Source organism: Salmo salar, chromosome ssa17, assembly GCF_905237065.1.
Source record: "Salmo salar chromosome ssa17, Ssal_v3.1, whole genome shotgun sequence".
Taxonomy (NCBI): domain Eukaryota; kingdom Metazoa; phylum Chordata; class Actinopteri; order Salmoniformes; family Salmonidae; genus Salmo; species Salmo salar.
In genome coordinates, this window is record NC_059458.1 from 34,663,895 (window position 1) to 34,952,252 (window position 288,358).

General features: G+C 43.1%; 5 protein-coding genes across 8 annotated transcripts in view; 4 read left to right on the forward strand and 1 right to left on the reverse strand.

The window, feature by feature from the left end:
• Positions 1–19,261: 19,261 nt before the first annotated feature.
• On the forward strand, positions 19,262–185,219 carry LOC106575883 (transmembrane and coiled-coil domain-containing protein 3). The gene is made up of 9 exons (XM_045699576.1): positions 19,262–19,320; positions 20,530–20,622; positions 22,621–22,807; positions 23,035–23,152; positions 24,638–24,833; positions 74,789–74,939; positions 181,590–181,669; positions 181,814–181,963; positions 184,143–185,219. Exons 2-9 carry the CDS (start codon positions 20,533–20,535, stop codon positions 184,287–184,289), a joined length of 1,119 nt encoding a protein of 372 aa, XP_045555532.1. The 5' UTR covers positions 19,262–19,320; positions 20,530–20,532; the 3' UTR covers positions 184,290–185,219.
• A 120-nt stretch (positions 185,220–185,339) lies between these two features.
• Positions 185,340–198,142, forward strand: LOC106575884 (transcription factor Dp-1). Of its 4 annotated transcripts, none has more exons than XM_045699574.1 (12): positions 185,340–185,493; positions 186,861–186,943; positions 187,602–187,668; positions 188,302–188,405; positions 189,534–189,655; positions 192,019–192,190; positions 192,375–192,521; positions 195,217–195,285; positions 195,425–195,576; positions 195,871–196,037; positions 196,468–196,546; positions 196,754–198,142. In XM_045699574.1, the coding sequence occupies exons 2-12, from the start codon at positions 186,932–186,934 to the stop codon at positions 196,890–196,892; spliced, it is 1,230 nt and encodes a 409-aa protein (XP_045555530.1). In that variant the 5' UTR covers positions 185,340–185,493; positions 186,861–186,931; the 3' UTR covers positions 196,893–198,142. The 4 variants fall into 4 exon arrangements, with proteins under 4 accessions (XP_045555530.1, XP_045555531.1, XP_045555527.1 ...); XM_045699571.1 differs by having other exon boundaries at positions 185,346–185,522; XM_045699572.1 differs by lacking the exon at positions 185,340–185,493 and adding an exon at positions 186,103–186,199.
• Positions 198,128–206,465, reverse strand: LOC106594464 (ATPase H+/K+ transporting subunit beta). The gene is made up of 7 exons (XM_045699577.1): positions 206,017–206,465; positions 204,601–204,729; positions 201,674–201,787; positions 201,241–201,440; positions 201,034–201,096; positions 200,782–200,874; positions 198,128–198,927 (listed from the first exon to the last, which is right to left on the reverse strand). The coding sequence occupies exons 1-7, from the start codon at positions 206,126–206,128 to the stop codon at positions 198,769–198,771; spliced, it is 870 nt and encodes a 289-aa protein (XP_045555533.1). The 5' UTR covers positions 206,129–206,465; the 3' UTR covers positions 198,128–198,768.
• A 2,719-nt stretch (positions 206,466–209,184) lies between these two features.
• LOC106594304 (rhodopsin kinase GRK1-like) lies at positions 209,185–266,022 on the forward strand. The gene is made up of 7 exons (XM_045699584.1): positions 209,185–210,496; positions 213,623–213,750; positions 214,184–214,341; positions 214,484–214,567; positions 216,854–216,978; positions 217,689–217,890; positions 264,999–266,022. Exons 1-7 carry the CDS (start codon positions 209,795–209,797, stop codon positions 265,289–265,291), a joined length of 1,692 nt encoding a protein of 563 aa, XP_045555540.1. The 5' UTR covers positions 209,185–209,794; the 3' UTR covers positions 265,292–266,022.
• A 22,063-nt stretch (positions 266,023–288,085) lies between these two features.
• LOC106595074 (transmembrane protein 255B) overlaps positions 288,086–288,358 on the forward strand; it is a 6,607-nt gene continuing 6,334 nt past the window's right edge. The window contains exon 1 of the mRNA XM_045698619.1: positions 288,086–288,094. Coding sequence (XP_045554575.1) covers positions 288,086–288,094 — 9 coding nt within the window. The remainder of the gene's footprint in view (positions 288,095–288,358) is intronic.

Sequence of the window (288,358 nt, forward strand, 5' to 3'; positions counted from 1 at the left end):
ATAAACAGGTTCATCAACAACAAACACATAGACCATATAGAGGACAACAATAAACAGGTTCATCAACAACAACAAACACATAGGCCATATAGAGGACAACAATAAACAGGTTAATCAACAACAAACACATAGGTCATATAGAGGACAACAATAAACAGGTTCATCAACAACAACAAACACATAGACCATATAGAGGACAACAATAAACAGGTTCATCAACAACAACAAACACATAGGCCATATAGAGGACAACAATAAACAGGTTCATCAACAACAACAAACACATAGACCATATAGAGGACAACAATAAACAGGTTCATCACAACAACAAACACATAGGCCATATAGAGGACAACAATAAACAGGTTCATCAACAACAAACACATAGGCCATATAGAGGACAACAATAAACAGGTTCATCAACAACAAACACATAGACCATATAGAGGACAACAATAAACAGGTTCATCAACAACAACAAACACATAGGCCATATAGAGGACAACAATAAACAGGTTCATCAACAACAACAAACACATAGGCCATATAGAGGACAACAATAAACAGGTTCATCAACAACAAACACATAGGCCATATAGAGGACAACAATAAACAGGTTCATCAACAACAACAAACACATAGACCATATAGAGGACAACAATAAACAGGTTCATCAACAACAACAAACACATAGACCATATAGAGGACAACAATAAACAGGTTCATCAACAACAACAAACACATAGACCATATAGAGGACAACAATAAACAGGTTCATCAACAACAACAAACACATAGACCATATAGAGGACAACAATAAACAGGTTCATCAACAACAACAAACACATAGACCATATAGAGGACAACAATAAACAGGTTCATCAACAACAACAAACACATAGGTCATATAGAGGACAACAATAAACAGGTTCATCAACAACAACAAACACATAGGGCATATAGAGGACAACAATAAACAGGTTCATCAACAACAACAACAAACACAGACCATATAGAGGACAACAATAAACAGGTTCATCAACAACAACAAACACATAGGTCATATAGAGGACAACAATAAACAGGTTCATCAACAACAACAAACACATTGGTCATATAGAGGACAACAATAAACAGGTTCATCAACAACAACAAACACATAGACGATATAGAGGACAACAATAAACAGGTTCATCAACAACAAACACATAGGTCATATAGAGGACAACAATAAACAGGTTCATCAACAACAAACACATAGACCATATAGAGGACAACAATAAACAGGTTAATCAACAACAACAAACACATAGGTCATATAGAGGACAACAATAAACAGGTTCATCAACAACAACAAACACATAGACCATATAGAGGACAACAATAAACAGGTTCATCAACAACAACAAACACATAGACCATATAGAGGACAACAATAAACAGGTTCATCAACAACAAACACATAGACCATATAGAGGACAACAATAAACAGGTTAATCAACAACAAACACATAGGTCATATAGAGGACAACAATAAACAGCTTCATCAACAACAACAAACACATAGACCATATAGAGGACAACAATAAACAGGTTCATCAACAACAAACACATAGACCATATAGAGGACAACAATAAACAGGTTCATCAACAACAACAAACACATAGGTCATATAGAGGACAACAATAAACAGGTTCATCAACAACAAACACATAGACCATATAGAGGACAACAATAAACAGGTTCATCAACAACAAACACATAGACCATATAGAGGACAACAATAAACAGCTTCATCAACAACAACAAACACATAGGTCATATAGAGGACAACAATAAACAGGTTCATCAACAACAAACACATAGGCCATATAGAGGACAACAATAAACAGGTTCATAACAACAACAAACACATAGACCATATAGAGGACAACAATAAACAGGTTCATCAACAACAAACACATAGACCATATAGAGGACAACAATAAACAGGTTCATCAACAACAACAAACACATAGGTCATATAGAGGACAACAATAAACAGGTTCATCAACAACAAACACATAGACCATATAGAGGACAACAATAAACAGGTTCATCAACAACAACAAACACATAGGCCATATAGAGGACAACAATAAACAGGTTCATCAACAACAACAAACACATAGACCATATAGAGGACAACAATAAACAGGTTCATACAACAACAAACACATAGACCATATAGAGGACAACAATAAACAGGTTCATCAACAACAAACACATAGGCCATATAGAGGACAACAATAAACAGGTATCATCAACAACAAACACATAGGTCATATAGAGGACAACAATAAACAGGTTCATCAACAACAACAAACACATAGACCATATAGAGGACAACAATAAACAGGTTCATCAACAACAACAAACACATAGACCATATAGAGGACAACAATAAACAGGTTCATCAACAACAAACACATAGACCATATAGAGGACAACAATAAACAGGTTCATCAACAACAAACACATAGACCATATAGAGGACAACAATAAACAGGTTCATCAACAACAACAAACACATAGACCATATAGAGGACAACAATAAACAGCTTCATCAACAACAAACACATAGACAATATAGAGGACAACAATAAACAGGTTCATCAACAACAACAAACACATAGACCATATAGAGGACAACAATAAACAGGTTCATCAACAACAAACACATAGGTCATATAGAGGACAACAATAAACAGGTTCATCAACAACAACAAACACATAGACCATATAGAGGACAACAATAAACAGGTTCATCAACAACAACAAACACATAGACCATATAGAGGACAACAATAAACAGGTTCATCAACAACAAACACATAGACCATATAGAGGACAACAATAAACAGGTTCATCAACAACAACAAACACATAGGTCATATAGAGGACAACAATAAACAGGTTCATCAACAACAACAAACACATAGACCATATAGAGGACAACAATAAACAGGTTCATCAACAACAACAAACACATAGGTCATATAGAGGACAACAATAAACAGGTTCATCAACAACAACAAACACATAGACCATATAGAGGACAACAATAAACAGGTTCATCAACAACAAACACATAGGTCATATAGAGGACAACAATAAACAGGTTCATCAACAACAAACACATAGGTCATATAGAGGACAACAATAAACAGGTTCATCAACAACAACAAACACATAGGTCATATAGAGGACAACAATAAACAGGTTCATCAACAACAAACACATAGACCATATAGAGGACAACAATAAACAGGTTCATCAACAACAAACACATAGACCATATAGAGGACAACAATAAACAGGTTCATCAACAACAACAAACACATAGACCATATAGAGGACAACAATAAACAGGTTCATCAACAACAAACACATAGGTCATATAGAGGACAACAATAAACAGGTTCATCAACAACAACAAACACATAGGTCATATAGAGGACAACAATAAACAGGTTCATCAACAACAAACACATAGACCATATAGAGGACAACAATAAACAGGTTCATCAACAACAACAAACACATAGGCCATATAGAGGACAACAATAAACAGGTTCATCAACAACAACAAACACATAGGCCATATAGAGGACAACAATAAACAGGTTCATCAACAACAAACACATAGGCCATATAGAGGACAACAATAAACAGGTTCATCAACAACAAACACATAGACCATATAGAGGACAACAATAAACAGGTTAATCAACAACAAACACATAGGTCATATAGAGGACAACAATAAACAGGTTCATCAACAACAACAAACACATAGACCATATAGAGGACAACAATAAACAGGTTCATCAACAACAACAAACACATAGGTCATATAGAGGACAACAATAAACAGGTTCATCAACAACAACAAACACATAGGTCATATAGAGGACAACAATAAACAGCTTCATCAACAACAACAAACACATAGACCATATAGAGGACAACAATAAACAGGTTCATCAACAACAACAAACACATAGGCCATATAGAGGACAACAATAAACAGGTTCATCAACAACAAACACATAGGCCATATAGAGGACAACAATAAACAGGTTCATCAACAACAACAAACACATAGGTCATATAGAGGACAACAATAAACAGCTTCATCAACAACAACAAACACATAGACCATATAGAGGACAACAATAAACAGGTTCATCAACAACAACAAACACATAGGTCATATAGAGGACAACAATAAACAGGTTCATCAACAACAACAAACACATAGACCATATAGAGGACAACAATAAACAGGTTCATCAACAACAACAAACACATAGGCCATATAGAGGACAACAATAAACAGGTTCATCAACAACAACAAACACATAGGTCATATAGAGGACAACAATAAACAGGTTCATCAACAACAACAAACACATAGACCATATAGAGGACAACAATAAACAGGTTCATCAACAACAACAAACACATAGACCATATAGAGGACAACAATAAACAGGTTCATCAAAACAACAAACACATAGACCATATAGAGGACAACAATAAACAGGTTCATCAACAACAAACACATAGGCAATATAGAGGACAACAATAAACAGGTTCATACAACAACAAACAAATAGGCCATATAGAGGACAACAATAAACAGGTTCATCAACAACAACAAACACATAGGCCATATAGAGGACAACAATAAACAGGTTCATCAACAACAACAAACACATAGGCCATATAGAGGACAACAATAAACAGGTTCATCAACAACAAACACATAGACCATATAGAGGACAACAATAAACAGGTTCATCACAACAACAAACACATAGGCCATATAGAGGACAACAATAAACAGGTTCATCAACAACAACAAACACATAGGTCATATAGAGGACAACAATAAACAGGTTCATCAACAACAAACACATAGACCATATAGAGGACAACAATAAACAGGTTCATCAACAACAACAAACACATAGACCATATAGAGAACAGCAATAAACAGCTTCATCAACAACAAACACATAGACAATATAGAGGACAACAATAAACAGGTTCATCATCAACAACAAACACATAGGTCATATAGAGGACAACAATAAACAGGTTCATCAACAACAACAAACACATAGACCATATAGAGGACAACAATAAACAGGTTCATCAACAACAACAAACACATAGACCATATAGAGGACAACAATAAACAGGTTCATCAACAACAAACACATAGGTCATATAGAGGACAACAATAAACAGGTTCATCAACAACAAACACATAGACCATATAGAGGACAACAATAAACAGGTTCATCAACAACAACAAACACATAGGCCATATAGAGGACAACAATAAACAGGTTCATCAACAACAACAAACACATAGGTCATATAGAGGACAACAATAAACAGGTTCATCAACAACAACAAACACATAGGTCATATAGAGGACAACAATAAACAGGTTCATCAACAACAACAAACACATAGGTCATATAGAGGACAACAATAAACAGGTTCATCAACAACAAACACATAGGCCATATAGAGGACAACAATAAACAGGTTCATCAACAACAAACACATAGACCATATAGAGGACAACAATAAACAGGTTCATCAACAACAACAAACACATAGGCCATATAGAGGACAACAATAAACAGGTTCATCAACAACCAAACACATAGACCATATAGAGGACAACAATAAACAGGTTCATCAACAACAACAAACACATAGACCATATAGAGGACAACAATAAACAGGTTCATCAACAACAACAAACACATAGACCATATAGAGGACAACAATAAACAGGTTCATCAACAACAAACACATAGGCCATATAGAGGACAACAATAAACAGGTTCATCAACAACAAACACATAGGCCATATAGAGGACAACAATAAACAGGTTCATCAACAACAAACACATAGGTCATATAGAGGACAACAATAAACAGGTTCATCAACAACAACAAACACATAGACCATATAGAGGACAACAATAAACAGGTTCATCAACAACAAACACATAGACCATATAGAGGACAACAATAAACAGGTTCATCAACAACAACAAACACATAGACCATATAGAGGACAACAATAAACAGGTTCATCAACAACAAACACATAGACCATATAGAGGACAACAATAAACAGGTTCATCAACAACAAACACATAGGTCATATAGAGGACAACAATAAACAGGTTCATCAACAACAACAAACACATAGGCCATATAGAGGACAACAATAAACAGGTTCATCAACAACAACAAACACATAGGCCATATAGAGGACAACAATAAACAGGTTCATCAACAACAACAAACACATAGGCCATATAGAGGACAACAATAAACAGGTTCATAACAACAACAAACACATAGGCCATATAGAGGACAACAATAAACAGGTTCATCAACAACAAACACATAGACCATATAGAGGACAACAATAAACAGGTTCATCAACAACAACAAACACATAGGCCATATAGAGGACAACAATAAACAGGTTCATCAACAACAAACACATAGACCATATAGAGGACAACAATAAACAGGTTCATCAACAACAACAAACACATAGGCCATATAGAGGACAACAATAAACAGGTTCATCAACAACAACAAACACATAGACCATATAGAGGACAACAATAAACAGGTTCATCCAACAACAAACACATAGGCCATATAGAGGACAACAATAAACAGGTTCATCAACAACAACAAACACATAGACCATATAGAGGACAACAATAAACAGGTTCATCAACAACAACAAACACATAGACCATATAGAGGACAACAATAAACAGGTTCATCAACAACAAACACATAGGCCATATAGAGGACAACAATAAACAGGTTCATCAACAACAAACACATAGACCATATAGAGGACAACAATAAACAGGTTCATCAACAACAACAAACACATAGGCCATATAGAGGACAACAATAAACAGGTTCATCAACAACAACAAACACATAGGCCATATAGAGGACAACAATAAACAGGTTCATCAACAACAACAAACACATAGGCCATATAGAGGACAACAATAAACAGGTTCATCAACAACAACAAACACATAGGTCATATAGAGGACAACAATAAACAGGTTCATCAACAACAAACACATAGACCATATAGAGGACAACAATAAACAGGTTCATCAACAACAAACACATAGACCATATAGAGGACAACAATAAACAGGTTCATCAACAACAACAAACACATAGGCCATATAGAGGACAACAATAAACAGGTTCATCCAACAACAAACACATAGACCATATAGAGGACAACAATAAACAGGTTCATCAACAACAACAAACACATAGGTCATATAGAGGACAACAATAAACAGGTTCATCAACAACAACAAACACATAGACCATATAGAGGACAACAATAAACAGGTTCATCAACAACAAACACATAGACCATATAGAGGACAACAATAAACAGGTTCATCAACAACAAACACATAGGCCATATAGAGGACAACAATAAACAGGTTCATCAACAACAACAAACACATAGGCCATATAGAGGACAACAATAAACAGGTTCATCAACAACAACAAACACATAGGCCATATAGAGGACAACAATAAACAGGTTCATCAACAACAAACACATAGACCATATAGAGGACAACAATAAACAGGTTCATCAACAACAACAAACACATAGACCATATAGAGGACAACAATAAACAGGTTCATCAACAACAAACACATAGGTCATATAGAGGACAACAATAAACAGGTTCATCAACAACAAACACATAGGCCATATAGAGGACAACAATAAACAGGTTCATCAACAACAACAAACACATAGGCCATATAGAGGACAACAATAAACAGGTTCATCAACAACAACAAACACATAGACCATATAGAGGACAACAATAAACAGGTTCATCAACAACAACAAACACATAGGCCATATAGAGGACAACAATAAACAGGTTCATCAACAACAACAAACACATAGACCATATAGAGGACAACAATAAACAGGTTCATCAACAACAACAAACACATAGGCCATATAGAGGACAACAATAAACAGGTTCATCAACAACAAACACATAGACCATATAGAGGACAACAATAAACAGGTTCATCAACAACAACAAACACATAGACCATATAGAGGACAACAATAAACAGGTTCATCAACAACAACAAACACATAGGCCATATAGAGGACAACAATAAACAGGTTCATAACAACAACAAACACATAGGCCATATAGAGGACAACAATAAACAGGTTCATCAACAACAACAAACACATAGGCCATATAGAGGACAACAATAAACAGGTTCATACAACAACAAACACATAGGCCATATAGAGGACAACAATAAACAGGTTCATCAACAACAAACACATAGACCATATAGAGGACAACAATAAACAGGTTCATCAACAACAACAAACACATAGGCCATATAGAGGACAACAATAAACAGGTTCATCCAACAACAAACACATAGGTCATATAGAGGACAACAATAAACAGGTTCATCACAACAACAAACACATAGGCCATATAGAGGACAACAATAAACAGGTTCATCAACAACAACAAACACATAGGCCATATAGAGGACAACAATAAACAGGTTCATCAACAACAAACACATAGGTCATATAGAGGACAACAATAAACAGGTTCATCAACAACAAACACATAGACCATATAGAGGACAACAATAAACAGGTTCATCAACAACAAACACATAGGTCATATAGAGGACAACAATAAACAGGTTCATCAACAACAACAAACACATAGGTCATATAGAGGACAACAATAAACAGGTTCATCAACAACAACAAACACATAGGCCATATAGAGGACAACAATAAACAGGTTCATCAACAACAACAAACACATAGGCCATATAGAGGACAACAATAAACAGGTTCATCAACAACAACAAACACATAGGTCATATAGAGGACAACAATAAACAGGTTCATCAACAACAACAAACACATAGGTCATATAGAGGACAACAATAAACAGGTTCATCAACAACAAACACATAGACCATATAGAGGACAACAATAAACAGGTTCATCAACAACAACAACAAACACATAGGCCATATAGAGGACAACAATAAACAGGTTCATCAACAACAACAAACACATAGACCATATAGAGGACAACAATAAACAGGTTCATCAACAACAACAAACACATAGGCCATATAGAGGACAACAATAAACAGGTTCATCAACAACAACAAACACATAGACCATATAGAGGACAACAATAAACAGGTTCATCAACAACAACAAACACATAGGCCATATAGAGGACAACAATAAACAGGTTCATCAACAACAACAAACACATAGGCCATATAGAGGACAACAATAAACAGGTTCATCAACAACAACAAACACATAGACCATATAGAGGACAACAATAAACAGGTTCATCAACAACAACAAACACATAGGCCATATAGAGGACAACAATAAACAGGTTCATCAACAACAAACACATAGACCATATAGAGGACAACAATAAACAGGTTCATCCAACAACAAACACATAGGCCATATAGAGGACAACAATAAACAGGTTCATCAACAACAAACACATAGGCCATATAGAGGACAACAATAAACAGGTTCATCAACAACAACAAACACATAGGCCATATAGAGGACAACAATAAACAGGTTCATCAACAACAACAAACACATAGACCATATAGAGGACAACAATAAACAGGTTCATAACAACAACAAACACATAGACCATATAGAGGACAACAATAAACAGGTTCATCAACAACAAACACATAGACCATATAGAGGACAACAATAAACAGGTTCATCAACAACAACAAACACATAGGCCATATAGAGGACAACAATAAACAGGTTCATCAACAACAACAAACACATAGGCCATATAGAGGACAACAATAAACAGGTTCATCAACAACAACAAACACATAGGCCATATAGAGGACAACAATAAACAGGTTCATCCAACAACAAACACATAGACCATATAGAGGACAACAATAAACAGGTTCATCAACAACAACAAACACATAGGCCATATAGAGGACAACAATAAACAGGTTCATCAACAACAACAAACACATAGACCATATAGAGGACAACAATAAACAGGTTCATCAACAACAACAAACACATAGGCCATATAGAGGACAACAATAAACAGGTTCATCAACAACAAACACATAGGCCATATAGAGGACAACAATAAACAGGTTCATCAACAACAACAAACACATAGACCATATAGAGGACAACAATAAACAGGTTCATCAACAACAACAAACACATAGGCCATATAGAGGACAACAATAAACAGGTTCATCAACAACAACAAACACATAGACCATATAGAGGACAACAATAAACAGGTTCATCAACAACAACAAACACATAGGCCATATAGAGGACAACAATAAACAGGTTCATCAACAACAACAAACACATAGACCATATAGAGGACAACAATAAACAGGTTCATCAACAACAACAAACACATAGGCCATATAGAGGACAACAATAAACAGGTTCATCAACAACAAACACATAGACCATATAGAGGACAACAATAAACAGGTTCATCAACAACAACAAACACATAGGCCATATAGAGGACAACAATAAACAGGTTCATCCAACAACAAACACATAGACCATATAGAGGACAACAATAAACAGGTTCATCAACAACAACAAACACATAGGCCATATAGAGGACAACAATAAACAGGTTCATCAACAACAACAAACACATAGACCATATAGAGGACAACAATAAACAGGTTCATCAACAACAAACACATAGACCATATAGAGGACAACAATAAACAGGTTCATCAACAACAAACACATAGGCCATATAGAGGACAACAATAAACAGGTTCATCAACAACAAACACATAGGCCATATAGAGGACAACAATAAACAGGTTCATCAACAACAACAAACACATAGGCCATATAGAGGACAACAATAAACAGGTTCATCAACAACAACAAACACATAGGCCATATAGAGGACAACAATAAACAGGTTCATCAACAACAACAAACACATAGGCCATATAGAGGACAACAATAAACAGGTTCATCAACAACAAACACATAGGCCATATAGAGGACAACAATAAACAGGTTCATCAACAACAAACACATAGGCCATATAGAGGACAACAATAAACAGGTTCATCAACAACAAACACATAGGCCATATAGAGGACAACAATAAACAGGTTCATCAACAACAACAAACACATAGGCCATATAGAGGACAACAATAAACAGGTTCATCACAACAACAAACACATAGACCATATAGAGGACAACAATAAACAGGTTCATCAACAACAACAAACACATAGGCCATATAGAGGACAACAATAAACAGGTTCATCAACAACAACAAACACATAGGCCATATAGAGGACAACAATAAACAGGTTCATCAACAACAAACACATAGACCATATAGAGGACAACAATAAACAGGTTCATCAACAACAAACACATAGACCATATAGAGGACAACAATAAACAGGTTCATCAACAACAACAAACACATAGACCATATAGAGGACAACAATAAACAGGTTCATAACAACAACAAACACATAGACCATATAGAGGACAACAATAAACAGGTTCATCAACAACAACAAACACATAGACCATATAGAGGACAACAATAAACAGGTTCATCAACAACAAACACATAGGTCATATAGAGGACAACAATAAACAGGTTCATCAACAACAAACACATAGACCATATAGAGGACAACAATAAACAGGTTCATCAACAACAACAAACACATAGACCATATAGAGGACAACAATAAACAGGTTCATCAACAACAACAAACACATAGGCCATATAGAGGACAACAATAAACAGGTTCATCAACAACAAACACATAGACCATATAGAGGACAACAATAAACAGGTTCATCAACAACAAACACATAGACCATATAGAGGACAACAATAAACAGGTTCATCAACAACAAACACATAGGCCATATAGAGGACAACAATAAACAGGTTCATCAACAACAACAAACACATAGACCATATAGAGGACAACAATAAACAGGTTCATCAACAACAAACACATAGACCATATAGAGGACAACAATAAACAGGTTCATCAACAACAAACACATAGGTCATATAGAGGACAACAATAAACAGGTTCATCAACAACAAACACATAGGTCATATAGAGGACAACAATAAACAGGTTCATCCAACAACAAACACATAGACCATATAGAGGACAACAATAAACAGGTTCATCAACAACAACAAACACATAGACCATATAGAGGACAACAATAAACAGGTTCATCACAACAACAAACACATAGACCATATAGAGGACAACAATAAACAGGTTCATCAACAACAAACACATAGGCCATATAGAGGACAACAATAAACAGGTTCATCACAACAACAAACACATAGGCCATATAGAGGACAACAATAAACAGGTTCATCAACAACAACAAACACATAGACCATATAGAGGACAACAATAAACAGGTTCATCAACAACAACAAACACATAGACCATATAGAGGACAACAATAAACAGGTTCATCAACAACAACAAACACATAGGCCATATAGAGGACAACAATAAACAGGTTCATCAACAACAAACACATAGGCCATATAGAGGACAACAATAAACAGGTTCATCAACAACAACAAACACATAGACCATATAGAGGACAACAATAAACAGGTTCATACAACAACAAACACATAGACCATATAGAGGACAACAATAAACAGGTTCATCAACAACAAACACATAGGCCATATAGAGGACAACAATAAACAGGTTCATCAACAACAACAAACACATAGACCATATAGAGGACAACAATAAACAGGTTCATCAACAACAAACACATAGACCATATAGAGGACAACAATAAACAGGTTCATCAACAACAACAAACACATAGACCATATAGAGGACAACAATAAACAGGTTCATACAACAACAAACACATAGACCATATAGAGGACAACAATAAACAGGTTCATCAACAACAAACACATAGACCATATAGAGGACAACAATAAACAGGTTCATCAACAACAAACACATAGGTCATATAGAGGACAACAATAAACAGGTTCATCAACAACAACAAACACATAGACCATATAGAGGACAACAATAAACAGGTTCATCAACAACAAACACATAGATCATATAGAGGACAACAATAAACAGGTTCATCAACAACAAACACATAGACCATATAGAGGACAACAATAAACAGGTTCATACAACAACAAACACATAGGCCATATAGAGGACAACAATAAACAGGTTCATCAACAACAACAAACACATAGACCATATAGAGGACAACAATAAACAGGTTCATCAACAACAAACACATAGGTCATATAGAGGACAACAATAAACAGGTTCATCAACAACAACAAACACATAGACCATATAGAGGACAACAATAAACAGGTTCATCAACAACAAACACATAGACCATATAGAGGACAACAATAAACAGGTTCATCAACAACAACAAACACATAGACCATATAGAGGACAACAATAAACAGGTTCATAACAACAACAAACACATAGGCCATATAGAGGACAACAATAAATAGGTTCATCAACAACAACAAACACATAGACCATATAGAGGACAACAATAAACAGGTTCATCAACAACAAACACATAGACCATATAGAGGACAACAATAAACAGGTTCATCCAACAACAAACACATAGACCATATAGAGGACAACAATAAACAGGTTCATCAACAACAACAAACACATAGGTCATATAGAGGACAACAATAAACAGGTTCATCAACAACAAACACATAGACCATATAGAGGACAACAATAAACAGGTTCATCAACAACAAACACATAGACCATATAGAGGACAACAATAAACAGGTTCATCAACAACAACAAACACATAGACCATATAGAGGACAACAATAAACAGGTTCATCAACAACAACAAACACATAGACCATATAGAGGACAACAATAAACAGGTTCATCAACAACAACAAACACATAGACCATATAGAGGACAACAATAAACAGGTTCATCAACAACAACAAACACATAGACCATATAGAGGACAACAATAAACAGGTTCATCAACAACAACAAACACATAGACCATATAGAGGACAACAATAAACAGGTTCATCAACAACAACAAACACATAGACCATATAGAGGACAACAATAAACAGGTTCATCAACAACAACAAACACATAGACCATATAGAGGACAACAATAAACAGGTTCATCAACAACAAACACATAGACCATATAGAGGACAACAATAAACAGGTTCATCAACAACAACAAACACATAGACCATATAGAGGACAACAATAAACAGGTTCATCAACAACAACAAACACATAGACCATATAGAGGACAACAATAAACAGCTTCATCAACAACAACAAACACATATGAAGACTGTCCTATGAGTCCAGCTGTATTCTGACCATATGAAGACTGTCCTATGAGTCCAGCTGTATTCTGACCATATGAAGACTGTCCTATGAGTCCAGCTGTATTCTGACCATATGAAGACTGTCCTATGAGTCCAGCTGTAATCTGACCATATGAAGACTGTCCTATGAGTCCAGCTGTAATCTGACCATATGAAGACTGTCCTATGAGTCCAGCTGTATTCTGACCATATGAAGACTGTCCTAAGAGTCCAGCTGTATTCTGACCATATGAAGACTGTCCTATGAGTCCAGCTGTAATCTGACCATATGAAGACTGTCCTATGAGTCCAGCTGTAATCTGACCATATGAAGACTGTCCTATGAGTCCAGCTGTATTCTGACCATATGAAGACTGTCCTAAGAGTCCAGCTGTATTCTGACCATATGAAGACTGTCCTAAGACTCCAGCTGTATTCTGACCATATGAAGACTGTCCTAAGACTCCAGCTGTATTCTGACCATATGAAGACTGTCCTATGAGTCCAGCTGTATTCTGACCATATGAAGACTGTCCTAAGACTCCAGCTGTATTCTGACCATATGAAGACTGTCCTAAGACTCCAGCTGTATTCTGACCATATGAAGACTGTCCTTTGAATCCAGTTGTAATCTGACCATATGAAGACTGTCCTAAGACTCCAGCTGTATTCTGACCATATGAAGACTGTCCTAAGACTCCAGATGTATTCTGACCATATGAAGACTGTCCTAAGACTCCAGATGTATTCTGACCATATGAAGACTGTCCTAAGACTCCAGATGTATTCTGACCATATGAAGACTGTCCTAAGACTCCAGATGTATTCTGACCATATGAAGACTGTCCTATGAGTCCAGCTGTAATCTGACCATATGAAGACTGTCCTAAGACTCCAGCTGTATTCTGACCATATGAAGACTGTCCTAAAACTCCAGCTGTATTCTGACCATATGAAGACTGTCCTAAGACTCCAGCTGTATTCTGACCATATGAAGACTGTCCTATGAGTCCAGCTGTATTCTGACCATATGAAGACTGTCCATGAGTCCAGCTGTAATCTGATTATATGAAGACTGTCCTATGAGTCCAGCTGTATTCTGATTATATGAAGACTGTCCTATGAGTCCAGCTGTAATCTGACCATATGAAGACTGTCCTATGAGTCCAGCTGTAATCTGACCATATGAAGACTGTCCTATGAGTCCAGCTGTAATCTGACCATATGAAGACTGTCCTATGAGTCCAGCTGTAATCTGACCATATGAAGACTGTCCTATGAGTCCAGCTGTAATCTGACCATATGAAGACTGTCCTATGAATCCAGCTGTAATCTGACCATATGAAGACTGTCCTATGAGTCCAGCTGTAATCTGACCATATGAAGACTGTCCTAAAACTTCAGCTGTATTCTGACCATATGAAGACTGTCCTAAGACTCCAGCTGTAATCTGACTATATGAAGACTGTCCTAAGACTCCAGATGTATTCTGACCATATGAAGACTGTCCTAAGAGTCCAGCTGTAATCTGACCATATGAAGACTGTCCTAAGACTCCAGCTGTAATCTGACCATATGAAGACTGTCCTAAGAGTCCAGCTGTAATCTGACCATATGAAGACTGTCCTAAGAGTCCAGATGTATTCTGACCATATGAAGACTGTCCTAAGACTCCAGCTGTATTCTGACCATATGAAGACTGTCCTAAGACTCCAGATGTATTCTGACCATATGAAGACTGTCCTTTGAGTCCAGTTGTATTCTGACCATATGAAGACTGTCCTAAGACTCCAGCTGTATTCTGACCATATGAAGACTGTCCTAAGACTCCAGATGTATTCTGACCATATGAAGACTGTCCTAAGACTCCAGTTGTAATCTGACCATATGAAGACTGTCCTAAGACTCCAGATGTATTCTGACCATATGAAGACTGTCCTAAGACTCCAGATGTATTCTGACCATATGAAGACTGTCCTAAGAGTCCAGCTGTATTCTGACCATATGAAGACTGTCCTAAGACTCCAGCTGTATTCTGACCATATGAAGACTGTCCTAAGACTCCAGCTGTATTCTGACCATATGAAGACTGTCCTTGAATCCAGTTGTAATCTGACCATATGAAGACTGTCCTAAGACTCCAGCTGTAATCTGACCATATGAAGACTGTCCTAAGACTCCAGATGTATTCTGACCATATGAAGACTGTCCTAAGACTCCAGATGTATTCTGACCATATGAAGACTGTCCTAAGACTCCAGCTGTAATCTGACCATATGAAGACTGTCCTAAGACTCCAGCTGTATTCTGACCATATGAAGACTGTCCTGAGTCCAGCTGTAATCTGATTATATGAAGACTCTCCTATGAGTCCAGCTGTAATCTGATTATATGAAGACTGTCCTATGAGTCCAGCTGTAATCTGACCATATGAAGACTGTCCTATGAGTCCAGCTGTAATCTGACTATATGAAGACTGTCCTATGAGTCCAGCTGTAATCTGACCATATGAAAACTGTCCTATGAGTCCAGCTGTAATCTGACCATATGAAGACTGTCCTATGAGTCCAGCTGTAATCTGACCATATGAAGACTGTCCTATGAATCCAGCTGTAATCTGACCATATGAAGACTGTCCTATGAGTCCAGCTGTAATCTGACTATATGAAGACTGTCCTAAAACTTCAGCTGTATTCTGACCATATGAAGACTGTCCTATGAGTCCATCTGTAATCTGACTATATGAAGACTGTCCTATGAGTCCAGCTGTATTCTGACCATATGAAGACTGTCCTATGAGTCCAGCTGTAATCTGACCATATGAAGACTGTCCTATGAGTCCAGCTGTAATCTGACCATATGAAGACTGTCCTATGAGTCCAGCTGTAATCTGACCATATGAAGACTGTCCTATGAGTCCAGCTGTATTCTGACCATATGAAGACTGTCCTAAAACTCCAGCTGTATTCTGACCATATGAAGACTGTCCTAAGACTCCAGCTGTATTCTGACCATATGAAGACTGTCCTTTGAATCCAGTTGTAATCTGACCATATGAAGACTGTCCTAAGACTCCAGCTGTATTCTGACCATATGAAGACTGTCCTAAGACTCCAGATGTATTCTGACCATATGAAGACTGTCCTAAGACTCCAGATGTATTCTGACCATATGAAGACTGTCCTAAGACTCCAGATGTATTCTGACCATATGAAGACTGTCCTAAGACTCCAGATGTATTCTGACCATATGAAGACTGTCCTATGAGTCCAGCTGTATTCTGACCATATGAAGACTGTCCTAAAACTCCAGCTGTATTCTGACCATATGAAGACTGTCCTAAGACTCCAGCTGTATTCTGACCATATGAAGACTGTCCTTTGAATCCAGTTGTAATCTGACCATATGAAGACTGTCCTAAGACTCCAGCTGTATTCTGACCATATGAAGACTGTCCTAAGACTCCAGATGTATTCTGACCATATGAAGACTGTCCTAAGACTCCAGATGTATTCTGACCATATGAAGACTGTCCTATGAATCCAGCTGTAATCTGACCATATGAAGACTGTCCTAAGACTCCAGCTGTATTCTGACCATATGAAGACTGTCCTAAAACTCCAGCTGTATTCTGACCATATGAAGACTGTCCTAAGACTCCAGCTGTATTCTGACCATATGAAGACTGTCCTATGAGTCCAGCTGTATTCTGACCATATGAAGACTGTCCTGAGTCCAGCTGTAATCTGATTATATGAAGACTCTCCTATGAGTCCAGCTGTAATCTGATTATATGAAGACTGTCCTATGAGTCCAGCTGTAATCTGACCATATGAAGACTGTCCTATGAGTCCAGCTGTAATCTGACTATATGAAGACTGTCCTATGAGTCCAGCTGTAATCTGACCATATGAAAACTGTCCTATGAGTCCAGCTGTAATCTGACCATATGAAGACTGTCCTATGAGTCCAGCTGTAATCTGACCATATGAAGACTGTCCTATGAATCCAGCTGTAATCTGACCATATGAAGACTGTCCTATGAGTCCAGCTGTAATCTGACTATATGAAGACTGTCCTAAAACTTCAGCTGTATTCTGACCATATGAAGACTGTCCTATGAGTCCATCTGTAATCTGACTATATGAAGACTGTCCTAAAACTTCAGCTGTAATCTGACCATATGAAGACTGTCCTATGAGTCCAGCTGTAATCTGACCATATGAAGACTGTCCTATGAGTCCAGCTGTAATCTGACTATATGAAGACTGTCCTATGAGTCCAGCTGGAATCTGACCATATGAAGACTCTCCTATGAGTCCAGCTGTAATCTGACCATATGAAGACTGTCCTATGAGTCCAGCTGTAATCTGACCATATGAAGACTGTCCTATGAGTTCAGCTGTAATCTGACCATATGAAGACTGTCCTATGAGTCCAGCTGTAATCTGACCAAATGGGTCTTCAAATGAAACTACAATTTTGCACAGTTCTAATCTGTGTCCCTGTGGTGTCCTGTCCTGTTGTCTGTGATTGGCTGGTCAGGACCTGGTCTCCGTAGTGATGCTGTCTCTGCCATGTGGTTGGCTGTGCACTATGATGGGCCTGCCCCCATGTTTGGTTACATCATCTGTGGAGTCCTCCTGGGTCCCTCTGGACTCAACAGCATCAAGGTGAGACATGCAACTGTCTGTCTGTCTGTCTGTCTGTCTGTCTGTCTGTCTGTCTGTCTGTCTGTCTGTCTGTCTGTCTGTCTGTCTGTCTGTCTGTCTGTCTGTGTGTGTGAGAGAGAGTAATGTATCTCTGTGCAGTCTATGGTTCAGGTTGTGTGTGTGTGTGTGTGTGTGTGTGTGTGTGTGTGTGTGTGTGTGTGTGTGTGTGTGTGTGTGTGTGTGTGTGTGTGTGTGTGTGTGTGTGTGAGAGAGTAATGTATCTCTGTGCAGTCTATGGTTCAGGTTGTGTGTGTGTGTGAGAGAGAGTAATGTATCTCTGTGCAGTCTATGGTTCAGGTTGTGTGTGTGTGTGAGAGAGAGTAATGTATCTCTGTGCAGTCTATGGTTCAGGTTGTGTGTGTGTGTGTGTGTGTGTGTGTGTGTGTGAGAGAGAGTAATGTATCTCTGTGCAGTCTATGGTTCAGGTTGTGTGTGTGTGTGTGTGTGTGTGTGTGTGTGTGTGTGTGTGAGAGAGAGTAATGTGTGTGTGTGTGTGTGTGTGTGTGTGTGTGTGTGTGTGTGTGTGTGTGTGTGTGTGTGTGTGTGTGTGTGTGTGTGTGAGAGAGAGAGTAATGTATCTCTGTGCAGTCTATGGTTCAGGTTGTGTGTGTGTGTGTGTGTGTGTGTGTGTGTGTGTGTGTGTGTGTGTGTGTGTGTGTGTGTGTGTGTGTGTGTGTGTGTGTGTGTGTGTGTGTGTGTGTGTGAGAGAGAGAGTAATGTATCCCTGTGCAGTCTATGGTTCAGGTTGTGTGTGTGAGAGAGAGTAATGTATCTCTGTGCAGTCTATGGTTTAGGTTGTGTGTGTGTGTGTGTGTGTGTGTGTGTGTGTGTGTGTGAGAGAGAGAGTAATGTATCTCTGTGCAGTCTATGGTTCAGGTTTGTGTGTGTGTGTGTGTGTGTGTGTGTGTGTGTGTGTGTGTGTGTGTGTGTGTGTGTGTGTGTGTGTGTGTGTGTGAGAGAGAGTAATATATCTCTGTGCAGTCTATGGTTCAGGTTGGTGTGTGTGTGTGTGTGTGTGTGTGTGTGTGTGTGTGTGTGTGTGTGTGTGTGTGTGTGTGTGTGTGTGTGTGTGTGTGTGTGTGTGTGTGTGTGTGTGTGTGTGTGTGTGTGTGTGTGTGTGTGTGTGTGTGTGTGTGTGTGTGTGTGTGAGAGTAATATATCTCTGTACAGTCTATGGTTCAGGTTGAGACGTTGGGAGAATTGGGAGTGTTCTTCACTCTCTTTGTGGTCGGTCTGGAGTTCTCCCCAGAGCGACTTCGGAAGGTAGGCTGCCTAGTGTCACATTCAACCCCCCCCACACACACACACACAGCGGTATTTTCCATCAGATATTAGCCTACGTTCTTGAAATAGCAAAAACTATTCAAGGCCCAGTGCAGACAAAAATGTGAATTCCCTGTGTTTTCTATTTATTTCCACACTATGAGGGTGGAATAATACTGTGAAATTGATGATGATGCCCTTTTAGTGTAACAGCTGTTTAAAAACACTGCCTGTTTTGGTGGGATAGAGTTTTGGCCAGCCGGGTGACATCACCAGACTGGAAATGACTTAACACTGGTGTGAAGTGTGTAACTCTGACCTAAATTTTCACAGTGTGACTCAGAAACCCACATTCTTACATTCTTTCACCAGCTCAGTCTCAGCAGAGAACAACGTCTAACTCTCTCTCCCTTGTCTCTGCTCTTCATTTGGCTAGCTATCTGTTTATCACACATTTTCTCTCCTTATCAGTCTTCCTGCGTCTCTCTCTCTCTCCCTCCCTCTCTTCTCTCTCTCTCCCTCCCTCTCTTCTCTGGAACGTGTCCTAATAAGATAATTATATTGTCTTCGTTTCCAGAGTTGAAGACCATTTTATATGTGTGGACATGTTGAACTATTCTTGTCACAATAGTAAACAAATGAACACTTGACCAACAGGGATATTTTGTTGGTCCCCATGAGCTTAAATGCTATTTCTAGGGGGTTTAGGGTTAAGGTTAGAATTAGTGTTAGGGTTAAGAGCTAGGGTTAGTTTTAGGGTTAGGAGCTGGGGTTAGGTTTTTGGGTTAAGGTTAGAGTAAGGGTCAGGTTTTTGGGTTAAGGTTAGGGTAAGGGTTAGGTTTTTGGGTTAGGGTAAGGGTTAGGGTTAGGGAAAATAGGATTTTGAATGGGACTGAATTGTGTGTCCCCACAAGGTTAGCTGTACAAGACTGTGTGTATATTTAACATGTGTGTACTGTCCTATGTGTGTGTATATTTAACATGTGTGTACTGTCCTATGCGTGTGTATATTTAACATGTGTGTACTGTCCTATGCGTGTGTATATTTAACATGTGTGTACTGTCCTATGCGTGTGTGTATTTAACGTGTGTACTGTCCTATTCGTGTGTATATTTAACATGTGTACTGTCCTATGCGTGTGTATATTTAACATGTGTTTACTGTCCTATGCGTGTGTATATTTAACATGTGTTTACTGTCCTATGCGTGTGTATATTTAACATGTGTTTACTGTCCTATGCGTGTGTATATTTAACATGTGTTTACTGTCCTATGCGTGTGTATATTTAACATGTGTTTACTGTCCTATGCGTGTGTATATTTATTAACATGTGTTTACTGTCCTATGCGTGTGTATATTTAACATGTGTTTACTGTCCTATGCGTGTGTATATTTAACATGTGTTTACTGTCCTATGCGTGTGTATATTTATTAACATGTGTTTACTGTCCTATGCGTGTGTATATTTAACATGTGTACTGTCCTATGCGTGTGTGTATTTAACGTGTGTACTGTCCTATGCGTGTGTATATTTAACGTGTGTACTGTCCTATGCGTGTGTATATTTAACATGTGTACTGTCCTATGCGTGTGTGTATTTAACGTGTGTACTGTCCTATGCGTGTGTATATTTAACATGTGTACTGTCCTATGCGTGTGTATATTTAACGTGTGTACTGTCCTATGCGTGTGTATATTTAACGTGTGTACTGTCCTATGAGTGTGTATATTTAACGTGTATACTGTCCTATGCGTGTGTATATTTAACATGTGTACTGTCCTATGCGTGTGTGTATTTAACGTGTGTACTGTCCTATGCGTGTGTATATTTAACGTGTGTACTGTCCTATGAGTGTGTATATTTAACGTGTATACTGTCCTATGCGTGTGTATATTTAACATGTGTACTGTCCTATGCGTGTGTATATTTAACGTGTGTACTGTCCTATGCGTGTGTATATTTAACGTGTGTACTGTCCTATGCGTGTGTGTACAGGTGTGGAAGACCTCTGTGCAGGGTTCATGTTACCTCAGTCTGTTGATGGTAGCTACAGGGCTGCTGTGGGGTCAGGTGCTGCATGTCCGTCCCACCCAGACTGTCTTCATCTCCTCCTGTCTCTCTCTATCCTCCACACCACTGGTCTCACGCTTCCTGGCTGGGGGCGCCCGCCCAGACAAGGACGGTACGGAGACTACGGACTTGTGTGTGTGTGTGTGTGTGTGTGTGTGAGAGAGAGAGATGGCACGGAGACTACGGACTGTGTGTGTGAGAGAGAGAGACTTGACTTCCAATGCTCTTTATTTTAATGTTAAAGAACCACCTGTCTTTAAATGAGTAACTGACTACAAACATTAAAACTGTGTGTGTGTGTGTGTCTCTCTGTGTGTGTCTCTCTGTGTGTGTGTGTAGGGGAGCTGGACTACAGCAGTGTTCTCCTGGGGATGTTGGTGATGCAGGATGTTCAGCTGGGGCTGTTCATAGCCGTCATGCCCACCCTCATACAGGTGTCATCTGGCCACCTGGACAGGTGAGCTAACACACACACACACACAGCTGTATATGCCCTACGATCTAGACACACCCTGTGTACATATAGTTACTGCTGGGTATACACACCTGCACAGTCTAACTCAACCTGTCCCAAAACTTGTCTCAGGCTAGTGAGGTATGTAGTTCCAAAGATGTGTTAGAAGTTCTAATGTTTAATACTGTTGGGTTCTGTATTCTGAGGGTTCTGTCTTCTGAGGGGTCCGTCTTCTGAGGGGTCTGTCTTCTGAGGGGTCTGTCTTCTGAGGGGTCTGTCTTCTGAGGGGTCTGTCTTCTGAGGGGTCTGTCTTCTGAGGGTTCTGTCTTCTGAGGGTTCTGTCTTCTGAGGGGTCTGTCTTCTGAGGGGTCTGTCTTCTGAGGGTTCTGTCTTCTGAGGGTTCTGTCTTCTGAGGGGTCTGTCTTCTGAGGGTTCTGTCTTCTGAGGGTTCTGTCTTCTGAGGGTTCTGTCTTCTGAGGGTTCTGTCTTCTGAGGGTTCTGTCTTCTGAGGGGTCTGTCTTCTGAGGGTTCTGTCTTCTGAGGGGTCTGTCTTCTGAGGGTCCTGTCCTGTCTTTTTGAGGGTCCTGTCCTGTGTTTTGTCTTCTGAGGGTCCTGTCCTGTCTTCTGAGGGTCCTGTCTTCTGAGGGTCCTGTCCTATCATCTGAGGGTCCTGTCCTGTGTTTTGTCTTCTGAGGGTCCTGTTTTGTCTTCTGAGGGTCCTGTTTTGTCTTCTGAGGGTCCTGTTTTGTCTTCTGAGGGTCCTGTTTTGTCTTCTGAGGGTCCTGTTTTGTCATCTTCTGAGGATCCTGTGTTGTCTTCTGAGGGTCCTGTGTTTTGTCTTCCGAGGGTCCTGTCCTGTGTTTTGTCTTCCGAGGGTCCTGTCCTGTGTTTTGTCTTCCGAGGGTCCTGTCCTGTGTTTTGTCTTCCGAGGGTCCTGTCCTGTGTTTTGTCTTCCGAGGGTCCTGTCCTGTGTTTTGTCTTCCGATGGTCCTGTCCTGTGTTTTGTCTTCTGATGGTCTTGTTCTGTCTTCTGAGGGTCCTGTCCTGTGTTCTGTCTTCTGAGGGGTCTGTCTTCTGAAGGTCCTGTCCTGTGTTCTGTCTTCTGAGGGTTCTGTCTTCTGAGGGGTCTGTCTTCTGAGGGGTCTGTCTTCTGAAGGTCCTGTCCTGTGTTCTGTCTTCTGCGGGTCCTGTCCTGTGTTCTGTCTTCTGAGGGTCCTGTGTTCTGTCTTCTGAGGGTCCTGTGTTCTGTCTTCTGAGGGTCCTGTATTCTGTCTTCTGAGGGTCCTGTCCTGTATTCTGTCTTCTGAGGGTCCTGTCCTGTATTCTGTCTTCTGAGGGTCCTGTGTTCTGTCTTCTGAGGGTCCTGTGTTCTGTCTTCTGAGGGTCCTGTCCTGTGTTCTGTTTTCCTGTCCCAGGTCCTGTTTTCTCTGTTAACCAGTGTTCTGTGTTGTGAGGCTGGTGTTCTGTGTTCTATCCTGTGTTCTGTAGTGTTCTGTTTGGGGGTCTGCGCGTCCTCCTGCTCCTGTCCCAAGTCCTGTTCTCTCTGGCTGTGGTACTACTGCTGTGTGTTCTCCTCAAGTCCTTCCTGATTGGTCCATACTACAGGAAGCTCCATGCTGAGTCTAAAGGCAGCAAGGAGATCCTGGTTCTGGGGACCGCTGCCTTCGTATTCCTCATGCTCACCGTATGTAACCCCCTCCTCACTCTTCCCACTCTCCTCTGTGAGATATAGCTCCCCCTCCTCACTCTTCCCACTCTCCTCTGTGAGATATAGCTCCCCCCTACTCACTCTCCCCCTCTCCTCTGTGAGATATAGCTCCCCCCTCCTCACTCTCCCCCCTCTCCTCTGTGAGATATAGCTCCCCCTCCTCTATCCTCTCCTCTCCTCTGTGAGATATAGCTCCTCCTCCTCACTCTCCCCCTCTCCTCTGTGAGATATAGCTCCCCCTCCTCTATCCTCTCCTCTGTGAGATATAGCTCCCCCTCCTCTATCCTCTCCTCTGTGAGATATAGCTACCCCTCCTCTATCCTCTCCTCTGTGAGATATAGCTCCCCCCTCCTTCTATCCTCTCCTCTGTGAGATATAGCTACCCCTCCTCTATCCTCTCCTCTGTGAGATATAGCTCCCCCTCCTATATTCTCTCCTCTCCTCTGTGAGATATAGCTCCCCCCTCCTCTATCCTCTCCTCTGTGAGATATAGCTCCCCCTCCTCTATCCTCTCCTCTGTGAGATATAGCTCCCCCTCCTCTATCCTCTCCTCTGTGAGATATAGCTCCCCCTCCTCTATCCTCTCCTCTGTGAGATATAGCTCCCCCCTCCTCTATCCTCTCCTCTGTGAGATATAGCTCCCCCTCCTCTATCCTCTCCTCTGTGAGATATAGCTCCCCCTCCTCTATCCTCTCCTCTGTGAGATATAGCTCCCCCCTCCTCTATCCTCTCCTCTGTGAGATATAGCTCCCCCCTCCTCTATCCTCTCCTCTGTGAGATATAGCTCCCCCTCCTCTATCCTCTCCTCTGTGAGATATAGCTCCCCCTCCTCTATTCTCTCCTCTGTGAGATGTAGCTCCCCCTCCTCTATCCTCTCCTCTGTGAGATATAGCTCCCCCTCCTCTATCCTCTCCTCTCCTCTGTGAGATATAGCTCCCCCCTCCTCTATCCTCTCCTCTGTGAGATATAGCTCCCCCCTCCTCTTTCCTCTCCTCTGTGAGATATAGCTCCCCCCTCCTCTATCCTCTCCTCTGTGAGATATAGCTCCCCCCTCCTCCTCTATCCTCTCCTCTGTGAGATATAGCTCCCCCCTCCTCTATCCTCTCCTCTGTGAGATATAGCTCCCCCTCTTCTATCCTCTCCTCTGTGAGATATAGCTCCCCCTCCTCTATCCTCTCCTCTGTGAGATATAGCTCCCCCTCCTCTATCATCTCCTCTGTGAGATATAGCTCCCCCCTCCTCTATCCTCTCCTCTGTGAGATATAGCTCCCCCTCCTCTCCTCTGTGAGATATAGCTCCCCCTCCTCTATCCTCTCCTCTGTGAGATATAGCTCCCCCTCCTCTATCCTCTCCTCTGTGAGATATAGCTCCCCCTCCTCTCCTCTGTGAGATATAGCTCCCTCTCCTCTGTAAGATATAGCTCCCCCTCCTCTACTCTCTCCTCTGTGAGATATAGCTCCCCCTCCTCTATCATCTCCTCTGTGAGATATAGCTCCCCCTCCTCTATCCTCTCCTCTGTGAGATATAGCTCCCCCCTCCTCTCCTCTGTGAGATATAGCTCCCCCTCCTCTATCCTCTCCTCTGTGAGATATAGCTCCCCCTCCTCTATCTCTCCTCTGTGAGATATAGCTCCCCCTCCTCTATCCTCTCCTCTGTGAGATGTAGCTCCCCTCCTCTATCCTCTCCTCTGTGAGATATAGCTCCCCCTCCTCTATCCTCTCCTCTGTGAGATATAGCTCCCCCTCCTCTATCCTCTCCTCTGTGAGATGTAGCTCCCCCATCCTCTATCATCTCCTCTGTGAGATATAGCTCCCCCCTCCTCTATCATCTCCTCTGTGAGATATAGCTCCCCCTCCTCTATCCTCTCCTCTGTGAGATGTAGCTCCCCCTCTTCTATCCTCTCCTCTGTGAGATATAGCTCCCCCCTCCTCTATCCTCTCCTCTCCTCTGTGAGATATAGCTCCCCCTCCTCTATCCTCTCCTCTGTGAGATATAGCTCCCCCTCCTCTATCCTCTCCTCTGTGAGATATAGCTCCCCCCTCCTATAATCTCTCCTCTCCTCTGTGAGATATAGCTCCCCCTCCTCTATCCTCTCCTCTGTGAGATATAGCTCCCCCTCCTCTATCCTCTCCTCTGTGAGATATAGCTCCCCCCCTCCTCTATCCTCTCCTCTGTGAGATAAAGCTCCCCCTCCTCTATCCTCTCCTCTGTGAGATATAGCTCCCCCTCCTCTATCCTCTCCTCTGTGAGATATAGCTCCCCCCTCCTCTATCCTCTCCTCTGTGAGATATAGCTCCCCCCTCCTCTATCCTCTCCTCTGTGAGATATAGCTCCCCCTCCTCTATCCTCTCCTCTGTGAGATATAGCTCCCCCCTCCTCTATCCTCTCCTCTGTGAGATATAGCTCCCCCTCCTCTATCCTCTCCTCTGTGAGATATAGCTCCCCCCTCCTCTATTCTCTCCTCTGTGAGATGTAGCTCCCCCCTCCTCTATCCTCTCCTCTGTGAGATATAGCTCCCCCTCCTCTATCCTCTCCTCTCCTCTGTGAGATATAGCTCCCCCCCTCCTCTATCCTCTCCTCTGTGAGATATAGCTCCCCCTCCTCTTTCCTCTCCTCTGTGAGATATAGCTCCCCCTCCTCTATCCTCTCCTCTGTGAGATATAGCTCCCCCCTCCTCCTCTATCCTCTCCTCTGTGAGATATAGCTCCCCCCTCCTCTATCCTCTCCTCTGTGAGATATAGCTCCCCCTCTTCTATCCTCTCCTCTGTGAGATATAGCTCCCCCTCCTCTATCCTCTCCTCTGTGAGATATAGCTCCCCCTCCTCTATCATCTCCTCTGTGAGATATAGCTCCCCCTCCTCTATCCTCTCCTCTGTGAGATATAGCTCCCCCTCCTCTCCTCTGTGAGATATAGCTCCCCCTCCTCTATCCTCTCCTCTGTGAGATATAGCTCCCCCTCCTCTATCCTCTCCTCTGTGAGATATAGCTCCCCCTCCTCTGTGAGATATAGCTCCCTCTCCTCTGTAAGATATAGCTCCCCCTCCTCTACTCTCTCCTCTGTGAGATATAGCTCCCCCTCCTCTATCATCTCCTCTGTGAGATATAGCTCCCCCTCCTCTATCCTCTCCTCTGTGAGATATAGCTCCCCCCTCCTCTCCTCTGTGAGATATAGCTCCCCCTCCTCTATCCTCTCCTCTGTGAGATATAGCTCCCCCCTCCTCTATCATCTCCTCTGTGAGATATAGCTCCCCCTCCTCTATCCTCTCCTCTGTGAGATGTAGCTCCCCCCTCCTCTATCCTCTCCTCTGTGAGATATAGCTCCCCCTCCTATATTCTCTCCTCTCCTCTGTGAGATATAGCTCCCCCTCCTCTATCCTCTCCTCTGTGAGATGTAGCTCCCCATCCTCTATCATCTCCTCTGTGAGATATAGCTCCCCCTCCTCTATCATCTCCTCTGTGAGATATAGCTCCCCCTCCTCTATCCTCTCCTCTGTGAGATGTAGCTCCCCCTCTTCTATCCTCTCCTCTGTGAGATATAGCTCCCCCTCCTCTATCCTCTCCTCTCCTCTGTGAGATATAGCTCCCCCTCCTCTATCCTCTCCTCTGTGAGATATAGCTCCCCCCTCCTCTATCCTCTCCTCTGTGAGATATAGCTCCCCCTCCTCTGTCCTCTCCTCTGTGAGATATAGCTCCCCCTCCTCTATCATCTCCTCTGTGAGATATAGCTCCCCCTCCTCTATCCTCTCCTCTGTGAGATATAGCTCCCCCCTCCTCCTCTATCCTCTCCTCTGTTACATGTAGCTCCCCCTCCTCTATCCTCTCCTCTGTGAGATATAGCTCCCCCCTCCTCTATCCTCTCCTCTGTGAGATAGCTCCCCCTCCTCTCCTCTGTGAGATATAGCTCCCCCTCCTCTATCCTCTCCTCTGTGAGATATAGCTCCCCCCTCCTCTATCCTCTCCTCTGTGAGATATAGCTCCCCCTCCTCTATCCTCTCCTCTGTGAGATGTAGCTCCCCCCTCCTCTATCCTCTCCTCTGTGAGATATAGCTCCCCCTCCTCTATCCTCTCCTCTGTGAGATATAGCTCCCCCCTCCTCTATCCTCTCCTCTGTGAGATATAGCTCCCCCTCCTCTATCATCTCCTCTGTGAGATATAGCTCCCCCTCCTCTATCATCTCCTCTGTGAGATATAGCTCCCCCCTCCTCTATCCTCTCCTCTGTGAGATGTAGCTCCCCCCTCTTCTATCCTCTCCTCTGTGAGATATAGCTCCCCCCTCCTCTATCCTCTCCTCTGTGAGATATAGCTCCCCCTCCTCTATCCTCTCCTCTGTGAGATATAGCTCCCCCTCCTCTATCCTCTCCTCTGTGAGATATAGCTCCCCCCTCCTCTGTCCTCTCCTCTGTGAGATATAGCTCCCCCCTCCTCTATCATCTCCTCTGTGAGATATAGCTCCCCCTCCTCTATCCTCTCCTCTGTGAGATATAGCTCCCCCCCCTCCTCCTCTATCCTCTCCTCTGTTACATGTAGCTCCCCCTCCTCTATCCTCTCCTCTGTGAGATATAGCTCCCCCTCCTCTATCCTCTCCTCTGTGAGATATAGCTCCCCCTCCTCTATTCTCTCCTCTGTGAGATATAGCTCCCCCTCCTCTATCCTCTCCTCTGTGAGATATAGCTCCCCCTCCTCTATCCTCTCCTCTGTGAGATATAGCTCCCCCTCCTCTATCATCTCCTCTGTGAGATATAGCTCCCCCTCCTCTATCCTCTCCTCTGTGAGATATAGCTCCCCCTCCTCTATCCTCTCCTCTGTGAGATATAGTTCCCCCCTCCTCTATCCTCTCCTCTGTGAGATATAGCTCCCCCTCTCCTCTGTGAGATATAGCTCCCCCTCCTCTATCCTCTCCTCTGTGAGATATAGCTCCCCCTCCTCTATCCTCTCCTCTGTGAGATATAGCTCCCCCCTCCTCTATCCTCTCCTCTGTGAGATAGGCTCCCCCTCCTCTATCATCTCCTCTGTGAGATATAGCTCCCCCTCCTCTATCCTCTCCTCTGTGAGATATAGCTCCCCCTCCTCCTCTATCCTCTCCTCTGTGAGATATAGCTCCCCCTCCTCTATTCTCTCCTCTGTGAGATATAGCTCCCCCCTCCTCTATCCTCTCCTCTGTGAGATATAGCTCCCCCTCCTCTATTCTCTCCTCTGTGAGATATAGCTCCCCCTCCTCTATCCTCTCCTCTGTGAGATATAGCTCCCCCTCCTCTATCCTCTCCTCTGTGAGATATAGCTCCCCCCTCCTCTATCATCTCCTCTGTGAGATATAGCTCCCCCTCCTCTATCCTCTCCTCTGTGAGATATAGCTCCCCCTCCTCTATCCTCTCCTCTGTGAGATATAGTTCCCCCTCCTCTATCCTCTCCTCTGTGAGATATAGCTCCCCTCTCCTCTGTGAGATATAGCTCCCCCTCCTCTATCCTCTCCTCTCCTCTGTGAGATATAGCTCCCCCCCTCCTCTATCCTCTCCTCTGTGAGATATAGCTCCCCCTCCTCTATCATCTCCTCTGTGAGATATAGCTCCCCCTCCTCTATCCTCTCCTCTGTGAGATGTAGCTCCCCCTCTTCTATCCTCTCCTCTGTGAGATATAGCTCCCCCCTCCTCTATCCTCTCCTCTGTGAGATATAGCTCCCCCTCCTCTATCCTCTCCTCTGTGAGATATAGCTCCCCCCTCCTCTATCCTCTCCTCTGTGAGATATAGCTCCCCCTCCTCTGTCCTCTCCTCTGTGAGATATAGCTCCCCCTCCTCTATCCTCTCCTCTGTGAGATATAGCTCCCCCCTCCTCTATCCTCTCCTCTGTGAGATATAGCTCCCCCTCCTCTATCCTCTCCTCTGTGAGATATAGCTCCCCCCCTCCTCTATCCTCTCCTCTGTGAGATATAGCTCCCCCTCCTCTATCCTCTCCTCTGTGAGATATAGCTCCCCCTCCTCTATCCTCTCCTCTGTGAGATATAGCTCCCCCCTCCTCTATCCTCTCCTCTGTGAGATATAGCTCCCCCCTCCTCTATCCTCTCCTCTGTGAGATATAGCTCCCCTCCTCCTCTATCCTCTCCTCTGTGAGATATAGCTCCCCCTCCTCCTCTATCCTCTCCTCTGTGAGATATAGCTCCCCCTCCTCCTCTATCCTCTCCTCTGTGAGATATAGCTCCCCCCTCCTCTATCCTCTCCTCTGTGAGATATAGCTCCCCCCTCCTCTATCCTCTCCTCTGTGAGATATAGCTCCCCCTCCTCTATCCTCTCCTCTGTGAGATATAGCTCCCCCTCCTCTATCCTCTCCTCTGTGAGATATAGCTCCCCCCTCCTCTACTCTCCTCTGTGAGATATAGCTCCCCCTCCTCTATCCTCTCCTCTGTGAGATATAGCTCCCCCTCCTCTATCATCTCCTCTGTGAGATATAGCTCCCCCTCCTCTATCCTCTCCTCTGTGAGATATAGCTCCCCCCGCCGCTATCCTCTCCTCTGTGAGATATAGCTCCCCCCTCCTCTATCCTCTCCTCTGTGAGATATAGCTCCCCCCTCCTCTATCATCTCCTCTGTGAGATATAGCTCCCCCCTCCTCTATCCTCTCCTCTGTGAGATATAGCTCCCCCCTCCTCTATCCTCTCCTCTGTGAGATATAGTTTCCCCCCTCCTCTATCCTCTCCTCTGTGAGATATAGCTCCCCTCTCCTCTGTGAGATATAGCTCCCCCCTCCTCTATCCTCTCCTCTCCTCTGTGAGATATAGCTCCCCCTCCTCTATCCTCTCCTCTGTGAGATATAGCTCCCCCTCCTCTATCATCTCCTCTGTGAGATATAGCTCCCCCTCCTCTATCCTCTCCTCTGTGAGATGTAGCTCCCCCCTCCTCTATCCTCTCCTCTGTGAGATATAGTTCCCCCTCCTCTATCCTCTCCTCTGTGAGATATAGCTCCCCCCTCCTCTATCCTCTCCTCTGTGAGATATAGCTCCCCCCTCCTCTATCCTCTCCTCTGTGAGATATAGCTCCCCCTCCTCTACTTCCTCTCCTCTGTGAGATATAGCTCCCCCTCCTCTATCCTCTCCTCTGTGAGATATAGCTCCCCCTCCTCTATCCTCTCCTCTGTGAGATATAGCTCCCCCTCCTCTATCCTCTCCTCTGTGAGATATAGCTCCCCCTCCTCTATCATCTCCTCTGTGAGATATAGCTCCCCCTCCTCTATCCTCTCCTCTGTGAGATGTAGCTCCCCCTCCTCTATCCTCTCCTCTGTGAGATGTAGTTCCCCCTACTCTATCCTCTCCTCTGTGAGATATAGCTCCCCCCTCCTCTATCCTCTCCTCTGTGAGATATAGCTCCCCCTCCTCTATCCTCTCCTCTGTGAGATATAGCTCCCCCCTCCTCTATCCTCTCCTCTGTGAGATATAGCTCCCCCTCCTCTATCCTCTCCTCTGTGAGATATAGCTCCCCCTCCTCTATCCTCTCCTCTGTGAGATATAGCTCCCCCTCCTCTATCCTCTCCTCTGTGAGATATAGCTCCCCCCTCCTCTATCCTCTCCTCTGTGAGATATAGCTCCCCCCTCCTCTATCCTCTCCTCTGTGAGATATAGCTCCCCCTCCTCTATCCTCTCCTCTGTGAGATATAGCTCCCCCTCCCTCTATCCTCTCCTCTGTGAGATATAGCTCCCCCTCCTCTATCCTCTCCTCTGTGAGATATAGCTCCCCCCTCCTCTATCCTCTCCTCTGTGAGATATAGCTCCCCCTCCTCTATCCTCTCCTCTGTGAGATATAGCTCCCCCCTCCTCTATCTCTCTCCTCTGTGAGATGTAGCTCCCCCTCCTCTATCCTCTCCTCTGTGAGATATAGCTCCCCCTCCTCTATCCTCTCCTCTGTGAGATATAGCTCCCCCCTCCTCTATCATCTCCTCTGTGAGATATAGCTCCCCCCCTCCTCTATCCTCTCCTCTGTGAGATATAGCTCCCCCCTCCTCTATCCTCTCCTCTGTGAGATATAGCTCCCCCCTCCTCTATCCTCTCCTCTGTGAGATATAGCTCCCCCTCCTCTATCCTCTCCTCTGTGAGATATAGCTCCCCCTCCTCTATCCTCTCCTCTGTGAGATATAGCTCCCCCTCCTCTATCCTCTCCTCTGTGAGATATAGCTCCCCCTCCTCTATCCTCTCCTCTGTGAGATATAGCTCCCCCCCTCCTCTATCCTCTCCTCTGTGAGATATAGCTCCCCCCTCCTCTATCCTCTCCTCTGTGAGATATAGCTCCCCCTCCTCTATCCTCTCCTCTGTGAGATATAGCTCCCCCCTCCTCTATCCTCTCCTCTGTGAGATATAGCTCCCCCTCCTCTATCCTCTCCTCTGTGAGATATAGCTCCCCCCTCCTCTATCCTCTCCTCTGTGAGATATAGCTCCCCCTCCTCTATCCTCTCCTCTGTGAGATATAGCTCCCCCCCTCCTCTATCCTCTCCTCTGTGAGATATAGCTCCCCCTCCTCTATCCTCTCCTCTGTGAGATATAGCTCCCCCTCCTCTATCCTCTCCTCTGTGAGATATAGCTCCCCCCTCCTCTATCCTCTCCTCTGTGAGATATAGCTCCCCCCTCCTCTATCCTCTCCTCTGTGAGATATAGCTCCCCCTCCTCTATCCTCTCCTCTGTGAGATATAGCTCCCCCCTCCTCTATCCTCTCCTCTGTGAGATATAGCTCCCCCTCCTCTATCCTCTCCTCTGTGAGATATAGCTCCCCCCTCCTCTATCCTCTCCTCTGTGAGATATAGCTCCCCCTCCTCTATCCTCTCCTCTGTGAGATGTAGCTCCCCCTCCTCTATCCTCTCCTCTGTGAGATATAGCTCCCCCCCTCCTCTATCCTCTCCTCTGTGAGATATAGCTCCCCCTCCTCTATCCTCTCCTCTGTGAGATATAGCTCCCCCCTCCTCTATCCTCTCCTCTGTGAGATATAGCTCCCCCTCCTCTATCCTCTCCTCTGTGAGATATAGCTCCCCCTCCTCTATCCTCTCCTCTGTGAGATATAGCTCCCCCTCCTCTATCCTCTCCTCTGTGAGATATAGCTCCCCCTCCTCTATCCTCTCCTCTGTGAGATATAGCTCCCCCTCCTCTATCCTCTCCTCTGTGAGATATAGCTCCCCCTCCTCTATCCTCTCCTCTGTGAGATATAGCTCCCCCCTCCTCTATCCTCTCCTCTGTGAGATATAGCTCCCCCCCTCCTCTATCCTCTCCTCTGTGAGATATAGCTCCCCCTCCTCTATCCTCTCCTCTGTGAGATATAGCTCCCCCTCCTCTATCATCTCCTCTGTGGATATAGCTCCCCCCTCCTCTATCCTCTCCTCTGTGAGATATAGCTCCCCCCTCCTCTATCCTCTCCTCTGTGAGATGTAGCTCCCCCTCCTCTATCCTCTCCTCTGTGAGATATAGCTCCCCCTCCTCTATCCTCTCCTCTGTGAGATATAGCTCCCCCTCCTCTATCCTCTCCTCTGTGAGATATAGCCTCCCCCTCCTCTATCCTCTCCTCTGTGAGATATAGCTCCCCCCTCCTCTATCCTCTCCTCTGTGAGATATAGCTCCCCCTCCTCTATCCTCTCCTCTGTGAGATATAGCTCCCCCTCCTCTATCCTCTCCTCTGTGAGATATAGCTCCCCCTCCTCTATCCTCTCCTCTGTGAGATATAGCTCCCCCTCCTCTATCCTCTCCTCTGTGAGATATAGCTCCCCCCTCCTCTATCCTCTCCTCTGTGAGATATAGCTCCCCCTCCTCTATCCTCTCCTCTGTGAGATATAGCTCCCCCTCCTCTATCATCTCCTCTGTGAGATATAGCTCCCCCCTCCCTCTATCCTCTCCTCTGTGAGATATAGCTCCCCCTCCTCTATCCTCTCCTCTGTGAGATATAGCTCCCCCCTCCTCTATCCTCTCCTCTGTGAGATATAGCTCCCCCCTCCTCTATCCTCTCCTCTGTGAGATATAGCTCCCCCTCCTCTATCCTCTCCTCTGTGAGATATAGCTCCCCCTCCTCTATCCTCTCCTCTGTGAGATATAGCTCCCCCTCCTCTATCCTCTCCTCTGTGAGATATAGCTCCCCCTCCTCTATCCTCTCCTCTGTGAGATATAGCTCCCCCTCCTCTATCCTCTCCTCTGTGAGATATAGCTCCCCCTCCTCTATCCTCTCCTCTGTGAGATATAGCTCCCCCTCCTCTATCCTCTCCTCTGTGAGATGTAGCTCCCCCCTCTCTCCTCTGTGAGATATAGCTCCCCCCATCCTCTCCTCTGTGAGATATAGCTCCCCCTCCTCTATCCTCTCCTCTGTGAGATATAGCTCCCCCTCCTCTATCCTCTCCTCTGTGAGATATAGCTCCCCCCTCCTCTATCCTCTCCTCTGTGAGATAGCTCCCCCTCCTCTATCCTCTCCTCTGTGAGATATAGCTCCCCCTCCTCTATCCTCTCCTCTGTGAGATAGCTCCCCCTCCTCTATCCTCTCCTCTGTGAGATATAGCTCCCCCTCCTCTATCCTCTCCTCTGTGAGATATAGCTCCCCCTCCTCTATCCTCTCCTCTGTGAGATATAGCTCCCCCCTCCTCTATCCTCTCCTCTGTGAGATATAGCTCCCCCCTCCTCTATCCTCTCCTCTGTGAGATATAGCTCCCCCCTCCTCTATCCTCTCCTCTGTGAGATATAGCTCCCCCTCCTCTATCCTCTCCTCTGTGAGATATAGCTCCCCTCCTCTATCCTCTCCTCTGTGAGATATAGCTCCCCCTCCTCTATCCTCTCCTCTGTGAGATATAGCTCCCCCCTCCTCTATCCTCTCCTCTGTGAGATATAGCTCCCCCTCCTCTATCCTCTCCTCTGTGAGATATAGCTCCCCCTCCTCTATCCTCTCCTCTGTGAGATATAGCTCCCCCCTCCTCTATCCTCTCCTCTGTGAGATATAGCTCCCCCTCCTCTATCCTCTCCTCTGTGAGATATAGCTCCCCCTCCTCTATCCTCTCCTCTGTGAGATATAGCTCCCCCTCCTCTATCCTCTCCTCTGTGAGATATAGCTCCCCCTCCTCTATCCTCTCCTCTGTGAGATATAGCTCCCCCTCCTCTATCCTCTCCTCTGTGAGATATAGCTCCCCCTCCTCTATCCTCTCCTCTGTGAGATATAGCTCCCCCCTCCTCTATCCTCTCCTCTGTGAGATATAGCTCCCCCCCTCCTCTATCCTCTCCTCTGTGAGATATAGCTCCCCCTCCTCTATCTCTCCTCTGTGAGATATAGCTCCCCCTCCTCTATCCTCTCCTCTGTGAGATATAGCTCCCCCTCCTCTATCCTCTCCTCTGTGAGATATAGCTCCCCCTCCTCTATCCTCTCCTCTGTGAGATATAGCTCCCCTCCTCCTCTATCCTCTCCTCTGTGAGATATAGCTCCCCCTCCTCTATCCTCTCCTCTGTGAGATATAGCTCCCCCTCCTCTATCCTCTCCTCTGTGAGATATAGCTCCCCCTCCTCTATCCTCTCCTCTGTGAGATATAGCTCCCCCTCCTCTATCCTCTCCTCTGTGAGATATAGCTCCCCCTCCTCTATCCTCTCCTCTGTGAGATATAGCTCCCCCCTCCTCTATCCTCTCCTCTGTGAGATATAGCTCCCCCCTCCTCTATCCTCTCCTCTGTGAGATATAGCTCCCCTCCTCTATCCTCTCCTCTGTGAGATATAGCTCCCCCCTCCTCTATCCTCTCCTCTGTGAGATATAGCTCCCCCTCCTCTATCCTCTCCTCTGTGAGATATAGCTCCCCCTCCTCTATCCTCTCCTCTGTGAGATATAGCTCCCCCTCCTCTATCCTCTCCTCTGTGAGATATAGCTCCCCCCCTCCTCTATCCTCTCCTCTGTGAGATATAGCTCCCCCTCCTCTATCCTCTCCTCTGTGAGATATAGCTCCCCCTCCTCTATCTCTCCTCTGTGAGATATAGCTCCCCCTCCTCTATCCTCTCCTCTGTGAGATATAGCTCCCCTCCTCTATCCTCTCCTCTGTGAGATATAGCTCCCCCTCCTCTATCCTCTCCTCTGTGAGATATAGCTCCCCTCCTCTATCCTCTCCTCTGTGAGATTAGCTCCCCCTCCTCTATCCTCTCCTCTGTGAGATATAGCTCCCCCTCCTCTATCCTCTCCTCTGTGAGATATAGCTCCCCCTCCTCTATCTCTCCTCTGTGAGATATAGCTCCCCCTCCTCTATCCTCTCCTCTGTGAGATATAGCTCCCCTCCTCTATCCTCTCCTCTGTGAGATATAGCTCCCCCTCCTCTATCCTCTCCTCTGTGAGATATAGCTCCCCCTCCTCTATCCTCTCCTCTGTGAGATATAGCTCCCCCTCCTCTATCCTCTCCTCTGTGAGATATAGCTCCCCCTCCTCTATCCTCTCCTCTGTGAGATATAGCTCCCCCCTCCTCTATCCTCTCCTCTGTGAGATATAGCTCCCCCTCTATCCTCTCCTCTGTGAGATATAGCTTCCCCTCCTCTATCCTCTCCTCTGTGAGATATAGCTCCCCCTCCTCTATCCTCTCCTCTGTGAGATATAGCTCCCCCTCCTCTATCCTCTCCTCTGTGAGATATAGCTCCCCCCTCCTCTATCCTCTCCTCTGTGAGATATAGCTCCCCCTCCTCTATCCTCTCCTCTGTGAGATATAGCTTCCCCTCCTCTATCCTCTCCTCTGTGAGATATAGCTCCCCCTCCTCATCCTCTCCTCTGTGAGATATAGCTCCCCTCCTCTATCCTCTCCTCTGTGAGATATAGCTCCCCCCTCCTCTATCTCTCTCCTCTGTGAGATGTAGCTCCCCCTCCTCTATCCTCTCCTCTGTGAGATATAGCTCCCCCTCCTCTATCCTCTCCTCTGTGAGATATAGCTCCCCCCTCCTCTATCCTCTCCTCTGTGAGATGTAGCTCCCCCTCCTCTATCCTCTCCTCTGTGAGATATAGCTCCCCCCTCCTCTATCCTCTCCTCTGTGAGATATAGCTCCCCCTCCTCTATCCTCTCCTCTGTGAGATGTAGCTCCCCCTCCTCTATCCTCTCCTCTGTGAGATATAGCTCCCCCTCCTCTATCCTCTCCTCTGTGAGATATAGCTCCCCCTCCTCTATCCTCTCCTCTGTGAGATATAGCTCCCTCTCTATCCTCTCCTCTGTGAGATATAGCTCCCCCTCCTCTATCCTCTCCTCTGTGAGATATGGCTCCCCCTCCTCTATCCTCTCCTCTGTGAGATATAGCTCCCCCTCCTCTATCCTCTCCTCTGTGAGATATAGCTCCCCCTCCTCTATCCTCTCCTCTGTGAGATATAGCTCCCCCTCCTCTATCCTCTCCTCTGTGAGATATAGCTCCCCCTCCTCTATCCTCTCCTCTGTGAGATATAGCTCCCCCTCCTCTATCCTCTCCTCTGTGAGATATAGCTCCCCCTCCTCTATCCTCTCCTCTGTGAGATATAGCTCCCCCTCCTCTATCCTCTCCTCTGTGAGATATAGCTCCCCCTCCTCTATCCTCTCCTCTGTGAGATATAGCTCCCCCTCCTCTATCCTCTCCTCTGTGAGATATAGCTCCCCCTCCTCTATCCTCTCCTCTGTGAGATATAGCTCCCCCTCCTCTATCCTCTCCTCTGTGAGATATAGCTCCCCCTCCTCTATCCTCTCCTCTGTGAGATATAGCTCCCCCTCCTCTATCCTCTCCTCTGTGAGATATAGCTCCCCCTCCTCTATCCTCTCCTCTGTGAGATATAGCTCCCCCCTCCTCTATCCTCTCCTCTGTGAGATATAGCTCCCCCCTCCTCTATCCTCTCCTCTGTGAGATATGGCTCCCCCTCCTCTATCCTCTCCTCTGTGAGATATAGCTCCCCCTCCTCTATTCCCTCTCCTCTGTGAGATATAGCTCCCCCTCCTCTATCCTCTCCTCTGTGAGATATAGCTCCCCCCCCTCCTCTATCCTCTCCTCTGTGAGATATAGCTCCCCCCTCCTCTATCCTCTCCTCTGTGAGATATAGCTCCCCCTCCTCTATCCCCTCTCCTCTGTGAGATATAGCTCCCCCTCCTCTCTCCTCCTCTCCTCTGTGAGATATAGCTCCCCCTCCTCTATCCTCTCCTCTGTGAGATATAGCTCCCCCTCCTCTATCCTCTCCTCTGTGAGATATAGCTCCCCCTCCTCTATCATCTCCTCTGTGAGATATAGCTCCCCCCTCCTCTATCCCTCTCCTCTGTGAGATATAGCTCCCCCTCCTCTATCCTCTCTCTGTGAGATATAGCTCCCCTCCTCTATCCTCTCCTCTGTGAGATATAGCTCCCCCTCCTCTATCCTCTCCTCTGTGAGATATAGCTCCCCCTCCTCTATCCTCTCCTCTGTGAGATATAGCTCCCCCTCCTCTATCCTCTCCTCTGTGAGATATAGCTCCCCCTCCTCTATCCTCTCCTCTGTGAGATATAGCTCCCCCTCCTCTATCCTCTCCTCTGTGAGATATAGCTCCCCCCCCTCCTCTATCCTCTCCTCTGTGAGATATAGCTCCCCCTCCTCTATCTCTCCTCTGTGAGATATAGCTCCCCCCTCCTCTATCCTCTCCTCTGTGAGATATAGCTCCCCCTCCTCTATCCTCTCCTCTGTGAGATATAGCTCCCCCCTCCTCTATCATCTCCTCTGTGAGATATAGCTCCCCCCTCCTCTATCCTCTCCTCTGTGAGATATAGCTCCCCCTCCTCTATCATCTCCTCTGTGAGATATAGCTCCCCCTCCTCTATCCTCTCCTCTGTGAGATATAGCTCCCCCCTCCTCTATCCTCTCCTCTGTGAGATGTAGCTCCCCCCTCCTCTATCCTCTCCTCTGTGAGATGTAGCTCCCCCTCCTCTATCCTCTCCTCTGTGAGATATAGCTCCCCCCTCCTCTATCCTCTCCTCTGTGAGATATAGCTCCCCCTCCTCTATCCTCTCCTCTGTGAGATATAGCTCCCCCCTCCTCTCTCCTCTCCTCTGTGAGATATAGCTCCCCCTCCTCTATCCTCTCCTCTGTGAGATATAGCTCCCCCTCCTCTATCCTCTCCTCTGTGAGATATAGCTCCCCCTCCTCTATCCTCTCCTCTGTGAGATATAGCTCCCCCTCCTCTATCCTCTCCTCTGTGAGATATAGCTCCCCCTCCTCTATCCTCTCCTCTGTGAGATATAGCTCCCCCTCCTCTATCCTCTCCTCTGTGAGATATAGCTCCCCCTCCTCTATCCTCTCCTCTGTGAGATATAGCTCCCCCTCCTCTATCCTCTCCTCTGTGAGATATAGCTCCCCCTCCTCTATCCTCTCCTCTGTGAGATATAGCTCCCCCTCCTCTATCTCTCCTCTGTGAGATATAGCTCCCTCCTCTATCCCTCTCCTCTGTGAGATATAGCTCCCCCTCCTCTATCCTCTCCTCTGTGAGATATAGCTCCCCTCCTCTATCCTCTCCTCTGTGAGATATAGCTCCCCCTCCTCTATCCTCTCCTCTGTGAGATGTAGCTCCCCCTCCTCTATCCTCTCCTCTGTGAGATATAGCTCCCCCTCTCTATCCTCTCCTCTGTGAGATATAGCTCCCCTCCTCTATCCTCTCCTCTGTGAGATATAGCTCCCCTCCTCTATCCTCTCCTCTGTGAGATATAGCTCCCCCTCCTCTATCCTCTCCTCTGTGAGATATAGCTCCCCCTCCTCTATCCTCTCCTCTGTGAGATATAGCTCCCCCTCCTCTATCCTCTCCTCTGTGAGATATAGCTCCCCCTCCTCTATCCTCTCCTCTGTGAGATATAGCTCCCCCTCCTCTATCCTCTCCTCTGTGAGATATAGCTCCCCTCCTCTATCCTCTCCTCTGTGAGATATAGCTCCCCCTCCTCTATCCTCTCCTCTGTGAGATAGCTCCCTCCTCTATCTCCTCTCCTCTGTGAGATATAGCTCCCCCTCCTCTATCCTCTCCTCTGTGAGATATAGCTCCCCCTCCTCTATCCTCTCCTCTGTGAGATATAGCTCCCCCTCCTCTATCCTCTCCTCTGTGAGATATAGCTCCCCCCCTCTATCCTCTCCTCTGTGAGATATAGCTCCCCCTCCTCTATCCTCTCCTCTGTGAGATATAGCTCCCCCTCCTCTATCCTCTCCTCTGTGAGATATAGCTCCCCCTCCTCTATCCTCTCCTCTGTGAGATATAGCTCCCCCTCCTCTATCCTCTCCTCTGTGAGATATAGCTCCCCCCTCCTCTATCTCTCCTCTGTGAGATATAGCTCCCCCTCCTCTATCCTCTCCTCTGTGAGATATAGCTCCCCCTCCTCTATCCTCTCCTCTGTGAGATATAGCTCCCCCTCCTCTATCCTCTCCTCTGTGAGATATAGCTCCCCCCTCCTCTATCCTCTCCTCTGTGAGATATAGCTCCCCTCCTATCCTCTCCTCTGTGAGAATAGCTCCCCCTCCTCTATCCTCTCCTCTGTGAGATATAGCTCCCCCTCCTCTATCCTCTCCTCTGTGAGATATAGCTCCCCCTCCTCTATCCTCTCCTCTGTGAGATATAGCTCCCCCTCCTCTATCCTCTCCTCTGTGAGATATAGCTCCCCCTCCTCTATCCTCTCCTCTGTGAGATATAGCTCCCCCTCTTCTCCTCTGTGAGATATAGCTCCCCCTCCTCTATCCTCTCCTCTGTGAGATATAGCTCCCCCTCCTCTATCCTCTCCTCTGTGAGATAAGCTCCTCCTCTATCCTCTCCTCTGTGAGATATAGCTCCCCCCTCCTCTATCCTCTCCTCTGTGAGATATAGCTCCCCCTCCTCTATCCTCTCCTCTGTGAGGTAGCTCCCCCTCCTCTATCCTCTCCTCTGGAGATATAGCTCCCCCTCCTCTATCCTCTCCTCTGTGAGATATAGCTCCCCCCTCCTCTATCCTCTCCTCTGTGAGATATAGCTCCCCCCTCCTCTATCCTCTCCTCTGTGAGATATAGCTCCCCCTCCTCTATCCTCTCCTCTGTGAGATATAGCTCCCCCTCCTCTATCCTCTCCTCTGAGATATAGCTCCCCTCCTCTATCCTCTCCTCTGTGAGATATAGCTCCCCTCTATCCTCTCCTCTGTGAGATATAGCTCCCCCTCCTCTATCCTCTCCTCTGTGAGATATAGCTCCCCCCTCCTCTATCCTCTCCTCTGTGAGATATAGCTCCCCCTCCTCTATCCTCTCTCCTCTGTGAGATATAGCTCCCCCCTCCTCTATCCTCTCCTCTGTGAGATGTAGCTCCCCCTCCTCTATCCTCTCCTCTGTGAGATATAGCTCCCCCTCCTCTATCCTCTCCTCTGTGAGATATAGCTCCCCCTCCTCTATCCTCTCCTCTGTGAGATGTAGCTCCCCTCCTCTATCCTCTCCTCTGTGAGATATAGCTCCCCCTCCTCTATCCTCTCCTCTGTGAGATATAGCTCCCCCTCCTCTATCCTCTCCTCTGTGAGATATAGCTCCCCCTCCTCTATCCTCTCCTCTGTGAGATATAGCTCCCCCTCCTCTATCCTCTCCTCTGTGAGATATAGCTCCCCCTCCTCTATCCTCTCCTCTGTGAGATATAGCTCCCCCTCCTCTATCCTCTCCTCTGTGAGATATAGCTCCCCCTCCTCTATCCTCTCCTCTGTGAGATATAGCTCCCCCTCCTCTATCCTCTCCTCTGTGAGATATAGCTCCCCCCCTCCTCTATCCTCTCCTCTGTGAGATATAGCTCCCCCCTCCTCTATCCTCTCCTCTGTGAGATGTAGCTCCCCCTCCTCTATCCTCTCCTCTGTGAGATATAGCTCCCCCTCCTCTATCCTCTCCTCTGTGAGATATAGCTCCCCCTCCTCTATCCTCTCCTCGTGAGATATAGCTCCCCCCTCCTCTATCCTCTCCTCTGTGAGATATAGCTCCCCCCCCTCTATCCTCTCCTCTGTGAGATATAGCTCCCCCTCCTCTATCCTCTCCTCTGTGAGATATAGCTCCCCCTCCTCTATCCTCTCCTCTGTGAGATATAGCTCCCCCTCCTCTATCCTCTCCTCTGTGAGATGGCTCCCCTCCTCTATCCTCTCCTCTGTGAGATATAGCTCCCCCTCCTCTATCCTCTCCTCTGTGAGATATAGCTCCCCCTCCTCTATCCTCTCCTCTGTGAGATATAGCTCCCCCTCCTCTATCCTCTCCTCTGTGAGATATAGCTCCCCCTCCTCTATCCTCTCCTCTGTGAGATATAGCTCCCCCTCCTCTATCCTCTCCTCTGTGAGATATAGCTCCCCTCCTCTATCCTCTCCTCTGTGAGATATAGCTCCCCCTCCTCTATCCTCTCCTCTGTGAGATATAGCTCCCCCTCCTCTATCCTCTCCTCTGTGAGATATAGCTCCCCCTCCTCTATCTCTCCTCTGTGAGATATAGCTCCCCCCTCCTCTATCCTCTCCTCTGTGAGATATAGCTCCCCCTCCTCTATCACTCTCCTCTGTGAGATATAGCTCCCCTCCTCTATCCTCTCCTCTGTGAGATATAGCTCCCCCTCCTCTATCCTCTCCTCTGTGAGATATAGCTCCCCTCCTCTATCCTCTCCTCTGTGAGATATAGCTCCCCCTCCTCTATCCTCTCCTCTGTGAGATATAGCTCCCCCCTCCTCTATCCTCTCCTCTGTGAGATATAGCTCCCCCTCCTCTATCCTCTCCTCTGTGAGATATAGCTCCCCCTCCTCTATCCTCTCCTCTGTGAGATGTAGCTCCCCTCCTCTATCCTCTCCTCTGTGAGATATAGCTCCCCCTCCTCTATCCTCTCCTCTGTGAGATATAGCTCCCCCTCCTCTATCCCTCTCCTCTGTGAGATATAGCTCCCCCTCCTCTATCCTCTCCTCTGTGAGATATAGCTCCCTCCTCTATCCTCTCCTCTGTGAGATATAGCTCCCCCTCCTCTATCCTCTCCTCTGTGAGATATAGCTCCCCTCCTCTATCTCTCCTCTGTGAGATATGGCTCCCACCTCTCCTCTGTGAGATATAGCTCCCCCTCCTCTATCCTCTCCTCTGTGAGATATAGCTCCCCCTCCTCTATCCTCTCCTCTGTGAGATATAGCTCCCCCTCCTCTATCCATCTCCTCTGTGAGATATAGCTCCCCCTCCTCTATCCTCTCCTCTGTGAGATATAGCTCCCCCTCCTCCTCCTCTCCTCTGTGAGATATAGCTCCCTCCTCTATCCTCTCCTCTGTGAGATATAGCTCCCCCTCCTCTATCACTCTCCTCTGTGAGATATAGCTCCCCCTCCTCTATCCTCTCCTCTGTGAGATATAGCTCCCCTCTCTCCTCTCCTCTGTGAGATATAGCTCCCCCTCCTCTATCCTCTCCTCTGTGAGATATAGCTCCCCCTCCTCTATCCTCTCCTCTGTGAGATATAGCTCCCCTCCCTATCCTCTCCTCTGTGAGATATAGCTCCCCCTCCTCTATCCTCTCCTCTGTGAGATATAGCTCCCCCTCCTCTATCCTCTCCTCTGTGAGATGTAGCTCCCCCTCCTCTATCATCTCCTCTGTGAGATATAGCTCCCCCTCCTCTATCCTCTCCTCTGTGAGATATAGCTCCCCCTCCTCTATCCTCTCCTCTGTGAGATATAGCTCCCCCCTCCTCTATCCTCTCCTCTGTGAGATATAGCTCCCCCTCCTCTATCCTCTCCTCTGTGAGATGTGCCCCCCTCCTCTATCATCTCCTCTGTGAGATATAGCTCCCCCTCCTCTATCATCTCCTCTGTGAGATATAGCTCCCCCCTCCTCTATCCTCTCCTCTGTGAGATATAGCTCCCCCTCCTCTATCCTCTCCTCTGTGAGATATAGCTCCCCCTCCCATCCTCTCTCTCCTCTGTGAGATATAGCTCCCCCTCCTCTATCCTCTCCTCTGTGAGATATAGCTCCCCCTCCTCTATCCTCTCCTCTGTGAGATATAGCCCCCTCCTCTATCATCTCCTCTGTGAGATATAGCTCCCCCTCCTCTATCCTCTCCTCTGTGAGATTAGCTCCCCCTCCTCTATCCTCTCCTCTGTGAGATATAGCTCCCCCTCCTCTATCCTCTCCTCTGTGATATAGCTCCCCCTCCTCTATCCTCTCCTCTTGAGATATAGCTCCCCCTCCTCTATCCTCTCCTCTGTGAGATATAGCTCCCCCTCCTCTATCCTCTCCCCTCTGTGAGATATAGCTCCCCTCCTCTATCCTCTCCTCTGTGAGATATAGCCCCCCCTCTCTATCATCTCCTCTGTGAGATATAGCTCCCCCTCCTCTATCCTCTCCTCTGTGAGATATAGCTCCCCCTCCTCTATCCTCTCCTCTGTGAGATATAGCTCCCCCTCCTCTATCCTCTCCTCTGTGAGATATAGCTCCCCCTCCTCTATCCTCTCCTCTGTGAGATATAGCTCCCCCTCCTCTATCCTCTCCTCTGTGAGATATAGCTCCCCCTCCTCTATCCTCTCCTCTGTGAGATATAGCTCCCCCTCCTCTATCCTCTCCTCTGTGAGATATGCTCCCCCTCCTCTATCCTCTCCTCTGTGAGATATAGCTCCCCCTCCTCTATCCTCTCCTCTGTGAGATATAGCTCCCTCCTCTATCCTCTCCTCTGTGAGATATAGCTCCCCCTCCTCTATCCTCTCCTCTGTGAGATATAGCTCCCCCTCCCTTCCTCTCCTCTGTGAGATATAGCTCCCCCTCCTCTATCATCTCCTCTGTGAGATATAGCTCCCCCTCCTCTATCCTCTCCTCTGTGAGATATAGCTCCCCCTCTCTATCCTCTCCTCTGTGAGATATAGCTCCCCCTCTCTATCCTCTCCTCTGTGAGATATAGCTCCCCCTCCTCTATCCTCTCCTCTGTGAGATATAGCTCCCCCTCCTCTATTCTCTCCTCTGTGAGATAGCTCCCCCTCCTCTATCCTCTCTCTGTGAGATATAGCTCCCCCTCCTCTATCCTCTCCTCTGTGAGATATAGCTCCCCCTCCTCTATCCTCTCCTCTGTGAGATATAGCTCCCTCCTCTTCCTCTCCTCTGTGAGATATAGCTCCCCCTCCTCTATCCTCTCCTCTGTGAGATATAGCTCCCCCTCCTCTATCATCTCCTCTGTGAGATATAGCTCCCCTCTCTATCCTCTCCTCTGTGAGATATAGCTCCCCCTCCTCTATCCTCTCCTCTGTGAGATATAGCCCCCTCTATCTATCTCTCCTCTGTGAGATATAGCTCCCCCTCCTCTATCCTCTCCTCTGTGAGATATAGCTCCCCCTCCTCTATCCTCTCCTCTGTGAGATATGGCTCCCCCTCCTCTATCCTCTCCTCTGTGAGATATAGCTCCCCCCTCCTCTATCCTCTCCTCTGTGAGATGTAGCTCCCCCTCCTCTATCCTCTCCTCTGTGAGATATAGCTCCCCTCCTCTATCCCTCTCCTCTGTGAGATATAGCTCCCCCTCCTCTATCCTCTCCTCTCCTCTGTGAGATATAGCTCCCCCTCCTCTATCCTCTCCTCTGTGAGATATAGCTCCCCCTCCTCTATCCTCTCCTCTGTGAGATATAGCTCCCCTCCTCTATCCTCTCCTCTGTGAGATATAGCTCCCCCTCCTCTATCCTCTCCTCTGTGAGATATAGCTCCCCCTCTCACTCTCCTCTGTGAGATATAGCCCCCCTCCTCTATCCTCTCCTCTGTGAGATATGGCTCCCCCTCCTCTATCCTCTCCTCTGTGAGATATAGCTCCCCCTCCTCTATCCTCTCCTCTGTGAGATATAGCTCCCCCTCCTCTATCCTCTCCTCTGTGAGATATAGCTCCCCCTCCTCTATCCTCTCCTCTGTGAGATATAGCTCCCCCTCCTCTATCCTCTCCTCTGTGAGATATAGCTCCCCTCCTCTATCCCTCTCCTCTGTGAGATATAGCTCCCCCTCCTCTATCCTCTCCTCTGTGAGATATAGCTCCCCCTCCTCTATCCTCTCCTCTGTGAGATATAGCTCCCTCCTCTATCCTCTCCTCTGTGAGATATAGCTCCCCCTCCTCTATCCTCTCCTCTGTGAGATATAGCTCCCCCTCCTCTATCCTCTCCTCTGTGAGATATAGCTCCCCCTCCTCTATCCTCTCCTCTGTGAGATATAGCTCCCCCTCCTCTATCCTCTCCTCTGTGAGATATAGCTCCCCCCTCCTCTATCCTCTCCTCTGTGAGATATAGCTCCCCCTCCTCTATCCTCTCCTCTGTGAGATATAGCTCCCCCTCCTCTATCCTCTCCTCTGTGAGATATAGCTCCCCCTCCTCTATCCTCTCCTCTGTGAGATATAGCTCCCCTCCTCTATCCTCTCCTCTGTGAGATATAGCTCCCCCTCCTCTACTCCCTCCTCTGTGAGATAGCCCCCCTCCTCTATCCTCTCCTCTGTGAGATATAGCTCCCCCTCCTTATCCTCTCCTCTGTGAGATATAGCCCCCCTCCTCTATCCTCTCCTCTGTGAGATATAGTCCCCCCCCTCTATCCTCTCCTCTGTGAGATATGGCTCCCCCTCCTCTATCCTCTCCTCTGTGAGATAAGCTCCCCCTCCTCTACCTCTCCTCTGTGAGATATAGCTCCCCTCCTCTCCTCTCCTCTGTGAGATATAGCTCCCCCTCCTCTATCCTCTCCTCTGTGAGATATATCCCCCTCCTCTATCCTCTCCTCTGTGAGATATAGCTCCCCCTCTATCCTCTCCTCTGTGAGATATAGCTCCCCTCCTCTTCCTCTCTCTGAGATACTCCCCCTCCTCTATCCTCTCCTCTGTGAGATATAGCTCCCCCTCCTCTATCCTCTCCTCTGTGAGATATAGCTCCCCTCCTCTATCCTCTCCTCTGTGAGATATAGCTCCCCCTCCTCTATCCTCTCCTCTGTGAGATATAGCCTCCCCCTCCTCTATCCTCTCCTCTGTGAGATATAGTCTCCTCTATCCTCTCCTCTGTGAGATATAGCTCCCCCTCCTCTATCCTCTCCTCTGTGAGATATAGCTCCCCCTCCTCTATCATCTCCTCTGTGAGATATAGCTCCCCTCCTCCTCTATCCTCTCCTCTGTGAGATATAGCTCCCCTCCTCTATCCCTCTCCTCTGTGAGATATAGCTCCCCCTCCTCTATCCTCTCCTCTGTGAGATATAGCTCCCCCTCCTCTATCCTCTCCTCTGTGAGATATAGCTCCCCCTCCTCTATCCTCTCCTCTGTGAGATATAGCTCCCCTCCTCTATCCTCTCCTCTGTGAGATATAGCTCCCCCTCCTCTATCCTCTCCTCTGTGAGATATAGCTCCCCCTCCTCTATCCTCTCCTCTGTGAGATATAGCTCTCCTCTATCCTCTCCTCTGTGAGATATAGCTCCCCCCTCTATCCTCTCCTCTGTGAGATATAGTCCCCCTCCTCTATCCTCTCCTCTGTGAGATATAGTCCCCCTCCTCTATCCTCTCCCTCTGTGAGATATAGCTCCCCCTCCTCTATCCTCTCCTCTGTGAGATATAGCCCCCCTCCTCTTCTCCTCTGTGAGGATATAGCTCCCCCTCCTCTATCCTCTCCTCTGTGAGATATGGCTCCCCCTCCTCTATCCTCTCCTCTGTGAGATATAGCTCCCCTCCTCTCCTCTGTGAGATATAGCTCCCCCTCCTCTATCCTCTCCTCTGTGAGATATAGCTCCCCCTCCTCTATCCTCTCCTCTGTGAGATATAGCTCCCCCTCCTCTATCCTCTCCTCTGTGAGATATAGCTCCCCCCTCCTCTATCCTCTCCTCTGTGAGATATAGCTCCCCCTCCTCTATCCTCTCCTCTGTGAGATATAGCTCCCCCTCCTCTATCCTCTCCTCTGTGAGATAGGCTCCCCCTCCTCTATCCTCTCCTCTGTGAGATATAGCTCCCCCTCCTCTATCCTCTCCTCTGTGAGATATAGCTCCCTCCTCCTCTATCCTCTCCTCTGTGAGATATAGCTCCCCCTCTCTATCCTCTCCTCTGTGAGATATAGCTCCCCCTCCTCTATTCTCTCCTCTGTGAGATATAGCTCCCCCTCCTCTATCCTCTCCTCTGTGAGATAGCTCCCCCCTCTATCCTCTCCTCTGTGAGATATAGCTCCCCCCTCCTCTATCCTCTCCTCTGTGAGATATAGCTCCCCTCCTCTATCCTCTCCTCTGTGAGATATAGCTCCCCCTCCTCTATCCTCTCCTCTGTGAGATATAGCTCCCCCTCCTCTATCCTCTCCTCTGTGAGATATAGCTCCCCCTCCTCTATCCTCTCCTCTGTGAGATATAGCTCCCCCTCCTCTATCCTCTCCTCTGTGAGATATAGCTCCCCCTCCTCTATCCTCTCCTCTGTGAGATATAGCTCCCCCTCCTCTTCCCTCTGTGAGATATAGCTCCCCTCCTCTATCCTCTCCTCTGTGAGATATAGCTCCCCCTCTCTATCCTCTCCTCTGTGAGATATAGCTCCCCCCCCCTCTATCCTCTCCTCTGTGAGATATAGCTCCCCTCCTCTATCCTCTCCTCTGTGAGATATAGCTCCCCCTCCTCTATCTCTCCTCTGTGAGATATAGCTTCCCCTCCTCTATCCTCTCCTCTGTGAGATATAGCTCCCCTCCTCTATCCTCTCCTCTGTGAGATATAGCTCCCCCTCTATCCTCTCCTCTGTGAGATATAGCTCCCCCTCCTCTATCCTCTCCTCTGTGAGATATAGTTCCCCCCTCCTCTATCCTCTCCTCTGTGAGATATAGCTCCCCCTCCTCTATTCCTCTCCTCTGTGAGATATAGCTCCCCCTCCTCTATCCTCTCCTCTGTGAGATGTAGCTCCCCCCTCCTCTATCATCTCCTCTGTGAGATATAGCTCCCCCTCCTCTATCCTCTCCTCTGTGAGATATAGCTCCCCTCCTCTATCCTCTCCTCTGTGAGATGTAGCTCCCCCCTCCTCTATCCTCTCCTCTGTGAGATATAGCTCCCCCTCCTCTATCCTCTCCTCTGTGAGATATAGCTCCCCCTCCTCTATCCCTCTCCTCTGTGAGATATAGCTCCCCCCTCCTCTATCCTCTCCTCTGTGAGATATAGCTCCCCCTCCTCTATCCTCTCCTCTGTGAGATATAGCTCCCCCTCCTCTATCCTCTCCTCTGTGAGATATAGCTCCCCCCTCCTCTATCCTCTCCTCTGTGAGATATAGCTCCCCCTCCTCTATCCTCTCCTCTGTGAGATATAGCTCCCCCTCCTCTATCCTCTCCTCTGTGAGATATAGCTCCCCTCCTCTATCCTCTCCTCTGTGAGATATAGCTCCCCCTCCTCTATCCTCTCCTCTGTGAGATATAGCTCCCCCTCCTCTATCCTCTCCTCTGTGAGATATAGCTCCCCTCCTCTATCCTCTCCCTCTGTGAGATATAGCTCCCCCTCCTCTATCCTCTCCTCTGTGAGATATAGCTCCCCCCTCCTCTATCCTCTCCTCTGTGAGATATAGCTCCCTCCTCTATCCTCTCCTCTGTGAGATATAGCTCCCCCTCCTCTATCCTCTCCTCTGTGAGATATAGCTCCCCCCTCCTCTATCCTCTCCTCTGTGAGATATAGCTCCCCTCCTCTATCCTCTCCTCTGTGAGATATAGCTCCCCCTCCTCTATCCTCTCCTCTGTGAGATATAGCTCCCCCTCCTCTATCCTCTCCTCTGTGAGATATAGCTCCCCCTCCTCTATCCTCTCCTCTGTGAGATATAGCTCCCCCTCCTCTATCCTCTCTCCTCTGTGAGATATAGCTCCCCCCTCCTCTATCCTCTCCTCTGTGAGATATAGCTCCCCCTCCTCTATCCTCTCCTCGTGAGATATAGCTCCCCCTCCTCTATCCTCTCCTCTGTGAGATATAGCTCCCCCTCCTCTATCCTCTCCTCTGTGAGATATAGCTCCCCCTCCTCTATCCTCTCCTCTGTGAGATATAGCTCCCCCCTCCTCTATCCTCTCCTCTGTGAGATATAGCTCCCCCTCCTCTATCCTCTCCTCTGTGAGATATAGCTCCCCCTCCTCTATCCTCTCCTCTGTGAGATATAGCTCCCCCTCCTCTATCCTCTCCTCTGTGAGATATAGCTCCCCCTCCTCTATCCTCTCCTCTGTGAGATATAGCTCCCCCTCCTCTATCCTCTCCTCTGTGAGATGTAGCTCCCCCTCCTCTATCCTCTCCTCTGTGAGATATAGCTCCCCCTCTATCCTCTCCTCTGTGAGATATAGCTCCCCCTCCTCTATCCTCTCCTCTGTGAGATATAGCTCCCCCTCCTCTATCATCTCCTCTGTGAGATATAGCTCCCCCTCCTCTATCCTCTCCTCTGTGAGATATAGCTCCCTCTTTCTCCTCTGTGAGATATGGCTCCCCCCTCCTCTATCATCTCCTCTGTGAGATATAGCTCCCCCCTCCTCTATCCTCTCCTCTGTGAGATAAGCTCCCCCTCCTCTATCCTCTCCTCTGTGAGATATAGCTCCCCCCTCCTCTATCCTCTCCTCTGTGAGATATAGCTCCCCCTCCTCTATCCTCTCCTCTGTGAGATATAGCTCCCCCTCCTCTATCCTCTCCTCTGTGAGATATAGCTCCCCCCTCCTCTATCATCTCCTCTGTGAGATATAGCTCCCCCTCCTCTATCCTCTCCTCTGTGAGATATAGCTCCCCCTCCTCTATCCTCTCCTCTGTGAGATATAGCTCCCCCTCCTCTATCCTCTCCTCTGTGAGATATAGTGGAAACCCTCCTCTATCCTCTCCTCTGTGAGATATAGCTCCCCCTCCTCTATCCTCTCCTCTGTGAGATATAGCTCCCCCTCCTCTATCCTCTCCTCTGTGAGATATAGCTCCCCCCTCCTCTATCCTCTCCTCTGTGAGATATAGCTCCCCCTCCTCTATCCTCTCCTCTGTGAGATGTAGCTCCCCCTCCTCTATCCTCTCCTCTGTGAGATATAGCTCCCCCTCCTCTATCCTCTCCTCTGTGAGATATAGCTCCCCCTCCTCTATCCTCTCCTCTGTGAGATATAGCTCCCCCTCCTCTATCCTCTCCTCTGTGAGATATAGCTCCCCCTCCTCTATCCCTCTCCTCTGTGAGATATAGCTCCCCCTCCTCTATCCTCTCCTCTGTGAGATATAGCTCCCCCTCCTCTATCCTCTCCTCTGTGAGATATAGCTCCCCCTATCCTCTCCTCTGTGAGATATAGCTCCCTCCTCACTCTCCTCTGTGAGATATAGCTCCCCCTCCTCTATCCTCTCCTCTGTGAGATATAGCTCCCCCCTCCTCTATCCTCTCCTCTGTGAGATATAGCTCCCCCCTCTATCCTCTCCTCTGTGAGATATAGCTCCCCCTCCTCTATCATCTCCTCTGTGAGATATAGCTCCCCCTCCTCTATCCTCTCCTCTGTGAGATATAGCTCCCCCTCCTCTATCATCTCCTCTGTGAGATATAGCTCCCCCTCCTCTATCCTCTCCTCTGTGAGATATAGCTCCCCCTCCTCTTCCTCTCCTCTGTGAGATATAGCTCCCCCTCCTCTATCCTCTCCTCTGTGAGATATAGCTCCCCTCCTCTATCCTCTCCTCTGTGAGATATAGCTCCCCCTCCTCTATCCTCTCCTCTGTGAGATATAGCTCCCCCTCCTCTATCCTCTCCTCTGTGAGATATAGCTCCCCCTCCTCTATCCTCTCCTCTGCTGAGATATAGCTCCCCCTCCTCTTCCTCTCCTCTGTGAGATATAGCTCCCCTCCTCTATCCTCTCCTCTGTGAGATATAGCTCCCCTCCTCTATCCCTCTCCTCTGTGAGATATAGCTCCCCCTCCTCTATCCTCTCCTCTGTGAGATATAGCTCCCCCTCCTCTATCCTCTCCTCTGTGAGATATAGCTCCCCCTCCTCTATCCTCTCCTCTGTGAGATATAGCTCCCCCTCCTCTATCCTCTCCTCTGTGAGATATAGCTCCCCCTCCTCTATCCTCTCCTCTGTGAGATATAGCTCCCCCTCCTCTACCTCTCCTCTGTGAGATATAGCTCCCCCTCCTCTATCCTCTCCTCTGTGAGATATAGCTCCCTCCTCTCTCCTCTCCTCTGTGAGATATAGCTCCCCCTCCTCTATCCTCTCCTCTGTGAGATATAGCTCCCCCCCTCTATCCTCTCCTCTGTGAGATATAGCTCCCCCCCTCCTCTATCCTCTCCTCTGTGAGATATAGCTCCCCCTCCTCTATCCTCTCCTCTGTGAGATATAGCTCCCCCCCTCCTCTATCCTCTCCTCTGTGAGATATAGCTCCCCCTCCTCTATCCTCTCCTCTGTGAGATATAGCTCCCCCTCCTCTATCCTCTCCTCTGTGAGATATAGCTCCCCCTCCTCTATCCTCTCCTCTGTGAGATATAGCTCCCCCTCCTCTATCCTCTCCTCTGTGAGATATAGCTCCCCTCCTCTATCCTCTCCTCTGTGAGATATAGCTCCCCCTCCTCTCTCTCTCTCCTCTGTGAGATATAGCTCCCCCTCCTCTATCCTCTCCTCTGTGAGATATAGCTCCCCCCTCCTCTATCATCTCCTCTGTGAGATATAGCTCCCCCTCCTCTATCCTCTCCTCTGTGAGATATAGCTCCCCCCTCCTCTTCCTCTCCTCTGTGAGATATAGCTCCCCCTCCTCTATCCTCTCCTCTGTGAGATATAGCTCCCCCTCCTCTATCCTCTCCTCTGTGAGATATAGCTCCCCCTCCTCTATCCTCTCCTCTGTGAGATATAGCTCCCCTCCTCTATCCTCTCCTCTGTGAGATATAGCTCCCCCTCCTCTATTCTCTCCTCTGTGAGATATAGCTCCCCCTCCTCTATCCTCTCCTCTGTGAGATATGCTCCCCCTCCTCTATCCTCTCCTCTGTGAGATATAGCCCCCTCTCCTCCTCTGTGAGATATAGCTCCCCCTCCTCTATCCTCTCTCTGTGAGATATAGCTCCCCCTCCTCTATCCTCTCCTCTGTGAGATATAGCTCCCCCTCCTCTATCATCTCCTCTGTGAGATATAGCTCCCCCTCCTCTATCCTCTCCTCTGTGAGATATAGCTCCCCCTCCTCTATCCTCTCTCTGTGAGATATAGCTCCCCCCCTCTATCCTCTCCTCTGTGAGATATAGCTCCCCCTCCTCTATCCTCTCCTCTGTGAGATATAGCTCCCCCTCCTCTATCCTCTCCTCTGTGAGATATAGCTCCCCTCCTCTATCATCTCCTCTGTGAGATATAGCTCCCTCCTCTATCATCTCATCTGTGAGATATAGCTCCCCCTCCTCTATCCTCTCCCTCTGTGAGATATAGCTCCCCCTCCTCTATCCTCTCCTCTGTGAGATATAGCTCCCTCCTATATCTCTCCTCTCCTCTGTGAGATATAGCTCCCCCTCCTCTATCCTCTCCTCTGTGAGATATAGCTCCCCCTCCTCTATCCTCTCCTCTGTGAGATATAGCTCCCCCTCCTCTATCATCTCCTCTGTGAGATATAGCTCCCCCCTCCTCTATCCTCTCCTCTGTGAGATATAGCTCCCCCTCTTCTATCCTCTCCTCTGTGAGATATAGCTCCCCCTCCTCTATCACTCTCCTCTCCTCTGTGAGATATAGCTCCCCCTCCTCTATCCTCTCCTCTCTGAGATATAGCTCCCCCTCCTCTATCCTCTCCTCTGTGAGATATAGCTCCCCCTCCTCTCCTCTGTGAGATATAGCTCCCTCTCCTCTGTGAGATATAGCTCCCCCCTCTATCCTCTCCTCTGTGAGATATAGCCCCCTCCTCTATCCTCTCCTCTGTGAGATATAGCTCCCCCTCCTCTATCCTCTCCTCTGTGAGATATAGCTCCCCCTCCTCTATCCTCTCCTCTGTGAGATATAGCTCCCCCTCCTCTATCCTCTCCTCTGTGAGATATAGCTCCCCCTCCTCTATCCTCTCCTCTGTGAGATATAGCTCCCCCCTCCTCCTCTATCCTCTCCTCTGTGAGATATAGCTCCCCCCCTCCTCCTCTATCCTCTCCTCTGTTACATGTAGCTCCCCCTCCTCTATCCTCTCCTCTGTGAGATATAGCTCCCCCCTCCTCTATCCTCTCCTCTGTGAGATATAGCTCCCCCTCCTCTATCCTCTCCTCTGTGAGATATAGCTCCCCCCCTCCTCTATCCTCTCCTCTGTGAGATATAGCTCCCCCTCCTCTATCCTCTCCTCTCCTCTGTGAGATATAGCTCCTCCTCCTCACTCTCCCCCTCTCCTCTGTGAGATATAGCTCCCCCTCCTCTATCCTCTCCTCTGTGAGATGTAGCTCCCCCTCCTCTATCCTCTCCTCTGTGAGATATAGCCCCCTCCTCTATCCTCTCCTCTGTGAGATATAGCTCCCCCTCCTCTCTCCTCTCCTCTGTGAGATATAGCTCCCCCTCTCCTCTGTGAGATATAGCCCCCTCCTCTATCCTCTCCCCTCTGTGAGATAGCTCCCCCCTCCTCTATCCTCTCCTCTGTGAGATATAGCCCCCCTCCTCTATCCTCTCCTCTGTGAGATATAGCTCCCCCTCCTCTATCCTCTCCTCTGTGAGATATAGCTCCCCCTCCTCTATCCTCTCCTCTGTGAGATATAGCTCCCCCCCTCCTCTATCCTCTCCTCTGTGAGATATAGCTCCCCTCCTCATCTCCTCTGTGAGATATAGCTCCCCCTCCTCTATCCTCTCCTCTGTGAGATATAGCTCCCCCTCCTCTATCCTCTCCTCTGTGAGATATAGCTCCCCCTCTCCTCTATCCTCTCCTCTGTGAGATATAGCTCCCCTCTCATCCTCTCCTCTGTGAGATATAGCTCCCCTCCTCTATCCTCTCCTCTGTGAGATATAGCTCCCCCTCCTCTATCCTCTCCTCTGTGAGATATAGTCCCCCTCCTCTATCATCTCCTCTGTGAGATATAGCTCCCCCTCCTCTATCCTCTCTCCTCTGTGAGATATAGCTCCCCCTCCTCTCCTCTCCTCTGTGAGATATAGCTCCCCCTCCTCTATCCTCTCCTCTGTGAGATAGCTCCCCCTCCTCTATCCTCTCCTCTGTGAGATATAGCTACCCCTCCTCTATCCTCTCCTCTGCGAGAATAGCTCCCCCTCCTCTATCCTCTCCTCTGTGAGATATAGCTCCCCCCTCCTCTATCCTCTCCTCTGTGAGATATAGCTCCCCCTCCTCATCCTCTCCTCTGTGAGATATAGCTCCCCCTCCTCTATCCTCTCCTCTGTGAGATATAGCTCCCCCTCCTCTATCCTCTCCTCTGTGAGATATAGCTCCCCCTCCTCTATCCTCTCCTCTGTGAGATATAGCTCTCCTCTATCCTCTCCTCTGTGAGATATAGCTCCCCCTCCTCTATCCTCTCCTCTGTGAGATATAGCTCCCCTCCTCTATAGCCTATCCTCTCCTCTGTGAGATATAGCTCCCTCCTCTATCCTCTCCTCTGTGAGATATAGCTCCCCCCTCCTCATCTCCTCTGTGAGATATAGCTCCCCCTCTCTATCCTCTCCTCTGTGAGATATAGCTCCCCCTCTCTCCTCTGTGAGATATAGCTCCCCCTCCTCTATCCTCTCCTCTGTGAGATATAGCTCCCCCTCCTCTATCTCTCCTCTGTGAGATATAGCTCCCCCTCCTCTATCCTCTCCTCTGTGAGATATAGCTCCCCCTCCTTCTCTCCTCTGTGAGATATAGCTCCCCCTCCTCTATCCTCTCCTCTGTGAGATATAGCTCCCCCTCCTTCTCTCCTCTGTGAGATATGCTCCCCTCTCTATCCTCTCCTCTGTGAGATATAGCCCCCTCCTCTATCCTCTCCTCTGTGAGATATAGCTCCCCCTCCTCTATCCTCTCCTCTGTGAGATATAGCTCCCCCTCCTCTATCCTCTCCTCTGTGAGATATAGCTCCCCTCCTCTATATCCTCTCCTCTGTGAGATATAGCTCCCCTCCTCTATCCTCTCCTCTGTGAGATATAGCTCCCCCTCCTCTATCCTCTCCTCTGTGAGATATAGCTCCCCTCCCTCTATCCTCTCCTCTGTGAGATATAGCTCCCCCTCCTCTATCCTCTCCTCTGTGAGATATAGCTCCCCCCCTCTATCCTCTCCTCTGTGAGATATAGCTCCCTCCTCTATCCTCTCCTCTGTGAGATATAGCTCCCCCTCCTCTATCCTCTCCTCTGTGAGATATAGCTCCCCCTCCTCTATCCTCTCCTCTGTGAGATATAGCTCCCCCCTCCTCTATCTCTCCTCTGTGAGATATAGCTCCCCTCCTCTATCCTCTCCTCTGTGAGATATAGCTCCCCCTCCTCTATCCTCTCCTCTGTGAGATATAGCTCCCCTCCTCTATCCTCTCCTCTGTGAGATATAGCTCCCCCTCCTCTATCCTCTCCTCTGTGAGATATAGCTCCCCCTCCTCTATCCTCTCCTCTGTGAGATATAGCTCCCCCTCCTCTATCCTCTCCTCTGTGAGATATAGCTCCCCCTCCTCTCTTCTCTCCTCTGTGAGATATAGCTCCCCCTCCTCTATCCTCTCCTCTGTGAGATATAGCTCCCCTCCTCTATCCTCTCCTCTGTGAGATATAGCTACCCCTCCTCTATCCTCTCCTCTGTGAGATATAGCTCCCCCTCCTCTATCCTCTCCTCTGTGAGAATAGCTCCCCCTCCTTCTATCTCTCCTCCTGTGAGAAGCTCCCCTCCTCTATCATCTCCTCTGTGAGATATCCCCCTCCTCTACCTCTCCTCTGTGAGATATAGCTCCCCTCCTCTATCCTCTCCTCTGTGAGATATAGCTCCCCTCCTCTATCCTCTCCTCTGTGAGATATAGCTCCCCCTCTCTATCCTCTCCTCTGTGAGATATAGCTCCCCCTCCTCTATCCTCTCCTCTGTGAGATATAGCTCCCCCCCTCACTCTCCTCTGTGAGATATAGCTCCCCCTCCTCTATCCTCTCCTCTGTGAGATATGGCTCCCCTCCTCTATCCTCTCCTCTGTGAGATATAGCTCCCCCTCCTCTATCTCTCTCTCCTCTGTGAGATATAGCTCCCCCTCCTCTATCCTCTCCTCTGTGAGATATAGCTCTCCCCCTCCTCTATCCTCTCCTCTGAGAGATATAGCTCCCCCTCCTCTATCCTCTCCTCTGTGAGATATAGCTCCCCCTCCTCTATCCTCTCCTCTGTGAGATATAGCTCCTCCCTCCTCTATCCTCTCCTCTGTGAGATATAGCTCCCCCCTCCTCTATCCTCTCCTCTGTGGATATGTCCCTCTTTCCTCTCCTGTGAGATATAGCTCCTCATCCTCTCCTCTGTGAGATATAGCTTCCCCCTCCTCTCCTCTCCTCTGTGAGATATAGCTCCCCCTCCTCTATCCTCTCCTCTGTGAGATATAGCTCCCCCTCCTCTATCCTCTCCTCTGTGAGATATAGCTCCCCCTCCTCTATCCTCTCCTCTGTGAGATATAGCTCCCCCTCCTCTATCCTCTCCTCTGTGAGATATAGCTCCCCCTCCTCTATCCTCTCCTCTGTGAGATATAGCTCCCCTCTATCCTCTCCTCTGTGAGATATAGCTCCCCCTCCTTTCCTCTCCTCCTGTGAGATATAGCTCCCCCTCCTCTCTCTCCTCTGAGATATAGCTCCTCCTCTATCCTCTCCTCTGCAGAGATATAGCTCCCCTCCTCTATCCTCTCCTCTGTGAGATATAGCTCCCCCTCCTCTATCCTCTCCTCTGTGGATATAGCTCCCCCTCCATATCCTCTCCTCTGTGAGATATAGCTCCCCTCCTCTATCCTCTCCTCTGTGAGATATAGCTCCCCCTCCTCTATCCTCTCCTCTGTGAGATATAGCTCCCCCTCCTCTATCCTCTCCTCTGTGAGATATAGCTCCCCCCTCCTCTATCCTCTCCTCTGTGAGATATAGCTCCCCCTCCTCTATCCTCTCCTCTGTGAGATATAGCTCCCCCTCCTCTATCCTCTCCTCTGTGAGATATAGCTCCCCCTCCTCTATCCTCTCCTCTGTGAGATATAGCTCCCCTCCTCCTCTCCTCTGTGAGATATGGCTCCCTCCTCTATCCTCTCCTCTGTGAGATATAGCTCCCCCTCCTCTATCCTCTCCTCTGTGAGATATAGCTCCCCTCCTCTATCTCTCCTCTGTGAGATATAGCTCCCCCTCCTCTATCCTCTCCTCTGTGAGATATAGTCCCCCTCCTCTATCTCTCCTCTGTGAGATATGGCTCCCCTCTCATCCTCTCCTCTGTGAGATATAGCTCCCCCCCTCTATCCTCTCCTCTGTGAGATATAGCTCCCCTCCTCTATCATCTCCTCTGTGAGATATAGCTCCCTCCTCTATCATCTCCTCTGTGAGATATAGCTCCCCCTCCTCTATCCTCTCCTCTGTGAGATATAGTCTCCCCCTCCTCTATCCTCTCCTCTGTGAGATATAGCTCCCCTCCTCTATCCTCTCCTCTGTGAGATATAGCTCCCCTCCTCTATTCTCTCCTCTGTGAGATATAGCTCCCTCTCTATCCTCTCCTCTGTGAGATATAGCTCCCCCTCTCTATCCTCTCCTCTGTGAGACATAGCTCCCCTCCCCTATCCTCTCCTCTGTGAGATATAGCTCCCCTCCTCTCTCCTCTGGAGATATAGCCCCTATCTCTCCTCTGTGAGATATAGCTCCCCTCCTCTACTCTCCTCTGTGAGATATAGCTCCCCCTCCTATCCTCTCCTCTGTGAGATATAGACCCCTCCTCTATCCTCTCCTCTGTGAGATATAGCTCCCCCTCCTCTATCCTCTCTCTGTGAGATATAGCTCCCCCTCCTCTATCCTCTCCTCTGTGAGATATAGCTCCCCCTCCTCTATCATCTCCTCTGCGAGATATAGCTCCCCCTCCTCTATCCTCTCCTCTGTGAGATATAGCTCCCCCTCCTCTATCCTCTCCTCTGTGAGATATAGCTCCCCCTCCTCTATCCTCTCCTCGTGAGATATAGCTCCCCCTCCTCTATCCTCTCCTCTGTGAGATATAGCTCCCCCTCCTCTATCCTCTCCTCTGTGAGATATAGCTCCCCCTCCTCTATCCTCTCCTCTGTGAGATATAGCTCCCCCTCCTCTATCCTCTCCTCTGTGAGATATAGCTCCCCCCTCCTCTATCCTCTCCTCTGTGAGATACCCCCCTCCTCTATCCTCTCCTCTGTGAGATATAGCTCCCCCTCTCTATCCTCTCCTCTGTGAGATATAGCTCCCCCCTCCTCTATCCTCTCCTCTGTGAGATATAGCTCCCCCTCCTCTATCCTCTCCTCTGTGAGATATAGCTCCCCCTCCTCTATCCTCTCCCTCTGTGAGATATAGCTCCCCCTCCTCTATCCTCTCCTCTGTGAGATATAGCTCCCCCTCCTCTATCCTCTCCTCTGTGAGATATAGCTCCCCTCCTCTATCCTCTCACATCCTCTCCTCTGTGAGATATAGCTCCCCTCCTCTATCATCTCCCTCTGTGAGATATAGCTCCCCCTCCTCTATCCTCTCCTCTGTGAGATATAGCTCCCCCTCCTCTATCACTCTCCTCTGTGAGATATAGCTCCCCTCCTCTATCCTCTCCTCTGTGAGATATAGCTCCCCTCCTCTATCCTCTCCTCTGTGAGATATAGCTCCCTCCTCTATCCTCTCCTCTGTGAGATATAGCTCCCCCTCCTCTATCCTCTCCTCTGAGAATAGCTCCCCCTCCTCTATCCTCTCCTCTGTGAGATATAGCTCCCCCTCCTCTATCCTCTCCTCTGTGAGATATAGCTCCCCCTCCTCTATCCTCTCCTCTGTGAGATATAGCTCCCCTCCTCTATCCTCTCCTCTGTGAGATATAGCTCCCTCCTCTATCCTCTCCTCTGTGAGATATAGCTCCCCCTCCTCTATCCTCTCCTCTGTGAGATATAGCTCCCCTCCTCTATCCTCTCCTCTGTGAGATATAGCTCCCCCTCCTCTATCCTCTCCTCTGTGAGATATAGCTCCCCCTCCTCTATCCTCTCCTCTGTGAGATATAGCTCCCCCTCCTCTATCCTCTCCTCTGTGAGATATAGCTCCCCTCCTCTATCCTCTCCTCTGTGAGATATAGCTCCCCCTCCTCTATCCTCTCCTCTGTGAGATATAGCTCCCCCCTCTCCTCTGTGAGATATAGTCCCCCTCCTCTATCTCTCCTCTGTGAGATATAGCTCCCCCCCTCTATCCTCTCCTCTGTGAGATATAGCTCCCCCATCCTCTCCTCTGTGAGATATAGCTCCCCCCTCCTCTATCCTCTCCTCTGTGAGATAGCTCCCCCTCCTCTATCCTCTCCTCTGTGAGATATAGCTCCCCCTCCTCTATCCTCTCCCTCTGTGAGATATAGCTCCCCTCCTCTATCCTCTCCTCTGTGAGATATAGCTCCCCCTCCTCTATCCTCTCCTCTGTGAGATATAGCTCCCCCTCCTCTATCCTCTCCTCTGTGAGATATAGCTCCCCCTCCTCCTCTATCCTCTCCTCTGGAGATATAGCTCCCCTCCTCTATCCTCTCCTCTGTGAGATATAGCTCCCCCTCCTCTATCCTCTCCTCTGTGAGATATAGCTCCCCCTCCTCTATCTCCTCTCCTCTGTGAGATATAGCTCCCCCTCCTCTATCCTCTCCTCTGTGAGATATAGCTCCCCCTCCTCTATCCTCTCCTCTGTGAGATATAGCTCCCCTCCTCTATCCTCTCCTCTGTGAGATATAGCTCCCCCTCCTCTATCCTCTCCTCTGTGAGATATAGCTCCCCTCCTCTATCTCTCCTCTGTGAGATATAGCTCCCCCCTCTATCCTCTCCTCTGTGAGATATAGCTCCCCCTCCTCTATCCTCTCCTCTGTGAGATATAGCTCCCCCTCCTCTATCCTCTCCTCTGTGAGATATAGCTCCCCTCCTCTATCCTCTCCTCTGTGAGATATAGCTCCCCCTCCTCTATCCTCTCCTCTGTGGATATAGCTCCCCCTCCTCTATCCTCTCCTCTGTGAGATATAGCTCCCCCCTCCTCTATCCTCTCCTCTGTGAGATATAGCTCCCCCCTCCTCTATCCTCTCCTCTGTGAGATATAGCTCCCCTCTCTATCCTCTCCTCTGTGAGATATAGCTCCCCCTCCTCTATCCTCTCCTCTGTGAGATATAGCTCCCCCCTCCTCTATCCTCTCCTCTGTGAGATATAGCTCCCCCTCCTCTATCCTCTCCTCTGTGAGATATAGCTCCCCCTCCTCTATCCTCTCCTCTGTGAGATATAGCTCCCCCTCCTCTATCCTCTCCTCTGTGAGATATAGCTCCCTCCTCTACCTCTCCTCTGTGAGATATAGCTCCCCCTCCTCTATCCTCTCCTCTGTGAGATATAGCTCCCCCTCCTCTATCCTCTCCTCTGTGAGATATAGCTCCTCTCCTCTATCCTCTCCTCTGTGAGATATAGCTCCCCCTCCTCCATCCTCTCCTCTGTGAGATATAGCTCCCCCTCCTCTATCCTCTCCTCTGTGAGATATAGCTCCCCCTCCTCTATCCTCTCCTCTGTGAGATATAGCTCCCCCTCCTCTATCCTCTCCTCTGTGAGATATAGCTCCCCCTCCTCTATCCTCTCCTCTGTGAGATATAGCTCCCCCATCCTCTCCTCTGTGAGATATAGCTCCCCCTCCTCTATCCTCTCCTCTGTGAGATATAGCTCCCCCCCTCCTCTATCCTCTCCTCTGTGAGATATAGCTCCCCTCCTCTATCATCTCCTCTGTGAGATATAGCTCCCCCTCCTCTATCCTCTCCTCTGTGAGATATAGCTCCCCCTCCTCTATCCTCTCCTCTGTGAGATATAGCTCCCCCCTCCTCTATCCTCTCCTCTGTGAGATATAGCTCCCCTCCTCTATCCTCTCCTCTGTGAGATATAGCTCCCCCTCCTCTATCCTCTCCTCTGTGAGATATAGCTCCCCCTCCTCTATCCTCTCCTCTGTGAGATATAGCTCCCCTCCTCTCTATCCTCTCCTCTGTGAGATATAGCTCCCCCTCCTCTATCCTCTCCTCTGTGAGATATAGCTCCCTCCTCCTCTATCCTCTCCTCTGTGAGATATAGCTCCCCTCCTCTATCCTCTCCTCTGTGAGATATAGCTCCCCCTCCTCTATCCTCTCCTCTGTGGAGATATAGCTCCCCCCCTCTATCCTCTCCTCTGTGAGATATAGCTCCCCCTCCTCTTCCTCTCCTCTGTGAGATATAGCTCCCCCTCCTCTATCCTCTCCTCTGTGAGATATAGCTCCCCCTCCTCTATCTCTCCTCGTGAGATATAGCTCCCCCTCCTCTATCCTCTCCTCTGTGAGATATAGCTCCCCCCTCCTCTATCCTCTCCTCTGTGAGATATAGCTCCCCCTCCTCATCCTCTCCTCTGTGAGATATAGCTCCCCCTCCTCTATCCTCTCCTCTGTGAGATATAGCTCCCCCTCCTCTATCCTCTCCTCTGTGAGATATAGCTCCCCCTCCTCTATCCTCTCCTCTGTGAGATATAGCTCCCCCCTCCTCTATCCTCTCCTCTGTGAGATATAGCTCCCCCTCCTCTATCCTCTCCTCTGTGAGATATAGCTCCCCCCCTCCTCTATCCTCTCCTCTGTGAGATATAGCTCCCCCTCCTCTATCATCTCCTCTGTGAGATATAGCTCCCCCCCTCCTCTATCCTCTCCTCTGTGAGATATAGCTCCCTCCTCCTCTATCCTCTCCTCTGTGAGATATAGCTCCCCCTCCTCTATCCTCTCCTCTGTGAGATATAGCTCCCCCTCCTCTATCCTCTCCTCTGTGAGATATAGCTCCCCCTCCTCTATCCTCTCCTCTGTGAGATATAGCTCCCCCTCCTCTATCCTCTCCTCTGTGAGATATAGCTCCCCCTCCTCTATCCTCTCCTCTGTGAGATATAGCTCCCCTCCTCTATCCTCTCCTCTGTGAGATATAGCTCCCCCTCCTCTATCCTCTCCTCTGTGGAGATATAGCTCCCCCTCCTCTATCCTCTCCTCTGTGAGATATAGCTCCCCCCTCCTCTATCCTCTCCTCTGTGAGATATAGCTCCCCCTCCTCTATCCTCTCCTCTGTGAGATATAGCTCCCCCTCCTATATTCTCTCCTCTCCTCTGTGAGATATAGCTCCCCCTCCTCTATCCTCTCCTCTGTGAGATATAGCTCCCCCTCCTCTATCCTCTCCTCTGTGAGATATAGCTCCCCCTCCTCTATCCTCTCCTCTGTGAGATATAGCTCCCCCTCCTCTATCCTCTCCTCTGTGAGATATAGCTCCCCCTCCTCTATCCTCTCCTCTGTGAGATATAGCTCCCCCCTCTCCTCATCCTCTCCTCTGTGAGATATAGCTCCCCCTCCTCTATCCTCTCCCTCTGTGAGATATAGCTCCCCCTCCTCTATCCTCTCCTCTGTGAGATATAGCTCCCCCTCCTCTATCCTCTCCTCTGTGAGATATAGCTCCCCCCTCCTCTATCCTCTCCTCTGTGAGATATAGCTCCCCCCCCATCCTCTCCTCTGTGAGATATAGCTCCCTCCTCCTCTATCTCCTCTCCTCTGTGAGATGTAGCTCCCCCCTCCTCTATCCTCTCCTCTGTGAGATATAGCTCCCCCTCCTCTATCCTCTCCTCTGTGAGATATAGCTCCCCCTCCTCTATCCTCTCCTCTGTGAGATATAGCTCCCCCTCCTCTATCCTCTCCTCTGTGAGATACAGCTCCCCCCTCCTCTATCCTCTCCTCTGTGAGATATAGCTCCCCCTCCTCCTCTATCCTCTCCTCTGTGAGATATAGCTCCCCCTCCTCTATCCTCTCCTCTGTTAGATATAGCTCCCCCTCCTCTATCCTCTCCTCTGTGAGATATAGCTCCCCCTCCTCTATCCTCTCCTCTGTGGAGATATAGCTCCCCCTCCTCTATCCTCTCCTCTGTGAGATATAGCTCCCCCTCCTCTATCCTCTCCTCTGTGAGATATAGCTCCCCCTCCTCTATCCTCCTCTCCTCTGTGAGATATAGCTCCCCCTCCTCTATCCCCTCTCCTCTGTGAGATATAGCTCCCCCTCTATCCTCTCCTCTGTGAGATATAGCTCCCCCTCCTCTATCCTCTCCTCTGTGAGATATAGCTCCCCCTCCTCTATCCTCTCCTCTGTGAGATATAGCTCCCCCTCCTCTATCCTCTCCTCTGTGAGATATAGCTCCCCCTCCTCTATCCTCTCCTCTGTGAGATATAGCTCCCCTCCTCTATCCTCTCCTCTGTGAGATATAGCTCCCCTCCCTCCTCTGTGAGATAAGCCCCCCTCTCTATCCTCTCCCTGTGAGATATAGCTCCCCCTCCTCTATCCTCTCCTCTGTGAGATATAGCTCCCCCTCCTCTATCCTCTCCTCTGTGAGATATAGCTCCCCCTCCTCTATCCTCTCCTCTGTGAGATATAGCTCCCCCTCCTCTATCCTCTCCTCTGTGAGATATAGCTCCCCTCCTCACCTCTCCTCTGTGAGATATAGCTCCCCCTCCTCTATCCTCTCCTCTGTGAGATATAGCTCCCCCCTCCTCTATCCTCTCCTCTGTGAGATATAGCTCCCCCTCCTCTATCCTCTCCTCTGTGAGATATAGCTCCCCCCTCCTCTATCCTCTCCTCTGTGAGATATAGCTCCCCCTCCTCTATCCTCTCCTCTGTGAGATATAGCTCCCCCTCCTCTATCCTCTCCTCTGTGAGATATAGCTCCCCCCCCTCTATCCTCTCCTCTGTGAGATATAGCTCCCCCTCCTCTATCCTCTCCTCTGTGAGATATAGCTCCCCCCTCCTCTATCCTCTCCTCTGTGAGATATAGCTCCCCCTCCTCTATCCTCTCCTCTGTGAGATATAGCTCCCCCTCCTCTATCCTCTCCTCTGTGAGATATAGCTCCCCCTCCTCTATCCTCTCCTCTGTGAGATATAGCTCCCCCTCCTCTATCCTCTCCTCTGTGAGATATAGCTCCCCCTCCTCTATCCTCTCCTCTGTGAGATATAGCTCCCCCTCCTCTATCCTCTCCTCTGTGAGATATAGCTCCCCCTCCTCTATCCTCTCCTCTGTGAGATATAGCTCCCCCTCCTCTATTCCTCTCCTCTGTGAGATATAGCTCCCCCTCCTCTATTCCTCTCCTCTGTGAGATATAGCTCCCCCTCCTCTATCTCTCTCCTCTGTGAGATATAGCTCCCCCCTCCTCTATCCTCTCCTCTGTGAGATATAGCTCCCCCTCCTCTATCCTCTCCTCTGTGAGATATAGCTCCCCCTCCTCTATCCTCTCCTCTGTGAGATATAGCTCCCCCTCCTCTATCCTCTCCTCTGTGAGATATAGCTCCCCCCTCCTCTATCCTCTCCTCTGTGAGATATAGCTCCCCCTCCTCTATCCTCTCCTCTGTGAGATATAGCTCCCCCTCCTCTATCCTCTCCTCTGTGAGATATAGCTCCCCCTCCTCTATCCTCTCCTCTGTGAGATATAGCTCCCCCTCCTCTATCCTCTCCTCTGTGAGATATAGCTCCCCCTCCTCTATCCTCTCCTCTGTGAGATATAGCTCCCCCTCCTCTATCCTCTCCTCTGTGAGATATAGCTCCCCCTCCTCTATCCTCTCCTCTGTGAGATATAGCTCCCCCTCCTCTATCCTCTCCTCTGTGAGATATAGCTCCCCCCTCCTCTATCCTCTCCTCTGTGAGATATAGCTCCCCCTCCTCTACTCCTCTCCTCTGTGAGATATAGCTCCCCCTCCTCTATCCTCTCCTCTGTGAGATATAGCTCCCCCTCTCTCTATCCTCTCCTCTGTGAGATATAGCTCCCCCTCCTCCCTCTATCCTCTCCTCTGTGAGATATAGCTCCCCCCTCCTCTATCCTCTCCTCTGTGAGATATAGCTCCCCCTCCTCTATCCTCTCCTCTGTGAGATATAGCTCCCCCTCCTCTATCCTCTCCTCTGTGAGATATAGCTCCCCCTCCTCTATCCTCTCCTCTGTGAGATATAGCTCCCCCCTCCTCTACTCCTCTCCTCTGTGAGATATAGCTCCCCCTCCTCTATCCCCTCTCCTCTGTGAGATATAGCTCCCCCTCCTCTATCCTCTCCTCTGTGAGATATAGCTCCCCCTCCTCTATCCTCTCCTCTGTGAGATATAGCTCCCCCTCCTCTATCCTCTCCTCTGTGAGATATAGCTCCCCCCTCCTCTCTCTCCTCTCCTCTGTGAGATATAGCTCCCCCTCCTCTATCCTCTCCTCTGTGAGATATAGCTCCCCCCTCCTCTATCCTCTCCTCTGTGAGATATAGCTCCCCCTCCTCTATCCTCTCCTCTGTGAGATATAGCTCCCTCCTCCTCTATCCTCTCCTCTGTGAGATATAGCTCCCCCTCCTCTATCCTCTCCTCTGTGAGATATAGCTCCCCCTCCTCTATCCTCTCCTCTGTGAGATATAGCTCCCCCTCCTCTATCCTCTCCTCTGTGAGATATAGCTCCCCCCTCCTCTACCTCCTCTCCTCTGTGAGATATAGCTCCCCCTCCTCACTCCTCTCCTCTCCTCTGTGAGATATAGCTCCCCCTCCTCTATCCTCTCCTCTGTGAGATATAGCTCCCCCCTCCTCTATCCTCTCCTCTGTGAGATATAGCTCCCCCTCCTCTATCCTCTCCTCTGTGAGATATAGCTCCCCCTCCTCTATCCTCTCCTCTGTGAGATATAGCTCCCCCCTCCTCTATCCTCTCCTCTGTGAGATATAGCTCCCCCTCCTCTATCCTCTCCTCTGTGAGATATAGCTCCCCCTCCTCTATCCTCTCCTCTGTGAGATATAGCTCCCCCTCCTCTATCCTCTCCTCTGTGAGATATAGCTCCCCCTCCTCTATCCTCTCCTCTGTGAGATATAGCTCCCCCCTCCTCTATCCTCTCCTCTGTGAGATATAGCTCCCCCTCCTCTATCCTCTCCTCTGTGAGATATAGCTCCCCCTCCTCTATCCTCTCCTCTGTGAGATATAGCTCCCCCTCCTCTATCCTCTCCTCTGTGAGATATAGCTCCCCCCTCCTCTATCCTCTCCTCTGTGAGATATAGCTCCCCCTCCTCTATCCTCTCCTCTGTGAGATATAGCTCCCCCTCCTCTATCCTCTCCTCTGTGAGATATAGCTCCCCCTCCTCTATCCTCTCCTCTGTGAGATATAGCTCCCCCTCCTCTATCCTCTCCTCTGTGAGATATAGCTCCCCCTCCTCTATCCTCTCCTCTGTGAGATATAGCTCCCCCTCCTCTATCCTCTCCTCCTCTGTGAGATATAGCTCCCCCCTCCTCTATCCTCTCCTCTGTGAGATATAGCTCCCCCCTCCTCTATCCTCTCCTCTGTGAGATATAGCTCCCCCCTCCTCTATCCTCTCCTCTGTGAGATATAGCTCCCCCTCCTCTATCCTCTCCTCTGTGAGATATAGCTCCCCCCTCCTCTATCCTCTCCTCTGTGAGATATAGCTCCCCCTCCTCTATCCTCTCCTCTGTGAGATATAGCTCCCCCTCCTCTATCCTCTCCTCTGTGAGATATAGCTCCCCCTCCTCTATCCTCTCCTCTGTGAGATATAGCTCCCCCTCCTCTATCCTCTCCTCTGTGAGATATAGCTCCCCCTCCTCTATCCTCTCCTCTGTGAGATATAGCTCCCCCTCCTCTATCCTCTCCTCTGTGAGATATAGCTCCCCCTCCTCTATCCTCTCCTCTGTGAGATATAGCTCCCCCTCCTCTATCCTCTCCTCTGTGAGATATAGCTCCCCCCTCCTCTATCCTCTCCTCTGTGAGATATAGCTCCCCCTCCTCTATCCTCTCCTCTGTGAGATATAGCTCCCCCCTCCTCTATCCTCTCCTCTGTGAGATATAGCTCCCCCTCCTCTATCCTCTCCTCTGTGAGATATAGCTCCCCCCTCCTCTATCCTCTCCTCTGTGAGATATAGCTCCCCCTCCTCTATCCTCTCCTCTGTGAGATATAGCTCCCCCCTCCTCTATCCTCTCCTCTGTGAGATATAGCTCCCCCTCCTCTATCCTCTCCTCTGTGAGATATAGCTCCCTCCTCCTCTATCCCTCTCCTCTGTGAGATATAGCTCCCCCCTCCTCTATCCTCTCCTCTGTGAGATATAGCTCCCCCCTCCTCTATCCTCTCCTCTGTGAGATATAGCTCCCCCTCCTCTATCCTCTCCTCTGTGAGATATAGCTCCCCCCCTCCTCTATCCTCTCCTCTGTGAGATATAGCTCCCCCTCCTCTATCCTCTCCTCTGTGAGATATAGCTCCCCCTCCTCTATCCTCTCCTCTGTGAGATGTAGCTCCCCCTCCTCTATCCTCTCCTCTGTGAGATATAGCTCCCCCCTCCTCTATCCTCTCCTCTGTGAGATATAGCTCCCCCCCTCCTCTATCCTCTCCTCTGTGAGATATAGCTCCCCCTCCTCTATCCTCTCCTCTGTGAGATATAGCTCCCCCCTCCTCTATCCTCTCCTCTGTGAGATATAGCTCCCCCCTCCTCTATCCTCTCCTCTGTGAGATATAGCTCCCCTCCTCCTCTATCCTCTCCTCTGTGAGATATAGCTCCCCCCTCCTCTATCACTCTCCTCTGTGAGATATAGCTCCCCCTCCTCTATCCTCTCCTCTGTGAGATATAGCTCCCCTTCCTCTATCCTCTCCTCTGTGAGATATAGCTCCCCCCTCCTCTATCCTCTCCTCTGTGAGATATAGCTCCCCCTCCTCTATCCTCTCCTCTGTGAGATATAGCTCCCCCTCCTCTATCCTCTCCTCTGTGAGATATAGCTCCCCCTCCTCTATCCTCTCCTCTGTGAGATATAGCTCCCCCCTCCTCTATCCTCTCCTCTGTGAGATATAGCTCCCCCTCCTCTATCCTCTCCTCTGTGAGATATAGCTCCCCCTCCTCTATCCTCTCCTCTGTGAGATATAGCTCCCCCTCCTCTATCCTCTCCTCTGTGAGATATAGCTCCCCTCCTCTATCCTCTCCTCTGTGAGATATAGCTCCCCCCTCCTCTATCCTCTCCTCTGTGAGATATAGCTCCCCCCTCCTCTATCCTCTCCTCTGTGAGATATAGCTCCCCCCTCCTCTATCCTCTCCTCTGTGAGATATAGCTCCCCCCTCCTCTATCCTCTCCTCTGTGAGATATAGCTCCCCCTCCTCTATCCTCTCCTCTGTGAGATATAGCTCCCCCCTCCTCTATCCTCTCCTCTGTGAGATATAGCTCCCCCTCCTCTATCCTCTCCTCTGTGAGATATAGCTCCCCCCTCCTCTATCCTCTCCTCTGTGAGATATAGCTCCCCCCTCCTCTATCATCTCCTCTGTGAGATATAGCTCCCCCTCCTCTATCCTCTCCTCTGTGAGATATAGCTCCCCCCTCCTCTATCCTCTCCTCTGTGAGATATAGCTCCCCCTCCTCTATCCTCTCCTCTGTGAGATATAGCTCCCCCTCCTCTCCTCTGTGAGATATAGCTCCCCCTCCTCTATCCTCTCCTCTGTGAGATATAGCTCCCCCCTCCTCTATCCTCTCCTCTGTGAGATATAGCTCCCCCTCCTCTATCCTCTCCTCTGTGAGATATAGCTCCCCCTCCTCTATCCTCTCCTCTGTGAGATATAGCTCCCCCTCCTCTATCCTCTCCTCTGTGAGATATAGCTCCCCCTCCTCTATCCTCTCCTCTGTGAGATATAGCTCCCCCCTCCTCTATCATCTCCTCTGTGAGATATAGCTCCCCCTCCTCTATCCTCTTCCTCTCCTCTGTGAGATATAGTTCCCCCTCCTCTATCCTCTCCTCTGTGAGATATAGCTCCCCCCTCCTCTATCCTCTCCTCTGTGAGATATAGCTCCCCCCTCCTCTATCCTCTCCTCTGTGAGATATAGCTCCCCCTCCTCTATCCTCTCCTCTGTGAGATATAGCTCCCCCTCCTCTATCCTCTCCTCTGTGAGATATAGCTCCCCCCTCCTCTATCCTCTCCTCTGTGAGATATAGCTCCCCCCCTCCTCTATCCTCTCCTCTGTGAGATATAGCTCCCCCCTACTCTATCCTCTCCTCTGTGAGATATAGCTCCCCCTCCTCTATCCTCTCCTCTGTGAGATATAGCTCCCCCCTCCTCTATCCTCTCCTCTGTGAGATATAGCTCCCCCTCCTCTATCCCTCTCCTCTGTGAGATATAGCTCCCCCCTCCTCTATCCTCTCCTCTGTGAGATATAGCTCCCCCTCCTCTATCCTCTCCTCTGTGAGATATAGCTCCCCCCCTCCTCTATCCTCTCCTCTGTGAGATGTAGTTCCCCCCTCCTCTATCCTCTCCTCTGTGAGATATAGCTCCCCCTCCTCTATCCTCTCCTCTGTGAGATATAGCTCCCCCCTCCTCTATCCTCTCCTCTGTTAGATATAGCTCCCCCTCCTCTATCCTCTCCTCTGTGAGATATAGCTCCCCCCTCCTCTATCCTCTCCTCTGTGAGATATAGCTCCCCCCCTCCTCTATCCTCTCCTCTGTGAGATATAGCTCCCCCCTCCTCTATCCTCTCCTCTGTGAGATATAGCTCCCCCTCCTCTATCCTCTCCTCTGTGAGATATAGCTCCCCCCTCCTCTATCCTCTCCTCTGTGAGATATAGCTCCCCCCTCCTCTATCCTCTCCTCTGTGAGATATAGCTCCCCCTCCTCTATCCTCTCCTCTGTGAGATATAGCTCCCCCCTCCTCTATCCTCTCCTCTGTGAGATATAGCTCCCCCTCCTCTATCCTCTCCTCTGTGAGATATAGCTCCCCCTCCTCTATCCTCTCCTCTGTGAGATATAGCTCCCCCTCCTCTATCCTCTCCTCTGTGAGATATAGCTCCCCCCTCCTCTATCCTCTCCTCTGTGAGATATAGCTCCCCCTCCTCTATCCTCTCCTCTGTGAGATATAGCTCCCCCCTCCTCTATCCTCTCCTCTGTGAGATATAGCTCCCCCTCCTCTATCCTCTCCTCTGTGAGATATAGCTCCCCCCTCCTCTATCCTCTCCTCTGTGAGATATAGCTCCCCCCTCCTCTATCCTCTCCTCTGTGAGATATAGCTCCCCCCTCCTCTATCCTCTCCTCTGTGAGATATAGCTCCCCCTCCTCTATCCTCTCCTCTGTGAGATATAGCTCCCCCCTCCTCTACTCTCCTCTCCTCTGTGAGATATAGCTCCCCCCTCCTCTATTCCTCTCCTCTGTGAGATATAGCTCCCCCCTCCTCTCCTCTGTGAGAATAGCTCCCCTCCTCTATCCTCTCCTCTGTGAGATATAGCTCCCCCCTCCTCTATCCTCTCCTCTGTGAGATATAGCTCCCCCCTCCTCTATCCTCTCTCTCCTCTGTGAGATATAGCTCCCCCTCCTCTATCCTCTCCTCTGTGAGATATAGCTCCCCCTCCTCTATCCTCTCCTCTGTGAGATATAGCTCCCCCCTCCTCTATCCTCTCCTCTGTGAGATATAGCTCCCCCCTCCTCTATCCTCTCCTCTCCTCTGTGAGATGTAGTTCCCCCTCCTCTATCCTCTCCTCTGTGAGATGTAGTTCCCCCTCCTCTATCCTCTCCTCTGTGAGATATAGCTCCCCCTCCTCTATCCTCTCCTCTGTTACATGTAGCTCCCCCTCCTCTATCCTCTCCTCTGTGAGATATAGCTCCCCCCTCCTCTATCCTCTCCTCTGTAAGATATAGCTCCTCCTCCTCTATTCTCTCCTCTGTGAGATATAGCTCCCCCCTCCTCTATCCTCGCCTCTGTGAGATATAGCTCCCCCCTCCTCTATCCTCTCCTCTGTGAGATATAGCTCCCCCTCCTCTATCCTCTCCTCTGTGAGATATAGCTCCCCCTCCTCTATTCTCTCCTCTGTGAGATATAGCTCCCCCTCCTCTATCATCTCCTCTGTGAGATATAGCTCCCCCTCCTCTATCCTCTCCTCTGTGAGATGTAGCTCCCCCTCCTCTATCCTCTCCTCTGTGAGATGTAGTTCCCCCTACTCTATCCTCTCCTCTGTGAGATATAGCTCCCCCTCCTCTATCCTCTCCTCTGTGAGATATAGCTCCCCCTCCTCTATCCTCTCCTCTGTGAGATATAGCTCCCCCTCCTCTATCCTCTCCTCTCCTCTGTGAGATATAGCTCCCCCTCCTCTATCCTCTCCTCTGTGAGATATAGCTCCCCCCTCCTCTATCCTCTCCTCTGTGAGATATAGCTCCCCTCCTCTATCCTCTCCTCTCCTCTGTGAGATATAGCTCCCCCTCCTCTATTCTCTCCTCTGTGAGATATAGCTCCCCCTCCTCTATCCTCTCCTCTGTGAGATGTAGCTCCCCCTCCTCTATCCTCTCCTCTGTGAGATATAGCTCCCCCTCCTCTATCCTCTCCTCTGTGAGATATAGCTCCCCCTCCTCTATCCTCTCCTCTCCTCTGTGAGATGTAGTTCCCCCTCCTCTATCCTCTCCTCTGTGAGATGTAGTTCCCCCTCCTCTATCCTCTCCTCTGTGAGATATAGCTCCCCCTCCTCTATCCTCTCCTCTGTTACATGTAGCTCCCCCTCCTCTATCCTCTCCTCTGTGAGATATAGCTCCCCCTCCTCTATCCTCTCCTCTGTAAGATATAGCTCCTCCTCCTCTATCCTCTCCTCTGTGAGATATAGCTCCCCCCTCCTCTATCCTCGCCTCTGTAAGATATAGCTCCCCCCTCCTCTATCCTCTCCTCTGTGAGATATAGCTCCCCCTCCTCTATCCTCTCCTCTGTGAGATATAGCTCCCCCTCCTCTATTCTCTCCTCTGTGAGATATAGCTCCCCCTCCTCTATCATCTCCTCTGTGAGATATAGCTCCCCCTCCTCTATCCTCTCCTCTGTGAGATATAGCTCCCCCCTCCTCTATCCTCTCCTCTCCTCTGTGAGATATAGCTCCCCTCCTCTATCCTCTCCTCTGTGAGATATAGCTCCCCCCTCCTCTATCCTCTCCTCTGTGAGATATAGCTCCCCCCTCCTCTATCCTCTCCTCTTTGAGATATAGCTCCCCCCTCCTCTATCCTCTCCTCTGTGAGATGTAGCTCCCCCCTCCTCTATCCTCTCCTTTGTGAGATATAGCTCCCCCCTCCTCTATCCTCTCCTCTGTGAGATATAGCTCCCCCTCCTCTATCCTCTCCTCTGTGAGATATAGCTCCCCCTCCTCTATCCTCTCCTCTGTGAGATATAGCTCCCCCTCCTCTATCCTCTCCTCTGTGAGATATAGCTCCCCCCTCCTCTATCCTCTCCTCTGTGAGATATAGCTCCCCCTCCTCTATCCTCTCCTCTGTGAGATATAGCTCCCCCCTCCTCTATCCTCTCCTCTGTGAGATATAGCTCCCCCTCCTCTATCCTCTCCTCTGTGAGATATAGCTCCCCCCTCCTCTATCCTCTCCTCTGTGAGATATAGCTCCCCCTCCTCTATCATCTCCTCTGTGAGATATAGCTCCCCCCTCCTCTATCCTCTCCTCTGTGAGATATAGCTCCCCCTCCTCTATCCTCTCCTCTGTGAGATATAGCTTCCCCTCCTCTATTCTCTCCTCTGTGAGATATAGCTTCCCCTCCTCTATTCTCTCCTCTGTGAGATATAGCTTCCCCTCCTCTATCCTCTCCTCTGTGAGATATAGCTCCCCCTCCTCTATCCTCTCCTCTGTGAGATGTTGCTCCCCCTCCTCTATCCTTTCCTCTGTGAGATATAGCTTCCCCTCCTCTATCCTCTCCTCTGTGAGATATAGCTTCCCCTCCTCTATCCTCTCCTCTGTGAGATATAGCTTCCCCTCCTCTATCCTCTCCTCTGTGAGATATAGCTCCCCCTCCTCTATCCTTTCCTCTGTGAGATATAGCTTCCCCTCCTCTATCCTCTCCTCTGTGAGATATAGCTCTCTTCTCCAACAGAGAATATATTTCCTGTACAATCAAGTACTACAATGGACATTCCAATACAAAGCAATACTGTGTCATTAGGGAGTTTATGATATAAATTGTTACACTATATCCATTCTACCAAATGTATGTCAAATGATGTTTTTCCCCCGGCGTTTTCCAGGTGACGGAGTTCTTGGACATTTCCATGGAGCTGGGCTGCTTCCTGGCTGGAGCGCTTCTCTCCTCGCAGGGTCAGATTTGCACCACGGAGGTCATGGGCTGCATCGAGCCAATCAGAGACTTCCTCGCCATCATCTTCTTCGCCTCCATTGGTCAGAACTGAAGCTTACCCTCTGCAGTCTGCAGTGTCTCTGTTTAGGGTCATATCTCTGTCTCTCTATGGCTGTTTGGCATCATACGGTTGAAGTCGGAAGTTTACATACACCTTAGCCAAATACATTTAAACTCAGTTTTTCACAATTCCTGACATTGAATCCTAGTAAAAATTCCCTGTCTTAGGTCAGTTAGGATCACCACTTTATTTTAAGAATGTGAAATGTCAGAATAATAGTAGAGAGAGTGATTTATTTCAGCTTTTATTTCTTTCATCACATTGTCAGTGGGTCAGAAGTTTACATACACTCAATTAGTATTTGGTAGCATTGCCTTTAAATTGTTTAACTTGGGTCAAACGTTTCGGATAGCCTTCCACAAGCTTCCCACAATAAGTTGGGTAAATTTTGGCCCATTCCTCCTGACAGAGCTGGTGTAGCTGAGTCAGGTTTGTAGGCCTCCTTGCTCGCACACACTTTTTCAGTTCTGCCCACAAAATGTCTATAGGATTGAGGTCAGGGCTTTGTGATGGCCACTCCAATACCTTGACTTTGTTGTCCTTAATCCATTTTGCCACAACTTTAGAAGTATGCTTGGGGTCATTGTCCATTTGGAAGACCCATTTGCGACCAAGCTTTAACTTCCTTACTGATGTCTTGAGATGTTGCTTCAATATATCCACATCATTTTGCTCCCTCATGATGCCATCCATTTTGTGAAGTGCACCAGTCCCTCCTGCAGCAAAGCACCCCCACAACATGATGCTGCCACCCCCGTGCTTCATGGTTGGGATGGTGTTCTTCGGCTTGCAAGCATCCCTTTTTTCTACAAACATAACAATGGTCATTATGGTCAAATCAGACCAGAGGACATTTCTCCAAAAAGTACGATCTTTGTCCCAATGTGCAGTTGCAAACCGTAGTCTGGCTTTTTTATGGCGGTTTTGGAGCAGTGGCTGCTTCCTTGCTGAGCGGCCTTTCAGGTTATGTTGATATAGGACTCATTTTACTGTGGATACAGATACTTTTGTACCTGTTTCCTCCAGCATCTTCACAAGGTCCTTTTCTGTTGTTCTAGGATTGATTTGCACTTTTCGCACCAAAGTACGTTCATCTCTAGGAAACAGAACGCGTCTCCTTCCTGAGCTGTATGACTGCTGCATGGTCCCATGGTGTTTATACTTGTGTAATATTGTTTGTACAGATGAATGTGGTACCTTCAGGTGTTTGGAAATTGCTCCCAAGGCTGAATCAGACTTGTGGAGGTCTACAATTTTTTTTCTGAGGTCTGGGCTGATTTCTTTTGATTTTCCCATGATGTCAAGCAAAGAGGCACTGAGTTTGAAGGTAGGCCTTGAAATATATCCGCAGGTACACCTCCAACTGACTCATATGATGTCAATTAGCCTATCAGAAGCTTCTAAAGCCAAGACAGCATTTTCTGTAATTTTCCTAGCTGTTTAAAGGCACAGTCAACTTAGTGTATGTACATTTCTGACCCACTGGAATTGTTATACAGTTAATTATAAGTGAAATAATCTGTCTGTAAACAATTGTTGGAAAAATTACTTGTGTCATGCACAAAGTAGATGTCTTAACCGACTTGCCAAAACTATAGTTGGTTAATAAGAAATGTGTGGAGTAGTTGAAAAACTAGTTTTAATGACTCCAACCAAAGTGTATGTAAACTTCCGACTTCAACTGTATCTGTCTTTCTATGGCTGTTTAGCATCGTATCTCTGTCTCTCTATGGCTGTTTAGCATCATATTTCTGTCTCTATGGCTGTTTAGCATCGTATCTCTGTCTCTCTATGGCTGTTTAGCATCGTATTTCTGTCTCTATGGCTGTTTAGCATCGTATCTCTGTCTCTCTATGGCTGTTTAGCATCGTATCTCTGTCTCTATGGCTGTTTAGCATCGTATTTCTGTCTCTATGGCTGTTTAGCATCGTATCTCTGTCTCTCTATGGCTGTTTAGCATCGTATCTCTGTCTCTATGGCTGTTTAGCATCGTATTTCTGTCTCTATGGCTGTTTAGCATCGTATTTCTGTCTCTCTATGGCTGTTTAGCATCGTATCTCTGTCTCTCTATGGCTGTTTAGCATCGTATCTCTGTCTCTATGGCTGTTTAGCATCGTATCTCTGTCTCTATGGCTGTTTAGCATCGTATCTCTGTCTTTCTATGGCTGTTTAGCATCGTATCTCTGTCTTTCTATGGCTGTTTAGCATCGTATCTCTGTCTCTATGGCTGTTTAGCATCGTATCTCTGTCTCTCTATGGCTGTTTAGCATCGTATCTCTGTCTCTCTATGGCTGTTTAGCATCGTATCCCTGTCTCTCTATTGCTGTTTAGCATCGTATCTGTCTCCCTATGGCTGTTTAGCATCGTATTTCTGTCTCTATGGCTGTTTAGCATCGTATTTCTGTCTCTATGGCTGTTTAGCATCGTATTTCTGTCTTTCTATGGCTGTTTAGCATCGTATCTCTGTCTCTCTATGGCTGTTTAGCATCGTATTTCTGTCTCTCTATGGCTGTTTAGCATCGTATCTCTGTCTCTATGGCTGTTTAGCATCGTATTTCTGTCTCTATGGCTGTTTAGCATCGTATTTCTGTCTCTATGGCTGTTTAGCATCGTATTTCTGTCTCTATGGCTGTTTAGCATCGTATTTCTGTCTCTATGGCTGTTTGGCATCGTATCTCTGTCTCTCTATGGCTGTTTAGCATCGTATCTCTGTCTCTCTATGGCTGTTTAGCATCGTATCTCTGTCTCTATGGCTGTTTAGCATCGTATCTCTGTCTCTCTATGGCTGTTTAGCATCGTATCTCTGTCTCTCTATGGCTGTTTAGCATCGTATCTCTGTCTCTCTATGGCTGTTTAGCATCGTATCTCTGTCTCTCTATGGCTGTTTAGCATCGTATCTCTGTCTCTCTATGGCTGTTTAGCATCGTATCTCTGTCTCTCTATGGCTGTTTAGCATCGTATCTCTGTCTCTATGGCTGTTTAGCATCGTATTTCTGTCTTTCTATGGCTGTTTAGCATCGTATTTCTGTCTTTCTATGGCTGTTTAGCATCGTATCTCTGTCTCTATGGCTGTTTAGCATCGTATCTCTGTCTCTATGGCTGTTTAGCATCGTATCTCTGTCTCTCTATGGCTGTTTAGCATCGTATCTCTGTCTCTATGGCTGTTTAGAATCGTATCGCTGTCTCTCTATGGCTGTTTAGCGTCATATCTCTGTCTCTATGGCTGTTTAGCATCGTATTTCTGTCTCTATGGCTGTTTAGCATCGTATCTCTATGGCTGTTTAGCATCGTATTTCTGTCTCTATGGCTGTTTAGCATCATATCTCTGTCTCTATGGCTGTTTAGCATTGTGTCTCTATGGCTGTTTAGCATTGTATTTCTGTCTCTCTATGGCTGTTTAGCATCGTATCTCTGTCTCTCTATGGCTGTTTAGCATCGTATCTCTGTCTCTATGGCTGTTTAGCATCGTATTTCTGTCTCTATGGCTGTTTAGCATCGTATCTCTGTCTCTATGGCTGTTTAGCATCGTATCTCTGTCTCTCTATGGCTGTTTAGCATCGCATCTCTGTCTCTATGGCTGTTTAGCATCGTATTTCTGTCTTTCTATGGCTGTTTAGCATCGTATCTCTGTCTCTATGGCTGTTTAGCATCGTATCTCTGTCTCTATGGCTGTTTAGCATCGTATCTCTGTCTCTCTATGGCTGTTTAGCATCGTATCTCTGTCTCTATGGCTGTTTAGAATCGTATCGCTGTCTCTCTATGGCTGTTTAGCGTCATATCTCTGTCTCTATGGCTGTTTAGCATCGTATTTCTGTCTCTATGGCTGTTTAGCATCGTATCTCTATGGCTGTTTAGCATCGTATTTCTGTCTCTATGGCTGTTTAGCATCATATCTCTGTCTCTATGGCTGTTTAGCATTGTGTCTCTATGGCTGTTTAGCATTGTATTTCTGTCTCTCTATGGCTGTTTAGCATCGTATCTCTGTCTCTCTATGGCTGTTTAGCATCGTATCTCTGTCTCTATGGCTGTTTAGCATCGTATTTCTGTCTCTATGGCTGTTTAGCATCGTATTTCTGTCTCTATGGCTGTTTAGCATCGTATTTCTGTCTTTCTCTGGCTGTTTAGCATCGTATCTCTGTCTCTATGGCTGTTTAGCATCGTATCTCTGTCTCTATGGCTGTTTAGCATCGTATCTCTGTCTCTCTATGGCTGTTTAGCATCGTATTCTGTCTCTATGGCTGTTTAGCATCGTATCTCTGTCTCTCTATGGCTGTTTAGCATCGTATCTCTGTCTCTCTATGGCTGTTTAGCATCGTATCTCTGTCTCTATGGCTGTTTAGAATCGTATCGCTGTCTCTCTATGGCTGTTTAGCATCGTATCTCTGTCTCTCTATTTCTGTTTAGCATCGTATCTCTGTCTCTCTATGGCTGTTTAGCGTCGTATCTCTGTCTCTATGGCTGTTTAGCATCGTATTTCTGTCTCTATGGCTGTTTAGCATCGTATCTCTTTGGCTGTTTAGCATCGTATTTCTGTCTCTATGGCTGTTTAGCATCGTATCTCTGTCTCTATGGCTGTTTAGCATTGTGTCTCTATGGCTGTTTAGCATTGTATTTCTGTCTCTCTATGGCTGTTTAGCATCGTATCTCTGTCTCTCTATGGCTGTTTAGCATCGTATCTCTGTCTCTATGGCTGTTTAGCATCGTATTTCTGTCTCTATGGCTGTTTAGCATCGTATCTCTGTCTCTATGGCTGTTTAGCATCGTATCTCTGTCTCTCTATGGCTGTTTAGCATCGTATCTCTGTCTCTCTATGGCAGTTTAGCATCGTATCTCTGTCTCTATGGCTGTTTAGCATCGTATCTCTGTCTCTATGGCTGTTTAGCATCGTATTTCTGTCTCTATGGCTGTTTAGCATCGTATTTCTGTCTCTATGGCTGTTTAGCATCGTATTTCTGTCTCTATGGCTGTTTAGCATCGTATCTCTGTCTCTATGGCTGTTTAGCATCGTATCTCTGTCTCTCTATGGCTGTTTAGCATCGTATTTCTGTCTCTATGGCTGTTTAGCATCGTATCTTTGTCTCTCTATGGCTGTTTAGCATCGTATCTCTGTCTCTCTATGGCTGTTTAGCATCGTATCCCTGTCTCTCTATGGCTGTTTAGCATCGTATCCCTGTCTCTCTATGGCTGTTTAGCATCGTATCTCTGTCTCTCTATGGCTGTTTAGCATCGTATTTCTGTCTCTATGGCTGTTTAGCATCGTATCTCTGTCTCTCTATGGCTGTTTAGCATCGTATCTCTGTCTCTCTATGGCTGTTTAGCATCGTATCTCTGTCTCTATGGCTGTTTAACATCGTATTTCTGTCTCTATGGCTGTTTAGCATCGTATTTCTGTCTTTCTATGGCTGTTTAGCATCGTATCTCTGTCTCTATGGCTGTTTAGCATCGTATCTCTGTCTCTATGGCTGTTTAGCATCGTATCTCTGTCTCTATGGCTGTATAGCATCGTATCTCTGTCTCTCTATGGCTGTTTAGCATCGTATCTCTGTCTCTATGGCTGTTTAGCATCGTATCTCTGTCTCTCTATGGCTGTTTAGCATCGTATCTCTGTCTCTATGGCTGTTTAGCACCGTATCTCTGTCTCTATGGCTGTTTAGCATCGTATCTCTGTCTCTCTATGGCTGTTTAGCATCGTATTTCTGTCTCTCTATGGCTGTTTAGCATCGTATTTCTGTCTCTATGGCTGTTTAGCATCATATTTCTGTCTCTATGGCTGTTTAGCATCGTATCTCTGTCTCTCTATGGCTGTTTAGCATCGTATTTCTGTCTCTATGGCTGTTTAGCATCGTATTTCTGTCTCTATGGCTGTTTAGCATCGCATTTCTGTCTCTATGGCTGTTTAGCATCGTATCTCTGTCTCTCTATGGCTGTTTAGCATCGTATCTCTGTCTCTCTATGGCTGTTTAGCATCGTATCTCTGTCTCTCTATGGCTGTTTAGCATCGTATCTCTGTCTCTCTATGGCTGTTTAGCATCGTATCTCTGTCTCTCTATGGCTGTTTAGCATCGTATCTCTATGGCTGTTTAGCATCGTATCTCTGTCTCTCTATGGCTGTTTAGCATCGTATCTCTGTCTCTCTATGGCTGTTTAGCATCGTATCTCTATGGCTGTTTAGCATCGTATCTCTGTCTCTCTATGGCTGTTTAGCATCGTATTTCTGTCTCTATGGCTGTTTAGCATCGTATCTCTGTCTCTCTATGGCTGTTTAGCATCGTATTTCTGTCTCTATGGCTGTTTAGCATCGTATTTCTGTCTTTCTCTGGCTGTTTAGCATCGTATCTCTGTCTCTATGGCTGTTTAGCATCGTATCTCTGTCTCTATGGCTGTTTAGCATCGTATCTCTGTCTCTATGGCTGTTTAGCATCGTATTTCTGTCTCTATGGCTGTTTAGCATCGTATCTCTGTCTCTCTATGGCTGTTTAGCATCGTATCTCTGTCTCTCTATGGCTGTTTAGCATCGTATCTCTGTCTCTATGGCTGTTTAGAATCGTATCGCTGTCTCTCTATGGCTGTTTAGCATCGTATCTCTGTCTCTCTATTTCTGTTTAGCATCGTATCTCTGTCTCTCTATGGCTGTTTAGCGTCGTATCTCTGTCTCTATGGCTGTTTAGCATCGTATTTCTGTCTCTATGGCTGTTTAGCATCGTATCTCTATGGCTGTTTAGCATCGTATTTCTGTCTCTATGGCTGTTTAGCATCGTATCTCTGTCTCTATGGCTGTTTAGCATCGCTGTGTCTCTATGGCAGTTTAGCATTGTATCTCTGTCTCTCTATGGCTGTTTAGCATCGTATCTCTGTCTCTCTATGGCTGTTTAGCATCGTATCTCTGTCTCTATGGCTGTTTAGCATCGTATTTCTGTCTCTATGGCTGTTTAGCATCGTATCTCTGTCTCTATGGCTGTTTAGCATCGTATCTCTGTCTCTCTATGGCTGTTTAGCATCGTATCTCTGTCTCTATGGCTGTTTAGCATCGTATCTCTGTCTCTATGGCTGTTTAGCATCGTATCTCTGTCTATGGCTGTTTAGCATCGTATTTCTGTCTCTATGGCTGTTTAGCATCGTATCTCTGTCTCTCTATGGCTGTTTAGCATCGTATTTCTGTCTCTATGGCTGTTTAGCATCGTATCTCTGTCTCTCTATGGCTGTTTAGCATCGTATCTCTGTCTCTCTATGGCTGTTTAGCATCGTATCCTGTCTCTCTATGGCTGTTTAGCATCGTATCTCTGTCTCTCTATGGCTGTTTAGCATCGTATCTCTGTCTCTATGGCTGTTTAGCATCGTATTTCTGTCTCTATGGCTGTTTAGCATCGTATCTCTGTCTCTCTATGGCTGTTTAGCATCGTATTTCTGTCTCTATGGCTGTTTAGCATCGTATCTCTGTCTCTCTATGGCTGTTTAGCATCGTATTTCTGTCTCTATGGCTGTTTAGCATCGTATCTCTGTCTCTCTATGGCTGTTTAGCATCGTATCTCTGTCTCTCTATGGCTGTTTAGCATCGTATCTCTGTCTCTCTATGGCTGTTTAGCATCGTATCTCTGTCTCTCTATGGCTGTTTAGCATCGTATCTCTGTCTCTCTATGGCTGTTTAGCATCGTATTCTCTATGGCTGTTTAGCATCGTATCTCTGTCTCTCTATGGCTGTTTAGCATCGTATCTCTGTCTCTCTATGGCTGTTTAGCATCGTATCTCTATGGCTGTTTAGCATCGTATCTCTGTCTCTCTATGGCTGTTTAGCATCGTATTTCTGTCTCTATGGCTGTTTAGCATCGTATCTCTGTCTCTCTATGGCTGTTTAGCATCGTATTTCTGTCTCTATGGCTGTTTAGCATCGTATTTCTGTCTTTCTCTGGCTGTTTAGCATCGTATCTCTGTCTCTATGGCTGTTTAGCATCGTATCTCTGTCTCTATGGCTGTTTAGCATCGTATCTCTGTCTCTATGGCTGTTTAGCATCGTATTTCTGTCTCTATGGCTGTTTAGCATCGTATCTCTGTCTCTCTATGGCTGTTTAGCATCGTATCTCTGTCTCTCTATGGCTGTTTAGCATCGTATCTCTGTCTCTATGGCTGTTTAGAATCGTATCGCTGTCTCTCTATGGCTGTTTAGCATTGTATCTCTGTCTCTCTATGGCTGTTTAGCATCGTATCTCTGTCTCTCTATGGCTGTTTAGCATCGTATCTCTGTCTCTATGGCTGTTTAGCATCGTATTTCTGTCTCTATGGCTGTTTAGCATCGTATTTGTCTCTATGGCTGTTTAGCATCGTATCTCTGTCTCTATGGCTGTTTAGCATCGTATCTCTGTCTCTATGGCTGTTTAGCATCGTATCTCTGTCTCTCTATGGCTGTTTAGCATCGTATCTCTGTCTCTCTATGGCTGTTTAGCATCGTATCTCTGTCTCTCTATGGCTGTTTAGCATCGTATCTCTGTCTCTATGGCTGTTTAGCATCGTATCTCTGTCTCTCTATGGCTGTTTAGCATCGTATCTCTGTCTCTCTATGGCTGTTTAGCATCGATGTCTCTATGGCTGTTTAGCATCGTATCTCTGTCTCTCTATGGCTGTTTAGCATCGTATCTCTGTCTCTATGGCTGTTTAGCATCGTATCTCTGTCTCTTATGGCTGTTTAGCATCGTATCTCTGTCTCTATGGCTGTTTAGCATCGTATCTCTGTCTCTCTATGGCTGTTTAGCATCGTATCTCTGTCTCTATGGCTGTTTAGCATCGTATCTCTGTCTCTATGGCTGTTTAGCATCGTATCTCTGTCTCTATGGCTGTTTAGCATCGTATCTCTGTCTCTATGGCTGTTTAGCATCGTATCTCTGTCTCTCTATGGCTGTTTAGCATCGTATCTCTGTCTCTCTATGGCTGTTTAGCATCGTATCTCTGTCTCTGTGGCTGTTTAGCATCGTATCTCTGTCTCTATAGGCTGTTTAGCATCGTATCTCTGTCTCTCTATGTCTGTTTAGCATCGTATCTCTGTCTCTCTATGGCTGTTTAGCATCGTATCTCTGTCTCTATGGCTGTTTAGCATCGTATTTCTGTCTCTATGGCTGTTTAGCATCGTATCTCTATGGCTGTTTAGCATCGTATTTCTGTCTCTATGGCTGTTTAGCATCGTATCTCTGTCTCTATGGCTGTTTGGCATTGTGTCTCTATGGCTGTTTAGCATTGTATTTCTGTCTCTCTATGGCTGTTTAGCATCGTATCTCTGTCTCTCTATGGCTGTTTAGCATCGTATCTCTGTCTCTATGGCTGTTTAGCATCGTATCTCTGTCTCTATGGCTGTTTAGCATCGTATCTCTGTCTCTATGGCTGTTTAGCATCGTATCTCTGTCTCTCTATGGCTGTTTAGCATCGTATCTCTGTCTCTCTATGGCTGTTTAGCATCGTATCTCTGTCTCTATGGCTGTTTAGCATCGTATCTCTGTCTCTATGGCTGTTTAGCATCGTATCTCTGTCTCTATGGCTGTTTAGCATCGTATCTCTGTCTCTATGGCTGTTTAGCATCGTATTTCTGTCTCTATGGCTGTTTAGCATCGTATCTCTGTCTCTCTATGGCTGTTTAGCATCGTATCTCTGTCTCTCTATGGCTGTTTAGCATCGTACTCTGTCTCTATGGCTGTTTAGCATCGTATCTCTGTCTCTCTATGGCTGTTTAGCATCGTATCTCTGTTCTCTATGGCTGTTTAGCATCGTATTTCTGTCTCTATGGCTGTTTAGCATCGTATCTCTGTCTCTCTATGGCTGTTTAGCATCGTATCTCTGTCTCTATGGCTGTTTAGCATCGTATCTCTGTCTCTATGGCTGTTTAGCATCGTATCTCTGTCTCTATGGCTGTTTAGCATCGTATTTCTGTCTCTCTATGGCTGTTTAGCATCGTATCTCTGTCTCTATGGCTGTTTAGCATCGTATCTCTGTCTCTCTATGGCTGTTTAGCATCGTATCTCTGTCTCTATGGCTGTTTAGCATCGTATCTCTGTCTCTATGGCTGTTTAGCATCGTATCTCTGTCTCTCTATGGCTGTTTAGCATCGTATCTCTGTCTCTCTATGGCTGTTTAGCATCGTATCTCTGTCTCTATGGCTGTTTAGCACCGTATCTCTGTCTCTATGGCTGTTTAGCATCGTATCTCTGTCTCTCTATGGCTGTTTAGCATCGTATTTCTGTCTCTCATGGCTGTTTAGCATCGTATTTCTGTCTCTATGGCTGTTTAGCATCGTATTTCTGTCTCTATGGCTGTTTAGCATCGTATTTCTGTCTCTATGGCTGTTTAGCATCGTGTATCTGTCTCTCTATGGCTGTTTAGCATCGTATTTCTGTCTCTATGGCTGTTTAGGCATCGTATCTCTGTCTCTCTATGGCTGTTTAGCATCGTATCTCTGTCTCTATGGCTGTTTAGCATCGTATCTCTGTCTCTATGGCTGTTTAGCATCGTATTTCTGTCTCTATGGCTGTTTAGCATCGTATCTGTCTCTATGGCTGTTTAGCATCGTATTTCTGTCTCTATGGCTGTTTAGCATCGTATCTCTGTCTCTATGGCTGTTTAGCATTGTGTCTCTATGGCTGTTTAGCATTGTATTTCTGTCTCTCTATGGCTGTTTAGCATCGTATCTCTGTCTCTCTATGGCTGTTTAGCATCGTATCTCTGTCTCTATGGCTGTTTAGCATCGTATTTCTGTCTCTATGGCTGTTTAGCATCGTATCTCTGTCTCTATGGCTGTTTAGCATCGTATCTCTGTCTCTCTATGGCTGTTTAGCATCGTATCTCTGTCTCTCTATGGCTGTTTAGCATCGTATCTCTGTCTCTATGGCTGTTTAGCATCGTATCTCTGTCTCTCTATGGCTGTTTAGCATCGTATTTCTGTCTCTATGGCTGTTTAGCATCGTATTTCTGTCTCTATGGCTGTTTAGCATCGTATTTCTGTCTCTATGGCTGTTTAGCATCGTATCTCTGTCTCTATGGCTGTTTAGCATCGTATCTCTGTCTCTCTATGGCTGTTTAGCATCGTATTTCTGTCTCTATGGCTGTTTAGCATCAGTATCTCTGTCTCTCTATGGCTGTTTAGCATCGTATCTCTGTCTCTCTATGGCTGTTTAGCATCGTATCCCTGTCTCTCTATGGCTGTTTAGCATCGTATCTCTGTCTCTCTATGGCTGTTTAGCATCGTATCGCTGTCTCTTATGGCTGTTTAGCATCGTATCTCTGTCTCTATGGCTGTTTAGCATCGTATCTCTGTCTCTCTATGGCTGTTTAGCATCGTATCTCTGTCTCTATGGCTGTTTAGCATCGTATCTCTGTCTCTATGGCTGTTTAGCATCGTATCTCTGTCTCTATGGCTGTTTAGCATCGTATCTCTGTCTCTCTATGGCTGTTTAGCATCGTATCTCTGTCTCTATGGCTGTTTAGCATCGTATCTCTGTCTCTATGGCTGTTTAGCATCGTATCTCTGTCTCTATGGCTGTTTAGCATCGATCTCTGTCTCTCTATGGCTGTTTAGCATCGTATCTCTGTCTCTATGGCTGTTTAGCATCGTATCTCTGTCTCTCTATGGCTGTTTAGCATCGTATCTCTGTCTCTATGGCTGTTTAGCATCGTATTTCTGTCTCTATGGCTGTTTAGCATCGTATCTCTGTCTCTATGGCTGTTTAGCATCGTATTTCTGGTCTCTATGGCTGTTTAGCATCGTATTTCTGTCTCTATGGCTGTTTAGCATCGTATCTCTGTCTCTCTATGGCTGTTTAGCATCGTATCTCTGTCTCTATGGCTGTTTAGCATCGTATTTCTGTCTCTATGGCTGTTTAGCATCGTATCTCTGTCTCTATGGCTGTTTAGCATCGTATCCTCTGTCTCTATGGCTGTTTAGCATCGTATCTCTGTCTCTATGGCTGTTTAGCATCGTATTTCTGTCTCTATGGCTGTTTAGCATCGTATCTCTGTCTCTATGGCTGTTTAGCATCGTATCTCTGTCTCTATGGCTGTTTAGCATCGTATTTCTGTCTCTCTATGGCTGTTTAGCATCGTATCTCTGTCTCTATGGCTGTTTAGCATCGTATCTCTGTCTCTCTATGGCTGTTTAGCATCGTATCTCTGTCTCTATGGCTGTTTAGCATCGTATCTCTGTCTCTATGGCTGTTTAGCATCGTATCTCTGTCTCTATGGCTGTTTAGCATCGTATTTCTGTCTCTATGGCTGTTTAGCATCGTATCTCTGTCTCTCTATGGCTGTTTAGCATCGTATCTCTGTCTCTATGGCTGTTTAGCATCGTATCTCTGTCTCTATGGCTGTTTAGCATCGTATCTCTGCTCTCTATGGCTGTTTAGCATCGTATCTCTGTCTCTATGGCTGTTTAGCATCGTATCTCTGTCTCTCTATGGCTGTTTAGCATCGTATCTCTGTCTCTATGGCTGTTTAGCATCGTATCTCTGTCTCTATGGCTGTTTAGCATCGTATCTCTGTCTCTATGGCTGTTTAGCATCGTATCTCTGTCTCTATGGCTGTTTAGCATCGTATTTCTGTCTCTATGGCTGTTTAGCATCGTATCTCTGTCTCTATGGCTGTTTAGCATCGTATCTCTGTCTCTCTATGGCTGTTTAGCATCGTATCTCTGTCTCTATGGCTGTTTAGCATCGTATCTCTGTTCTCTATGGCTGTTTAGCATCGTATCTCTGTCTCTCTATGGCTGTTTAGCATCGTATCTCTGCTCTCTATGGCTGTTTAGCATCGTATCTCTGTCTCTATGGCTGTTTAGCATCGTATCTCTGTCTCTATGGCTGTTTAGCATCGTATCTCTGTCTCTATGGCTGTTTAGCATCGTATCTCTGTCTCTCTATGGCTGTTTAGCATCGTATCTCTGTCTCTCTATGGCTGTTTAGCATCGTTATCTCTGTCTCTATGGCTGTTTAGCATCGTATCTCTGTCTCTATGGCTGTTTAGCATCGTATTTCTGTCTCTATGGCTGTTTAGCATCGTATCTCTGTCTCTATGGCTGTTTAGCATCAGTATCTCTGTCTCTATGGCTGTTTGGCATCGTGTCTCTGTCTCTATGGCTGTTTAGCATCGTATCTCTGTCTCTCTATGGCTGTTTAGCATCGTATTTCTGTCTCTTGGTGTTTGCACAATCTCTGTCTCTATGGCTGTTTAGCATCGTATCTCTGTCTCTATGGCTGTTTAGCATGATTTCTGTCGGAGATCGTATTTCTGTCTCTATGGCTGTTTAGCATCGTATCTCTGTCTCTATGGCTGTTTAGCATCGTATCTCTGTCTCTATGGCTGTTTAGCATCGTATCTCTGTCTCTATGGCTGTTTAGCATCGTATCTCTGTCTCTATGGCTGTTTAGCATCGTATCTCTGTCTCTCTGGCTGTTTAGCATCGTATCTCTGTCTCTATGGCTGTTTAGCATCGTATTTCTGTCTCTATGGCTGTTTAGCATCGTATCTCTGTCTCTCTGGCTGTTTAGCATGATCTCTGTCTCTATGGCGTTTAGCATCGTATCTCTGTCTCTATGGCTGTTTAGCATCGTATCTCTGTCTCTCTATGGCTGTTTAGCATCGTATCTCTGTCTCTATGGCTGTTTAGCATCGTATCTCTGTCTCTCTATGGCTGTTTAGCATCGTATTTCTGTCTCTATGGCTGTTTAGCATCGTATCTCTGTCTCTATGGCTGTTTAGCATCGTATCTCTGTCTCTCTATGGCTGTTTAGCATCGTATCTCTGTCTCTATGGCTGTTTAGCATCGTATTTCTGTCTCTATGGCTGTTTAGCATCGTATCTCTGTCTCTATGGCTGTTTAGCATCGTATCTCTGTCTCTATGGCTGTTTAGCATCGTATCTCTGTCTCTATGGCTGTTTAGCATCGTATCTCTGTCTCTATGGCTGTTTAGCATCGTATCTCTGTCTCTATGGCTGTTTAGCATTGTATTTCTATCTCTATGGCTGTTTAGCATCGTATCTCTGTCTCTCTATGGCTGTTTAGCATCGTATCTCTGTGTCTCTATGGCTGTTTAGCATCGTATCTCTGTCTCTATGGCTGTTTAGCATCGTATCTCTGTCTCTATGGCTGTTTAGCATCGTATTTCTGTCTCTATGGCTGTTTAGCATCGTATTCTCTGTCTCTATGGCTGTTTAGCATCGTATTTCTGTCTCTATGGCTGTTTAGCATCGTATCTCTGTCTCTCTATGGCTGTTTAGCATCGTATCTCTGTCTCTATGGCTGTTTAGCATCGTATTTCTGTCTCTATGGCTGTTTAGCATCGTATTTCTGTCTCTATGGCTGTTTAGCATCGTATCTCTGTCTCTCTATGGCTGTTTAGCATCGTATCTCTGTCTCTCTATGGCTGTTTAGCATCGATTCTGTCTCTCTATGGCTGTTTAGCATCGATCTCTGTCTCTCTATGGCTGTTTAGCATCGTCTGTCTCTATGGCTGTTTAGCATCGTATCTCTGTCTCTCTATGGCTGTTTAGCATCGTATCTCTGCTCTCTATGGCTGTTTAGCATCGTATCTCTGTCTCTCTATGGCTGTTTAGCATCGTATCTCTGTTCTCTATGGCTGTTTAGCATCGTATCTCTGTCTCTATGGCTGTTTAGCATCGTATCTCTGCTCTCTATGGCTGTTTAGCATCGTATTTCTGTCTCTATGGCTGTTTAGCATCGTATCTCTGTCTCTCTATGGCTGTTTAGCATCGTATTTCTGTCTCTATGGCTGTTTAGCATCGTATTCTCTGTCTCTATGGCTGTTTAGCATCGTATCTCTGTCTCTATGGCTGTTTAGCATCGTATCTCTGTCTCTCTATGGCTGTTTAGCATCGTATCTCTGTCTCTCTATGGCTGTTTAGCATCGTATCTCTGTCTCTATGGCTGTTTAGCATCGTATCTCTCTGTCTCTATGGCTGTTTAGCATCGTATTTCTGTCTCTATGGCTGTTTAGCATCGTATCTCTGTCTCTATGGCTGTTTAGCATCGATTTCTGTCTCTATGGCTGTTTAGCATCGTATCTCTGTCTCTCTATGGCTGTTTAGCATCGTATCTCTGCTCTCTATGGCTGTTTAGCATCGTATCTCTGTCTCTATGGCTGTTTAGCATCGTATTTCTGTCTCTATGGCTGTTTAGCATCGTATCTCTGTCTCTCTATGGCTGTTTAGCATCGTATCTCTGTCTCTCTATGGCTGTTTAGCATCGTATCTCTGTCTCTCTATGGCTGTTTAGCATCGTATCTCTGTCTCTATGGCTGTTTAGCATCGTATCTCTGTCTCTATGGCTGTTTAGCATCGTATCTCTGTCTCTCTATGGCTGTTTAGCATCGTATCTCTGTCTCTATGGCTGTTTAGCATCGTATCTCTGTCTCTTGGCTGTTTAGCATCGTTCTGTCTCTATGGCTGTTTAGCATCGTATTTCTGTCTCTATGGCTGTTTAGCATCGTATTTCTGTCTCTATGGCTGTTTAGCATCGTATTTCTGTCTCTCTATGGCTGTTTAGCATCGTATCTCTGTCTCTATGGCTGTTTAGCATCGTATCTCTGTCTCTCTATGGCTGTTTAGCATCGTATTTCTGTCTCTATGGCTGTTTAGCATCGTATCTCTGTCTCTATGGCTGTTTAGCATCGTATCTCTGTCTCTATGGCTGTTTAGCATCGGATTCTGTCTCTATGGCTGTTTAGCATCGTATCTCTGTCTCTATGGCTGTTTAGCATCGTATCTCTGTCTCTCTATGGCTGTTTAGCATCGTATCTCTGTCTCTCTATGGCTGTTTAGCATCGTATTTCTGTCTCTATGGCTGTTTAGCATCGTATCTCTGTCTCTCTATGGCTGTTTAGCATCGTATCTCTGTCTCTATGGCTGTTTAGCATCGTATTCTGTCTCTATGGCTGTTTAGCATCGTATCTCTGTCTCTATGGCTGTTTAGCATCGTATCTCTGTCTCTATGGCTGTTTAGCATCGTATCTCTGTCTCTATGGCTGTTTAGCATCGTATTTCTGTCTCTCTATGGCTGTTTAGCATCGTATCTCTGTCTCTCTATGGCTGTTTAGCATCGTATTCTGTCTCTATGGCTGTTTAGCATCGTATCTCTGTCTCTATGGCTGTTTAGCATCAGTATCTCTGTCTCTCTATGGCTGTTTAGCATCGTATCTCTGTCTCTATGGCTGTTTAGCATCGTATCTCTGTCTCTCTATGGCTGTTTAGCATCGTATCTCTGTCTCTATGGCTGTTTAGCATCGTATTTCTGTCTCTATGGCTGTTTAGCATCGTAGATTTCTGTCTCTCTATGGCTGTTTAGCATCGTATTTCTGTCTCTATGGCTGTTTAGCATCGTATCTCTGTCTCTATGGCTGTTTAGCATCGTATCTCTGTCTCTCTATGGCTGTTTAGCATCGTATCTCTGTCTCTATGGCTGTTTAGCATCGTATCTCTGTCTCTCTATGGCTGTTTAGCATCGTATTTCTGTCTCTATGGCTGTTTAGCATCGTATCTCTGTCTCTCTATGGCTGTTTAGCATCGTATCTCTGTTCTCTATGGCTGTTTAGCATCGTATCTCTGTCTCTCTATGGCTGTTTAGCATCGTATTTCTGTCTCTATGGCTGTTTAGCATCGTATTTCTGTCTCTCTATGGCTGTTTAGCATCGTATCTCTGCTCTCTATGGCTGTTTAGCATCGTATCTCTGTCTCTATGGCTGTTTAGCATCGTATTTCTGTCTCTCTATGGCTGTTTAGCATCGTATCTCTGTCTCTCTATGGCTGTTTAGCATCGTATCTCTGTCTCTATGGCTGTTTAGCATCGTATCTCTGTCTCTATGGCTGTTTAGCATCGTATCTCTGTCTTTCTATGGCTGTTTAGCATCGTATCTCTGTCTCTCTATGGCTGTTTAGCATCGTATCTCTGTCTCTATGGCTGTTTAGCATCGTATCTCTGTCTCTCTATGGCTGTTTAGCATCGTATCTCTGTCTCTATGGCTGTTTAGCATCGTATCTCTGTCTCTCTATGGCTGTTTAGCATCGTATCTGTCTCTCTATGGCTGTTTAGCATCGTATTTCTGTCTCTATGGCTGTTTAGCATCGTATTTCTGTCTCTATGGCTGTTTAGCATCGTATTTCTGTCTTTCTATGGCTGTTTAGCATCGTATCTCTGTCTCTCTATGGCTGTTTAGCATCGTATTTCTGTCTCTCTATGGCTGTTTAGCATCGTATCTCTGTCTCTATGGCTGTTTAGCATCGTATTTCTGTCTCTATGGCTGTTTAGCATCGTATTTCTGTCTCTATGGCTGTTTAGCATCGTATTTCTGTCTCTATGGCTGTTTAGCATCGTATTTCTGTCTCTATGGCTGTTTGGCATCGTATCTCTGTCTCTCTATGGCTGTTTAGCATCGTATCTCTGTCTCTCTATGGCTGTTTAGCATCGTATCTCTGTCTCTATGGCTGTTTAGCATCGTATCTCTGTCTCTCTATGGCTGTTTAGCATCGTATCTCTGTCTCTCTATGGCTGTTTAGCATCGTATCTCTGTCTCTCTATGGCTGTTTAGCATCGTATCTCTGTCTCTCTATGGCTGTTTAGCATCGTATCTCTGTCTCTCTATGGCTGTTTAGCATCGTATCTCTGTCTCTCTATGGCTGTTTAGCATCGTATCTCTGTCTCTATGGCTGTTTAGCATCGTATTTCTGTCTTCTATGGCTGTTTAGCATCGTATTTCTGTCTTTCTATGGCTGTTTAGCATCGTATCTCTGTCTCTATGGCTGTTTAGCATCGTATCTCTGTCTCTATGGCTGTTTAGCATCGTATCTCTGTCTCTCTATGGCTGTTTAGCATCGTATCTCTGTCTCTATGGCTGTTTAGAATCGTATCGCTGTCTCTCTATGGCTGTTTAGCGTCATATCTCTGTCTCTATGGCTGTTTAGCATCGTATCTCTGTCTCTATGGCTGTTTAGCATCGTATTTCTCTATGGCTGTTTAGCATCGTATTTCTGTCTCTATGGCTGTTTAGCATCGTATCTCTGTCTCTATGGCTGTTTAGCATGTGTGTCTCTATGGCTGTTTAGCATTGTATTTCTGTCTCTCTATGGCTGTTTAGCATCGTATCTCTGTCTCTCTATGGCTGTTTAGCATCGTATCTCTGTCTCTATGGCTGTTTAGCATCGTATTTCTGTCTCTATGGCTGTTTAGCATCGAATCTCTGTCTCTATGGCTGTTTAGCATCGTATCTCTGTCTCTCTATGGCTGTTTAGCATCGTATCTCTGTCTCTATGGCTGTTTAGCATCGTATTTCTGTCTCTCTATGGCTGTTTAGCATCGTATCTCTGTCTCTATGGCTGTTTAGCATCGTATCTCTGTCTCTATGGCTGTTTAGCATCGTATCTCTGTCTCTCTATGGCTGTTTAGCATCGTATCTCTGTCTCTATGGCTGTTTAGAATCGTATCGCTGTCTCTCTATGGCTGTTTAGCGTCGTATCTCTGTCTCTATGGCTGTTTAGCATCGTATCTCTGTCTCTATGGCTGTTTAGCATCGTATCTCTATGGCTGTTTAGCATCGTATTTCTGTCTCTATGGCTGTTTAGCATCGTATCTCTGTCTCTATGGCTGTTTAGCATTGTGTCTCTATGGCTGTTTAGCATTGTATTTCTGTCTCTCTATGGCTGTTTAGCATCGTATCTCTGTCTCTCTATGGCTGTTTAGCATCGTATCTCTGTCTCTATGGCTGTTTAGCATCGTATTTCTGTCTCTATGGCTGTTTAGCATCGTATCTCTGTCTCTATGGCTGTTTAGCATCGTATTTCTGTCTTTCTCTGGCTGTTTAGCATCGTATCTCTGTCTCTATGGCTGTTTAGCATCGTATCTCTGTCTCTATGGCTGTTTAGCATCGTATCTCTGTCTCTCTATGGCTGTTTAGCATCGTATTTCTGTCTCTATGGCTGTTTAGCATCGTATCTCTGTCTCTCTATGGCTGTTTAGCATCGTATCTCTGTCTCTCTATGGCTGTTTAGCATCGTATCTCTGTCTCTATGGCTGTTTAGAATCGTATCGCTGTCTCTCTATGGCTGTTTAGCATCGTATCTCTGTCTCTCTATTTCTGTTTAGCATCGTATCTCTGTCTCTCTATGGCTGTTTAGCGTCGTATCTCTGTCTCTATGGCTGTTTAGCATCGTATTTCTGTCTCTATGGCTGTTTAGCATCGTATCTCTTTGGCTGTTTAGCATCGTATTTCTGTCTCTATGGCTGTTTAGCATCGTATCTCTGTCTCTATGGCTGTTTAGCATTGTGTCTCTATGGCTGTTTAGCATTGTATTTCTGTCTCTCTATGGCTGTTTAGCATCGTATCTCTGTCTCTCTATGGCTGTTTAGCATCGTATCTCTGTCTCTATGGCTGTTTAGCATCGTATTTCTGTCTCTATGGCTGTTTAGCATCGTATCTCTGTCTCTATGGCTGTTTAGCATCGTATCTCTGTCTCTCTATGGCTGTTTAGCATCGTATCTCTGTCTCTCTATGGCAGTTTAGCATCGTATCTCTGTCTCTATGGCTGTTTAGCATCGTATCTCTGTCTCTATGGCTGTTTAGCATCGTATTTCTGTCTCTATGGCTGTTTAGCATCGTATTTCTGTCTCTATGGCTGTTTAGCATCGTATTTCTGTCTCTATGGCTGTTTAGCATCGTATCTCTGTCTCTATGGCTGTTTAGCATCGTATCTCTGTCTCTCTATGGCTGTTTAGCATCGTATTTCTGTCTCTATGGCTGTTTAGCATCGTATCTTTGTCTCTCTATGGCTGTTTAGCATCGTATCTCTGTCTCTCTATGGCTGTTTAGCATCGTATCTCTGTCTCTCTATGGCTGTTTAGCATCGTATCCCTGTCTCTCTATGGCTGTTTAGCATCGTATCTCTGTCTCTCTATGGCTGTTTAGCATCGTATTTCTGTCTCTATGGCTGTTTAGCATCGTATCTCTGTCTCTCTATGGCTGTTTAGCATCGTATCTCTGCTCTCTATGGCTGTTTAGCATCGTATCTCTGTCTCTATGGCTGTTTAACATCGTATTTCTGTCTCTATGGCTGTTTAGCATCGTATTTCTGTCTTTCTATGGCTGTTTAGCATCGTATCTCTGTCTCTATGGCTGTTTAGCATCGTATCTCTGTCTCTATGGCTGTTTAGCATCGTATCTCTGTCTCTATGGCTGTATAGCATCGTATCTCTGTCTCTCTATGGCTGTTTAGCATCGTATCTCTGTCTCTATGGCTGTTTAGCATCGTATCTCTGTCTCTCTATGGCTGTTTAGCATCGTATCTCTGTCTCTATGGCTGTTTAGCATCGTATCTCTGTCTCTATGGCTGTTTAGCATCGTATCTCTGTCTCTCTATGGCTGTTTAGCATCGTATTTCTGTCTCTCTATGGCTGTTTAGCATCGTATTTCTGTCTCTATGGCTGTTTAGCATCGTATTTCTGTCTCTATGGCTGTTTAGCATCGTATCTCTGTCTCTCTATGGCTGTTTAGCATCGTATTTCTGTCTCTATGGCTGTTTAGCATCGTATTTCTGTCTCTATGGCTGTTTAGCATCGTATTTCTGTCTCTATGGCTGTTTAGCATCGTATCTCTGTCTCTCTATGGCTGTTTAGCATCGTATCTCTGTCTCTCTATGGCTGTTTAGCATCGTATCTCTGTCTCTCTATGGCTGTTTAGCATCGTATCTCTGTCTCTCTATGGCTGTTTAGCATCGTATCTCTGTCTCTCTATGGCTGTTTAGCATCGTATCTCTATGGCTGTTTAGCATCGTATCTCTGTCTCTCTATGGCTGTTTAGCATCGTATCTCTGTCTCTCTATGGCTGTTTAGCATCGTATCTCTATGGCTGTTTAGCATCGTATCTCTGTCTCTCTATGGCTGTTTAGCATCGTATTTCTGTCTCTATGGCTGTTTAGCATCGTATCTCTGTCTCTCTATGGCTGTTTAGCATCGTATTTCTGTCTCTATGGCTGTTTAGCATCGTATTTCTGTCTTTCTCTGGCTGTTTAGCATCGTATCTCTGTCTCTATGGCTGTTTAGCATCGTATCTCTGTCTCTATGGCTGTTTAGCATCGTATCTCTGTCTCTATGGCTGTTTAGCATCGTATTTCTGTCTCTATGGCTGTTTAGCATCGTATCTCTGTCTCTCTATGGCTGTTTAGCATCGTATCTCTGTCTCTCTATGGCTGTTTAGCATCGTATCTCTGTCTCTATGGCTGTTTAGCATCGTATCGCTGTCTCTCTATGGCTGTTTAGCATCGTATCTCTGTCTCTCTATTTCTGTTTAGCATCGTATCTCTGTCTCTCTATGGCTGTTTAGCGTCGTATCTCTGTCTCTATGGCTGTTTAGCATCGTATTTCTGTCTCTATGGCTGTTTAGCATCGTATCTCTATGGCTGTTTAGCATCGTATTTCTGTCTCTATGGCTGTTTAGCATCGTATCTCTGTCTCTATGGCTGTTTAGCATTGTGTCTCTATGGCTGTTTAGCATCGTATTTCTGTCTCTCTATGGCTGTTTAGCATCGTATCTCTGTCTCTCTATGGCTGTTTAGCATCGTATCTCTGTCTCTATGGCTGTTTAGCATCGTATTTCTGTCTCTATGGCTGTTTAGCATCGTATCTCTGTCTCTATGGCTGTTTAGCATCGTATCTCTGTCTCTCTATGGCTGTTTAGCATCGTATCTCTGTCTCTCTATGGCTGTTTAGCATCGTATCTCTGTCTCTATGGCTGTTTAGCATCGTATCTCTGCTCTATGGCTGTTTAGCATCGTATTTCTGTCTCTATGGCTGTTTAGCATCGTATCTCTGTCTCTCTATGGCTGTTTAGCATCGTATTTCTGTCTCTATGGCTGTTTAGCATCGTATCTCTGTCTCTCTATGGCTGTTTAGCATCGTATCTCTGTCTCTCTATGGCTGTTTAGCATCGTATCCCTGTCTCTCTATGGCTGTTTAGCATCGTATCCCTGTCTCTCTATGGCTGTTTAGCATCGTATCTCTGTCTCTCTATGGCTGTTTAGCATCGTATTTCTGTCTCTATGGCTGTTTAGCATCGTATCTCTGTCTCTCTATGGCTGTTTAGCATCGTATTTCTGTCTCTATGGCTGTTTAGCATCGTATTTCTGTCTCTATGGCTGTTTAGCATCGTATTTCTGTCTCTATGGCTGTTTAGCATCGTATCTCTGTCTCTCTATGGCTGTTTAGCATCGTATCTCTGTCTCTCTATGGCTGTTTAGCATCGTATCTCTGTCTCTCTATGGCTGTTTAGCATCGTATCTCTGTCTCTCTATGGCTGTTTAGCATCGTATCTCTGTCTCTCTATGGCTGTTTAGCATCGTATCTCTATGGCTGTTTAGCATCGTATCTCTGTCTCTCTATGGCTGTTTAGCATCGTATCTCTGTCTCTCTATGGCTGTTTAGCATCGTATCTCTATGGCTGTTTAGCATCGTATCTCTGTCTCTCTATGGCTGTTTAGCATCGTATTTCTGTCTCTATGGCTGTTTAGCATCGTATCTCTGTCTCTCTATGGCTGTTTAGCATCGTATTTCTGTCTCTATGGCTGTTTAGCATCGTATTTCTGTCTTTCTCTGGCTGTTTAGCATCGTATCTCTGTCTCTATGGCTGTTTAGCATCGTATCTCTGTCTCTATGGCTGTTTAGCATCGTATCTCTGTCTCTATGGCTGTTTAGCATCGTATTTCTGTCTCTATGGCTGTTTAGCATCGTATCTCTGTCTCTCTATGGCTGTTTAGCATCGTATCTCTGTCTCTCTATGGCTGTTTAGCATCGTATCTCTGTCTCTATGGCTGTTTAGAATCGTATCGCTGTCTCTCTATGGCTGTTTAGCATTGTATTTCTGTCTCTATGGCTGTTTAGCATCGTATCTCTGTCTCTCTATGGCTGTTTAGCATCGTATTTCTGTCTCTATGGCTGTTTAGCATCGTATTTCTGTCTCTATGGCTGTTTAGCATCGTATTTCTGTCTCTATGGCTGTTTAGCATCGTATCTCTGTCTCTCTATGGCTGTTTAGCATCGTATCTCTGTCTCTCTATGGCTGTTTAGCATCGTATCTCTGTCTCTCTATGGCTGTTTAGCATCGTATCTCTGTCTCTCTATGGCTGTTTAGCATCGTATCTCTGTCTCTCTATGGCTGTTTAGCATCGTATCTCTATGGCTGTTTAGCATCGTATCTCTGTCTCTCTATGGCTGTTTAGCATCGTATCTCTGTCTCTCTATGGCTGTTTAGCATCGTATCTCTATGGCTGTTTAGCATCGTATCTCTGTCTCTCTATGGCTGTTTAGCATCGTATTTCTGTCTCTATGGCTGTTTAGCATCGTATCTCTGTCTCTCTATGGCTGTTTAGCATCGTATTTCTGTCTCTATGGCTGTTTAGCATCGTATTTCTGTCTTTCTCTGGCTGTTTAGCATCGTATCTCTGTCTCTATGGCTGTTTAGCATCGTATCTCTGTCTCTATGGCTGTTTAGCATCGTATCTCTGTCTCTATGGCTGTTTAGCATCGTATTTCTGTCTCTATGGCTGTTTAGCATCGTATCTCTGTCTCTCTATGGCTGTTTAGCATCGTATCTCTGTCTCTCTATGGCTGTTTAGCATCGTATCTCTGTCTCTATGGCTGTTTAGAATCGTATCGCTGTCTCTCTATGGCTGTTTAGCATCGTATCTCTGTCTCTCTATTTCTGTTTAGCATCGTATCTCTGTCTCTCTATGGCTGTTTAGCGTCGTATCTCTGTCTCTATGGCTGTTTAGCATCGTATTTCTGTCTCTATGGCTGTTTAGCATCGTATCTCTATGGCTGTTTAGCATCGTATTTCTGTCTCTATGGCTGTTTAGCATCGTATCTCTGTCTCTATGGCTGTTTAGCATTGTGTCTCTATGGCTGTTTAGCATTGTATTTCTGTCTCTCTATGGCTGTTTAGCATCGTATCTCTGTCTCTCTATGGCTGTTTAGCATCGTATCTCTGTCTCTATGGCTGTTTAGCATCGTATTTCTGTCTCTATGGCTGTTTAGCATCGTATCTCTGTCTCTATGGCTGTTTAGCATCGTATCTCTGTCTCTCTATGGCTGTTTAGCATCGTATCTCTGTCTCTCTATGGCTGTTTAGCATCGTATCTCTGTCTCTATGGCTGTTTAGCATCGTATCTCTGTCTATGGCTGTTTAGCATCGTATTTCTGTCTCTATGGCTGTTTAGCATCGTATCTCTGTCTCTCTATGGCTGTTTAGCATCGTATTTCTGTCTCTATGTCTGTTTAGCATCGTATCTCTGTCTCTCTATGGCTGTTTAGCATCGTATCTCTGTCTCTCTATGGCTGTTTAGCATCGTATCCCTGTCTCTCTATGGCTGTTTAGCATCGTATCCCTGTCTCTCTATGGCTGTTTAGCATCGTATCTCTGTCTCTCTATGGCTGTTTAGCATCGTATTTCTGTCTCTATGGCTGTTTAGCATCGTATCTCTGTCTCTCTATGGCTGTTTAGCATCGTATCTCTGTCTCTCTATGGCTGTTTAGCATCGTATCTCTGTCTCTATGGCTGTTTAACATCGTATTTCTGTCTCTATGGCTGTTTAGCATCGTATTTCTGTCTTTCTATGGCTGTTTAGCATCGTATCTCTGTCTCTATGGCTGTTTAGCATCGTATCTCTGTCTCTATGGCTGTTTAGCATCGTATCTCTGTCTCTATGGCTGTTTAGCATCGTATCTCTGTCTCTCTATGGCTGTTTAGCATCGTATCTCTGTCTCTATGGCTGTTTAGCATCGTATCTCTGTCTCTCTATGGCTGTTTAGCATCGTATCTCTGTCTCTATGGCTGTTTAGCACCGTATCTCTGTCTCTATGGCTGTTTAGCATCGTATCTCTGTCTCTCTATGGCTGTTTAGCATCGTATTTCTGTCTCTCTATGGCTGTTTAGCATCGTATTTCTGTCTCTATGGCTGTTTAGCATCGTATTTCTGTCTCTATGGCTGTTTAGCATCGTATCTCTGTCTCTCTATGGCTGTTTAGCATCGTATTTCTGTCTCTATGGCTGTTTAGCATCGTATTTCTGTCTCTATGGCTGTTTAGCATCGTATTTCTGTCTCTATGGCTGTTTAGCATCGTATTTCTATCTCTATGGCTGTTTAGCATCGTATCTCTGTCTCTCTATGGCTGTTTAGCATCGTATTTCTGTCTCTATGGCTGTTTAGCATCGTATCTCTGTCTCTCTATGGCTGTTTAGCATCGTATTTCTGTCTCTATGGCTGTTTAGCATCGTATCTCTGTCTCTATGGCTGTTTAGCATCGTATTTCTGTCTCTATGGCTGTTTAGCATCGTATCTCTATGGCTGTTTAGCATCGTATTTCTGTCTCTATGGCTGTTTAGCATCGTATCTCTGTCTCTATGGCTGTTTAGCATTGTGTCTCTATGGCTGTTTAGCATTGTATTTCTGTCTCTCTATGGCTGTTTAGCATCATATCTCTGTCTCTCTATGGCTGTTTAGCATCGTATCTCTGTCTCTATGGCTGTTTAGCATCGTATTTCTGTCTCTATGGCTGTTTAGCATCGTATCTCTGTCTCTATGGCTGTTTAGCATCGTATCTCTGTCTCTCTATGGCTGTTTAGCATCGTATCTCTGTCTCTCTATGGCTGTTTAGCATCGTATCTCTGTCTCTATGGCTGTTTAGCATCGTATCTCTGTCTCTATGGCTGTTTAGCATCGTATTTCTGTCTCTATGGCTGTTTAGCATCGTATTTCTGTCTTTATGGCTGTTTAGCATCGTATTTCTGTCTCTATGGCTGTTTAGCATCGTATCTCTGTCTCTATGGCTGTTTAGCATCGTATCTCTGTCTCTCTATGGCTGTTTAGCATCGTATTTCTGTCTCTATGGCTGTTTAGCATCGTATCTCTGTCTCTCTATGGCTGTTTAGCATCGTATCTCTGTCTCTCTATGGCTGTTTAGCATCGTATCCCTGTCTCTCTATGGCTGTTTAGCATCGTATCCCTGTCTCTCTATGGCTGTTTAGCATCGTATCGCTGTCTCTCTATGGCTGTTTAGCATCGTATTTCTGTCTCTATGGCTGTTTAGCATCGTATCTCTGTCTCTCTATGGCTGTTTAGCATCGTATCTCTGTCTCTCTATGGCTGTTTAGCATCGTATCTCTGTCTCTATGGCTGTTTAGCATCGTATCTCTGTCTCTATGGCTGTTTAGCATCGTATCTCTGTCTCTCTATGGCTGTTTAGCATCGTATCTCTGTCTCTATGGCTGTTTAGCATCGTATCTCTGTCTCTCTATGGCTGTTTAGCATCGTATCTCTGTCTCTATGGCTGTTTAGCACCGTATCTCTGTCTCTATGGCTGTTTAGCATCGTATCTCTGTCTCTCTATGGCTGTTTAGCATCGTATTTCTGTCTCTCTATGGCTGTTTAGCATCGTATTTCTGTCTCTATGGCTGTTTAGCATCGTATTTCTGTCTCTATGGCTGTTTAGCATCGTATTTCTGTCTCTATGGCTGTTTAGCATCGTATCTCTATGGCTGTTTAGCATCGTATTTCTGTCTCTATGGCTGTTTAGCATCATATCTCTGTCTCTATGGCTGTTTAGCATTGTGTCTCTATGGCTGTTTAGCATTGTATTTCTGTCTCTCTATGGCTGTTTAGCATCGTATCTCTGTCTCTCTATGGCTGTTTAGCATCGTATCTCTGTCTCTATGGCTGTTTAGCATCGTATTTCTGTCTCTATGGCTGTTTAGCATCGTATCTCTGTCTCTATGGCTGTTTAGCATCGTATCTCTGTCTCTCTATGGCTGTTTAGCATCGTATCTCTGTCTCTATGGCTGTTTAGCATCGTATTTCTGTCTCTATGGCTGTTTAGCATCGTATTTCTGTCTTTCTCTGGCTGTTTAGCATCGTATCTCTGTCTCTATGGCTGTTTAGCATCGTCTCTCTGTCTCTATGGCTGTTTAGCATCGTATCTCTGTCTCTCTATGGCTGTTTAGCATTGTATTTCTGTCTCTCTATGGCTGTTTAGCATCGTATCTCTGTCTCTCTATGGCTGTTTAGCATCGTATCTCTGTCTCTATGGCTGTTTAGCATCGTATTTCTGTCTCTATGGCTGTTTAGCATCGTATCTCTGTCTCTATGGCTGTTTAGCATCGTATCTCTGTCTCTCTATGGCTGTTTAGCATCGTATCTCTGTCTCTCTATGGCTGTTTAGCATCGTATCTCTGTCTCTATGGCTGTTTAGCATCGTATCTCTGTCTCTATGGCTGTTTAGCATCGTATTTCTGTCTCTATGGCTGTTTAGCATCGTATTTCTGTCTCTATGGCTGTTTAGCATCGTATTTCTGTCTCTATGGCTGTTTAGCATCGTATCTCTGTCTCTATGGCTGTTTAGCATCGTATCTCTGTCTCTCTATGGCTGTTTAGCATCGTATTTCTGTCTCTATGGCTGTTTAGCATCGTATCTCTGTCTCTCTATGGCTGTTTAGCATCGTATCTCTGTCTCTCTATGGCTGTTTAGCATCGTATCCCTGTCTCTCTATGGCTGTTTAGCATCGTATCCCTGTCTCTCTATGGCTGTTTAGCATCGTATCTCTGTCTCTCTATGGCTGTTTAGCATCGTATTTCTGTCTCTATGGCTGTTTAGCATCGTATCTCTGTCTCTCTATGGCTGTTTAGCATCGTATCTCTGTCTCTCTATGGCTGTTTAGCATCGTATCTCTGTCTCTATGGCTGTTTAACATCGTATTTCTGTCTCTATGGCTGTTTAGCATCGTATTTCTGTCTTTCTATGGCTGTTTAGCATCGTATCTCTGTCTCTATGGCTGTTTAGCATCGTATCTCTGTCTCTATGGCTGTTTAGCATCGTATCTCTGTCTCTATGGCTGTTTAGCATCGTATCTCTGTCACTCTATGGCTGTTTAGCATCGTATCTCTGTCTCTATGGCTGTTTAGCATCGTATCTCTGTCTCTCTATGGCTGTTTAGCATCGTATCTCTGTCTCTATGGCTGTTTAGCACCGTATCTCTGTCTCTATGGCTGTTTAGCATCGTATCTCTGTCTCTCTATGGCTGTTTAGCATCGTATTTCTGTCTCTCTATGGCTGTTTAGCATCGTATTTCTGTCTCTATGGCTGTTTAGCATCGTATTTCTGTCTCTATGGCTGTTTAGCATCGTATCTCTGTCTCTCTATGGCTGTTTAGCATCGTATTTCTGTCTCTATGGCTGTTTAGCATCGTATTTCTGTCTCTATGGCTGTTTAGCATCGTATTTCTGTCTCTATGGCTGTTTAGCATCGTATCTCTGTCTCTCTATGGCTGTTTAGCATCGTATCTCTGTCTCTCTATGGCTGTTTAGCATCGTATCTCTGTCTCTCTATGGCTGTTTAGCATCGTATCTCTGTCTCTCTATGGCTGTTTAGCATCGTATCTCTATGGCTGTTTAGCATCGTATCTCTGTCTCTCTATGGCTGTTTAGCATCGTATTTCTGTCTCTATGGCTGTTTAGCATCGTATTTCTGTCTCTATGGCTGTTTAGCATCGTATCTCTGTCTCTATGGCTGTTTAGCATTGTGTCTCTATGGCTGTTTAGCATTGTATTTCTGTCTCTCTATGGCTGTTTAGCATCGTATCTCTGTCTCTCTATGGCTGTTTAGCATCGTATCTCTGTCTCTATGGCTGTTTAGCATCGTATTTCTGTCTCTATGGCTGTTTAGCATCGTATCTCTGTCTCTATGGCTGTTTAGCATCGTATCTCTGTCTCTCTATGGCTGTTTAGCATCGTATCTCTGTCTCTCTATGGCTGTTTAGCATCGTATCTCTGTCTCTATGGCTGTTTAGCATCGTATCTCTGTCTCTATGGCTGTTTAGCATCGTATTTCTGTCTCTATGGCTGTTTAGCATCGTATTTCTGTCTCTATGGCTGTTTAGCATCGTATTTCTGTCTCTATGGCTGTTTAGCATCGTATCTCTGTCTCTATGGCTGTTTAGCATCGTATCTCTGTCTCTCTATGGCTGTTTAGCATCGTATTTCTGTCTCTATGGCTGTTTAGCATCGTATCTCTGTCTCTCTATGGCTGTTTAGCATCGTATCTCTGTCTCTCTATGGCTGTTTAGCATCGTATCTCTGTCTCTCTATGGCTGTTTAGCATCGTATCCCTGTCTCTCTATGGCTGTTTAGCATCGTATCTCTGTCTCTCTATGGCTGTTTAGCATCGTATTTCTGTCTCTATGGCTGTTTAGCATCGTATCTCTGTCTCTCTATGGCTGTTTAGCATCGTATCTCTGTCTCTCTATGGCTGTTTAGCATCGTATCTCTGTCTCTATGGCTGTTTAGCATCGTATCTCTGTCTCTATGGCTGTTTAGCATCGTATCTCTGTCTCTCTATGGCTGTTTAGCATCGTATCTCTGTCTCTATGGCTGTTTAGCATCGTATCTCTGTCTCTCTATGGCTGTTTAGCATCGTATCTCTGTCTCTATGGCTGTTTAGCACCGTATCTCTGTCTCTATGGCTGTTTAGCATCGTATCTCTGTCTCTCTATGGCTGTTTAGCATCGTATCCCTGTCTCTCTATGGCTGTTTAGCATCGTATCCCTGTCTCTCTATGGCTGTTTAGCATCGTATCGCTGTCTCTATGGCTGTTTAGCATCGTATTTCTGTCTCTATGGCTGTTTAGCATCGTATCTCTGTCTCTATGGCTGTTTAGCATCGTATCTCTGTCTCTCTATGGCTGTTTAGCATCGTATCTCTGTCTCTCTATGGCTGTTTAGCATCGTATCTCTGTCTCTATGGCTGTTTAGCATCGTATCTCTGTCTCTATGGCTGTTTAGCATCGTATTTCTGTCTCTATGGCTGTTTAGCATCGTATTTCTGTCTCTATGGCTGTTTAGCATCGTATTTCTGTCTCTATGGCTGTTTAGCATCGTATCTCTGTCTCTATGGCTGTTTAGCATCGTATCTCTGTCTCTCTATGGCTGTTTAGCATCGTATTTCTGTCTCTATGGCTGTTTAGCATCGTATCTCTGTCTCTCTATGGCTGTTTAGCATCGTATCTCTGTCTCTCTATGGCTGTTTAGCATCGTATCCCTGTCTCTCTATGGCTGTTTAGCATCGTATCCCTGTCTCTCTATGGCTGTTTAGCATCGTATCGCTGTCTCTCTATGGCTGTTTAGCATCGTATTTCTGTCTCTATGGCTGTTTAGCATCGTATCTCTGTCTCTCTATGGCTGTTTAGCATCGTATCTCTGTCTCTCTATGGCTGTTTAGCATCGTATCTCTGTCTCTATGGCTGTTTAGCATCGTATCTCTGTCTCTATGGCTGTTTAGCATCGTATCTCTGTCTCTCTATGGCTGTTTAGCATCGTATCTCTGTCTCTATGGCTGTTTAGCATCGTATCTCTGTCTCTCTATGGCTGTTTAGCATCGTATCTCTGTCTCTATGGCTGTTTAGCACCGTATCTCTGTCTCTATGGCTGTTTAGCATCGTATCTCTGTCTCTCTATGGCTGTTTAGCATCGTATTTCTGTCTCTCTATGGCTGTTTAGCATCGTATTTCTGTCTCTATGGCTGTTTAGCATCGTATTTCTGTCTCTATGGCTGTTTAGCATCGTATTTCTGTCTCTATGGCTGTTTAGCATCGTATTCTGTCTCTATGGCTGTTTAGCATCGTATTTCTGTCTCTATGGCTGTTTAGCATCATATCTCTGTCTCTATGGCTGTTTAGCATTGTGTCTCTATGGCTGTTTAGCATTGTATTTCTGTCTCTCTATGGCTGTTTAGCATCGTATCTCTGTCTCTCTATGGCTGTTTAGCATCGTATCTCTGTCTCTATGGCTGTTTAGCATCGTATTTCTGTCTCTATGGCTGTTTAGCATCGTATCTCTGTCTCTATGGCTGTTTAGCATCGTATCTCTGTCTCTCTATGGCTGTTTAGCATCGTATCTCTGTCTCTATGGCTGTTTAGCATCGTATTTCTGTCTCTATGGCTGTTTAGCATCGTATTTCTGTCTTTCTCTGGCTGTTTAGCATCGTATCTCTGTCTCTATGGCTGTTTAGCATCGTCTCTCTGTCTCTATGGCTGTTTAGCATCGTATCTCTGTCTCTCTATGGCTGTTTAGCATTGTATTTCTGTCTCTCTATGGCTGTTTAGCATCGTATCTCTGTCTCTCTATGGCTGTTTAGCATCGTATCTCTGTCTCTATGGCTGTTTAGCATCGTATTTCTGTCTCTATGGCTGTTTAGCATCGTATCTCTGTCTCTATGGCTGTTTAGCATCGTATCTCTGTCTCTCTATGGCTGTTTAGCATCGTATCTCTGTCTCTCTATGGCTGTTTAGCATCGTATCTCTGTCTCTATGGCTGTTTAGCATCGTATCTCTGTCTCTATGGCTGTTTAGCATCGTATTTCTGTCTCTATGGCTGTTTAGCATCGTATTTCTGTCTCTATGGCTGTTTAGCATCGTATTTCTGTCTCTATGGCTGTTTAGCATCGTATCTCTGTCTCTATGGCTGTTTAGCATCGTATCTCTGTCTCTCTATGGCTGTTTAGCATCGTATTTCTGTCTCTATGGCTGTTTAGCATCGTATCTCTGTCTCTCTATGGCTGTTTAGCATTGTATCTCTGTCTCTCTATGGCTGTTTAGCATCGTATCCCTGTCTCTCTATGGCTGTTTAGCATCGTATCCCTGTCTCTCTATGGCTGTTTAGCATCGTATCTCTGTCTCTCTATGGCTGTTTAGCATCGTATTTCTGTCTCTATGGCTGTTTAGCATCGTATCTCTGTCTCTCTATGGCTGTTTAGCATCGTATCTCTGTCTCTCTATGGCTGTTTAGCATCGTATCTCTGTCTCTATGGCTGTTTAACATCGTATTTCTGTCTCTATGGCTGTTTAGCATCGTATTTCTGTCTTTCTATGGCTGTTTAGCATCGTATCTCTGTCTCTATGGCTGTTTAGCATCGTATCTCTGTCTCTATGGCTGTTTAGCATCGTATCTCTGTCTCTATGGCTGTTTAGCATCGTATCTCTGTCACTCTATGGCTGTTTAGCATCGTATCTCTGTCTCTATGGCTGTTTAGCATCGTATCTCTGTCTCTCTATGGCTGTTTAGCATCGTATCTCTGTCTCTATGGCTGTTTAGCACCGTATCTCTGTCTCTATGGCTGTTTAGCATCGTATCTCTGTCTCTCTATGGCTGTTTAGCATCGTATTTCTGTCTCTCTATGGCTGTTTAGCATCGTATTTCTGTCTCTATGGCTGTTTAGCATCGTATTTCTGTCTCTATGGCTGTTTAGCATCGTATCTCTGTCTCTCTATGGCTGTTTAGCATCGTATTTCTGTCTCTATGGCTGTTTAGCATCGTATTTCTGTCTCTATGGCTGTTTAGCATCGTATTTCTGTCTCTATGGCTGTTTAGCATCGTATCTCTGTCTCTCTATGGCTGTTTAGCATCGTATCTCTGTCTCTCTATGGCTGTTTAGCATCGTATCTCTGTCTCTCTATGGCTGTTTAGCATCGTATCTCTGTCTCTCTATGGCTGTTTAGCATCGTATCTCTATGGCTGTTTAGCATCGTATCTCTGTCTCTCTATGGCTGTTTAGCATCGTATTTCTGTCTCTATGGTTGTTTAGCATCGTATTTCTGTCTCTATGGCTGTTTAGCATCGTATCTCTGTCTCTATGGCTGTTTAGCATTGTGTCTCTATGGCTGTTTAGCATTGTATTTCTGTCTCTCTATGGCTGTTTAGCATCATATCTCTGTCTCTCTATGGCTGTTTAGCATCGTATCTCTGTCTCTATGGCTGTTTAGCATCGTATTTCTGTCTCTATGGCTGTTTAGCATCGTATCTCTGTCTCTATGGCTGTTTAGCATCGTATCTCTGTCTCTCTATGGCTGTTTAGCATCGTATCTCTGTCTCTCTATGGCTGTTTAGCATCGTATCTCTGTCTCTATGGCTGTTTAGCATCGTATCTCTGTCTCTATGGCTGTTTAGCATCGTATTTCTGTCTCTATGGCTGTTTAGCATCGTATTTCTGTCTCTATGGCTGTTTAGCATCGTATTTCTGTCTCTATGGCTGTTTAGCATCGTATCTCTGTCTCTATGGCTGTTTAGCATCGTATCTCTGTCTCTCTATGGCTGTTTAGCATCGTATTTCTGTCTCTATGGCTGTTTAGCATCGTATCTCTGTCTCTCTATGGCTGTTTAGCATCGTATCTCTGTCTCTCTATGGCTGTTTAGCATCGTATCCCTGTCTCTCTATGGCTGTTTAGCATCGTATCTCTGTCTCTCTATGGCTGTTTAGCATCGTATCTCTGTCTCTCTATGGCTGTTTAGCATCGTATTTCTGTCTCTATGGCTGTTTAGCATCGTATCTCTGTCTCTCTATGGCTGTTTAGCATCGTATCTCTGTCTCTCTATGGCTGTTTAGCATCGTATCTCTGTCTCTATGGCTGTTTAGCATCGTATCTCTGTCTCTATGGCTGTTTAGCATCGTATCTCTGTCTCTCTATGGCTGTTTAGCATCGTATCTCTGTCTCTATGGCTGTTTAGCATCGTATCTCTGTCTCTCTATGGCTGTTTAGCATCGTATCTCTGTCTCTATGGCTGTTTAGCACCGTATCTCTGTCTCTATGGCTGTTTAGCATCGTATCTCTGTCTCTCTATGGCTGTTTAGCATCGTATTTCTGTCTCTCTATGGCTGTTTAGCATCGTATTTCTGTCTCTATGGCTGTTTAGCATCGTATTTCTGTCTCTATGGCTGTTTAGCATATTATCTCTGTCTCTCTATGGCTGTTTAGCATCGTATCTCTGTCTCTCTATGGCTGTTTAGCATCGTATCTCTGTCTCTCTATGGCTGTTTAGCATCGTATCTCTGTCTCTCTATGGCTGTTTAGCATCGTATCTCTATGGCTGTTTAGCATCGTATCTCTGTCTCTCTATGGCTGTTTAGCATCGTATCTCTATGTCTGTTTAGCATCGTATCTCTGTCTCTCTATGGCTGTTTAGCATCGTATTTCTGTCTCTATGGCTGTTTAGCATCGTATCTCTGTCTCTCTATGGCTGTTTAGCATCGTATTTCTGTCTCTATGGCTGTTTAGCATCGTATCTCTGTCTCTCTATGGCTGTTTAGCATCGTATCTCTGTCTCTCTATGGCTGTTTAGCATCGTATCTCTATGGCTGTTTAGCATCGTATCTCTGTCTCTCTTTGGCTGTTTAGCATCGTATTTCTGTCTCTATGGCTGTTTAGCATCGTATCTCTGTCTCTCTATGGCTGTTTAGCATCGTATTTCTGTCTCTATGGCTGTTTAGCATCGTATCTCTGTCTCTCTATGGCTGTTTAGCATCGTATCTCTGTCTCTATGGCTGTTTAGCATCGTATCTCTGTCTCTCTATGGCTGTTTAGCATTGTATCTCTGTGTCTATGGCTGTTTAGCATCGTATTTCTGTCTCTATGGCTGTTTAGCATCGTATTTCTGTCTCTCTATGGCTGTTTAGCATCGTATCTCTGTCTCTATGGCTGTTTAGCATCGTATCTCTGTCTCTCTATGCCTGTTTAGCATCGTATTTCTGTCTCTATGGCTGTTTAGCATCGTATTTCTGTCTCTATGGCTGTTTAGCATCGTATTTCTGTCTCTATGGCTGTTTAGCATCGTATTTCTGTCTCTATGGCTGTTTAGCATCGTATCTCTGTCTCTCTATGGCTGTTTAGCATCGTATCTCTGTCTCTCTATGGCTGTTTAGCATCGTATCTCTATGGCTGTTTAGCATCGTATCTCTGTCTCTCTATGGCTGTTTAGCATCGTATCTCTGTCTCTCTATGGCTGTTTAGCATCGTATCTCTATGGCTGTTTAGCATCGTATTTCTGTCTCTATGGCTGTTTAGCATCGTATCTCTGTCTCTCTATGGCTGTTTAGCATCATATCTCTGTCTCTATGGCTGTTTAGCATCGTATTTCTGTCTCTCTATGGCTGTTTAGCATCGTATTTCTGTCTCTCTATGGCTGTTTAGCATCGTATCTCTGTCTCTCTATGGCTGTTTAGCATCGTATCTCTGTCTCTCTATGGCTGTTTAGCATCGTATTTCTGTCTCTATGGCTGTTTAGCATCGTATTTCTGTCTCTCTATGGCTGTTTAGCATCGTATTTCTGTCTCTCTGTGGCTGTTTAGCATCATATTTCTGTCTCTCTATGGCTGTTTAGCATCGTATTTCTGTCTCTCTATGGCTGTTTAGCATCGTATCTCTGTCTCTCTATGGCTGTTTAGCATCGTATCTCTGTCTCTCTATGGCTGTTTAGCATCGCATCTCTGTCTCTCTATGGCTGTTTAGCATCGTATTTCTGTCTCTATGGCTGTTTAGCATCGTATTTCTGTCTCTCTATGGCTGTTTAGCATCGTATCTCTGTCTCTATGGCTGTTTAGCATCATATTTCTGTCTCTCTATGGCTGTTTAGCATCGTATCTCTGTCTCTATGGCTGTTTAGCATCGTATCTCTGTCTCTCTATGGCTGTTTAGCATCGTATCTCTGTCTCTCTATGGCTGTTTAGCATCGTATCTCTGTCTCTCTATGGCTGTTTAGCATCGTATCTGTCTCTCTATGGCTGTTTAGCATCGTATTTCTGTCTCTATGGCTGTTTAGCATCGTATTTCTGTCTCTATGGCTGTTTAGCATTGTATTTCTGTCTTTCTATGGCTGTTTAGCATCGTATCTCTGTCTCTCTATGGCTGTTTAGCATCGTATTTCTGTCTCTCTATGGCTGTTTAGCATCGTATCTCTGTCTCTATGGCTGTTTAGCATCGTATTTCTGTCTCTATGGCTGTTTAGCATCGTATTTCTGTCTCTATGGCTGTTTAGCATCGTATTTCTGTCTCTATGGCTGTTTAGCATCGTATCTCTGTCTCTCTATGGCTGTTTAGCATCGTATCTCTGTCTCTCTATGGCTGTTTAGCATCGTATCTCTGTCTCTCTATGGCTGTTTAGCATCGTATCTCTGTCTCTCTATGGCTGTTTAGCATCGTATCTCTGTCTCTCTATGGCTGTTTAGCATCGTATTTCTGTCTCTATGGCTGTTTAGCATCGTATTTCTGTCTCTATGGCTGTTTAGCATCGTATCTCTGTCTCTATGGCTGTTTAGCATCGTATCTCTGTCTCTCTATGGCTGTTTAGCATCGTATCTCTGTCTCTCTATGGCTGTTTAGCATCGTATCTCTGTCTCTATGGCTGTTTAGCATCGTATTTCTGTCTCTATGGCTGTTTAGCATCGTATTTCTGTCTTTCTATGGCTGTTTAGCATCGTATCTCTGTCTCTATGGCTGTTTAGCATCGTATCTCTGTCTCTATGGCTGTTTAGCATCGTATCTCTGTCTCTCTATGGCTGTTTAGCATCGTATTTCTGTCTCTATGGCTGTTTAGCATCGTATCTCTGTCTCTCTATGGCTGTTTAGCATCGTATCTCTGTCTCTCTATGGCTGTTTAGCATCGTATCTCTGTCTCTATGGCTGTTTAGAATCGTATCGCTGTCTCTCTATGGCTGTTTAGCATCGTATCTCTGTCTCTCTATTTCTGTTTAGCATCGTATCTCTGTCTCTCTATGGCTGTTTAGCGTCGTATCTCTGTCTCTATGGCTGTTTAGCATCGTATCTCTATGGCTGTTTAGCATCGTATTTCTGTCTCTATGGCTGTTTAGCATCGTATCTCTGTCTCTATGGCTGTTTAGCATCGTATTTCTGTCTCTATGGCTGTTTAGCATCGTATTTCTGTCTCTATGGCTGTTTAGCATCGTATTTCTGTCTCTATGGCTGTTTAGCATCGTATCTCTGTCTCTATGGCTGTTTAGCATCGTATCTCTGTCTCTCTATGGCTGTTTAGCATCGTATCTCTGTCTCTCTATGGCTGTTTAGCATCGTATCTCTGTCTCTATGGCTGTTTAGCATCGTATCTCTGTCTCTCTATGGCTGTTTAGCATCGTATCTCTGCCTCTATGGCTGTTTAGCATCATATTTCTGTCTCTCTATGGTTGTTTAGCATCGTATCTCTGTCTCTATGGCTGTTTAGCATCGTATCTCTGTCTCTCTATGGCTGTTTAGCATCGTATCTCTGTCGCTCTATGGCTGTTTAGCATCGTATCTGTCTCTCTATGGCTGTTTAGCATCGTATTTCTGTCTCTATGGCTGTTTAGCATCGTATTTCTGTCTCTATGGCTGATTAGCATCGTATTTCTGTCTTTCTATGGCTGTTTAGCATCGTATCTCTGTCTCTCTATGGCTGTTTAGCATCGTATTTCTGTCTCTCTATGGCTGTTTAGCATCGTATCTCTGTCTCTATGGCTGTTTAGCATCGTATTTCTGTCTCTATGGCTGTTTAGCATCGTATTTCTGTCTCTATGGCTGTTTAGCATCGTATTTCTGTCTCTATGGCTGTTTAGCATCGTATTTCTGTCTCTATGGCTGTTTAGCATCGTATTTCTGTCTCTATGGCTGTTTAGCATCGTATCTCTGTCTCTCTATGGCTGTTTAGCATCGTATCTCTGTCTCTCTATGGCTGTTTAGCATCGTATCTCTGTCTCTATGGCTGTTTAGCATCGTATCTCTGTCTCTCTATGGCTGTTTAGCATCGTATCTCTGTCTCTCTATGGCTGTTTAGCATCGTATCTCTGTCTCTCTATGGCTGTTTAGCATCGTATCTCTGTCTCTCTATGGCTGTTTAGCATCGTATCTCTGTCTCTCTATGGCTGTTTAACATCGTATTTCTGTCTCTATGGCTGTTTAGCATCGTATTTCTGTCTTTCTATGGCTGTTTAGCATCGTATCTCTGTCTCTATGGCTGTTTAGCATCGTATCTCTGTCTCTATGGCTGTTTAGCATCGTATCTCTGTCTATGGCTGTTTAGCATCGTATCTCTGTCTCTCTATGGCTGTTTAGCATCGTATCTCTGTCTCTATGGCTGTTTAGCATCGTATCTCTGTCTCTCTATGGCTGTTTAGCATCGTATCTCTGTCTCTATGGCTGTTTAGCATCGTATCTCTGTCTCTATGGCTGTTTAGCATCGTATCTCTGTCTCTCTATGGCTGTTTAGCATCGTATTTCTGTCTCTCTATGGCTGTTTAGCATCGTATTTCTGTCTCTCTATGGCTGTTTAGCATCGTATTTCTGTCTCTATGGCTGTTTAGCATCGTATCTCTGTCTCTCTATGGCTGTTTAGCATCGTATTTCTGTCTCTATGGCTGTTTAGCATCGTATTTCTGTCTCTATGGCTGTTTAGCATCGTATTTCTGTGTCTATGGCTGTTTAGCATCGTATTTCTGTCTCTATGGCTGTTTAGCATCGTATCTCTGTCTCTCTATGGCTGTTTAGCATCGTATCTCTGTCTCTCTATGGCTGTTTAGCATCGTATCTCTGTCTCTCTATGGCTGTTTAGCATCGTATCTCTGTCTCTCTATGGCTGTTTAGCATCGTATCTCTGTCTCTCTATGGCTGTTTAGCATCGTATCTCTATGGCTGTTTAGCATCGTATCTCTGTCTCTCTATGGCTGTTTAGCATCGTATTTCTGTCTCTATGGCTGTTTAGCATCGTATCTCTATCTCTCTATGGCTGTTTAGCATCGTATTTCTGTCTCTATGGCTGTTTAGCATCGTATCTCTGTCTCTCTATGGCTGTTTAGCATCGTATCTCTGTCTCTATGGCTGTTTAGCATCGTATTTCTGTCTCTATGGCTGTTTAGCATCGTATCTCTGTCTCTCTATGGCTGTTTAGCATCGTATCTCTGTCTCTATGGCTGTTTAGCATCGTATTTCTGTCTCTATGGCTGTTTAGCATCGTATTTCTGTCTCTCTATGGCTGTTTAGCATCGTATCTCTGTCTCTATGGCTGTTTAGCATCGTATCTCTGTCTCTCTATGGCTGTTTAGCATCGTATTTCTGTCTCTATGGCTGTTTAGCATCGTATTTCTGTCTCTATGGCTGTTTAGCATCGTATTTCTGTCTCTATGGCTGTTTAGCATCGTATTTCTGTCTCTATGGCTGTTTAGCATCGTATTTCTGTCTCTATGGCTGTTTAGCATCGTATCTCTGTCTCTCTATGGCTGTTTAGCATCGTATCTCTGTCTCTCTATGGCTGTTTAGCATCGTATCTCTGTCTCTCTATGGCTGTTTAGCATCGTATTCTCTATGGCTGTTTAGCATCGTATCTCTGTTTCTCTATGGCTGTTTAGCATCGTATCTCTGTCTCTCTATGGCTGTTTAGCATCGTATCTCTATGGCTGTTTAGCATCGTATCTCTGTCTCTCTATGGCTGTTTAGCATCGTATTTCTGTCTCTATGGCTGTTTAGCATCGTATCTCTGTCTCTCTATGGCTGTTTAGCATCGTATTTCTGTCTCTATGGCTGTTTAGCATCGTATCTCTGTCTCTCTATGGCTGTTTAGCATCGTATCTCTGTCTCTATGGCTGTTTAGCATCGTATCTCTGTCTCTATGGCTGTTTAGCATCGTATCTCTGTCTCTCTATGGCTGTTTAGCATCGTATCTCTGTCTCTATGGCTGTTTAGCATCGTATTTCTGTCTCTATGGCTGTTTAGCATCGTATTTCTGTCTCTCTATGGCTGTTTAGCATCGTATCTCTGTCTCTCTATGGCTGTTTAGCATCGTATCTCTGTCTCTATGGCTGTTTAGCATCGTATCTCTGTCTCTATGGCTGTTTAGCATCGTATCTCTGTCTTTCTATGGCTGTTTAGCATCGTATCTCTGTCTCTATGGCTGTTTAGCATCGTATCTCTGTCTTTCTATGGCTGTTTAGCATCGTATCTCTGTCTCTATGGCTGTTTAGCATCGTATCTCTGTCTCTCTATGGCTGTTTAGCATCATATCTCTGTCTCTATGGCTGTTTAGCATCGTATCTCTGTCTCTATGGCTGTTTAGCATCGTATCTCTGTCTCTATGGCTGTTTAGCATCGTATCTCTGTCTCTCTATGGCTGTTTAGCATCGTATTTCTGTCTCTCTATGGCTGTTTAGCATCGTATTTCTGTCTCTCTATGGCTGTTTAGCATCGTATTTCTGTCTCTATGGCTGTTTAGCATCGTATCTCTGTCTCTCTATGGCTGTTTAGCATCGTATTTCTGTCTCTATGGCTGTTTAGCATCGTATTTCTGTCTCTATGGCTGTTTAGCATCGTATTTCTGTGTCTATGGCTGTTTAGCATCGTATTTCTGTCTCTATAGCTGTTTAGCATCGTATCTCTGTCTCTCTATGGCTGTTTAGCATCGTATCTCTGTCTCTCTATGGCTGTTTAGCATCGTATCTCTGTCTCTCTATGGCTGTTTAGCATCGTATCTCTATGGCTGTTTAGCATCGTATCTCTGTCTCTATGGCTGTTTAGCATCGTATCTCTGTCTCTCTATGGCTGTTTAGCATCGTATCTCTGTCTCTCTATGGCTGTTTAGCATCGTATCTCTGTCTCTCTATGGCTGTTTAGCATCGTATCTCTGTCTCTCTATGGCTGTTTAGCATCGTATCTCTATGGCTGTTTAGCATCGTATCTCTGTCTCTCTATGGCTGTTTAGCATCGTATCTCTATGGCTGTTTAGCATCGTATCTCTGTCTCTCTATGGCTGTTTAGCATCGTATTTCTGTCTCTATGGCTGTTTAGCATCGTATCTCTGTCTCTCTATGGCTGTTTAGCATCGTATTTCTGTCTCTATGGCTGTTTAGCATCGTATCTCTGTCTCTCTATGGCTGTTTAGCATCGTATCTCTGTCTCTATGGCTGTTTAGCATCGTATTTCTGTCTCTATGGCTGTTTAGCATTGTATTTCTGTCTCTCTATGGCTGTTTAGCATCGTATCTCTGTCTCTCTATGGCTGTTTAGCATCGTATCTCTGTCTCTATGGCTGTTTAGCATCGTATCTCTGTCTCTATGGCTGTTTAGCATCGTATCTCTGTCTTTCTATGGCTGTTTAGCATCGTATCTCTGTCTCTATGGCTGTTTAGCATCGTATCTCTGTCTTTCTATGGCTGTTTAGCATCGTATCTCTGTCTCTATGGCTGTTTAGCATCGTATCTCTGTCTCTCTATGGCTGTTTAGCATCGTATCTCTGTCTCTATGGCTGTTTAGCATCGTATCTCTGTCTCTCTATGGCTGTTTAGCATCGTATTTCTGTCTCTATGGCTGTTTAGCATCGTATCTCTGTCTCTCTATGGCTGTTTAGCATCGTATTTCTGTCTCTATGGCTTTTAGCATCGTATTTCTGTCTCTCTATGGCTGTTTAGCATCGTATTTCTGTCTCTCTATGGCTGTTTAGCATCGTATCTCTGTCTCTCTATGGCTGTTTAGCATCGTATCTCTGTCTCTCTATGGCTGTTTAGCATCGTATTTCTGTCTCTATGGCTGTTTAGCATCGTATTTCTGTCTCTCTATGGCTGTTTAGCATCGTATTTCTGTCTCTCTGTGGCTGTTTAGCATCGTATTTCTGTCTCTCTATGGCTGTTTAGCATCGAATTTCTGTCTCTCTATGGCTGTTTAGCATCGTATCTCTGTCTCTCTATGGCTGTTTAGCTTCGTATCTCTGTCTCTCTATGGCTGTTTAGCGTCGTATTTCTGTCTCTCTATGGCTGTTTAGCATCGTATCTCTATGGCTGTTTAGCATCGTATTTCTGTCTCTATGTCTGTTTAGCATCGTATCTCTGTCTCTATGGCTGTTTAGCATTGTGTCTCTATGGCTGTTTAGCATCGTATTTCTGTCTCTCTATGGCTGTTTAGCATCGTATCTCTGTCTCTCTATGGCTGTTTAGCATCGTATCTCTGTCTCTATGGCTGTTTAGCATCGTATTTCTGTCTCTATGGCTGTTTAGCATCGTATCTCTGTCTCTATGGCTGTTTAGCATCGTATCTCTGTCTCTCTATGGCTGTTTAGCATCGTATCTCTGTCTCTCTATGGCTGTTTAGCATCGTATCTCTGTCTCTATGGCTGTTTAGCATCGTATCTCTGTCTCTATGGCTGTTTAGCATCGTATTTCTGTCTCTATGGCTGTTTAGCATCGTATTTCTGTCTCTATGGCTGTTTAGCATCGTATTCTGTCTCTCTATGGCTGTTTAGCATCGTATTTCTGTCTCTATGGCTGTTTAGCATCATATCTCTGTCTCTCTATGGCTGTTTAGCATCGTATCTCTGTCTCTATGGCTGTTTAGCATCGTATCTCTGTCTCTATGGCTGTTTAGCATCGTATCTCTGTCTTTCTATGGCTGTTTAGCATCGTATCTCTGTCTCTATGGCTGTTTAGCATCGTATCTCTGTCTTTCTATGGCTGTTTAGCATCGTATCTCTGTCTCTATGGCTGTTTAGCATCGTATCTCTGTCTCTCTATGGCTGTTTAGCATCATATCTCTGTCTCTATGGCTGTTTAGCATCGTATCTCTGTCTCTCTATGGCTGTTTAGCATCGTATTTCTGTCTCTATGGCTGTTTAGCATCGTATCTCTGTCTCTCTATGGCTGTTTAGCATCGTATTTCTGTCTCTATGGCTTTTAGCATCGTATTTCTGTCTCTCTATGGCTGTTTAGCATCGTATTTCTGTCTCTCTATGGCTGTTTAGCATCGTATCTCTGTCTCTCTATGGCTGTTTAGCATCGTATCTCTGTCTCTCTATGGCTGTTTAGCATCGTATTTCTGTCTCTATGGCTGTTTAGCATCGTATTTCTGTCTCTCTATGGCTGTTTAGCATCGTATTTCTGTCTCTCTGTGGCTGTTTAGCATCATATTTCTGTCTCTCTATGGCTGTTTAGCATCGAATTTCTGTCTCTCTATGGCTGTTTAGCATCGTATCTCTGTCTCTCTATGGCTGTTTAGCTTCGTATCTCTGTCTCTCTATGGCTGTTTAGCGTCGTATTTCTGTCTCTCTATGGCTGTTTAGCATCGTATCTCTATGGCTGTTTAGCATCGTATTTCTGTCTCTATGTCTGTTTAGCATCGTATCTCTGTCTCTATGGCTGTTTAGCATTGTGTCTCTATGGCTGTTTAGCATTGTATTTCTGTCTCTCTATGGCTGTTTAGCATCGTATCTCTGTCTCTCTATGGCTGTTTAGCATCGTATCTCTGTCTCTATGGCTGTTTAGCATCGTATTTCTGTCTCTATGGCTGTTTAGCATCGTATCTCTGTCTCTATGGCTGTTTAGCATCGTATCTCTGTCTCTCTATGGCTGTTTAGCATCGTATCTCTGTCTCTCTATGGCTGTTTAGCATCGTATCTCTGTCTCTATGGCTGTTTAGCATCGTATCTCTGTCTCTATGGCTGTTTAGCATCGTATTTCTGTCTCTATGGCTGTTTAGCATCGTATTTCTGTCTCTATGGCTGTTTAGCATCGTATCTGTCTCTCTATGGCTGTTTAGCATCGTATTTCTGTCTCTATGGCTGTTTAGCATCGTATCTCTGTCTTTCTATGGCTGTTTAGCATCGTATCTCTGTCTCTCTATGGCTGTTTAGCATCGTATCCCTGTCTCTCTATGGCTGTTTAGCATCGTATCTCTGTCTCTCTATGGCTGTTTAGCATCGTATCTCTGTCTCTATGGCTGTTTAGCATCGTATCTCTGTCTCTATGGCTGTTTAGCATTGTATCTCTGTCTCTCTATGGCTGTTTAGCATCGTATTTCTGTCTCTCTATGGCTGTTTAGCATCGTATTTCTGTCTCTATGGCTGTTTAGCATCGTATTTCTGTCTCTATGGCTGTTTAGCATCGTATCTCTGTCTCTCTATGGCTGTTTAGCATCGTATTTCTGTCTCTATGGCTGTTTAGCATCGTATTTCTGTCTCTATGGCTGTTTAGCATCGTATTTCTGTCTCTATGGCTGTTTAGCATCGTATTTCTGTCTCTATGGCTGTTTAGCATCGTATCTCTGTCTCTCTATGGCTGTTTAGCATCGTATCTCTGTCTCTCTATGGCTGTTTAGCATCGTATCTCTGTCTCTCTATGGCTGTTTAGCATCGTATCTCTATGGCTGTTTAGCATCGTATCTCTGTTTCTCTATGGCTGTTTAGCATCGTATCTCTGTCTCTCTATGGCTGTTTAGCATCGTATCTCTATGGCTGTTTAGCATCGTATCTCTGTCTCTATGGCTGTTTAGCATCGTATCTCTGTCTCTCTATGGCTGTTTAGCATCGTATCTCTGTCTCTATGGCTGTTTAGCATCGTATCTCTGTCTCTATGGCTGTTTAGCATCGTATTTCTGTCTCTATGGCTGTTTAGCATCGTATTTCTGTCTCTATGGCTGTTTAGCATCGTATCTGTCTCTCTATGGCTGTTTAGCATCGTATTTCTGTCTCTATGGCTGTTTAGCATCGTATCTCTGTCTCTCTATGGCTGTTTAGCATCGTATCTCTGTCTCTCTATGGCTGTTTAGCATCGTATCCCTGTCTCTCTATGGCTGTTTAGCATCTTATCTCTGTCTCTCTATGGCTGTTTAGCATCGTATCTCTGTCTCTATGGCTGTTTAGCATCGTATCTCTGTCTCTCTATGGCTGTTTAGCATCGTATCTCTGTCTCTCTATGGCTGTTTAGCATCGTATCTCTGTCTCTATGGCTGTTTAACATCGTATTTCTGTCTCTATGGCTGTTTAGCATCGTATTTCTGTCTTTCTATGGCTGTTTAGCATCGTATCTCTGTCTCTATGGCTGTTTAGCATCGTATCTCTGTCTCTATGGCTGTTTAGCATCGTATCTCTGTCTCTATGGCTGTTTAGCATCGTATCTCTGTCTCTATGGCTGTTTAGCATCGTATCTCTGTCTCTCTATGGCTGTTTAGCATCGTATCTCTGTCTCTATGGCTGTTTAGCATCGTATCTCTGTCTCTATGGCTGTTTAGCATCGTATCTCTGTCTCTCTATGGCTGTTTAGCATCGTATTTCTGTCTCTCTATGGCTGTTTAGCATCGTATTTCTGTCTCTATGGCTGTTTAGCATCGTATTTCTGTCTCTATGGCTGTTTAGCATCGTATCTCTGTCTCTCTATGGCTGTTTAGCATCGTATTTCTGTCTCTATGGCTGTTTAGCATCGTATTTCTGTCTCTATGGCTGTTTAGCATCGTATTTCTGTCTCTATGGCTGTTTAGCATCGTATTTCTGTCTCTATGGCTGTTTAGCATCGTATCTCTGTCTCTCTATGGCTGTTTAGCATCGTATCTCTGTCTTTCTATGGCTGTTTAGCATCGTATCTCTGTCTCTATGGCTGTTTAGCATCGTATCTCTGTCTTTCTATGGCTGTTTAGCATCGTATCTCTGTCTCTATGGCTGTTTAGCATCGTATCTCTGTCTCTCTATGGCTGTTTAGCATCATATCTCTGTCTCTATGGCTGTTTAGCATCGTATCTCTGTCTCTATGGCTGTTTAGCATCGTATCTCTGTCTCTATGGCTGTTTAGCATCGTATCTCTGTCTCTCTATGGCTGTTTAGCATCGTATTTCTGTCTCTCTATGGCTGTTTAGCATCGTATTTCTGTCTCTCTATGGCTGTTTAGCATCGTATTTCTGTCTCTATGGCTGTTTAGCATCGTATCTCTGTCTCTCTATGGCTGTTTAGCATCGTATTTCTGTCTCTATGGCTGTTTAGCATCGTATTTCTGTCTCTATGGCTGTTTAGCATCGTATTTCTGTGTCTATGGCTGTTTAGCATCGTATTTCTGTCTCTATGGCTGTTTAGCATCGTATCTCTGTCTCTCTATGGCTGTTTAGCATCGTATCTCTGTCTCTCTATGGCTGTTTAGCATCGTATCTCTGTCTCTCTATGGCTGTTTAGCATCGTATCTCTGTCTCTCTATGGCTGTTTAGCATCGTATCTCTATGGCTGTTTAGCATCGTATCTCTGTCTCTCTATGGCTGTTTAGCATCGTATCTCTGTCTCTCTATGGCTGTTTAGCATCGTATCTCTATGGCTGTTTAGCATCGTATCTCTGTCTCTCTATGGCTGTTTAGCATCGTATTTCTGTCTCTATGGCTGTTTAGCATCGTATCTCTGTCTCTCTATGGCTGTTTAGCATCGTATTTCTGTCTCTATGGCTGTTTAGCATCGTATCTCTGTCTCTCTATGGCTGTTTAGCATCGTATCTCTGTCTCTATGGCTGTTTAGCATCGTATTTCTGTCTCTATGGCTGTTTAGCATCGTATCTCTGTCTCTCTATGGCTGTTTAGCATCGTATCTCTGTCTCTATGGCTGTTTAGCATCGTATTTCTGTCTCTATGGCTGTTTAGCATCGTATTTCTGTCTCTCTATGGCTGTTTAGCATCGTATCTCTGTCTCTATGGCTGTTTAGCATCGTATCTCTGTCTCTCTATGGCTGTTTAGCATCGTATTTCTGTCTCTATGGCTGTTTAGCATCGTATTTCTGTCTCTATGGCTGTTTAGCATCGTATTTCTGTCTCTATGGCTGTTTAGCATCGTATTTCTGTCTCTATGGCTGTTTAGCATCGTATCTCTGTCTCTCTATGGCTGTTTAGCATCGTATCTCTGTCTCTCTATGGCTGTTTAGCATCGTATCTCTGTCTCTCTATGGCTGTTTAGCATCGTATCTCTGTCTCTCTATGGCTGTTTAGCATCGTATCTCTATGGCTGTTTAGCATCGTATCTCTGTCTCTCTATGGCTGTTTAGCATCGTATCTCTATGGCTGTTTAGCATCGTATCTCTGTCTCTCTATGGCTGTTTAGCATCGTATCTCTGTCTCTATGGCTGTTTAGCATCGTATCTCTGTCTTTCTATGGCTGTTTAGCATCGTATCTCTGTCTCTATGGCTGTTTAGCATCGTATCTCTGTCTCTCTATGGCTGTTTAGCATCATATCTCTGTCTCTATGGCTGTTTAGCATCGTATCTCTGTCTCTCTATGGCTGTTTAGCATCGTATTTCTGTCTCTATGGCTGTTTAGCATCGTATCTCTGTCTCTCTATGGCTGTTTAGCATCGTATTTCTGTCTCTATGGCTGTTAGCATCGTATTTCTGTCTCTCTATGGCTGTTTAGCATCGTATTTCTGTCTCTCTATGGCTGTTTAGCATCGTATCTCTGTCTCTCTATGGCTGTTTAGCATGGTATCTCTGTCTCTCTATGGCTGTTTAGCATCGTATTTCTGTCTCTATGGCTGTTTAGCATCGTATTTCTGTCTCTCTATGGCTGTTTAGCATCGTATTTCTGTCTCTCTGTGGCTGTTTAGCATCATATTTCTGTCTCTCTATGGCTGTTTAGCATCGTATTTCTGTCTCTCTATGGCTGTTTAGCATCGTATCTCTGTCTCTCTATGGCTGTTTAGCTTCGTATCTCTGTCTCTCTATGGCTGTTTAGCGTCGTATTTCTGTCTCTCTATGGCTGTTTAGCATCGTATCTCTATGGCTGTTTAGCATCGTATTTCTGTCTCTATGTCTGTTTAGCATCGTATCTCTGTCTCTATGGCTGTTTAGCATTGTGTCTCTATGGCTGTTTAGCATTGTATTTCTGTCTCTCTATGGCTGTTTAGCATCGTATCTCTGTCTCTCTATGGCTGTTTAGCATCGTATCTCTGTCTCTATGGCTGTTTAGCATCGTATTTCTGTCTCTATGGCTGTTTAGCATCGTATCTCTGTCTCTATGGCTGTTTAGCATCGTATCTCTGTCTCTCTATGGCTGTTTAGCATCGTATCTCTGTCTCTCTATGGCTGTTTAGCATCGTATCTCTGTCTCTATGGCTGTTTAGCATCGTATCTCTGTCTCTATGGCTGTTTAGCATCGTATTTCTGTCTCTATGGCTGTTTAGCATCGTATTTCTGTCTCTATGGCTGTTTAGCATCGTATCTGTCTCTCTATGGCTGTTTAGCATCGTATTTCTGTCTCTATGGCTGTTTAGCATCGTATCTCTGTCTCTCTATGGCTGTTTAGCATCGTATCTCTGTCTCTCTATGGCTGTTTAGCATCGTATCTCTGTCTCTATGGCTGTTTAGCATCGTATCTCTGTCTCTCTATGGCTGTTTAGCATCGTATCTCTGTCTCTCTATGGCTGTTTAGCATCGTATCTCTGTCTCTATGGCTGTTTAGCATCGTATTTCTGTCTCTATGGCTGTTTAGCATCGTATTTCTGTCTTTCTATGGCTGTTTAGCATCGTATCTCTGTCTCTATGGCTGTTTAGCATCGTATCTCTGTCTCTATGGCTGTTTAGCATCGTATCTCTGTCTCTATGGCTGTTTAGCATCGTATCTCTGTCTCTATGGCTGTTTAGCATCGTATCTCTGTCTCTCTATGGCTGTTTAGCATCGTATCTCTGTCTCTATGGCTGTTTAGCATCGTATCTCTGTCTCTATGGCTGTTTAGCATCGTATCTCTGTCTCTCTATGGCTGTTTAGCATCGTATTTCTGTCTCTCTATGGCTGTTTAGCATCGTATTTCTGTCTCTATGGCTGTTTAGCATCGTATTTCTGTCTCTATGGCTGTTTAGCATCGTATCTCTGTCTCTCTATGGCTGTTTAGCATCGTATTTCTGTCTCTATGGCTGTTTAGCATCGTATTTCTGTCTCTATGGCTGTTTAGCATCGTATTTCTGTCTCTATGGCTGTTTAGCATCGTATTTCTGTCTCTATGGCTGTTTAGCATCGTATCTCTGTCTCTCTATGGCTGTTTAGCATCGTATCTCTGTCTCTCTATGGCTGTTTAGCATCGTATCTCTGTCTCTCTATGGCTGTTTAGCATCGTATCTCTGTCTCTCTATGGCTGTTTAGCATCGTATCTCTGTCTCTCTATGGCTGTTTAGCATCGTATCTCTATGGCTGTTTAGCATCGTATCTCTGTTTCTCTATGGCTGTTTAGCATCGTATCTCTGTCTCTCTATGGCTGTTTAGCATCGTATCTCTATGGCTGTTTAGCATCGTATCTCTGTCTCTATGGCTGTTTAGCATCGTATTTCTGTCTCTATGGCTATTTAGCATCGTATTTCTGTCTCTATGGCTGTTTAGCATCGTATCTCTGTCTCTCTATGGCTGTTTAGCATCGTATCTCTGTCTCTCTATGGCTGTTTAGCATCGTATTTCTGTCTCTATGGCTGTTTAGCATCGTATTTCTGTCTCTCTATGGCTGTTTAGCATCGTATTTCTGTCTCTCTGCGGCTGTTTAGCATCATATTTCTGTCTCTCTATGGCTGTTTAGCATCGTATTTCTGTCTCTCTATGGCTGTTTAGCATCGTATCTCTGTCTCTCTATGGCTGTTTAGCATCGTATCGCTGTCTCTCTATGGCTGTTTAGCATCGTATCTCTGTCTCTCTATGGCTGTTTAGCATCGTATCTCTGTCTCTCTATGGCTGTTTAGCATCGTATCTCTGTCTCTCTATGGCTGTTTAGCATCGTATTTCTGTCTCTATGGCTGTTTAGCATCGTATCTCTGTCTCTCTGTGGCTGTTTAGCATCGTATCTCTGTCTCTATGGCTGTTTAGCATCATATTTCTGTCTCTCTATGGCTGTTTAGCATCGTATCTCTGTCTCTATGGCTGTTTAGCATCGTATCTCTGTCTCTCTATGGCTGTTTAGCATCGTATCTCTGTCTCTCTATGGCTGTTTAGCATCGTATCTCTGTCTCTCTATGGCTGTTTAGCATCGTATCTGTCTCTCTATGGCTTTTTAGCATCGTATTTCTGTCTCTCTGTGGCTGTTTAGCATCATATTTCTGTCTCTCTATGGCTGTTTAGCATCGTATTTCTGTCTCTCTATGGCTGTTTAGCATCGTATCTCTGTCTCTCTATGGCTGTTTAGCTTCGTATCTCTGTCTCTCTATGGCTGTTTAGCGTCGTATTTCTGTCTCTCTATGGCTGTTTAGCATCGTATCTCTATGGCTGTTTAGCATCGTATTTCTGTCTCTATGTCTGTTTAGCATCGTATCTCTGTCTCTATGGCTGTTTAGCATTGTGTCTCTATGGCTGTTTAGCATTGTATTTCTGTCTCTCTATGGCTGTTTAGCATCGTATCTCTGTCTCTCTATGGCTGTTTAGCATCGTATTTCTGTCTCTATGGCTGTTTAGCATCGTATCTCTGTCTCTATGGCTGTTTAGCATCGTATCTCTGTCTCTCTATGGCTGTTTAGCATCGTATCTCTGTCTCTCTATGGCTGTTTAGCATCGTATCTCTGTCTCTATGGCTGTTTAGCATCGTATCTCTGTCTCTATGGCTGTTTAGCATCGTATTTCTGTCTCTATGGCTGTTTAGCATCGTATTTCTGTCTCTATGGCTGTTTAGCATCGTATCTGTCTCTCTATGGCTGTTTAGCATCGTATTTCTGTCTCTATGGCTGTTTAGCATCGTATCTCTGTCTTTCTATGGCTGTTTAGCATCGTATCTCTGTCTCTCTATGGCTGTTTAGCATCGTATCCCTGTCTCTCTATGGCTGTTTAGCATCGTATCTCTGTCTCTATGGCTGTTTAGCATCGTATCTCTGTCTCTATGGCTGTTTAGCATTGTATCTCTGTCTCTCTATGGCTGTTTAGCATCGTATTTCTGTCTCTCTATGGCTGTTTAGCATCGTATTTCTGTCTCTATGGCTGTTTAGCATCGTATTTCTGTCTCTATGGCTGTTTAGCATCGTATCTCTGTCTCTCTATGGCTGTTTAGCATCGTATTTCTGTCTCTATGGCTGTTTAGCATCGTATTTCTGTCTCTATGGCTGTTTAGCATCGTATTTCTGTCTCTATGGCTGTTTAGCATCGTATTTCTGTCTCTATGGCTGTTTAGCATCGTATCTCTGTCTCTCTATGGCTGTTTAGCATCGTATCTCTGTCTCTCTATGGCTGTTTAGCATCGTATCTCTGTCTCTCTATGGCTGTTTAGCATCGTATCTCTATGGCTGTTTAGCATCGTATCTCTGTTTCTCTATGGCTGTTTAGCATCGTATCTCTGTCTCTCTATGGCTGTTTAGCATCGTATCTCTATGGCTGTTTAGCATCGTATCTCTGTCTCTATGGCTGTTTAGCATCGTATCTCTGTCTCTCTATGGCTGTTTAGCATCGTATCTCTGTCTCTATGGCTGTTTAGCATCGTATCTCTGTCTCTATGGCTGTTTAGCATCGTATTTCTGTCTCTATGGCTGTTTAGCATCGTATTTCTGTCTCTATGGCTGTTTAGCATCGTATCTGTCTCTCTATGGCTGTTTAGCATCGTATTTCTGTCTCTATGGCTGTTTAGCATCGTATCTCTGTCTCTCTATGGCTGTTTAGCATCGTATCTCTGTCTCTCTATGGCTGTTTAGCATCGTATCCCTGTCTCTCTATGGCTGTTTAGCATCTTATCTCTGTCTCTCTATGGCTGTTTAGCATCGTATCTCTGTCTCTATGGCTGTTTAGCATCGTATCTCTGTCTCTCTATGGCTGTTTAGCATCGTATCTCTGTCTCTCTATGGCTGTTTAGCATCGTATCTCTGTCTCTATGGCTGTTTAACATCGTATTTCTGTCTCTATGGCTGTTTAGCATCGTATTTCTGTCTTTCTATGGCTGTTTAGCATCGTATCTCTGTCTCTATGGCTGTTTAGCATCGTATCTCTGTCTCTATGGCTGTTTAGCATCGTATCTCTGTCTCTATGGCTGTTTAGCATCGTATCTCTGTCTCTATGGCTGTTTAGCATCGTATCTCTGTCTCTCTATGGCTGTTTAGCATCGTATCTCTGTCTCTATGGCTGTTTAGCATCGTATCTCTGTCTCTATGGCTGTTTAGCATCGTATCTCTGTCTCTCTATGGCTGTTTAGCATCGTATTTCTGTCTCTCTATGGCTGTTTAGCATCGTATTTCTGTCTCTATGGCTGTTTAGCATCGTATTTCTGTCTCTATGGCTGTTTAGCATCGTATCTCTGTCTCTCTATGGCTGTTTAGCATCGTATCTCTGTCTCTATGGCTGTTTAGCATCGTATTTCTGTCTCTATGGCTGTTTAGCATCGTATTTCTGTCTCTATGGCTGTTTAGCATCGTATTTCTGTCTCTATGGCTGTTTAGCATCGTATCTCTGTCTCTCTATGGCTGTTTAGCATCGTATCTCTGTCTTTCTATGGCTGTTTAGCATCGTATCTCTGTCTCTATGGCTGTTTAGCATCGTATCTCTGTCTTTCTATGGCTGTTTAGCATCGTATCTCTGTCTCTATGGCTGTTTAGCATCGTATCTCTGTCTCTCTATGGCTGTTTAGCATCATATCTCTGTCTCTATGGCTGTTTAGCATCGTATCTCTGTCTCTATGGCTGTTTAGCATCGTATCTCTGTCTCTATGGCTGTTTAGCATCGTATCTCTGTCTCTCTATGGCTGTTTAGCATCGTATTTCTGTCTCTCTATGGCTGTTTAGCATCGTATTTCTGTCTCTCTATGGCTGTTTAGCATCGTATTTCTGTCTCTATGGCTGTTTAGCATCGTATCTCTGTCTCTCTATGGCTGTTTAGCATCGTATTTCTGTCTCTATGGCTGTTTAGCATCGTATTTCTGTCTCTATGGCTGTTTAGCATCGTATTTCTGTGTCTATAGCTGTTTAGCATCGTATTTCTGTCTCTATGGCTGTTTAGCATCGTATCTCTGTCTCTCTATGGCTGTTTAGCATCGTATCTCTGTCTCTCTATGGCTGTTTAGCATCGTATCTCTGTCTCTCTATGGCTGTTTAGCATCGTATCTCTGTCTCTCTATGGCTGTTTAGCATCGTATCTCTATGGCTGTTTAGCATCGTATCTCTGTCTCTCTATGGCTGTTTAGCATCGTATCTCTGTCTCTCTATGGCTGTTTAGCATCGTATCTCTATGGCTGTTTAGCATCGTATCTCTGTCTCTCTATGGCTGTTTAGCATCGTATTTCTGTCTCTATGGCTGTTTAGCATCGTATCTCTGTCTCTCTATGGCTGTTTAGCATCGTATTTCTGTCTCTATGGCTGTTTAGCATCGTATCTCTGTCTCTCTATGGCTGTTTAGCATCGTATCTCTGTCTCTATGGCTGTTTAGCATCGTATTTCTGTCTCTATGGCTGTTTAGCATCGTATCTCTGTCTCTCTATGGCTGTTTAGCATCGTATCTCTGTCTCTATGGCTGTTTAGCATCGTATTTCTGTCTCTATGGCTGTTTAGCATCGTATTTCTGTCTCTCTATGGCTGTTTAGCATCGTATCTCTGTCTCTATGGCTGTTTAGCATCGTATCTCTGTCTCTCTATGGCTGTTTAGCATCGTATTTCTGTCTCTATGGCTGTTTAGTATCGTATTTCTGTCTCTATGGCTGTTTAGCATCGTATTTCTGTCTCTATGGCTGTTTAGCATCGTATTTCTGTCTCTATGGCTGTTTAGCATCGTATCTCTGTCTCTCTATGGCTGTTTAGCATCGTATCTCTGTCTCTCTATGGCTGTTTAGCATCGTATCTCTGTCTCTCTATGGCTGTTTAGCATCGTATCTCTGTCTCTCTATGGCTGTTTAGCATCGTATCTCTATGGCTGTTTAGCATCGTATCTCTGTCTCTCTATGGCTGTTTAGCATCGTATCTCTATGGCTGTTTAGCATCGTATCTCTGTCTCTCTATGGCTGTTTAGCATCGTATCTCTGTCTCTATGGCTGTTTAGCATCGTATCTCTGTCTCTATGGCTGTTTAGCATCGTATCTCTGTCTTTCTATGGCTGTTTAGCATCGTATCTCTGTCTCTATGGCTGTTTAGCATCGTATCTCTGTCTTTCTATGGCTGTTTAGCATCGTATCTCTGTCTCTATGGCTGTTTAGCATCGTATCTCTGTCTCTCTATGGCTGTTTAGCATCATATCTCTGTCTCTATGGCTGTTTAGCATCGTATCTCTGTCTCTCTATGGCTGTTTAGCATCGTATTTCTGTCTCTATGGCTGTTTAGCATCGTATCTCTGTCTCTCTATGGCTGTTTAGCATCGTATTTCTGTCTCTATGGCTGTTAGCATCGTATTTCTGTCTCTCTATGGCTGTTTAGCATCGTATTTCTGTCTCTCTATGGCTGTTTAGCATCGTATCTCTGTCTCTCTATGGCTGTTTAGCATCGTATCTCTGTCTCTCTATGGCTGTTTAGCATCGTATTTCTGTCTCTATGGCTGTTTAGCATCGTATTTCTGTCTCTCTATGGCTGTTTAGCATCGTATTTCTGTCTCTCTGTGGCTGTTTAGCATCATATTTCTGTCTCTCTATGGCTGTTTAGCATCTTATTTCTGTCTCTCTATGGCTGTTTAGCATCGTATCTCTGTCTCTCTATGGCTGTTTAGCTTCGTATCTCTGTCTCTCTATGGCTGTTTAGCGTCGTATTTCTGTCTCTCTATGGCTGTTTAGCATCGTATCTCTATGGCTGTTTAGCATCGTATTTCTGTCTCTATGTCTGTTTAGCATCGTATCTCTGTCTCTATGGCTGTTTAGCATTGTGTCTCTATGGCTGTTTAGCATTGTATTTCTGTCTCTCTATGGCTGTTTAGCATCGTATCTCTGTCTCTCTATGGCTGTTTAGCATCGTATCTCTGTCTCTATGGCTGTTTAGCATCGTATTTCTGTCTCTATGGCTGTTTAGCATCGTATCTCTGTCTCTATGGCTGTTTAGCATCGTATCTCTGTCTCTCTATGGCTGTTTAGCATCGTATCTCTGTCTCTCTATGGCTGTTTAGCATCGTATCTCTGTCTCTATGGCTGTTTAGCATCGTATCTCTGTCTCTATGGCTGTTTAGCATCGTATTTCTGTCTCTATGGCTGTTTAGCATCGTATTTCTGTCTCTATGGCTGTTTAGCATCGTATCTCTGTCTCTCTATGGCTGTTTAGCATCGTATTTCTGTCTCTATGGCTGTTTAGCATCGTATCTCTGTCTCTCTATGGCTGTTTAGCATCGTATCTCTGTCTCTCTATGGCTGTTTAGCATCGTATCCCTGTCTCTCTATGGCTGTTTTAGCATCGTATCTCTGTCTCTCTATGGCTGTTTAGCATCGTATCTCTGTCTCTATGGCTGTTTAGCATCGTATCTCTGTCTCTATGGCTGTTTAGCATCGTATCTCTGTCTCTCTATGGCTGTTTAGCATCGTATTTCTGTCTCTCTATGGCTGTTTAGCATCGTATTTCTGTCTCTATGGCTGTTTAGCATCGTATCTCTGTCTCTATGGCTGTTTAGCATCGTATCTCTGTCTCTCTATGGCTGTTTAGCATCGTATCTCTGTCTCTATGGCTGTTTAGCATCGTATTTCTGTCTCTATGGCTGTTTAGCATCGTATCTCTGTCTCTATGGCTGTTTAGCATCGTATCTCTGTCTCTATGGCTGTTTAGCATCGTATCTCTGTCTCTCTATGGCTGTTTAGCATCGTATCTCTGTCTCTCTATGGCTGTTTAGCATCGTATCTCTGTCTCTCTATGGCTGTTTAGCATCGTATTCTGTCTCTATGGCTGTTTAGCATCGTATCTCTGTTTCTCTATGGCTGTTTAGCATCGTATCTCTGTCTCTCTATGGCTGTTTAGCATCGTATTTGTCTCTATGGCTGTTTAGCATCGTATCTCTGTCTCTATGGCTGTTTAGCATCGTATTTCTGTCTCTATGGCTGTTTAGCATCGTATTTCTGTCTCTATGGCTGTTTAGCATCGTATCTCTGTCTCTCTATGGCTGTTTAGCATCGTATCTCTGTCTCTCTATGGCTGTTTAGCATCGTATCTCTGTCTCTCTATGGCTGTTTAGCATCGTATTTGTCTCTATGGCTGTTTAGCATCGTATCTCTGTTTCTCTATGGCTGTTTAGCATCGTATCTCTGTCTCTCTATGGCTGTTTAGCATCGTATCTCTATGGCTGTTTAGCATCGTATCTCTGTCTCTATGGCTGTTTAGCATCGTATTTCTGTCTCTATGGCTGTTTAGCATCGTATTTCTGTCTCTATGGCTGTTTAGCATCGTATCTCTGTCTCTCTATGGCTGTTTAGCATCGTATCTCTGTCTCTCTATGGCTGTTTAGCATCGTATCTCTGTCTCTATGGCTGTTTAGCATCGTATCTCTGTCTCTCTATGGCTGTTTAGCATCGTATTTCTGTCTCTCTGTGGCTGTTTAGCATCGTATTTCTGTCTCTCTATGGCTGTTTAGCATCGTATTTCTGTCTCTCTATGGCTGTTTAGCATCGTATCTCTGTCTCTCTATGGCTGTTTAGCATCGTATCTCTGTCTCTCTATGGCTGTTTAGCATCGTATCTCTGTCTCTCTATGGCTGTTTAGCATCGTATCTCTGTCTCTCTATGGCTGTTTAGCATCGTATCTCTGTCTCTCTATGGCTGTTTAGCATCGTATTTCTGTCTCTATGGCTGTTTAGCATCGTATCTCTGTCTCTCTATGGCTGTTTAGCATCGTATCTCTGTCTCTATGGCTGTTTAGCATCGTATTTCTGTCTCTCTATGGCTGTTTAGCATCGTATCTCTGTCTCTATGGCTGTTTAGCATCGTATCTCTGTCTCTCTATGGCTGTTTAGCATCGTATCTCTGTCTCTCTATGGCTGTTTAGCATCGTATCTCTGTCTCTCTATGGCTGTTTAGCATCGTATCTGTCTCTCTATGGCTTTTTAGCATCGTATTTCTGTCTCTATGGCTGTTTAGCATCGTATCTCTGTCTCTCTATGGCTGTTTAGCATCGTATTCTGTCTCTCTATGGCTTTTAGCATCGTATTTCTGTCTCTATGGCTGTTTAGCATCGTATTTCTGTCTCTATGGCTGTTTAGCATCGTATTTCTGTCTTTCTATGGCTGTTTAGCATCGTATCTCTGTCTCTCTATGGCTGTTTAGCATCGTATCTCTGTCTCTCTATGGCTGTTTAGCATCGTATCTCTGTCTCTATGGCTGTTTAGCATCGTATCTCTGTCTCTATGGCTGTTTAGCATCGTATCTCTGTCTCTCTATGGCTGTTTAGCATCGTATTTCTGTCTCTCTATGGCTGTTTAGCATCGTATTTCTGCTCTCTATGGCTGTTTAGCATCGTATTTCTGTCTTCTATGGCTGTTTAGCATCGTATCTCTGTCTCTCTATGGCTGTTTAGCATCGTATTTCTGTCTCTCTATGGCTGTTTAGCATCGTATCTCTGTCTCTCTATGGCTGTTTAGCATCGTATTTCTGTCTCTATGGCTGTTTAGCATCGTATTTCTGTCTCTATGGCTGTTTAGCATCGTATTTCTGTCTCTATGGCTGTTTAGCATCGTATTTCTGTCTCTATGGCTGTTTAGCATCGTATCTCTGTCTCTCTATGGCTGTTTAGCATCGTATCTCTGTCTCTCTATGGCTGTTTAGCATCGTATCTCTGTCTCTATGGCTGTTTAGCATCGTATCTCTGTCTCTCTATGGCTGTTTAGCATCGTATCTCTGTCTCTCTATGGCTGTTTAGCATCGTATCTCTGTCTCTCTATGGCTGTTTAGCATCGTATCTCTGTCTCTCTATGGCTGTTTAGCATCGTATCTCTGTCTCTCTATGGCTGTTTAACATCGTATTTCTGTCTCTATGGCTGTTTAGCATCGTATTTCTGTCTTTCTATGGCTGTTTAGCATCGTATCTCTGTCTCTATGGCTGTTTAGCATCGTATCTCTGTCTCTATGGCTGTTTAGCATCGTATCTCTGTCTCTATGGCTGTTTAGCATCGTATCTCTGTCTCTCTATGGCTGTTTAGCATCGTATCTCTGTCTCTATGGCTGTTTAGCATCGTATCTCTGTCTCTCTATGGCTGTTTAGCATCGTATCTCTGTCTCTATGGCTGTTTAGCATCGTATCTCTGTCTCTATGGCTGTTTAGCATCGTATCTCTGTCTCTCTATGGCTGTTTAGCATCGTATTTCTGTCTCTCTATGGCTGTTTAGCATCGTATTTCTGTCTCTCTATGGCTGTTTAGCATCGTATTTCTGTCTCTATGGCTGTTTAGCATCGTATCTCTGTCTCTCTATGGCTGTTTAGCATCGTATTTCTGTCTCTATGGCTGTTTAGCATCGTATTTCTGTCTCTATGGCTGTTTAGCATCGTATTTCTGTGTCTATGGCTGTTTAGCATCGTATTTCTGTCTCTATGGCTGTTTAGCATCGTATCTCTGTCTCTCTATGGCTGTTTAGCATCGTATCTCTGTCTCTCTATGGCTGTTTAGCATCGTATCTCTGTCTCTCTATGGCTGTTTAGCATCGTATCTCTGTCTCTCTATGGCTGTTTAGCATCGTATCTCTGTCTCTCTATGGCTGTTTAGCATCGTATCTCTATGGCTGTTTAGCATCGTATCTCTGTCTCTCTATGGCTGTTTAGCATCGTATTTCTGTCTCTATGGCTGTTTAGCATCGTATCTCTGTCTCTCTATGGCTGTTTAGCATCGTATTTCTGTCTCTATGGCTGTTTAGCATCGTATCTCTGTCTCTCTATGGCTGTTTAGCATCGTATCTCTGTCTCTATGGCTGTTTAGCATCGTATTTCTGTCTCTATGGCTGTTTAGCATCGTATCTCTGTCTCTCTATGGCTGTTTAGCATCGTATCTCTGTCTCTATGGCTGTTTAGCATCGTATTTCTGTCTCTATGGCTGTTTAGCATCGTATTTCTGTCTCTCTATGGCTGTTTAGCATCGTATCTCTGTCTCTATGGCTGTTTAGCATCGTATCTCTGTCTCTCTATGGCTGTTTAGCATCGTATTTCTGTCTCTATGGCTGTTTAGCATCGTATTTCTGTCTCTATGGCTGTTTAGCATCGTATTTCTGTCTCTATGGCTGTTTAGCATCGTATTTCTGTCTCTATGGCTGTTTAGCATCGTATCTCTGTCTCTCTATGGCTGTTTAGCATCGTATCTCTGTCTCTCTATGGCTGTTTAGCATCGTATCTCTGTCTCTCTATGGCTGTTTAGCATCGTATCTCTGTCTCTCTATGGCTGTTTAGCATCGTATCTCTCTATGGCTGTTTAGCATCGTATCTCTGTCTCTCTATGGCTGTTTAGCATCGTATCTCTGTCTCTCTATGGCTGTTTAGCATCGTATTCTGTCTCTATGGCTGTTTAGCATCGTATCTCTGTCTCTCTATGGCTGTTTAGCATCGTATTTCTGTCTCTATGGCTGTTTAGCATCGTATCTCTGTCTCTCTATGGCTGTTTAGCATCGTATTTCTGTCTCTATGGCTGTTTAGCATCGTATCTCTGTCTCTCTATGGCTGTTTAGCATCGTATCTCTGTCTCTATGGCTGTTTAGCATCGTATCTCTGTCTCTATGGCTGTTTAGCATCGTATCTCTGTCTCTCTATGGCTGTTTAGCATCGTATCTCTGTCTCTATGGCTGTTTAGCATCGTATTTCTGTCTCTATGGCTGTTTAGCATCGTATTTCTGTCTCTCTATGGCTGTTTAGCATCGTATCTCTGTCTCTCTATGGCTGTTTAGCATCGTATCTCTGTCTCTATGGCTGTTTAGCATCGTATCTCTGTCTCTATGGCTGTTTAGCATCGTATCTCTGTCTTTCTATGGCTGTTTAGCATCGTATCTCTGTCTCTATGGCTGTTTAGCATCGTATCTCTGTCTTTCTATGGCTGTTTAGCATCGTATCTCTGTCTCTATGGCTGTTTAGCATCGTATCTCTGTCTCTCTATGGCTGTTTAGCATCGTATCTCTGTCTCTATGGCTGTTTAGCATCGCATCTCTGTCTCTCTATGGCTGTTTAGCATCGTATCTCTGTCTCTATGGCTGTTTAGCATCGTATCTCTGTCTCTCTATGGCTGTTTAGCATCGTATTTCTGTCTCTCTATGGCTGTTTAGCATCGTATTTCTGTCTCTCTATGGCTGTTTAGCATCGTATTTCTGTCTCTATGGCTGTTTAGCATCGTATCTCTGTCTCTCTATGGCTGTTTAGCATCGTATTTCTGTCTCTATGGCTGTTTAGCATCGTATTTCTGTCTCTATGGCTGTTTAGCATCGTATTTCTGTGTCTATGGCTGTTTAGCATCGTATCTCTGTCTCTCTATGGCTGTTTAGCATCGTATCTCTGTCTCTCTATGGCTGTTTAGCATCGTATCTCTGTCTCTCTATGGCTGTTTAGCATCGTATCTCTGTCTCTCTATGGCTGTTTAGCATCGTATCTCTCTATGGCTGTTTAGCATCGTATCTCTGTCTCTCTATGGCTGTTTAGCATCGTATCTCTGTCTCTCTATGGCTGTTTAGCATCGTATTCTCTATGGCTGTTTAGCATCGTATTTCTGTCTCTATGGCTGTTTAGCATCGTATCTCTGTCTCTCTATGGCTGTTTAGCATCGTATCTCTGTCTCTATGGCTGTTTAGCATCGTATCTCTGTCTCTCTATGGCTGTTTAGCATCGTATCTCTGTCTCTATGGCTGTTTAGCATCGTATTTCTGTCTCTATGGCTGTTTAGCATCGTATCTCTGTCTCTCTATGGCTGTTTAGCATCGTATCTCTGTCTCTATGGCTGTTTAGCATCGTATTTCTGTCTCTATGGCTGTTTAGCATCGTATTTCTGTCTCTCTATGGCTGTTTAGCATCGTATCTCTGTCTCTATGGCTGTTTAGCATCGTATCTCTGTCTCTCTATGGCTGTTTAGCATCGTATTTCTGTCTCTATGGCTGTTTAGCATCGTATTTCTGTCTCTATGGCTGTTTAGCATCGTATTTCTGTCTCTATGGCTGTTTAGCATCGTATTTCTGTCTCTATGGCTGTTTAGCATCGTATCTCTGTCTCTCTATGGCTGTTTAGCATCGTATCTCTGTCTCTCTATGGCTGTTTAGCATCGTATCTCTGTCTCTCTATGGCTGTTTAGCATCGTATCTCTGTCTCTCTATGGCTGTTTAGCATCGTATCTCTATGGCTGTTTAGCATCGTATCTCTGTCTCTCTATGGCTGTTTAGCATCGTATTCTTCTCTATGGCTGTTTAGCATCGTATCTCTGTCTCTCTATGGCTGTTTAGCATCGTATTTCTGTCTCTATGGCTGTTTAGCATCGTATCTCTGTCTCTCTATGGCTGTTTAGCATCGTATTTCTGTCTCTATGGCTGTTTAGCATCGTATCTCTGTCTCTCTATGGCTGTTTAGCATCGTATCTCTGTCTCTATGGCTGTTTAGCATCGTATTTCTGTCTGTATGGCTGTTTAGCATCGTATCTCTGTCTCTCTATGGCTGTTTAGCATCGTATCTCTGTCTCTATGGCTGTTTAGCATCGTATTTCTGTCTCTATGGCTGTTTAGAATTGTATTTCTGTCTCTCTATGGCTGTTTAGCATCGTATCTCTGTCTCTCTATGGCTGTTTAGCATCGTATCTCTGTCTCTATGGCTGTTTAGCATCGTATCTCTGTCTCTATGGCTGTTTAGCATCGTATCTCTGTCTTTCTATGGCTGTTTAGCATCGTATCTCTGTCTCTATGGCTGTTTAGCATCGTATCTCTGTCTCTCTATGGCTGTTTAGCATCGTATCTCTGTCTCTCTATGGCTGTTTAGCATCGTATCTCTATGGCTGTTTAGCATCGTATCTCTGTCTCTATGGCTGTTTAGCATCGTATCTCTGTCTCTCTATGGCTGTTTAGCATCGTATCTGTTCTGTCTCTATGGCTGTTTAGCATCGTATTTCTGTCTCTATGGCTGTTTAGCATCGTATCTCTGTCTCTCTATGGCTGTTTAGCATCGTATTTCTGTCTCTATGGCTGTTTAGCATCGTATCTCTGTCTCTCTATGGCTGTTTAGCATCGTATCTCTGTCTCTATGGCTGTTTAGCATCGTATCTCTGTCTCTATGGCTGTTTAGCATCGTATCTCTGTCTCTCTATGGCTGTTTAGCATCGTATCTCTGTCTCTATGGCTGTTTAGCATCGTATTTCTGTCTCTATGGCTGTTTAGCATCGTATTTCTGTCTCTCTATGGCTGTTTAGCATCGTATCTCTGTCTCTCTATGGCTGTTTAGCATCGTATCTCTGTCTCTATGGCTGTTTAGCATCGTATCTCTGTCTCTATGGCTGTTTAGCATCGTATCTCTGTCTTTCTATGGCTGTTTAGCATCGTATCTCTGTCTCTATGGCTGTTTAGCATCGTATCTCTGTCTTTCTATGGCTGTTTAGCATCGTATCTCTGTCTCTATGGCTGTTTAGCATCGTATCTCTGTCTCTCTATGGCTGTTTAGCATCGTATCTCTGTCTCTATGGCTGTTTAGCATCGTATCTCTGTCTCTATGGCTGTTTAGCATCGTATCTCTGTCTCTATGGCTGTTTAGCATCGTATCTCTGTCTCTCTATGGCTGTTTAGCATCGTATTTCTGTCTCTCTATGGCTGTTTAGCATCGTATTTCTGTCTCTCTATGGCTGTTTAGCATCGTATTTCTGTCTCTATGGCTGTTTAGCATCGTATCTCTGTCTCTCTATGGCTGTTTAGCATCGTATTTCTGTCTCTATGGCTGTTTAGCATCGTATTTCTGTCTCTATGGCTGTTTAGCATCGTATTTCTGTGTCTATGGCTGTTTAGCATCGTATCTCTGTCTCTCTATGGCTGTTTAGCATCGTATCTCTGTCTCTCTATGGCTGTTTAGCATCGTATCTCTGTCTCTCTATGGCTGTTTAGCATCGTATCTCTGTCTCTCTATGGCTGTTTAGCATCGTATCTCTATGGCTGTTTAGCATCGTATCTCTGTCTCTCTATGGCTGTTTAGCATCGTATCTCTGTCTCTCTATGGCTGTTTAGCATCGTATCTCTATGGCTGTTTAGCATCGTATCTCTGTCTCTCTATGGCTGTTTAGCATCGTATTTCTGTCTCTATGGCTGTTTAGCATCGTATCTCTGTCTCTCTATGGCTGTTTAGCATCGTATTTCTGTCTCTATGGCTGTTTAGCATCGTATCTCTGTCTCTCTATGGCTGTTTAGCATCGTATCTCTGTCTCTATGGCTGTTTAGCATCGTATTTCTGTCTCTATGGCTGTTTAGCATCGTATCTCTGTCTCTCTATGGCTGTTTAGCATCGTATCTCTGTCTCTATGGCTGTTTAGCATCGTATTTCTGTCTCTATGGCTGTTTAGCATCGTATTTCTGTCTCTCTATGGCTGTTTAGCATCGTATCTCTGTCTCTATGGCTGTTTAGCATCGTATCTCTGTCTCTCTATGGCTGTTTAGCATCGTATTTCTGTCTCTATGGCTGTTTAGTATCGTATTTCTGTCTCTATGGCTGTTTAGCATCGTATTTCTGTCTCTATGGCTGTTTAGCATCGTATTTCTGTCTCTATGGCTGTTTAGCATCGTATCTCTGTCTCTCTATGGCTGTTTAGCATCGTATCTCTGTCTCTCTATGGCTGTTTAGCATCGTATCTCTGTCTCTCTATGGCTGTTTAGCATCGTATCTCTGTCTCTCTATGGCTGTTTAGCATCGTATCTCTATGGCTGTTTAGCATCGTATCTCTGTCTCTCTATGGCTGTTTAGCATCGTATCTCTATGGCTGTTTAGCATCGTATCTCTGTCTCTCTATGGCTGTTTAGCATCGTATTTCTGTCTCTATGGCTGTTTAGCATCGTATCTCTGTCTCTCTATGGCTGTTTAGCATCGTATTTCTGTCTCTATGGCTGTTTAGCATCGTATCTCTGTCTCTCTATGGCTGTTTAGCATCGTATCTCTGTCTCTATGGCTGTTTAGCATCGTATTTCTGTCTCTATGGCTGTTTAGCATCGTATCTCTGTCTCTCTATGGCTGTTTAGCATCGTATCTCTGTCTCTATGGCTGTTTAGCATCGTATTTCTGTCTCTATGGCTGTTTAGAATTGTATTTCTGTCTCTCTATGGCTGTTTAGCATCGTATCTCTGTCTCTCTATGGCTGTTTAGCATCGTATCTCTGTCTCTATGGCTGTTTAGCATCGTATCTCTGTCTCTATGGCTGTTTAGCATCGTATCTCTGTCTTTCTATGGCTGTTTAGCATCGTATCTCTGTCTCTATGGCTGTTTAGCATCGTATCTCTGTCTTTCTATGGCTGTTTAGCATCGTATCTCTGTCTCTATGGCTGTTTAGCATCGTATCTCTGTCTCTCTATGGCTGTTTAGCATCATATCTCTGTCTCTATGGCTGTTTAGCATCGTATCTCTGTCTCTCTATGGCTGTTTAGCATCGTATTTCTGTCTCTATGGCTGTTTAGCATCGTATCTCTGTCTCTCTATGGCTGTTTAGCATCGTATTTCTGTCTCTCTATGGCTGTTTAGCATCGTATTTCTGTCTCTCTATGGCTGTTTAGCATCGTATCTCTGTCTCTCTATGGCTGTTTAGCATCGTATCTCTGTCTCTCTATGGCTGTTTAGCATCGTATTTCTGTCTCTATGGCTGTTTAGCATCGTATTTCTGTCTCTCTATGGCTGTTTAGCATCGTATTTCTGTCTCTCTGTGGCTGTTTAGCATCATATTTCTGTCTCTCTATGGCTGTTTAGCATCGTATTTCTGTCTCTCTATGGCTGTTTAGCATCGTATCTCTGTCTCTCTATGGCTGTTTAGCTTCGTATCTCTGTCTCTCTATGGCTGTTTAGCGTCGTATTTCTGTCTCTCTATGGCTGTTTAGCTTCGTATCTCTATGGCTGTTTAGCATCGTATTTCTGTCTCTATGTCTGTTTAGCATCGTATCTCTGTCTCTATGGCTGTTTAGCATTGTGTCTCTATGGCTGTTTAGCATTGTATTTCTGTCTCTCTATGGCTGTTTAGCATCGTATCTCTGTCTCTCTATGGCTGTTTAGCATCGTATCTCTGTCTCTATGGCTGTTTAGCATCGTATTTCTGTCTCTATGGCTGTTTAGCATCGTATCTCTGTCTCTATGGCTGTTTAGCATCGTATCTCTGTCTCTCTATGGCTGTTTAGCATCGTATCTCTGTCTCTCTATGGCTGTTTAGCATCGTATCTCTGTCTCTATGGCTGTTTAGCATCGTATCTCTGTCTCTATGGCTGTTTAGCATCGTATTTCTGTCTCTATGGCTGTTTAGCATCGTATTTCTGTCTCTATGGCTGTTTAGCATCGTATCTGTCTCTCTATGGCTGTTTAGCATCGTATTTCTGTCTCTATGGCTGTTTAGCATCGTATCTCTGTCTCTCTATGGCTGTTTAGCATCGTATCACTGTCTCTCTATGGCTGTTTAGCATCGTATCCCTGTCTCTCTATGGCTGTTTAGCATCGTATCTCTGTCTCTCTATGGCTGTTTAGCATCGTATCTCTGTCTCTATGGCTGTTTAGCATCGTATCTCTGTCTCTCTATGGCTGTTTAGCATCGTATCTCTGTCTCTCTATGGCTGTTTAGCATCGTATCTCTGTCTCTATGGCTGTTTAACATCGTATTTCTGTCTCTATGGCTGTTTAGCATCGTATTTCTGTCTTTCTATGGCTGTTTAGCATCGTATCTCTGTCTCTATGGCTGTTTAGCATCGTATCTCTGTCTCTATGGCTGTTTAGCATCGTATCTCTGTCTCTATGGCTGTTTAGCATCGTATCTCTGTCTCTATGGCTGTTTAGCATCGTATCTCTGTCTCTCTATGGCTGTTTAGCATCGTATCTCTGTCTCTATGGCTGTTTAGCATCGTATCTCTGTCTCTATGGCTGTTTAGCATTGTATCTCTGTCTCTCTATGGCTGTTTAGCATCGTATTTCAGTCTCTCTATGGCTGTTTAGCATCGTATTTCTGTCTGTATGGCTGTTTAGCATCGTATTTCTGTCTCTATGGCTGTTTAGCATCGTATCTCTGTCTCTCTATGGCTGTTTAGCATCGTATTTCTGTCTCTATGGCTGTTTAGCATCGTATTTCTGTCTCTATGGCTGTTTAGCATCGTATTTCTGTCTCTATGGCTGTTTAGCATCGTATTTCTGTCTCTATGGCTGTTTAGCATCGTATCTCTGTCTCTCTATGGCTGTTTAGCATCGTATCTCTGTCTCTCTATGGCTGTTTAGCATCGTATCTCTGTCTCTCTATGGCTGTTTAGCATCGTATCTCTGTCTCTCTATGGCTGTTTAGCATCGTATCTCTGTCTCTCTATGGCTGTTTAGCATCGTATCTCTATGGCTGTTTAGCATCGTATCTCTGTTTCTCTATGGCTGTTTAGCATCGTATCTCTGTCTCTCTATGGCTGTTTAGCATCGTATCTCTATGGCTGTTTAGCATCGTATCTCTGTCTCTATGGCTGTTTAGCATCGTATCTCTGTCTCTCTATGGCTGTTTAGCATCGTATCTCTGTCTCTATGGCTGTTTAGCATCGTATTTCTGTCTCTATGGCTGTTTAGCATCGTATTTCTGTCTCTATGGCTGTTTAGCATCGTATTTCTGTCTCTATGGCTGTTTAGCATCGTATCTGTCTCTCTATGGCTGTTTAGCATCGTATTTCTGTCTCTATGGCTGTTTAGCATCGTATCTCTGTCTCTCTATGGCTGTTTAGCATCGTATCTCTGTCTCTCTATGGCTGTTTAGCATCGTATCCCTGTCTCTCTATGGCTGTTTAGCATCGTATCTCTGTCTCTCTATGGCTGTTTAGCATCGTATCTCTGTCTCTATGGCTGTTTAGCATCGTATCTCTGTCTCTCTATGGCTGTTTAGCATCGTATCTCTGTCTCTCTATGGCTGTTTAGCATCGTATCTCTGTCTCTATGGCTGTTTAACATCGTATTTCTGTCTCTATGGCTGTTTAGCATCGTATTTCTGTCTTTCTATGGCTGTTTAGCATCGTATCTCTGTCTCTATGGCTGTTTAGCATCGTATCTCTGTCTCTATGGCTGTTTAGCATCGTATCTCTGTCTCTATGGCTGTTTAGCATCGTATCTCTGTCTCTATGGCTGTTTAGCATCGTATCTCTGTCTCTCTATGGCTGTTTAGCATCGTATCTCTGTCTCTATGGCTGTTTAGCATCGTATCTCTGTCTCTATGGCTGTTTAGCATTGTATCTCTGTCTCTCTATGGCTGTTTAGCATCGTATTTCTGTCTCTCTATGGCTGTTTAGCATCGTATTTCTGTCTCTCTATGGCTGTTTAGCATCGTATTTCTGTCTCTATGGCTGTTTAGCATCGTATTTCTGTCTCTATGGCTGTTTAGCATCGTATCTCTGTCTCTCTATGGCTGTTTAGCATCGTATTTCTGTCTCTATGGCTGTTTAGCATCGTATTTCTGTCTCTATGGCTGTTTAGCATCGTATTTCTGTCTCTATGGCTGTTTAGCATCGTATCTCTGTCTCTCTATGGCTGTTTAGCATCGTATCTCTGTCTTTCTATGGCTGTTTAGCATCGTATCTCTGTCTCTATGGCTGTTTAGCATCGTATCTCTGTCTTTCTATGGCTGTTTAGCATCGTATCTCTGTCTCTATGGCTGTTTAGCATCGTATCTCTGTCTCTCTATGGCTGTTTAGCATCGTATCTCTGTCTCTATGGCTGTTTAGCATCGTATCTCTGTCTCTATGGCTGTTTAGCATCGTATCTCTGTCTCTATGGCTGTTTAGCATCGTATCTCTGTCTCTCTATGGCTGTTTAGCATCGTATTTCTGTCTCTCTATGGCTGTTTAGCATCGTATTTCTGTCTCTCTATGGCTGTTTAGCATCGTATTTCTGTCTCTATGGCTGTTTAGCATCGTATCTCTGTCTCTCTATGGCTGTTTAGCATCGTATTTCTGTCTCTATGGCTGTTTAGCATCGTATTTCTGTCTCTATGGCTGTTTAGCATCGTATTTCTGTCTCTATGGCTGTTTAGCATCGTATCTCTGTCTCTATGGCTGTTTAGCATCGTATCTCTGTCTCTCTATGGCTGTTTAGCATCGTATCTCTGTCTCTCTATGGCTGTTTAGCATCGTATCTCTGTCTCTCTATGGCTGTTTAGCATCGTATCTCTGTCTCTCTATGGCTGTTTAGCATCGTATCTCTGTCTCTCTATGGCTGTTTAGCATCGTATCTCTATGGCTGTTTAGCATCGTATCTCTGTTTCTCTATGGCTGTTTAGCATCGTATCTCTGTCTCTCTATGGCTGTTTAGCATCGTATCTCTATGGCTGTTTAGCATCGTATCTCTGTCTCTATGGCTGTTTAGCATCGTATCTCTGTCTCTCTATGGCTGTTTAGCATCGTATCTCTGTCTCTATGGCTGTTTAGCATCGTATTTCTGTCTCTATGGCTGTTTAGCATCGTATTTCTGTCTCTATGGCTGTTTAGCATCGTATTTCTGTCTCTATGGCTGTTTAGCATCGTATCTCTGTCTCTATGGCTGTTTAGCATCGTATTTCTGTCTCTATGGCTGTTTAGCATCGTATCTCTGTCTCTCTATGGCTGTTTAGCATCGTATCTCTGTCTCTCTATGGCTGTTTAGCATCGTATCTCTGTCTCTCTATGGCTGTTTAGCATCGTATCTCTGTCTCTATGGCTGTTTAGCATCGTATCTCTGTCTCTATGGCTGTTTAGCATCGTATCTCTGTCTCTATGGCTGTTTAGCATCGTATCTCTGTCTCTATGGCTGTTTAGCATCGTATCTCTGTCTCTCTATGGCTGTTTAGCATCGTATCTCTGTCTCTATGGCTGTTTAGCATCGTATCTCTGTCTCTATGGCTGTTTAGCATCGTATCTCTGTCTCTCTATGGCTGTTTAGCATCGTATCTCTGTCTCTCTATGGCTGTTTAGCATCGTATTTCTGTCTCTATGGCTGTTTAGCATCGTATTTCTGTCTCTATGGCTGTTTAGCATCGTATCTCTGTCTCTCTATGGCTGTTTAGCATCGTATTTCTGTCTCTATGGCTGTTTAGCATCGTATTTCTGTCTCTATGGCTGTTTAGCATCGTATTTCTGTCTCTATGGCTGTTTAGCATCGTATTTCTGTCTCTATGGCTGTTTAGCATCGTATCTCTGTCTCTCTATGGCTGTTTAGCATCGTATCTCTGTCTTTCTATGGCTGTTTAGCATCGTATCTCTGTCTTTCTATGGCTGTTTAGCATCGTATCTCTGTCTCTATGGCTGTTTAGCATCGTATCTCTGTCTCTCTATGGCTGTTTAGCATCATATCTCTGTCTCTATGGCTGTTTAGCATCGTATCTCTGTCTCTATGGCTGTTTAGCATCGTATCTCTGTCTCTATGGCTGTTTAGCATCGTATCTCTGTCTCTCTATGGCTGTTTAGCATCGTATTTCTGTCTCTCTATGGCTGTTTAGCATCGTATTTCTGTCTCTCTATGGCTGTTTAGCATCGTATTTCTGTCTCTATGGCTGTTTAGCATCGTATCTCTGTCTCTCTATGGCTGTTTAGCATCGTATTTCTGTCTCTATGGCTGTTTAGCATCGTATTTCTGTCTCTATGGCTGTTTAGCATCGTATTTCTGTGTCTATGGCTGTTTAGCATCGTATTTCTGTCTCTATGGCTGTTTAGCATCGTATCTCTGTCTTTCTATGGCTGTTTAGCATCGTATCTCTGTCTCTCTATGGCTGTTTAGCATCGTATCTCTGTCTCTCTATGGCTGTTTAGCATCGTATCTCTGTCTCTCTATGGCTGTTTAGCATCGTATCTCTATGGCTGTTTAGCATCGTATCTCTGTCTCTCTATGGCTGTTTAGCATCGTATCTCTGTCTCTCTATGGCTGTTTAGCATCGTATCTCTATGGCTGTTTAGCATCGTATCTCTGTCTCTCTATGGCTGTTTAGCATCGTATTTCTGTCTCTATGTCTGTTTAGCATCGTATCTCTGTCTCTCTATGGCTGTTTAGCATCGTATTTCTGTCTCTATGGCTGTTTAGCATCGTATCTCTGTCTCTCTATGGCTGTTTAGCATCGTATCTCTGTCTCTATGGCTGTTTAGCATCGTATTTCTGTCTCTATGGCTGTTTAGCATCGTATCTCTGTCTCTCTATGGCTGTTTAGCATCGTATCTCTGTCTCTATGGCTGTTTAGCATCGTATTTCTGTCTCTATGGCTGTTTAGCATCGTATTTCTGTCTCTCTATGGCTGTTTAGCATCGTATCTCTGTCTCTATGGCTGTTTAGCATCGTATCTCTGTCTCTCTATGGCTGTTTAGCATCGTATTTCTGTCTCTATGGCTGTTTAGCATCGTATCTCTGTCTCTCTATGGCTGTTTAGCATCGTATTTCTGTCTCTATGGCTGTTTAGCATCGTATTTCTGTCTCTATGGCTGTTTAGCATCGTATTTCTGTGTCTATGGCTGTTTAGCATCGTATTTCTGTCTCTATGGCTGTTTAGCATCGTATCTCTGTCTCTCTATGGCTGTTTAGCATCGTATCTCTGTCTCTCTATGGCTGTTTAGCATCGTATCTCTGTCTCTCTATGGCTGTTTAGCATCGTATCTCTGTCTCTCTATGGCTGTTTAGCATCGTATCTCTATGGCTGTTTAGCATCGTATCTCTGTCTCTCTATGGCTGTTTAGCATCGTATCTCTGTCTCTCTATGGCTGTTTAGCATCGTATTCTCTCTATGGCTGTTTAGCATCGTATCTCTGTCTCTCTATGGCTGTTTAGCATCGTATTTCTGTCTCTATGGCTGTTTAGCATCGTATCTCTGTCTCTCTATGGCTGTTTAGCATCGTATTTCTGTCTCTATGGCTGTTTAGCATCGTATCTCTGTCTCTCTATGGCTGTTTAGCATCGTATCTCTGTCTCTATGGCTGTTTAGCATCGTATTTCTGTCTCTATGGCTGTTTAGCATCGTATCTCTGTCTCTCTATGGCTGTTTAGCATCGTATCTCTGTCTCTATGGCTGTTTAGCATCGTATTTCTGTCTCTATGGCTGTTTAGCATCGTATTTCTGTCTCTCTATGGCTGTTTAGCATCGTATCTCTGTCTCTATGGCTGTTTAGCATCGTATCTCTGTCTCTCTATGGCTGTTTAGCATCGTATTTCTGTCTCTATGGCTGTTTAGTATCGTATTTCTGTCTCTATGGCTGTTTAGCATCGTATTTCTGTCTCTATGGCTGTTTAGCATCGTATTTCTGTCTCTATGGCTGTTTAGCATCGTATCTCTGTCTCTCTATGGCTGTTTAGCATCGTATCTCTGTCTCTCTATGGCTGTTTAGCATCGTATCTCTGTGTCTCTATGGCTGTTTAGCATCGTATCTCTGTCTCTCTATGGCTGTTTAGCATCGTATCTCTTCTCTATGGCTGTTTAGCATCGTATCTCTGTCTCTCTATGGCTGTTTAGCATCGTATCTCTATGGCTGTTTAGCATCGTATCTCTGTCTCTCTATGGCTGTTTAGCATCGTATTTCTGTCTCTATGTCTGTTTAGCATCGTATCTCTGTCTCTCTATGGCTGTTTAGCATCGTATTTCTGTCTCTATGGCTGTTTAGCATCGTATCTCTGTCTCTCTATGGCTGTTTAGCATCGTATCTCTGTCTCTATGGCTGTTTAGCATCGTATCTCTGTCTCTCTATGGCTGTTTAGCATCGTATCTCTGTCTCTATGGCTGTTTAGCATCGTATTTCTGTCTCTATGGCTGTTTAGCATCGTATTTCTGTCTCTCTATGGCTGTTTAGCATCGTATCTCTGTCTCTATGGCTGTTTAGCATCGTATCTCTGTCTCTCTATGGCTGTTTAGCATCGTATTTCTGTCTCTATGGCTGTTTAGTATCGTATTTCTGTCTCTATGGCTGTTTAGCATCGTATTTCTGTCTCTATGGCTGTTTAGCATCGTATTTCTGTCTCTATGGCTGTTTAGCATCGTATCTCTGTCTCTCTATGGCTGTTTAGCATCGTATCTCTGTCTCTCTATGGCTGTTTAGCATCGTATCTCTGTGTCTCTATGGCTGTTTAGCATCGTATCTCTGTCTCTCTATGGCTGTTTAGCATTGTATCTCTATGGCTGTTTAGCATCGTATCTCTGTCTCTCTATGGCTGTTTAGCATCGTATCTCTATGGCTGTTTAGCATCGTATCTCTATGGCTGTTTAGCATCGTATCTCTGTCTCTCTATGGCTGTTTAGCATCGTATCTCTGTCTCTCTATGGCTGTTTAGCATCGTATCTCTGTGTCTCTATGGCTGTTTAGCATCGTATCTCTGTCTCTCTATGGCTGTTTAGCATTGTACTCTCTATGGCTGTTTAGCATCGTATCTCTGTCTCTCTATGGCTGTTTAGCATCGTATCTCTCTCTATGGCTGTTTAGCATCGTATCTCTGTCTCTCTATGGCTGTTTAGCATCGTATTTCTGTCTCTATGGCTGTTTAGCATCGTATCTCTGTCTCTATGGCTGTTTAGCATCGTATCTCTGTCTCTCTATGGCTGTTTAGCATCGTATCTCTGTCTCTCTATGGCTGTTTAGCATCGTATCTCTGTCTCTATGGCTGTTTAGCATCGTATCTCTGTCTCTCTATGGCTGTTTAGCATCGTATTTCTGTCTCTATGGCTGTTTAGCATCGTATTTCTGTCTCTATGGCTGTTTAGCATCGTATTTCTGTCTCTATGGCTGTTTAGCATCGTATTTCTGTCTCTATGGCTGTTTAGCATCGTATCTCTGTCTCTCTATGGCTGTTTAGCATCGTATCTCTGTCTCTCTATGGCTGTTTAGCATCGTATCTCTGTGTCTCTATGGCTGTTTAGCATCGTATCTCTGTCTCTCTATGGCTGTTTAGCATCGTACTCTCTATGGCTGTTTAGCATCGTATCTCTGTCTCTCTATGGCTGTTTAGCATCGTATCTCTATGGCTGTTTAGCATCGTATCTCTGTCTCTCTATGGCTGTTTAGCATCGTATTTCTGTCTCTATGTCTGTTTAGCATCGTATCTCTGTCTCTCTATGGCTGTTTAGCATCGTATTTCTGTCTCTATGGCTGTTTAGCATCGTATCTCTGTCTCTCTATGGCTGTTTAGCATCGTATCTCTGTCTCTTTGGCTGTTTAGCATCGTATTTCTGTCTCTATGGCTGTTTAGCATCGTATCTCTGTCTCTCTATGGCTGTTTAGCATCGTATCTCTGTCTCTATGGCTGTTTAGCATCGTATTTCTGTCTCTATGGCTGTTTAGCATCGTATTTCTGTCTCTCTATGGCTGTTTAGCATCGTATCTCTGTCTCTATGGCTGTTTAGCATCGTATCTCTGTCTCTCTATGGCTGTTTAGCATCGTATTTCTGTCTCTATGGCTGTTTAGCATCGTATTTCTGTCTCTATGGCTGTTTAGCATCGTATTTCTGTCTCTATGGCTGTTTAGCATCGTATTTCTGTCTCTATGGCTGTTTAGCATCGTATCTCTGTCTCTCTATGGCTGTTTAGCATCGTATCTCTGTCTCTCTATGGCTGTTTAGCATCGTATCTCTGTGTCTCTATGGCTGTTTAGCATCGTATCTCTGTCTCTCTATGGCTGTTTAGCATCGTAGTCTCTATGGCTGTTTAGCATCGTATCTCTGTCTCTCTATGGCTGTTTAGCATCGTATTCTCTATGGCTGTTTAGCATCGTATCTCTGTCTCTCTATGGCTGTTTAGCATCGTATTTCTGTCTCTATGGCTGTTTAGCATCGTATCTCTGTCTCTCTATGGCTGTTTAGCATCGTATTTCTGTCTCTATGGCTGTTTAGCATCGTATCTCTGTCTCTCTATGGCTGTTTAGCATCGTATCTCTGTCTCTATGGCTGTTTAGCATCGTATCTCTGTCTCTATGGCTGTTTAGCATCGTATCTCTGTCTTTCTATGGCTGTTTAGCATCGTATCTCTGTCTCTATGGCTGTTTAGCATCGTATCTCTGTCTTTCTATGGCTGTTTAGCATCGTATCTCTGTCTCTATGGCTGTTTAGCATCGTATCTCTGTCTCTCTATGGCTGTTTAGCATCGTATTTCTGTCTCTATGGCTGTTTAGCATCGTATCTCTGTCTCTCTATGGCTGTTTAGCATCGTATTTCTGTCTCTATGGCTGTTAGCATCGTATTTCTGTCTCTCTATGGCTGTTTAGCATCGTATTTCTGTCTCTCTATGGCTTATTAGCATCGTATCTCTGTCTCTCTATGGCTGTTTAGCATCGTATCTCTGTCTCTCTATGGCTGTTTAGCATCGTATTTCTGTCTCTATGGCTGTTTAGCATCGTATTTCTGTCTCTCTATGGCTGTTTAGCATCGTATTTCTGTCTCTCTGTGGCTGTTTAGCATCATATTTCTGTCTCTCTATGGCTGTTTAGCATCGTATTTCTGTCTCTCTATGGCTGTTTAGCATCGTATCTCTGTCTCTCTATGGCTGTTTAGCTTCGTATCTCTGTCTCTCTATGGCTGTTTAGCGTCGTATTTCTGTCTCTCTATGGCTGTTTAGCATCGTATCTCTATGGCTGTTTAGCATCGTATTTCTGTCTCTATGGCTGTTTAGCATTGTGTCTCTATGGCTGTTTAGCATTGTATTTCTGTCTCTCTATGGCTGTTTAGCATCGTATCTCTGTCTCTCTATGGCTGTTTAGCATCGTATCTCTGTCTCTTTGGCTGTTTAGCATCGTATTTCTGTCTCTATGGCTGTTTAGCATCGTATCTCTGTCTCTATGGCTGTTTAGCATCGTATCTCTGTCTCTCTATGGCTGTTTAGCATCGTATCTCTGTCTCTATGGCTGTTTAGCATCGTATCTCTGTCTCTCTATGGCTGTTTAGCATCGTATTTCTGTCTCTATGGCTGTTTAGTATCGTATTTCTGTCTCTATGGCTGTTTAGCATCGTATTTCTGTCTCTATGGCTGTTTAGCATCGTATTTCTGTCTCTATGGCTGTTTAGCATCGTATCTCTGTCTCTCTATGGCTGTTTAGCATCGTATCTCTGTCTCTCTATGGCTGTTTAGCATCGTATCTCTGTCTCTCTATGGCTGTTTAGCATCGTATCTCTGTCTCTCTATGGCTGTTTAGCATCGTATCTCTATGGCTGTTTAGCATCGTATCTCTGTCTCTCTATGGCTGTTTAGCATCGTATCTCTATGGCTGTTTAGCATCGTATCTCTGTCTCTCTATGGCTGTTTAGCATCGTATTTCTGTCTCTATGGCTGTTTAGCATCGTATCTCTGTCTCTCTATGGCTGTTTAGCATCGTATTTCTGTCTCTATGGCTGTTTAGCATCGTATCTCTGTCTCTCTATGGCTGTTTAGCATCGTATCTCTGTCTCTATGGCTGTTTAGCATCGTATTTCTGTCTCTATGGCTGTTTAGCATCGTATCTCTGTCTCTCTATGGCTGTTTAGCATCGTATCTCTGTCTCTATGGCTGTTTAGCATCGTATTTCTGTCTCTATGGCTGTTTAGCATTGTATTTCTGTCTCTCTATGGCTGTTTAGCATCGTATCTCTGTCTCTCTATGGCTGTTTAGCATCGTATCTCTGTCTCTATGGCTGTTTAGCATCGTATCTCTGTCTCTATGGCTGTTTAGCATCGTATCTCTGTCTTTCTATGGCTGTTTAGCATCGTATCTCTGTCTCTATGGCTGTTTAGCATCGTATCTCTGTCTTTCTATGGCTGTTTAGCATCGTATCTCTGTCTCTATGGCTGTTTAGCATCGTATCTCTGTCTCTCTATGGCTGTTTAGCATCGTATCTCTGTCTCTATGGCTGTTTAGCATCGTATCTCTGTCTCTCTATGGCTGTTTAGCATCGTATTTCTGTCTCTATGGCTGTTTAGCATCGTATCTCTGTCTCTCTATGGCTGTTTAGCATCGTATTTCTGTCTCTATGGCTGTTAGCATCGTATTTCTGTCTCTCTATGGCTGTTTAGCATCGTATTTCTGTCTCTCTATGGCTGTTTAGCATCGTATCTCTGTCTCTCTATGGCTGTTTAGCATCGTATCTCTGTCTCTCTATGGCTGTTTAGCATCGTATTTCTGTCTCTATGGCTGTTTAGCATCGTATTTCTGTCTCTCTATGGCTGTTTAGCATCGTATTTCTGTCTCTCTGTGGCTGTTTAGCATCATATTTCTGTCTCTCTATGGCTGTTTAGCATCGTATTTCTGTCTCTCTATGGCTGTTTAGCATCGTATCTCTGTCTCTCTATGGCTGTTTAGCTTCGTATCTCTGTCTCTCTATGGCTGTTTAGCGTCGTATTTCTGTCTCTCTATGGCTGTTTAGCTTCGTATCTCTATGGCTGTTTAGCATCGTATTTCTGTCTCTATGTCTGTTTAGCATCGTATCTCTGTCTCTCTATGGCTGTTTAGCATCGTATCTCTGTGTCTCTATGGCTGTTTAGCATCGTATCTCTATGGCTGTTTAGCATCGTATCTCTGTCTCTCTATGGCTGTTTAGCATCGTATCTCTATGGCTGTTTAGCATCGTATCTCTGTCTCTCTATGGCTGTTTAGCATCGTATTTCTGTCTCTATGTCTGTTTAGCATCGTATCTCTGTCTCTCTATGGCTGTTTAGCATCGTATTTCTGTCTCTATGGCTGTTTAGCATCGTATCTCTGTCTCTCTATGGCTGTTTAGCATCGTATCTCTGTCTCTATGGCTGTTTAGCATCGTATTTCTGTCTCTATGGCTGTTTAGCATCGTATCTCTGTCTCTCTATGGCTGTTTAGCATCGTATCTCTGTCTCTATGGCTGTTTAGCATCGTATTTCTGTCTCTATGGCTGTTTAGCATCGTATTTCTGTCTCTCTATGGCTGTTTAGCATCGTATCTCTGTCTCTATGGCTGTTTAGCATCGTATCTCTGTCTCTCTATGGCTGTTTAGCATCGTATTTCTGTCTCTATGGCTGTATTTCTGTCTCTATGGCTGTTTAGCATCGTATTTCTGTCTCTATGGCTGTTTAGCATCGTATTTCTGTCTCTATGGCTGTTTAGCATCGTATCTCTGTCTCTCTATGGCTGTTTAGCATCGTATCTCTGTCTCTCTATGGCTGTTTAGCATCGTATCTCTGTGTCTCTATGGCTGTTTAGCATCGTATCTCTGTCTCTCTATGGCTGTTTAGCATCGTATCTCTATGGCTGTTTAGCATCGTATCTCTGTCTCTCTATGGCTGTTTAGCATCGTATTTCTGTCTCTATGGCTGTTTAGCATCGTATCTCTGTCTCTCTATGGCTGTTTAGCATCGTATTTCTGTCTCTATGGCTGTTTAGCATCGTATCTCTGTCTCTCTATGGCTGTTTAGCATCGTATCTCTGTCTCTATGGCTGTTTAGCATCGTATCTCTGTCTCTATGGCTGTTTAGCATCGTATCTCTGTCTCTCTATGGCTGTTTAGCATCGTATCTCTGTCTCTATGGCTGTTTAGCATCGTATCTCTGTCTTTCTATGGCTGTTTAGCATCGTATCTCTGTCTCTATGGCTGTTTAGCATCGTATCTCTGTCTCTCTATGGCTGTTTAGCATCGTATTTCTGTCTCTATGGCTGTTTAGCATCGTATCTCTGTCTCTCTATGGCTGTTTAGCATCGTATTTCTGTCTCTATGGCTGTTAGCATCGTATTTCTGTCTCTCTATGGCTGTTTAGCATCGTATTTCTGTCTCTCTATGGCTTATTAGCATCGTATCTCTGTCTCTCTATGGCTGTTTAGCATCGTATCTCTGTCTCTCTATGGCTGTTTAGCATCGTATTTCTGTCTCTATGGCTGTTTAGCATCGTATTTCTGTCTCTCTATGGCTGTTTAGCATCGTATTTCTGTCTCTCTGTGGCTGTTTAGCATCATATTTCTGTCTCTCTATGGCTGTTTAGCATCGTATTTCTGTCTCTCTATGGCTGTTTAGCATCGTATCTCTGTCTCTCTATGGCTGTTTAGCTCAGTATCTCTGTCTCTCTATGGCTGTTTAGCGTCGTATTTCTGTCTCTCTATGGCTGTTTAGCATCGTATCTCTATGGCTGTTTAGCATCGTATTTCTGTCTCTATGGCTGTTTAGCATTGTGTCTCTATGGCTGTTTAGCATTGTATTTCTGTCTCTCTATGGCTGTTTAGCATCGTATCTCTGTCTCTCTATGGCTGTTTAGCATCGTATCTCTGTCTCTTTGGCTGTTTAGCATCGTATTTCTGTCTCTATGGCTGTTTAGCATCGTATCTCTGTCTCTCTATGGCTGTTTAGCATCGTATCTCTGTCTCTATGGCTGTTTAGCATCGTATCTCTGTCTCTATGGCTGTTTAGCATCGTATTTCTGTCTCTATGGCTGTTTAGCATCGTATTTCTGTCTCTATGGCTGTTTAGCATCGTATCTGTCTCTCTATGGCTGTTTAGCATCGTATTTCTGTCTCTATGGCTGTTTAGCATCGTATCTCTGTCTCTCTATGGCTGTTTAGCATCGTATCACTGTCTCTCTATGGCTGTTTAGCATCGTATCCCTGTCTCTCTATGGCTGTTTAGCATCGTATCTCTGTCTCTCTATGGCTGTTTAGCATCGTATCTCTGTCTCTATGGCTGTTTAGCATCGTATCTCTGTCTCTCTATGGCTGTTTAGCATCGTATCTCTGTCTCTCTATGGCTGTTTAGCATCGTATCTCTGTCTCTATGGCTGTTTAACATCGTATTTCTGTCTCTATGGCTGTTTAGCATCGTATTTCTGTCTTTCTATGGCTGTTTAGCATCGTATCTCTGTCTCTATGGCTGTTTAGCATCGTATCTCTGTCTCTATGGCTGTTTAGCATCGTATTTCTGTCTCTATGGCTGTTTAGCATCGTATTTCTGTCTCTATGGCTGTTTAGCATCGTATCTCTGTCTCTCTATGGCTGTTTAGCATCGTATCTCTGTCTCTCTATGGCTGTTTAGCATCGTATCTCTGTGTCTCTATGGCTGTTTAGCATCGTATCTCTGTCTCTCTATGGCTGTTTAGCATCGTATTCTTCTCTATGGCTGTTTAGCATCGTATCTCTGTCTCTCTATGGCTGTTTAGCATCGTATCTCTATGGCTGTTTAGCATCGTATCTCTGTCTCTCTATGGCTGTTTAGCATCGTATTTCTGTCTCTATGTCTGTTTAGCATCGTATCTCTGTCTCTCTATGGCTGTTTAGCATCGTATTTCTGTCTCTATGGCTGTTTAGCATCGTATCTCTGTCTCTCTATGGCTGTTTAGCATCGTATCTCTGTCTCTATGGCTGTTTAGCATCGTATTTCTGTCTCTATGGCTGTTTAGCATCGTATCTCTGTCTCTCTATGGCTGTTTAGCATCGTATCTCTGTCTCTATGGCTGTTTAGCATCGTATTTCTGTCTCTATGGCTGTTTAGCATCGTATTTCTGTCTCTCTATGGCTGTTTAGCATCGTATCTCTGTCTCTATGGCTGTTTAGCATCGTATCTCTGTCTCTCTATGGCTGTTTAGCATCGTATTTCTGTCTCTATGGCTGTATTTCTGTCTCTATGGCTGTTTAGCATCGTATTTCTGTCTCTATGGCTGTTTAGCATCGTATTTCTGTCTCTATGGCTGTTTAGCATCGTATCTCTGTCTCTCTATGGCTGTTTAGCATCGTATCTCTGTCTCTCTATGGCTGTTTAGCATCGTATCTCTGTGTCTCTATGGCTGTTTAGCATCGTATCTCTGTCTCTCTATGGCTGTTTAGCATCGTATCTCTATGGCTGTTTAGCATCGTATCTCTGTCTCTCTATGGCTGTTTAGCATCGTATTTCTGTCTCTATGGCTGTTTAGCATCGTATCTCTGTCTCTCTATGGCTGTTTAGCATCGTATTTCTGTCTCTATGGCTGTTTAGCATCGTATCTCTGTCTCTCTATGGCTGTTTAGCATCGTATCTCTGTCTCTATGGCTGTTTAGCATCGTATCTCTGTCTCTATGGCTGTTTAGCATCGTATCTCTGTCTTTCTATGGCTGTTTAGCATCGTATCTCTGTCTCTATGGCTGTTTAGCATCGTATCTCTGTCTTTCTATGGCTGTTTAGCATCGTATCTCTGTCTCTATGGCTGTTTAGCATCGTATCTCTGTCTCTCTATGGCTGTTTAGCATCGTATTTCTGTCTCTATGGCTGTTTAGCATCGTATCTCTGTCTCTCTATGGCTGTTTAGCATCGTATTTCTGTCTCTATGGCTGTTAGCATCGTATTTCTGTCTCTCTATGGCTGTTTAGCATCGTATTTCTGTCTCTCTATGGCTGATTAGCATCGTATCTCTGTCTCTCTATGGCTGTTTAGCATCGTATCTCTGTCTCTCTATGGCTGTTTAGCATCGTATTTCTGTCTCTATGGCTGTTTAGCATCGTATTTCTGTCTCTCTATGGCTGTTTAGCATCGTATTTCTGTCTCTCTGTGGCTGTTTAGCATCATATTTCTGTCTCTCTATGGCTGTTTAGCATCGTATTTCTGTCTCTCTATGGCTGTTTAGCATCGTATCTCTGTCTCTCTATGGCTGTTTAGCTTCGTATCTCTGTCTCTCTATGGCTGTTTAGCGTCGTATTTCTGTCTCTCTATGGCTGTTTAGCATCGTATCTCTATGGCTGTTTAGCATCGTATTTCTGTCTCTATGGCTGTTTAGCATTGTGTCTCTATGGCTGTTTAGCATTGTATTTCTGTCTCTCTATGGCTGTTTAGCATCGTATCTCTGTCTCTCTATGGCTGTTTAGCATCGTATCTCTGTCTCTTTGGCTGTTTAGCATCGTATTTCTGTCTCTATGGCTGTTTAGCATCGTATCTCTGTCTCTATGGCTGTTTAGCATCGTATCTCTGTCTCTCTATGGCTGTTTAGCATCGTATCTCTGTCTCTATGGCTGTTTAGCATCGTATCTCTGTCTCTCTATGGCTGTTTAGCATCGTATTTCTGTCTCTATGGCTGTTTAGTATCGTATTTCTGTCTCTATGGCTGTTTAGCATCGTATTTCTGTCTCTATGGCTGTTTAGCATCGTATTTCTGTCTCTATGGCTGTTTAGCATCGTATCTCTGTCTCTCTATGGCTGTTTAGCATCGTATCTCTGTCTCTCTATGGCTGTTTAGCATCGTATCTCTGTCTCTCTATGGCTGTTTAGCATCGTATCTCTGTCTCTCTATGGCTGTTTAGCATCGTATCTCTATGGCTGTTTAGCATCGTATCTCTGTCTCTCTATGGCTGTTTAGCATCGTATCTCTATGGCTGTTTAGCATCGTATCTCTGTCTCTCTATGGCTGTTTAGCATCGTATTTCTGTCTCTATGGCTGTTTAGCATCGTATCTCTGTCTCTCTATGGCTGTTTAGCATCGTATTTCTGTCTCTATGGCTGTTTAGCATCGTATCTCTGTCTCTCTATGGCTGTTTAGCATCGTATCTCTGTCTCTATGGCTGTTTAGCATCGTATTTCTGTCTCTATGGCTGTTTAGCATCGTATCTCTGTCTCTCTATGGCTGTTTAGCATCGTATCTCTGTCTCTATGGCTGTTTAGCATCGTATTTCTGTCTCTATGGCTGTTTAGAATTGTATTTCTGTCTCTCTATGGCTGTTTAGCATCGTATCTCTGTCTCTCTATGGCTGTTTAGCATCGTATCTCTGTCTCTATGGCTGTTTAGCATCGTATCTCTGTCTCTATGGCTGTTTAGCATCGTATCTCTGTCTTTCTATGGCTGTTTAGCATCGTATCTCTGTCTCTATGGCTGTTTAGCATCGTATCTCTGTCTTTCTATGGCTGTTTAGCATCGTATCTCTGTCTCTATGGCTGTTTAGCATCGTATCTCTGTCTCTCTATGGCTGTTTAGCATCATATCTCTGTCTCTATGGCTGTTTAGCATCGTATCTCTGTCTCTCTATGGCTGTTTAGCATCGTATTTCTGTCTCTATGGCTGTTTAGCATCGTATCTCTGTCTCTCTATGGCTGTTTAGCATCGTATTTCTGTCTCTATGGCTGTTAGCATCGTATTTCTGTCTCTCTATGGCTGTTTAGCATCGTATTTCTGTCTCTCTATGGCTGTTTAGCATCGTATCTCTGTCTCTCTATGGCTGTTTAGCATCGTATCTCTGTCTCTCTATGGCTGTTTAGCATCGTATTTCTGTCTCTATGGCTGTTTAGCATCGTATTTCTGTCTCTCTATGGCTGTTTAGCATCGTATTTCTGTCTCTCTGTGGCTGTTTAGCATCATATTTCTGTCTCTCTATGGCTGTTTAGCATCGTATTTCTGTCTCTCTATGGCTGTTTAGCATCGTATCTCTGTCTCTCTATGGCTGTTTAGCTTCGTATCTCTGTCTCTCTATGGCTGTTTAGCGTCGTATTTCTGTCTCTCTATGGCTGTTTAGCTTCGTATCTCTATGGCTGTTTAGCATCGTATTTCTGTCTCTATGTCTGTTTAGCATCATATCTCTGTCTCTATGGCTGTTTAGCATTGTGTCTCTATGGCTGTTTAGCATTGTATTTCTGTCTCTCTATGGCTGTTTAGCATCGTATCTCTGTCTCTCTATGGCTGTTTAGCATCGTATCTCTGTCTCTATGGCTGTTTAGCATCGTATTTCTGTCTCTATGGCTGTTTAGCATCGTATCTCTGTCTCTATGGCTGTTTAGCATCGTATCTCTGTCTCTCTATGGCTGTTTAGCATCGTATCTCTGTCTCTCTATGGCTGTTTAGCATCGTATCTCTGTCTCTATGGCTGTTTAGCATCGTATCTCTGTCTCTATGGCTGTTTAGCATCGTATTTCTGTCTCTATGGCTGTTTAGCATCGTATTTCTGTCTCTATGGCTGTTTAGCATCGTATCTGTCTCTCTATGGCTGTTTAGCATCGTATTTCTGTCTCTATGGCTGTTTAGCATCGTATCTCTGTCTCTCTATGGCTGTTTAGCATCGTATCACTGTCTCTCTATGGCTGTTTAGCATCGTATCCCTGTCTCTATGGCTGTTTAGCATCGTATCTCTGTCTCTCTATGGCTGTTTAGCATCGTATCTCTGTCTCTATGGCTGTTTAGCATCGTATCTCTGTCTCTCTATGGCTGTTTAGCATCGTATCTCTGTCTCTCTATGGCTGTTTAGCATCGTATCTCTGTCTCTATGGCTGTTTAACATCGTATTTCTGTCTCTATGGCTGTTTAGCATCGTATTTCTGTCTTTCTATGGCTGTTTAGCATCGTATCTCTGTCTCTATGGCTGTTTAGCATCGTATCTCTGTCTCTATGGCTGTTTAGCATCGTATCTCTGTCTCTATGGCTGTTTAGCATCGTATCTCTGTCTCTATGGCTGTTTAGCATCGTATCTCTGTCTCTATGGCTGTTTAGCATCGTATCTCTGTCTCTATGGCTGTTTAGCATCGTATCTCTGTCTCTATGGCTGTTTAGCATTGTATCTCTGTCTCTCTATGGCTGTTTAGCATCGTATTTCTGTCTCTCTATGGCTGTTTAGCATCGTATTTCTGTCTGTATGGCTGTTTAGCATCGTATTTCTGTCTCTATGGCTGTTTAGCATCGTATCTCTGTCTCTCTATGGCTGTTTAGCATCGTATTTCTGTCTCTATGGCTGTTTAGCATCGTATTTCTGTCTCTATGGCTGTTTAGCATCGTATTTCTGTCTCTATGGCTGTTTAGCATCGTATTTCTGTCTCTATGGCTGTTTAGCATCGTATCTCTGTCTCTCTATGGCTGTTTAGCATCGTATCTCTGTCTCTCTATGGCTGTTTAGCATCGTATCTCTGTCTCTCTATGGCTGTTTAGCATCGTATCTCTGTCTCTCTATGGCTGTTTAGCATCGTATCTCTGTCTCTCTATGGCTGTTTAGCATCGTATCTCTATGGCTGTTTAGCATCGTATCTCTGTTTCTCTATGGCTGTTTAGCATCGTATCTCTGTCTCTCTATGGCTGTTTAGCATCGTATCTCTATGGCTGTTTAGCATCGTATCTCTGTCTCTATGGCTGTTTAGCATCGTATCTCTGTCTCTCTATGGCTGTTTAGCATCGTATCTCTGTCTCTATGGCTGTTTAGCATCGTATTTCTGTCTCTATGGCTGTTTAGCATCGTATTTCTGTCTCTATGGCTGTTTAGCATCGTATTTCTGTCTCTATGGCTGTTTAGCATCGTATCTGTCTCTCTATGGCTGTTTAGCATCGTATTTCTGTCTCTATGGCTGTTTAGCATCGTATCTCTGTCTCTCTATGGCTGTTTAGCATCGTATCTCTGTCTTTCTATGGCTGTTTAGCATCGTATCCCTGTCTCTCTATGGCTGTTTAGCATCGTATCTCTGTCTCTCTATGGCTGTTTAGCATCGTATCTCTGTCTCTATGGCTGTTTAGCATCGTATCTCTGTCTCTCTATGGCTGTTTAGCATCGTATCTCTGTCTCTCTATGGCTGTTTAGCATCGTATCTCTGTCTCTATGGCTGTTTAACATCGTATTTCTGTCTCTATGGCTGTTTAGCATCGTATTTCTGTCTTTCTATGGCTGTTTAGCATCGTATCTCTGTCTCTATGGCTGTTTAGCATCGTATCTCTGTCTCTATGGCTGTTTAGCATCGTATCTCTGTCTCTATGGCTGTTTAGCATCGTATCTCTGTCTCTATGGCTGTTTAGCATCGTATCTCTGTCTCTCTATGGCTGTTTAGCATCGTATCTCTGTCTCTATGGCTGTTTAGCATCGTATCTCTGTCTCTATGGCTGTTTAGCATTGTATCTCTGTCTCTCTATGGCTGTTTAGCATCGTATTTCTGTCTCTCTATGGCTGTTTAGCATCGTATTTCTGTCTCTATGGCTGTTTAGCATCGTATTTCTGTCTCTATGGCTGTTTAGCATCGTATCTCTGTCTCTCTATGGCTGTTTAGCATCGTATTTCTGTCTCTATGGCTGTTTAGCATCGTATTTCTGTCTCTATGGCTGTTTAGCATCGTATTTCTGTCTCTATGGCTGTTTAGCATCGTATCTCTGTCTCTCTATGGCTGTTTAGCATCGTAGCTCTGTCTTTCTATGGCTGTTTAGCATCGTATCTCTGTCTCTATGGCTGTTTAGCATCGTATCTCTGTCTTTCTATGGCTGTTTAGCATCGTATCTCTGTCTCTATGGCTGTTTAGCATCGTATCTCTGTCTCTCTATGGCTGTTTAGCATCGTATCTCTGTCTCTATGGCTGTTTAGCATCGTATCTCTGTCTCTATGGCTGTTTAGCATCGTATCTCTGTCTCTCTATGGCTGTTTAGCATCGTATTTCTGTCTCTCTATGGCTGTTTAGCATCGTATTTCTGTCTCTCTATGGCTGTTTAGCATCGTATTTCTGTCTCTATGGCTGTTTAGCATCGTATCTCTGTCTCTCTATGGCTGTTTAGCATCGTATTTCTGTCTCTATGGCTGTTTAGCATCGTATTTCTGTCTCTATGGCTGTTTAGCATCGTATTTCTGTCTCTATGGCTGTTTAGCATCGTATCTCTGTCTCTATGGCTGTTTAGCATCGTATCTCTGTCTCTCTATGGCTGTTTAGCATCGTATCTCTGTCTCTCTATGGCTGTTTAGCATCGTATCTCTGTCTCTCTATGGCTGTTTAGCATCGTATCTCTGTCTCTCTATGGCTGTTTAGCATCGTATCTCTGTATCTCTATGGCTGTTTAGCATCGTATCTCTATGGCTGTTTAGCATCGTATCTCTGTTTCTCTATGGCTGTTTAGCATCGTATCTCTGTCTCTCTATGGCTGTTTAGCATCGTATCTCTATGGCTGTTTAGCATCGTATCTCTGTCTCTATGGCTGTTTAGCATCGTATCTCTGTCTCTCTATGGCTGTTTAGCATCGTATCTCTGTCTCTATGGCTGTTTAGCATCGTATTTCTGTCTCTATGGCTGTTTAGCATCGTATTTCTGTCTCTATGGCTGTTTAGCATCGTATTTCTGTCTCTATGGCTGTTTAGCATCGTATCTGTCTCTCTATGGCTGTTTAGCATCGTATTTCTGTCTCTATGGCTGTTTAGCATCGTATCTCTGTCTCTCTATGGCTGTTTAGCATCGTATCTCTGTCTCTCTATGGCTGTTTAGCATCGTATCCCTGTCTCTCTATGGCTGTTTAGCATCGTATCTCTGTCTCTCTATGGCTGTTTAGCATCGTATCTCTGTCTCTATGGCTGTTTAGCATCGTATCTCTGTCTCTCTATGGCTGTTTAGCATCGTATCTCTGTCTCTCTATGGCTGTTTAGCATCGTATCTCTGTCTCTATGGCTGTTTAACATCGTATTTCTGTCTCTATGGCTGTTTAGCATCGTATTTCTGTCTTTCTATGGCTGTTTAGCATCGTATCTCTGTCTCTATGGCTGTTTAGCATCGTATCTCTGTCTCTATGGCTGTTTAGCATCGTATCTCTGTCTCTATGGCTGTTTAGCATCGTATCTCTGTCTCTCTATGGCTGTTTAGCATCGTATCTCTGTCTCTATGGCTGTTTAGCATCGTATCTCTGTCTCTATGGCTGTTTAGCATTGTATCTCTGTCTCTCTATGGCTGTTTAGCATCGTATTTCTGTCTCTCTATGGCTGTTTAGCATCGTATTTCTGTCTCTATGGCTGTTTAGCATCGTATTTCTGTCTCTATGGCTGTTTAGCATCGTATTTCTGTCTCTATGGCTGTTTAGCATCGTATCTCTGTCTCTCTATGGCTGTTTAGCATCGTATTTCTGTCTCTATGGCTGTTTAGCATCGTATTTCTGTCTCTATGGCTGTTTAGCATCGTATTTCTGTCTCTATGGCTGTTTAGCATCGTATTTCTGTCTCTATGGCTGTTTAGCATCGTATCTCTGTCTCTCTATGGCTGTTTAGCATCGTATCTCTGTCTTTCTATGGCTGTTTAGCATCGTATCTCTGTCTCTATGGCTGTTTAGCATCGTATCTCTGTCTTTCTATGGCTGTTTAGCATCGTATCTCTGTCTCTATGGCTGTTTAGCATCGTATCTCTGTCTCTCTATGGCTGTTTAGCATCATATCTCTGTCTCTATGGCTGTTTAGCATCGTATCTCTGTCTCTATGGCTGTTTAGCATCGTATCTCTGTCTCTATGGCTGTTTAGCATCGTATCTCTGTCTCTCTATGGCTGTTTAGCATCGTATCTCTGTCTCTATGGCTGTTTAGCATCGTATTTCTGTCTCTATGGCTGTTTAGCATCGTATCTCTGTCTCTCTATGGCTGTTTAGCATCGTATCTCTGTCTCTATGGCTGTTTAGCATCGTATTTCTGTCTCTATGGCTGTTTAGCATCGTATTTCTCTCTCTCTATGGCTGTTTAGCATCGTATCTCTGTCTCTATGGCTGTTTAGCATCGTATCTCTGTCTCTCTATGGCTGTTTAGCATCATATTTCTGTCTCTATGGCTGTTTAGTATCGTATTTCTGTCTCTATGGCTGTTTAGCATCGTATTTCTGTCTCTATGGCTGTTTAGCATCGTATTTCTGTCTCTATGGCTGTTTAGCATCGTATCTCTGTCTCTCTATGGCTGTTTAGCATCGTATCTCTGTCTCTCTATGGCTGTTTAGCATCGTATCTCTGTGTCTCTATGGCTGTTTAGCATCGTATCTCTGTCTCTCTATGGCTGTTTAGCATCGTATCTCTATGGCTGTTTAGCATCGTATCTCTGTCTCTCTATGGCTGTTTAGCATCGTATCTCTATGGCTGTTTAGCATCGTATCTCTGTCTCTCTATGGCTGTTTAGCATCGTATTTCTGTCTCTATGGCTGTTTAGCATCGTATCTCTGTCTCTCTATGGCTGTTTAGCATCGTATTTCTGTCTCTATGGCTGTTTAGCATCGTATCTCTGTCTCTCTATGGCTGTTTAGCATCGTATCTCTGTCTCTATGGCTGTTTAGCATCGTATCTCTGTCTCTATGGCTGTTTAGCATCGTATCTCTGTCTTTCTATGGCTGTTTAGCATCGTATCTCTGTCTCTATGGCTGTTTAGCATCGTATCTCTGTCTTTCTATGGCTGTTTAGCATCGTATCTCTGTCTCTATGGCTGTTTAGCATCGTATCTCTGTCTCTCTATGGCTGTTTAGCATCGTATTTCTGTCTCTATGGCTGTTTAGCATCGTATCTCTGTCTCTCTATGGCTGTTTAGCATCGTATTTCTGTCTCTATGGCTGTTAGCATCGTATTTCTGTCTCTCTATGGCTGTTTAGCATCGTATTTCTGTCTCTCTATGGCTTATTAGCATCGTATCTCTGTCTCTCTATGGCTGTTTAGCATCGTATCTCTGTCTCTCTATGGCTGTTTAGCATCGTATTTCTGTCTCTATGGCTGTTTAGCATCGTATTTCTGTCTCTCTATGGCTGTTTAGCATCGTATTTCTGTCTCTCTGTGGCTGTTTAGCATCATATTTCTGTCTCTCTATGGCTGTTTAGCATCGTATTTCTGTCTCTCTATGGCTGTTTAGCATCGTATTTCTGTCTCTCTATGGCTGTTTAGCTTCGTATCTCTGTCTCTCTATGGCTGTTTAGCGTCGTATTTCTGTCTCTCTATGGCTGTTTAGCATCGTATCTCTATGGCTGTTTAGCATCGTATTTCTGTCTCTATGGCTGTTTAGCATTGTGTCTCTATGGCTGTTTAGCATTGTATTTCTGTCTCTCTATGGCTGTTTAGCATCGTATCTCTGTCTCTCTATGGCTGTTTAGCATCGTATCTCTGTCTCTTTGGCTGTTTAGCATCGTATTTCTGTCTCTATGGCTGTTTAGCATCGTATCTCTGTCTCTATGGCTGTTTAGCATCGTATCTCTGTCTCTCTATGGCTGTTTAGCATCGTATCTCTGTCTCTCTATGGCTGTTTAGCATCGTATCTCTGTCTCTATGGCTGTTTAGCATCGTATCTCTGTCTCTATGGCTGTTTAGCATCGTATTTCTGTCTCTATGGCTGTTTAGCATCGTATTTCTGTCTCTATGGCTGTTTAGCATCGTATCTCTGTCTCTATGGCTGTTTAGCATCGTATTTCTGTCTCTATGGCTGTTTAGCATCGTATCTCTGTCTCTCTATGGCTGTTTAGCATCGTATCTCTGTCTCTCTATGGCTGTTTAGCATCGTATCTCTGTCTCTATGGCTGTTTAGCATCGTATCTCTGTCTCTATGGCTGTTTAGCATCGTATCTCTGTCTCTATGGCTGTTTAGCATCGTATCTCTGTCTCTCTATGGCTGTTTAGCATCGTATCTCTGTCTCTATGGCTGTTTAGCATCGTATCTCTGTCTCTATGGCTGTTTAGCATCGTATCTCTGTCTCTCTATGGCTGTTTAGCATCGTATTTCTGTCTCTCTATGGCTGTTTAGCATCGTATTTCTGTCTCTATGGCTGTTTAGCATCGTATTTCTGTCTCTATGGCTGTTTAGCATCGTATCTCTGTCTCTCTATGGCTGTTTAGCATCGTATTTCTGTCTCTATGGCTGTTTAGCATCGTATTTCTGTCTCTATGGCTGTTTAGCATCGTATTTCTGTCTCTATGGCTGTTTAGCATCGTATCTCTGTGTCTCTATGGCTGTTTAGCATCGTATCTCTGTCTCTCTATGGCTGTTTAGCATCGTATCTCTGTCTCTCTATGGCTGTTTAGCATCGTATCTCTGTCTCTCTATGGCTGTTTAGCATCGTATCTCTGTCTCTCTATGGCTGTTTAGCATCGTATCTCTATGGCTGTTTAGCATCGTATCTCTGTTTCTCTATGGCTGTTTAGCATCGTATCTCTGTCTCTCTATGGCTGTTTAGCATCGTATCTCTATGGCTGTTTAGCATCGTATCTCTGTCTCTATGGCTGTTTAGCATCGTATCTCTGTCTCTCTATGGCTGTTTAGCATCGTATCTCTGTCTCTATGGCTGTTTAGCATCGTATTTCTGTCTCTATGGCTGTTTAGCATCGTATTTCTGTCTCTATGGCTGTTTAGCATCGTATTTCTGTCTCTATGGCTGTTTAGCATCGTATCTGTCTCTCTATGGCTGTTTAGCATCGTATTTCTGTCTCTATGGCTGTTTAGCATCGTATCTCTGTCTCTCTATGGCTGTTTAGCATCGTATCTCTGTCTCTCTATGGCTGTTTAGCATCGTATCCCTGTCTCTCTATGGCTGTTTAGCATCGTATCTCTGTCTCTCTATGGCTGTTTAGCATCGTATCTCTGTCTCTATGGCTGTTTAGCATCGTATCTCTGTCTCTCTATGGCTGTTTAGCATCGTATCTCTGTCTCTCTATGGCTGTTTAGCATCGTATCTCTGTCTCTATGGCTGTTTAACATTGTATTTCTGTCTCTATGGCTGTTTAGCATCGTATTTCTGTCTTTCTATGGCTGTTTAGCATCGTATCTCTGTCTCTATGGCTGTTTAGCATCGTATCTCTGTCTCTATGGCTGTTTAGCATCGTATCTCTGTCTCTATGGCTGTTTAGCATCGTATCTCTGTCTCTATGGCTGTTTAGCATCGTATCTCTGTCTCTCTATGGCTGTTTAGCATCGTATCTCTGTCTCTATGGCTGTTTAGCATCGTATCTCTGTCTCTATGGCTGTTTAGCATTGTATCTCTGTCTCTCTATGGCTGTTTAGCATCGTATTTCTGTCTCTCTATGGCTGTTTAGCATCGTATTTCTGTCTCTATGGCTGTTTAGCATCGTATTTCTGTCTCTATGGCTGTTTAGCATCGTATCTCTGTCTCTCTATGGCTGTTTAGCATCGTATTTCTGTCTCTATGGCTGTTTAGCATCGTATTTCTGTCTCTATGGCTGTTTAGCATCGTATTTCTGTCTCTATGGCTGTTTAGCATCGTATTTCTGTCTCTATGGCTGTTTAGCATCGTATCTCTGTCTCTCTATGGCTGTTTAGCATCGTATCTCTGTCTCTCTATGGCTGTTTAGCATCGTATCTCTGTCTCTCTATGGCTGTTTAGCATCGTATCTCTATGGCTGTTTAGCATCGTATCTCTGTTTCTCTATGGCTGTTTAGCATCGTATCTCTGTCTCTCTATGGCTGTTTAGCATCGTATCTCTATGGCTGTTTAGCATCGTATGTCTGTCTCTATGGCTGTTTAGCATCGTATCTCTGTCTCTCTATGGCTGTTTAGCATCGTATCTCTGTCTCTATGGCTGTTTAGCATCGTATCTCTGTCTCTATGGCTGTTTAGCATCGTATCTCTGTCTCTCTATGGCTGTTTAGCATCGTATTTCTGTCTCTATGGCTGTTTAGCATCGTATTTCTGTCTCTATGGCTGTTTAGCATCGTATTTCTGTCTCTATGGCTGTTTAGCATCGTATCTCTGTCTCTCTATGGCTGTTTAGCATCGTATTTCTGTCTCTATGGCTGTTTAGCATCGTATTTCTGTCTCTATGGCTGTTTAGCATCGTATTTCTGTCTCTATGGCTGTTTAGCATCGTATTTCTATCTCTATGGCTGTTTAGCATCGTATCTCTGTCTCTCTATGGCTGTTTAGCATCGTATCTCTGTCTCTCTATGGCTGTTTAGCATCGTATCTCTGTCTCTCTATAGCTGTTTAGCATCGTATCTCTGTCTCTCTATGGCTGTTTAGCATCGTATCTCTGTCTCTCTATGGCTGTTTAGCATCGTATCTCTATGGCTGTTTAGCATCGTATCTCTGTTTCTCTATGGCTGTTTAGCATCGTATCTCTGTCTCTCTATGGCTGTTTAGCATCGTATCTCTATGGCTGTTTAGCATCGTATCTCTGTCTCTATGGCTGTTTAGCATCGTATCTCTGTCTCTATGGCTGTTTAGCATCGTATTTCTGTCTCTATGGCTGTTTAGCATCGTATTTCTGTCTCTATGGCTGTTTAGCATCGTATTTTTGTCTCTATGGCTGTTTAGCATCGTATCTGTCTCTCTATGGCTGTTTAGCATCGTATTTCTGTCTCTATGGCTGTTTAGCATCGTATCTCTGTCTCTCTATGGCTGTTTAGCATCGTATCTCTGTCTCTCTATGGCTGTTTAGCATCGTATCTCTGTCTCTCTATGGCTGTTTAGCATCGTATCTCTGTCTCTCTATGGCTGTTTAGCATCGTATCTCTGTCTCTATGGCTGTTTAGCATCGTATCTCTGTCTCTCTATGGCTGTTTAGCATCGTATCTCTGTCTCTCTATGGCTGTTTAGCATCGTATCTCTGTCTCTATGGCTGTTTAACATCGTATTTCTGTCTCTATGGCTGTTTAGCATCGTATTTCTGTCAATCTATGACTGTTTAGCATCGTATCTCTGTCTCTATGGCTGTTTAGCATCGTATCTCTGTCTCTATGGCTGTTTAGCATCGTATCTCTGTCTCTATGGCTGTTTAGCATCGTATCTCTGTCTCTCTATGGCTGTTTAGCATCGTATCTCTGTCTCTATGGCTGTTTAGCATCGTATCTCTGTCTCTATGGCTGTTTAGCATTGTATCTCTGTCTCTCTATGGCTGTTTAGCATCGTATTTCTGTCTCTCTATGGCTGTTTAGCATCGTATTTCTGTCTCTATGGCTGTTTAGCATCGTATTTCTGTCTCTATGGCTGTTTAGCATCGTATCTCTGTCTCTCTATGGCTGTTTAGCATCGTATTTCTGTCTCTATGGCTGTTTAGCATCGTATTTCTGTCTCTATGGCTGTTTAGCATCGTATTTCTGTCTCTATGGCTGTTTAGCATCGTATTTCTGTCTCTATGGCTGTTTAGCATCGTATCTCTGTCTCTCTATGGCTGTTTAGCATCGTATCTCTGTCTCTCTATGGCTGTTTAGCATCGTATCTCTGTCTCTCTATGGCTGTTTAGCATCGTATCTCTGTCTCTCTATGGCTGTTTAGCATCGTATCTCTGTCTCTCTATGGCTGTTTAGCATCGTATCTCTATGGCTGTTTAGCATCGTATCTCTGTTTCTCTATGGCTGTTTAGCATCGTATCTCTGTCTCTCTATGGCTGTTTAGCATCGTATCTCTATGGCTGTTTAGCATCGTATCTCTGTCTCTATGGCTGTTTAGCATCGTATCTCTGTCTCTCTATGGCTGTTTAGCATCGTATCTCTGTCTCTATGGCTGTTTAGCATCGTATTTCTGTCTCTATGGCTGTTTAGCATCGTATTTCTGTCTCTATGGCTGTTTAGCATGGTATTTCTGTCTCTATGGCTGTTTAGCATCGTATCTGTCTCTCTATGGCTGTTTAGCATCGTATCTCTGTCTCTATGGCTGTTTAGCATCGTATCTCTGTCTCTCTATGGCTGTTTAGCATCGTATCTCTGTCTCTCTATGGCTGTTTAGCATCGTATCCCTGTCTCTCTATGGCTGTTTAGCATCGTATCTCTGTCTCTATGGCTGTTTAGCATCGTATCTCTGTCTCTCTATGGCTGTTTAGCATCGTATCTCTGTCTCTCTATGGCTGTTTAGCATCGTATCTCTGTCTCTATGGCTGTTTAACATCGTATTTCTGTCTCTATGGCTGTTTAGCATCGTATTTCTGTCTTTCTATGGCTGTTTAGCATCGTATCTCTGTCTCTATGGCTGTTTAGCATCGTATCTCTGTCTCTATGGCTGTTTAGCATCGTATCTCTGTCTCTATGGCTGTTTAGCATCGTATCTCTGTCTCTCTATGGCTGTTTAGCATCGTATCTCTGTCTCTATGGCTGTTTAGCATCGTATCTCTGTCTCTATGGCTGTTTAGCATTGTATCTCTGTCTCTCTATGGCTGTTTAGCATCGTATTTCTGTCTCTCTATGGCTGTTTAGCATCGTATTTCTGTCTCTATGGCTGTTTAGCATCGTATTTCTGTCTCTATGGCTGTTTAGCATCGTATCTCTGTCTCTCTATGGCTGTTTAGCATCGTATTTCTGTCTCTATGGCTGTTTAGCATCGTATTTCTGTCTCTATGGCTGTTTAGCATCGTATTTCTGTCTCTATGGCTGTTTAGCATCGTATCTCTGTCTCTCTATGGCTGTTTAGCATCGTATCTCTGTCTCTCTATGGCTGTTTAGCATCGTATCTCTGTCTCTCTATGGCTGTTTAGCATCGTATCTCTGTCTCTCTATGGCTGTTTAGCATCGTATCTCTGTCTCTCTATGGCTGTTTAGCATCGTATCTCTATGGCTGTTTAGCATCGTATCTCTGTTTCTCTATGGCTGTTTAGCATCGTATCTCTGTCTCTCTATGGCTGTTTAGCATCGTATCTCTATGGCTGTTTAGCATCGTATCTCTGTCTCTATGGCTGTTTAGCATCGTATCTCTGTCTCTCTATGGCTGTTTAGCATCGTATCTCTGTCTCTATGGCTGTTTAGCATCGTATTTCTGTCTCTATGGCTGTTTAGCATCGTATTTCTGTCTCTATGGCTGTTTAGCATCGTATTTTTGTCTCTATGGCTGTTTAGCATCGTATCTGTGTCTCTATGGCTGTTTAGCATCGTATTTCTGTCTCTATGGCTGTTTAGCATCGTATCTCTGTCTCTCTATGGCTGTTTAGCATCGTATCTCTGTCTCTCTATGGCTGTTTAGCATCGTATCCCTGTCTCTCTATGGCTGTTTAGCATCGTATCTCTGTCTCTCTATGGCTGTTTAGCATCGTATCTCTGTCTCTATGGCTGTTTAGCATCGTATCTCTGTCTCTCTATGGCTGTTTAGCATCGTATCTCTGTCTCTCTATGGCTGTTTAGCATCGTATCTCTGTCTCTATGGCTGTTTAGCATCGTATTTCTGTCTCTATGGCTGTTTAGCATCGTATTTCTGTCTTTCTATGGCTGTTTAGCATCGTATCTCTGTCTCTATGGCTGTTTAGCATCGTATCTCTGTCTCTATGGCTGTTTAGCATCGTATCTCTGTCTCTATGGCTGTTTAGCATCGTATCTCTGTCTCTATGGCTGTTTAGCATCGTATCTCTGTCTCTATGGCTGTTTAGCATCGTATCTCTGTCTCTATGGCTGTTTAGCATCGTATCTCTGTCTCTATGGCTGTTTAGCATCGTATCTCTGTCTCTCTATGGCTGTTTAGCATCGTATTTCTGTCTCTCTATGGCTGTTTAGCATCGTATTTCTGTCTCTATGGCTGTTTAGCATCGTATTTCTGTCTCTATGGCTGTTTAGCATCGTATCTCTGTCTCTCTATGGCTGTTTAGCATCGTATTTCTGTCTCTATGGCTGTTTAGCATCGTATTTCTGTCTCTATGGCTGTTTAGCATCGTATTTCTGTCTCTATGGCTGTTTAGCATCGTATCTCTGTCTCTCTATGGCTGTTTAGCATCGTATCTCTGTCTCTCTATGGCTGTTTAGCATCGTATCTCTGTCTCTCTATGGCTGTTTAGCATCGTATCTCTGTCTCTCTATGGCTGTTTAGCATCGTATCTCTGTCTCTCTATGGCTGTTTAGCATCGTATCTCTGTCTCTCTATGGCTGTTTAGCATCGTATCTCTGTCTCTCTATGGCTGTTTAGCATCGTATCTCTGTCTCTCTATGGCTGTTTAGCATCGTATTGTCTCTATGGCTGTTTAGCATCGTATCTCTGTCTCTCTATGGCTGTTTAGCATCGTATCTCTGTCTCTCTATGGCTGTTTAGCATCGTATCTCTATGGCTGTTTAGCATCGTATCTCTGTCTCTATGGCTGTTTAGCATCGTATCTCTGTCTCTCTATGGCTGTTTAGCATCGTATCTCTGTCTCTATGGCTGTTTAGCATCGTATTTCTGTCTCTATGGCTGTTTAGCATCGTATCTCTGTCTCTCTATGGCTGTTTAGCATCGTATCTCTGTCTCTATGGCTGTTTAGCATCGTATTTCTGTCTCTATGGCTGTTTAGCATCGTATTTCTGTCTCTCTATGGCTGTTTAGCATCGTATCTCTGTCTCTATGGCTGTTTAGCATCGTATCTCTGTCTCTCTATGGCTGTTTAGCATCGTATTTCTGTCTCTATGGCTGTTTAGCATCGTATTTCTGTCTCTATGGCTGTTTAGCATCGTATTTCTGTCTCTATGGCTGTTTAGCATCGTATTTCTGTCTCTATGGCTGTTTAGCATCGTATCTCTGTCTCTCTATGGCTGTTTAGCATCGTATATCTGTCTCTCTATGGCTGTTTAGCATCGTATCTCTGTCTCTCTATGGCTGTTTAGCATCGTATCTCTGTCTCTCTATGGCTGTTTAGCATCGTATCTCTATGGCTGTTTAGCATCGTATCTCTGTCTCTCTATGGCTGTTTAGCATCGTATCTCTGTCTCTCTATGGCTGTTTAGCATCGTATCTCTATGGCTGTTTAGCATCGTATCTCTGTCTCTCTATGGCTGTTTAGCATCGTATTTCTGTCTCTATGGCTGTTTAGCATCGTATCTCTGTCTCTCTATGGCTGTTTAGCATCGTATTTCTGTCTCTATGGCTGTTTAGCATCGTATCTCTGTCTCTCTATGGCTGTTTAGCATCGTATCTCTGTCTCTATGGCTGTTTAGCATCGTATTTCTGTCTCTATGGCTGTTTAGCATCGTATCTCTGTCTCTCTATGGCTGTTTAGCATCGTATCTCTGTCTCTATGGCTGTTTAGCATCGTATCTCTGTCTCTATGGCTGTTTAGCATCGTATCTCTGTCTCTATGGCTGTTTAGCATCGTATCTCTGTCTCTATGGCTGTTTAGCATCGTATCTCTGTCTCTCTATGGCTGTTTAGCATCGTATCTCTGTCTCTATGGCTGTTTAGCATCGTATCTCTGTCTCTATGGCTGTTTAGCATTGTATCTCTGTCTCTCTATGGCTGTTTAGCATCGTATTTCTGTCTCTCTATGGCTGTTTAGCATCGTATTTCTGTCTCTATGGCTGTTTAGCATCGTATTTCTGTCTCTATGGCTGTTTAGCATCGTATCTCTGTCTCTCTATGGCTGTTTAGCATCGTATTTCTGTCTCTATGGCTGTTTAGCATCGTATTTCTGTCTCTATGGCTGTTTAGCATCGTATTTCTGTCTCTATGGCTGTTTAGCATCGTATTTCTGTCTCTATGGCTGTTTAGCATCGTATCTCTGTCTCTCTATGGCTGTTTAGCATCGTATCTCTGTCTCTCTATGGCTGTTTAGCATCGTATCTCTGTCTCTCTATGGCTGTTTAGCATCGTATCTCTGTCTCTCTATGGCTGTTTAGCATCGTATCTCTGTCTCTCTATGGCTGTTTAGCATCGTATCTCTGTTTCTCTATGGCTGTTTAGCATCGTATCTCTGTCTCTCTATGGCTGTTTAGCATCGTAGTCTCTATGGCTGTTTAGCATCGTATCTCTGTCTCTATGGCTGTTTAGCATCGTATCTCTGTCTCTCTATGGCTGTTTAGCATCGTATCTCTGTCTCTATGGCTGTTTAGCATCGTATTTCTGTCTCTATGGCTGTTTAGCATCGTATTTCTGTCTCTATGGCTGTTTAGCATCGTATTTCTGTCTCTATGGCTGTTTAGCATCGTATCTGTCTCTCTATGGCTGTTTAGCATCGTATTTCTGTCTCTATGGCTGTTTAGCATCGTATTTCTGTCTCTATGGCTGTTTAGCATCGTATCTCTGTCTCTCTATGGCTGTTTAGCATCGTATCTCTGTCTCTCTATGGCTGTTTAGCATCGTATCTCTGTCTCTCTATGGCTGTTTAGCATCGTATCTCTGTCTCTCTATGGCTGTTTAGCATCGTATCTCTGTCTCTCTATGGTTGTTTAGCATCGTATCTCTGTTTCTCTATGGCTGTTTAGCATCGTATCTCTGTCTCTCTATGGCTGTTTAGCATCGTATCTCTATGGCTGTTTAGCATTGTATCTCTGTCTCTATGGCTGTTTAGCATCGTATCTCTGTCTCTCTATGGCTGTTTAGCATCGTATCTCTGTCTCTATGGCTGTTTAGCATCGTATTTCTGTCTCTATGGCTGTTTAGCATCGTATTTCTGTCTCTATGGCTGTTTAGCATCGTATTTCTGTCTCTATGGCTGTTTAGCATCGTATCTGTCTCTCTATGGCTGTTTAGCATCGTATTTCTGTCTCTATGGCTGTTTAGCATCGTATCTCTGTCTCTCTATGGCTGTTTAGCATCATATCTCTGTCTCTCTATGGCTGTTTAGCATCGTATCCCTGTCTCTCTATGGCTGTTTAGCATCGTATCTCTGTCTCTCTATGGCTGTTTAGCATCGTATCTCTGTCTCTATGGCTGTTTAGCATCGTATCTCTGTCTCTCTATGGCTGTTTAGCATCGTATCTCTGTCTCTCTATGGCTGTTTAGCATAGTATCTCTGTCTCTATGGCTGTTTATCATCGTATTTCTGTCTCTATGGCTGTTTAGCATCGTATTTCTGTCTTTCTATGGCTGTTTAGCATCGTATCTCTGTCTCTATGGCTGTTTAGCATCGTATCTCTGTCTCTATGGCTGTTTAGCATCGTATCTCTGTCTCTATGGCTGTTTAGCATCGTATCTCTGTCTCTATGGCTGTTTAGCATCGTATCTCTGTCTCTCTATGGCTGTTTAGCATCGTATCTCTGTCTCTATGGCTGTTTAGCATCGTATCTCTGTCTCTATGGCTGTTTAGCATTGTATCTCTGTCTCTCTATGGCTGTTTAGCATCGTATTTCTGTCTCTCTATGGCTGTTTAGCATCGTATTTCTGTCTCTATGGCTGTTTAGCATCGTATTTCTGTCTCTATGGCTGTTTAGCATCGTATCTCTGTCTCTCTATGGCTGTTTAGCATCGTATTTCTGTCTCTATGGCTGTTTAGCATCGTATTTCTGTCTCTATGGCTGTTTAGCATCGTATTTCTGTCTCTATGGCTGTTTAGCATCGTATTTCTGTCTCTATGGCTGTTTAGCATCGTATCTCTGTCTCTCTATGGCTGTTTAGCATCGTATCTCTGTCTCTCTATGGCTGTTTAGCATCGTATCTCTGTCTCTCTATGGCTGTTTAGCATCGTATCTCTGTCTCTCTATGGCTGTTTAGCATCGTATCTCTGTCTCTCTATGGCTGTTTAGCATCGTATCTCTATGGCTGTTTAGCATCGTATCTCTGTTTCTCTATGGCTGTTTAGCATCGTATCTCTGTCTCTCTATGGCTGTTTAGCATCGTATCTCTATGGCTGTTTAGCATCGTATCTCTGTCTCTATGGCTGTTTAGCATCGTATCTCTGTCTCTATGGCTGTTTAGCATCGTATCTCTGTCTCTCTATGGCTGTTTAGCATCGTATTTCTGTCTCTATGGCTGTTTAGCATCGTATCTCTGTCTCTCTATGGCTGTTTAGCATCGTATTTCTGTCTCTATGGCTGTTTAGCATCGTATCTCTGTCTCTCTATGGCTGTTTAGCATCGTATCTCTGTCTCTATGGCTGTTTAGCATCGTATTTCTGTCTCTATGGCTGTTTAGCATCGTATCTCTGTCTCTCTATGGCTGTTTAGCATCGTATCTCTGTCTCTATGGCTGTTTAGCATCGTATTTCTGTCTCTATGGCTGTTTAGCATCGTATCTCTGTCTCTCTATGGCTGTTTAGCATCGTATTTCTGTCTCTATGGCTGTTTAGCATCGTATTTCTGTCTCTATGGCTGTTTAGCATCGTATTTCTGTCTCTATGGCTGTTTAGCATCGTATTTCTGTCTCTATGGCTGTTTAGCATCGTATCTCTGTCTCTCTATGGCTGTTTAGCATCGTATCTCTGTCTCTCTATGGCTGTTTAGCATCGTATCTCTGTCTCTCTATGGCTGTTTAGCATCGTATCTCTGTCTCTCTATGGCTGTTTAGCATCGTATCTCTGTCTCTATGGCTGTTTAGCATCGTATCTCTGTCTCTATGGCTGTTTAGCATTGTATCTCTGTCTCTCTATGGCTGTTTAGCATCGTATTTCTGTCTCTCTATGGCTGTTTAGCATCGTATTTCTGTCTCTATGGCTGTTTAGCATCGTATTTCTGTCTCTATGGCTGTTTAGCATCGTATCTCTGTCTCTCTATGGCTGTTTAGCATCGTATTTCTGTCTCTATGGCTGTTTAGCATCGTATTTCTGTCTCTATGGCTGTTTAGCATCGTATTTCTGTCTCTATGGCTGTTTAGCATCGTATTTCTGTCTCTATGGCTGTTTAGCATCGTATCTCTGTCTCTCTATGGCTGTTTAGCATCGTATCTCTGTCTCTCTATGGCTGTTTAGCATCGTATCTCTGTCTCTCTATGGCTGTTTAGCATCGTATCTCTGTCTCTCTATGGCTGTTTAGCATCGTATCTCTGTCTCTCTATGGCTGTTTAGCATCGTATCTCTATGGCTGTTTAGCATCGTATCTCTGTTTCTCTATGGCTGTTTAGCATCGTATCTCTGTCTCTCTATGGCTGTTTAGCATCGTATCGTCTCTATGGCTGTTTAGCATCGTATCTCTGTCTCTATGGCTGTTTAGCATCGTATCTCTGTCTCTCTATGGCTGTTTAGCATCGTATCTCTGTCTCTATGGCTGTTTAGCATCGTATTTCTGTCTCTATGGCTGTTTAGCATCGTATCTCTGTCTCTCTATGGCTGTTTAGCATCGTATCTCTGTCTCTATGGCTGTTTAGCATCGTATTTCTGTCTCTATGGCTGTTTAGCATCGTATTTCTGTCTCTCTATGGCTGTTTAGCATCGTATCTCTGTCTCTATGGCTGTTTAGCATCGTATCTCTGTCTCTCTATGGCTGTTTAGCATCGTATTTCTGTCTCTATGGCTGTTTAGCATCGTATTTCTGTCTCTATGGCTGTTTAGCATCGTATTTCTGTCTCTATGGCTGTTTAGCATCGTATTTCTGTCTCTATGGCTGTTTAGCATCGTATCTCTGTCTCTCTATGGCTGTTTAGCATCGTATATCTGTCTCTCTATGGCTGTTTAGCATCGTATCTCTGTCTCTCTATGGCTGTTTAGCATCGTATCTCTGTCTCTCTATGGCTGTTTAGCATCGTATCTCTATGGCTGTTTAGCATCGTATCTCTGTCTCTCTATGGCTGTTTAGCATCGTATCTCTGTCTCTCTATGGCTGTTTAGCATCGTATCTCTATGGCTGTTTAGCATCGTATCTCTGTCTCTCTATGGCTGTTTAGCATCGTATTTCTGTCTCTATGGCTGTTTAGCATCGTATCTCTGTCTCTCTATGGCTGTTTAGCATCGTATTTCTGTCTCTATGGCTGTTTAGCATCGTATCTCTGTCTCTCTATGGCTGTTTAGCATCGTATCTCTGTCTCTATGGCTGTTTAGCATCGTATTTCTGTCTCTATGGCTGTTTAGCATCGTATCTCTGTCTCTCTATGGCTGTTTAGCATCGTATCTCTGTCTCTATGGCTGTTTAGCATCGTATTTCTGTCTCTATGGCTGTTTAGCATCGTATTTCTGTCTCTCTATGGCTGTTTAGCATCGTATCTCTGTCTCTCTATGGCTGTTTAGCATCGTATCTCTGTCTCTATGGCTGTTTAGCATCGTATCTCTGTCTCTATGGCTGTTTAGCATCGTATCTCTGTCTTTCTATGGCTGTTTAGCATCGTATCTCTGTCTCTCTATGGCTGTTTAGCATCGTATCCCTGTCTCTCTATGGCTGTTTAGCATCGTATCTCTGTCTCTCTATGGCTGTTTAGCATCGTATCTCTGTCTCTATGGCTGTTTAGCATCGTATCTCTGTCTCTCTATGGCTGTTTAGCATCGTATCTCTGTCTCTCTATGGCTGTTTAGCATCGTATCTCTGTCTCTATGGCTGTTTAACATCGTATCTCTGTCTCTATGGCTGTTTAGCATCGTATTTCTGTCTTTCTATGGCTGTTTAGCATCGTATCTCTGTCTCTATGGCTGTTTAGCATCGTATCTCTGTCTCTATGGCTGTTTAGCATCGTATTTCTGTCTCTATGGCTGTTTAGCATCGTATCTCTGTCTCTATGGCTGTTTAGCATCGTATCTCTGTCTCTCTATGGCTGTTTAGCATCGTATCTCTGTCTCTATGGCTGTTTAGCATCGTATCTCTGTCTCTATGGCTGTTTAGCATTGTATCTCTGTCTCTCTATGGCTGTTTAGCATCGTATTTCTGTCTCTCTATGGCTGTTTAGCATCGTATTTCTGTCTCTATGGCTGTTTAGCATCGTATTTCTGTCTCTATGGCTGTTTAGCATCGTATCTCTGTCTCTCTATGGCTGTTTAGCATCGTATTTCTGTCTCTATGGCTGTTTAGCATCGTATTTCTGTCTCTATGGCTGTTTAGCATCGTATTTCTGTCTCTATGGCTGTTTAGCATCATATTTCTGTCTCTATGGCTGTTTAGCATCGTATCTCTGTCTCTCTATGGCTGTTTAGCATCGTATCTCTGTCTCTCTATGGCTGTTTAGCATCGTATCTCTGTCTCTCTATGGCTGTTTAGCATCGTATCTCTGTCTCTCTATGGCTGTTTAGCATCGTATCTCTGTCTCTCTATGGCTGTTTAGCATCGTATCTCTATGGCTGTTTAGCATCGTATCTCTGTTTCTCTATGGCTGTTTAGCATCGTATCTCTGTCTCTCTATGGCTGTTTAGCATCGTATCTCTATGGCTGTTTAGCATCGTATCTCTGTCTCTATGGCTGTTTAGCATCGTATCTCTGTCTCTCTATGGCTGTTTAGCATCGTATCTCTGTCTCTATGGCTGTTTAGCATCGTATTTCTGTCTCTATGGCTGTTTAGCATCGTATTTCTGTCTCTATGGCTGTTTAGCATCGTATTTTTGTCTCTATGGCTGTTTAGCATCGTATCTGTCTCTCTATGGCTGTTTAGCATCGTATTTCTGTCTCTATGGCTGTTTAGCATCGTATCTCTGTCTCTCTATGGCTGTTTAGAATCGTATCTCTGTCTCTCTATGGCTGTTTAGCATCGTATCCCTGTCTCTCTATGGCTGTTTAGCATCGTATCTCTGTCTCTCTATGGCTGTTTAGCATCGTATCTCTGTCTCTATGGCTGTTTAGCATCGTATCTCTGTCTCTCTATGGCTGTTTAGCATCGTATCTCTGTCTCTCTATGGCTGTTTAGCATCGTATCTCTGTCTCTATGGCTGTTTAACATCGTATTTCTGTCTCTATGGCTGTTTAGCATCGTATTTCTGTCTTTCTATGGCTGTTTAGCATCGTATCTCTGTCTCTATGGCTGTTTAGCATCGTATCTCTGTCTCTATGGCTGTTTAGCATCGTATCTCTGTCTCTATGGCTGTTTAGCATCGTATCTCTGTCTCTATGGCTGTTTAGCATCGTATCTCTGTCTCTATGGCTGTTTAGCATCGTATCTCTGTCTCTCTATGGCTGTTTAGCATCGTATCTCTGTCTCTATGGCTGTTTAGCATCGTATCTCTGTCTCTATGGCTGTTTAGCATCGTATCTCTGTCTCTCTATGGCTGTTTAGCATCGTATTTCTGTCTCTATGGCTGTTTAGCATCGTATTTCTGTCTCTATGGCTGTTTAGCATCGTATTTCTGTCTCTATGGCTGTTTAGCATCGTATCTCTGTCTCTCTATGGCTGTTTAGCATCGTATTTCTGTCTCTATGGCTGTTTAGCATCGTATTTCTGTCTCTATGGCTGTTTAGCATCGTATTTCTGTCTCTATGGCTGTTTAGCATCGTATTTCTGTCTCTATGGCTGTTTAGCATCGTATCTCTGTCTCTCTATGGCTGTTTAGCATCGTATCTCTGTCTCTCTATGGCTGTTTAGCATCGTATCTCTGTCTCTCTATGGCTGTTTAGCATCGTATCTCTGTCTCTCTATGGCTGTTTAGCATCGTATCTCTATGGCTGTTTAGCATCGTATCTCTGTTTCTCTATGGCTGTTTAGCATCGTATCTCTGTCTCTCTATGGCTGTTTAGCATCGTATCTCTATGGCTGTTTAGCATCGTATCTCTGTCTCTATGGCTGTTTAGCATCGTATCTCTGTCTCTCTATGGCTGTTTAGCATCGTATCTCTGTCTCTATGGCTGTTTAGCATCGTATTTCTGTCTCTATGGCTGTTTAGCATCGTATTTCTGTCTCTCTATGGCTGTTTAGCATCGTATCTCTGTCTCTATGGCTGTTTAGCATCGTATCTCTGTCTCTCTATGGCTGTTTAGCATCGTATTTCTGTCTCTATGGCTGTTTAGCATCGTATTTCTGTCTCTATGGCTGTTTAGCATCGTATTTCTGTCTCTATGGCTGTTTAGCATCGTATTTCTGTCTCTATGGCTGTTTAGCATCGTATCTCTGTCTCTCTATGGCTGTTTAGCATCGTATATCTGTCTCTCTATGGCTGTTTAGCATCGTATCTCTGTCTCTCTATGGCTGTTTAGCATCGTATCTCTGTCTCTCTATGGCTGTTTAGCATCGTATCTCTATGGCTGTTTAGCATCGTATCTCTGTCTCTCTATGGCTGTTTAGCATCGTATCTCTGTCTCTCTATGGCTGTTTAGCATCGTATCTCTATGGCTGTTTAGCATCGTATCTCTGTCTCTCTATGGCTGTTTAGCATCGTATTTCTGTCTCTATGGCTGTTTAGCATCGTATCTCTGTCTCTCTATGGCTGTTTAGCATCGTATTTCTGTCTCTATGGCTGTTTAGCATCGTATCTCTGTCTCTCTATGGCTGTTTAGCATCGTATCTCTGTCTCTATGGCTGTTTAGCATCGTATTTCTGTCTCTATGGCTGTTTAGCATCGTATTTCGGGCTCTCTATGGCTGTTTAGCATCGTATCTCTGTCTCTCTATGGCTGTTTAGCATCGTATCTCTGTCTCTATGGCTGTTTAGCATCGTATCTCTGTCTCTATGGCTGTTTAGCATCGTATCTCTGTCTTTCTATGGCTGTTTAGCATCGTATCTCTGTCTCTATGGCTGTTTAGCATCGTATCTCTGTCTTTCTATGGCTGTTTAGCATCGTATCTCTGTCTCTATGGCTGTTTAGCATCGTATCTCTGTCTCTCTATGGCTGTTTAGCATCATATCTCTGTCTCTATGGCTGTTTAGCATCGTATCTCTGTCTCTCTATGGCTGTTTAGCATCGTATTTCTGTCTCTATGGCTGTTTAGCATCGTATCTCTGTCTCTCTATGGCGGTTTAGCATCGTATTTCTGTCTCTATGGCTGTTAGCATCGTATTTCTGTCTCTCTATGGCTGTTTAGCATCGTATCTCTGTCTCTCTATTGCTGTTTAGCATCGTATTTCTGTCTCTCTGTGGCTGTTTAGCATCATATTTCTGTCTCTCTATGGCTGTTTAGCATCGTATTTCTGTCTCTCTATGGCTGTTTAGCATCGTATCTCTGTCTCTCTATGGCTGTTTAGCATCGTATCTCTGTCTCTCTATGGCTGTTTAGCATCGAATTTCTGTCTCTCTATGGCTGTTTAGCATCGTATCTCTGTCTCTATGGCTGTTTAGCATCGTATTTCTGTCTCTATGGCTGTTAAGCATCGTATTTCTGTCTCTATGTCTGTTTAGCATCGTATTTCTGTCTCTATGGCTGTTTAGCATCGTATTTCTGTCTCTATGGCTGTTTAGCATCGTATTTCTGTCTCTATGGCTGTTTAACATCGTATTTCTGTCTCTATGGCTGTTTAGCATCGTATTTCTGCTCTCTATGGCTGTTTAGCATCGTATTTCTGTCTCTATGGCTGTTTAACATCGTATCTCTGTCTCTATGGCTGTTTAGCATCGTATCTCTGTCTCTCTATGGCTGTTTAGCATCGTATCTCTGTCTCTCTATGGCTGTTTAGCATCGTATCTCTATGGCTGTTTAGCATCGTATCTCTGTCTCTCTATGGCTGTTTAGCATCGTATTTCTGTCTCTATGGCTGTTTAGCATCGTATCTCTGTCTCTTTTTGGCTGTTTAGCATCGTATCTCTGTCTCTCTATGGCTGTTTAGCATCTTACCTCTATGGCTGTTTAGCATTGTATCTCTCTATGGCTGTTTGTGCAGTTATTTGATGCTTTTATTTGTGTGTTGTCTCTACTACTGTAGGTCTCTATGTGTTGTCTCTACTGCTGTAGGTCTCTATGTGTTGTCTCTACTGCTGTAGGTCTCTATGTGTTGTCTCTACTGCTGTAGGTCTCTATGTGTTGTCTCTACTGCTGTAGGTCTCTATGTGTTGTCTCTACTGCTGTAGGTCTCTGTGTTGTCTCTACTGCTGTAGGTCTCTGTGTTGTCTCTACTGCTGTAGGTCTATGTGTTGTCTCTACTACTGTAGGTCTCTATGTGTTGTCTCTACTGCTGTTGGTCTCTATGTGTTGTCTCTACTGCTGTAGGTCTCTATGTGTTGTCTCTACTGCTGTAGGTCTCTATGTGTTGTCTCTACTGCTGTAGGTCTCTATGTGTTGTCTCTACTGCTGTAGGTCTATGTGTTGTCTCTACTGCTGTAGGTCTATGTGTTGTCTCTACTACTGTAGGTCTCTATGTGTTGTCTCTACTGCTGTAGGTCTATGTGTTGTCTCTACTGCTGTAGGTCTATGTGTTGTCTCTACTGCTGTAGGTCTCTGTGTTGTCTCTACTGCTGTAGGTCTCTGTGTTGTCTCTACTGCTGTAGGTCTCTGTGTTGTCTCTACTGCTGTAGGTCTATGTGTTGTCTCTACTGCTGTAGGTCTATGTGTTGTCTCTACTGCTGTAGGTCTCTGTGTTGTCTCTACTGCTGTAGGTCTATGTGTTGTCTCTACTGCTGTAGGTCTATGTGTTGTCTCTACTGCTGTAGGTCTCTGTGTTGTCTCTACTGCTGTAGGTCTATGTGTTGTCTACTGCTGTAGGTCTCTATGTTGTCTCTACTGCTGTACGTCTCTATGTGTTGTCTCTACTACTGTAGGTCTCTATGTGTTGTCTCTACTGCTGTAGGTCTCTATGTGTTGTCTACTGCTGTAGGTCTATGTGTTGTCTCTACTGCTGTAGGTCTCTATGTGTTGTCTACTGCTGTAAGTCTCTATGTGTTGTCTCTACTGCAGTATGTCTCTATGTGTTGTCTACTGCTGTAGGTCTATGTGTTGTCTCTACTGCTGTAGGTCTATGTGTTGTCTCTACTGCTGTAGGTCTCTGTGTTGTCTCTACTGCTGTAGGTCTATGTGTTGTCTCTACTGCTGTAGGTCTTCATGTGTAGGTCTCCATTTGTGTTCTCTTCTACTGCAGGTTTCCATGTCTTTCCTACCTTTGTCCTGTACGAACTGACAGTCCTGGTGGTGCTGACTCTCTCACTGGTCATCATGAAGGTATGCTCTTTGTTGCTTTAAACCACTCTCACTTACTTATTTTCTCTCTCTCTCTCCCCCTTTCTCTCTCTCCCCCTCTCTCTCTCCCCCTCTCTCTCTCGCCTTCTCTAATTAAACACCACCTCCTCTCCATGTCCCTGTTAGTTCCTGATGGCGGTGTTGGTGCTGTCGGCCATCTTGCCTGAGGGTTCTCGCCACATCCGTTGGATAGTGTCTGCCGGCCTGGCGCAGGTCAGCGAGTTCTCCTTCGTCTTGGGGAGCCGCGCCCGCCGAGCTGGCATCATCTCCAGAGAGGTACTTCTACCGACAAACAGACCACCACTCCATGCTTAGTTCCAAATCAAACAATAGCCACTAGTACCTAACCACTACCCCTAACCACTACCCCTAACCCTAACCAGTACCTCTAACCACTACCCCTAACCACTACCCCTAACCACTACCCCTAACCGCTAAACACTACCCTAACCACTACCCCTAACCACTACCCCTAACCGCTAACCACTACCCTAACCACTACCCCTAACCACTACCCCTAACCACTCCCCCTAACCGCTAACCACTACCCTAACCACTACCCCTAACCACTACCTCTAACCACTACCCCTAACCACTACCCCTAGACACTACCCCTAGACACTACCCCAAGACACTACCCCTAGACACTACCCCTAGACACTACCCCTAACCACTACCACTAACCACTAGCCCTAGACACTACCCCTAGACATTACCCCTAGGCACTACCTCTGGACACTACCCCTAAGCGCTACCCCTAAGCGCTACCCCTAAGCGCTACCCCTTGACACTACCCCTTGACACTACCCCTAGACACTACCCCTAACTACTACCCCTAACTACTACCCCTAGCACTACCCCTAGACACTACCCCTAGACACTACCCCTAGACACTACCCCTGGACACTACCCCTAACCACCACCTCTAGACACTACCCCTAACCACTACCCCTAGACACTACCCCTAATCACTACCCCTAACCACTACCCCTAGACACTACCCCTAACCACTACTTCTGGACACTACCCCTAAGCGCTACCCCTAGACACTACCCCTAGACACTACCCTTAACCACTACCCTTAACCACTACCCTTAACCACTACCCCTAGACACTACCCCTAGACACTACCCCTAGACACTACCCCAAGACACTACCCCAAGACACTACCCCTAAGCGCTACCCCTAAGCGCTACCCCTAAGCGCTACCCCTAAGCGCTACCCCTAAGCGCTACCCCTAACAACTCCCCCAAGACACTACCCCTAGACACTACCCCTAGACACTACCCCTAGACACTACCCCTAGACACTACCCCTGACCACTACCTCTGGACACTACCCCTAGACACTACCCTTAGACACTACCCCTAAGCGCTACCCCTAACCACTCCCCCTAACCACTCCCCCTACCCACTACCCTTAGACACTACCCCAAGACACTACCCCAAGACACTACCCCTAGACACTACCCCTAGACACTACCCCTAACCACTACCCCTAACCGCTACCCCTAACCGCTACCCCTAACCGCTACCCCTAACCGCTACCCCTAGACACTACCCCTAGACACTACCCCTAGACACTACCCCTAGACACTACCACTAACCACTACCCCTAACCACTACCCCTAGGCACTACCCCTAACCACTACCTCTGGACACTACCCTTAGACACTACCCCTAAGCGCTACCCCTAACCACTCCCCCTACCCACTACCCTTAGACACTACCCCAAGACACTACCCCAAGACACTACTCCAAGACACTACCCCAAGACACTACCCCAAGACACTACCCCAAGACACTACTCCAAGACACTACTCCAAGACACTACTCCAAGACACTACCCCAAGACACTACCCCTAGACACTACCCCTAGACACTACCCCTAACCACCACCTCTAGACACTACCCCTAACCACTACCCCTAAGCACAACCCCTAGACACTACCCCTAACCCTAGACATTACCCCTAGACACTACCACTACCCCTAACCACTACCCCTAGACACTACCCTTAACCACTACCCCTAGACACTACCTTTTACCACTACCCCTAACTACTACCCCTAGACACTACCACTTCCCCTAACCACTACCCCTAACCAGTACCCCTAACCACTACCCCTAGACACTACTTGAAGATGTTTATGGCAATTGCAAGGTGAATGCATACAGGATCTAGAATACTACTGTCCTCTTCTTCTCCAGGTGTACCTGCTGGTTCTCAGTGTCACTACTCTGTCTTCTTCTTCCCCAGGTGTACCTGCTGGTTCTCAGTGTCACCACTCTGTCCTCTTCTTCCCCAGGTGTACCTGCTGGTTCTCAGTGTCACCACTCTGTCCTCTTCTTCCCCAGGTGTACCTGCTGGTTCTCAGTGTCACCACTCTGTCCTCTTCTTCTCCAGGTGTACCTGCTGGTTCTCAGTGTCACCACTCTGTCCTCTTCTTCTCCAGGTGTACCTGCTGGTTCTCAGTGTCACCACTCTGAGTCTTCTGCTGGCTCCGGTGTTGTGGAGAGCCGCCACACACAAGTGGGTCCCTCGAGCCGAACGCAAGACGCTCGCCCGCCCGCCCCCGCTGCTGCCACACCCAGCAGACTGAAACCCATAGGGGCCCTGCAAAAGGGCCAAAGGATCAAAGGTCATTCTCCCTCTTTCCATGGAGAAAATAGTAATGACCCATTATCTTTGGGTCATTGGTTGCATCCAAAATGGCACCCTGTTCCCTACATAGAGCCCTGATCTAAAGTAGTGCACTATATAACGAATAGGGTGCCATTTGAGATGCGATCATTGTAGAATGGTTTACATGTACTCATTGTTGTCTTGACTGTCATTCCTCCACTCACGTCCTACAGTAGTTATGGAGGGATCCCTGATGAGAATACCATTTTGGTTTGTGACGTCACATTGTTGGTGATGACATATTCCCTTCAAGGGAATATTATTAGTCTGGGGTTGCATAAAGATCAGTTTCCAGACATAGGCCAAGGTTAACAGTTCAACTTTCCATTTAGTATGTCTGAATGTCAAGCTGATACTGTAAAGTCTCAGTGTTCTAACCAAACACGGACATATAGAAACTGTATGTATGGGTTGTTTATGTCAGGGCTTTACATGTATGTATGCGTTATTGCACTCCTATGGCATCTAATGCTCTAAAATGTTTATTTTTCTTATGTTTCAGTGACTGTTTTATATGATAATGGCTCGATGATCTTATTCTGTTTGTATGGTGTACTGTACTGTACTGTAGCCTGCCTGGAGGAAAACTACTACAACTAGAAGACTTCCTGCTAATACATCATGCAAGGGAGAAATAAAGATATTGTATTTATTAGGCCAGTTATAGTTAGATTATGTATAAACGTTACAATGGAAATAAGGGGGTCATTCCAAGAACAATAAATTCCCATTTTACATTGTGTTAGGTTGGAGTTTGTTTAATATTCAACAAAATACAAAATGTTGTAATTATATAATTCAAAAATGTTGGAATATGCACTTATTTATTAAAAGATTGGTTTATGGGTTCGGGATATATATTTGAATATTGTCTGTCTCGTCCAATGAAATGTTTTGATATCGTTCTGTGGGTGTGGTCTATGCTTCCCGCGTGATGACGTTTACATTGTGCGTGTCCAATAGTTTCTTTCACATTTCAGACACCGCCAAGCTCAGTTTGGAGTGCTTAGTTTGTCGCACAACTCTGGAAGCTCAGCAGCCGGAGATCTGTCGGAGTTTGGGGACAAATGCTAACAGCTGACTCGGAGATAAATCAGAAAAGTGGCTTTCATTCTTTCAACGTAATTGATTTATTGATGAAGTAGAAGAGGTAGTTACATTTGTACGCTGAGCAATTACGTTTATTTCGCTGGGTTTCAGTTTCAGTGGAGTAGAAGTAGTTAACTAGCTTACGTTAGCTAACGTCACTGTCCATCAAATGTACAACTATTGCACCTAACGCAATCGAACAAATGCAGAGGCCATTCGAAGTCGTTTAGCTAAGCAAAATAAGTTTGAATTGAGGCATGTCATTCAATCACATTCCTACCCATGGGTACGGTAGCGAACGTATCCTGCCAGCAGTACGACACGTTAAATATATTCGCTTAATTTTTAGCTAGCTGGCTACAAAAATGGCTGACTCGGCTTCTAGCTAGCAGGTAGTTAACGTTCGCTAGTGAGTGCACTCTACCGTAAATAAAATACTATTGTCCACATTATCGTTACGTTAGTTACTAATGAATGTCTAACCGAAAAGCGGTTTTAGCAAACTATTACCCTAACGTTAGCTGACTGGCTATTAATTCAAAAAACTCCTGTCGTTGCGATGAGCTAACGTTAGCTAATAAATAGCTTGTGTCGATAGGGAGAACAAACTAGCATGCTGCGTGCTAACTTTAGGACAAACAACATGCTAGCCATCTGTCAAGCTTGCCAAGCAACCATCTTGACTGAAATTGCTACAAGTCATTCGTTCAATTACTGTCTGTCTTTGTAAAGATGCAGGTAACTAGTTAATTGAAAACCTTTGATCTCGGAGTCTGAAACGTTTTTCATAACTTGCTAGTTTATGTTTGTTTCGCTAACGTTAGTTTTAGCTAGTTTCCTGTTTGGAGGTTAATTTCGACCTCATCTGGGAGTTGCGGATCAAGAATAACGAGTGAGAACGGTAGTGGTAACTAGTTGATGGTTGTTAATACTCGTGTTTTAAACATACACTATGGTGGTTCACCTAACTTTCTTGCTAAATATCTCTAGCCCAAGCTGCAAAACATGTATGATTGCATGTTGAGTAATGCGTAGTCGGCTTCTGGATCCAGATAGCTGCTGTTGTGCTTCCCCTGTCCGGCTATGGGAACCTTCTGTCGTTAATTGTTGTATTTACGCGGTTAGGCCTATGTTCTGTTCTCAATGGCCCATAGTTGGCAATAACTGAGTGTGGAGACCGACTGATGTATGTTGAAACCAAGTTGTTTCCATGCGGCCTAGTGGAGTGTTGTGGTTTGAATCCCTCAGAGGATATAGTCAGCCTATTCCAACCTTTGTAAAACAAGTTAAACAGAATGTTTAGCCCATCTGCATTAAATGTCCATTCTGCATTTCTTCTACAATCCTACAGTTTTATAACACTGAACTAAAGGCTCCCCCCTCCCATATTTTGCTGTAGGGAAGCAATTGCTGAACATCCCAAAGAAACCTTCTAGAAGACTTCATCTCCCACCCATAGGAGCTGATATCATGGCAATGGATGTGAGTTCTGGGCTAGAGTTATAGTGTGCAACCCATACAATTAGAATGAGTACTATTTCTATAGTGGAACTTTTTTTTTACCATCCAGATCCAGTTTTAGATCATTGCTTCAGGGAAGAACACAACTAGATTGATTAACTTCCCTTTGTGGTTTGAGTGGTACAGGCTAAGTTGCTTTGAAGACCTTATCTACTTCCTGATTTAGCAGTGGTGGGTCTCACCATACCAAGTGGTGGTTGATACTTCCTGATTTAGTTGCTTGCTGTTGTGTGATTATCATCCGACAAACAACTTCAAACATTACTTGACCATCTCCTTCCATTCATAGTAACTAGTGGTTTATGCTCCACGATTTGGGAAACACTGGACTAGTGTCCACCCACCTACACAGTTCAAGATGGTCGCGGAGGTACTCAAACTCTAAAGTGTACACAGGTTGATGCTCAATTGTTCACTCAAAGGTTGCCATGGAAATGGAGCAACAGACTCACAGTAAACACATTTAGTAATCCATTGACCTCAGTCCAGCAGCACCACCTTACTCCAGACTAGTATAAAGCCAACTAGTGAGGAGACAATCTAGAGAAGTTTGAAGCTCCTGGTGTTTCCATGGCGACAGTGTGGTGGTGTGGCCTTAACAGAACATTGTGGTCTTTAGGCGGCTGTGATCGGTGCCAACGGAGAGATGAAGGTTTTCTACAACCAGAACCTCAGTCCCAGCAAAGGTAGGTAGCCACAGCACTCAGGGTTTCCCCTAGTTATTTTAATATAGGTGGACTGCACACTGGTGAACACTGGCATGGAGGAGGGTGGCAGTACTAGAGAAATGCTAGAAGCATGATGATAATCAGCCGCTACTCCTGCAGGATGGGAGTTGATGGTAGGCTGTGACTCTCTAACAGAGGAGGGCAGTGTTGCCCCTATTGAGACCTTCTCTCTGACCAATCAAGTTGTAAGGGATTCCAGGGAGCTTGGGGTGGTTCTCAATTAGGGTTGTCAAGATACCAGTGTCGCGATACTTCTGTGGCAAGGAAACAAAACATGAAGCAGTTTTAATTTCTTGAGGAAAACTGTCCTTATGTTAGAAACCAACAGCATTATGTTGTCGCCTGGGAGCCTTTATTTATTTAGTAAACTATAGCACCCACAATTTTACATAAAGCAATTTTTTATATATATATATACACGACTATGGAGTTCAGTCTAAATCATTTTTTCCTTTTTTCCCCAATGGATAATCTGGTGTGATGATACTGGTACCGTAACAACCCAATCTCAAGTAATGCACTATATAGGGAATGGGGTGCCATTTGGGACGCACCCCTGGTGTTATAACAGTGTTGTTCCTGTCCCTCCAGGTGTCCTGTCCCTGGTGACAGTCCACCCACAGTCCCTCTCTGTGGGGAAACAACTGCTTCCCAAAACCCTGGGGCCCTCCAACGTCAACATCGCCCCACACATGGTGAGACACAACACTACCACTAGTAACAGCCTCATTTCTAAGATCCCCTGTCCTCTCCTCCTGTCTGAGGGCCCCTGTCGTCCTCCTCTGCTACTACTGGGAAGCACTGGGCTTCCCATGTCTCCGTGGCGATAAAGCCTTCATACTAACTTTGAACAAGGCAGGGTGACCTGTGTGTGTGACCTGCGTGCCTGTGTGTGTGACCTGTGTGTGTGTGGCCTGTGTGTGTGACCTCTGTGTGTGTGGTCTGTGTCTGTGTGTGTGAGGTCTGTGTGTGTGAGGTCTGTGTGTGTGAGGTCTGTGTGTGTGAGGTCTGTGTGTGTGAGGTCTGTGTCTGTGTGTGTGAGGCCTGTGTGTGTGAGACCTGTGTCTGTGTGTGTGAGACCTGTGTGTGTGTGAGACCTGTGTGTGTGTGTGGCCTGTGTGTGTGTGTGGCCTGTGTCTGTGTGTGACCTGTGTGTCTGTGTGTGACCTGTGTGTCTGTGTGTGACCTGTGTGTCTGTGTGTGACCTGTGTGTGTGTGGTGTGTGACCTGTGTGTGTGTGGTCTGTGACCTGTGTGTGTGGTCTGTGACCTGTGTGTGTGGTCGTGACCTGTGTGTGTGTGTGTGTGACCTGTGTGTGTGTGTGACCTGTGTGTGTGTGTGACCTGTGTGTGTGGTCTGTGGTCTGTGTGTGTGGTCTGTGGTCTGTGTGTGTGTGTGACCTGTGTCTGTGTGTGTGTGTGTGACCTGTGTCTGTGTGTGTGTGTGTGACCTGTGTACCTGTGTGTGTGTGACCTGTGTACCTGTGTGTGACCTGTGTGCATAAGCTGATCATAAACCCTTCAGTCAGCAGGATTATAATAAGAACTCATCAACATGATCATCCTATTAATGAGGCAAGCCCCAGAGCTCAGGGTTCAGCTAGAGATGCATAGACATAGAAACCCTAGATCTATAGAGAGATCTAGACCCCAGCCATGATACGTTGATCTGGCTAGCCTCCATAGCTTCTAGTATGGTGTAGATAGATGCTATATAGATCGCTCCTCACTGCTTTGAAAGAAGCGCATACATTTTAATTTCTTTCATTTATTGCTATTTTAAATGTTATGTCTGCATAGTAACTGTCCCTCCCTCTGTCTCAGGTGATGGGTACTCCTCAGAGGCCCAGTGGGTCAGGGGGGTTAGTGATGGGCAGCCCTCACACACCCAGTACTCAATACAGACCACAGAGCCAGCCCCCTGATGCCTCTCCCTGGTCCACCGGGTAAGACACATACACCATTGTATACAAACACTCCTCATGCTGGTCATGGTCACCTGGTCGTGTGGGTCAGCTTTAGGAAAATTCTCAGCAAGGAGGCTGGCTGACTTCCGGGGAAAGTTCTCTCTCGTTAAGAGATTGAGATGTCAGAACATTGAAGTATTCACACCCTTGGACTTTTTCCAAGATTTGTTGTTACAAATTGGGATTACATTTTGATTTAATTGTTGCTTTTTGGCAACGATCTACACAAAATACTCTGTAAAAGTGGAAAAATAGTTTATACAATTTGTTGGATGGAAAATAAAATCGCTATATCTTGATTAGGTAATTATTCAACCAAGTCAATACATGTTACAATCACCTTTGGCAGAGATTACAGCTGTGAGTCTTTCTGGGTAATGAGTCTATAAGAGCTTTGCACACCTGGATTGTACAATATTTGCCCGTTTTGTTCTTTAAAAAATTCTTCAAGCTCTGTCAAGTTGGTGGTTGTTCATCGCTAGACAGCCATTTTCAAGTCTCGCCGTAGATCTTAAAGATTTAAGTCAACTGTTACTAGGCCACTCAGGAACGTTCAATGTCTTCTTGGTAAGCAACTCAAGTGTATATTTGGCCTTGTTTTAGGTTATTGTCCTGCTGAAAGGTGAATTTGTCTCCGTGTCTGGTGGAAAGCAGACTAGATTTTCCTCTAGGATTTTGCCAGTGCTTATAGCTGTATTCTGTTTTATTTTTATCCTAAACTCCCTAGTCCTTGCCGAGCATACCCATAACATGATGCAGCCGCCACTATGCTTGAAAATATCAAGTGGTAATCAGTGATGCGTTGGATTTGCCCCTAACATTACACTTTGTATTTAGGACAAAAAGTGAATTTCTTTGCCACATTTTTTCTTTATTACTTTAGTGCCTTATTGCAAACAGGATGCATGTTTTAGAATATTTGTTCTGTACAGGCTTTTCACTATTTATGTTAGTGATGTGGAGTAACTTCAATGTTGTTGATCCATCCTCAGTTTTGTCCTGTCACAGCCATTCCGCAGTTTTAACGTCACCGTGGTGAAATCTCGGGGCTGTTGTCTTCCTCTCCGAGTTAGGAAGGACGCCTGTATATTGTTGTATTGATACACCATCCACAGTGTAAGGAAGAACTGCACAATGCTCAACGGGATATTCAATGTCTGTTGTTTTTTAACCTATAGGTTCCCTTCTTTGCAAACCATTGGAAAACCTCCCTGGTCTTTGTGGTTGAATATGTGTTTGAAATTCCCTGCTCGACATTACAGATAATTGTATGTGTGAGGTACAGAGATGAGGTAGTCATTTAAAAATGTTAAACACTATTATTGCTCACTTGTGACTTAAGTACATTTTTACTTCTAAATGTATTTAGGCTTGCCATAACAAAAGGGTTGAATACTTATTGACTAAAGACATTTGAGCTTTTCATTTAATGAATTTGTAAGCATTTGTAAAAACATCATTCCACTTTGACAGGATGGGGTAGTGTGTGTAGATCAGTGACACAACAAGAGGTGTGAATACTTTCTGAAGGCACTGTATGAAGGAACTTGTCTTTTCCTAGTCTGTCTCTCCATCAGCCATACTCAACTGGCTGATAGAGGTCAGGGACAGATGTTAGGGACCGGCCGGGGTTGTTAGGGACCGGCCGGGGTTGTTAGGGACCGGCCGGGGTTGTTAGGGACCGGCCGGGGTTGTTAGGGACCACAGGTCCCGACCCTCAGTCAGTCTGGCTTGCAACTTACTGCTGTTGAGTTGTAATAGTACAATGCACATGGTTCAATTTGGGAACAGTTTGGGGTCACAATAAATGCCAATATCCATCTGAACCGTTGCCATCTGGGAAATGTGTGACTGGACCTTGTTAAATAGTAGAGTACTAGATCACCAAGATGTATCACACCCAGTGCATATAGGTTAATGAACTATCTCAACTCCCGCTCTGACTGTCTTATTCCCGCTCTGACTGTCTTATTCCCGCTCTGACTGTCTTATTCCCGCTCTGACTGTCTTATTCCCGCTCTGACTGTCTTATTCCCGCTCTGACTGTCTTATTCCCGCTCTGACTGTCTTATTCCCGCTCTGACTGTCTTATTCCCGCTCTGACTGTCTTATTCCCGCTCTGACTGTCTTATTCCCGCTCTGACTGTCTTATTCCCGCTCTGACTGTCTTATTCCCGCTCTGACTGTCTTATTCCCGCTCTGACTGTCTTATTCCCGCTCTGACTGTCTTATTCCCGCTCTGACTGTCTTATTCCCGCTCTGACTGTCTTATTCCCGCTCTGACTGTCTTATTCCCGCTCTGACTGTCTTCTCCTCTTATTCCTGCTGTGGTTGTGTTCCAGGAAGCGTGGTACTGGTAAGAAGGGAGATAAGAACGGGAAGGGGCTTAGGCATTTCTCCATGAAGGTGTGTGAGAAGGTGCAGAAGAAGGGAGTAACTACCTACAATGAGGTGGCTGACGAGCTCGTGGCAGAGTTCAGCGCCAACGACACCCTCCTCTCGCCCGGCGACTCGGTGAGACACACAGCCAATCAAAAACCATCAGACCAGGGTTTCATCCGTACAACAAATAGCCCAATCCGAGTTCAAGATGCACAGGTTCTGTACAGCCCTATGAGCCCTAGTCAGAATTAGTGCACTATAAAGGGAGTAGGGAGCCATTTGGGACACCACCCCTCTCTCTCTCTCTCCCCCTCAGCATTCCTACGACCAGAAGAACATCCGACGGCGTGTGTACGACGCGCTCAACGTGCTCATGGCCATGAACATCATCTCTAAAGAGAAGAAAGAGATCAGGTGGATCGGCCTGCCCACCAACTCAGCCCAGGAGTGTCAGAGCCTGGAGGTAAGAGATCAGAGCCTGGAGGTAAGAGATCAGAGCCTGGAGGTAAGAGATCAGAGCCTGGAGGTAAGAGATCAGAGCCTGGAGGTAAGAGATCAGAGCCTGGAGGTAAGAGATCAGAGCCTGGAGGTAAGAGATCAGAGCCTGGAGGTAAGAGGTCAGAGCCTGGAGGTAAGAGGTCAGAGCCTGGAGGTAAGAGGTCAGAGCCTGGAGGTAAGAGATCAGAGCCTGGAGGTAAGAGATGGGGTCAGAGCCTGGAGGTAAGAGATCAGAGCCTGGAGGTAAGAGGGATCAGAGCCTGGAGGTAAGAGATCAGAGCCTGGAGGTAAGAGAGGATCAGAGCCTGGAGGTAAGAGATCAGAGCCTGGAGGTAAGAGATCAGAGCCTGGAGGTAAGAGATCAGAGCCTGGAGGTAAGAGATCAGAGCCTGGAGGTAAGAGATCAGAGCCTGGAGGTAAGAGATCAGAGCCTGGAGGTAAGAGATCAGAGCCTGGAGGTAAGAGATCAGGTGGAGGTGAGATCAGAGCCTGGAGGTAAGAGATCAGGGGGTCAGAGCCTGGAGGTAAGAGATCAGAGCCTGGAGGGTAAGAGATCAGGGGGGTCAGAGCCTGGAGGTAAGAGATCAGGGGGTCAGAGCCTGGAGGTAAGAGATCAGGGGGGTCAGAGCCTGGAGGTAAGAGATCAGGGGGGTCAGAGCCTGGAGGTAAGAGATCAGGGGGTCAGAGCCTGGAGGTAAGAGATCAGAGCCTGGAGGTAAGAGATCAGAGCCTGGAGGTAAGAGATCAGAGCCTGGAGGTAAGAGAGGTCAGAGCCTGGAGGTAAGAGATCAGAGCCTGGAGGTAAGAGATCAGGGGGGTCAGAGCCTGGAGGTAAGAGATCAGGGGGGTCAGAGCCTGGAGGTAAGAGATCGGGGGGGTCAGAGCCTGGAGGTAAGAGATCGGGGGGTCAGAGCCTGGAGGTAAGAGATCGGGGGGGTCAGAGCCTGGAGGTAAGAGATCGGGGGGGTCAGAGCCTGGAGGTAAGAGATCGGGGGGGGTCAGAGCCTGGAGGTAAGAGATCGGGGGGGGTCAGAGCCTGGAGGTAAGAGATCGGGGGGGGTCAGAGCCTGGAGGTAAGAGATCGGGGGGGTCAGAGCCTGGAGGTAAGAGATCGGGGGGTCAGAGCCTGGAGGTAAGAGATCGGGGGGTCAGAGCCTGGAGGTAAGAGATCAGGGGGGTCAGAGCCTGGAGGTAAGAGATCAGGGGGGTCAGAGCCTGGAGGTAAGAGATCAGGGGGGTCAGAGCCTGGAGGTAAGAGATCAGAGCCTGGAGGTAAGAGATCGGGGGGGTCAGAGCCTGGAGGTAAGAGATCAGGGGGGTCAGAGCCTGGAGGTAAGAGATCAGGGGGGGGTCAGAGCCTGGAGGTAAGAGATCGGGGGGGTCAGAGCCTGGAGGTAAGAGATCGGGGGGGTCAGAGCCTGGAGGTAAGAGATCGGGGGGTCAGAGCCTGGAGGTAAGAGATCGGGGGGGGTCAGAGCCTGGAGGTAAGAGATCGGGGGGGTCAGAGCCTGGAGGTAAGAGATCGGGGGGGGTCAGAGCCTGGAGGTAAGAGATCGGGGGGTCAGAGCCTGGAGGTAAGAGATCGGGGGGGTCAGAGCCTGGAGGTAAGAGATCGGGGGGGTCAGAGCCTGGAGGTAAGAGATCGGGGGGGTCAGAGCCTGGAGGTAAGAGATCGGGGGGGTCAGAGCCTGGAGGTAAGAGACGGGGGGTCAGAGCCTGGAGGTAAGAGATCGGGGGGGGTCAGAGCCTGGAGGTAAGAGATCGGGGGGGGTCAGAGCCTGGAGGTAAGAGATCGGGGGGGTCAGAGCCTGGAGGTAAGAGATCGGGGGGGTCAGAGCCTGGAGGTAAGAGATCGGGGGGGTCAGAGCCTGGAGGTAAGAGATCGGGGGGGTCAGAGCCTGGAGGTAAGAGATCGGGGGGGGTCAGAGCCTGGAGGTAAGAGATCGGGGGGGGGTCAGAGCCTGGAGGTAAGAGATCGGGGGGTCAGAGCCTGGAGGTAAGAGATCGGGGGGGGGTCAGAGCCTGGAGGTAAGAGATCGGGGGGGTCAGAGCCTGGAGGTAAGAGATCGGGGGGTCAGAGCCTGGAGGTAAGAGATCGGGGGGGGTCAGAGCCTGGAGGTAAGAGATCGGGGGGTCAGAGCCTGGAGGTAAGAGATCGGGGGGGTCAGAGCCTGGAGGTAAGAGATCGGGGGGTCAGAGCCTGGAGGTAAGAGATCGGGGGGGGTCAGAGCCTGGAGGTAAGAGATCAGAGCCTGGAGGTAAGAGATCGGGGGGGGTCAGAGCCTGGAGGTAAGAGATCGGGGGGGTCAGAGCCTGGAGGTAAGAGATCAGAGCCTGGAGGTAAGAGATCGGGGGGGGTCAGAGCCTGGAGGTAAGAGATCAGGGGGGTCAGAGCCTGGAGGTAAGAGATCGGGGGGGTCAGAGCCTGGAGGTAAGAGATCAGAGCCTGGAGGTAAGAGATCGGGGGGGGGGTCAGAGCCTGGAGGTAAGAGATCGGGGGGGGTCAGAGCCTGGAGGTAAGAGATCAGAGCCTGGAGGTAAGAGATCGGGGGGGGTCAGAGCCTGGAGGTAAGAGATCGGGGGGGGTCAGAGCCTGGAGGTAAGAGATCGGGGGGGAAGAGACAGACACCTGTAGCCTGATGTATTCCTGTCATGGTCAGGTGGAGAGAGAGAGACGACTGGAGAGGATCCAACAGAAACAGTCTCAGCTTCAGGAGCTCATTCTGCAGGTAAACACCCGTCCACTGTGGGAACATACACACCTATTAAAGACGCTCACGCTGTCTGGTGGCTTCAACGTTGCCTGAATGTCATCTCAACGACGTTGACTGAGCGGTATCTCAACATTGTGTGAATGTCTTGGTGCAGCAAATAGCGTTCAAGCGCCTGGTGCAGCGTAATCGTGCAGCGGAGCAGCAAGCGGGCAGGGCTCCACCCCCAAACTCTGTCATCAACCTGCCCTTCATCATCATCAACACCTCCAAGAGGACCGTCATCGACTGCAGCATCTCCAACGACAAGTAAGAGACCAGAGACTCTGGAATACACACAATTACACTAGTCCTGTTTCACTCCTGTGTATTATATGCATGTGAAAAATATTTTTCTTGCATGTCCCAACTCCCTTGGAGACACCCTGGTGTGTGCAGCATTGGAGTGATTTCAAATTCAACACCAAACCTCATCTAATCATACCTGTCTCCGCTCCTGTCTCCGCCCCCCTCTCCTGTCTCCGCCCCCCTCTCCTGTCTCTGCTCCTGTCTCCGCCCCCCCTCTCCTGTCTCCGCCCCCCCTTGCCTCCGCCCCCCCTACAGGTTTGAGTACCTGTTCAACTTTGACAACATGTTTGAGATCCATGATGACATTGAGGTGTTGAAGAGAATGGGGCTGGCCTGTGGTCTGGAGGTGGGCCAATGTTCACCAGAGGACCTGAAGGAAGCACGCACCCTGGTGCCCAGAGCCCTGGAGCCCTATGTTACAGGTCAGTATGGCTGGCTCTCACAGGGCACCCTGGTGCCCAGAGCCCTGGAGCCCTATGTTACAGGTCAGTATGGCTGGCTCTCACAGGGCACCCTGGTGCCCAGAGCCCTGGAGCCCTATGTTACAGGTCAGTATGGCTGGCTCTCACAGGGCACCCTGGTGCCCAGAGCCCTGGAGCCCTATGTTACAGGTCAGTATGGCTGGCTCTCACAGGGCACCCTGGTGCCCAGAGCCCTGGAGCCCTATGTTACAGGTCAGTATGGCTGGCTCCCACAGGGCACCCTGGTGCCCAGAGCCCTGGAGCCCTATGTTACAGGTCAGTATGGCTGGCTCCCACAGGGCACCCTATTCAGCCTGATATACTTGGGCTGGGAGTGTGTAAAGGAGGCTGTAGAAATGGCGTCTTTTATTATCATTTTTTTCCCCTTCAGAAATGGCCACGGGTCCAATAAGCAACGTCTACATCACAGGAGCCTCGTCTACAAACGGAGGAGGACGCCGTCACACAAGGTGAGTCTTCTATAGAGATGTACTTCAGAGCTGATTTACCTATCTGGAGGGTGGAGCTTCCCATGCTAAATCAGGCTTTGTTTCAAGTGTGCCCTCTATCCAACTCTCTGGTCTCTTTCTTTCTGAGCTCTTTTTTTAATGGACAGGAAGTGATGTAACAGGAAGGTCTTAACTAATTCCATCTTCTGTTTCCTGCTGTATATTCAGTAGTGCCGATGGCACGGTGGCGTCCATTTCCAATGACTCACACTACAGCGGCTCGCGAGGCCACACCCCCGTGTCCTACATGGCAGATGAGGAAGAGGATGATGAAGACTATGACGACGACGATGATTTAAATCAGTAGTTTCTCACACAACCAACTCTAACAGCCCAGTCTGATGACTCACCAGCTGTGTTCCAAGTGGCTTCCTATTCCCAATATACTGAACTACTTTTGACCAGGGCCATATTGGCACAGAAGTAGTGCACTATATAGGGAATAGTGCCATTTGGAATGCATGCAGCCCTTGTCCCATGAACAAGTCTCTCTCCCTTCCTCCAGCTCCATCTCAGGCCTTCCCACCAAGCTATCTACGAGGAGGCCCCTGCTTCTCCTTCCTCAGCTGCCTTCAGAATGCACAGAGCTCACCAACGCAATGGCCTTCTGGGAAATGTAGTCTTTGCTGCCAAGGACACTGACTATAATGCCTTTTGTGGGATTAATTTATTTTTTTCTCCTTCTGATGCTGTGATTGCAATCTCCACAACGTGCTCCTCTTCAGCCCGCCTCCCTGTTACAGGAAATGGGAGCTTTCTCATGCCAAACAATTTTTTTTGTTCTTGAGTGAACTGATATACGGCCACAGAAAGATTCCCTCCAGAAACCTGATATCTGCTTTGTTTGACTGTATTACAGTATTTAACATTATGATCAGTAGTGGTGTCAGTCAATGACATGACAGTGAAATGACTTCCTATATAGCTCCTAGGGGAGAGTGTGTTTTGTACTTTACATATTTGTAGTAATATTTTCTTATTTTGTGTGTGTGTGACTTCCTTCTGGCAGCTATTTTCAAGATTGGTCAGAATGTGTTTTTGGATGGTCACTTGGCCCTGTGTGTCACTGTGAATACCTACAGACAGTAGAGGCCAAATGTCCCTGTGTGTGACAGTAGAGGAGACAAGGCCACCCATCCCCTCTCAAAGCAAGGTGACCATGTTCATAATCTCAGAATTGGAGTCAAGAGAACGTTGTTGTAAATTAGAAGTGGTTCTCTGCCTGGCTGGCAGGCAGCCCATTGAGACAAAACGTACCGAAATGTTTCTAAATATCTCAATGCTCTACTTAATGAACGACACTCAGAGTGAAGTAGCTGCGTATTATCAATGAACTGAACTTTGGGGAGGATGGAGCCGTTCATAGGTTTGAAACAAGCTCAAGACTTCAGGATTGTGTCAAAAGCCAAAATAGGGGAGTCCACTACAATGACACCCCCCCCCCAAGGAACTTCTGTAAAACTGAACAAAATGTCGACTGCAATACCGTACCTTTATTTCTTTCTGTTATCTAATGAGTTTCTAAATTATAGAGAATAAATATAGAGGGTGTTTGAACTTGTCTTTATGGATTTTGATACATGTTTAATATTTCTGGTTTCAATATGATACATAGGTAATGTCTTGGTTAACTATACGTTAAATACCCTTCCTAGAAGCTATATGAAACCACTGTTTGGACAGAGATGGTTGGGTTTCCAGATTAAATCTGGAGGTGAAAGAAACGCGTGTTCAGGCGAGGTGCTGGCTAGCAGAGTAGGACACTAGGACAAAGACAAGGAGAGCCTCTAGGACCTCGGATGCAGTAACTGAATTACCGTCGTACCATGATGAAGACAGCTTGTCTGTCCAACCACTGCTTATTCAATTATTGCATATGAGCTCGTGTGCAGCTCTCCTTTTTCATGGGTTTCCAGATTGTCTTGGTGGGGATCATAGACTTGGATAGATGGCTCAAACTGGGTGGGAATTCCTATGGGTTAAGGAAATACTTAGAGAAATTATGAAGGTATCAATTGATATCTTCCCACAGACAACTTTAAAATGGAGAAAGCCTTCAACTGCGCTTCCCATTCTGTCACAAATGTCATAATTGCAAAGATGAGGAACACTACCCAATTCTATGGTTCTGACCATGGTTAGGACCTAGATGGTTGAATTGCCGGCTTGTCTAGTAAAATATATTATTTCAGAGCCTTGAGCAGGAAGACCACCTTCCCCTGGTATGGTTCATATGAGTCTTGATAGGCGATGTTGTGGGCCACCACACGACACTGGATCTTAGCCTCCCTCTCTTTGACCAGGTGGAACTTCACAGCCACTAGAGGGTTAACGTAGGTGGGCTGTGTGGAGGGAGACCAAGAGAGGGTTCATACCAATCATGTTTAGACATAGAGTTGGATAGAGGGACCAACTGCCACAATGCTTGTTTTTAACAATTATAGCAAAGATGTGCTCTCTGTCAAACTATGATAAAGTGCATTTGAAAAGTATTCAGACTCCTTGACTTTTCAAAGTTTTATTCTAAAATGTATTTTTTTTTAAATAAAAAGATCCTCGTCAATCTACACACAATACCCCATAATGACAAAGTGAAAACAGATTTTTAGAAATCTCTGCAAATTGTATTAAAAATAAAAAACAAATACCATTATTTACATAAGTATTCAGACCCTTTGCTATGAGACTCGAAATTTAACTCATGTGCATCCTGTTTCCATCGATCATCCTTGAGATGTTTCTACAATTGATTGGAATCCACTGAACATGATTTGGAAAGGCACACACCTGTCCATAGAAGGTCCCACAGTTGACAGTGTACGTCAGGGCAAAAACCAAGCCATGAGGTCGAAGGAATTGTCCGACGAGCTCCGAGACAGGATTGTGTCAAGGCACAGATCTCGGAAAGGGTACCAACATATGTCTACCTTTTGAAGGTCCAAGAACACAGTGGCCTCCATCATTCTTTAATGGAAGAAGTTTGGAACCACCAAGACTCTTCCTAGAGCTGGCTGCTCAGTCAAACTGAGCAATCGAGGGAGAAGGGCCTTGGTCAGGGAGGTGACCAAGAACCCAATGGTCACTCTGACAGAGCTCCTTTGTGCAGATGGTTGTCCTTCTGGAAGGTTCTCCCATCTCTGCAGCACTCCACCAATCAGGCCTTTATGGTAGTGGCCAGATGGAAGCCACTCCTCAGTAGAAGGCACATGACAGCCCGCTTGATGTTTGCCAAAAGGCATCCGAAGACTCTGACCATGAGAAACAAGATTGAAGTCTTTGGTCTGGAGGAAACCTGGCACCATCCCTACGGTGAAGCATGGTGGTAGTAGTATCATGCTAGTCAGGATCAAGGCAAAGATGAACGGAGCGAAGTACAGAGATCCTTGATGAAAACTTGCTCCAGAGCACTCAGGACCTCAGACTGGGGTGAAGGTTCACCTTCCAACAAGACAACAACCCTAAACACAGCCAAGACAACGCAGGAGTGGCTTCAAGACAAGTCTCAGAGCCCAGACTTAAACCTGATCTAACATCTCTGGAGAATTCTGAAAATAGCTGTGCAGCGACGCTCCCCATCCAACCTGACAGCTTAAGAGGATCTGCAGAGTAGAATGGGAGAAACTCGCCAAATACAGGTGTGCCAAGCTTGTAGCATCATACCCAAGAAGACTCGAGGCTGTAATCGCTTCCAAAGGTGCTTCAACAAAGTACTGAGTAAAGGGTCTGAATACTTATGGAAATGTGATATTTCCGGGCTGCAACATTTTTTAACTGTTTTTGCTTTGTCATTACGGGCTGTAACGTAACAAAATGTGGAAAAAGTCAAGGGGTCTGAATACTTTCTGAATGAACTGTATATACATTGTTGTAAATCAATACAGGGGGTTCATGCAGGGGTGTATCCATTAGTCTGATTTTTTTGCGAAAGGAAACCGTTTACCCCAAATGGGGCAGTGTTTTTCCTGTGAAAATGAGTTTGTATTGGACAAATTCAGGTATATCCTTCCCCGGTTTGTTCCGTTTTGCTCTTTTTGCTTACGTTAGATTCCTACATTAAATGGTAAATGGATTCCAATGCAAAACGTTTTGCAATGGATTTCGACAAATGAATACACCCCAGGTGTAAGTAAACCATGCATTGAGTTTCACAAAACAACATTAGTTCCATAGAGAGAAGACAGTGTTGTCGTGGTTACCTGAGCCAGCTTGCCGTAGTATGGGAAGTAGGATAAGTCGAAGGTTCCGTTGGTGGGGAAGTACTCGATCATGTCTATGTTATCATGGCCGCTCTGCGCACACACACCAACCATCCATTAAATACTGTTGGCAGACTAGATTTAACGTTGTGAGAAACTGTCTTCCTGGGCAGCCATGTTGAGCAGAGTCACAGATTTATTTCTATATAAATATGGCTTTGGTGTTGAGTAGCCATCTTAGTTTATACTCACCAGTATCGTGCAGTTCAAATGAGGAGCCATGCCAGTCCCGTTGTTGGGCAGGAAGTTGATGATCTGGGTTAGAAACATCATGCATATCAGTGCAATTTCCTTATTATAAATGTATTATGTGTTATAACATCTCCACTTGTTGTAAATGTCATGTGCATAGCATAAGATAATGTAATATTTCCAGCTGGTTTGTGACTGTGAACGCACCCTGTTCATCTTGATGATGACGCAGGGCATGGTGCCGTTATAGCCGAACGTGGGCTCGTCCAGGCCGGAGCAGCGTCCCAGCATGCTCTGGGTGAAGCGGCAGGAGTACTTGGTATGGTGTGGAGCCTCAAACTTCTCCTGTTTGAAGTACTCTCCCCGGGTGCAGTTACGGTTAGACTGTTGAGACGTGTCATTGTAGGCTGAGAGAGAGGAGTCAGAGAGGTAGAGGGGACAGAGAGGGAGAAAAATAGAGAGGGAGGGAGAGGGGAAAAAAGGAGGGTTTAATGATTTGTGATCCAGGGAGGTCAAAGCATTGACTAGCAACTGTAGTAGGTTAGTTTGAGATAATTGACTGATCAAGTCTGAATGGGATGGCACCCTCAGTTCTGGACAACAGGAGTCCACTACATAGGGTGCCATCTTGGACACTGACGTTTGAGGAAGTTGCTGAGGCAGTTGGACATCTTCCTCTGGCTGGCTTTATCAGACATGTTGTAGCTGAGTACTACATCCTCCTCAATGTATGTAGGTGGCCAGACCATCACCCCTACACACACACACACACACAAACGCAGAGGTCAGCCGACACCATCCCAGATATGGTCACAGACTGTATGAACTACAGAGATAGGGGGAGGGGGGGAGAGAGAAAAAGAGTGACTGTGGGAGAGCGGGAAGAGAAAGAGGGAGAGAAAGAGGGGGAGACGAGGGGGGGGCAGAAAGAGAGAGGGGGGAGACAGAGAGAGGGGCTAGACAGAGAGCGGGGGCAGAAAGAGAAGGAGAGGGGCTAGACAGAGAGCGGGGGGCAGAAAGAGAAGGAGAGAGAGAGGGGCTAGACAGAGAGCGGGGGCAGAAAGAGAAGGAGAGAGGGGCTAGACAGAGAGCGGGGGGCAGAAAGAGAAGGAGAGAGAGGGGCTAGACAGAGAGCGGGGGGCAGAAAGAGAAGGAGAGAGGGGGAGACAGAGAGCGTGGGGGGCAGAAAGAGAAGGAGAGAGGGGGGAGACAGAGAGCGTGGGGGGCAGAAAGAGAAGGAGAGAGGGGGGAGACAGAGAGCGGGGGGGCAGAAAGAGAAGGAGAGAGGGGCTAGAAAGAGAGCCTGAGGGGCTAGACAGAGAGCGGGGGGGGCAGAAAGAGAAGGAGAGAGGGGCTAGACAGAGAGCGGGGGCAGAAAGAGAAGGAGAGAGGGGGAGACAGAGAGCGGGGGGGCAGAAAGAGAAGGAGAGAGGGGGGAGACAGAGAGCGGGGGGGCAGAAAGAGAAGGAGAGAGGGGGGTAGACAGAGAGCGGGGGGGCAGAAAGAGAAGGAGAGAGGGGGCTAGACAGAGAGCGGGGGGCAGAAAGAGAAGGAGAGAGGGGCTAGACAGAGAGCGGGGGGGCAGAAAGAGAAGGAGAGAGGGGGTAGACAGAGAGCGGGGGGGCAGAAAGAGAAGGAGAGAGGGGCTAGACAGAGAGCGGGGGGCAGAAAGAGAAGGAGAGAGAGAGGGGGGGGCAGAAAGAGAAGGAGAGAGGTACAGAGAGCGGGGGGGCAGAAAGAGAAGGAGAGAGGGGCTAGACAGAGAGCGGGGGGCAGAAAGAGAAGGAGAGAGGGGCTAGACTGAGAGCGGGGGGGCAGAAAGAGAAGGAGAGAGGGGCTAGACAGAGAGCGGGGGGGCAGAAAGAGAAGGAGAGAGAGAGGGGGCTAGACAGAGAGCGGGGGGGCAGAAAGAGAAGGAGAGAAGGGGCTAGACAGAGAGCGGGGGGGCAGAAAGAGAAGGAGAAGGGGCTAGAGAGGGGGGGGCAGAAAGAGAAGGAGAGAGGGGCTAGACAGAGAGCGGGGGGGCAGAAAGAGAAGGAGAGAGGGGGCTAGACAGAGAGCGGGGGGGCAGAAAGAGGGGGGGCAGAAAGAGAAGGAGATAGAGAGAGGGGCTAGACAGAGAGCAGGGGGGCAGAAAGAGAAGGAGAGAGGGGCTAGACAGAGAGCAGGGGGGCAGAAAGAGAAGGAGAGAGGGGCTAGACAGAGAGCGGGGGGGCAGAAAGAGGGGGGGCAGAAAGAGAAGGAGATAGAGAGAGGGGCTAGACAGAGAGCGGGGGGCAGAAAGAGAAGGAGAGAGGGGCTAGACAGAGAGCAGGGGGGCAGAAAGAGAAGGAGATAGAGAGAGGGGCTAGACAGAGAGCGGGGGGGCAGAAAGAGAAGGAGATAGAGAGAGGGGGGGCAGAAAGAGGAGAGAGGGGCTAGGCGGGGGGGGCAGAAAGAGAAGGAGATAGAGGGGGGCAGAAAGAGAAGGAGATAGAGAGAGAGGCTAGACAGAGAGCGAGGGGGGCAGAAAGAGAAGGAGATAGTGAGAGGGGCTAGACAGAGAGCAGGGGGGCAGAAAGAGAAGGAGAGAGGGGCTAGACAGAGAGCAGGGGGGCAGAAAGAGAAGGAGAGAGGGGCTAGACAGAGAGCGGGGGGGCAGAAAGAGGGGGGGCAGAAAGAGAAGGAGATAGAGAGAGGGGCTAGACAGAGAGCAGGGGGGCAGAAAGAGAAGGAGAGAGGGGCTAGACAGAGAGCGGGGGCAGAAAGAGAAGGAGAGAGGGGCTAGACAGAGAGCGGGGGGCAGAAAGAGAAGGAGAGAGGGGCTAGACAGAGAGCGGGGGGCAGAAAGAGAAGGAGAGAGAGAGGGGCTAGACAGAGAGCGGGGGGGCAGAAAGAGAAGGAGATGGAGAGAGGGGCTAGACAGAGAGCGGGGGGGCAGAAAGAGAAGGAGATGGAGAGAGGGGCTAGACAGAGAGCGGGGGGGCAGAAAGAGAAGGAGATGGAGAGAGGGGCTAGACAGAGAGCGGGGGGGCAGAAAGAGAAGGAGATAGAGAGAGGGGCTAGACAGAGAGCGGGGGGCAGAAAGAGAAGGAGAGAGGGGCTAGACAGAGCGGGGGGGGGCAGAAAGAGATGGAGAGAAGGGCTAGACAGAGAGCGGGGGGGCAGAAAGAGAAGGAGATAGAGAGCGGGGGGGGCCAGAAAGAGAAGGAGATGGAGAGAGGGGCTAGACAGAGAGCGGGGGGGGCAGAAAGAGAAGGAGATGGAGAGAAGGGCTAGACAGAGAGCGGGGGGCAGAAAGAGAAGGAGATACAGAGAGCGGGGGGCCAGAAAGAGAAGGAGATAGAGAGGAGGGGACGGTGAAGGACGCAAGGGACAATATGTACTTCTTTACAGGAGCAATAAATAGTAAACAGTAAATAGTAAACAGTGAATAGTGAAGGGACATTTTTACTAATGGGCTGAATCTATGGGCCCTGGTCTAAAGTAGTGCACTATATAGGGAATAGGGCCCTGGTCTAAAGTAGTGCACTATATAGGGAATAGTAGGGTGCCATTTGGGACACAGTTTTCCATCTCAGTTGTTACCTGGTGATGTTAAGCGGTCCTGGTAGTCTGGAGTGTAGGGGTCCAGGGTATACATCAGAGTCCAGATGGCCAGAGAGAACAGGCCAGTCATTATCACATAGAACGCTACATAGTACAGACTGATGTACACTACAGGAGAGAGGAGAGAGAGAGAGGAGGGGGGGAGAGAGAGAGGGACAGAGAGAGACAGAGAGATAGACGGACAGAGAGAGAGGAGGGGTGAGAGACAGAGGGAGAGAGAGAGGGACAGAGAGTGAGAGAGAGAGTTAGAGAGAGAGAGAGGAGGGGGGAGAGAGAGACAGAGAGAGAGAGTAAGTCAGTCTGTTCCTGCTTTAACCAGCTTCTCTTGCCTGGCTGCATTCAACAATGATGATGATAGGTCTTGGTTGGTAAGGAGTCTGCACCTCTTTGCCTGTCTGTGGTCTGGTTGTAGTTAGTAGCTTAAACCTGTATTTCCCATTGAATGTCCAATGTGTCTTTATGACTGACTGACTAGCCTACTGGCCAAGGTGCCCTCTATGGGCGAGAGCTGTGGTTTATCTAAATGTGAGATCGTCCAGAGGTCAGAGGGAGAATTCTCCCTCACAAAGCAACCAGCTTATCAGTCAAACTGCTCTCTCTTCAATCTAATGTCCACACACTGAAATAACACTACACACACTGATATTACATTTACATTACATTTAAGTCATTTAGCAGACGCTCTTATCCAGAGCGACTTACAAAATGGTGCATTCACCTTATGATATCCAGTGGAACAACCACTTTACAATAGTGCATCTAAATATTTTAAGGGGGGGGGGGGGTTAGAAGGATTACTTTATCCTATCCCAGGTATTCCTTAAAGAGGTGGGGTTTCAGGTGTCTCCGGAAGGTGGTGATTGACTCCGCTGTCCTGGCGTCGTGAGGGAGCTTGTTCCACCATTGGGGTGCCAGAGCAGCGAACAGTTTTGACTGATATAACACTACACACACTGATATAACACTACACACACTGATATAACACTACACACACTGATATAACACCACACACACTGATATAACACCACACACACTGGTATACACACACCACACACACTGATATAACACCACACACACTGGTATACACACACCACACACACTGATATAACACTACACACACTGATATAACACCACACACACTGATATAACACCACACACACTGATATAACACCACACACACTGATATAACACTATACACACTGATATACACACACCACACACACTGATATAACACTACACACACTGATATAACACCACACACACTGATATAACACCACACACACTGATATAACACTACACACACTGATATACACACACGCACATACACACACGCGCACACACACACACACACACATACCACACAATCACACACCTTTCCCACTCTGCAGTACATACCCCATTTCTCAGGTGTTCTTCCGAACATGGTCCCAGTGTCTGAGTTCCACACAAAGCGACCGAAGTCCTCACACCGCTGGCCACACGTCCTCTTCTCCTTCAGGGTCGCCATGTTGGTGGGCTAGGATCCAGATACACCAGGAGAGACCAGTGGGAGATGTGGAGAGATGCTGTACAGGGAGGAGGGATACCTCTTCACAGTCTGGCAACCTGGCTTCACTCCTCACCTAGTTATGGTGTATGAGCGAAACCTACTGTAGGACTTGTCTTCTTTTATTTCCTCCGTCCCTCTCTCCTTGGTTCCTTTGCTTTTTGGGATGTTTCTGTGCTGCTTTGTCTCTGTGCCCTAGTGCCTGTTTCTCTCAGCCTGTATTCTAATACTGTACTACTGTTGTCTTCCTAGTTATACTACTGTACAGCTGGTCTCCAAGCTCTCTCTATCTCTCTGTGGTGTGACCTACACTATGTGACTGCGTACCCTTGGACTAGACTTTTATATGTGGTGATAAGAGCAGCCTCCGGGTGTAGGGACGGGGCAGGGCCAACCATGCTGTGAGCTACACCTCACCCAACATCCCCTGTGTTCGCTGCTCAAACAGGACCCAAGAAGGCTGTGTGACCTTGGTGTGATATTCTACTCCTCTGTAACTACATGATATGTCCAGGACCTTGGTGTGATACTCTACTCCTCTGTAACTACATGATATGTCCAGGACCTTGGTGTGATACTCTACTCCTCTGTAACTGCATGATATGTCCAGGACCTTGGTGTGATACTCTACTCCTCTGTAACTGCATGATATGTCCAGGACCTTGGTGTGATACTCTTCTCCTCTGTAACTGCATGATATGTCCAGGACCTTGGTGTGATACTCTTCTCCTCTGTAACTGCATGATATGTCCAGGACCTTGGTGTGATACTCTACTCCTCTGTAACTGCATGATATGTCCAGGACCTTGGTGTGATACTCTACTGCTCTGTAACTGCATGATATGTCCAGGACCTTGGTATGATACTCTACTCCTCTGTAACTGCATGATATGTCCAGGGACCTTGGTGTGATACTCTACTGCTCTGTAACTACATGATATGTCCAGGACCTTGGTGTGATATTCTACTCCTCTGTAACTACATGATATGTCCAGGGACCTTGGTGTGATACTCTACTGCTCTGTAACTGCATGATATGTCCAGGACCTTGGTGTGATACTCTACTCCTCTGTAACTACACGATATGTCCAGGGACCTTGGTGTGATACTCTACTCCTCTGTAACTGCATGATATGTCCAGGACCTTGGTGTGATACTCTACTGCTCTGTAACTGCATGATATGTCCAGGACCTTGGTATGATACTCTACTCCTCTGTAACTGCATGATATGTCCAGGACCTTGGTGTGATACTCTACTCCTCTGTAACTACACGATATGTCCAGGGACCTTGGTGTGATACTCTACTCCTCTGTAACTGCATGATATGTCCAGGGACCTTGGTGTGATACTCTACTGCTCTGTAACTGCATGATATGTCCAGGGAACTGCCATGGAATTATGGGATGTCTTCTAAAATCATGATTATGCTGCTTTTTTATTGAAACTACAATGGCCACACTTTAGTCAACTGCTTTGTGAAATGGTGACATGAACACATTGTCAGAAACCACTGGGAACATTTCAACGGTGATAATGTTCTATATTAATTCTCTACCAATCCATAGACCTGGAACACCTACCCCTCCATAGACCTGGATCACCTACCATTCCATAGACCTGGATCACCTACCATTCCATAGACATGGATCACCTACCATTCCATAGACCTGGATCACCTACCATTCCATAGACATGGATCACCTACCATTCCATAGACCTGGATCACCTACCATTCCATAGACATGGATCACCTACCATTCCATAGACATGGATCACCTACCATTCCATAGACCTGGATCACCTACCATTCCATAGACCTGGATCACCTACCATTCCATAGACCTGGATCACCTACCCCTCCATAGACCTGGATCACCTACCATTCCATAGACCTGGATCACCTACCATTCCATAGACATGGATCACCTACCCCTCCATAGACCTGGATCACCTACCATTCCATAGACCTGGATCACCTACCATTCCATAGACCTGGATCACCTACCCCTCCATAGACCTGGAACACCTACCATTCCATAGACATGGATCACCTACCATTCCATAGACATGGATCACCTACCATTCCATAGACCTGGATCACCTACCATTCCATAGACCTGGATCACCTACCATTCCATAGACATGGATCACCTACCATTCCATAGACCTGGATCACCTACCATTCCATAGACATGGATCACCTACCCCTCCATAGACCTGGATCACCTACCATTCCATAGACCTGGATCACCTACCATTCCATAGACCTGGAACACCTACCATTCCATAGACCTGGATCACCTACCATTCCATAGACCTGGATCACCTACCATTCCATAGACATGGATCACCTACCATTCCATAGACCTGGATCACCTACCATTCCATAGACCTGGATCACCTACCATTCCATAGACCTGGATCACCTACCATTCCATAGACCTGGATCACCTACCCCTCCATAGACATGGATCACCTACCCCTCCATAGACATGGATCACCTACCATTCCATAGACCTGGATCACCTACCATTCCATAGACCTGGATCACCTACCCCTCCATAGACATGGATCACCTACCATTCCATAGACATGGATCACCTACCATTCCATAGACATGGATCACCTACCATTCCATAGACCTGGATCACCTACCCCTCCATAGACCTGGATCACCTACCCCTCCATAGACCTGGATCACCTACCATTCCATAGACATGGATCACCTACCATTCCATAGACCTGGATCACATACCATTCCATAGACATGGATCATTTTTATGAATGCTACCACTCTGACTCTTTTCTTATCTCTCTCTCTTTCTCTCACTCTCCCTCTCTCTCTCTCTCTTTCTCTCCCTCTCCCTCTCTCTCTCTCTCCATCTCTCTCTCCCTCTCCATCTCTCTCTCTTTCTCTCCCTCTCTCTCTCCCTCTCCATCTCTCTCTCCCTCTCCATCTCTCTCTCTTTCTCTCCCTCTCTCTCTCCCTCTCCATATCTCTCTCTCTCTCTCCCCTCCTCTCTCTCTCTCTCTCTCTCTCTCTCTCTCTCTCTCTCCCTCTCCATCCTATTGTCCTCCTCATGGTTTAACACAGTAGCAGTGGAAGGAAGGTATTATAGAGTTAGTGGATAAACTCTGAACACAAAGGTGTTGAGTCAGACAGATCTCTGTTATGTGAGAATGTGTGTGCGTGTGTGCGTGGCAGGGGCTTAACCTCTCAGTCTCAGGTTTGCTCCGGTCCCAGTAAGGGGAATCAGTGCTCCCTGTGTGTCTCTTTCTCTCTCTCTCTCTCTGCATCCTGCGCTCCAGGGGTACAGACAGACAGACAGATCACCCCTCTGCTCTCTACTGAATCACTACAGTCTGGGGGAAACTCTAGTCCTTTCATTTCCCGTGAACATTTTGGTCATCTGGCCATCTGTCCTTCTGTTTACTCCTGTCCTTCTCTTCTCCTCCTTCTTTCCTCTCCCCCTCTTCTTCTCTCCGTGTCCACGACGAGAGGAGTTGTCTGGGGCTTTTCTCACTCCCTCTCCTGATCTGTTTCCCAGTGGAGCTCGGCGCTTCACTTCTGTTTCTCTCTCTCTTTATTTCTCTCTCTTTGTTTCTGCCTCCATCCTTCATCGCCATGGATATGGGCAGCCTGACAACGGTGGTGGCCAACTCGGCCTACATCTCGGCGCGCGGGAGTTTCGACGGCACGGCCAACCCGTCCGCCAACCGGGACAAGAAGTACCACGCCCGCCTGAAGCTGCCTCACATCACGGTGTGCGAGGGCCTCAGGGAGACACTGGACCTGGGCTTCCAGACCGCCTGCGTGGAGCAGCCCATCGGCAAGCGTCTGTTCCAGGAGTTCCTGGAGGCCAACAACGAATACAAAGGCCCCTGCCGCCTGTGGAAGGACGTGGAGGAGTACAACCAGGCCGAGGACCAGGACCGCATTAAGAAGGCCTCCAAGATGCTCTCTCGCTACATGGAGCCAAGCGCCAAACACTTCTGCCCCTTCCTGCCGGAGAACGACATCACCAAGGTGAAGGAGAAGTACGCGGAGGCCGGAGACGATCTGTTCATCGAGACTCTGACCAGCGTACTGGACTTCCTCAAGGAGGTCCCTTACACCTTCTACCTGGACAGCATGCACCTGAAGAGGTTCCTCCAGTGGAAGTGGCTGGAGATGCAGCCCACGGGAGAGGACTGGTTCATGGACTTCCGTGTCCTTGGGAAGGGGGGCTTCGGGGAGGTACACGCCACCTCGATGAAGGCCACGGGGAAACTGTACGCCTGCAAGAAGCTCAACAAGAAGAGGCTGAAGAAGAGGAAAGGCTATGAGGTGAGAGACAGAAGACCTGTATTACTACTATATATAGTGGACTTTGTAGTTCACTTCTAAAATGGAGGGCAAAATTGGTTGCCATTGGAAAAGAGGAAGGAGTGCCTGATGGGTAGTGTAGTTCATGGAGGGAAATGGCTATGTGTCAGTGGATGGGTTGATATGAGACGTGTGTTGTAAGACATTAGGGTTAGGTGTTGGTTTCAGTACATGTGAGTTTCGTGTGAGAGCTCTGAGGAAGTCACTTTAAAGAGGTAAGAGATAAAGAGAGAGAGAGAAGCGTGTGACGGACAAAAGAGAGTTCACAGTTTAATTAATAAAGTTTGTGTTTTGGGTACGATGAATACCACTCGTAACACAACTTATCCAAAGCATCTGTCCAGGATAAGCGATGCTTGGTGGAGGAGGGCTGATTACGGAACAGACTTACGTTAGTACATAGGAGAGCACACACAGGTGTTAGTACATAGGAGAGCACACACACATAGGTGTTAGTACATAGGAGAGCACACACACACAGGTGTTAGTACATAGGAGAGCACACACACATAGGTGTTAGTACATAGGAGAGCACACACACACAGGTGTTAGTACATAGGAGAGCACACACACACAGGTGTTAGTACATAGGAGAGCACACACACACAGGTGTTAGTACATAGGAGAGCACACACACACAGGTGTTAGTACATAGGAGAGCACACATACACAGGTGTTAGTACATAGGAGAGCACACACACACAGGTGTTAGTACATAGGAGAGCACACACACACACAGGTGTTAGTACATAGGAGAGCACACACACACACACACACACACACAGGTGTTAGTACATAGGAGAGCACACACACACAGGTGTTAGTACATAGGAGAGCACACATACACAGGTGTTAGTACATAGGAGAGCACACACACACAGGTGTTAGTACATAGGAGAGCACACACACACACACAGGTGTTAGTACATAGGAGAGCACACACACACACACAGGTGTTAGTACATAGGAGAGCACACACACACACAGATGTTTGTACATAGGAGAGCACACACACACAGGTGTTTGTACATAGGAGAGCACACACACACACACAGATGTTTGTACATAGGAGAGCACACACACACAGGTGTTTGTACATAGGAGAGCACACACACACACACACACAGGTGTTAGTACATAGGAGAGCACACACACACAGGTGTTAGTACATAGGAGAGCACACACAGGAGAGTACATATCCCTCAGCCTTGACCTTCAGCAGAATGTCACAGCTCTTCAGATTATCACAGGGATTTCACACTACATAAGAACCTCATTCAGGACTATTACCCAACAACACACCTTCCAAATGTCTTCCTCTGAGGTTGCATCACAAATAGCACCCCACTCCCTGTAAATCCCTATGGGCCAAGGTGAAAAGTAGGGCCCTTCATAGGGAATAGGGTGCAATGTAGGATCATCCCTGTAGATTTGTTCTATGCCACAAATAGACTCGACAGAGGAGTGGTCTGGGCAGTGGTGTGTGTGTGTGTGTGTGTGTGTGTGTGTGTGTGTGTGTGTGTACATGTACGTACGTGTCTGTGTGCATGTGTGCGTGAGTGAGTGAGTGTGTGTGTGTGTGTGTGTTGTGTGTGTGTGTGTGTGTGTGTGTGTGTGTGTGTGTGTGTGTGTGTGTGTGTGTGTGTGTGTGTGTGTGTGTGTGTGTGTGTGTGAGTGTGTAGTATAGTGCAGTAGTCTCCAGTAAGATGAATGTAAGTGTTGGACTGTAGTCGTTCTGGGCAGTGAGGGGTAAGGGTCTATCTGGAGTGGAACTGAATGAACAGGGGACATTGAGATATATTGGGCAGGGCAGTGGCAATGATTAGAGTTGACATGAAATACAAGTGTTATTTCATTCAAATACCCCAGGGGTCCAGCTATTCCTCTAGGCCACAGTGGCAGCTGGTTTACACACTGATGTCTACCAGGGAACCACGCTGTGTGGACTCTGGACTGACTTTGGACTGTCAAATCACTCGTGGATATGAAGTGACATTAATCGCTCAATGAAGTGCCAATGCAGGAACCAGAGGAGCTGTGGAGAGTGTCTGTCTTCTATGATATAATCAGTGATAAGCCCCTACCTGCAGGAACCAGAGGAGCTGTGGAGAGTGTCTGTCTTCTATGATATAATCAGTGATAAGCCCCTACCTGCAGGAACCAGAGGAGCTGTGGAGAGTGTCTGTCTTCTATGATATAATCAGTGATAAGCCCCTACCTGCAGGAACCAGAGGAGCTGTGGAGAGTGTCTGTCTTCTATGATATAATCAGTGATAAGCCCCTACCTGCAGGAACCAGAGGAGCTGTGCAGAGTGTCTGTCTTCCATGATATAATCAGTGATAAGCCCCTACCTGCAGGAACCAGAGGAGCTGTGGAGAGTGTCTGTCTTCTATGATATAATCAGTGATAAGCCCCTACCTGCAGGAACCAGAGGAGCTGTGGAGAGTGTCTGTCTTCTATGATATAATCAGTAATAAGCCCCTACCTGCAGGAACCAGAGGAGCTGTGCAGAGTGTCTGTCTTCTATGATATAATCAGTGATAAGCCCCTACCTGCAGGAACCAGAGGAGCTGTGCAGAATGTCTGTCTTCTATGATATAATCAGTGATAAGCCCCTACCTGCAGCATTACAATGATTATTGAGCTCCTTATTCAGTACGTGCCAGCTCTGCCATGTTTCTAAATGGAGCAGATCCCTCCCTGCTACGGGTATTGGGCGTGTGTGTATGTGCGTGTTATCACACATGCTTACGTATAAGTATGTGGTTGTCTTGTGTAATGTGAATGAACTGATGGACCTTGCAGCCTGTCCTGTGCTGACCTTAGACACAGGCTTTGGCCCAAATGGCACCCTATTCCCTATATAATGGCACCCTATTCCCTATATAATGGCACCGTATTCCCTATATAATGGAACCCTATTCCCTATATAATGGCACCCTATTCCCTATATAATGGAACCCTATTCCCTATATAGTGCAATACGTTTGACCAGAGCCCTATGAGCCCTTATGAGCCCTATGAGCCCTGGTCAAATGTAGTGCACTATATAAGGAATAGGGTGCCTTTCCCCTCCGGTCCACTAGGGGGCGATGGTGGAGAAGAGAATTCTGGCACGTGTCCACAGCAGGTTCATCGTGTCGCTGGCCTACGCCTTCCAGACCAAGACTGAGCTCTGTCTGGTCATGACCATCATGAATGGAGGAGACTTGAGGTAAAATAGCTTGCTCCTATTGGGTGGGTGTGGGGAGGGAGGAGACCTGAGGTAAGATAGCTTGCTCCTATTGGGTGGGTGTGGGGAGGGAGGAGACCTGAGGTAAGAGCTTGCTCCTATTGGGTGGCTGTGGGGAGGGAGGAGACCTGAGGTAAAATAGCTTGCTACTATTGGGTGGGTGTGGGGAGGGCGGAGACCTGAGGTAAAATAGCTTGCTACTATTGGGTGGGTGTGGGGAGGGAGGAGACCTGAGGTAAGATAGCTTGCTCCTATTGGGTGGGTGTGGGGAGGGAGGGTTCTATTTATGTCTGACTATCTACAGTTGTTTATATCCTGCTGTGTTTCCTGTTGTGTTTCTATGTGGTTTGTGTATCTCATGCGTGATCTGAGGTAAGAATGTCCTCTTGTAAACATCAATCTAATCTACGGTCAGGTATCATATCTACAATGTGGATGAGAACAACCCAGGGTTTGATGAGCAGAGGGCCTGTTTCTACACAGCTCAGATCATACAGGGTATGGAGCACCTCCACCAGAAGAGAATCATCTACAGAGACCTCAAACCTGAGAATGTGTTGTTGGATAATGAAGGTACACACACACACACACACACACACACACTTTACACAGGACATGGGTCGACACTGACGTACTCTGGGCTGCTAACAATATCTCTGACGTTTGTTGGAGGTGTGTTTGACATTATGGTCTTGATGTTTGCTCTTTGTCTCAGGTAACGTGCGTATCTCTGACCTTGGTCTGGCCGTGGAGCTGGAGGACAACCAGACCAATATCAAAGGCTACGCTGGGACTCCAGGTACACTACCACTTCCCTTAACTCACCTGTACAGTACAACTCACTGTACTGTCCCTGACAACTCACTGTACTGTCCCTGACAACTCGCTGTACTGTCCCTGACAACTCACTGTACTGTCCCTGACAACTCACTGTACTGTCCCTGACAACTCACTGTACTGTCCCTGACAACTCACTGTAGTGTCCCTGACAACTCACTGTACTGTCTCTGACAACTCGCTGTACTGTCCCTCACTGTAGTGTCCCTGACAACTCACTGTACTGTCCCTGACAACTCACTGTACTGTTCCTCACTGTACTGTCCCTGACAACTCACTGTACTGTCCCTGACAACTCACTGTACTGTCCCTGACAACTCACTGTACTGTCCCTCACTGTAGTGTCCCTGACAACTCACTGTATTGTCCCTGACAACTCACTGTACTGTCCCTGACAACTCACTGTACTTGTCCCTGACAACTCACTGTACTGTCCCTGACAACTCGCTCTACTGTCCCTCACTGTAGTGTCCCTGACAACTCACTGTACTGTCCCTGACAACTCACTGTAATGTCCCTGACAACTCACTGTACTGTCCCTGACAACTCACTGTACTGTCCCTGACAACTCACTGTACTGTCCCTGACAACTCACTGTAATGTCCCTGACAACTCACTGTAATGTCCCTGACAACTCACTGTAGTGTCCCTGACAACCCACTGTACTGTCCCTGACAACCCACTGTACTGTCCCTGACCGGACACACTGCTGTAACCACTTACTGTACCTGTCCCCTCCCCTCTCTCTCTCACTCCTGTCCCTACCTGTCCCCTCCCCTCTCTCTCACTCCTGTCCTTACCTGTCCCCTCCCCTCTCTAGTCCACCTGCACTTACCTGTCCCCTCCCCTCTCTATCCCACCTATCTTTACCTGTCCCCTCTCTATTACACCTGCACTTACCTGTCCCCTCCCCTCTCTATCCCACCTATCTTTACCTGTCCCCTCTCTATTACACCTGCACTTACCTGTCCCCTCCCCTCTCTATCCCACCTATCTTTACCTGTCCCCTCTCTATTACACCTGCACTTACCTGTCCCCTCCCCTCTCTATCCCACCTATCTTTACCTGTCTCCTCTCTATTACACCTGCACTTACCTGTCCCCTCCCTCTCTATCCCACCTATCTTTACCTGTCCCCTCTCTATTACACCTGCACTTACCTGTCCCCTCCCTCTCTATCCCACCTATCTTTACCTGTCCCCTCTCTATTACACCTGCACTTACATGTCCCCTCCCTCTCTATCCCACCTATCTTTACCTGTCCCCTCTCTATTACACCTGCACTTACCTGTCCCCTCCCCTCTCTATCCCACCTATCTTTACCTGTCCCCTCTCTATTACACCTGCACTTACCTGTCCCCTCCCCTCTCTATCCCACCTATCTTTACCTGTCTCCTCTCTATTACACCTGCACTTACCTGTCCCCTCCCCTCTCTATCCCACCTATCTTTACCTGTCCCCTCTCTATTACACCTGCACTTACCTGTCCCCTCCCCTCTCTATCCCACCTATCTTTACCTGTCCCCTCTCTATTACACCTGCACTTACCTGTCCCCTCCCTCTCTATCCCACCTATCTTTACCTGTCTCCTCTCTATTACACCTGCACTTACCTGTCCCCTCCCCTCTCTATCCCACCTATCTTTACCTGTCCCCTCTCTATTACACCTGCACTTACCTGTCCCCTCCCTCTCTATCCCACCTATCTTTACCTGTCCCCTCTCTATTACACCTGCACTTACCTGTCCCCTCCCCTCTCTATCCCACCTATCTTTACCTGTCCCCTCTCTATTACACCTGCACTTACCTGTCCCCTCCCTCTCTATCCCACCTATCTTTACCTGTCCCCTCTCTATTACACCTGCACTTACATGTCCCTCCTCTCTATCCCACCTATCTTTACCTGTCCCCTCTCTATTACACCTGCACTTACCTGTCCCCTCCCCTCTCTATCCCACCTATCTTTACCTGTCCCCTCTCTATTACACCTGCACTTACCTGTCCCCTCCCCTCTCTATCCCACCTATCTTTACCTGTCCCCTCTCTATTACACCTGCACTTACCTGTCCCCTCCCTTCTCTAGACACCTGTCCTTATCTGTCCCCTCCCCTCTCTATCTCACCGGTCCTTACCTCCCTGGCCTGTAGCATAATGTGGGGGTCAGTAGTAGATGACTGTATATGGGGTATAGGGTGCCATTTGAGACGCAGACAGAGGACACTACTGTGCCCTTTGACCTCTTCCCGTCAGGGTTCATGGCCCCAGAGCTGCTGAAAGGGGAGGAGTATGACTGGTCAGTGGACTACTTTACCCTTGGGGTCACGCTGTATGAGTTCATCGCTGCCAAGGGACCTTTCAGAACCCGAGGAGAGAAGGTGACCTCTACCTTCCTCTCTTCCATTTCTTCTTCTCCCTCCTGTCCTCTTCTCCTTCCCTTCTCCTTCTTATCCCCCTCTCTCTCTCTCTCTCTCTCTCTCTCTCTCACTCTCTCTCTATTCTGTACTACCCTCTTTCTACTGTACATTCTCTCTCCTTCTGTCCCTCTCTCTCTCTCTCTCTCTCTTTCCTTCTCTGTCCCTCTCTCCTTCTCTGTCTCTGTCATTCCTTCTATTTCTCTGTCTCTCTCTCCTCTGTCTCTCTCTCTCTCCTTCTGTCTCTCTCCTCTCTCTCTCTCTCTCTCTCTCTCTCTCTCCTTCTGTCTCTCTCACCTTCTCTGTGCCTCTCTCCTCTCTCTCTGTCTGTCTTTCTCTTGCTTTCTTCAGTCACAGCTCACGTTTGTCTACCTCCGTTCCAAATGGCCCCCTATTCCATATGGAGTGCACTACTTTAAACCAGAGCCCTATGGTCCCTGGTCAACAGTAGTGCACTAAACAGAGAAAATGGTGCCATTTGTGACGCACACAGAGGCTTGACAGAGGTAACGCTAATGAATAATGTACTGGGTGGGGCTGGTCAGGTGTAACCTAACCTAGGGCTAACACATAGAGTTAGTTAGAGGGCACAAAGAGGTACATAGAGGCACATAGACATAGAGAGTTGGATAGATTTACCTTCTGTCCAACTCTATGGGCTGTCATCTATTCAGGTGGAGAACAAAGTAGTGAAGAAGCGGATTCTGAATGACCCCGTGGCCTATCCGGAGAAGTTCAGTGAGAAAGCCAAGTCCATCTGCGAGGCGCTGCTGTGCAAGACGGTGGACCAGAGGCTGGGCTTCAAGAACGGGTCCTGTGACGAGCTCCGAGCGCACCCCTTCTTCAGCGAACTCAACTGGATGAAACTGAACGAAGGTGCGGCCTGCATCACTGGGGTTACGTCCAAAATGGCACCCTATAATCTGTTGGCCCTCATTTAACGTAGTGCACTATATAGGGTCCTGGTCTAAAGTAGTGCACTATATAGGGTCCTGGTCTAAAGTAGTGCACTATATAGGGCCCTGGTCTAAAGTAGTGCACTATATAGGGCCCTGGTCTAAAGTAGTGCACCATATAGGGCCCTGGTCTAAAGTAGTGCACTATATAGGGCCCTGGTCTAAAGTAGTGCACTATATAGGGCCCTGGTCTAAAGTAGTGCACTATATAGCACATAGAGTGCCATTTGGAATGGAACCCGCTGCATCACCTTCTGCGCTTATGTGTCGTCATCATCACAGGCCATTTTAGAAACGTGGAATCATCAAGGATGTGATTAACAAAAAGAGATGAGACAGTCAGGACGAGGGGCCACCAGTACATTACCCAATATACACACATTACCCAATATACACACATTACCCAATATACACACATTACCCAATATACACACATTAACCAACATACACACATTACCCAATATACACACGTTACCCAATATACATACAATATACACACATTACCCAATATACACACATTACCCAATATACACACATTACCCAATATACACACATTAACCAATATATACACATTACCCAATATACACACATTACCCAATATACACACATTAACCAATATATACACATTACCCAATATATACACACATTACCCAATATACACACATTACCCAATATACACACATTACCCAATATACACACATTACCCAATATACACACATTACCCAATATATACACATTACCCAATATACACACATTACCCAATATACACATTACCCAATATACACACATTACCCAATATATACACATTACCCAATATACACACATTACCCAATATACACACATTACCCAATATACACACATTACCCAATATACACACTTTAACCAATATATACACATTACCCAATATATACACACATTACCCAATATACACACATTACCCAATAAACACACATTACCCAATATACACACATTACCCAATATACACACATTAACCAATATACACACATTAACCAATATATACACATTACCCAATATACACACATTACCCAATATACACACATTACCCAATATACACACATTACCCAATATACACACATTACCCAATATACACACATTAACCAATATACACACATTACCCAATATACACACGTTACCCAATATACATACAATATACACACATTACCCAATATACACACATTAACCAATATACACACATTACCCAATATACACACGTTACCCAATATACATACAATATACACACATTACCCAATATACACACATTAACCAACATACACACATTACCCAATATACACACATTACCCAATATACACACATTACCCAATATACACACATTACCCAATATACACACATTACCCAATATACACACATTAACCAATATACACACATTACCCAATATACACACGTTACCCAATATACATACAATATACACACATTACCCAATATACACACATTAACCAACATACACACATTACCCAATATACACACATTACCCAATATACACACATTACCCAATATACACACATTAACCAATATACACACATTACCCAATATACACACATTACCCAATATACACACATTAACCAATATACACACATTACCCAATATACACACGTTACCCAATATACATACAATATACACACATTACCCAATATACACACATTAACCAACATACACACATTACCCAATATACACACATTACCCAATATACACACATTAACCAACATACACACATTACCCAATATACACACGTTACCCAATATACATACAATATACACACATTACCCAATATACACACATTAACCAACATACACACATTACCCAATATACACACATTACCCAATATACACACATTAACCAACATACACACATTACCCAATATACACACATTACCCAATAAACACACATTAACCAATATACACACATTACCCAATATACACACATTACCCAATATACACACATTACCCAATATACACACATTACCCAATATACACACGTTACCCAATATACATACAATATACACACATTACCCAATATACACACATTAACCAACATACACACATTACCAAATATACACACATTACCCAATATACACACATTAACCAACATACACACATTACCCAATATACACACATTACCCAATATACACACATTACCCAATATACACACATTACCCAATATACACACATTACCCAATATACACACGTTACCCAATATACATACAATATACACACATTACCCAATATACACACATTAACCAACATACACACATTACCCAATATACACACATTACCCAATATACACACATTACCCAATATATACACATTACCCAATATACACACATTACCCAATATATACACATTACCCAATATACACACATTAACCAATATACACACATTACCCAATATACACACAATATACACACATTACCCAATATACACACATTACCCAATATACACACATTAACCAACATACACACATTACCCAATATACACACATTACCCAATATACACACATTACCCAATATACACACATTAACCAATATACACACATTAACCAATATATACACATTACCCAATATACACACATTACCCAATATAACACATTAACCAATATACACACATTACCCAATATACACACGTTACCCAATATACATACAATATACACACATTACCCAATATACACACATTAACCAATATACACACGTTACCCAATATACATACAATATACACACATTACCCAATATACACACATTAACCAATATACACACATTACCCAATATACACACATTACCCAATATACACACATTAACCCAATATACACACATTACCCAATATACACACGTTACCCAATATACACATACCAATATACACACATTACCCAATATACACACATTAACCAATATACACACATTACCCAATATACACACATTACCCAATATACACATTACCCAATATACACACATTACCCAATATACACACATTAACCAATATACACACATTACCCAATATACACACGTTACCCAATATACATACAATATACACACATTACCCAATATACACATTAACCAATATAACACATTACCCAATATACACACATTACCCAATATACACATTAACAATATACACATTACCCAATATACACACATTAACCAATATACACACATTACCCAATATACACACATTACCCAATATACACACATTACCCAATATACACACATTACCCAATATACACACATTACCCAATATACACATTAACCAATATACACACATTACCCAATATACACACATTACCCAATATACACACATTACCCAATATACACACATTAACCAATATACACACATTACCCAATATACACACGTTACCCAATATACATACAATATACACACATTACCCAATATACACACATTAACCAACATACACACATTACCCAATATACACACATTACCCAATATACACACATTAACCAACATACACACATTACCCAATATACACACATTACCCAATATACACACATTACCCAATATACACACATTACCCAATATACACACGTTACCCAATATACATACAATATACACACATTACCCAATATACACACATTACCCAATATACACACATTACCCAATATACACACATTAACCAATATACACACATTACCCAATATACACACATTACCCAATATACACACATTACCCAATATACACACATTACCCAATATACACACATTAACCAATATACACACATTACCCAATATACACATTACCCAATATCACACATTACCCAATATACACACATTACCCAATATACACATTACCCAATATACACACATTACCCAATATACACATTACCCAATATACACACATTACCCAATATACACACATTACCCAATATACACACATTACCCAATATACACACATTACCCAATATACACACATTACCCAATATACACACATTACCCAATATACACACATTACCCAATACAATATACACACATTACCCAATATACACACATTACCCAATATACACACATTACCCAATATACACATTACCCAATATACACACATTACCCAATATACACACATTACCCAATATACACACATTACCCAATATACACATTACCCAATATACACACATTACCCAATATATACACATTACCCAATATACACACATTAACCAATATACACACATTACCCAATATACACACAATATACACACATTACCCAATATACACACATTACCCAATATACACACATTACCCAATATACACACATTACCCAATATACACACATTACCCAATATACACACATTAACCAATATACACACATTACCCAATATACACACATTACCCAATATACACACATTACCCAATATACACATTACCCAATATACACATTACCCAATATACACACATTACCCAATATACACACATTACCCAATATACACACATTACCCAATATACACACATTACCCAATATACACACATTAACCAACATACACACATTACCCAATATACACACGTTACCCAATATACATACAATATACACACATTACCCAATATACACACATTAACCAACATACACACATTACCCAATATACACACATTACCCAATATACACACATTAACCAACATACACACATTACCCAATATACACACATTACCCAATATACACACATTAACCAATATACACACATTACCCAATATACACACATTACCCAATATACACACATTAACCAATATACACACATTACCCAATATACACACGTTACCCAATATACATACAATATACACACATTACCCAATATACACACATTACCCAATATACACATTACCCAATATACACACATTACCCAATATACACACATTAACCAATATACACATTACCCAATATACACACATTACCCAATATACACATTACCCAATATACACACATTACCCAATATACACACATTACCCAATATACACACATTACCCAATATACACACATTACCCAATATAAACACATTACCCAATATACACACATTACCCAATATACACACATTACCCAATATACACACATTACCCAATATACACACATTACCCAATATACACACATTACCCAATATACACACATTACCCAATATACACATTACCCAATATACACATTACCCAATATACACATTACCCAATATACACACATTACCCAATATACACACATTACCCAATATACACACATTACCCAATATACACACATTACCCAATATACACACATTACCCAATATACACACATTAACCAATATACACACATTACCCAATATACACACATTACCCAATATACACACATTACCCAATATACACATTACCCAATATACACACATTACCCAATATACACACATTACCCAATATACACACATTACCCAATATACACACATTACCCAATATACACACATTACCCAATATACACATTACCCAATATACACACATTACCCAATATACACTAATACCCAATATACACACATTACCCAATATACACACATTACCCAATATACACACATTACCCAATATACACACATTACCCAATATACACATTACCCAATATACACACATTACCCAATATACACACATTACCCAATATACACACATTAACCAATATACACACATTACCCAATATACACACATTACCCAATATACACACATTACCCAATATACACATTAACCAATATACACACATTACCCAATATACACATTACCCAATATACACATTAACCAATATACACACATTACCCAATATACACACATTACCCAATATACACATTAACCAATATACACACATTACCCAATATACACACATTACCCAATATACACACATTAACCAATATACACACATTACCCAATATATACACACATTACCCAATATACACACATTACCCAATATACACACATTACCCAATATACACACATTACCCAACATACACATTACCCAATATACACACATTACCCAATATACACACATTACCCAATATACACACATTACCCAATATACACATTAACCAATATACACACATTACCCAATATACACACATTACCCAATATACACACATTAACCAATATACACACATTACCCAATATACACACATTACCCAATATACACACATTAACCAATATACACACATTACCCAATATACACACGTTACCCAATATACATACAATATACACACATTACCCAATATACACACATTAACCAACATACACACATTACCCAATATACACACATTACCCAATATAACACATTAACCAATATACACACATTACCCAATATACACACATTACCCAATATACACATTACCAATATACACACATTACCCAATATACACACATTACCCAATATACACACATTACCCAATATACACACATTAACCAATATACACACATTACCCAATATACACACATTACCCAATATACACACATTACCCAATATACACACATTACCCAATATACACACATTACCCAATATACACACATTACCCAATATACACATTAACCAATATACACACATTACCCAATATACACACATTACCCAATATACACACATTAACCAATATACACACATTACCCAATATACACACATTACCCAATATACACACATTAACCAATATACACACATTACCCAATATACACACATTACCCAATATACACACATTAACCAATATACACACATTACCCAATATACACACATTACCCAATATACACACATTACCCAATATACACACATTACCCAATATACACACATTACCCAATATACACACATAACCAATATACACACATTACCCAATATACACACATTAACCAATATACACACATTACCCAATATACACACATTACCCAAATATACACATTACCCAATATACACACATTACCCAATATACACACATTACCCAATATACACACATTACCCAATATACACACATTACCCAATATACACACATTACCCAATATACACACATTACCCAATATAACACATTACCCAATATACACACATTACCCAATATACACACGTTACCCAATATACATACAATAACACATTACCCAATATACACACATTAACCAATATACACACATTACCCAATATACACACATTACCCAATATACACACATTAACCAATATACACACATTACCCAATATACACACATTACCCAATATACAACATTACCCAATATACACACATTACCCAATATACACACATTACCCAATATACACATTACCCAATATACACACATTACCCAATATACACACATTAACCAATATACACATTACCCAATATACACACGTTACCCAATATACACACATTACCCAATATACACACATTACCCAATATACACATTAACCAACATACACACATTACCCAATATACACACATTACCCAATATACACACATTAACCAATATACACACATTACCCAATATACACACATTACCCAATATACACACATTACCCAATATACACACATTACCCAATATACACACATTAACCAATATACACACATTACCCAATATACACACAATATACACACATTACCCAATATACACACATTAACCAATATACACACATTACCCAATATACACACATTACCCAATATACACACATTAACCAATATACACACATTACCCAATATACACACATTACCCAATATACACACATTAACCAATATACACACATTACCCAATATACACACGTTACCCAATATACATACAATATACACACATTACCCAATATACACACATTAACCAACATACACACATTACCCAATATACACACATTACCCAATATACACACATTAACCAACATACACACATTACCCAATATACACACATTACCCAATATACACACATTAACCAATATACACACATTACCCAATATACACACATTACCCAATATACACACATTACCCAATATACACACGTTACCCAATATACACATTACCCAATATACACACATTAACCAATATACACACATTACCCAATATACACACGTTACCCAATATACATACAATATACACACATTACCCAATATACACACATTAACCAATATACACACATTACCCAATATACACACATTACCCAATATACACACATTAACCAAGATACACACATTACCCAATATACACACATTACCCAATATACACACATTAACCAACATACACACATTACCCAATATACACATTACCCAATATACACATTACCCAATATACACACATTACCCAATATACACATTACCCAATATACACACATTACCCAATATACACACATTACCCAATATACACACATTACCCAATATACACACATTACCCAATATACACACATTACCCAATATACACACTTTAACCAATATATACACATTACCCAATATATACACACATTACCCAATATACACATTACCCAATATACACACATTACCCAATATACACACATTAACCAATATACACACATTAACCAATATACACACATTACCCAATATAACACATTACCCAATATACACATTACCCAATATACACACATTACCCAATATACACACATTACCCAATATACACATTACCCAATATACACATTACCCAATATACACACATTACCCAATATACACACATTACCCAATATACACACATTACCCAATATACACACATTACCCAATATACACACATTACCCAATATACACACATTAACCAATATACACACATTACCCAATATACACACATTACCCAATATACACACATTACCCAATATACACATTACCCAATATACACACATTAACCAATATACACACATTACCCAATATACACACATTACCCAATATACACACATTACCCAATATACACACATTAACCAATATACACACATTACCCAATATACACACGTTACCCAATATACATACAATATACACACATTACCCAATATACACACATTAACCAACATACACACATTACCCAATATACACACATTACCCAATATACACACATTACCCAATATACACACATTAACCAATATACACACATTACCCAATATACACACGTTACCCAATATACATACAATATACACACATTACCCAATATACACACATTAACCAACATACACACATTACCCAATATACACACATTACCCAATATACACACATTAACCAACATACACACATTACCCAATATACACACATTACCCAATATACACACATTACCCAATATACACACATTACCCAATATACACATTACCCAATATACACATTACCCAATATACACACATTACCCAATATACACATTAACCAATATACACACATTACCCAATATACACACATTACCCAATATACACATTACCCAATATACACATTACCCAATATACACACATTAACCAATATACACACATTACCCAATATACACACATTACCCAATATACACACATTACCCAATATACACATTACCCAATATACACACATTAACCAATATACACACATTAACCAATATACACACATTACCCAATATACACACATTACCCAATATACACACATTAACCAATATACACACATTACCCAATATACACACGTTACCCAATATACATCAATAACACACATTACCCAATATACACACATTAACCAATATACACATTACCCAATATACACATTACCCAATATACACACATTAACCAATATACACACATTACCCAATATACACATTACCCAATATACACACATTACCCAATATACACACATTACCCAATATACACACATTACCCAATATACACATTACCCAATATACACACATTACCCAATATACACACATTAACCAATATACACACATTACCCAATATACACATTACCCAATATACACACATTACCCAATATACACACATTAACCAATATACACACATTACCCAATATACACACGTTACCCAATAATACACACACATTACCCAATATACACACATTAACCAATATACACACATTACCCAATATACACACATTACCCAATATACACATTACCCAATATACACACATTACCCAATATACACACATTACCCAATATACACACATTAACCAATATACACACATTACCCAATATACACATTACCCAATATACACACATTAACCAATATACACACATTACCCAATATACACACATTACCCAATATACACATTACCCAATATACACACATTACCCAATATACACACATTAACCAATATACACACATTACCCAATATACACACATTACCCAATATACACACATTACCCAATATACACACATTAACCAATATACACACATTACCCAATATACACACATTAACCAATATACACACATTACCCAATATACACACATTACCCAATATACACACATTACCCAATATACACACATTAACCAATATACACACATTACCCAATATACACACGTTACCCAATATACATACAATATACACACATTACCCAATATACACACATTAACCAATATACACACATTACCCAATATACACACATTACCCAATATACACACATTACCCAATATACACATTACCCAATATACACACATTAACCAATATATACACATTACCCAATATACACACATTACCCAATATACACATTACAATATACACACATTACCCAATATACACACATTAACCAATATACACACATTACCCAATATACACACATTACCCAATATACACACATTAACCAATATACACACATTACCCAATATACACACATTACCCAATATACACACATTAACCAATATACACACATTACCCAATATACACACATTAACCAATATACACACATTACCCAATATACACAATTACACATTACCCAATATACACACATTAACCAATATACACACATTACCCAATATACACACGTTACCCAATATACATACAATATACACACATTACCCAATATACACACATTAACCAACATACACACATTACCCAATATACACACATTACCCAATATACACACATTAACCAACATACACACATTACCCAATATACACACATTACCCAATATACACACATTACCCAATATACACACATTACCCAATATACACACATTACCCAATATACACACATTACCCAATATACACACATTAACCAATATACACACATTACCCAATATACACACATTACCCAATATACACACATACCCAATATACACACATTACCCAATATACACACATTACCCAATATACACACATTACCCAATATACACACATTACCCAATATACACACATTACCCAATATACACACATTACCCAATATACACACATTACCCAATATACACACATTAACCAATATACACACATTAACCAATATACACACATTACCCAATATACACACTTACCCAATATACACACATTAACCAATATACACACATTACCCAAATACACATTACCCAATATACATACCAATATACACACATTACCCAATATACACATTAACCAATACACACATTACCCAATATACACACATTACCCAATATACACACATTAACCAATATACACACATTACCCAATATACACACGTTACCCAATATACATACAATATACACACATTACCCAATATACACACATTAACCAATATACACACATTACCCAATATACACACATTAACCAACATACACACATTACCCAATATACACACATTACCCAATATACACACATTAACCAATATACACACATTACCCAATATACACACATTACCCAATATACACACATTACCCAATATACACACATTACCCAATATACACACATTACCCAATATACACACATTAACCAATATATACACATTACCCAATATACACACATTAACCAATATACACACATTACCCAATATACACACATTACCCAATATACACACATTAACCAATATACACACATTACCCAATATACACACATTAACCAATATACACACATTACCCAATATACACACATTACCCAATATACACATTACCCAATATACACACATTACCCAATATACACACATTACCCAATATACACACATTACCCAATATACACACATTAACCAATATACACACATTACCCAATATACACACATTACCCAATATACACACATTACCCAATATACACACATTACCCAATATACACACATTACCCAATATACACACATTACCCAATATACACACATTACCCAATATACACACATTAACCAATATATACACATTACCCAATATACACACATTACCCAATATACAACATTACCCAATATACACATTACCCAATATACACACATTAACCAATATACACACATTACCCAATATACACACATTAACCAATATACACATTAACCAATATACACATTACCCAATATACACATTACCCAATATACACATTACCCAATATACACACATTACCCAATATACACACATTACCCAATATACACACATTACCCAATATACACACATTACCCAATATACACACATTACCCAATATACACACATTAACCAATATACACTACCCAATATACACACATTACCCAATATACACACATTAACCAACATACACATTACCCAATATACACACATTACCCAATATACACACATTACCCAATATACACATTACCCAATATACACACATTACCCAATATACACACATTACCCAATATACACACATAACCAATATACACACATTACCCAATATACACACATTAACCAATATACACACATTACCCAATATACACACATTACCCAATATACACACATTACCCAATATACACACATTACCCAATATACACACATTACCCAATATACACACATTACCCAATATACACACATTAACCAATATACACACATTACCCAATATACACACAATATACACACATTACCCAATATACACACATTACCCAATATACACACATTAACCAATATACACACATTACCCAATATACACACATTAACCAATATACACACATTACCCAATATACACACATTACCCAATATACACACATTACCCAATATACACACATTAACCAATATACACACATTACCCAATATACACACGTTACCCAATATACATACAATATACACACATTACCCAATATACACACATTAACCAACATACACACATTACCCAATATACACACATTACCCAATATACACACATTAACCAATATACACACATTACCCAATATACACACATTACCCAATATACACACATTAACCAATATACACACATTACCCAATATACACACATTACCCAATATACACACATTACCCAATATACACACTTTAACCAATATATACACATTACCCAATATATACACACATTACCCAATATACACACATTACCCAATATACACACATTAACCAATATACACATTACCCAATATACACACATTACCCAATATACACACATTACCCAATATACACACATTACCCAATATACACACATTACCCAATATACACACATTACCCAATATACACACGTTACCCAATATACACATTACCCAAATATAACACATTACCCAATATACACACATTACCCAATATACACACATTACCCAATATACACACATTACCCAATATACACACATTACCCAATATACACACTTTAACCAATATACACACATTACCCAATATACACATTACCCAATATACACATTACCCAATATACACACATTAACCAATATAACACATTACCCAATATACACACATTACCCAATATACACACATTACCCAATATACACACATTACCAATATACACACATTACCCAATATACACACATTAACCAATATACACACATTACCCAATATAACACATTAACCAATATACACACATTACCCAATATACACACATTACCCAATATACACATATTACCCAATATACACACATTACCCAATATACACACATTAACCAATATACACACATTACCCAATATACACACATTACCCAATATACACACATTACCCAATATACACACATTACCCAATATACACACATTACCCAATATACACACATTACCCAATATACACACATTAACCAATATACACACATTACCCAATATACACACGTTAACCAATATACACACATTACCCAATATACACACATTACCCAATATACACACATTACCCAATATACACATTAACCAATATACACACATTACCCAATATACACATTACCCAATATACACACACATTACCCAATATACAACATTACCCAATAACAACAATATACACACATTACCCAATATACACACATTACCCAATATACACACATTAACCAATATACACACATTACCCAATATACACACATTACCCAATATACACACATTACCCAATATACACACATTAACCAATATACACACATTACCCAATATACACACGTTACCCAATATACATACAATATACACACATTACCCAATATACACACATTAACCAATATACACACATTACCCAATATACACACATTACCCAATATACACACATTAACCAATATACACACATTACCCAATATACACACATTACCCAATATACACACATTACCCAATATACACACATTAACCAATATACACACATTACCCAATATACACACGTTACCCAATATACATACAATATACACACATTACCCAATATACACACATTAACCAATATACACACATTACCCAATATACACACGTTACCCAATATAACACATTAACCAATATAACACATTACCCAATATACACACATTACCCAATATACACACATTACCCAATATACACACATTAACCAATATACACACATTACCCAATATACACACATTACCCAATATACACACATTACCCAATATACAATAAACATTACCCAATATACACACATTAACCAATATACACACATTACCCAATATACACACATTACCCAATATACACACATTAACCAATATACACACATTACCCAATATACACACATTACCCAATATACACACATTACCCAATATACACACATTACCCAATATACACACATTAACCAATATACACACATTACCCAATAATACCAATATACACACATTACCCAATATACACACATTAACCAATATACACACATTACCCAATATACACATTACCCAATATACACACATTACCCAATATACACACATTACCCAATATAACACATTACCCAATATACCAACACATTACCCAATATACACACATTAACCAATATACACACATTACCCAATATACACATTACCCAATATACACATTAACCAATATACACACATTACCCAATATAACACGTTACCCAATATACACACATTACCCAATATACACACATTAACCAATATACACACATTACCCAATATACACATTACCCAATATACACACATTACCCAATATACACACATTAACCAATATACACACATTACCCAATATACACAGTACCAATAACATACAATATAAACATTACCCAATATACACACATTAACCAATATACACACATTACCCAATATACACACATTACCCAATATACACACATTAACCAACATACACACATTACCCAATATACACACGTTACCCAAAACAATATACACACATTACCCAATATACACACATTAACCAATATACACACATTACCCAATATACACACATTACCCAATATACACACATTAACCAATATAACACATTACCCAATATACACATATTACCCAATATACACACATTAACCAATATACACACATTACCCAATATACACACATTAACCAATATATACACATTACCCAAATAACACGTTAACCAATATACAACAATATACACATTACCCAATATACACACATTAACCAATATACACACATTACCCAATATACACACATTACCCAATATACACACATTAACCAATATACACACATTACCCAATATACACATACCCAATATACAACAATATACACACATTACCCAATATACACACATTAACCAATATACACACATTACCCAATATACACACATTACCCAATATACACACATTAACCAATATACACACATTACCCAATATACACACATTACCCAATATACACACATTAACCAATATACACACATTACCCAATATACACACATTACCCAATATACACACATTAACCAATATACACACATTACCCAATATACACATTCAATAAACACATTACCCAATATACACACATTAACCAATATACACACATTACCCAATATACACACATTACCCAATATACACACATTACCCAATATACACACATTAACCAATATACACACATTACCCAATATACACACATTAACCAATATACACACATTACCCAATATACACACATTACCCAATATACACACATTAACCAATATACACACATTAACCAATATACACACATTACCCAATATACACACATTAACCAATATACACACATTACCCAATATACACACATTACCCAATATACACACATTAACCAATATACACACATTACCCAATATACACACGTTACCCAATATACATACAATATAACACATTACCCAATATACACACATTAACCAATATACACACATTACCCAATATACACACATTACCCAATATACACACATTAACCAATATACACACATTACCCAATATACACACATTACCCAATATACACACATTAACCAATATACACACATTACCCAATATACACACATTACCCAATATACACACATTACCCAATATACACACATTACCCAATATACACACATTACCCAATATACACACATTACCCAATATACACACATTAACCAATATACACACATTACCCAATATACACACATTACCCAATATACACACATTACCCAATATACACACATTACCCAATATACACACATTACCCAATATACACACATTACCCAATATACACACATTAACCAATATACACACATTACCCAATATATACACACATTACCCAATATACACACATAACCAATATACACACATTACCCAATATACACATTAACCAATATACACACATTACCTAATATACACACATTACCCAATATACACACATTAACCAATATACACACATTACCCAATATACACACATTACCCAATATACACACATTACCCAATATACACACATTACCCAATATACACACATTACCCAATATACACACATTACCCAATATACACACATTACCCAATATACACACATTACCCAATACAATATACACACATTACCCAATATACACACATTAACCAATATACACATTACCCAATATACACACATTAACCAATATACACACATTACCCAATATACACACATTACCCAATAACACACATTACCCAATATACACACATTAACCAATATACACACATTACCCAATATACACACATTACCCAATATACACACATTAACCAATATACACACATTACCCAATATACACACATTACCCAATATACACACGTTACCAATATACACATATTACCCAATATACACACATACCCAATATACACACATTACCCAATATACACACATTAACCAATATACACACATTACCCAATATACACACATTACCCAATATACACACATTACCCAATATACACACATTACCCAATATACACACATTACCCAATATACACACGTTACCCAATATACACACATTACCCAATATACACATTAACCAATATACACATTACCCAATATACACACATTACCCAATATACACACATTAACCAATATACACACATTACCCAATATACACACATTACCCAATATACACACATTACCCAATATACACACATTACCCAATATACACACATTAACCAATATACACACATTACCCAATATACACACATTACCCAATATACACACATTAACCAACATACACACATTACCCAATATACACACGTTACCCAATATACATACAATATACACACATTACCCAATATACACACATTAACCAACATACACACATTACCCAATATACACACATTACCCAATATACACACATTAACCAATATACACACATTACCCAATATACACACATTACCCAATATACACACATTACCCAATATACACACATTACCCAATATACACACATTAACCAATATACACACATTACCCAATATACACATTAACCAATATACACACATTACCCAATATACACACATTACCCAATATACACACATTAACCAATATACACACATTACCCAATATACACACATTACCCAATATACACACATTAACCAATATACACACATTACCCAATATACACACATTACCCAATATACAAACCAATATACACACATTACCCAATATACACACATTACCCAATATACACATTACCCAATATACACACATTACCCAATATACACATTAACCAATATACACACATTACCCAATATACACACATTACCCAATATACACACTTAACCAATATATACACATTACCCAAATAAACATTACCCAATATACACACATTACCCAATATACACACGTTACCCAATATACACAATACCCAATATACACACATTACCCAATATACACACATTAACCAACATACACACATTACCCAATATACACACATTACCCAATATACACACATTAACCAATATACACACATTACCCAATATACACACATTACCCAATATACACACATTAACCAATATACACACATTACCCAATATACACACATTACCCAATATACACACATTACCCAATATACACACATTAACCAATATACACACATTACCCAATATACACACGTTACCCAATATACATACAATATACACACATTACCCAATATACACACATTAACCAACATACACACATTACCCAATATACACACATTACCCAATATACACATTAACCAACATACACACATTACCCAATATACACACATTACCCAATATACACACATTAACCAATATACACACATTACCCAATATACACACATTACCCAATATACACACATTACCCAATATACACACATTAACCAATATACACACATTACCCAATATACACACATTACCCAATATACACACATTAACCAATATACACACATTACCCAATATACAATATACAACATTAACCAATATACACACATTACCCAATATACACACATTAACCAACATACACACATTACCCAATATACACACATTACCCAATATACACACATTACCCAATATACACACATTAACCAATATACACACATTAACCAATATATACACATTACCCAATATACACACATTACCCAATATACACACATTACCCAATATACACACATTAACCAATATACACACATTACCCAATATACACACATTACCCAATATACACACATTACCCAATATACACACATTACCCAATATACACATTACCCAATATACACACATTACCCAATATACACACATTACCCAATATACACACATTACCCAATATACACACATTACCCAATATACACACATTAACCAATATACACACATTACCCAATATACACCAATATCACACATTACCCAATATACACACATTACCCAATATACACACATTACCCAATATACACACATTACCCAATATACACACATTAACCAATATACACACATTACCCAATATACACACATTACCCAATATACACACATTAACCAATATACACACATTACCCAATATACAAATTACCCAATATAACACATTACCCAATATACACACATTAACCAATATACACACATTACCCAATATACACACATTACCAATATACACACATTACCCAATATACACACATTACCCAATATACACACATTACCCAATATACACATTACCCAATATACACACATTACCAAATACAAATACACACATTAACCAATATACACACATTACCCAATATACACACATTAACCAATATACACACATTACCCAATATACACACATTACCCAATATACACACATACCCAATATACACACATTACCCAATATACACACATTAACCAATATACACACATTACCCAATATACACACATTACCCAATATACACACATTACCAATATACACACATTACCCAATATACACACATTACCCAATATACACACATTACCCAATATACACACATTACCCAATATACACATTACCCAATATACACACATTACCCAATATACACACATTACCCAATATACACACATTACCCAATATACACACATTACCCAATATACACACATTACCCAATATACACATTACCCAATATACACACATTACCCAATATACACACATTAACCAATATACACACATTACCCAATATACACATTACCCAATATACACACATTACCCAATATACACACATTAACCAACATACACACATTACCCAATATACACACATTACCCAATATACACACATTAACCAATATACACACATTACCCAATATACACACATTACCCAATATACACACATTACCCAATATACACACATTAACCAATATACACACATTACCCAATATACACACGTTACCCAATATACATACAATATACACACATTACCCAATATACACACATTAACCAACATACACACATTACCCAATATACACACATTACCCAATATACACACATTAACCAACATACACACATTACCCAATATACACACATTACCCAATATACACACATTACCCAATATACACACATTACCCAATATACACACATTACCCAATATACACACATTAACCAATATACACTTACCCAATATACACACGTTACCCCCAATATACACACATTACCCAATATACACACATTAACCAATATACACACATTACCCAATATACACACATTACCCAATATACACACATTAACCAATATACACACATTACCCAATATACACACATTACCCAATATACACACATTACCCAATATACACACATTACCCAATATACACACATTAACCAATATACAACAATATACACACATTACCCAATATACACACATTAACCAATATACACACATTAACCAATATACACACATTACCCAATATAACACATTACCCAATAAACATTACCCAATATACACACATTAACCAATATACACACATTACCCAATATACACACATTACCCAATATACACACATTACCCAATATACACACATTACCCAATATACACATTACCCAATATACACACATTACCCAATATACACACATTAACCAATATACACACATTACCCAATATACACACATTACCCAATATACACATTAACCAATATACACACATTACCCAATATACACACATTACCCAATATAACAATTACCCAATATAACACATTACCCAATATACACACATTACCCAATATACACACATTACCCAATATACACACATTACCAATATACACACATTAACCAATATACACACATTACCCAATATACACACATTACCCAATATACACACATTAACCAATATACACACATTACCCAATATACACACATTACCCAATATACACACATTACCCAATATACACATACCCAATATACACACATTACCCAATATACACACATTACCCAATATACACACATTACCCAATATAACACATTAACCAATATACACACATTACCCAATATACACACATTAACCAATATACACAATAACCAATATACACACATTACCCAATATACACACATTAACCAATATACACACATTACCCAATATACACACATTAACCAATATACACACATTACCCAATATACACACATTACCCAATATACACACATTACCCAATATACACACATTAACCAATATACACACATTACCCAATATACACACATTACCCAATATACACACATTAACCAATATACACACATTACCCAATATACACACATTAACCAATATACACACATTACAATATACACACATTACCCAATATACACACATTACCCAATATACACACATTACCCAATATACACACATTACCCAATATACACACATTACCAATATACACACATTAACCAATATAACACATTACCCAAATAAACACATTACCCAATATACACACATTACCCAATATACACATACCAATATACACATTAACCCAATATACACACATTACCCAATATACACACATTAACCAATATACACACATACCCAATATACACACATTACCCAATATACACACATTAACCAATATACACACATTACCCAATATAATAAACATTACCCAATATACACACATTAACCAATATACACACATTACCCAATATACACACATTAACCAATATACACACATTAACCAATATACACACATTACCCAATATACACACATTACCCAATATACACACATTACCCAATATACACACATTAACCAATATACACACATTACCCAATATACACACGTTACCCAATATAATACAATATACACACATTACCCAATATACACACATTAACCAATATACACACATTACCCAATATACACACATTACCCAATATACACACATTAACCAATATACACACATTACCCAATATACACACATTACCCAATATACACATACCAATATACACACATTAACCAAATATACACATTAACCAATATACACATTACCCAATATACACACATTACCCAAATACAAATTACCCAATATACACACATTAACCAATATACACACATTACCCAATATACACACATTACCCAAATACATTACCCAATATACACACATTACCCAATATACACACATTAACCAATATACACACATTACCCAATATACACACATTACCCAATATACACACATTAACCAATATACACACATTACCCAATATAACACATTAACCAATATACACACATTACCCAATATACACACATTACCCAATATACACACATTAACCAATATACACACATTACCCAATATACACACATTAACCAATATACACACATTACCCAATATACACACATTACCCAATATACACACATTACCCAATATACAACACATTACCCAATATATACACATTAACCAATATAACACATTAACCAATATACACACATTACCCAATATACACACATTACCCAATATAACACATTACCCAATATACACATTAACCAATATACACACATTACCCAATATACACACATTACCCAATATACACACATTACCCAATATACACACATTACCCAATATAACACATTACCCAATATACACACATTACCCAATATACACACATTAACCAATATACACACATTACCCAATATACACACATTACCCAATATACACACATTACCCAATATACACACATTAACCAATATACACACATTACCCAATATAACACATTACCCAATATACACACATTACCCAATATACACACATTACCCAATATACACATATTACCCAATATACACACATTACCCAATATACACATTACCCAATATACACACATTACCAATATACACACATTACCCAATATACACACATTACCCAATATACACACATTACCCAATATACACACATTACCCAATATACACATTAACCAATATACACACATTACCCAATATACACACATTACCCAATATACACACATTACCCAATATACACACATTACCCAATATACACACATTAACCAATATACACACATTACCCAATATAACACATTACCCAATATACACACATTAACCAATATACACACATTACCCAATAACACATTACCCAATATACACACATTAACCAATATACACACATTACCCAATATACACACATTACCCAATATACACATTAACCAACATACACACATTACCCAATATACACACATTACCCAATATACACTACCAATATACACACATTACCCAATATACACACATTAACCAATATAACACATTACCCAATATACACACATTAACCAATATACACACATTAACCAATATACACACATTACCCAATATACACACATTAACCAATATACACACATTAACCAATATACACACATTACCCAATATACACACATTACCCAATATACACACATTACCCAATATACACACATTAACCAATATACACACATTACCCAATATACACACGTTACCCAATATACATACAATATACACACATTACCCAATATACACACATTAACCAACATACACACATTACCCAATATACACACATTACCCAATATACACACATTAACCAATATACACACATTAACCAATATACACACATTACCCAATATACACACATTACCCAAATAACACATTACCAAATACACATTACCCAATATAACACATTACCCAATATACACACATTACCCAATATACACACATTAACCCAATATACACACATTACCCAATATAAAATTACCCAATATAACACATTAACCAATATACACACATTACCCAATATAAACACATTAACCAATATACACACATTAACCAATATACACACATTAACCAATATACACACATTACCCAATATACACACATTAACCAATATACACACATTAACCAATATACACACATTACCCAATATACACACATTACCCAATATACACACATTACCCAATATACACATTACCCAATATACACACATTAACCAATATACACACATTAACCAAATATACACACATTACCCAATATACACCATTACCCAATATACACACATTACCCAATATACACACATTAACCAAACACACATTACCCAATATACACACATTACCCAATATACACATTACCCAATATAACACATTACCCAATATACACACATTAACCAATATACACACATTACCCAATATACACATTACCCAATAAATACACACATTACCCAATATACACACATTAACCAACATACACACATTACCCAATATACACATATTAACCAATATACACACATTACCCAATATACACATTACCCAATATACCAATATACACACATTACCCAATATACACACATTAACCAATATACACATATTACCCAATATACACATTACCCAATATACACACATTACCCAATATACACATTAACCAATATACACACATTACCCAATATACACACATTAACCAATATACACACATTACCCAATATACACATTAACCAATATACACACATTACCCAATATACACACATTACCCAATATACACATAACAATATACACACATTACCCAAATACACATTAACCAATATACACACATTACCCAATATACACACATTACCCAATATAACACATTACCCAATATACACACATTAACCAATATACACACATTACCCAATATACACACATTACCCAATATACATACAATATACACATTACCCAATATACACACATTAACCAACATACACACATTACCCAATATACACACATTACCCAATATACACACATTAACCAACATAACACATTAACCAATATACACACATTACCCAATATACACACATTAACCAATATACACACATTACCCAATATACACACATTACCCAATATACACACATTACCCAATATACACACATTACCCAATATACACACATTACCCAATATACACACATTACCCAATATACACACATTACCCAATATACACACATTAACCAATATACACACATTAACCAAATATACACATTACCCAATATACAAAAACACATTACCCAATATACACACATAACCCAATATACACACATTACCCAATATACACATTACCCAATATACACAATTACCCAATATACACACATTACCCAATATACACACATTACCCAATATACACACATTACCCAATAACAACACATTAACCAATATACACATTAACCAATATACACACATTACCCAATATACACACATTACCCAATATACACATTAACCAATATACACACATTACCCAATATACACACATTACCCAATATACACACATTAACCAATATACACACATTACCCAATATACACACATTACCCAATATACAACAATATACACACATTACCCAATATACACACATTAACCAACATACACACATTACCCAATATACACACATTACCCAATATACACACATTACCCAATATACACACATTACCCAATATACACACATTACCCAATATACACACATTACCCAATATACACACATTAACCAATATACACACATTAACCAATATACACACATTACCCAATATACACACATTACCCAATATACACACATTACCCAATATACACACATTACCCAATATACACACATTAACCAATATACACACATTAACCAATATACACACATTACCCAATATACACACATTACCCAATATAACACATTACCCAATATACACACATTAACCAATATAACACATTACCCAATATACACACGTTACCCAATATACATACAATATACACACATTACCCAATATCACACATTAACCAACATACACACATTACCCAATATACACACATTACCCAATATACAACAAACACATTACCCAATATACCATTAACCAATATACACACATTACCCAATATACACACATTAACCAATATACACACATTACCCAATATACACACATTACCCAATATACACACATTAACCAATATACACACAACAATAACATACCCAATATACATACAATATACACACATTACCCAATATAACACATTAACCAATATACACACATTACCCAATATACACACATTACCCAATATACACACATTAACCAATATACACACATTACCCAATATACACACATTACCCAATATACACACATTACCCAATATACACACATTACCCAATATACACACATTACCCAATATACACACATTAACCAATATACACACATTAACCAATATACACACATTACCCAATATACACACATTACCCAATATACACACATTACCCAATATACACACATTAACCAATATACACACATTACCCAATATACACACATTACCCAATATACACACATTACCCAATATACACACATTACCCAATATACACACATTAACCAATATACACACATTACCCAATATACACACATTACCCAATATACACACATTAACCCAATATACACATTACCCAATATACACACATTACCCAATATACATACAATATACACACATTACCCAATATACACACATTAACCAACAACACACATTACCCAATATACACACATTACCCAATATACACACATTAACCAATATACACACATTACCCAATATACACACATTACCCAATATACAACATTACCCAATATACACACATTAACCAATATAACACATTACCCAATATAACACATTACCCAATATACACACATTAACCAATATACACACATTAACCAATATAACACATTACCAATATACACATTAACCAATATACACAAACCCAATATACACACATTACCCAATATACATATTAACCAATATACACACATTACCCAATATACACACATAACCAATATACAAATTAACCAATATAACATTACCCAATATAACAATTAACCAATATACACACATTACCCAATATACACACATTACCCAATATACACAAACCAAATACACATTACCCAATATACACGTTACCCAATATATACAATATACACACATTACCCAATATACACACATTAACCAATATACACACATTACCCAATATACACACATTACCCAATATACACAAACCAATATAACACATTACCCAATATACACACATTACCCAATATAACACATTAACCAATATACACACATTACCCAATATACACACATTACCCAATATACACATTAACCAATATACACACATTACCCAATATACACACATTACCAATATAACAATTACCCAAATACACACATAACCAATATACACACATTACCCAATATACACACATTAACCAATATACACACATTACCCAATATACACACATTACCCAATATACACACATTACCAATATACACACATTAACCAATATACACACATTACCCAATATACACACATACCAAATAAAAACCAAATAACACATTAACCAATATACACACATTAACCAATATACACATTACCCAATATACACATTAACCAATATACACACATTACCCAATATACACACATTACCCAATATACACACATTACCCAATATACACACATTACCCAATATAACACATTAACCAATATAACACATTAACCAATATACAACATTACCCAATATACACAATTACCCAATATACACACATTAACCAATATACACACATTACCCAATATACACACATTACCCAATATACACACATTAACCAATATACACACATTACCCAATATACACACATTACCCAATATACACACATTACCAATATACACACATTACCCAATATACACACAAACCAATATACACATTACCCAATATACACACATTACCAATATACACACATTAACCAATATACACACATTACCCAATATACACACATTAACCAATATAACACATTACCAATATAACACATTACCCAATATACATATTAACCAATATACACACATTACCCAATATACACACATTAACCAATATACACAAAACAAATAACACATACAATATACACACATTACCCAATATACACACATTAACCAATATACACACATTACCCAATATACACACATTAACCAATATACACACATTACCCAATATACACACATTAACCAATATACACACATTACCCAATATACACACATTACCCAATATACAAACATTACCCAATATAACAATTAACCAATATACACACATTACCCAATATACACACATTACCCAATATACACACATTAACCAATATACACACATTACCCAATATACACACATTACCCAATATACACACATTAACCAATATAACACATTACCCAATATACACACATTACCCAATATACACACATTACCCAATATACACACATTACCCAATAAAAAACATTACCCAATATACACACATTAACCAATATACAAACATTACCCAATATACACACATTACCCAATATACACAATTACCCAATATACACACATTACCCAATATACACACATTACCAATATACACACATTACCCAATATACACAACCAATAACAATACACACATTACCCAATATACACACATTACCCAATATACACACATTACCCAATATACACACATTAACCAATATACACACATTAACCAATATACACACATTACCCAATATAAACACATTACCCAATATACACACATTACCCAATATACACACATTACCCAATATACACACATTAACCAATATACACAATTACCCAATATACACACATTACCCAATATACACACATTACCCAATATAACACATTACCCAATATAACACATTACCCAATATACACACATTACCCAATATACACACATTACCCAATATACACATTACCCAATATACAAACATTAACCAATATACACACATTACCCAATATACACACATTACCCAATATACACAATTAACCAATATACACACATTACCCAATATACACACATTACCCAATATACACACATTACCCAATATACACACATTACCCAATATACAATTACCCAATATACACACATTACCAATATAACACATTAACCAATATACACACATTACCCAATATACACATTACCCAATATACACACATTACCCAATATACACATTAACCAATATACACACATTAACCAATATACACACATTACCCAATATACACACATTACCCAATATAAAATTACCCAATATACACACATTAACCAATATACACACATTACCCAATATACACACGTTACCCAATATACATACAATATACACACATTACCCAATATACAAACATTAACCAACATAACACATTACCCAATATACACACATTACCCAATATACACACATTAACCAATATACACACATTACCCAATATACACAACAAAACAACAATATACACACATTACCCAATATACACACATTACCCAATATACACACATTACCCAATATACACACATTACCCAATATACACATTAACCAATATACACACATTACCCAATATACACACATTACCCAATATACACACATTACCCAATATACACACATTACCCAATATACACACATTACCCAATATACACACATTACCCAATATACACACATTAACCAATATACACACATTACCCAATATACACACATTACCCAATATACACATAACCAATATACACACATTACCCAATATACACACATTAACCAATATACACACATTACCCAATATACACACATTACCCAATATAACACATTAACCAATATAACACATTACCCAATATAACACATTAACCAATATACACATTACCCAATATACACACATTAACCAATATACACACATTACCCAATATACACACATTAACCAATATACAATTAACCAAATACACACATTACCCAATATACACACATTAACAATATACACACATTAACCAATATACACACATTACCCAATATACACACAACCCAATATACACACATTACCCAATATACACACATTACCCAATATACACACATTAACCAATATACACATTACCCAATATACACACAAACCAATATACACACATTACCCAATATACACATTAACCAATATACACACATTACCCAATATACACATTACCCAATATACACACATTAACCAATAACACACATTAACCAATATACACATTACCCAATATAACATACAATATAAAACATTAACCAATATACACACATTAACCAATATACACACATTACCCAATATACACACATTACCCAATATACACACATTAACCAAATACACATAAAATAACATTACCAATATACACACATTACCCAATATACACACATTACCCAAATACAAAACCAATATACACACATTACCCAATATACAATTACCCAATATACACATTACCCAATATACACACATTAACCAATATACACACATTACCCAATATACACATACAATATACACATTACCCAATATACACACATTACCCAATATACACACATTAACCAAATACACACATTAACCAATATAAACATTACCCAATATACACACATTACCAATATACACACATTACCCAATATACACACATTAACCAATATACACACATTAACCAAATACACACATTACCCAATATACACACATTACCCAATATACACACATTAACCAATATACACACATTACCCAATATACACACATTACCCAATATACACACATTAACCAATATACAATACCAAATACACAATACCCAATATACACACATTACCCAAATACACACATTAACCAATATACACACATTACCCAATATACACACATTACCCAATATAACACATTACCCAATATAACACATTACCCAATATACACACATTACCCAATATACACACATACCCAATATACACACATTACCCAATATACACACATTACCCAATATACACACATTACCCAATATACACACATTACCAATATATACACATTACCAATATACACACATTACCCAATATACACACATTAACCAATATACACACATTACCCAATATAACACATTACCCAATATACACACATTAACCAATATACACACATTACCCAATATACACACATTACCCAATATACACACATTAACCAATATACACACATTACCCAATATACACACATTAACCAATATACACACATTACCCAATATACACACATTACCCAATATACACACATTAACCAATATACACACATTACCCAATATACACACATTACCCAATATAACAATACCAATATACACACATTACCCAATATAACACATTAACCAATATACACACATTACCCAATATACACACATTACCCAATATACACACATTACCCAATATACACACATTACCCAATATACACACATTACCCAATATACACACATTACCCAAATACACAATAACCAATATACACACATTACCCAATATACACACATACCCAATATACACACATTACCAATATACACACATTAACCAATATACACACATTACCCAATATACACACATTACCCAATATACAAACCCAATATACACACATTACCCAATATACACACATTACCCAATATACACACATTACCCAATATACACACATTAACCAATAACACAAAATATACACACATTACCCAAAAATACAATATAAAACATTACCCAATATACACACATAACCAACATAAACATTACCCAATATACACACATTAACCAATATACACACATTAACCAATATACACACATTAACCAATATACACACATTACCCAATATACACACATTACCCAATATACACACATTACCCAATATACACACATTACCCAATATACACACATTAACCAATATACACACATTACCAACAATATACACACATTACCCAATATACACACATTAACCAATATACACACATTACCCAATATACACACATTACCCAATATACACACATTAACCAATATACACACATTACCCAATATACACAATTACCCAAATACACACATTACCCAATATACACATTAACCAATATACACACATTACCCAATATACACACGTTACCCAATATACACTAACAATATACACACATTACCCAATATACACACATTACCCAATATACACACATTACCCAATATAACACATTACCCAATATATACACATTACCCAATATACACACATTACCCAATATACACACATTACCCAATATACACATTAACCAATATACACACATTACCCAATATAACACATTAACCAATATACACACATTACCCAATATACACACATTAACCAATATAACACATTACCCAATATACACACATTACCAATATACACACATTACCCAATATACACACATTACCCAATATACACACATTACCCAATATACACACATTACCCAATATACACACATTACCCAATATACACACATTACCCAATATACACACATTAACCAATATACACATTACCCAATATACACACATTACCCAATATAACACATTAACCAATATACACACATTACCCAATATACACACATTACCCAATATACACACATTAACCAATATACACACATTACCCAATATACACATTAACCAATATACACATTACCCAATATACACACATTAACCAATATACACACATACCCAATATACACATTACCCAATATAAACATTACCCAATATACACACATTACCCAATATACACACATTAACCAATATACACACATTACCCAATATAACACATTACCCAATATACACACATTACCCAATATACACACATTACCCAATATACACACATTAACCAATATACACATACAATATACACACATTAACCAATATACACACATTACCCAATATACACACATTAACCAATATACACACATTACCCAATATACACACATTAACCAATATACACACATTAACCAATATACACACATTACCCAATATAACATTACCCAATATACACACATTACCCAATATACACACATTAACCAATATACACACATTACCCAATATACACATATTACCCAATATACACATAACCAATATACACATTAACCAATATACACACATTACCCAATATACAACATTACCCAATATACACACATTAACCAATATACACACATTACCCAATATACACACATTACCCAATATACACTAACCAATATACACACATTACCCAATATACACACGTTAACCAATATACACACATTACCCAATATACACATCATTACCCAATATACACACATTAACCAATATACACACATTACCCAATATACACACATTAACCAATATACACACATTAACCAATATACACATTACCCAATATACACACATTACCCAATATACACACATTACCCAATATACACATTACCCAATATACACACATTACCCAATATACACACATTACCCAATATACACACATTACCCAATATACACACATTACCCAATATACACACATTACCCAATATACACACATTAACCAATATACACACATTACCCAATATACACACATTACCCAATATACACACATTAACCAATATACACACATTACCCAATATAACATTACCCAATATACACACATTACCCAATATACACACATTAACCAATATACACACATTACCCAATATACACACATTACCCAATATACAACACATTAACCAATATACACACATTACCAATATACACACATTACCCAATATACACATTACCCAATATACACACATTAACCAACATACACACATTACCCAATATACACACATTACCCAATATACAACAAACCAATATACACACATTAACCAATATAACACATTACCCAATATACACACATTACCCAATATAACACATTAACCAATATACACACATTACCCAATATACACACATTACCCAATATACACACATTACCCAATATACACACATTACCCAATATACACACATTAACCAATATAACACATTACCCAATATACACACATTACCCAATATACACACATTAACCAATATACACACATTACCCAAATAACATACCCAATATACACACATACCCAATATACACACATTACCCAATATACACATTAACCAATATACACACATTACCCAATATACACACATTACCCAATATACACACATTACCCAATATACACACATTAACCAAATAACATACCAAATAACAGTTACCCAATATACAACAAATACACACATTACCCAATATACACACATTAACCAATATACACACATTACCCAATATACACATACCCAATATACACATTAACCAATATACACACATTACCCAATATACACACATTACCCAATATACACACATTAACCAATATACACACATTACCCAATATACACACATTACCCAATATACACACATTAACCAATATAACACATTACCCAATATACACATTACCCAATATACACACATTACCAATATACACACATTAACCAATATACACACATTACCCAATATACACACATTACCCAATATACACACATTACCCAATATACACACATTAACCAATATACACACATTACCCAATATACACATTACCCAATATACACATTACCCAATATACACACATTAACCAATATACACATTACCCAATATACACACATTACCCAATATACACACATTAACCAATATACACACATTACCCAATATAACACATTACCCAATATACACATTACCCAATATACACACATTACCCAATATACACACATTACCCAATATACACACATTACCCAATATACACACATTACCCAATATACACACATTACCCAATATACACACATTACCCAATATACACACATTAACCAATATACACACATTACCCAATATACACACATTACCCAATATAACATTACCCAATATACACACATTACCCAATATACACACATTACCCAATATACACACATTACCCAATATACACACATTACCCAATATACACACATTACCCAATATATACACATTACCCAATATACACACATTACCCAATATACACACATTACCCAATATACACACATTACCCAATATACACACATTAACCAATATACACACATTAACCAATATATACACATTACCCAATATACACACATTACCCAATATACACACATTACCCAATATACACATTACCCAATATACACATTAACCAATATACACACATTACCCAATATACACACATTACCCAATATAAAATACAATATACACACATTACCCAATATACACACATTAACCAATATACACACATTACCCAATATACACACATTACCCAATATACACACATTAACCAATATACACACATTACCCAATATACACACGTTACCCAATATACATACAATATACACACATTACCCAATATACACACATTAACCAATATACACACATTACCCAATATACACACATTACCCAATATACACACATTAACCAATATACACACATTACCCAATATACACACATTACCCAATATACACACATTACCCAATATACACACATTAACCAATATACACACATTACCCAATATACACACATTACCCAATATACACATTAACCAATATACACACATTACCCAATATACACACATTACCCAATATACACACATTACCCAATATACACATTACCCAATATACACACATTAACCAATATACACATTACCCAATATACACACATTAACCAATATACACATTACCCAATATACACACATTACCCAATATACACATTACCCAATATACACACATTAACCAATATACACACATTACCCAATATACAAATTACCCAATATACACACATTAACCAATATACACACATTACCCAATATACACATTACCCAATATACACACATTAACCAATATACACACATTACCCAATATACACACATTACCCAATATAAACATTACCCAATATACACACATTAACCAACATACACACATTACCCAATATACACACATTACCCAATATACACACAAACCAAATACACACATTACCCAATATACACACATTAACCAATATACACACATTACCCAATATACACACATTACCCAATATACACACATTAACCAATATACACACATTACCCAATATACACATTACCCAATATACACACATTACCAATATACACACATTACCCAATATACACATTACCCAATATACACACATTACCCAATATACACACATTACCCAATATACACACATTACCCAATATACACACATTAACCAATATACACACATTACCCAATATACACACATTACCCAATATACACACATTACCCAATATACACATTACCCAATATACACACATTACCCAATATACACACATTACCCAATATACACAATATACCCAATATACACACATTACCCAATATACACACATTACCCAATATACACACATTACCCAATATACACACATTACCCAATATACACATTAACCAATATAACACATTACCCAATATACACACATTAACCAATATACACACATTACCCAATATACACACATTACCCAATATACACACATTAACCAATATAACACATTACCCAATATACACACGTTACCCAATATACATACAATATACACACATTACCCAATATACACACATTAACCAATATACACACATTACCCAATATACACACATTACCCAATATACACACATTAACCAATATACACACATTACCCAATATAACACATTACCCAATATACACACATTACCCAATATACACACATTACCCAATATACACACATTACCCAATATACACATTACCCAATATACACACATTACCCAATATACACACATTACCCAATATACACACATTACCCAATATACACACATTACCCAATATACACACATTACCCAATATACACACATTACCCAATATACACACATTACCCAATATACACACATTACCCAATATACACACATTACCCAATATACACACATTACCCAATATAACACATTACCCAATATACACACATTACCCAATATACACACATTAACCAATATACACACATTACCCAATATACACACATTACCCAATATACACACATTACCCAATATACACACATTACCCAATATAACACATTAACCAATATACACACATTACCCAATATACACACGTTACCCAATATACACACATTACCCAATATACACACATTACCCAATATACACACATTACCCAATATACACACATTACCCAATATACACACATTACCCAATATACACACATTAACCAATATACACATTACCCAATATACACACATTACCCAATATACACATTACCCAATATACACACATTACCCAATATACACACATTACCCAATATACAAAAACATTACCCAATATACACACATTAACCAATATACACACATTAACCAATATACACACATTACCCAATATACACACATTAACCAATATACACACATTACCCAATATACACACATTACCCAATATACACACATTACCCAATATACACACATTACCCAATATACACACATTACCCAATATACACACATTACCCAATATAACACATTAACCCAATATACACACATTACCCAATATACACACGTTACCCAATATACATACAATATACACACATTACCCAATATACACACATTAACCAACATACACACATTACCCAATATACACACATTACCCAATATACACACATTAACCAATATACACATTACCCAATATACACACATTACCCAATATACACACATTAACCAATATACACACATTAACCAATATACACACATTACCCAATATACACAGTTACCCAATATACAAACACATTACCCAATATACACACATTAACCAATATACACATTACCCAATATACACACATTACCCAATATACACACATTAACCAATATACACACATTACCCAATATACACACATTAACCAATATACACACATTACCCAATATACACACATTACCCAATATACACACATTACCCAATATACACACGTTACCCAATATACACACATTACCCAATATACACACATTAACCAATATACACACATTACCCAATATACACACATAACCAATATACACACATTAACCAATATACACACATTACCCAATATACACACATTACCCAATATACACACATTACCCAATATATACACACATTACCCAATATACACACATTACCCAATATACACACATTACCCAATATACACACATTACCCAATATACACACATTAACCAATATACACATTACCCAATATACACACATTACCCAATATACACACATTAACCAATATACACACATTACCCAATATACACACATTAACCAATATACACACATTACCCAATATACACACATTAACCAATATACACACATTAACCAATATACACACATTACCCAATATACACACATTAACCAATATACACACATTACCCAATATACACACATTACCCAATATACACACATTAACCAATATACACACATTACCCAATATACACACGTTACCCAATATACATACAATATACACACATTACCCAATATACACACATTAACCAACATACACACATTACCCAATATACACATTACCCAATATACACACATTACCCAATATACACACATTACCCAATATACACATTACCCAATATACACACATTACCCAATATACACACATTACCCAATATACACATTAACCAATATACACACATTACCCAATATACACACATTACCCAATATACACACATTAACCAATATACACACATTACCCAATATACACACATTACCCAATATACACACATTAACCAATATACACACATTACCCAATATACACATTACCCAATATACAATACAATATACACACATTACCCAATATACACACATTAACCAACATACACACATTACCCAATATACACACATTACCCAATATACACATTAACCAATATACACACATTACCCAATATACACACATTAACCAATATACACACATTACCCAATATACACACATTACCCAATATACACACATTAACCAATATACACACATTACCCAATATACACACATTACCCAATATACACACATTACCCAATATACACACATTACCCAATATACACACATTACCCAATATACACATTACCCAATATACACACATTACCCAATATACACACATTACCCAATATACACACATTACCCAATATACACATTACCCAATATACAACACATTACCCAATATACACACATTAACCAATATACACACATTACCCAATATACACACATTACCCAATATACACACATTACCCAATATACACATTAACCAATATACACACATTACCCAATATACAACCAATATACACATTACCCAATATACACACATTAACCAATATACACACATTACCCAATATACACACATTACCCAATATACACACATTACCCAATATACACACATTACCCAATATACCACACATTAACCAATATACACACATTACCCAATATACACACGTTACCCAATATACATACAATATACACACATTACCCAATATACACACATTAACCAATATACACACATTACCCAATATACACACATTACCCAATATACACACATTAACCAATATACACACATTACCCAATATACACACATTACCCAATATACACACATTAACCAATATACACACATTACCCAATATACACACATTACCCAATATACAACAATATACACACATTACCCAATATACACACATTAACCAATATACACACATTACCCAATATACACACATTACCCAATATACACACATTACCCAATATACACACATTACCCAATATACACACATTACCCAATATACACACATTACCCAATATACACACATTACCCAATATACACACATTACCCAATATACACACATTACCCAATATACACACATTACCCAATATACACACATTAACCAATATACACATTACCCAATATACACACATTACCCAATATACACACATTACCCAATATACACACATTACCCAATATACACATTACCCAATATACACACATTACCCAATATACACACATTACCCAATATACACACATTACCCAATATACACACATTACCCAATATACACACATTACCCAATATACACACATTAACCAATATACACACATTACCCAATATACACACATTACCCAATATACACATTACCCAATATACACACATTACCCAATATACACACATTACCCAATATACACACATTACCCAATATACACACATTACCCAATATACACACATTACCCAATATATACACATTACCCAATATACACACATTACCCAATATACACACATTACCCAATATACACACATTACCCAATATACACACATTACCCAATATACACACATTACCCAATATACACACATTAACCAATATACACACATTACCCAATATACACATTACCCAATATACACACATTACCAATATACACACATTACCCAATATACACACATTAACCAATATACACACATTACCCAATATACACACATTACCCAATATACACACATTACCCAATATACACACATTACCCAATATACACACATTACCCAATATACACACATTACCCAATATACACACATTACCCAATATACACATTAACCAATATACATTACCCAATATACACACATTACCCAATATAACACATTAACCAACATACACACATTACCCAATATACACACATTACCCAATATACACATTAACCAATATACACACATTACCCAATATACACATTACCCAATATACACACATTACCCAATATACACACATTAACCAATATACACACATTACCCAATATACACACGTTACCCAATATACATACAATATACACACATTACCCAATATACACACATTAACCAACATACACACATTACCCAATATACACATTACCCAATATACACACATTACCCAATATACACACATTAACCAATATACACACATTACCCAATATACACACGTTACCCAATATACACACAATATACACACATTACCCAATATACACACATTAACCAATATACACATTACCCAATATACACACATTACCCAATATACACACATTACCCAATATACACACATTACCCAATATACACACATTAACCAATATACACACATTACCCAATATACACACATTACCCAATATACACACATTACCCAATATACACATTACCCAATATACACACATTACCCAATATACACATTACCCAATATACACACATTACCCAATATACACACATTACCCAATATACACACATTACCCAATATACACACATTACCCAATATACACACATTACCCAATATACACACATTACCCAATATACACACATTACCCAATATACACACATTACCCAATATACACACATTACCCAATATACACACATTAACCAATATACACACATTACCCAATATAACACATTACCCAATATACACACATTACCCAATATACACACATTACCCAATAACACATTACCCAATATACACACATTAACCAATATACACACATTACCCAATATACACATTACCCAATATACACACATTACCCAATATACACACATTACCCAATATACACACATTACCCAATATACACACATTACCCAATATACACACATTACCCAATATACACATTACCCAATATACACACATTACCCAATATACACACATTACCCAATATACACACATTACCCAATATACACATTACCCAATATACACACATTACCCAATATACACACATTACCCAATATACACACATTACCCAATATACACACATTACCCAATATACACACATTACCCAATATACACACATTACCCAATATACACACATTACCCAATATACACACATTACCCAATATACACATTACCCAATATACACACATTACCCAATATACACACATTACCCAATATACACACATTAACCAATATACACACATTACCCAATATACACACATTACCCAATATACACACATACAATATACACACATTACCCAATATACACACATTAACCAATATACACACATTACCCAATATACACACATTACCCAATATACACACATTACCCAATATACACACATTACCCAATATACACACATTACCCAATATACACACATTACCCAATATACACACATTACCCAATATACACATTACCCAATATACACACATTACCCAATATACACACATTACCCAATATACACACATTACCCAATATACACACATTACCCAATATACACACATTAACCAATATACACACATTACCCAATATACACATTACCCAATATACACACATTAACCAATATACACACATTACCCAATATACACACATTACCCAAAATATACAATATACACATTACCCAATATACACACATTACCCAATATACACACATTACCCAATATACACACATTAACCAATATACACACATTACCCAATATACACATTACCCAATATCACACATTACCCAATATACACACATTACCCAATATACACACATTACCCAATATACACATTACCCAATATACACATTACCCAATATACACATTACCCAATATACACACATTACCCAATATACACATTACCCAATATACACACATTACCCAATATACACATTACCCAATATACAAAATACACACATTACCCAATATACACACATTACCCAATATACACACATTACCCAATATACACACATTACCCAATATACACACATTACCCAATATACACACATTACCCAATATACACACATTACCCAATATACACACATTACCCAATATACACACATTACCCAATATACACATTACCCAATATACACATTACCCAATATACACACATTACCCAATATACACATTACCCAATATACACACATTACCCAATATACACACATTACCCAATATACACACATTAACCAATATAACACATTACCCAATATACACATTACCCAATATACACACATTACCCAATATACACACATTACCCAATATACACATTACCCAATATACACACATTACCCAATATACACACATTACCCAATATACACACATTACCCAATATACACACATTACCCAATATACACACATTACCCAATATACACACATTACCCAATATACACACATTACCCAATATACACACATTACCCAATATACACACATTACCCAATATACACATTACCCAATATACACACATTACCCAATATATACACATTACCCAATATACACACATTACCCAATATACACACATTACCCAATATACACACATTACCCAATATACACACATTACCCAATATACACACATTACCCAATATACACACATTACCCAATATACACACATTACCCAATATACACACATTACCCAATATACACACATTACCCAATATACACACATTACCCAATATACACACATTACCCAATATACACATTACCCAATATAACACATTACCCAATATACACACATTACCCAATATACACACATTACCCAATATACACATTACCCAATATACACACATTACCCAATATACACACATTACCCAATATACACACATTACCCAATATACACATTACCCAATATACACACATTACCCAATATACACACATTACCCAATATACACATTACCCAATATACACACATTACCCAATATACACACATTACCCAATATACACACATTACCCAATATACACACATTACCCAATATACACACATTACCCAATATACACACATTACCCAATATACACACATTAACCAATATACACATTACCCAATATACACACATTACCCAATATACACACATTAACCAATATACACACATTACCCAATATACACACATTAACCAATATACACACATTACCCAATATACACATTACCCAATATACACATTACCCAATATACACACATTACCCAATATACACACATTACCCAATATACACACATTAACCAATATACACACATTACCCAATATACACATTACCCAATATACACACATTACCCAATATACACATTACCCAATATATACACATTACCCAATATACACACATTACCCAATATACACACATTACCCAATATACACACATTACCCAATATACACACATTACCCAATATACACACATTACCCAATATACACACATTACCCAATATACACACATTACCCAATATACACACATTACCCAATATACACACATTACCCAATATACACACATTACCCAATATACACACATTACCCAAATATACACATTACCCAATATACACACATTACCCAATATACACACATTAACCAATATACACATTACCCAATATACACACATTACCCAATATACACACATTACCCAATATCACACATTACCCAATATACACATTACCCAATATACACACATTACCCAATATACACACATTACCCAATATACACACATTACCCAATATACACACATTACCCAATATACACACATTACCCAATATACACACATTACCCAATATATACACACATTACCCAATATACACACATTACCCAATATACACATTACCCAATATACACACATTACCCAATATACACACATTACCCATATATACACATTACCCAATATATACACACATTACCCAATATACACACATTACCCAATATACACACATTACCCAATATACACACATTACCCAATATACACACATTACCCAATATACACACATTACCCAATATACACACATTACCCAATATACACATTACCCAATATACACACAATATACACACATTACCCAATATACACATTACCCAATATACACACATTACCCAATATACACATTACCCAATATACACACATTACCCAATATACACATTACCCAATATACACACATTACCCAATATACACACATTACCCAATATACACACATTACCCAATATACACACATTACCCAATATACACACATTACCCAATATACACACATTACCCAATATACACATTACCCAATATACACACATTACCCAATATACACACATTACCCAATATACACATTAACCAATATACACACATTACCCAATATACACACATTACCCAATATACACACATTACCCAATATACACACATTACCCAATATACACACATTAACCAATATACACACATTACCCAATATACACGTTACCCAATATACATACAATATACACACATTACCCAATATACACACATTAACCAACATACACACATTACCCAATATACACACATTACCCAATATACACACATTAACCAACATACACACATTACCCAATATACACACATTAACCAATATACACATTACCCAATATACACACATTACCCAATATACACACATTAACCAACATACACACATTACCCAATATACACATTACCCAATATACACATTAACCAATATACACACATTACCCAATATACACACGTTACCCAATATACATACAATATACACACATTACCCAATATACACACATTAACCCAATATACACATTACCCAATATACACACATTACCCAATATACACACATTAACCAACATATACACATTACCCAATATACACACATTAACCAATATACACACATTACCCAATATACACACATTACCCAATATACACACATTAACCAATATACACACATTACCCAATATACACACGTTACCCAATATACATACAATATACACACATTACCCAATATACACACATTAACCAACATACACACATTACCCAATATACACACATTACCCAATATACACACATTAACCAACATACACACATTACCCAATATACACACGTTACCCAATATACATACAATATACACACATTACCCAATATACACACATTAACCAACATACACACATTACCCAATATACACACATTACCCAATATACACACATTAACCAACATACACACATTACCCAATATACACACATTACCCAATATACACACATTACCCAATATACACACATTACCCAATATACACACATTACCCAATATACACACATTAACCAATATACACACATTACCCAATATACACACGTTACCCAATATACATACAATATACACACATTAACCAACATACACACATTACCCAATATACACACATTACCCAATATACACACATTAACCAATATATACACATTACCCAATATATACACACATTAACCAATATATACACATTACCCAATATACTACACATTACCCAATATACACACGTTACCCAATATACATACAATATACACACATTACCCAATATACACACATTAACCAACATACACACATTACCCAATATACACACATTACCCAATATACACACATTACCCATCATACACACATTACCCAATATACACACATTACCCAATATACACACATTAACCAATATACACACATTAACCAATATACACACATTACCCAATATACACACATTACCCAATATATACACATTACCCAATATATACACATTACCCAATATATACACATTACCCAATATACACACATTAACCAATATATACACATTACCCAATATACACACATTAACCAATATATACACATTAACCAATATACACACATTACCCAATATACACACATTACCCAATATACACACATTACCCAATATACACACATTAACCAGTATACACACATTAACCAGTATACACACATTTGTCAACCTTTGATTAAATCTTATTCAGACCCATAATAAACAAAGCAGCAAAACTTCATTTCAAACTGGAAATCAACAGAACTGACATGTGGCCAGTTCCCCATGATGAGTCCCATTACTGTCTAGATGTGGTGTTGTGTTCCTCTGACAGGGATCCTGGTGCCTCCGTTTGTTCCCGACTCCAAGACTGTCTACGCCAAGGATCTGGACGCCGTCGGAGCTTTCTCAACAGTGAAGGGAGTCACCCTGGACGACCCCGACAAGGAGTTCTTTGACGAGTTCGCCTCAGGAAACATCCCCATTCCCTGGCAGGAGGAGATGATCGAGACGGGGATCTACGGGGAGCTGAACCTCTGGGGGGTCGGAGGGGCGCTGCCCAACGACCTGCGCAGGGAGAGCATCCTGGAACAGCCCCCAAAGTCCTCCACCTGCTGCCTGTCATAGATCAGAGGTCAAGGGGTAGGGAACATGGAACTCTTTGGTCGCGTTCCCCTGCTCAGACGTTGCATGCATCAACCAATGGTTGTGTGCCACATCATTGACTGTGTCATCGACTGACAGATTTCTATAACATATAATGTGGTTAGCTGATACTGTAAGTAAAATACCGATCCAGGCATTGTCAGATCTGGCAGGCATCAGCAACGCCTGGGCACGGGAACGCGCCCTTTATGAATATCACGGCTAGGAAGGATATCATTGACCGGCCGAGTGGAGGAAGTAGTCTCGGCCAATGGCAGAGATGTGGTCACGAAGGAGGCAGGTGGATTTAATGGAATGGAATGGGTTGTAAATGATGGAATGTTTATTTTGTTTATTATATGTTATGTATTATTATGTTTATCAAAATGAACAAGTTAACAGATGTTTTAGATATCTACACCTGTTTCTTCTCAGTGAAGAATCATTCTTTTCTTGCTACTACGGTACATGGTGAAATGCACCATTTATTGTACTTCACCAAAGAGACAGAATAGTTATTTAACAGCCAGCCACTATGCTGAGAAAACAAAATGCAGTCACTATAATGGAACTATAATGGAACTATAATGGAACTATAATAAAACTATAATGGAACTATAATAGAACTATAATGGAACTATAATAGAACTATAATGGAACTATAATGGAACTATAATGGAACTATAATGGAACTATAATAGAACTATAATGGAACTATAATGGAACTATAATGGAACTATAATGGAACTATAATAAAACTATAATAAAACTATAATGGAACTATAATGGAACTATAATGGAACTATAATGGAACTATAATGGAACTATAATGGAACTATAATGGAACTATAATAAAACTATAATAAAACTATAATGGAACTATAATGGAACTATAATGGAACTATAATGGAACTATAATGGAACTATAATGGAACTATAATGGAACTATAATGGAACTATAATGGAACTATAATAAAACTATAATAAAACTATAATGGAACTATAATGGAACTATAATGGAACTATAATGGAACTATAATAGAACTATAATAAAACTATAATAAAACTATAATGGAACTATAATGGAACTATAATGGAACTATAATGGAACTATAATGGAACTATAATGGAACTATAATAAAACTATAATAAAACTATAATGGAACTATAATGGAACTATAATGGAACTATAATGGAACTATAATGGAACTATAATGGAACTATAATGGAACTATAATGGAACTATAATAAAACTATAATAAAACTATAATGGAACTATAATGGAACTATAATGGAACTATAATGGAACTATAATAGAACTATAATGGAACTATAATAGAACTATAATGGAACTATAATGGAACTATAATGGAACTATAATAAAACTATAATAAAACTATAATAGAACTATAATGGAACTATAATAGAACTATAATAAAACTATAATAAAACTATAATGGAACTATAATAGAACTATAATGGAACTATAATGGAACTATAATGGAACTATAATAAAACTATAATGGAACTATAATGGAACTATAATGGAACTATAATGGAACTATAATAGAACTATAATGGAACTATAATGGAACTATAATGGAACTATAATAAAACTATAATAGAACTATAATGGAACTATAATGGAACTATAATGGAACTATAATGGAACTATAATGGAACTATAATGGAACTATAATAGAACTATAATGGAACTATAATGGAACTATAATGGAACTATAATAGAACTATAATGGAACTATAATGGAACTATAATGGAACTATAATAAAACTATAATAGAACTATAATGGAACTATAATGGAACTATAATGGAACTATAATGGAACTATAATGGAACTATAATGGAACTATAATAGAACTATAATGGAACTATAATGGAACTATAATGGAACTATAATAGAACTATAATGGAACTATAATAGAACTATAATAAAACTATAATGGAACTATAATGGAACTATAATGGAACTATAATGGAACTATAATGGAACTATAATGGAACTATAATAAAACTATAATGGAACTATAATGGAACTATAATGGAACTATAATAGAACTATAATAGAACTATAATGGAACTATAATGGAACTATAATGGAACTATAATGGAACTATAATGGAACTATAATAGAACTATAATGGAACTATAATGGAACTATAATGGAACTATAATAGAACTATAATGGAACTATAATGGAACTATAATGGAACTATAATAAAACTATAATGGAACTATAATGGAACTATAATGGAACTATAATGGAACTATAATGGAACTATAATGGAACTATAATAGAACTATAATAGAACTATAATGGAACTATAATAGAACTATAATGGAACTATAATGGAACTATAATGGAACTATAATAGAACTATAATGGAACTATAATGGAACTATAATGGAACTATAATGGAACTATAATGGAACTATAATAGAACTATAATGGAACTATAATGGAACTATAATTGCTCTGTTTCTGTTTACTTGTTTGTCTTTTGCAGTGGAATCTTCAGAGTTTTTGGAATGTGATGTCATCAATGCAGTGTGTGTGTGTGTGTGTGTATATACATGTAAATATATGTATTTAGATCGATAGGGGAGAACTCATCAACTGGTTTTATCTGGTTGTCATGTGCAGTGACTGTGTCTCTCTCTGTACCCTCTCTTCACACTCCATCACAAGTCTCTCAGATGTAGATCAGTTTAATGGCAGATATAAATCCAACTAGCATGAACTATGTATGTCTCTGTTCTACTGTATATTCTTATGGTCCACAAGGTCTTTTCAAATTACGGTCAGAGGCCTACGGGCCCTGGTCAAAAGTAGTGCACTATATAGGGAATAGGGTGCCACTTGGGATGCATAATCCAATATGGAGTTACAGCAATGTTGGTTTCTTGATAATAAATACTGATATTACATTATAAACCCTGTAAGGAGTCACTCATAATCACTCAATACAAATTCTAAGTTGTGTATGTCACGTTTCATATCAGCATAGATATGTGTGACATATCAGTATAGATACGCGTGACATATCGGTATAGATACGCGTGACATATCGGTATAGATACGCGTGACATATCGGTATAGATACGCGTGACATATCGGTATAGATAGACGTAACATATCGGTATAGATACGTGTGACATATCGGTAAAGATATGTGTGACATATCAGTATAGATATGCGTGACATATCAGTATAGATATGCGTGACATATCAGTATAGATACGCGTGACATATCAGTATAGATACGCATGACATATCAGTATAGATACGCGTGACATCAGTATAGATACCCATGACATATCAGTATAGATATGCGTGACGAAAACTGTGAGTATGACATATTTTCAAATGTTCTTGTTGCACCATGGGGAATGAGTTAGTGGGAGGGTTAGGTGGGGTCTGCAGGGGGTGATTTTCTTCTTGCTTTTTCTATATTGTACAATATATTATATTTATTATTATCTTTATTGTATAATATACTATATTGTTTAGGTTGCTTTCCAGAGTGCTAGCACTCTGATTCCTACACAGGAACCTCTTGTTAAGCAGGGTTTAATGAATTCCTGTGCATTCGTTTCAATACAAAATGATCTAATGTCTATATAGAACTTGAGAAACTGTAAATGGCTATGTAATTATACCATAGAAATGATAATGTTTATTCATTCAAATAAACATTTCGACGGAAAATCAATATGTAATGTATGACTATTGTGTTACTGCAATGTGTTGATGTCTGATTACCTACCGTGTACTGGCATATACTCTCTATGTGAAATTGATGGATGGATGAGCTTATGGGTGGTGGATGGGTTTATGGGTGGTGGTTGGGTTTATGGGTGGTGGATGGATAGGTTTATGGGTGGTGGTTGGGTTTATGGGTGGTTGATGGGTTTATGGGTGGTGAGTGGGTTTAGGGGTGGTGGATGGATGGATGGGTGATGGATGGGTTTATGGGTGGTGGATGGGTTTATGGGTGGTGGAGGGGTTTATGGGTGGTGATGGGTTTATGGGTGGTGGTTGGGTTTATGGGTGGTGGATGGATGGATAGGTTTATGGGTGGTGGCTGTATGGTTGGGTTTATGGGTGGTGGTTGGGTTTATGGGTGGTTGATGGGTTTATAGGTGGTGAGTGGGTTTAGGGGTGGTGGATGGATGGATGGGTGGTGGATGAGTTTATGGGTGGTGGATGGGATTATGGGTGGTGGCTGGGTTTATGGGTGGTGGATGGGTTTATAGGTGGTGGATGGGTTTATGGGTGGTGGATGGATGAATGGGTTTATGGCTGGTGGGTGGGTTTATGGGCTTATGAGTGGTGGATGGGTTTATGGGTGGTAGGTGGGTTTATGGGTGGTGGATGGGTTTATGGGTGGTGGATGGGTTTATGGGTGGTGGTTGGGTTTATGGGTGGTGGATGGATGGATAGGTTTATGGGTGGTGGCTGTATGGTTGGGTTTATGGGTGGTGGATGGATAGGTTTATGGGTGGTTGATGGGTTTAGGGGTGGTGGATGGATGGATGGGTGGTGGATGGGTTTATGGGTGGTGGATGAGTTTATGGGTGGTGGAAGGGTTTATGGGTGGTGGATGGGATTATGGGTGGTGGATGGATGGATGGGTGGTGGATGTGTTTATGGGTGGTGATGGGTTTATAGGTGGTGGATGGGTTTATGGGTTGTGGATGGATGAATGGGTTTATGGCTGGTGGGTGGGTTTATGGGTGGTTTATGGGTTTATGGGTGATAGATGGGTTTATGGGTGGAGGATGGGTTTATGGATGGTGATTGGGTTTATGGGTGGTAGATGGGGCTCTATGGGTATTACACAACCCACATCGGTAGCCTTTACCAGGGGTTCTCAAACCTTTTGGGTCCGGGACCCCTTTTGTGATAGCAAATTCATCAGGGACCGCCTTAGAATCAGAACACAAATCAAGTGCCATACAAATAGCTTACAGTGAGTTTTACAAGGGGTACAACTTTCACATGTCCCCCCAAGTTTTATCATTGGAATGTGATATAAAACGAGGCAACGGTGTACTTTAGGACCATACGGATGCCTCCGATTGGTCGGGTAGGCTGTTTGAAATGTTTATCCGACTGGATAAAAAAAATATATATAATAATTATGTCCCCTTCTAAAACGAAAGTTGCGCCCCTGAGTTTTACTAAAACTTCTGCATGGCTGGATGAACCAAGTCTCGGGTTCAGGGAAAGAACATTGAAAAGGCTTGCCCCTTGGCATCTGAGAGAAAATGTAGTTTTCAAGCAAATTTCCTGCAAATCCACACATTTTGTCATGGGGCAGATAATTTTATTTTATTGTTGTTGTAGCTTTAAAGCTAATACCCTGCAATTCTACACAGTTTTCCTTAAATTACAGTGCATTTAGGCTTATGGGGGGGAATAGTATTGAATTGAAAAATGATAACTGGTGGAATACTGTGGATACCTGTATCCCTGTGAGTATCCCAGACCCATGTTGCCCAGGGTTAAGAACATAAATTGTAGATGAATAATATCAAATTGTATTGTATTGTATTACACACTTTAAAATGTAGGCCTTTTCCACGGATCCCTTGGTGAAAAGTGGTTTAATCTGTTGTTAGTCCTATTCATTAAAACACATCTATGTAAAATATATATATATATATATATATATATATATATTCACATTTACATTTGAGTAATTTAGCAGACGCTGTTATCCAGAGCGACTTAAATGAGCAATTAGGGTTCAGTGCCTTGCTCAACGGCACATGGACAGATGTTTTACAGTTGTTCGGCTGATGAGACTTCAGCAGCCTATTAGAGATCATACATTTGATCCTGCTGGTATTTCCAGGCCTCCTTTGGTTAAAACAGTAGGACTACTTCCTTCACTGTCTCAGTGTCAGGGACAGGAACGGACCATCCCCGACTGGACGAAGACTAGCAAAAAGATGTGTAACCTGTATAATAAATTGAAGTGTTTCTGGATCTTTCTCATATGTGGATGGTACGTAATGATAGCCTTACGTCATCTTTGAGATTAAACACCAGACACTTTCAGTGTCACTGCCAAATAAATAATGAACTGAAATGTACCATATTCCACCAACGATTCAGCACTGATTAAATACATAAATTATGTACAGTACCTCTAAGCCATCGTCATCAACGGCTGTGGCGATTGTGAGAAAGAGGCGGTATATTTCTTTGTCCTGTGGCTGCAGCGCATCTTTCGTAACAGACCGCCGGTTGAAGAGGGTGTCGGGTTCCTAAAGTTGGCAGAGAGAGGATCTTCTAACTAACCTAACCGTCAGACGGTGTTGGGTGACGAAAACATTACTGAGTAAACTTGGGAGACGTATTTTATTAAACGTGATTCGACACTTCTTCATTGGAGTTATTATTGAACTCCATCCGCCCGTCCCGCGAGACAGGTGATGTGACGGATTCCTAGTTTTGCGTGAAGAGGAGACCATCACCTGGCAGGGCGCGCTGGGAGGAAGGACGCTGTAAAACAGAGGTGAAGACCGTCACCTGGCAGGGCGCGCTGGGAGGAAGGACGCTGTAAAACAGAGGTGAAGACCGTCACCTGGCAGGGCGTGCTGGGAGGAAGGACGCTGTAAAACAGAGGTGAAGACCGTCACCTGGCAGGGCGCGCTGGGAGGAAGGACGCTGTAAAACAGAGGTGAAGACCGTCACCTGGCAGGGCGCGCTGGGAGGAAGGACGCTGTAAAACAGAGGTGAAGACCGTCACCTGGCAGGGCGCGCTGGGAGGAAGGACGCGGCGAAGAGGAGTGTGTCGTCCATTCGCATGTGGATTTCTGCTGTATAGGCTACCCCATAACCAACTTTAGATAGGCTACTAGGCTGTTTGTTATTCTAGTACCCTAAAGACTTTAGTAACGGCACAATGCAGCAGCCAACGGCACAACAACAACAACCACCACAAACAACAACAGATGTCCTGGACCCCACAGGTAAAGTCATGATTCAATTACCCAATGTTTCTGACCACAGCATCTGCCTTATTTCATGTATATAATGAATTGATCCAGTAATGCTGACACCCACAGCTTATAGCCTCCAATAGATGATAAAGTATTTAACTTGCTCTGCATCATCAGCAGAAAGTTTACAGCAGGGAGAATTGCACACAGTGTGAAATGGAAAGTGCAGTTAGTGATACTGTCTGTCTGTCTGTCTGTCTGTCTGTCTGTCTGTCTGTCTGTCTGGATGGCTATGTGTTGTTGTTACTGTCTGTCTGTCTGGATGGCTATGTGTTGTTGTTACTGTCTGTCTGTCTGGATGGCTATGTGTTGTTGTTACTGTCTGTCTGTCTGGATGGCTATGTGTTGTTGTTACTGTCTGTCTGTCTGGATGGCTATGTGTTGTTGTTACTGTCTGTCTGTCTGGATGGCTATGTGTTGTTGTTACTGTCTGTCTGTCTGGATGGCTATGTGTTGTTGTTACTGTCTGTCTGTCTGTCTGTCTGTCTGTCTGTCTGTCTGTCTGTCTGTCTGTCTGTCTGTCTGTCTGTCTGTCTGTGTCTGTCTGTCTGGGTGGCGGTCTGTCTGTCTGTCTGGATGACTGTCTGTCTGTCTGTCTGGATGACTGTCTGTCTGGATGGCTATGTGTTGTTGTTGCTGTCTTCTCCTGAGTCAAACCTAGTTAGTTTGTTTGAGCTTTTCTGTCTCTAATGTCTGACTCTATGCGGACAAGAAAGTTGAGTCTATTGACAAATTCAGTGTGTGGTGTGTTTGTCTACATCATAAGCATGGAGTTGATTATGGTATTTTTCATCATCTCCCTTTCTTCTCTCTCTCTCTCTCTCTCTCTCTCTCTCTCTCTCTGTCTCTCTCCATCTCTCACGCTCTCTTTCTCTCTCTCTCTCTCTCTCTCTCCCTCGCTCTCTGTCTGTCTCGCGGTCCGTCTCCCTCTCTCTCTCCCCTCCCTCCCCTCTCTCCAGCTCAGTATATGAAGCGCCGGAGGACAGCGTTATGGGTGACCATCTCCCTGTTGTCTCTGTCTGTGGTGGTTCTAGTGGTGGGACTGGTCTCTGCCACCCGTACCGGGAACGTGGCTGTCGCTGGATACTACCCTGGCATCACTGTGAGTCACTGGCAGCATCCCAAACTGTACCCTATTCCCTATGCAGGGCCCACTCTTGTCAAAAGAAGTGCACTGCAAAGGTAATAGGGTGCCATTTAGGACGTTACCACAGTTATCACCATAACAACTGACTGAACTCTCTCCTCTTGCACCATAGTTATCACCATAACAACAGACTGAACTCTCTCCTCTAGCACCACAGTTATCACCATAACAACTGACTGAACTCTCTCCTCTAGCACCACAGTTATCACCATAACAACTGACTGAACTCTCTCCTCTTGCACCACAGTTATCACCATAACAACAGACTGAACTCTCTCCTCTAGCACCATAGTTATCACCATAACAACAGACTGAACTCTCTCCTCTAGCACCATAGTTATCACCATAACAACAGACTGAACTATCTCCTCTAGCACCACAGTTATCACCATAACAACAGACTGAACTCGCTCCTCTAGCACCACAGTTATCACCATAACAACAGACTGAACTCTCTCGTCTAGCACCATAGTTATCACCAAAACAACAGACTGAACTCTCTCCTCTAGCACCACAGTTATCACCATAACAACTGACTGAACTCTCTCCTCTAGCACCACAGTTATCACCATAACAACTGACTGAACTCTCTCCTCTAGCACCACAGTTATCACCATAACAACAGACTGAACTCTCTCCTCTAGCACCATAGTTATCACCATAACAACAGACTGAACTCTCTCCTCTAGCACCACAGTTATCACCATAACAACTGACTGAACTCTCTCCTCTAGCACCACAGTTATCACCATAACAACAGACTGAACTCTCTCCTCTAGCACCAGAGTTATCACCATAACAACAGACTGAACTCTCTCCTCTAGCACCACAGTTATCACCATAACAACTGACTGAACTCTCTCCTCTAGCACCACAGTTATCACCACAACAACTGACTGAACTCTCTCCTCGAGTGGAAAGTCAATAATCTTTGTAAATAAAGTGTAACCCGTTCTAAACCTCTTCCCCTCTTTCTCTCTCTTTCTCCAGCTGAGTTTCGGAGCGTTCTTGGGGATCGTTGGAATTAATTTGCTAGAGAATCGAAGACCCATGGTGAGTCTTTACCCCTAACCCCTAACCCTAACCTGACGTTAACCCTTACCCCTAACCCTAACCTGACGTTAACCCTTACCCCTAACCCTAACCTGATGTTAACCCTTACCCCTAAAACTTACCCTTAACCCTAAACTGACGTTAACCCTTAACCCTAACCCCTTACCCCTAACCCTTAACCCTAACCTGACGTTAACCCTAACCCTTACCCCTAACCTGACATTAACCCTTAACCCTAACCCCTAATCCCTTACCCCTAACCTGACATTAACCATTAACCCTAACCCCAACCCCTAATCCCTTACCCCTAACCCCTAACCTCTAACCCTTACCCCTAACCTCTAACATTTTTTTACATTTACATTTTAGTCATTTAGCAGACGCTCTTATCCAGAGCGACTTACAAATTGGTGCATTCACCTTATAATATCCAGTGGAACAACCACTTTACAATAGTGCATCTAAATCTTTTAAGGGGGGGGTTAGAAGGATTACTTTATCCTATCCCAGGTATTCCTTGAAGAGGTGGGGTTTCAGGTGTCTCCGGAAGGTGGTGATTGACTCCGCTGTCCTGGCGTCGTGAGGGAGCTTGTTCCACCATTGGGGTGCCAGAGCAGCGAACAGTTTTGACTGGGCTGAGCGGGAACTGTGCTTCCTCAGAGGTAGGGAGGCGAGCAGGCCAGAGGTGGATGAACGGAGTGCCCTTGTTTGGGTGTAGGGCCTGATCAGAGCCTGAAGGTACGGAGGTGCCGTTCCCCTCACAGCTCCGTAGGCAAGCACCATGGTCTTGTAGCGGATGCAAGCTTCGACTGGAAGCCAGTGGAGAGAGCGGAGGAGCGGGGTGACGTGAGAGAACTTGGGAAGGTTGAACACCAGACGGGCTGCGGCGTTCTGGATGAGTTGTAGGGGTTTAATGGCACAGGCAGGGAGCCCAGCCAACAGCGAGTTGCAGTAATCCAGACGGGAGATGACAAGTGCCTGGATTAGGACCTGCGCCGCTTCCTGTGTGAGGCAGGGTCGTACTCTGCGAATGTTGTAGAGCATGAACCTACAGGATCGGGTCACCGCCTTGATGTTGGTGGAGAACGACAGGGTGTTGTCCAGGGTCACGCCAAGGCTCTTAGCACTCTGGGAGGAGGACACAAGGGAGTTGTCAACCGTGATGGCGAGATCATGGAACGGGCAGTCCTTCCCCGGGAGGAAGAGCAGCTCCGTCTTGCCGAGGTTCAGCTTGAGGTGGTGATCCGTCATCCACACTGATATGTCTGCCAGACATGCAGAGATGCGATTCGCCACCTGGTTGTCAGAAGGGGGAAAGGAGAAGATTAATTGTGTGTCATCTGCATAGCAATGATATGAGAGACCATGTGAGGATATGACAGAGCCAAGTGACTTGGTGTATAGCGAGAATAGGAGTGGGCCAAGAACAGAGCCCTGGGGGACACCAGTGGTGAGAGCACGTGGTGCGGAGACAGATTCTCGCCACGCCACCTGGTAGGAGCGACCTGTCAGGTAGGACGCAATCCAAGCGTGCGTGGTGCCGGAGATGCCCAGCTCGGAGAGGGTGGAGAGGAGGATCTGATGGTTCACGGTATCAAAGGCAGCAGATAGGTCTAGAAGGATGAGAGCAGAGGAGAGAGAGTTAGCTTTAGCAGTGCGGAGAGCCTCCGTGACACAGAGAAGAGCAGTCTCAGTTGAATGCCCAGTCTTGAAACCTGACTGATTAGGATCAAGAAGGTCATTCTGAGAGAGATAGCAAGAGAGCTGGCCAAGGACGGCACGCTCAAGAGTTTTGGAGAGAAAGGAAAGAAGGGATACTGGTCTGTAGTTGTTGACATCGGAGGGATCGAGTGTAGGTTTTTTCAGAAGGGGTGCAACTCTCGCTCTCTTGAAGACGGAAGGGACGTAGCCAGCGGTCAAGGATGCGTTGATGAGCGAGGTGAGGTAGGGGAGAAGGTCTCCGGAAATGGTCTGGAGAAGAGAGGAGGGGATAGGGTCAAGTGGGCAGGTTGTTGGGCGGCCGGCCGTCACAAGACGCGAGATTTCATCTGGAGAGAGAGGGGAGAAAGAGGTCAAAGCACAGGGTAGGGCAGTGTGAGCAGGACCAGCGGTGTCGTTTGACTTAGCAACGAGGATCGGATGTCGTCAACCTTCTTTTCAAAATGGTTGACGAAGTCATCCGCAGAGAGGGAGGAGGGGGGGAGGGGAGGAGGATTCAGGAGGGAGGAGAAGGTAGCAAAGAGCTTCCTAGGGTTAGAGGCAGATGCTTGGAATTTAGAGTGGTAGAAAGTGGCTTTAGCAGCAGAGACAGAAGAGGAAAATGTAGAGAGGAGGGAGTGAAAGGATGCCAGGTCCGCAGGGAGGCGAGTTTTCCTCCATTTCCGCTCGGCTGCCCGGAGCCCTGTTCTGTTCTAACCCCTAACCCTTACCCCTAACCCTAACCTCTAACCCTTACCCCTAACCTAACCTCTAACCCCTAACCCTTGCTCCTAACCCTAACTTCTAACCAGGTAACCCTTACCCCTAACCCGTAACTCTTACCCCTTACCCTAACCTCTAACCCGTAACCCTTACTCCTAATCCCTAACCCTAAACTCTAAGCCTTACCCCTAACCCTAACCTCTAACCCCTAAACCGTAACCCTTACCCCTATCCCCTAACCTCTAACCCTTACCCCTAACCTCTACCCCCTAACCTCTAACCCGTCACCCTTACCTCTAACCCCTAACCCGTAACCCGTAACCCTTACCCCTAACTCTAACCTCTAACCCTTACCCCTAACCTCTAACCCTAACCTCTAACCCCTAACCCGTAACCCTTACCCCTAACCTCTAACCTCTAACCTCTAACCCTAACCTCTAACCCGTAACCCTTACCCCTAACCTCTAACCCCTAACCCTAACCTCTAACCTCTAACCTCTAACCCTTACCCCTAACCCTAACCTCTAACCCTAACCTCTAACCCCTAACCCTTTACTCTAACTCTATTCCCATGTCTACCACTTTGGCATTTGTAAACATGAAGGCACAGAACAGTAGGTAACAATATGGTGATGTCATTACCTTGCCTTCCTATTGATGGGACATCAAATCAACAATACACAGGTTATGTTACCAACATCATGAGTTTAGAAAAGAGTTTATAGCAGAGGGCCATTTCTGAGCCATCGGCAAATTAGATTAGTGTTCTACTGTAATGTTCCCGGTCAATGCACATGATTGGACGTGTGGTGAGGGAAGTGAATGTGATTGGCTTAGAGCTTGGGTGAGAACACAGGAAATTGTGTTAGTATTGGATGAAGCATTATGATGACAGGAACCTCTCCAAAAGGAACAAAGTGTGCCATGGAGGTACCGCTCGGCCCCCTGGGTATCAGTGACTGTACCTGGATCTTTCTAGGTTAGTCACTTATTTAACAGGTCTGTCTGGTGTCATGTATCTGGTTGGCTCACCATGTCTTCCTCTACAACTCACTGTATACCGGATCCATTGTAGGTTATAGAGGAACTGTATACTGGATCCATTGTAGGTTATAGAGGAACTGTATACTGGATCCATTGTAGGTTATAGAGGACCTGTATACTGGATCCATTGTAGGTTACAGAGGAACAGTATACTGGATCCATTGTAGGTTACAGAGGAACAGTATACTGGATCCATTGTAGGTTATAGAGGAACAGTATACTGGATCCATTGTAGGTTATAGAGGACCTGTATACTGGATCCATTGTAGGTTATAGAGGAACTGTATACTGGATCCATTGTAGGTTACAGAGGAACAGTATACTGGATCCATTGTAGGTTACAGAGGAACTGTATACTGGATCCATTGTAGGTTACAGAGGAATAGTATACTGGATCCATTGTAGGTTATAGAGGAACTGTATACTGGATCCATTGTAGGTTACAGAGGAACAGTATACTGGATCCATTGTAGGTTATAGAGGACCTGTATACTGGATCCATTGTAGGTTATAGAGGAACTGTATACTGGATCCATTGTAGGTTACAGAGGACCTGTATACTGGATCCATTGTAGGTTACAGAGGAACTGTATACTGGATCCATTGTAGGTTACAGAGGAACAGTATACTGGATCCATTGTAGGTTATAGAGGAACTGTATACTGGCTCCATTGTAGGTTACAGAGGAACAGTATACTGGATCCATTGTAGGTTATAGAGGACCTGTATACTGGATCCATTGTAGGTTATAGAGGAACAGTATACTGGATCCATTGTAGGTTATAGAGGACCTGTATACTGGATCCATTGTAGGTTACAGAGGTACTGTATACTGGATCCATTGTAGGTTACAGAGGACCTGTATACTGGATCCATTGTAGGTTACAGAGGAACTGTATACTGGATCCATTGTAGGTTACAGAGGAACTGTATACTGGATCCATTGTAGGTTACAGAGGACCTGTATACTGGATCCATTGTAGGTTACAGAGGAACTGTATACTGGATCCATTGTAGGTTACAGAGGAACTGTATACTGGATCCATTGTAGGTTACAGAGGAACTGTATACTGGATCCATTGTAGGTTACACAGGAACTGTATACTGGATCCATTGTAGGTTATAGAGGAACAGTATACTGGATCCATTGTAGGTTATAGAGGACCTGTATACTGGATCCATTGTAGGTTATAGAGGAACTGTATACTGGATCCATTGTAGGTTACAGAGGATCTGTATACTGGATCCATTGTAGGTTACAGAGGAACTGTATACTGGATCCATTGTAGGTTACAGAGGAATAGTATACTGGATCCATTGTAGGTTATAGAGGAACTGTATACTGGATCCATTGTAGGTTACAGAGGAACAGTATACTGGATCCATTGTAGGTTATAGAGGACCTGTATACTGGATCCATTGTAGGTTATAGAGGAACTGTATACTGGATCCATTGTAGGTTACAGAGGAACAGTATACTGGATCCATTGTAGGTTACAGAGGAACTGTATACTGGATCCATTGTAGGTTACAGAGGAACAGTATACTGGATCCATTGTAGGTTACAGAGGAACTGTATACTGGCTCCATTGTAGGTTACAGAGGAACAGTATACTGGATCCATTGTAGGTTATAGAGGAACTGTATACTGGATCCATTGTAGGTTACAGAGGAACTGTATACTGGATCCATTGTAGGTTACAGAGGACCTGTATACTGGATCCATTGTAGGTTACAGAGGAACTGTATACTGGATCCATTGTAGGTTACAGAGGAACTGTATACTGGATCCATTGTAGGTTACAGAGGACCTGTATACTGGATCCATTGTAGGTTACAGAGGAACTGTATACTGGATCCATTGTAGGTTACAGAGGAACTGTATACTGGATCCATTGTAGGTTACAGAGGAACTGTATACTGGATCCATTGTAGGTTACACAGGAACTGTATACTGGATCCATTGTAGGTTACAGAGGAACTGTATACTGGATCCATTGTAGGTTACACAGGAACTGTATACTGGATCCATTGTAGGTTACAGAGGAACTGTATACTGGATCCATTGTAGGTTACACAGGAACTGTATACTGGATCCATTGTAGGTTACAGAGGAACTGTATACTGGATCCATTGTAGGTTACAGAGGAACTGTATACTGGATCCATTGTAGGTTACACAGGAACTGTATACTGGATCCATTGTAGGTTACACAGGAACTGTATACTGGATCCATTGTAGGTTACAGAGGAACTGTATACTGGATCCATTGTAGGTTACAGAGGAACAGTATACTGGATCCAAAGCTACCTTTTCTTTTCACTGGTGACTGTCAGCAGGTGTAGAGGCCAGCTTGACATTACTTCAGAATACATACTACTGGGCTTACAGTTGCTCTGCACAAGAGGTGCCACTGTGCCAACCCCTCACACACCCTCAACTTTCACTCCTCCCCCTGCCTCCCCAGCATGGCTCCCTGTCCCCAGCTTCCAGCCTTAAAATGTAATGACAACGTAGCTGCTGGATGGTACACCCACTGAGCTGCAGTGTCCTTAACTAAGAATCTCTCTCTCTCTCTCTCTCTCTCTCTCTCACACCTCTATGTTAGTATCAGTAGTAAAGTGATAGCAGGCTGGGATGATCATGTTGGCTCATTAAAGAGCAACAAGCCGTATCACCCTGCAGCTTCAACACCACAGACCAGAGTCAGGTGACACTGTGTCACTTCCTGGAACTCAGAGACCTGTGACATCTAACTTCTAACTGAAAGGAAGTGCCTGTTTGGAGGGTTGTGATTGAACTCTACTCTGTTACCTGAACAAGAACAACTGAAGGCTTCAAAGTTTTTTTGTCCTGAATGAGTTTCAATAGAACTGGTTGTTGGTGTTGTCAGGCCTGGATCATCTTACACTAGGGGAAGTATAGAGGTCTGTTTCAGAGACTGTAGTCCTCCTGGTAGTTTGAGGGTGTATTTCATACTGTGTGTGTGTAGTCCTCCGGGTAACCTTGTGGCCCGGGCGGTGGCCAGTTAAGGGGCCGTATTTTACCCAGAGGGTTGTGGTGTGTCCAGCAGCTGATAATCATGGTGGCCGTCTCTGGCCGTTGATTACTGTCCGCTCCACAGTGGTCCTCTCCACCTTCAGATGGTCATTAGGAGCTGTTACCTAACATTGTAGATCCTCTCTCTCTCTTTATCTCTCGTTGTATCTCTCTCTCTCTATCTTTCGTTGTATCTCTCTCTCTCTCTATCTTTCATTGTATCTCATTCTCTCTGTCTCTCTCTCTTTATCTATCGTTGTATCTCTCTCTCTCTTTATATCTCATTCTCTCTCTCTCTTTACCTGTCGTTGTATCTCATTCTCTCTCATGCTCTCTCTCTCTATCTTTGTCTCCTTCGTTCATCTGCCCCGCTTTCTCTGTCTTTATCTCTCTCTGTTTCTCTTTGTTTCTCTCTCTCTGTCTCGACAGTGTGTGAGGGAGTGGGTTTTTACGAGCTGGCAGCTGGTGCTTAGGTAAAATGAACTAATGCTGTTGTCAGGGCCCATTGTCGTCTACTGCTACACACTGTTCTGTGCCGGGCAGGGACCTCTCCTTCTGCAGCCCATAAAACAGCAGTCATTTAAACTGCTAATGAACTACACTGGAACGAGGAGAGGAGAGGAGAGGAGAGGAGAGGAGAGGAGAGATGGAGAATAGAGGCAGAGAGAGAAGGGAGTAGAGGAGAGGAAAGAAGGGGAGAAGAGAGGAGAGAAGGGATAAGAAAGGAGAGGAGGAGAGATGGGAGAGGAGAGGAAGAGAGACGTGTTAAAAGAGGAGAGGAGATGTGTTAGAAGAGGAGGAGAGATGGGATAAGAGAGGTGATGAGAGGAGTAGAGGACTTTGTGTGTATTGAGGCTTCTGTTAGGATTCAGATTTTCACCTTGTGTAAAAAGAGAGTGTTGAGGAACATATGTATCTCCATTGATTGAGCCTGTCACGGCAGGGAGGGATGAAAGCTGGGCCAGGGCAGGAAGGAGGTACAGGAAAAGCATACGGCCACCAGCCCAGCACCAGTCTGCTAGGAGGGATTGGGAAGGCAGTAAAAACGCTTTACAATATCAACTTTATGAACACCCATCTGTGATCGGGCGGCTGGGTCTGCTGGGGTTGGATGGGCAGTGTGTGTGTGTGTGTGTGTGTGTGTGTGTGTGTGTGTGTGTGTGTGTGTGTGTGTGTGTGTGTGTGTGTGTGTGTGTGTGTGTGTGTGTGTGTGTGTGTGTGTGTGTGTGTGTGTAAAAAACGTGCTCACACACACACACTCCATCATGGTGACTCAGTGAGTTGAAGAATTAAAATGAGCAACATCAAATGAGCGACATTCACCAGTCATGTTCCCCAGAACAGGCCTTGATTAGAAACCCCACATCTACAACTGACTGGGTTTATAACGTTCATGGTTTTCTCTCTGTCACTGTAATGATGCTGTATTGATTTAACTGACTTCAGGATGGGTCTCCATAGGATGTGTATGTTTGTCAGAGTATGTGAGTTTGTGAAAATGTGTGTGTGAAGAGATTGTGAAAAGGTGTGTGTGTGTGAAGAGATTGTGAAAAGGTGTGTGTGTGTGTGTGTGTGTGTGTGTGTGTGTGTGTGCGTGCCTGGATGAGTATGTGACGTGTGTGTGAGAGGCAGTTTGTGTTAAAGTGTGTGTGTTGGTGAATCAGATTGGGGGAATGAGATTGACCTTCCCTGTGTAGAAGGGTCGTCCCTTTGGCCCTCTCTGATTGGAGGACACTAAACTACCCATAAAGTACCTCTGCCTGACGAGGCAGGAAGCAGAGAGCTGTACATTTCCTTTAGTACCCCAGTCCTCATCCAGACAACACAATCATCTGAGGCAAGGGCACTTATGCAATACTGGGACACTGGCTGTGTTTGTGTGTCGGGGTGTGTGATGCACATTACACTTGCTAATTCTACTTCTCTCCCTCTCTCCCTCTCCTTAACCTCCTCGCTTCCCCTTATTACCTCCCTCTCCTTCCTCTCTCTCTCCCTCTTCTCCTCTCCCTCTCCTTACCTCCCTCTCTCCTCCTCTCCCCCTTACCTCCCTCTCCCTCTCCCCTCCTTACCTCCCTCTCTTCCTCCTGCAGCTCATGGCAGCCATCATCTTCATCAGTATGGGAGTCATCGCTTCCTTCTTCTGTGCCATCGTGGACGGAATCATCGCGGCTGAGTTCATAGTCAGTACACACACACACACTGCTCAGGCTGACTCCGGTAATGAAACCGTGGCCAACTGTCCCTGTCACCGCTCTGTCGTTACTCACGTGGCAACAGTCAAATCAGACCAATCTATCTCAGCACTCGCCCTGCCCGGCATTGTGGGTGCTCTGGTCTGACATCCCATAATAACACTAACATCCCCTCACTTTGAGACAAGACAAGCTACAGAATGCTAGGTTGCCTCCCAAACAGCCCCTTTTTCCCTAGGTAGTGCACTACTTTTAACACAGCCTTAAAGTGGAACTGACAGTGTTTTAACTACTTTGCAGATATGAAACAAACAGACACTCATATTATCAGTCAAAAATATTAAATTCCCCGTTTATGCTACAAAACCAACTTTATAAGAGGTTTTAATAAGAGGTTCTATGTGACTCAACATTCCATGACGTACACTAAGGCATTGTTGGCAGAATAGATGGATGTAGTTCAATGCATGATTCATATAATTCACCAATACATTTTTGAATAGTCCAAAACATACTGCTATCAGGTTGTAAATCACAGCTGGGCTGGTACATTGTTTGCTGCCTCCATTCGCGATGCACTGTTTCAGTTTCAATGACTCAATATCTTTAACAAAAACGGACGAATGTAACTAAGGCTGGGAATGTCAATACAATCAAACTAACAAGGGCAATGATCACAAGTCAGTCATAACGTGGCTAATAGGCTAGCGTTTCTATTTATGTAGCAAGATAAAAACACAGAGCCTAACGTTAGCTAGCTAGCTGCTAGGAGGATGTCATGTCATTGGAGGAGTGACTGAATTTTTCCCTCGTATTGTTTCTCAGTGGCTACAGTTAGAGATGCTAAGTGTCATTTAGTTAGCTAGTAAGAACATGAACGACTGTTATCCAGGTATCATGTCTCTTGCGTTCGCAAATTCACCGGCTATCTCCTCCGATTTCAGAGCACTCTTGTCTGTGTGCCAGGGCACAGAATAACTGGTTCATTTACAAAAGCTCAACACCCGCTGAATATGACCGGTGTCAGTAAACGTAGGTAAAAAAAAAGTCATAGTTAGTCAAGAACACTCTGGATAACATGTAAACAGCCTAACCAGCTCTGCAGAAGGACGAGTAGGCTACAATTCCACACCATTTATCAGTGCAATTTTGATGGCCAACTAGCTGAAACAGTTTGAGAGGGTTTATCTAATGTTTCTTTGTTAGATTTTAGCTCATCTTGTTCAGGCTAGCATTAGTTGTTGATCTTGTTGTTGATGTGCATAACTGAGGGAGAGAGAGCCTACCTTTTCATGTTTGTTTGATCAATAGGACTGTAAAGTTCCCACATGTAAGAGCACTCCTGTGGTATCGACATATTTTCAGAAATCCATTTACAGTGCCTTCGGAAAGTATTCAGACACCTTGACATTTTTCACATTTTGTTAGGTTACAGCCTTATTCTATAATTGATGAGGGGGAAAAAATATATATAATCAATCTACACACTATACCCCATAATGTTTGCTAATTTATAAAAATAAAAAAACTGAAATTTCACATTTACATAAGTATTCAAACCATTAAGTCAGTATTTTGTTGAAGCACATTTGGCAGTGATTACAGCCTTGAGTCTTCCTGGGTATAACGCTACAAGCTTGGCACACCTGTATTTGGGGAGTTTCTCCCATTCTTCTCTGCAGATCCTCTCAAGCTCTGTCAGGTTGGATGGGAAGTGTTGCTGCACAGCTATTTACAGGTCTCTCCAGAGATGTTAGATCGGGTTCAAGTCCGGGCTCTGGCTGGGCCACTCAAGGACATTCAGAGACTTGTCCCAAAGCCACTGCTGCATTGTCTTGGCTGTGTGCTTAGGTTCGTTGTCCTGTTGGAAGGTGAACCTTCACCCCAGTCTGAGGTCCTGAGTGCTTTGGAGCAGGTTTTCATCAAGGATCTTTGCTTCGTTCATCTTTGCATTGATCCTGACTAATCTCCCAGTCCCTGCCGCTAAAAAACATCCCCACAGCATGATGCTGCCACCACCATGCTTCACCGTAGGGATGGTGCCAGGTTTCCTCCAAACGTGACGCTTGTCATTCAATCATCTTGGTTTCATCAGACCAGGGAATCTTGTTTCTCATGGTCTGAGAGTCTTTGGGTGCCTTTTGGCAAACATCAAGCGGGCTGTCATGTGCCTTCTAGTGAGGAGTGGCTTCTGTCTGGTAACTGTACCATAAAGACCTGATTGGTGGAGCGCTACAGAGATGGTTGTCCTTCTGGAAGGTTCTCCCATCTTCACAGAGGAACTTTAGAGCTCTGTCAGAGTGACCATTGGGTTCTTAGTCACCTCCCTGACCAAGACCCTTCTCCACCGATTGCTCAGTTTGGCCGGGGCGGCCAGCTCTAGGAAGAGTCTTGGTGTTTCCAAACTTCTTCCATTTAAGAATGATGGAGGCCACTGTGTTCTTGGGGACCTTCATTGCTGCAGACACTTTTTGGTACCCTTCCCCAGATCTGTGCCTCAACACAATCCTGTCTTGGAGCTCTACGAACAATTCCTTTGACCTCATGGCTTGGTTTTTGCTCTGACATGAACTGTCAACTGTGGGACCTTATATAGACAGGTGTGTGCCTTTCCAAATCATGTCCAATCAATTGAATTTACCACAGGTGGACTCCAATCAATTGTAGAAACATCTCAAGGATGATCAATGGAAACAGGATGCACCTGAGCTCAATTTCGAGTCTCACAGCAAAGGGTCTGAATACTTATGTAAAAAGAGCTTTAAAAATACATTTCATTGATTGATTAATTGATTTATGTAAACAAGCCATTTGCCACAAGGGCCGGCCAGGGCGTCCCGAGTGGCGCAATGGTCTAAGGCACTGCATCGCAGTGTGCCACTAGAGATTCTGGGTTCGAGTCCAGGCTCTGTCATAGCCGGCTGCGACTGGGAGACACATGGGGTGGCGCAAAATTGGCCCAGCGTCGTCCGGGTTCGGGGAGGGTTTGGCCGGCAGGGATGTCCTTGACCCATCGCGCACTAGCAACTCCTGTGGTGGGCCGGGCGCAGTGCACGCTGACACGGTCGCCAGGTGTACGGTGTTTCCTCCGACACATTGGTGCGGCTGGCTTCCGGGTTAAGTGGCCATTGTTTCAATAAGCAGTGAGGCTTGGTTGGGTTGTGTTTCGGAGGACGCACGGCTCTCGACCTTTGCCTCTCCCGAGTCCGTACGGTTGCAGCGATGAGACAAGGCTGTAACTACCAATTGGATCCCACGAAATTGGGGAGAAAAAAAAAAAATAAAGGCCTGCCATCATTCACTATGAACTGGACTGTGTGTTTACAGGCAGTTGGACCTGCCATCAGTTTCAACAGCGCCACTTTAGATCATTAGAACGCATTCGCAAAAAGCCACAAAATACACCTCCAGTCCCTTCAGAAAGTATTCAGACCCCTTGACATTTTCCACATTTTGTTACATTAATTACAGCCTTATTCTAAAATGTATTAAATAAAAACAAATCCTCAGCAATGTACACACAATACCCCATAATGACAAAGCGAAACATGTTTTTAGATTTTTTTTCTCAAATGTATTGAAAATAAAAAACATATCTTATTTACATCAGCCAGTGTCACAAATTGCTATACAGAAACCCAGCCTAAAACCCCAAACAGCAAGCAATGCAGGTGTAGAAGCACGGTGGCTAGGAAAAAATCCCTAGAAAGGCAGGAACCTTGGAAGAAACCTAGAGAGGAACCAGGCTATGAAGGGTGGCCAGTCCTCTTCTGGCTGTGCCGGGTGGAGATTATAACAGTACATAGCCAAGATGTTCAAACGTTCATAGATGACCAGCAGGGTCAAATAATAATAATCACAGTGGTTGTAGAGGGTGCAACAGGTCAGCACCTCAGGAGTAAATAACATTTGGTTTTTCATAGCTGATCATTCAGAGTTAGAGACAGCAGGTGCGGTAGAGAGAGAGTCGAAAAAAAGCAGGTCCGGGACAAGGTAGCACGTCCGGTGAACAGGTCAGGGTTCCATAGCCGCAGGCAGAGCAGTTGAAACTGGAGCAGCAGCACAACCAGGTGGACTGGGGACAGCAAGGAGTCATCAGGCCAGGTAGTCCTGAGGCATGGTCCTAGGGCTCAGGTCTGCCGAGAGAAGAGAGAAAAGAGAGAGAGTTAGAGGGAGCATACTTAAATTCACACAGGACACCAGATAAGACAGGAGAAATACTCCAGATATTTTTTTATTTTTTATTTCACCTTTATTTAACCAGGTAGGCTAGTTGAGAACAAGTTCTCATTTGCAACTGCGACCTGGCCAAGGTAAAGCATAGCAGTTAGACACATACAACACAGAGTTACACATGGAATGAACAAAACATACAGTCAATAATACAGAAGAAAAAAAGAAAAAAAGTCTATATACAGTGAGTGCAAATTAGGTAAAATAAGGGAATTAAAGAAATAAATAGGCCATGGTGGCAAAGTAATTACAGTATGGCAATTAAACACTGGAATGGTAGATGTGCAAAAGATGAATGTGCAAGAAGAGATACTGGGGTGCAAAAGGAGCAGAATAAATAAATAAATACAGTATGGGGATGAGGTAGATAGATAGATGGGCTGTATACAGATGGGCTGTGTACAGGTGCAGTGATCTGTGAGCTGCTCTGACAGCTGGTGCTTAAAGCTAGTGAGGGAGATGGGAATCTCCAGCTTCAGAGATTTTTGCAGTTCATTCTGCTCCTTTTGCACCCCAGTCATTGGCAGCAGAGAACTGGAAAGAAAGGCGACTAAATGAGGATATAACAGACTGATCCTAGCCCCCGACACAGAAACTAAAGGCCCACTGTAGTATGACTACTGTAGCTCTGATTGGCTATAGTGCATCGACCAGTCTGCGTAGACTCCGGTCCTTTATTAGGTTTTATTTACTGCAGTGTCTATTAATTGTCCAAACGCACAGCCATTTTCCCACTATATATTGCTATAGAATTTTCACATATGCCTTACTCTACGTAATTCCCAAACATTCCAAGAATTTATGAAAACGTCAAAATAACCATATCTAATGGCTCGCTTGTCAGAAAATGATTCATGTTCTTCCCGGGGCTGTATATATGAACACA

Bases quoted from the DNA above. Each gene is read 5' to 3' on its own strand.
- LOC106575883 (XM_045699576.1), top strand. From the start codon at position 20,533: ATGGTTCAGGTTGAGACGTTGGGAGAATTGGGAGTGTTCTTCACTCTC. The intron at 23,153-24,637 runs GTGAGCTAACAC...TGTGTTCTGTAG, and splicing joins TCATCTGGCCACCTGGACAG to TGTTCTGTTTGGGGGTCTGC. The intron at 24,834-74,788 runs GTATGTAACCCC...GGCGTTTTCCAG, and splicing joins TCGTATTCCTCATGCTCACC to GTGACGGAGTTCTTGGACAT.
- LOC106575884 (XM_045699574.1), top strand. The intron at 188,406-189,533 runs GTGAGACACAAC...CCTCTGTCTCAG, and splicing joins TCAACATCGCCCCACACATG to GTGATGGGTACTCCTCAGAG. The intron at 196,038-196,467 runs GTCAGTATGGCT...TTTCCCCTTCAG, and splicing joins CCTGGAGCCCTATGTTACAG to AAATGGCCACGGGTCCAATA.
- LOC106594464 (XM_045699577.1), bottom strand. From the start codon at position 206,128: ATGGCGACCCTGAAGGAGAAGAGGACGTGTGGCCAGCGGTGTGAGGAC. The intron at 204,730-206,016 runs GTATGTACTGCA...TCTCTCCTGTAG, and splicing joins AAGAACACCTGAGAAATGGG to TGTACATCAGTCTGTACTAT. The intron at 201,097-201,240 runs GTGCGTTCACAG...TTTCTAACCCAG, and splicing joins TCATCATCAAGATGAACAGG to ATCATCAACTTCCTGCCCAA.
- LOC106594304 (XM_045699584.1), top strand. From the start codon at position 209,795: ATGGATATGGGCAGCCTGACAACGGTGGTGGCCAACTCGGCCTACATC. The intron at 210,497-213,622 runs GTGAGAGACAGA...CCGGTCCACTAG, and splicing joins AGAAGAGGAAAGGCTATGAG to GGGGCGATGGTGGAGAAGAG. The intron at 213,751-214,183 runs GTAAAATAGCTT...ATCTACGGTCAG, and splicing joins ATGAATGGAGGAGACTTGAG to GTATCATATCTACAATGTGG.